Source organism: Streptopelia decaocto, assembly GCF_964273445.1.
Source record: "Streptopelia decaocto genome assembly, chromosome: 4".
Classification (NCBI taxonomy): Eukaryota; Metazoa; Chordata; class Aves; order Columbiformes; family Columbidae; genus Streptopelia; species Streptopelia decaocto.
The window spans coordinates 36243438-36531795 of NC_138658.1; the positions used below are offsets into that span (position 1 = coordinate 36243438).

Below are 288358 nucleotides of genomic sequence, written 5' to 3' on the forward strand. Positions count from 1 at the left end.
TGATGGAAAATTACTGTTTTTTTCTACACAACAAAAATAAACACTGCTTTCAGACATAGCAGCATGTGAATGGCACAACTGGACTAGTTCAGAATCTTTGTAATGCTAACAATAGTCAAAAGTGGTATGTTTATGCCAGTTTGAAATAAACTTCATAATGCTTTTAACTTAAAACAAGAAAAGAAATGTGCGTGTTCCTAGGTTAAGAGTATCTTGTTGAAAAGTCCAGATCTGATCCGACACCAGATTACTTATACCTACCTTCATTAAAACTTGGCTTAAACAAGCATGTGCAGATTAAGCTCTTCTTGTGATGGCAGCTCAGAGCAAGGTTCTGCCCTTGTGGGTTTAGTGAAGCTGAATTCCACTGTCTGCCTGTTTGCCCAAGATGCCCTGTGGCTACACAGGTAGTTTGGTACCGATCTTTATTTAATATATCATTAAAAAGTCTTAGAATGTAGCTTAAAAATTTCAGTATACTGTTTTTGCAGGATATAATCCTGTGGTCATTAAATTAATACAGAAAATTGTGCTTTGTGTGGGAATAAAAACAACACTGGTTGGTAAGCAGCTGTCTAGTGTCAGTATTTGTGCGCCTTCCTTGTTTGTGCAGACCTGTATGCAGGGCATGTTGGTGTCAATAGCTCCTTGCCCTCTTGAAGAGGGACCACCCTGCTTCAGAAACAAATGGCAATCCTGCATGAAATCCTTGTAAGTTCTAGAATACCCAGTGCACTTAAGAGGAGAAAGGGATGCACGGGCTAATATGGTAATGCTTAAAAGGGTAAAGTTTGCTTCAAGCCTGCTGTAATCTCTCTTGCTGCTGACTTGTCTCATGTCTCAGCAGATGCTGTCCCATTTTGCTCCTTTTCCTGCTGTCCAAATTAATATTTCAAAGGAAGAGGAGGAATTAGTACTGAAGTCTTTCTCCATTCTTTTATTTAACTAACTGTAAGCTCAGTTGTGCATGTAGTTTGAGATGAATGCCAAAATAGTGGTTTGAAGTTGAAGTCCTCAGTATAAAATGGCTTTGGAAGTTGTCTGTTCTGTTGCTGACTCTTTGTATTTTTAGAAATGTACGGTAATCTTGTTGGATGCTATAGATCTGCCTTCAGAAGCCTCAGGTATTTTTTTTCATTGATTTGAATGTTATACTTGTGCAAGGAAAAAAACAGTGTGAATTAGTCTCCAGTAAACTGTCAAAATAGGGGATAAAGTACTTTCAGTGAGGTCCTGATGCTACAGCCGGTCAAAGAACAAGCTTGCTTGTTCTCTGAAGCAGGGTTACTGTCGCTTAGTAGGAAACTTTCTGATTATTTCAGAAAGATCTGAATTATCTTCCATTACAATTTTCCTTGTCTGTCAATTTTGATGTTATTGATAAGGTTTTGTTGCAAATGTCTCTCCAAATGTTTAGATGCGGCTAGAAACTTTGTCTAACTTCAGGTATCAAGAGATTTACTTCTTACTAAGTAGATTTACATTTTTAGAAAAACGTGCTTTTGCAGGTGCAGTTACGAGGCATTCCTTAATCCTGTCATAGTTCTCTGAAGACCTGAAGTCTCCTCCACAATTATAAACAGGGAAATTATTTGGTTACTCTTGCATGCAATCTCAAGTGAGAAGCTGCTACAATTCCAATTCATAATTGTATAATTGGAAAGTTATTTTATATGAAAAAATGCATGTTGTTATGTCAAAAATAAACATTAATCCAACTCACCTGGAGTAACTTAGATAAAATATTAATATGGACCTATTCAAGCACCAATATTCTGTGTCCTGTCTAGCTAGATGGCAATCACTTAGTCACAGCCAAGTTACATGATCCGTTCCAATACAAAAGAACATCATAGTCTGATAAAAGACACTTTTCTGGTAGTACTGCTACTTAACACATTCAGAAAGGAATGCCTAATATATAAACTCCAACACAACGTAGGCCTAGCACCCTGGATATTTGTAAGAATGTGATGATTTTGTTATTTAACTGTAGATATTTGAGCATGTAAAGAGGAAATTTACCATTAGAAACTACTTCTGTAGAAGAATAGTTCACTGGTATTTACGGCAGATTTCTCCCTTTGAATGAACCTGTGCTCTCCTATCCTCTTTACTCTCCTTCTTTATTTGCTTGCTTTTCCTCCTTTTAAGTTGCTTTTTTTTAAACATACATTATGTTCAGGCTCCAGACTTGTCCATGCCAAGTCAATGCCTCCTGTTGTGTCCTGATGGTAAATATCACAGGTATGAGAAGTAAATCACAAAATCAGTTCTTTATATATAATTCATTCTGTTGGACACAGTATTATATCTACATTCATTTATCTATTGCATCCTTTAATGCTATTCACACTTCATTTTTGTATGAGAATGCTCAGAACACAAAGTTAACAACTGAACTGTTGAAGCTCTAACACCTCAGGTTTACCTGTACAGAGGGAAACCATTTATATTTTTTTTTCAGTCAGGAAGATAAAAACTAACTTTTCAAAAAAAGGAGATAAAAACTAATGTTCTCTTAAGATACATAGGTATATTTTCTTACATCTACCTTTCTGTATCATGAATCTTAAAAAATAAAGCAAAAAATGGCCTCCATCTTCCTTATATGTCATCCTTTTCCAGAACTTTGATAATATGCAATTTACTGTTGTGTGATTCTGCAGTAAATTGCATTTTTTAATTTATAGTTCTGCCTCAAACATTTGTATATTCAATTAATGTCTAGTTCATGCTTGCAAAGTAAAATAAGTAGCTGAGCTGCTGTTCTAACCATGTATCTACACATTCTCTCCTTCCCGTACCTATTTTTCTGACAGCTACACTTAAAAAAAATCTGTAGCTTATGGACACATGAGTTGCAATTGCTTACTTTTCAAAAATTCGGGCATATTTAAAAACAACGCTACCCTTCAGATGTTTCAGATATATTTAGTTGACACAGCTGTCCAAACATTCAGGCTCCACTGCAGTCACATGAACGTGTGTTACCACATGAGGCTTAGATGGTGAGTGCTGTGATACAGCTCTATATGCTTCAATTCAGATAATACATATAACTCAGTTGATAACCTTTGGAAGTGTATCTTTAAGAAGATAAATAGCAAATGGAACTTTTAGTAGTAAACAGGTGAAAGGTTTCTTTTTGATTTCTGTAAACAAAATGACTCTATCAGGTCTGTTTCTACCTTCCCAGCCATCCAATTTAAAGAAAAAAAAAAAGAAAAAAGGTAGTCTTGTCACGTTGGTTTGGCATTGTCTGTTAAACCTGTTCTCTATTGCACTTTCTACACTTCCACTTTCACTACACTTGCTGACTAGTTGAGAAACTACTTCACGAACAGTCACATTCCATACAGTAACAAGTTGCTCTGCTGGATCCATTTTCCTTGTAGAGTTTTCTTTTTTGTGTGGTTTTTCTGTTTGTTTCTTTTTGTTTTGCTCTCGTAACTGAAAAAAATGCACAGTCATTTCTACTCTCTTTTAGCATTCATAGTGTAGAAAACACTACGCATTATTCTGCAAGAAGAAACAACGCTGTCTCTGTCAAACTGGCATGGCCTCAGATGTCGTTTCTTCAGCTGCCGGCTGAGAGTTTGTACCTGTCTGTGCTACTGGCACCACCACCGCCTCCTTGATGTCCGCAGTCTGGGTGCACGAAGAGTTCTTCTCCTCCATTTTTTTGGCAGTGTCTGGGCAGTTCTGAACAAAGATCACTCTGTTGTAGGCTTTCAACCTGCGCCACAGCTGCACGTAGACCTTACACTGCACGTACATGAAGACCAGGCCCCCTGTGAATCCAATGGCCACCACCACGAGTTTTGTCCAAAATGGCCATTCAAGGACACCTTTGAAACAAAACATTTATATTTATTACCATTGTTACACAATGCATAGCAAGTACTGAGTATCAGTAAAGCATTTTGAAAAGATGCTACTTGCTAAGAATCACCAGGTGTGTACACACTTTCGGGGTAGTTGTGGTTCAAGTAGGGAACAGCAGCTGTTTCCTATCCCATAGGCCAGACAAGAAACTGCAGCTGCACTCAACAATAATAAGAAAAAAAGAATAAAAATCAAGAATTTCAAATAAGAAATTGAAGGCCACTCTCCTGAAAGAAGCATAATACTTGATAGCATCAAAACCAAACCAAAACATTTTACTAGGCTTCAATAATATCCTCATATTCAATAGCTTGCTTATGCAAAAATACAAGTACCAAACCAGAGATAACAAGATACCTAGAAACATTATGCACATTTTCAACAACTTTTTTTTTTTTTTTTTCTCTTTATCTTGCTAGAAGCATGACACTGGTTAGGGTGCCTGGAACACCAACATTTACAATATTATTACCTGGTCCTACCTTCATCTTGGAAGTCAAGGTCTAGTGAAAAAAGCTAGTGTTCATAATTTTTTTTTCCCTCCAGTGTTCACTGTCTTTTTCCCAGCATTCCCATTTAAAAAGAGATAATGAAAAGGGTGAAAAGCAAACTACATATATGTCTCTCCTCCTCTTGCCCCTGCACGCACATGTTTAATTCTGTAAAAGTACTTCCCCTCACCCCAACAAGCAAATTTGGGGGCAAAAGAGCTCTTTCTCTAAGGCTTGTTTTTGCATGGTCTAAGTACCTCCGAGGCACCTCTTTGTACATTTTTTTAGTGTGAAGAATCATCCCTTATATTTGGCAAACAGTTCTGTACCAATAGTAAATAATTTTTAAGCCTATGAGGATTAACATGATTCTTATGCATTCTGTATAACGAGAAAAATTCATGTTAGCTATTCTGTTGTATAAATTCAGTTAATCCACAGACACACCTTTCCCCTTTTTAATAAGCAGGTTGATGTTATAAACAAAAGTTCCAAACCATTCCTCGTCCTGTCCTCACGGCCATTTTTTTTCAGAGGAAAAAGAGGGTTACCCATTTAGAAAGAATGCAAAACAAGACCTTGTATTATACATTTGTCTGTGAGTTACTGAGGCTTGTTACCTATACTCATACGCAAGAAAGGCAAGCATCAGGAGTATAATTAAATGTCTAACTAGCAAGGCACAAAGCTCTGCCTGTTTTGTTTGTATAACTTCATAGCACAGCACAAAGCTAGAGACCTTTGTCCCTCTACTCTCTAATTCTTAGAGGCAATTCAGAACAAAACTCAGAAGCTTCTTTTGCTCATCATCATCATGATAATATTTAAGATTAAATTTAAGAACAAACAGATTAGAAATGGAAAACAGTAGTTCAGTTTGCAATATAGTTTCCACATATGGTGCAGTCCAAAAAGAAACCTACTTATGTTATACATGCATTTTGTTATGGATGTCCAGCTGGGTTTTCAGTATCTCCACAGACTGAGACTCCAAGACCTCTCTGTTCCAGCATTTGACCATCCTCACAATAAACACAACTGGAATAAGGACATTCACAGGGACATTCTATTTAAAAGGCCACAGGAATGGCTTTCCATGCTGCTTAAGTCTCCCACAGTCCCCACTAACACAGCTGGACCGCAGTCTCTTGGAAGTTTGTATTAGGAAGATGTTCTACAGGAAATCACAGTTCAAGTGGGTAATATAAATAAATTGCTGGTTTTTGACCTAAACTTTCACTGAGCTGTTTGAATTTGACTCATCTTTTTGTCTGAGCTTTAGAAGTATCTAGATAATGGGAGATTAACCTAAGAACAGCCAACAGGCTAGTTAAGCAGTTGTAATAATTACACTAAGTAGAGGTCTCTCCGCAGGGGCATAACATAAGCTTTTAACACTGATGCATTCATTAATTCTGCATTAAAGCATTTGATGTAGCCATGTATCACTGAACTGTTACTTCAGAACAGAATGTGACTGGTTAAACAGCAGCATCTCACATCCATCCATTGCATTATCAGCAAGACTGAAGAAGATAAAAGATAGTTACCATTATCATTGCCTTGTTTAATTTCCTCAGCAGTTCTGTCAATTAAAACATACAGTGACCAAACAACACAGGTAATTGCAATTACATGGAATGTGACTGAACAAACTATCTTCCTCCTCTCACTCGTTGTCATCTGTAGTTTCTCCCACTGCAATAAAAAATAAATAAATAAATAAAAGAATAATCAGACTTGTAAAATTTTACAATAAACTGAATAGCCCATTCTGTCTCTTTCTACCAAAAACACATGCTGTAATAGAAATAGCAAATCCTTTTATTTTGATAATACATATTGCATTAGTATGTGCATTGGTCACTCTAAAATTCACTATTATCTCATTTTCGTGGATTCAGAGGAATGAAGAGTTCTGTTTCTGTCTGCTTGCGAATGACATCTCAAGTCACTTCATTGCAATACAGCCATAACACTTTAATATACAGGTATACGCCGTATATTATTTATTTTAACTTTACCTGATGTACACTTCTGGTGATGAGAGAAGAAAAAAACTCAACAACAAACATGAGCTTGTAATACTTAAACTATTCTCAGCTATTCTTAGTTGCTTAAAATTAGAGGAATGCAGTGTGGAACAGCCTTCCCATAGAATAAACACATAAAAAAATGCAACTACATCGAGGATTAAGTTCAATAAACTTGCAAAGACTGTTATGTGGAAATGATCATGAGAGCACAAACAGCCTCAGTAACACAAGAAGGATCTTCCAGGCATCTATTTGTGAGTTATGGCACTAAATCCTAGCTTAAGTTAAAGCTATTTTAAAATGAACTAGGATATTCTCTGCATTTGAACAATGCAACGTTTGAAGCGATTTTTTTTTAAATCTTGCTTGTGAAGACATTGTTTTCAGCACTTCTTTAAAATAGGACCCTTCTGTACTAAAATGCTTGCCTTTGAAAACAGATGAAAGAATATGACATTTAAAAGCAGAATGCCTCAATTCTGATGTATAATCTCAGCCTGTGGCCAGCATCTGGTGACTGAACCAAGTTCAAACCACAATACAACAGTGCCACCGCTCTGCAGTTGTGTGTACACAAGACTCACCTGGGGCTCAGCATCCTCATCCCAGAACTGACCGCTGCAGGGTGCTGAGGTGGTGTCAATTTACTTTGAAGGTATGTGTTTGGCTTTGTTTTTCTGGTTTGGGTTTTTCTCCAAGCATTTTTTTTTTTTTTTAAATTTTGTTTTGTTTTGGGGAAATGACAAATTTCCCAAAATTATTGCTAGTGTTGGAGATGGCATCTCAGCTAGATGCTTAGACTAGACTGTAACCTGAACTAAAAGGGCCAATCTTCTAGTCTGAACACTATTTGCTGTCTGGTCACATTTCTACAGAGCAGAACTGCAGTAAAAGCTGAAGGAATATCAGTGCAATGTCACTACAAGGGTTCACTCTCAGAAATGCTGCTTCTTGCCATTAGTTTTAGAGCAGTACCTACCAGTCCAAACAAATTTCTTTAACGGCAATTAAAGCTTGCACATTTCAGAGCCGTTGCCTCAAAAACACAATCTCTGGAGCATTTTTTAGCCCTTGCCAGAATTTTACAAACACAAGGCCTTAAAAACTGTTCAGGAGAACTGAAATGTTTTCTGAGCAATACAAAAAGGGACACAGCTAGCAGGTTATGTACCAGCTGATACCTGATTTCAATTTCTGAGATGTACTTAAGAGTGAAAAGTAAGCTTGCTGGATTTCATATAGCAGTCTGGAAAAATGAAAGGCATTAAAAAAAGTAATAAAACCCAAGAATCTTAGGTTCATAGTGATTCACATAGGTAGTATTCGGCAGTCAGACCAGACAGACTGTGGCATTATCGTCACAGTCTTATCATATCATTTACAGTCACCAGGTTACGCAGCATTTGACCGGGAGAGTTTCATCCTTTTTGCAGTGTAAATTCAATTCAAGCCTTGCAACGAGCTTTCTTTCTAAAGCAAAGTTGTCTTTGTCCAGATGGAAGAAAGGATTTTACCTTAACCCTTCACTCAGCATTGGATGCTTTGTGGGAGATCAATGCTGGACGTAAAGGAGAATAAATTGTGTTCTTAAAGAGAATTTTTCTGTCATCTCAACTCTGACACTATAGCTTTTGGTCTACTGGAGAGAAAATTCTGTTCTAAATTTTCATTGTAATGTATACCTGTAGTCTCATTATAGCCATTTTACTCTCTATAACATACACAAAAACCTTTGAGTATTGATCTGAATTCCCAGTCAAATGAAGCTTTTTCATACGGAATTTTAAAGTCAAAGAAGAAGAATGCTGGTATCATTACTCTAAGTGTAAACATTTTGTAGGTGGAAAATAGAAAGACAAAACCAACCAACAGGCAGGATAGGTAAATAAAGGCACAAACTCACAAACGTTTGCTGAGATTTACAAGAAAGGTGTATAATGAGAGGAAGCTAGCAGAAACAGGCTAGAGCAGGCATTTCTTGCTGACATTCCGTGATCAAATCCAGCCAGAAGGCAAGTCAAAGCCTACGGGTCTGGCCCCTTTTCTTCTCCCACAAGCCAGCACACCTGGGTGTCTATTCTGTACACACACGTGTTGCCACACCAGAAATAAGCTCCATGGCAGGAGAACGGGAGTGGCCAGAAGAGCATGGGTGGTTATGGAAATGGAAGACTATGCAACACACCAGTCCCAGTTGGCGGGACCAAGGAGAGGTTCCTCCTGCTCATACGGACAGGTGCAGGGGGAGCAGGGAAATTTGATTAAACTTTGCGCTGTACTCCTGGTGATCCCTGTGGTAGCTGAGGTAATTTTCCTGTCCTACTCATGTATTTTAGGTTGGCTGAACAGAATACCATGTGACTACTGTCAATCTCTACTAGACAAGTGATGTTAGCAGATAAGCCAGCAATTTAAGTTGCCCTGGAGCAGAAAAGTGCGATTCACCATTTTAGGATTGTCCTGGTTTTGTTAAAAACAAGACCGGTTCTCTTTTAGTGATTTTTCTTTCAGCTACGTTCTTCTAGGTGGCTGTACTTTTCTGAGTTTTAGCCTGCATATTTTTTTTTTTTTTTTTGCAATAGGTTTAAAGTGAAAATTTAACTGCTAATGTTAGCACAGACTTGCTTGGGTAAAAACACAGTTATGTGAAATAAAAATTGCTTGAAAATCCGTTACAAAGGCTATGAGACAACACTATATTGAGCAGTGAAAGTGTCAGCCTCTTTTACTTGTGTTTTATAGTCCAGGTCTCTATATGACCTAAAGTTGGGTGAGTAAGTTTGGCAAGTGCTACCATACCAAATGGCAAATTAATGCCTCCTTAACCACTGAGAAATTCACCCCTGCTGTATTTTGAGGCTTCTGCAGTTCTGATGGCTCTTTACATTTGGTACCTGATGGCAAGATAAAAATAAATTGCATCACATTTTACTATCTTCATCAGTGATCTGGAAAAAACATACAACCATGAGGCTGATGACACTGTGTCTTACTATGGATAGATTATTAGATGCCACAAAAACCAGAAAAATAACACAAAAGTAAGTGTCCAGATTCAATCTTCCTTGGAAACTTACATGTTAATACTCCTAAGGTGCTCAAGAGGCTGGAGGGAGAGAAAGAAATGGAAGACTAACAGCCAGAGGAGACATTTATAGTGACTTGCAAATTATTGAGTCACTAAATTGATAAACACTGTAGTTTTTGCTAAGCCTCCTCTGAAGTGCCCCTTCACTGTTGTACATACGATTGTCATCACCCACAGATTCCTTAATCCTGGCAGCAACATATAGACAGACTGCAAATCATCACAGATGCAAACAGTTTAATGTCCTTCAAATGCAAGCAACTGCATGAATATCATTACACCCCACAGAACAGGTGTGCTGAAACACGTTGTAAAATCTGACAACCACAAGACCTTTTACACAAGTCATCAAATAAATCTGCAATGCAACAACTGTATCTCCAGAACGCCTGAAATCTCCCCAGCCCCTTTTTTATTTTCTCAATAAGCTTTCTGAAGATGTTTGCACTGTGCTCTGCAAACCACTGGAGGGTGGTAGGAGACTGTCGACCTGCTTCAGAGGTTCCTACCAAGAAGTCAGAATGAACTGTCAAAGGAAAGAAGCTGAATTGTAAATGTGATCAGAAACACTCCTCCTAACCCAACTACTAGTTATAACTACTTCTAAAACATGATGTGCATCTCAGCCTGAATTTCTATGCTTTACTGCCAGAGAAGTGTGTAAAAATCTTGAAAGTGGCAGCTGTAAAACTGTACCCTGCTCTAGGTTTCTACCTCGTGTTTTGTGCTTGTTTCTTAAATACTATCTTGCTCTGAAACTTAAAGGAAATGGTTACTGATTTCATAATCCACTCTTGAAGTTACAAAATGTAGTCATGAGTCTTCTGGGGAAAGAAAAAAAAAAGAAATTAATGGCGTGCTCACAGGGAACATCTCAATCATATGTAGCCAACCACTTTCCCTTTCCCTTTCGCTTTTACAAGTGCTGTTTCTTTTCTTGTCTTGTAAGCTATTTAAGAAAAGGATCATTATTTCCTAGCACAGTGCGCTTCAGCTACCTTACCTAAAAAGAAAATCTTGATGGATAAGCTGCAGGTGAAACATTAAACCACAAGTTAGGAGCAAACTATCACCATAATCCAAAAACTATGGGGAATGTCTGGTACTGAGAACAAGAGGCACACATCTAGCTGCCCGGGAATATGCCTTTATTACTCAAAAATCAGAAAACAAGCTACAAATGGGGCAAGCCATAAATAAGCAAGGAAAAAGGGTATAGAATCTATTTGTCCACTAACTTTTTTCACAGTTAGTCAAGAACAGAACCAGAGGCTACTGTTACTTGCTCTCCCTACAGCATTTCTATAATCTTTCTATCTAATCGAAAGGATCTAGTTTGTACATCACTTTTATTCTCTTTGCAGTTAGTCATCTCTCTCCTCTGCCTACTCTGTCTTTCCAAAAGAGTAGCACAATTAATTGAAGGCATGACATTTTCCTCCAGTCACTAAGTAGCAAATGCCTTTAAATCACAGTCCAGCTCTCTAAGAACAATTACTTAGGCACCAAAACAAAACAAGACAAAACAAAAAAAAAAGAATTAATCAATCAAACAAACTACCATACCACAAAGCACAGAACGTAATTTTGCTGCAAGACCAGTTAAGCTGAGATTTCATTTTCCAACCAAAGCAGGTGGGGATGCTGCATTTTGTGGTATGTACTATATGGGCAATACAAGAGCAGCCATGACACACTCTCAGTGCTGAATTTGAGATGGATTTGCTGGAATCAAAGAAACCACAAGTCCTTCCCCCATTGCAGCAGCCATAACAAACCACCTCCCAACAGTCTGCGCCAGAGTCTCTGTCTTCAAGCACCAAGTAGCATGTGCTCCCTTTGTACATCTGTGTGTATTTTGGTCTTAAACAGTGTGATGGATGTGGACAAAAGGCTGGGATAGCATGGTAGAAATAGGAAAAGGCAAGAAATGAGAGAGAAAAGTGGATATAGCAACATGCTAGAGATCAACATCCCTTCACATAGTCTTGTACACTTCTCTACTTTCTCTAGTCCCATCCAAGTAAACTGAAAATTCTGAAGAACTGTTCCTTTAGGCACCTAAGACATTGCTATAATATACAATCACAGGTTTGTTAGAGTCTTTACTTGAATCACCTTCTTTTTTCAGTATTCCTCACACTGCTCACTTTTCTTGATGTCAAATTGTCTAGCCTGCTGAGAAGTATCTCGAAGCACATATTTTGAAATTAGAGCTGATGAAATAAAACTGGTGACACCTGAAAAGCTACATCAACAAATATACTTTCTGTTTATTTAGCTGTGGTTATAAATGATGTACAGGGTCTTCTCCAGGAGTTACAGTACAATATTACTTATTCTACCTTCCAACCTTGAAAATACTTTTCACCTAAGTTTGCCTTCTTTTAGACCAGTGCAAGCATGAAAATTCTCATTATTGCCTTCTACTAAATGTGCTTGGTCTTTTTTGTATGCTGATCATGTTCTTGATTCTCCCATTTGATACATTAAGGAATTTTAGATATTGGAAAGAGTGTTTAAATTAAATTACTAGACTTCTAATTTGTTTCTTACAGAATAAAAACCTAAACCGTTTACCTGGAGAACTTGCTGTGCAATCTGGCACAGAGAAGCATATATTACATCCCTACAGCCCAAGGCCCTTCAGCATCATGTGTGGTAACAGGAATGGAAAGAAGTGTAGCAGCAAGCGGAGGAAGGAAGGGTACAAAGACACCTTCACATGCTGAAGAGTCTTACGGGAAAAGGAGTACAGTTGACTGGAAATCCAAGTCTCTGAATGAAGAGTAGCTGTTTAGTACTCCTGGATGAAGCTCAAGAACATTTTGTGTATCTTTTGATCTCATTTTCTGTCAGTCACTTTTATAGATCAAAGGTGCTCTTAACAATTCTTCCTCCCCTTCATCACCCACTAAATCAATAGTACAAGTGAACCTGAACACTTGTTCTTTTTTATATGGTCATTATTTTCTTCCTGAAGTTGTAAGAGCAATTGACCCACATTGTATAGAAAATGTAATGCTACTTCTGAACTTCTTTGAATAGTTACAAAGATGGTTTAAATGTCCTTGAACATAAAAACTCTGATATTTTAAAATACATTGTTGTTTAAACACATCTAGACACATCTTATGTTTGCAACTATATATACATGCATATGTCTGAATTGCCATGTAATCAAGATTTAAAAAAGGAGTTGACATGCTTCATTATCTATAAATATGTCTTTAGCCTGAATACTGATTTCTCAATTAATAGCTACAGTTACCTTCTCTGCCTTTTCATTTTCCCACAAGGGAGACTCTTTTGATCCAATTAAATAAAAATTAAATAGAGGAAATTTGTGCTGAGGAAAGGCTACCATAATTAACACAAAACTGTAGCCTAGTACTCTGGCAAAGAGCTGAGGGAAACTATTCATTCTGAAACACCTCCACCAAATGCCATACATTCCAATTTTGCCACATACATATTGGAGAAGATGAATAAAGATCTGAACAACTCCTGGAGGAAAAGTTTCTTTTATTCCAAGTAATTGTAATAAAATGCTACAGAAATAAAATTAAATTAACACCAAAAATCATAAGGTATACTGAATAAACTGACAACTATCCCATTCAACAACAGTTTAGATCAAGTACTGTAATGACACGTTCAAGAGAACTTCGCTATGTTCAAGAGAAGCCATTTATTGCATGTGTTGCACTAACAAGCAAGAATCAGCCTGTGAACTAGAACTCGGTTCACACCATTCTCACATCAACAGGTCCCAAGCAAAATAAATTTGAGGCACATAACCACTATAAAATTGTATGTATTAGTTATGTAAGAGATTAATACATACATTAATCAGGTCATGAATAGCAGCCCACACCCATTAGAGCTGTTAAAATCCCTAGCTTCAAAATTTAACAGCAGAAATGGCATTTTTACAAAAATCCATGAATAACAATGACTGTTTTAGGTCAATGCTTGGTTTGATTATGCTCTTTAAATTTTATATTACTAGCCATACATTTTGTGTCAGGGCACCATTTCATTTACAGTTTCTTTAGTTGTAAAGCCAGTATCAAGAGATTCTCTTAATTATTTTCAATGCTTCAGCTCCTCCGTTATAACTATTGATGAGGCCAAGCTGTAAAATGGAACACTGAAAGGGCTGAAATAAAAAATAAAAAGGAGACCCTAAGTTCTAAAAAAATACGTGAGAGGCTGATGAACTGCAGGATGGGGTGTGATGCTCTAAGTAAAATGGAAGTGAAACCTTTTGATGCAAGTTGCATCTGTAAAACAGCTCAAAACTAACTGTTTCAGCCTCCAAAGGCACAGAAGGATGTGTACCTCCCAGAACTTATGTTCATGGTTTTGCGCAATAGCGGATAACAACACTGATACCCAGAGCTGGACAGTCTCCTGAATTCCCTTTGCTTTTGTAAATGCTACCAAGGAGAAGAAGTACCCAATTTAGTTACTAGCAACTAATTAAAAGAGGAAACAGTTTTTATTTCATTTTCTGGTATAAGAATTTTTGTTTGCTTCTTAAAAGAATGCAAGGTCAAAGCAATCACAATAAAAACACCTTGTTCCACCTCCAGGAAGGATGCTGCATGCGGAGGTGTCCCAGCAAAGTATCACAGTAAGACAGCCTTTGCAAGCCTAAGAGTATATTATGATTGTTTCAAGGTACGAGGCACAAGACATCAGAATCTCTCATCAGAAGTCCATGGGAACTTTAACAGCTGTGTGAATAAAAGCTGCATTGAATGGAAGAGAAAGAAATATGGAAATAGAAAGCTACCCCAAATTCTACCGCTGTGAGAAAACTAAGATCTATTATTCTTGTTATGGCACAAAATGCAAAGCAACAATACTCTGTAAAGTACAACACACTATCTGTATACAGATAAGTTAGCAGTACTGCTGTATTACTCTCTTTCAAAAACTAGGAAGACAAGTGTCTGAACAAAGTAGTCCCTTGCATCCTCAAAACACCACAATAGGATATAAATGCTATAGAATTATTTTTACTTTAAAAGCTTTAATAAACACATTCTCCCTTGAGCACAAAGTTATTCACCCTAATGACATGATAGCCAATAAGAAAGTAATAGCTTTGTGCCTTTGCGCATACTGGTGAAGTGTCTGACCCCACATATTACAAGCAATGATTTGAGGCTGGTGATGTTTTGAGACAGCTTACTGGAAGAAAGAAAACGCCAGAGCAGGTTGCCTTGACAACACTGTGTAGCTGCACCAGAAATCAAAAGGAAATGTAGGATCTTGTTCTATGTTAAGGACTGCAAAGTATTCACCAAACTGGGTTAAAAGGGAACTAATCCCTGAGCAAGTCGATGTCACCTGACCTATAAAATATTAGCTATCACTTCTTATCATGAGCCTTATTGAAAAATTGATGAAAAAGCCAGATGGTTCATAGTTTACAGCACAGGGCAATAAGACGTAAAGAGAAAGTGATTTTTTTTAAAGGTTTTTTTTTTAGTTGTTTGTTTGTTTGTTGGGGTTTTTTGTTTGTGTGTGTGTGTGTGTTGTTGTTGTTGTTGTTTGGGGGTTTTTTGCGTTTTATTTCCTGGGAGGCTCTGCAGGTCACTTCTGGTTCTGAGAGTCTACTCTGGTGGGCGAAGTGGTTTCTAATGGTGACCACTCTTGATTTCATAGCAAGATTTCACAAAGATGTCTCTGCAGGCTATATCACTTTTGGCAGCAATTGCCATATTCTTAAATGAGGAATGTAAATACGAATTATCCAGCTAGCATTGAACCAAAAATAAATCAACACCCTAAACATATTTTGCTGTCACTGAATTTATTATGCATGCTACCAGATTTTATAAAAAAATGATTTAGCCACAAAGGATCCAGTTATGAATGAATTCCTCCAGGCACTCTCATTTTTTAAGATTTACTCTTTTTATAGGACTGTGTTGAGCACAGAGAAGGGAGCTGAATTTGTCTCTATCACACATTAGCTAAGAACTCTAACAACTGTATTTAGAGTAGTGCAGGTGGTGACTGTTTTATAAAAAAAAACTTTAACTCCAACAGGAGATGACAAAACAGATGTGTCCCTGCTCCAGAGTGAAATGTTAAGGCTGGGAGAGAAACAGGGCTTAAACTTTCACTTTAGACTTTCTTTTGTCTATCATAGCTCTCAAAGAAGCATTCTGATTTTCTTCTGTTGTTTCCTTAGGTGATTTTTGGTTTTTTTTAAGAGGCTGTGGAATCACTGATTTCTCTGCCTTACAGCTGGGCACTACCCACAAGTTGTCTGTTGGCTCAAACCCTACATTTTAATTGGTTACACACCTCCTACTGATCCAATAGTCGTCTTGCAAACAGAGTATCTTTAACCTACTATAGTAAAACTAAATATTTGCTTTTGATCCAATAGTTAAATCAGCACCATACCAAACAGTTGAAATCTTCCCCAAACTGATGTAAGCAGTTAATCACTAATCCAGCCACAAAGGGGCACTGATATGCCTGCACTGGGTATTGCTTTGTATGGAAATCGCAGTTAGCCAGTTCCAGAAGTTCTCTCCAGGGCCTCAATACCCTGTGCTGTGCACTCGTGAACCACACATCTCCAGCTGGTACTTAAACCTGTGCATCCCGAATGGGAGTTAAAGCTGGCACGGACATTTTATCACTCTTATTACAATCTGGTTATCTATAAAATAAATGATACCAAGCAGAGAGAGAACATTCCTTCCTCCTCTAATAACAGCAACTGGCTACATGAGAAGTTCCACAGAGTTCAAGGGTGTAAAACCCAAAGAGAGACACCTCGTATCACATTTAGAAGTGCTATTTGTCAGTATATAAGAAAATACAGGATGCAAGAGGAGTAAACACTTAGAAAATATATGTATACATTCAAAATAAACAAGGAGATCAAGCTTCTTTTATTATCAGTATTTTAAGACTGGCTTTGCCTCTGTTTAATTTAACAGACACTTATCACTCTGTTCTAAAAGAACACTCCCAGACATCTATTTTTAAAAGGGTTGAATTCAGATACCCTTTCTATCAGAAAGAAAATCATCCTCAACTAGTACACAATGCTTCCCTAAACAAAAAAATTTACTTGCTCTTCCTTAATGACCAAGAGTAACTATGTGGTAACAATGTGCAACATTGCTTATGCCTCACATAAATAAGACATTATTTGTAAGTCATTTCAAAGATAAAACAAAATCAGGAGAGAAAACAGATATATCTGACACCACAGAATAAGCTGTTAGGATAATGCATCAAAGTAAAACATCTCATCAGATACCAGATGTCTTAAATGGACAGCAAAATTTAAATATGAAAAGTATTTTGAAGAATAATGAGACACTGTGGAGAAATCTCCATTTGAAGATATTTCTGCATTTTAAGCACCTTTTGGAACTTTAATCCATTTCATACTCACAGTATTTTCATTCAGTTCCTGTTTCTGCTATGCTTCAAACACCAAATTCAGGAGATATGAAATGCAGGTGCTACTTTACCAGGATTACATCATTTTTAAAGAAGTGATTTTCTCAGGATGAAGCTATTACCTGAGAGAGCTCAATAAGGAACTCACACAAGCTTCTTGCCACTTTCTAATTCCTTTCATGATAAATAAATTCACATGAGAATTTCTGCATTATGGATTGCAAATGCTGAAAGGTAAAGCTGCAAATGCTGAAAGGTAAAGCTACAAATGTAACTGTATTATTTATAACCATAGATAGACATAACAGAGACCATGAGAAATAAAACAGACACATGAAGCAATCATTAGTATTTAATCTCTGAATTTATATTTAGCCAAGTAATTAGACCTGCTTAAATATATGAAACACTTGCAATGCCTGTTGATCAATGCTTAAAAGGATTACTTCAATGCAAAGACTCACTAAAATGATTAAACTAAGTTTTATTTGATGTCTGGTGCTTTCACGGATTCTGTAATTAAATAACTGTTGCTTATTGGTACAAGCCTGTTGATTTAATAGACGTATCTTGATTTATGCTAACTCAGTATGCACATTGTCAATCATGGGTGCTAACAGCTGTATGACACAATATTCAAGCATGATTTTTCTGTGAAGCCCTAGACTTTGATAAAAAAACTGTTAGGAAACATTGAGAGTGCATGAAAGGCTGAGGCATGAATAAAGATGGTAATTTAACAGTTGAATAAAATAGTTTGTTTTACATTTAAATTCTGCTTTTCTCGTCCTGCAAAACCAAAAGTATAGATACCTGTAATTAAGATACGTGGTCTGTAATTTGCTCCCTTCAGGAGACCGGCAGTTAGAATGTTACAAAGGTATTATGACAAAATTCATCACACTCAAGCAATGCACCGTCAGGAATCAAACTTTAGAATCTCACATAATGAGTAAGGTAGAGATTTAAAAATCAAAACTGGTTGAGTAATTTGTAGAATGCCACTTCAAATACAGGTCTAGTGGCCATGGAAATGGCATCTTCTGGAGCTGGCCAGAAACTTTCATTTTTGGTGAAACATTTTCTTTCTTTCTTTTTTTTTTTTTTTAATAAAATGAGTTTCTTATGGAATCGAATAGCTACTCTTTTGTTGGAACTAAATCTGTGGTCTTTTATTTAGGAAACACTGAAATGAATTCAGAATTCATAAAAGTTTATTAGCAAAATAAATTATTTTTTTGTCAATTTTGCTGTTTCTGTTCAGCATACGGTAAAGCTGACAAGAATTGCATTGTTTTCAGATATAACTGCTACTTCTCATAATGTGCTTGTCATTATGACTAGAGAATTCCAGAGATCTGGGAAATTTTAATTTACTGATGCCAGGTTGGAGACTGAAGGATCTCAGGGTGTAGTATACAGCCAGGCTTTAGCAAAACCTAAAGTTCTCATGACGGTCTGGAAACCCTAGAGTCTATAGTGCTTTCAGATCCTGCATCAAGCAGACAGGATTGTGGAGATCTTCAGCTTTAGGTGCTGCCTGTCCCACAGTGCTTTGGTCTCTGGTAACAAGTCTTGATGCCATCTGCTGAAAACCTCGACTCCTAGGGATTGCCCCACAGCTGAGGTTCTGGCCTCTCTAAAGTCTTGCAAGAAAAATGACATTGTTTCATCTGAACTTTCCACTTTTGCAAAATATATAGGTTTTTACAAAATAGCACTTTGAGTGATTTTTACAAAAGAAGTTTTGGTGCAAAGTTATCAGTCAGCTGTACTTACCCAATAGGTCTTGTGATGATCACTCGTTCCTCCCTTACCTTGTCTTTGCTACAGCTGTCAAAATGTTTGGCTTACAAAACAGCTTCTCATAAACTGTTTAGAGTGTCATAAATTTGTGAATGATGGTGATGATAATGCATACACTTACTAGGGATGATATATTTAGATTAATATAACATATAAAAGGGTGTAATGGTTGAATGTAATTGCAAAAAAGGATAACTAATTTTCATTTTGAAACATTTGGAAACTTTGGCATTGGTTTGTGAAATGGGTGTAAATTATAAAAAAGGGATCTGTAGTTAGATGTTGGGTCCATACTATACAGACAAATATTTGTTGTACTGCATTTGAAGGGGAGAATATTGCCAGCATTCACTGTTGGGCAGATAAATTATATTTGAGTACTGCTTTAAGCAGAAACAAAGTACCCTGTCTGAAAGAAGAGGCTCATCTGTGCTATGTCAGAAATCAAATAGTTACTTGAGAACCAATGATAAGATAAATAAGGTGGTAATCATACAATTAAGAACAGACAGATTTAGAAGAATTACATTACCACTGTATATCTGCCAGTATTCCATAATTTTTTTTTTTTCAATTACAAGAAAAAAATGGGGGGCAGCAATGATGAGATACACACGTAAAAGTGCCTAATTCTGATACTGACAGCAATTCACGTATTTCACTTCTTTTTGCTTTGGATGCTACAAATTTTATTTAAAGTTTTTTAAAGACACTATTAGATAACACAATCAAGAAAAGGTTTTTGTTAAAAATACTGATATCTGTATATTCTCTTGGGGAATGCGGCTGTTGCCAATGTATTTGTTAGATGACAGCTTAAAGCAAGGTGTGTTGAGAATAGAAACACACAGAAAAAAACCCCAAAAGATATGCTACAGGCAGGGGATTTTATACAATTATCTCCTTCCTGTCACATTAGCTAAAATTTATCTGGAATTACTAAAAACTAAGTCAATATAATTCAGTTTCTAGGCATCAGTTTTTTATTTACTTCTGTTTCAATTTCCGATCTACTTGGCAAGGTCTACCTGGCACTTGAGAACTGTCCTTTCTTATCACAAGCTTTGGTGTCAAATCAATCCCAATTCTCTTTTTAAAAGTGGTTTATCATCAAGGACTTACTAGATAATTTATCTGATGGGAAATGAGAAGGAATTTCATTTGCTCTTCTTTCTCTGAATCACTGCTACCTCTGCAAGGCTGACAAAAACAAAAGGTCTTTTGCCATAAAAACACTACTACATATGCATACACCACTTATAAGCTAATAGTTTCTACATGTTTTTCAAGGTCGCTCATACTGAAATTTAGTTTAAAGCAAAGCTTGCCCTGTTCTAGGTTGTCTCAAACTTGAAGGGTGCAACAAAACCCAAAAATGATGAGAGAAATTTAGAGAAAAATTAGAAATTACTCGTTCCAAAGAAAGCAAAGCCCACATATGTTTAACAAACTTTTCACCTTCCCTATACTGACAACCCATGTACTATTAAATTGATTTATCCTGGAAAACATGAGCCCAGATAACATACATTTGACTTTCAGGATGCAAGGTCGCCCTCTAGTTTGGATTCCATTAACTAATCTTAATGTATGAATGATTAATTTGCCCACAAGTGTAACAGTTAGAACAGATGTAGCTAAATTGATTGAATGTTTTTTCATAATTGCTGTCTCCACATTGGTGTAAGCATTGTTCTCAAATAGAAGCTATGGTCTCAATGTAAAAATTACTGGGTGATCCAGCCTGTGTTATTCAGGACCAAAACATGATCAATAAGCTTCCTTTGTGGCTTAAAAATAAGCAGGTCAATAACAAAAAGCTGAAGATAAAACTTCTAAATACACAAACCTATTATTTGTGCATTTAGATTGCATGTGTGGTGAGTCTTTAGTCAAAATCCCCTGCTGCTGCCAATTAACTAACTTACATGTAGCAATAAAATCAGTGGGACTGATTTAACAACAGCAAATAGAAAGCCATTTTGGACAGGCAGATGCTTCTTTAATTGTACCAGTATTTTGCACAGCCATTCTGGCCATTTGGCACTTGAGGATAATGAGATACAAAAGCACCATACCTTCCGAAGAGGTTTGAGCTTGGTCTCCATTATAAAGTCGTACTTGCAGAGTTCACAGCAGCGTGTGTCTGAGCTCTTAATCCACTGGTGCAGGCAGGCCTGATGGACAAAGCGCAGGGTCCCTGTGCAGCGACACGGCGTGATGAGGGGACTTTCATCATCTCCCTCACAGTGACAGATCCTGACAGGAAGGACAGCAAAAGCTAGTGAGGGAACTTGCCAACCAGCGATGCAAAGGCACCAGTTTATCTACACTTCTTTTTCATTTTCAGACTTGACATTCATAAGACGCAAGTTACATGACCTTTCAGATTGAGGCCCAGGAACATATTCCTAGTTCCCTTCTGCCACTTAGTAATTTCTCTTCACTTAGTTATTTCTCTTTGAATTTGCTATGTGGTCAGAAGGTGAATCAATAGAAATAAGACTGTTTCTCCCTTTTATGCACAGCAAAACCTTTAAGACAAATACCAGGGCTCGCTCTTAGAGCTGAATAGTTCTGATCTGTTGGTATGGCCAATAAGATACACAAACTTAGCAGAATCTATCCCTAAACTGGAAAGATCCAGTATGAAAAGTACAAAAAGTTCCTATGATACCTTTTTGCAGTTACATGGTTAAAAGAATAAGAAAACAGTTTTGAGTACTCTGGAGTAGTGGATATGTCACAGTGCACACACTCGTGCACACACTTTTTAGGAGGCAGGTGTTAAAAAGTAATGGTCCTTCCTCTTTTTCATTCTTCACTGTCCCTTTGAAGCAGATAGCTGTGTTATCTGGGAAAACAAAAACTACAGCTGCAAGCAGACCCTAAGGCAGAGGCTGGTACCAGAACTGTTGTTACCTTGTAATGGGATACAGAGCTTTTCATGTTGTGGTTTTGCATGAAATGATCAGTGTCCTAACATCACAACCTGATGGTGCTCATCTGTGACACAAGTCCCAATGTCTGGATGATCTTCCCCTCTTCCAGACTCCTGGAAAACTTTCACCCATCGAAACCAACACTAGCTTTAGTGGCAAGCATCTCTGTGAGGGCAGAGGAAGCTCTTTGGTGAGCAGAGGCTTAACTGAACACCTGAAGTGATGGATGCTCACCTCACTGAAGAGTAACTCACTCCCATTCCCACCTCAGAGAACCACTATAAAGTGTCCAAGCCCTAATGAATGTCCCAAGAATCAAACTGGTGTGTAAGGAAAAAAAAAAAAAAAGAAAAAGCTGAAGCTTGGGAAATATTATTTTGAAATAGAGAAGTAGCAACAACAGCACAGATCCTGGTGTCACACAAAGGAAACTTAGAGTTTAGAAACTTAGTACTTGGGAAAGTCACCCTCAGATGGATGTGTTCAGAGGAGTCTGAACATGTCTGAGGAATAACTTGCCCCTTTCTGCAGAAAGCTGTGGCGACACCACTCCTGGGGTAGCAAAGGGGCTGGGAAGCGCCTTGCAATGAGGTTGTCTTCCTGCTAGTCAGGGAAGGGAAGAAGGTGACCACCTTCACAGCACAGGAGCACCTGGCAGACATCAGGAAACAGCCTGGCAAAGACACCCTGTGACAGACTGGCTACAGCCCAGCACCAAGGCTGCTAAATCCACAAGCAAGGGGAGGAGGAAATATCAACACCTAAGTAAAACATCTATGGAACAAAACCAGCTGCTTCACTATTCTTCTGTGGTGTAGCCTAGAGCCATAAGAAAATGAATCTACAATAATGGGAAAGCAGAACAAAGCTACTTTGATGGATATTTAGAGAGAGAAACAAAAAAAGCTTCTGTGGAAACCCGGTACACAAAAGCCAGATTTCAGTGTCTGTAGTGGTGCCCACACAGTATCTTGTACCCCGTGGGAATGGAGGGGAGAAGAAAATACCCACAATGTCCATCTTGCACACATTTGTTTTTTGAGACATATTTTACAAGAACTCTATTTACAGTCTTTTTTTTTTAGTAACCCAGCCAAGCTAGGTGCATCAGTGGCTTAGTTCTTAAATGGAAACTGGCTGTATGCTGACTTCTTATTCAGCCTGTAGCTTAAGCAGAACTAAATTTTCAAAACACCGAATAGGTATTTTGCTAACAAATGCAGTCCCAGCTGAGAGTTACATAAAAAACATCATTTTATTTTAAAATTAAAGCTCTTACCCAAAGGAAAAGTATCATTCTTGTTCATTTAAATTCAAGCTATACACAATTTATTTTACAGGCTTAACATTTAAACTATTTAGAAATTAGACAGCTAAGCTAGGTACCCAAGAGCCTTTTTCCTACTACTGCCATAATTGTTTAAAATTATTTTAAGAGCTAAAATACAAGACTAAAACTCCACTGGGATCTTCAAATAAAGTGACATTGCAAATTTGAAATTAATAGAAACATTCTTCAGTAGAAACACTTCTACAGAAAACCTCTATATGAATTATACATTCTATTTATTCTTTCATTGTACTGAAGTTACAGCTAAATGCATAAATAACAGGGTGACATTAAGAACCTTTATTATACAGAAGCTCCAACAGAATAATCTAAATGGCCTCTTCTAGCTTTCTAATAATGAAATATGTAATGAGAATAAAAATTAACTTCAAATGGAATTAAAGTCCAGAGAAAATAACCAAAGGCATGTTTTCCATTAGCTTGAATGTTCTTTGGTGCATTTTAGCTCTTTGTTATTTGTTTAGCCAGATGAAATTACCTTAAAATAAATTTGTGCTACCTAAACTCACTATCACAGTCTTTAAAGATATGTGGGTGCCTGAGAGCCATTGAAATAGACTGTTAGCTAACACCTTAAATATCTTTTAAAGACTTGGGCCAAATAACTTATAACATCTTGCTTAGCCATGAGTACTGAATCAGAATTCTGTACATCTGTGCCCTTTGCTGTATTTATCTATCATGTAGATCATCATTATCACAAATTACAGAAAAAAAGCTGTAGACAATGGTTTTGAAAAATATGTTGTTCAAATGGAACTGAGACAGAAAGCACAGACTTACCTAAGTGGTATCTAAACCAAGTTGGAGGCATAGAACTTACATTCTAGTTTCCTATTTTTACATGATCATAACTGCTTAAAATTTTCACCCATCAGAATGATTCTTTACAGGACTGATCTTATCCCAAGATTAAAATTTGCTTACATACTTTAGAAATGAGTTAAATGAAAAAAAAAAAATAAAAACAACAACCAAACCCCACTCTCCACTATAAAGCAAAACAAAACAAATTGTAAAATCTATACTGATCTATATATAAAGTGTAGTGCAAAGTGTAGTGCAGCGCTGATCACAGTTAATAGTTGCAGTTTCAGCTGTTCAGACACACCTACAGAATTTACATACTCAGCTTTTCTCAGCCTTCTAGTCCTTTAAGGCAGATAAATGGCCTTCATTATAGAGCAATACTTTTGACTATTCCGAAACAGAGGGGAGGAAAGTCAGCTATTTGACCAAATCCTTTTGGTTAGAAACCCTTTATAGTCATAAATTGAGCCTGTTTTGGTTTTTTTTTTTTTTAGGTTTGACAGCTTAATTCTTTAAGATACCAGCCTGTGAACAGGACATTGCTTGTCTAGGGAAAAGATGAGTACCAGGCTCCAAAGGAGCTTTTGCTCTACAAATCATGTGTACACCAGACAATGCAGCATATACAAGCTATTAGATGATCTTCTGATTCAGATATGCACATTTTTTGTGTATGTGTGCAGAATATACAGACATATCCCTACACATTGAGATCATAGAATATTTTTTTAAAGAAATCTCATTGTGCATCTTTATGAAATAATATTATAACAGTGCAGTCATTCTTATGCTTAAATTTTTGCTTTATATGACAGTATTTTAATTACCCAGCCCATATTTCTCTAGCGTAGAAGTGTTTCTACAACCTTCAACACACATATGTACCAAACAGAGAAATTAATGCCAGCACTGTTCATATATCAGACAAAAATCCATAAAAATTATTTGAAGGATGTTATTAAATAGCAGGTTCACTTATAATGCAATAAATTAGAAAAAAAATATATAACACTTTTCAGGAAAAAAATAAAAAATGCTAAACTGAAAACAAAATTTGTGGTTTTGAAAGATTTTGCATAATTCCTATTAAAACTGTTGCAGATTTCTTGTATGTTCCCTACATAAGACCCAATTCTTAAACAGAAACAGAATACTTCAATTTAGAAAATGTTTAGAGAAAGATTTATGTAGAATGGAAAGTTAGAGGAGTTTACTGAGAATATTTTAGAATTATCTTTCAGTATTTCTTTTTGTTCAAAATATTAATTGCATTCAAGGCACATTCAAATGATGCTGAGATCCTAATAATAATGCAATGCTTCACTGAGCAATTGTATGTGACATATTAAACTCTGTACCATAATGCCTATGCAAAATGAGTACGCAAAGTTGCTAGTAGTTTCAGGTATACCATGTACTTCACTGAAGGGCATATTGACACCATATTCATATAAATGAGAGATGTTTCTTATTGGATTAAAATTAAAAGATGCTGCTAAACTAAGCACTCAGAAGAGAGGCAACTTCAGAATTTGGTTTTGTTGCAGCATCTTTAATTCCATTACTATGAATTGTCTTCCCTCGTTTCGCCTGGTCCTGTTCATTGCAAAAATAAGAAGACAGGAAGGGAAGTATGAAACAAGATGGCTACAGTTTGTAGACATTCATACGCTAACTGGATTCAGGCTGATTTTCAGAAAAATGGCAAGAGCTATCCTGCATGACTGTACTTCACTTCTCATCAAACGAAGTTTACTTTTTTGTCTTTTTGTCTTTTTTTTTTTTTTTTTTTTAACAAAAAGGTCAGTTCAAAAGGTCAACTAAAATCAGCATGGAGCAAGGAGTTCACATGGAAAATTTTCAGGTTTTCCTGACAGCAAACAAAATGACCATCTAGATGATTAGTGACCATCTGAGCTGCTTACTGCAAGAGATACAGGTAGATTCCAACAGGTTTGTAGCGTTTCCTTCACAGGAAATTTTACTCTCATTAAAGAGGATAGCTGCTAATCTTAACTATCATTGGAAAGCCAGCAGTAATCCTAACCTGTCTTTCACTAACTCACTTTAGTTTTCTGTAATTAAGAAAACAGGCTGACTTCTATGCCACTGCAGTGAAGTATAAAATGCACTTATTCTGCAGGATGCTTGTGTGCATTGTGAAACTTAGTGCTCTGCCCTTACCCAGTTGGCAAGTGCTCCTCTGTGACGGTATCTGAACTGCTGATTTCCTTAAGTGGCTACTGCTAAAGGAAGGTCATCAAGGATAAGAATGAATTAGCATGTTCCTGCTTGTGCTTCAAGCTACACAGGTGCCTTGTCAATAGGAACTGCACAGGTGGAAAAGCGTTTGCAGAAATTCTGCACCACCAGAATATTTTCAGTGGATCTCCTATTTGAGACTGGCACAGTATCTCAGTACATAATAACATTTTCAAGCATCTTTGGTCATTCCATATAGACAGGGTTTTGTTACAGGCAGGTAGTGCAGACAGCTTTTATAGTCTTCCTTAAAAATAAAACAGTTCAAATTTTACTCTCATTAACAAATATATAACCTAGGGGAATGCCTCTGAGGTTTTCAAAAATAGGATTGTATGTGGGGGCATAGGCATACTCATGATGATGTATGATAATGTTTAAGGGCTATAAATGACGTAAGTATGTAAAACCTGTACTGTTCTCTAATAGTCCTGGGTGCTATGTCTATGCTAACTAACATTGCAGTGAAAGTGTACCAAATCTGTTGAAAAAAACAGCTAGTGCTAAAAAGCTGACATCACAGAATCATAGAATACCAGGTTGGAAAGGATCACAAGGATCATCTGGTCCAGCCTTTCTCAAAAAAGGCACAGTCTAGACAAGATGGCCCAGCACCAGGGACATAGTGCTGGTTGCTTTGATGCAATAGTGGCTTGAGGTTGGACCAGGCACGCACCTTTCAGTTGACTTTCAGTCAAAGGGAATATAGTTAGAGAACCCTGAGAGCGATTCTCAGTGTGGTCTGGATAGTGGCAAAAGTAAAGGTGATCAGATGTGCTTCAAATACAGGCTCCTTATCTGAATGCAGGCACCAATGGAGACCACTTCACTGACAAAATTAGGAGGGGCTACTGCCTGTGATATGTTTACTGCCCCTGTGATCTAATTTCTATGTGCTGTGAACTAGAGCACGATAGTAAACTAACGCAGATGCCTTATCCCCCTCCTCAGGAAAATGACAGTATGGAAGTGTACCAGTGGAAGACAAATGATTTCAAACTTTTAACAAATCTCCATAATAAAAGAGGGAAATATCTTCTCTGTATAGACATGCTCAAGGAAAATAATGCCTATTCCAAAAATATTGGTTTTGGAGACCAGAGATTGAAAAGGAAGTTAAAATCTTGACCTTCACTGGAAAGCATACCTGGACTAAATGATTATTCAAATTTAAATTCTTACTCTGTTCAGGGGGTTCATCTCATTGCTGTATCTCGTGGTTACTAAAGGGAGCTTAGTCAGGGAGAAACAGCATAGTTGTAAAATGTTGGACCAACTGAATTCTTGGCTTTGATTCTTGGCTGTGAGGATTATTAGCTGCCAGAATGAAACAACATGAGCTCCTAGGTTATCTTAATTGGACCAAAAGGAAACAATTCCACAGGCTTGCAAAACGATGTACGAAATTGCTGTCCTTACTGTCTGATAATCTTAAGAAAACTGTTCTCCTGTCCAAAAAAGGTCATTTTCTCTTTCTGCCAATTTCTAAAGTGCTTACAGTGCTTTTAGATAGTTAGAACATAAAATTAAAGCAAACAACTTTATGAACAACTCACAGCAAATAATTAACTCATTCATAAACAGAAATGAAAAAAATATCAAATACTGCTCCTGAACAATTTATCACTTGGAAATAAAAAAGTTAAATTCACTAAATATGTTCACCCCGCAATAGGCTACAGCATGCCGTGTTTCCCTTGCTTTCATTTTGCAGGCTTTTTTTTTTTTTTAATCTCATTTCCATTCTTTCCACTGTTAAATCATAAAGTAATCTAAATGACAAATTGGTCTTTCTCTCCATTTAAACACAGTGTGAATGAAGCACATATTGAGTGTAATCAATTTGTGTACCTCTTCCCTGTCACTCCTGTCCTTCTATTGTATTACACAGTCAGGCCTTTGTCTGACCAGAGAAAAAAACATTTTCAAAATGTTGCACCACACCAGTAGAATTTCATAATGGTCAAGATAAAGCTTTCTCTTGATTTGTGCAAACATGATCAGAATTTGCAAGAGACCAAAGAGCAAACACCATTAGGAACAACACATTAAATCTTTTCTTTTGTCAACATTTTCTGTCCTTGTATTAATCTTCTATTAAAGGTGATAAATAGGATAACTAACCATCTAAGTAGTTACGAGTAACTCCTGCCTCACATGCACTGTCAGAGCAACTCGAGATACATGTCAGACAAGATTTGGTGCACTGAGCACAGTTCAAAGAACTAGGGACTGCATCTTAAAAAAAGATTTATATTTCTTCCTACCCACATAGTGGAAGTCAAAGCTTTAAGTAACTGTATTCCTTTCAGAACAAATGCAATCTCTAAGTATTTAATAATGGGACTCTTAAAACCAAAGGTCTTCCCTTACCCAATCCTTCTATAAGGAAGCGGCACCATTTCACATATTTGCATTAAAAATAATAAGAGGTTTTGAGAGAAAGAGGCAGAAACCAGGACTCTGTTCTCGCCCAGTTGAGTGACCCTAGCCACAACAAACACAACCAGCTTGCCTTGTTTAATTTCCTTGCATCCTTCTGGATCATGGAGAGCTTCCAAAAGAGACTGCATAACCAGATGGCTGAAGAGGTGACAGATGGGGCTTTGAACCATCAGACAGAGAATAGAATTAACCAGAATTTCATACTGCTTCAAAGACTGATGAACCACTAGACCATCATACAGGGGAGGAGATTCCTCAAAAAGCAGGAGATTCCTATCAGAAAGTCACCTTGCAAAAAGAAGGCTTTAAACAGGAAGGTAAGCAGCAGTTGCAATTCTTTAAAAGGAAGGGGTGAGGAACCAACATGCAGGAGGAGATTCAGAGATTTGGCTCCTAACGAAGGAAAGTATCAACCGGAGACCCCAAGGAAGGCACTAACATCCCAGGGACAAACAGGTTAAAACCCGTCATCAGTGTAGTCCGGCATCCTCCAGCTTTTGGTGATTTTGGAGGGCTCTGGATGGTATTATATTTCGAGTCTATGTATTCTGCACTACTGTTTAAATTATTTACTGGATCCAACTTCACGGTTTCAGTATAAATATTTCAAATGAATGTTAAATTTCAATGGTAGTATTTGAGCCTATATATCTATTTTCTGTTCACCTTTCTCCTTTTTCCTCAAGTCCATGAGGACTTATTTACTCACAAGAGGCTTTCTGTCTGTCTGCTGATTTTGTGAGCACTGTACTACATGAATACTTCAGGATGTAAGTATTTTCAAGCAAGATGCTACTTTTTCAGGTCCTGCTATAATATTATTATATTATGAAAATAAAACCCCTGTTACAACACTTGATTTCACAGAGAGAAACTACATAATAATTTTGCCTCTTCTCAAGTGCAAAGTACACTATTTCTTCCTTTCCATGATTGTATTAACACATAGTAATAACCGTATTAGTCTTTTCCTAAGTTTATAATGGACTTTTAATTAATATACTAGCTTTTAAAGCTGATCTTGAAAAATTATGCCTTGAAGTAGATTCTGCAGATTTCATGAATCAACTTCATCATCTCCCTTACTACTTCTCCCCATTCTTACCAGCCTTCTGGCATGCTCTACTCTTGTATTTACTCCTCAAATGAGGGCCTTACTTTTCCTGACTGTACATAGATTCATTCATGGAGTTCAACAAAATAAAAACTCTACTTCCAATATGCATTTTTTTCATAGTGAGAAATTTCATCTTATTTAAGTGTGTGTGGTTTTTATCAGCTTACAGAAACACAGTTCAGTGTTATTGCTGAAATGACTGCATCAGTGCTACAAAAAAGATTTTACACCAAAAGCATAACTAGTCAAACACAAAATATCTTTCAATTCTCCCATCATAAGTAATAAAAATACCATCATATTAATTCAGAATCAGAACACAGAGCACTTATGATATACTAGTTGCAATATCAACTAACTCTTTTTCTTTCCTTAGTAATTCCTATGGAAAATCCATGGGACTAAATCCTCACAATCTATTCACTTTATCACAGCCCACACACAGCTTTTCCTTTCAGTAAGATTACCCACGCGCAGACCAAAGAAAGCTATTTCTGAGGCTGCGTCTCAAGCCACATGGCAAATTCCACAATAAAGTACAGTGTATTTCAAAAAGATGGACCCAATTTGAAATCACATTGCTTTGAAATTGGGAGGAAAATCTCAGACAGGTGCCAAAACAACTCACTGTGGTCAGAACTAACTTATATAGTAGTCCTTAGTCCCAGAAACTGAAACCTTGCCTTCTAACAGAGTTCAGAAGAAAGGAATGTGTTCAGGGAAGAAATTGTAAAGATCATCGTTGGTGCCATGTCATTATTTTGTCATTTTGGAAACAGAGAAAAGTGACATTGGAAGGTGAAATGTCTCACTTGAAGTGACCAAGAGTCCTGCCTTAGACTAGCTGAAGTATATAGTGTGCCATGGTACTGTACTTTATCTGTATGACTAATGCGCTTATGCTAAAATGGGTGCATCCCGTCACATTTCTGCTCAGCTATTAATAAACGCACATTGAGGAAACTGCTTATAGCCTTATGTGCGTATATAAATGTGTTTCATAGCCAGTAAATAATGAGGAAGTAAAGAAAAAAAAAAGCCTACTCAAACACTTAGAGTTACTGGCACCAGTAGATGTTCAAGAACCCTGTTCCTCTGCTATTTCCATACAATGTCATCTAGTTGAGAGCCACTCAGCCAGTTTTGTCACATCAACTAGAAGACATGAATACCTAGGATGAAAAGCCTGAAAAAATGTCTCAGGAAAACAAATTTTTCACATAGCAACCAGTCATGTTAATTCCAGTTTTAGAATAAGCATCACAAAAAAAAAAAAAAACACCAAAACCTTTTTCTCATGCAGAAAAATGTTTACTGTATATATGCACATCAACATTGAAATTTAAATTTTTGTTTGTTTGTTTCAGAAGCAAGACTGTGAATGTGAATAAAAACAGGCCACAGATCATGAGTCAATTAAGTGCATGGACCTGCCCTGAAAAACAGAAACTGTAGTCTTTACTGTATTGGTAGTAAAAACATGTTTTCCTTTTTCTTCAACTGTCTGCAAATTGATTAACAAAATTTACCAGCTATTAAAAATTAACATGCTTTAACATGATATATTATCATCAGTACGATACACCTAGTAATGACAACAAAAAATACATCATTACCCACGACATGAAGGTAAATGCAATTATGACTGTATTGACCAATTTTGCACAACAGGCCAAGTTATCAGCCATGGTGAGTATAACTCTGGTTGGTCAAAGAGTGCCTACACTGACGGTGCACCCAGGAACACATACCTATAAAAAGTTTTCAACCTTCCCCAACTAAACAAGAGTCTCGCTGAAAAGTTTGTAAGCACATCCAAAAGGTGCATACTTGAACCAAACTCCAAATCTTGCAAAGAGTGTCTGAATAGTTATAATAAAATTGCATGGATTGAGAAGACAGATGAAATACTGGAGTCTGCTTTCCATCTGAAAGCAAGTCTATGTTTGTGGATTTAGGCAACAGTTAGGACTATTTACATGAGACAATTACTTTAATTTATCTTTTTTTTTTTTTTTTTTTTTTAAATACAGTAGAGTTAAGCCTGTATAAAGAACTTATAATAAAATAATTTACTTTAGTTTTTTGGTAGCTCATATTCAGTTAATAATGATTAGACAGTCCTGTTATATATGTACTGTGCCCACTACGCTGGATCTTCAATCCATGCAGGCTTGGTGGTTCAGAATTTTAAGACAACTCAGAAGATGTTGAAGTAGTTATCTGTGCACATCTCTGTATCATACCATGTAGACCTACTTCAAGTGTTTCAAAAATATATAACATATTTACACCACTGCTGCTTTCTTTGCATTTCTGTAAGGAAAAAGAGGTCCCAAGATAGGGGCATGGTCTTGATGTACAAGTTGATGTACAAACACAGCTGGACTTTACTCTGAAGAATATTAAATTATCATGACAGCCAATAGTCAAACAACCAAAATGTCCATTTTTAGCTTGTAAGTGTAACAAGGAGTGCACGGCACTAACTGCGTTAGTAATGGCTTGTATCTCCCGCTATGATAAAACACAACGCCTACATGTTATATTTTTTCTTTTTAAAACGAGGATCTTTGTAGTGCATCCCTACATTGAAGTATGCTGTGAAACTGCATGATGTGGAATCGTGAACTTCCTCATTCTGACTGTTTACATTTCCATGCAAATTTCTTCCCAGTGAAGAAAAGTGAGAAATTTTGTGTTACCATATCGAGAAAAAAAACTTTATAGATGAGAGTCAATGCTGGCTCACAAGTATGAGGAGAAAAAAACCCCCAAAAACTTGTTTCAGTTCTGCCTAATTTACAGGATGGTGCATTTTCAGTTACCACTAAATTAAGTAACTCAAGTCCACCGAGCTGCCTACTCCAAATTCAGACATTTGCTCAGAAGTGGCCAGCTTGCTCTCATTTCCAAGGGAATACATTCATGCTAAGGGTATCAGCCTGTCTGAAGACTGAACTTCTTAACTAGGGAGAACTGTTGTTGTTGATTTTTCCTTCCCAAAGCTTATTTTAATACTTATTCTGCCCAATCACACTTTATATTGTGCTTATGATGGGCCCCAGACTAACAGCCCCTACAAGTTCACAATGTAAAGGTATTGAGCTGTGCAAAGTCCTGTACAACCGGAGAGGGTGTTTTGCAGGCACTGTCCATCAGATTGCTGCAGTAATGGTAGCTCTAGAGGACACTGAATCAAAATCATAAATTTATTTCATGTAAGTTTATGAAAAATGAGAAAGAGGGATGAAAACTGGATTTGATCATATAAGAAGGAAAAACTCCATATCCCATTTCACTGAGCTAACTGGCACTCTGCCTCATTCTCTGCCTTTGGCTGGAGATTTAAAACACAGTAATACTCTGCCAGAGGACACACTGTGTCCATTGCCATGAAGAAAAATTGAGCAAAGAAAAACATTTGGTTCCCTTGTAGGATTACTGTTTTTAAATAAGAGAAGTATGCCTTCAGATCGACATATGCTAACTTCTTGGTAGCAAAGGTTTTTCTGTTATTCCTTATGGCCTGCCCAGCAGTTTGTTACTGAGAAACAGTGGCAGAGAGCAGTCAAGAGGAGGACACTCAGCCCCTAGTGGTGAGAAATTCCTTTTAAGAATGCTAAATCTTTCTTATTAGGGACTAACCTGCATACTTCTAAATCATCAGACCAGTCATCATACAACACTGGAGGCTTCTGAACGGCACCAGTCCAACTGGGCTGTGCCCCAGCAGGTGCTCCATTAGCTGGGACTGCCGGAGCATCACTGCCAGAGCCTGCTTCTGCAAAGCAGTCCTTTGAATCTTTATTGTGTCTAAGGAAAGATGTAGGCTGCCGATCTCTGTAGTAGCTTTTGCTTTTTCTTTTCCCACATTTTCTTGAGGAAATCCTTGCCTCTTGAGATGATGCTGAAGACTGTGATTCTGTAAGCCTTGGAACCCTTCTTCGACGGTGATTTAAAGTAGGATTCTCAGGGTCAGATACCTCTTGCTTCTTTTTCCCCATCGTCCCCAAGGTGACAAGTTCAACTGCATTATTGTTTGAGGACCCATCCTGGTTAGTGCATGATCTATTGTTCCTTCTCCCCCTCCTGGGCATTCTGGCCTTTTCTCTCGCTTTCCTTCTAGCCTGAGCCCACTGACTCTCATCTGAAGATGATGATGAATCAGATGCATTCCAGCTGGATCTCACTGGCTGAGGATGTAATTTACAGTCTTTTCCCTTTCCTTGCTTTTCTGTATGCTCACCATTGTCTCCAGTCTCTTTTTTCCGCCTAAACCTTCGTTTTACTTGTTTCTTACCAGACTCCCTATTAGAAGGGGTCAGCACCATGACAGGGGTTGCATGTTCAAGCTCATCTTCTGAAAAATCATGCAAGGTAGAAGATCTAGACAAGGCAGTAAGCAAAGGAAAGGGATGGAAGTGGTAAGGATGGGTGGAAGGAGAGAAATCACAAAAGAAAAAAAAAAAGAAAATGAGAACATGAATTTTAACAGAAAAACACAAGACTGAAAAGCAAAACAGAACCAAACCAGAAATCAAATGAAAACTGAAGTCTAAATTATGAATAGTGTTAAGCAGAAGCAAGAGCTACATATTATTTAATAAAGACAACAACTAATGAGCTTCAGCCAGATTTGAGCATATTTTTCTCAGCACATACCTACAAATGTCCTGAGTGGAAGGGCAGACAGACAACCGTGACTGACTCCTGGGAGCTGTTCCTGTTGTAGGACTGCTTGCCTGTTGAAATAAATTAGACAGTTTGGAATCCTTGTCCATGAAATACATCGCAGATATTTTACTGCTTTGCCACATTATTACAAAATTAAACTGTTGCTGCTGTTCATAGCACACTGTTGAACACTTGCAAGCTCACAAAATACAGGAAGCCTGACCAAAAGCAAAACCTATTTGTGGAACTAAATATGACTGAAGTGTTTCAGCTCTCATTCGCTCACAACTACTTTTCGTCACTGTTTGAGGAAGCAGCTTTCAACATTTGAATTTTCATTTTGTTTTTGATCTACTGTAAATGTCTGATGGGAAAGGATGTTGTTTTTATTTCATGCAATCAAACAACCATGATGATTCCTTTCAAATTGGAGTGAAGCGCATTTACATTGTGCTGAGTGATAAAGAGCACTAAGCTAACCTATGTTGAGTGGACTGACAGAACAGCGAGAAAATTAAAGTATGTTTTAAAAGGTTTTCAAGGCAATCAGATCTTCTAGAAGAGCTCAAATATGTTAAACTGATGAGCCTGGTAAGACCAAAGTGCAGGCTGCATCTCTACAGAACTGATCACATTCTTAAACAGCAGGAGAGAGGGAAAACACATTTAGTATGTGGCATTTTGTTCATAAGGTTGTTGCTACAAATTGCAGACTCAGTTGCTCAATACTCGCAATGAAAACATATTTTGATGGTGTTAACAGTAAACCATTTCAATCTGAGGCTTCGTGATTCTTCAGGATCACTCACAAGGTATAGTATTGTGGAGAGAGGGTTTAATACAAATCATTCTTAATCTATGAACTTCCTTTAGCTGATAAGGGCATTAGCTTTCAGTATGCAACACTATCCCACTGTGAGCACCACTATGAAATGGAGACAAAATGTTATAAGCCTAAGAGTTCTACAGGATCACACACCAGATGCAGGGGAAGAATGACTATTAAGCAAGAGTAACAAAAATAATAAAAAGATGCAATGGCTGTCATCCCAGGCTTTTACACAAGCAAATCAAATTCAGTCACACGTGGAGTCCATAATAAAAATTATTTCTAGCTCACTTTTCACAGATGTTTTTGTGGTGTCAGTTTGAAAATTAATAGTACAGGCATAAATAAATAAATACAGCAAGTACCTGCTGACACTTCACTTTTATCCAAGGTTCTTAATATCCATTATGGCTCTTGCATAGATCTTTTGGAAGCATCAGTCACCTCTATGTGCATTTTTGCTTTTAATGGGATACCAGCTGAGACTCAAGAATAGTGCTTTTGCATGAAAATAATTTAGTTTTTGGAACTCAGGTAACCCTTTTTACCTCTTGATGTGTTAGTGTCACAAATCCAAAAATATTACTAGCTCCTTATGGCTAGTTCCACAAAATGAAACTCAGTAAGATGAAAACCAAGCCCATATCAGAAATTAAATTGTTAAAGCTTCTGGGCACAATCCTTATGTTCAAATGGATTTTCTATGCCTGTGACCACCAGGCAGAGCAGAAACATCAGAATAACTGCAGCCTAATGTTGGAAAAAGAAAGGACAAGTATCAGTGAGAGATATTGTTTGTATTTCATATTTCTTTTTCTACAAAAGCAACATTTCATTTACACACAGTGTGAAGAAATATGAATTGGTTTTACATACACATTAGAAGCAGAAGGTACATGGGACTGCTTCTACCAAGTTCAAGATTAGAGCATCCCGACACATAGGAAGTCACGGAAGGGAGCCAGGAGATCTGCGTGGTTAAACAGGGAACTGCTGGGCAAGCTCAAGTGGAAGAGGAGAGTTTACAGATCACAGAAGGAGGGGCTAGCCACTTGGGAAGAATGTAAGGCCGCTGTCAGAGGATGTAGGGAGGCAACTGGGAAAGCTAAGGCCTCCTTAGAATTCAATCTGGCAAGAGGGGTCAAGGACAATAGAAAGAGCTTCTTCAAATACATGGCAGATAAAACTAACACTAGAGGCAATGTAGACCCACCAATGAATGAGGTGGGTGCCCTGGTGACAGAACTCACAGAGAAGGCAGAGTTACTGAATGCCTTCTTTGTCTCTGTCTACTCTGCCGGAGGCTGTCCTGAGGAGCCTCGTACCCCTGAGGCCCCAGAAGAAGTCACAGCAATGGAGGAATCTGCCTTGGTTGATGAGGACTGGGTTAGGGACCAATGAAGCAATCTGGATATCCATAAATCCATGGGTCCTGATGGGATGCACCTGCGGATGCTGAAGGAGCTGGCTGAAGTCATTGCTAGGCCAAAATCCATCATCTTTACTAAGTCATGTAACGGGAGAGATGCCTGGGGACTGGAGGAAAGCAAATGTCACTCCAGTCATCAAAAAGGGCAAGAAGGAGGACTTGGGTAACTATAGACCAGTCAGCCTCACCTCCATCCCTGGGAAGGTGATGGAACAACTTATCCTTGGTGCCATCTCAAGGCATATCAAGAATAAAAGGCTCATTAAGAGCAGCCAACATGGCTTCACCAACCATGCTTCACCAACCTCACAGACTTTTATGAGGACATAACGAGGTGGACAGATGGTGGCAAAGCAGTGGATGTGGTCTACCTTGACTTCAGTAAAGCATTTGACACAGTCTCCCACACCATCCTTGTGGCTAAACTGAGGAAGCATGGTCTGGACAATCGGGTGGTGAGGTGGACTGTGAACTGGCTGAAAGAAAGAAGCCAGAAAATCATGGTCAATGGGGCAGAGTCTAGTTGGAGGCCTGTATCTAGTGGAGTGCCTCAAGGGTCAGTACTGGGACCAGTACTATTCAATACATTCATCAACGACTTGGATGAGGGAATAGAGTGCGCTGTCAGGGAGTTTGCTGATGACACCAAACTGGGAGGAGTGGCTGACACGTCAGAAGGTTGTGCTGCCATACAGTGAGACCCAGACAGGCTGGAGAGTTGAGCAGGGCAAAATTTAATGAAATATAACAAGGGCAAGTGTAGAATCTTGCATCTGGGTAGGAAAAAAAACAGGTTCCAGTATAAGTTGGGGAACGACCTGTTAGAGAACAGTGTAGGGGAAAGGGACCTGGGGGGTCCTTGTAGACAGCAGGATAACCATGAATCAGCACTGTGCCCTTGTGGCCAAGAAGGCCAATGGCATCCTGGGGTGAATTAGAAGGAGGGTGGTTAGTAGGTCAAGAGAAGTTCTCCTCCCCCTCTACTCTACTCTACCCTGGTAAGACCGCATCTGGAATATTGTGTCCAGTTCTGGGCCCCTCCATTCCAGAAGGACAGGGAACTGCTGGAGAAAGTCCAGTGCAGATCCACCAAGAAAACTCCAACACACCATCTCCCATATGAGGAAAGGCTGAGGGAGCTGGGTCTCTTTAGCTTGGAGAAGAGGAGACTGAGGGGTGACCTCATTCATGTTTATAAATATACAAAGGGTGAGTGTCACAAGCATGGAGCCAGGCTCTTCCGGGTGACAACCAACGATAGGACAAGGGGCGATGGGCTCAAACTGGAACACAGGAGATTCCACTTAAATTTGAGAAGAAACTTCTTCTCAGTGAGGGTAACAGAACACTGGAACAGGCTGCCCATGGGGGTTGTGGAGTCTCCTTCTCTGAAGACATTAAAAACCCACCTGGACACCTTCCTGTGTAACCTCAACTAGGTGTTTCTGCTCCGGCAGGGGGATTGGACTAGATGATCTTTCCAGGTCCCTTCTAACCCCTAACATTCTGTGACTCTGTGATGTGTGGTTCAGCATATAATTTTTTTCCAACTCAGCCTCTGTGATTAGTTTTAAGTGATTAGTTGTACCTTAAGCCATTTGTGCAGCTTCTTAGTGAGGAAAGATGCAGACATCAGCACCAGAGCCATGTTGTTGGGCTACATGCTGCTGCTATGTGAAAAAACATCCCCCCAGACTAAACCCCAAATGAAGGGTTGCCCTAGAGTTGTGTGGGCTCCTGAATTCATCCTCTGTGACCAGTTCCCATTTCTTTTTTCCCATCACAGCTGCAGAACTCTACCATGGCTTCTTTCAGTATCTGTGTACTCTAGAGCTTTGGCTCGATCTTAAGTGGCGCTCAGATCATCCCCATGCCATAAAGACAACATTTATGTCACCTTGCCACAAGCATTACCTATGAGAGGATAACAAGAACAGCTAAGCTGGCCCAGTAACCCCCTTCAGGAGGTCTGCACAAGTTCAAGAATCTCTCAGTAGCTATTAAAAGCAGGAAGTCAGCTAGACAGTTCTTAAGAGGGCTGGAATCAAGCCAAAAATTAAAACAAATCCCTTGAAAAGCTTTTACACTTATTATTTGGGACTGGAGACAGGTGGAAATCTAATTATTTTAAGATAAAAATTACATTACCAGTTTGCTTAAATCTTATATTTCACTCTCAGCTGTAAAGAGGTCTGGACTGTTTCAGCACTACCCTTACTTTCTAGTTCCGCTGCACCAGTATAATGACATTATGTTTAGTTGCACATAACTCAGAGGAAGGTTTATTTCCTTCTAAAATAATTTACATCAAATTCTTAAAATTTGATTTTGCTTGTTTGTCTAATTCCTTTTGGAGCAAAGCTGACATCTGGGCAGCACAGAGCCTATGCACTGCTTAAGTCTTCAAAAACAAACCAAGAAAACTCCAACATGCCAAGTTATGCTCAAGAAAATTCAGATTCTTTGAGCAAGTTTCATTCAATAGGTTTCTAAAATTTTTAAATACGAATTTTGATTTTTATGCACTTTAAATAGCTTTTAGTAGTAGAATGAACTAATGGAGTAATTTCTAAAATCAAGAAAGTTATGTGTTTCTGATATTCATTATCTGATATTTACTTATGGACCTCACAGGTACTGGAGGGCCTTATTTTGTAAATAATTCCCATCTTACCTTTGTAAATCAAGCAGGAGTGGAAGGATCTGTTAATATCAGGTCTGTCCCTGTTACCATATGTCATATGAATATAATAATTCACAACTAGCCCAGCTCTTTTTAAAAACTTGTAAATACCAACTCAGCTGGAAGCCTATTCCAGACCTTTACCCACAGATTGCTTTGCTTTTTCACCCTATCCATATTCTCACAACATAAACTGCATTTGCTTTCTGCTGCCAACACTGCCTCTGGGCTTGACTCATTTCTTTAAGTAATGTTCCTTCTTAGCCATCTCCTCTACAAGCTGTACTTCTCACAGTCATAAAAAAAAATAAAAGGGTCACAATGAAGATACTTAAAGTAGCATTTAGTTGGCTGGTGTATTTACAGAGCACAGCATAAAGCCATATGGAAGTTCCAGGTAAGATCATGGGAGTGATACCAGTGTTTCGCTTCCTCTGCAAGGTAGAATGGGCTGATGCTACCTTAGGGGCTCTGCAATACTGTGCCACCACAAACACAGCATTAAACAAGTCCATCATCCCTGCTCATAATAAAAGCTTTATTTTATTTTTAACCATCTTTACTGTTAGTTTTAACAACAAAATACAATATCCTTTAAGAGGTATAAAGTTTATTTTAAAGGCATATCTGACAAACCAAAAAATGATCATTTGAATATATTCTGGTCAAATATCAGTCCGGCTATTATAGGATTCTATATACAGAAGACATTGGAAACAGCCTCAAGCACACAAATCTTATGGCTATAATTGCTGTCCCATTGCTATAGTGGTATTTAGCACACTGAATATTTTGAGATACTGTATTTATTGAATAGAGGGATCAGATTGATGCTGTGGATTCTAATTCCACTTGGGAGGCAGAATAATGAATTTAAAAAAAAAAAAATTATTCTTTGAATAGATGTCTACTTTAGACAGCTTTATTGTACAGCTCATTGGAATGGGAAAACTAAACAAGCACTGTACTAATGCTATCATAGCAAATTCTATCAGCAGTGTAATTAAATGTGGTAATTCAAAATAAAGTTGTCCAACAATTCATTTATAAACAAGGCAGCTCATTTCTCTATGCCATCAACACAAGGAAAATTCTTGAGGGATAATGCCAACTCCAGCTGATTAGGTCTGGCATTTTGAAAATGTTGTTAGTAGAGAGAGATTCCCCAGTCATCACCTTCTGCTGTCTTGGCCAGTTTACATAAACTTTCTTGTCAAGGATATCAAATTCACAAACATGACAAGGCACTTACCCATTATAATTCTTGATACATTCACCATGATTTGTTAGTATGATTTTCAAACTGAATACTGATAAATATGGAGTTTTCAGGACAAGCAAGATGATATTAATTTATCTGACACAAAGGGACTTTAATATCCCACACATATGTCCATGTTAAAAGACTGCAGCAAAGACAGAGATGGGGGACATGCTGAAGTTCAGCTGATGAAAACAATAAGAATTTCAAATCAAGATTGCCTTTACTTTGGTGTTCAGGATCTGACAGAATTTTCCAGACGATAACAAAAAATGAGAGTCAAACTCATTTTCACCTTTTCACCATATATATACATCAGCCTCGCGGTTGCCTTCAAAGGGCCGAGTGTAATTTTAGGACTGTATAAATGTAGGAGTAGTTACATTTATACAGTCCTAAAATTACATTCGGCCCTTTGAAGGCAACCGCGAAGCTGGAGTGGCCCTTGGTGAAAATGAGTTTGACACCCCTGCTCTAAAGCCTCTGGTCTGTGCAAGGAAGGCCAGAGGCATTTTCAAAAGCTCCTCAGCTCACAACACAGCTTAAGTAGAAAGTTATAGAAAATGGAGGGATGACAGGGCAGACAGGGAATATGAATAATGCTTTTATCTCTTACTAAGTATGCTTTATAGCAATGATGCATCACAGAATCCTCTGGATCCCGCCAGCCAATACAATAAAAAAGCTGAAACTCTGTCCTATTAAAACAATGGCATACCAAGGAATAGATACCTTAGAAGATCAGAGCAGTTTGCATGGCAAAAAGCTCAGCAGGAGATCCAGTCTTTGTATTTTCATCTGAAGGTTTCTACTCTGTAAACAATGCAACTTTTTATGGAAAACAGCCATTCATTATGAACTTTCATTTGGATAATTTCTCAGATCTAAAAAGATTAAAAACATGGTAGAAATGACCAAGGCTGGGTGTATCTTATAAAGCATGTTGGTGAAAATGGAAACATATGCACATAGGTTTGGGAGAGGGAGGAGTTTCTTGGTGTGTTTTTTGTTATTTTGTTTTGTTTGTTGTTGGTTGGGGTTTTGTTTGGTTATGTATGTGTGTTTTGTTTGTTTGTTTGGTGGCTCGGGGGGAGGAGGTTTGATTTTTTTTTTTCCCCCCTTTCTTTTTTGGTCTTTTCTGATGGAGTTCCTGCTTTGTGCTCTGATCTCGAAGTTCTTATAGTTTGACCGATGGCTTTACAGCAACAGTTAAATTAATTGGTAACTCAATTTCTGTTACATTTTCTTTCATGAGATTTTTTTTTTTTAATTATTTCTTGCACATCTCTTCCCCAAACCCTTTCTTTCTCTCCTGTCCTCCTTCCCCTCCTTCCACCTACCTCTGAAGAGAAGGAATAAAGGGAAAAGTAACACAGAAGGAAGGAGAGAAAATATCCTTATGATTCTGCTGAACAATACCATTCAGCATCTTTGAAAGTAAGGATGATCCTGTTATAAAATAGTTTGAAATCTAAATCACTAAAGCAGGTTTACTTTCCATCAAAGGAAAATCAAAATTGCAAGTGGCAAATCTATCCTACTATTTAAAAAATGAAAACAATAGAAGCAATTACAACTTTGACTTGTAGATTCAATAAACTTTTAAATTTCTTTTCTCCTGTCTTACCGATCTATGTTAACTTTTATTTTGAAAGTAGAGGTTCTGCTCTAAAATTCACACTTTTGGTAGATGCAGAGGCACTGATAGCTAAGCTTTGAATTATCAGATGGATTATAGTTTGCAAAAGTAATTGTACTGCAGTGATGCAAGATTGTTGATTCATTATTCTCTTCAAGGATGCACCTTTCTAGGCATTATCACTTTGTTAATAAAAATGTTATGTGGTTCCTAAAAAAAAATATACCCTGATACAGGCAATTGAAACAAAGGATGTGCTGGTCGTTATTCAAAAGTTGCAGAGCCCTGAGACCAGAAGCTTTTCTGTCTGGAAGTAGATAAATGCAAGTTTAGCATCTAGGAAAGGCGAACCACAAAACACTCATCTTCTTTGTTACTGGATTTTGTAGTATTTTAGTTCTAAGGGTAGTCAGTGTCAGTATTCAGAGAACATTTAGACTTTCTCTTCCAAAGAGGGCATCTGTTTCTACATGTCCCTCTATCTGCAAGACTTGAAGCCTGTCCTGGCTTTGTTAAAAAACAAGTTTCTCTTTTAGTGAATTTGCTTGTCAGCTAAAGCCTTCATATTAGCTGCATTTTCCTGGAGAACCAGATACATGTTTTGGTAAACATAGCAATGGAATGCAAACTTATTGATAAGCATGGATGGACATCTCCCGAGAGGGGCAAGGAGAAACAGGTGACCAAGAAACTGACCGTGTATAACATTCCATTCATGTGAATACTTCATATAAAAGTGAGAGATCATGAGGATCTTATCCCTTTTTCCTTTTTCCCTTTTGCTTATGGCCGACATTAGGAGAGGACCTTGCTGGTCGTCCCTGCGAACTGAGGCCTAGTGAGAGACTGAATCCAGCTCCGGTTGGCTGCAGAGTCCAATCCAGGACTTCGGGTGCCAGCTCTGCAGTTGCTGAGACTTTCAAGATTGGTTTTGTATATTTTGTATTATTTTCTCTATTCTTATTAGTACCATTAGTAAAACCTTTTTTAATTTTTCCAACTCTCTTCTCTCTGTCCTTCTTTCCCTCCCAATCGCCTGTCCTTGGTGGGGGAGAGGGAGGGGCAAAAGGAGGAAAGGCGGGGGGAGGAGGTTAACAATACATCTGCCAGGGTTTTATTGTCACCCTGCAATCAAAACCCTCAACAAAGCCTCAAAATATTTCTATGTACTAAGCAGCCTTCAATCATATGACATTCCTGTCACTCTCCCACCAGTGCATAATTGTGTGAGCGCACACACTCACCATATTCTTCGTTGGGTCTGATAGGCTATGAAGGACACAGACTTGCTAAATTCCTATATCTGTAAGGATATCATTATTATATTTGAACAAGTCTACTCTAGTGTGTATTTGACATCTATTTATTCCAGTGATACAGAAGAGAGAAACCTAAATGTACCAGAGCAAAGGACCTGTAGAAAGAATATAGAAATGACTAAGCTGAAAGACAGTGAAACCCTGACAATGCATCATTACAAAAATCAGGATACACTATATTTTTATGAAGTACAAGGAATCTGAGATTGCAGCCAAAAATAAATTTGTAGCACTGCAGAAATAAAGTTTGCTTATTTTAATTGTTTTAGGACAAAGACCTGCAATGTGCTTTTGAGTGACATGGTGAAAAAATAAATGCCATATGAAGATTTCCAGGAGTACCTATGGAGTAGGTATGTTAAAGATCACAATTCTTGTTGAAAACTAAACAATAAATATATGTCATAACTTGCATACCATGTTTACTGAAATTAAAGCAAAGCTACTTTTCCTGTATGTTATTGCATATCATAGGATAGGATTGAATTCAGTGTTAACACAATGTCTTCACAGAAGTGGAAATTATATATAGGGATTACACACAAAGTAAACTCGTATAAACACATAAAGTTTGTGGTACTTTAAACACATTTCAAACATATTTGTTATTTTGTCTGGCTTGTGGGTCTGGCACATTTAGGTATACTCAGAATATGCTACCGGTAAGAACTGTGATTTAATAAAATGTACTAATTTTGTCTATATTCCCTCTCATCAGAACACAAGTTTAAAACAGGTCAAGTGTATCCAAGAATAAATTGAAAATGTATTATTTTCTACTGATTGTCCCCTGGAACTGAGATGTATTGAATGCAATTTTATTCAGAAGTTCAAATATCAGGCAGATTTACGTAAATTCTGCAGTCATGCCTTTTGTTAAGCTTATCGTAAATAAAGAATAAATTATTATTACAAGCCACAAAGTATTCTCTAGCCAAAAAAATCAAACAGTTACATTTAAGAGGAAAAAAGTGTGCAGCAATCGTTATTATGCCATTGAATCTATTTTTTTTGCCTTTCTATGCTTTCTATTTTGATGAACAAAATAGTCTTCACTAACTTGTTTACTTTGTGCTGTTGTTTTTTACAGTAATAGAATCATAATGAGAGTCAAATACTAGGTTAGTCTTCACCTTTGGTATTAATGATTCTGTTTATGAGCAAGAAGAATAATTTAGATGACTAACATAACATTTACACTCATTTTTTAATGCTGGTTTGGTATACACGATATTATTCACTGTAACAGCACTTTTGAAGGCTGGCATTTTACACTTAACAAGAGCAACTTGTTGTTTTCTTGAATGATTTTATTTTTTGAAAGCTGCAAATTTTCTCAGTTGCTCATTACAGTAATCTAGAAGTTACAGTTGTAAAGGATGGATATACCGAGTTCCTTAAAAAACCAACCAACCAACCAACCAACCAAGCACCACCGCCAATCTGGATGAGAATTGTCACTAATAATTAGATTGAAATTGGCAAAGAACAATAAGAATAACAAAGGTGGATCAACTTGTAGCAATGCAGACCTCGGTAGCAAAATGCAAGGGGTCACACTTTTGCTTTTTACGATTCAGTTGTGCAACAGGTATCTTGGAGATGCTGCAATCCTCTTTCAGGCTATCAAAGTCTATGATATGAACTTTTAAAAAAATAATATTTAAGTTCCTTTATTCTTTTTCCACCATAAAACCTATTATTTGTGCTTACAGTAATTCTGACAGCAGGTATTATGCATTCTCTGTAGGTATCATGGTCAAAGACATGGTGGTATTTTTACCCATTTAAAAAAAATGTATCATGTGTAACAGTGAGTTCTGCTTCAAGTTGTACAAATCTCCCAAACTGTGATGCAGGACTCTTTACACATTCACCTTGTACTGACAGAGGGTGCAAAACTAGAGGATATCAAAATCCATGTGAAAGAACATTAAATTTTAATGGAAGAGTGATTAAATGGAAAATTATAATTAAAAAATATAGAATACTATATCACATATTACATAAATTGATAGTCAGTTTGTGAAATATATTTCAAAATCACAAACCAAGTAGCTCAAATCAATAACCAATAAATTGCCAACAACACCTTTTTCATCTGAAACTTTAGCAGGCACCACTTTGACATGCTAGTGCCTTTTGATTTTTATTTGTATGTTACTAAGAGAAGCCCAACCTGACATAACAAATCAGTATAGAAATTGCATGAACATACAGTAAAATAAATTATTTCATTCTTTCCTTTCTCTATTGTTTTTCATATTATAAATTAGACCTGTGAATATTATCACACTGAATATTCTGAAACTGTCACTTACTTCTTCCTGATGTAACTTAACAGAGCTTTATTAGATGGATGCTTCAGAGACTTGTAAATAAAAAGTGTTCTAACACCTGCTCCAGGCTTTTGAGAATCAATTGAGCCAAAACAAAAATCAGGCATTTTGCTCCAAGCCTGAGTTTCTCTGCACTGAAAAATAAGCCCAAAGTTCCCATCAGAGAATTTCAAATCTTACTGCTGAGAGAGCAACCTTCTCTAAGGAACTCTTGAATCATAATTAACATGCAGAACGATAATTACAACATGTTAGAAACATTTCTTCCAGAAAGCATTCTAACAAACCAGGCAGCCTCAGAAACACATATAAGCATAACCTCTATGGACTGTAATTCAAACACAAGATTTGTTCCACTGGTTAAGCACAACAAAAAAAAATTAATCCACCAGACCCTTCTCAGACTAGCGTTTCTCTTAAATTATATTTTGGAAGAGATAAAATCTTTACTGAAAAATCTACAGTGCACAGAACTAAGCAGTGGCAAATAGCTAATGAGCAAGATCAAGTTTTTAATTTACTTAGATTTTAAACACCCAGATAAGATAATGCTAATTCTGAAATCCAGAATAAGACAGTCTCTTACAAAAAACAAAGAAGTTGCCTCTGCTACCAGCACCAGGGGAAATGAGTGGGATATAGTAAAGTCTAACGGTTAAAGAAAAAAAAAATATAGTGAGACTGATTCAAAACTCATATTTCCAATATTTCTCTGGTTTTGTTTATATGTATTACAGTAGATGATAGGTTTTGAAAGCTGTAGTTGTTAACTAGGGCTCCACTTTGTCACTATGAGTTAATATGAAACACAGATCAGTCCCAAATATAACCTATTACTCCCCACACGAGCAGAGCAGAAGGCAGGAAAAATCTAGGTTATTACCAGAAGCGCAACAGAAATCAGACACGGCTACATTTTCCTCTGCTTGGAAAACCAACTAAAGCAGTTTCTCTTGGAATGCCAGGGTAGTTTTATTGATGTATAGGCTGAAGCAAATGAACAAATGTCCCAGGTGAACATTCACTGAAGACAGCCAGAGCGGCTGTCAGTCAGGAGTACCAGGAAACAGGCAGATAGAATTGGGCAAAGTACGGAAGAGATTACTCTCAAAAACCTGCAATTAACTCAGTGGTTACCTCACAAATGGGATATTTAAGGCCACCATAATGAGCTGGAAAAGAACAAGAGATGGATCAGCAAATGAGTTTGAGCAAATGCTCTCTTCTCCCTGCTACCTGCCAAGCAAGATGGTGCAGACACAGCAGGGGAGTGTCAAGGGCAGCAGGGGAACAGCACGGTGTCTTCTGGGGACATGGAGTGGTGGGACCTATAATCCTACTAGACTCAGTTTTCACTGTTCACATATTCTTGCTCACAAATAAAATAGCTGAGTCAGGTTAACAGAATGGAAGTGCAGGATTTTGCCTTACTCCTGTCATATGTACGACAAAATACTGGCCAACCACTGTTTTGTTTACTTAGGAACATGTGTTACAGTGGACTTCACAAATAAATTTGAATTGAAATAATATCTAAATATTTTAAGTTTTGTCCTTTTATTTGCCTAAAATAGTTTGTTACTGAAATTCTTATCAGAAACTTATATGCAAGAGAATAAAAGTCTTTGCAAATTTCTACACTCTGAACAAACAGCAAAAGTGAACTGTAAGACTGAGGTGCTGACTTTTACTTCACCTCTAGGGAATGTTGGATTTTAAAATCTATAGGTTTAATAGGTATACACTAACTCATGTCTGGCAAATAACAAATTAAACCAAAGCCACTCCTCATTATGTCTAGATAAGACATATTCAGTGTTGAACAACTGGGTTTAGTCTGTTATACCATATAATTCAGATTTAATGTACCTAGTATGCAAAATTGTCCAAGCATACACTGTAAACCTCAGGTGTCCTCTCTGAATAAACAGCTTCAGAACATTATGAAATATGAATCTGTATTTGCAGAATCTTTGCTGTATTCCATTTCACAAATAGGGTGGTACAAAATCTACTCTGCTCTGGAGCAGGAGCTCCATAGACACCTTTGGTTGTATATGGAGCATACACCATACATAGTAATCACTAAAATTTAACTTTCAGCTCAGCCCATTTTATCTTATTCATAAGGCAAACGAAAGCAGTAAGAGACACAAAATCAAAGTTTTGATTACTGTAATTTATACTTCTAGATAAAGACTTTCTGATTTTTCTGTCAATGGAAATTTTTATTGTATGATGGGTGCGAAACTGCACAGAATTCAGCTCTTGCCTTTGCTACATAATTTGCACTACCTAGAAGCTTCCAATCTTGTTTTGGGGTGTAATATTTGCTACCGTTACTTTGTGCGATGCAATATTAACCTGAAAATTCAGGTGTTTTCTGTGTTTACACACATACTGTTGTAGAAAAAAAAAAAAATCATTTTGAATCAGACAACAAAACAAACTGGAAACCGGATTTCCAATCAATGTATTTCAGCATTTAAGAAACTTCACTGGCAGGTAGCCCCACAAAGAAAAATATAATGCTATACATCAGAAAAAGATAAAGTGCATGTCTGAAAACCTTGCTTTTAAACTTACTGCCTTAAAAGGTGCAAGTACCCCTTTCTAATACTCATCTATCTGGATTTCTGCAGTAACTACTTCAAAATAAATGTTAGCAATTAGAACTATAGACATTTAAAACTCTTAGTGAGAATGATACATACAACTCACTGTGATCAAACTTGTAAGTATATAACCATACACTTCTTAAAAATAGGCAGCAAGTCAGGAAGTGACTCAACCATATCTTACAACAGACTGGATATATTCTACACATTTTTCCCTGCATTTTTTTTCCATCTTAATGAAAAAGAGCAGAACCTAACATATAAGTAGTTTATTGAACTAAAAAAAAAATTAAAAAAAAAATCACCATTTTTGTTTGTTTGTTTGTTGTTTTGTGTTATTTTTTTCTTAATGGCTCTGAGAAGAAAACATTTTTACAGTGTATACCCCACAGACGATAATATTGTGGGGAAGGGGCTTAAGGGCACTGTGCTTGCACTGGATGCAAAATATTTAATCTCTAGATACAAACATAATATATGGCAGAGATTTAGGCTGGGATTCAAACAATTATTTTTATCTTTTACATTCTGTGTATACTGGCTTTTTGGCATAGATTTCAGCCACATCTGAACCAAAAATACAGAAAAAAGGGAGTTAAAAACAAAGGACTCCAGTACAAATCACATTTTGCCTTTTCCTAAAGTTTCCCTTCTCCGTTTCCTAGAAACTAAATAGCATCTAGATATAAAGTCCTGGTTTCAGTGACCCATAAAGTCCTGTAAAAGCAATTCAGTCCAAAATGATGACACATTCGTAGCTTTGCACATCACAGCTGTTATTATTTGGGTAGCGGAGGGGGCAGGGAGGTTGAAAATCAAGCAGCAATTTCTTTTTAAGCTAAAGTGTTAATGTAACATTAAGCAATTGTGGAAAGCAGGTGAAAAGAAATGCAACTGTTATTTACTTCTTATTATTACAAATATTACAGTAATGACTAAATATATATTTATACTTTAAGAGGGATTTTACACAGTGGCCATAAAGATAGGCAGCAAAAACTTAAAATCTGATGTTTATAAAGAAAATATCAAAATATGCAGATATGGTTAAATGGAGTAAAATGCTGCATTGTATTTCATAAACTTACTTTTCTTTGAATTCTATACAAAGGAAATATATTTCACATACCTTTGAAATGTTACTTGATCGACTTGTGGAACGCCCCGGTGATTTGTCATTCTGGAAAATAAAATGACGAAAAATTTCTGTAATTCAAATTCTACCTACAAAGCTGTTGTACTCTTTTTGGGATTGAGAGTGCACAGAGTTTCTCTTCCTCTATTTTTCTTCAGTTTACTACTCACTGTACATTGGAAGACAGCTCAATAAATAAACCATTATAATAATCATGTGAATTACATCAGTAAAAATTGAAAAAAATTCAGTAAGAAATTAATGTTAGCACTCAATTACTGTTGGTTTATTTTGGGGGGTTTTAAACAACATTTGAGTGAAAGATTAATGTATCATCACAGCTTCTCATGAAAACTGGTGCTCTTGTATGAAGAGGAATATTTCATGATAAATAATAAAATCCACCTAGTTACACTGGACACATCCCTGCTCAAAAAGTTGAATTCATCCTTGCAGGAAAATTAAAACAGTACTAGATGACTTCTTGGCCAGGCACGTTATAAAAACAACAAACTGTAACCAGTCATAGGTGTAGTTCAATTTAACACGTAATCCCTCCATCCCCTCTCGCTCATGCAAAAAACACATACACACAAACCAACATCATAGCCTGAAATCCATTCATAAAGTAGATGTTGAATAGCTACTTTTTTATAGCACTTTTTTTTTTTTTTTTCCAGGAGGAGGTAGTGAAGCAGTGATTCGATAACTTGTTCAGTATTTACACTTCCCCAGCAAGAGATTCAGCTTTGTTTATACTGAAAAAGATATTTAGAAAACAGTGCTCATCCCCTTGGTAAATGCACATATCTTAGGGAGGTCATGGAAATATTTTTCTCACCACTGAGAATGTAGGTTCAAATACTCAGGTGAAAAATTCATATAAACGAGATTGATTTTTACCTAGAGGGGGTAGAACTAGATCCATTTATGCAAGTTTGTTTTACAAGCTACTTGGGACCACTGAATAGTCTAAGTTGAGAGTAAGAGTGCTGGCTCAACAGCTTTTGGGAAAATAAAAAAATAAGCAAATTTAATCATAATTTCCAAGTTCAGGTATTCCGTGGTGATTTATCCTGAAGAGCATATAAATAAAACATAAAATGTTGCACTAAATAACTGTACATAAATCAAACACAGAATTCATGAAGTTTACATTAAACTCACATGACTGTTCATACGAAGAAAGAACAAAATAGAAAAGTTATAGCAAAATCTCTCCTGAACTGTGTCCTTATAGAATGGCTGTGTGCTCACATTTTTGTGGTTTATCTTTACAAAGTGTTCACATTGTTAAGAATAATTGATTCATTTTCTTAATATAAGTGAAGAGGAACTATCTTTATTGAAGAACATTTTTCATATGAGCTTGCTAAACACTAACAAGAAGATTTCTTTTTCCCCACATTCAATATTAATTTACATTTGAAAGGTTATATCTGAAGAAATGTATGTTCAAACATTTATAAATATTTTTTGCACATCAGGGAAATGTCTTATCATGCCTTTCCAAAAACACTATTTCAAGGAAAGTAGCATCTGCCTATTAGAATTAACACTTCTCAGCAGACGTTATTTAATGTCTCTACCTAGGATTCTTGATCTCTCTGACTTAAGTTTTCTGAATTTACACATACAGAGGTCTGGCCCTTGAGCAGAGTAAAAACAAAATATTCAGCAGGATCTCTCACTAAAATTATCAAACTGTCTTTTCCTCAAAAGGAAACAAGCAGCAAAACACCTCCTGCCAAGACTCATTCTGGCCATGACAGGTATGAGATTTTCAGGTTGTATGTTGTATTATGCAATCCAAAATTCACACTGGAATGCCTCTCTTTATTTCCAGATATTTTATACCACCAATATCTCTTCTCTCCTATATCACATTCTGCAAACACTCATCAGGCAGCTCTTCAAAACTGTAATAGCACAGAAACAAGTTCCTGTAACTTTTCCACTGTAATATCGAGAAAAATCAGTCTATGTTTGTAAATTTCCTAAGAATTCAGTTTTACCAAGATCATTTACAAGGCTATAATTGTAAAAGGAATTCAACCTTCAGTATAAATTCTGGGAGAAAGACAAAAGGGAAATAATGCCATGAAATATCACATGATGACATGATCAGGAAACTGCTTTGGGAGAAATGTTTATATGTACCTGTCCCATCACATCATACCAAGAAACCAACTCTGGTTGCAATAAGGAATTAAAAGAATTAAAAATAAAATAGTATGTATGCCTCTCTTCTTGTGTCAGTAAACCACCTCTTAAAATATTATTTCAGCATAAGACTGGGATGTTGAACTGATCTTTTAATTGTTTTTTTTTTTTTCAGTGACCAGCCTGTTAAACATTTGTTAAACTTTCTGGCGCTTAAAGATACAGTTTTTCCCAACTTGCAGATGTGATTTACATTGCTAACAAACAGTATGTTTATTAAAGCGAGAGGATAAATAGAGTAGTAGTAACGACAACTTCCTAAAATACTCCCGTGAATGGTTCAGGCTCCCATTCTAAGGAGGAAAGCAGTAGAATTGCTGGTTGCTTTCTGACTCGTGCTAAAATTTCATATGCACAGTTAATGATCTTGCTGAGCAGCAAAGCACATTGTAAACTAACTAATCTGTTTGTCTGGTTTCTTTCCTTTAGTTGCCCCTAGCTCTGCTCTGGCTCTGAGCACCACTTGGGCTGATCCAGGCAGCTTGCTAACGGATTGTACTTCACCTCTCTGAAGAGAGCACGATAGCGTTATGAACTAATAACAATATCTCAACTCACAGGCGAATCTTAAGCAACAAATTCTGTCACATACATCCCCCAATCCACCGCCCATAAAAAACAAAACAAAAAAACCCCAAAACAAACAAAAAAACACCACCAGAAAAACCATTGCACAAAATATTTTGCCTTTTTTTTTTTTATATGGTCGCTAATCTTTGTATCCCAGTGGTGCAACATGCTGCTTCACACATTGGCATGCAAGCCTTGCTTAAAATAATCATAAAATAGAAATAATAATACCTATTAATACCTATTATTAAAATTAAATGAAATATCAACAAAATGCATACAGTATAATGTTTTTATATTACTCATATATATATATCACATCTATATATGCCTATAAAACATTTAATATCTATGAATGTATTTATATGTATATAGATATGTAAAAGTATTAATTATTTTCCTAGTTATCTGCTACTGGGAATGGCCAGAACCAGGATAACACTGTCTCCCACAGTGTGGCTATTGTTACATTATTCAAAAACTAATTCACAGTTTCTTGTGTTGGAGGTCTTAATTATTAAAACAAATACAAGTATATACATATTTATTTACAGCTGTTTATAACAAGAAGATAATGACAATGTTACTACTGACAGAGCATACAACCCACCTCTTGGCCACCTCAGACTTGGACAGCCTTTTCTCTATAGGAAGGAGGGGCAGGGGAAAATCAGTTGCTGGTGACAGCATCCGAACATCTTTCAGAGTAACTCGCAATTTCTAAACAGCTTTGATGTGGAGAATTTAAGTCTTGGAAAAAACTCAAAGCAGATTTTAGCCTTAAAACAATACTGAGAAAGCAGCTCATAATGAATTGTTAGTCATGTTTTATCAGTCATGGAATTCTTTTCTATGCCGTTACATATTTTATCTAAATTTTTCATACTTTCAAATATTCAACAGTTAGCCATATAAATCCTGTTATAAATGAATCATACCACTAAATCACCACATATAAAATTTTTACTAGTTAAGTCTGTATTTGAAATCCCTCTTTGTAAACTAATAACTTGCCATTGTAATAAATTTTAATTTCACTAAGAAGCTCTACATTCATGTCAAATCACTTACAAGTCACTACGCAAAAAAGCCTCTGGAGAAGGTAAACCTAAACAGACTGAAGGTTACATTGTAAAGCACAGCTGTACAAAAACAGCTGATTACCACAAAAAAAAAAAAAAGGATTCTGAGGATGCTGAAGCATTTCAAACATGCCACTGACTCTCCTCTGTGGAAGCAGACTACTTAATCCAGTGTGATACAAAGAAGTTAGTTTTGTTACCCTAGAAGTTGCATATTTTCCATATTTGTATGTGGGCAGAAGAATGCATAGCAATGATGGAGGAACCTCCCTATTAGTGGGCTGTTGGGTAACCTTACATAAGAATAATGTACAGGTGCTTTAATTGTCATATGTCCTGTTACTTATTTTGCAACTAAGATATTTTTGCGGTCAGATTTGCAGCACATGAGACCATAAAATTTGCACATTGGTACTTTCACTGCAATAAGGTTGGGAATTAAACATTTTCTGAAGCTATTTTCTTCTTCACCATTTTTTCCTCCAAACAAACATCTACAGTACCACCAACTGCATGGTACAGACATATCACTGTGTTACGTACAGCTGCTTCTTGCACTGGCATCTCTAGTGGGCTGGGTTCCTTTCTTCTCATATCTCACTGGACTCAGTGTAGCAGCTTTTTTTTTAGCGTAATCTGCTAATGAGCAAGATAAATATATCAGAATCTCATCCACCATCCTTTTGAGTGGAAAATGTTAATTACAATTTAATGAGGATCAGAGCAATTTCCATCACAGGCCAAGATGAGTCAATACCATGCTTGCTGTTACAACGTAAGGGCTTCACAGTGATGCTTCTACCTGCAATTACATGGACAACTTCCGTGTTACAACTTTTGGTTCTTTTCTCTGTATTGCATGTACAGGGTCAAAAGCTTTTTAAAAATGGGAATAAATACACTATTTTATTTTAAAAAATTAACAAACAAAACAGCACTGAATCAACCTTGAAGAACAGCATAGACATGCACAGAATACAGTCAGAAAACAGCACATACTAAACACTCAGCTGACATAAGTACAATTCCTTTAATAGCTCACATAAAGAGCCAGATTTTACTTTGTTGTACCATATTTAGCAAAAGTGAAAAGTTCCTAGAAATCCTTGCCAAAATGACAAATGAAACCATCATGAAGTTGGAAACAAGTTCAACACAAATCAGTAAACAGACAATGTGTCATGTAGCTGCCCTGACTGATCATGAGACAAGAACCTAGTCAGAATTTTTTATCAGAAAATTACTTCTAGTAATGCCTAATACTAATAAGAATGAGGTTAAAGGAACAAAACAGAAAATACAAAAGGCCAGGCTTTCAGAAGATCAACATCTAAAGGTAAGCAAGAGTTGTACAACAATGGAACCACACACTGAAGTCAAAGGGTCTTGCTCATTAGCATGTCCTGCTTTATAGGAGCAAAGTGAACTTGTTCCTAGTGCAATTAAGATAACCAGGAACTGAGCCCTGGAAGTGGCTCTAATTTCCATCTGCTCCTGCAGATCAAGAGGAGTCATTTGATTCAGTTTGAAGGGTGAAGGAGATCGTGCCCTTTCCCTAACTGAACACAAGAAAAAAACTAACAAATCTTAAACTGATCTAAGAACTGTCTTCCACATTTTTCTACTGCAGATTACATACTTCTTCATCCAAGTCAATAAAATGCAGTGCAACAATCCAGCCCTGGCCCCACAAAATTCAAGGTCTGAGCATTTGAACAAGTTTCCACAAGGGAAGTTTCCAATGTACACTATTATATGAAGATCCAGCATATTAACAAAAAAAAAAAAAACAACCCAACAATCCAGATTGCCTACATAAACTTCAGCAACAGAACATCCTTCAGAAAGTGTATTTGAAGCAGACAAGATGCTATAACAGCCTGACTTGAAGTATGTTTCTATGTCCAGAGCATCAAATTATTAAACCACCAAAGAGAACTGAGGTGATTTGTCAAAACAAATGTGAATAAGAAGTATCAATATTTTCCATCATTTGATACAATGTATCACATTTGTGATTAATGTCTCCACTTACCCCTACTAGGAGCCAAAATGCATATGTTGCTCAGGATAGACTTGGGTAATAAGCAATACACTGTTGTGTGGCAACAGCCTGGTGCCAGGGGACCTTTCCACCTCCTCCAATCTGGGGCAACACAGCGAAGTGCACCTACTGGCAGAGAGGTTCATGGTGCTCTTCTTGTCAAAAATAAATCAGTATTATATAACCCAGCCCATTTCCAAATGACTCTATCCATTAGAAACTATGGACACCAATATCCTAACCAGTCTCTAGGTTAACATACTCTAAAAAAAACATTATTTCACTTTATTTCCATTTTTTAAGCAGACGTGAAATTTCCATACCCTCCTAGTTTCACTCACTTCAGCAAAAATACAGAGCTTTTTATTATTATTATATCTATGTCTAACTACAGTCTGTTTAATTTCTTCCATCACACTACATTAATCAGAAAACTTTAGTTGCAAGAGGTAGAAATATAATTTTTGATAGATTTTCACCTGTCAAAACCACCTTCTGCTATTTCATTGATAAAGTCAAAATTTACTGACAATTATAAACAACCTGCATGATTGCACTAACTCTTGATTTACATTCATTTATTACTGGAGACATGCTATAGGAGATTTTATGTTTGGGTGTTGTTGATAAACCATATCTTACCTTGGAAAATTGTAAATGTTATTTTTATACACTTTTACCTTGGCATTACTCAGCTATAGAAAATGAAGACAAGTACCAGTTTTGGTTTGGTTTTTTTTTGTTGTTTGTTTGTTTGTTTGGGGTTTGTTTGTTTGTTTTTCTATAAAATACAAATGTAACAAATAGTCTGGAGGCTTTGTTAATCTGTTTTGCTAACATGTGACTGCCAGTTCAGCTTTGTTTTATTACTTCTACATAGGTGTGACACATATATGTTGTGTACATCTTTGTTTCAAATATGAAATAAACCCACTGTTTAATTATCACTAATTTTCACAATGTGTTACCCTTCTTAAACAGGTTAGACACAAATAGGAAGAAAGTGAAATAGAATCCTCCTCACTATGACATCAAATTATAATTGTGTCTCTATTGATGATGAACAGAAACAATAAATTGCACTGCAGCATTCTTAAATGGTACTATCATATACATGTTCTACAATTCGCAGATAATGTATTTAAGCATTTCTGTCCTTGATCAATAAAGACCTTTTTTGTCATTCTATCATGTATTGATGGCAACTTTAGTACACTAGCCACTATATTTATTCTCCAAAGCTCCCAGTAGATCATGGAACTTTGCTTTTCGTTAAGAGTCACAGTGAGTCTGAAGAGATGACTTGCTCTTCTCATCACTATTTCCAATGAATGTTAATTCAATTATCAGCCTGAGTGCTCCTCATTTTTTCTTGTGAGTGACATCCTTTCCTCATCTCTCAGGATGTTTCCCCAAACATCTGGTCTCTCTTGTATGAACATTCCTGGTGGTCAGTAAACAAATATTTGTAAGGCTTAATGAATAGGTATTTTTTGACAAGAAACTAGACACAGATAATTGTATGTGAACGATGTCATCCAATTTTTAATTCATAGTATGATACGCATTTGGTTTTGCCCTCGTTAAGTAGGACTATAGGCAATTTTTTAACAGAAAAGACAAACTTGTTACAGAAGCCAGAATTCAGAGGCCACTTTGTTGTCTGCCAGCTATTGTGACCTGCTGGATTGTAGTAAACTACTACCAGAGATGAAAGACTCTGGGTGGCCAACTACTTGTCTAACAGCAAAATATTTATCAAAGGACAAAAGATTAATTAAATATACAAAGTCGAAGTGCCTCAATTACAACAGAACTATAAAACATTACTTGATTATGTGCTGTACATTCAAATATCACCATTTTCATACCTTTTGTCTGATTACAAGTTTTATGTCTTCTGTATTCCTTTAAAACAAGAACTTAAAGTCCTTCAAGTAATAGGGAACATGAAAGGAAATAGTATTTTCCTCAGTCCCCTAAAGGATATCCAGGAATGGAAAACTTTTGAAGAACAGGCTGATTTGACTCATTCAGCCCAAATCTGCTGATTCCCAACTGCAATAAGAATAGAAGCAAAATGATAAATTACTAAGTTCTTAACCATAAGTCCTATGTACTAAGTAATAACATTAAGAAAAAATAGTGGAAGTAGAACTGGACAAAAAACAATACTGTTTGAGTATACACCTGGCTTCTGATCTGCAGAAAACCTGTATCTCAGAGATCTTCACATGACTAACAGAAGTGTGCTTGTAAGCAGAATAGTAGAGCTCACAGAAAATGCTGACATTAGATAAGAGTGAGATTAAGAGAATTTACATTGAACTCTGGTGATTGCTACCGCTGGATGCAGCTGAAAGATCAGAAATGTTACCAGCTGAACAATTTAATTCTGTACCAGCAGGCTCAGATTCAAAGGCCCACAGCTCTTAGCACTATGTGCTTTGCATGTCTGAAATCCTAAAATCATGAGCTGAAAATAACAAATGTAAAGACATGGAAGAATTTTATGCCAGTTGAATCTGAGGTGCACATAGATTCCACAGATGCATTTATCAACATCTTTCCTATCCCTTCTGGAAATTCCAAAATTCATCTTAATGCTAGATTACCTGAGGTTAAGAAATAAACAGTTTTGGGCTTATTGTTCTATTTAATTATCTACCCATTAGTTTAGTCAATACATAGTTTGTGGAACATTGCAACTCCTCTCTCTTTAAAAATCAAAGCAAAATATAAACTTCAGTGCTTGAACAACAAAATTCTTAGAAAAATTCTCCTCAACCAACCTCTACACTAAAGTTTGTGGAGTGATACATTTAGTCACACTAAAATATATAGAAAATCTGGAGGAAAAACACCTTCAAGTTAAAATATGTATCCACAGCCGTTTATCTCTGTTTCAGATCATTCAAATCTTACTTCTATGTAGTTTGATTCAATGATCATCACCCTTCATAACTGATGTGATCTACCATCGAGGTAATAGAAACTTTCCTACTGTGCAGTTTCCATATATGATATCATAGATCTTTATTATAAAAATGATCATTTTCGTTTACAGGTAAGCATTCTCTGATTCACATCTCTAAAGTTACTGAGTCTGCTCATAAAGAAGTTAGCTCATAAAGAAGTTAGCAGCAGAAATCAATAGTAGTTTACTACTGCACAAACCCAGAAATGTGTTGTTTACTCTTTTGAGGAGATTTGATGACAAAGACTAGATCCTTGTTTCAGTTACATCCTGAATGTTTTCGGACAGCAAGTTTCAGGATCCAGGCCACAGTTTTGTTTGTTTTGTTTTTTTTTTTTTTTTTGCTTTGCCTTCTGTAATATTTAGTGTATTCATTACATGAAAGATACTGTAGAAATTACAAGTAAATTTGATTTATTCTTAGAACTCACATGTGTATCTATTGCTATATATTCATTTATTCAGTCAGGGGATTGAGTGAAACTATTAAACAAATTTTTTTGTTTGTTTTTTAAAGCTACTCTAATTTTAATTAAAGGCTAAATTTTGATCCTATTTTCCTATTTTCCACTATTTTCCATATATCTATTGCTATATATTCATTTATTCAGTCAGGGGATTGAGTGAAACTATTAAACAAATTTTTTTTGTTTGTTTTTTAGAGCTACTTTAATGCTTAATTAAAGGCTAAATTTTGATCCTGTTTTCCACTTAAAATAATGCAGGTAGAAAGAAGTGTGGAACATAGTATACAGCTATTTCTTAACAGACTTGCCCAGTAAGTCATACATATTCATGGCAGAAGCTTTCTGCAGGTCTTTTATTCCCAGACAGACATGATCAACATATTAAGTCTCAAAGATGTGTTGAGAGAGGGACACATAAAGCACACTATCTGCTGGTTACTCCTTCTTGGCAGATTTTGTGTTATAACAGAAATCTCTCAGGTGGAAAGAGGAACACTGGGAGAGAACATGGGGAGACTGTCCTGGGGAAGAGAAACAGCTACGCTGTCTTAGGCAAGGGAAAATTTTACTATTGAGAGCACAATTTCTGATTCTAGGTATGACTAATAAATTAATGAACAGGAAAAAAAAAAAAAAAAGGCAGCTCTGCCAAGATATCTGATTAGCTACAATGCAAAGACATTGTAGGTGGGTGTTAATTCCTCCCAGTCAGACCTTCATGCCTAATAAAAAAAGTCATTGGTATAATTAGGACAGACAATAATTCAAACTTTCCCAGAGTGGCTATAAATAACTGCCTAACAGAATATAGAACATACTATATTTATTTTATTCATATCTGTTAATTACTGCATAGAATTTAAACTAATGTGTTGGGAGTAAAATCCTGACACTGTAATTGACTTAAGTATTTGCACACAATATTCTGTGCATTTATGTGTGTCTGTCTTCAAAGGCTCTAGTTGTTAAAAACACCACTGAAATTATCTAGTCTCTCATTCATGAAACATTTTAATTACTGTTTTAGATATCAGTTAATACCTTAGGCTTTGCATATTTTCCCATTACTACAGGCAACAATAAAGCATGTGTGATTCCATTCTATTCTTTTCTGTGCTTGATCACCAAGGAATCCTGCTTTTCTTAGTCACAACATGTAATATGAAATAACATCACACAGAAATCCCTATTGTCATTTTCTAAACACATACCTCGGCATTTCACAACAGTAGGTCTTTGTGATAAATGCTGTGGATTTTTAGTCTTCATTAGTCTTCAGTACACTTCAAGATTTCCAGAAGTCCATGTTAGAAAGGACTTCAAGTATGGTTTTACTCTTATAAGAAAAAGACAATATTCTGCCACTTGTATCTGAAGCAGGTATTTGACTGGTGACTTACACAGTGTAAACATGAACAAGGTCCACTGAAGATCTGGCTTATGCATCTTGGGTCATGGCCCACACTTTGCAGTATGATGTTCATAGAACATCCTAGCAACATGTTATCTTTCAGGTTTTTGGAAAAAGGCCTCCCAACTCTGGCAAGCATTGGCTTACATAGCTATAAAAAATACAAATGGTAATCAAGTGACTCTCTTTTAGATCTAAAAAATATCTTTAGCTCCAACTGATTTTTTCCCGTTACACAGAAGCAGTATTGTTGGCAGCTATTGCTGTAAACAGGCAAAATAGGGCTTTCACAATCTGAGATACTGGAGACAAAATTATTACAAAGAAAAGCCTCAGAGAAAGGATACAGATTCAATTTTCAGTCCTAATTTTTGTATTAAGCATTTAACTGGTTATGAATGCTCAGTGATCAAGCAAAGATCAATGTAAAGGGATTAAATCTATTTATTTTTCTTTACTTGCTTCCAGAGCTTAGTTTCTTTTAAAACTTACACTCACACAATAAAATTCCACAGAACTTTTGCTTTAACTTGGAAGGGCCTTGGAACACTACCATAGAGAGGTGGAACACAGGACATGTTAGGGAAAATGTCAGTAGAGACAGTGACGATTCAGTATCTCCTTTGCTCTTCCCATTTCAAAACAAAGATGAAGCATGAAGATGTAATTTCAGTATTCCAATTTTGGCTTACCTTAGTTCTTCCCAAGCTCAGCTGTATGCTTCATCACTTCAGTAATAAACTTTTACTTTAATGTAATTCTGGACAATTATATTGTTTCTAGATATCAATGATCCACTACAAGGATCCCAGTAGAACTTAAAACATATGGGTTTTTGAGTATGTTTCAAATATGTGTCCTGGTTGGGAAGGTTAATTAAACTATGATTCTATCTTCTTTTCCAGTTGTAAAGGTCAGTATCCAGATTCAATCTACACTGAAACAAAATTAACCTTTTGCATTCAAAGAAAATAGATGTGCTAAAACCACTGAACTGTAATACAGCCAAGGACTACAGCACATAACTCAGCTTCCTCATCTACATCAGAGACAAACTGACAGAACTTCTGAATAGAATACCAATTAGCAGGAAGAGAAACATAACCTCATACTGTGATTAGACAGAGGAATTTTACTGGCAATAAAAGATGAAAATACAATCCCCAACAACAACAGATCTGATATAATTTATCTTACTCTAGTTGGAAAGGACAGTGAAAGTCCCCTCTCCTTCCCAGTGTATGCAAAAGACACAACTACAGACCCTGTGAACATGAACATCTCAGCCACCCAGATTCTCTCAGCCTACACAATTCATAGTTAGCACCAGCTGAGATCACTTCCTTCCCTACATTATTCTTCCCAGGGAAACTTTATTAAGATATGCTCGGATGGCCCAGATAAAAGACAGAAGATTAAGTATTACATAGATAAAACATGTTAAGCCCCTGTGATGTCAAGTATCTATAAGGCAAAGTATTACAGCTCTTTATATAAGAAGATGTGGGTGGGAGAGAAGTCATGTAAATGTCGCAGCTCTACCTTACACAATAGACAACGTTATATCCCTGGAGTCACTCTCTCCCTATATTTTCTCATGGTGCAAGTATTTGGCCTCTGCAATTAGCTGGAAGGAAGAAGTAGCACAACTGGATTTTCTTCCTTTCTCAGGTCTGTATATAAACTGCTCAGTAAGAATCTCTACAATGTAAGGAGAAAGTGAGATTAGCTCATAATTGCAGAAACATTAGCGGACACTTCCAGTTAAAAAAAAACTTAAGAGAGCCTAGCTGTCAGTCCCTCAGTTCTCTCACTGCAAAAATCAGTACTGGGAGCCCTGAATCAGCTACAGGATTTAACAGATGCAAGGAAGAAATCCCCATCCATTCTCTGAGATGCTCAGTCATCAGCAAGAGTCTATTCTTCCACTTTAAACAGAAAAAGAAATGATACTTTTACACCACTTCACGTCACTTCTCCACTGCGCTTCAAGCTAAATTCCTCCTCTTTAACTGCTGCAGTGCATGCAACTTTGAGTTCATATTTATACTAGCTTTCCAGTTCAGTATTACAGTGCACTTCTCCACAGGCTATAATTGGTATGTGTTCTTTTGTGGTACAAAGAAAACAGGACATGAAACAGGAGCAGAAAATGAAAAGCTGTATGACTTTTACTAATACTTACTGGAATCTGAGAGTAGATGTTGGGATATCAGTAGCTTCCCTTTCATCCTAAAATTAATGTGTTCTGATCTCTGCAGTTTATTTAGCTATATAACACAAACATTCACTCGATAATCCATTAAGGTGCTCCCTTTAGCAACAATGAGTCAGGCATACAAGTTGTGCACTGATCTCCATGGCAACAAGCTTGTATACCTGGCAGCTAAAACAATCCAGTAAATTAAGGGTCATTTCCTATACTTTTTTTACTCTTAGGCACTTCTAAAAGCATAAAAAAGAAATAATGAGAAATATAATAAACAGCTTATGATATTTTTCATAATGAAAATGACTCAAACCAGAATCACTACAAAAAGGCGGCACTTCTCAGAGTTATTTCAATGAATTAATTACAACACCAACCATACCTGTCAAATGAACATTACTTGGTGAATTGCTAGTTTATTAAGTATGCATTTGCAATGTATTGTAAACTGCCAGCTCTGCTGTAACAACCACTGTATAGAAAATCCACTATACAGTATATTGTATACTTAGGATAACCAAAAGTTAAAAAAAAAAAAAAAGGAAAAGAAAAGGTTCTTCGCTTTTCCAACAGCTTTGCAAATTCATCTTGGCCACCAAGAAAAAGTATTTCAGCAATGGGTGACCTACCCTGGTCTGGCTGTGTCTCTGCAGAACTTCATATTCTGTTTAGGATGACAAATCAAATTCAGATATAACAAAAAAGTATTATCAGTCTAGACTGTACATATATCTATTCAAAACTGCAGAGAAATTAATAGTAATACTAATCCCTATGAAAATGACTGGGATTCATCTATGCCCCTTTGGAGTTCAGATTCTTCAGGATGAAATTCTGCATCTTGACTCATGAAGCAGTTAGACAAGACTTTTTTTTTCTTGCCTTAACATATATTCTTCCAGACTTCAAAATTTGAGACTCTTGGGTAAATTTTCACATTGCATTCAGTACCCTTCAGTGTTGAAAAAACTGAATGTAGAGCTGTGAAAGAATCCTACAAAAAGCTGAAGTTGTGTCCATGTGATGAAAATATGAATAAATATACTCTCTATGTGATTATAAATAAAAATACATGGGTCAAAATTCAAAAGACAATGAGCAACCATTTGCCAAAGGCATAAATACTCATAGTAAACCCCTTCCTGCCCCTAAACACATGAACAGTGAGATGTCTGCTGGAAATTTTCTATGATCAATAGATGGAATGGCCTCTGCACAAGAATCAAGTAAATAAACCATAACCATTCAAACTAGAAGAGGCACTACTGAGTTGAAATATAATAAGGTCAAAAAATCATAAAAAGCATGGAAACCAGGAAATTATTTTCCAGCATACCAGTACAAGAGAACACCAAAACAAATTAGCTGAAGATAGGTTCAGAACAAAGTAAACACCGTAAGTGGCTAATGTTTAAAAAGCATATCAGAAATTTTTAAAAGCTTACAGAAGATCAAAAAGTGACAGAGCATACTTGCAGAAGAAAAGATTTTTCAAGGGGAGCACATAAAAAAGTACTTCTTGGCCAGGAATTCTCTGAACTTCAATTTACTGGATGACAGGACAGTATTTTGGGCAGCCAGGCTCATGCTCTTACATCACCTTTCCCAGAGTGTTCACAATTAACTGCTGTCTGAGACAGCACTCTGGGCTACACGGGCTTTTAGTATGCCTTTATCTAGACCTTCTTACATTAACAAAAATAAACTGGATAATTATAAGGCTGAAATTTGTCATTTCAATTACCAAAATGAAGATAAATGAGAACATTTCACACTGCTCAATAAAACTCTTGTACAAATTACATATGACAGTATTTCACTAATTCAGGCCTGGAACATATCTTTGCAAATGTAAAGCAAATTACTTAGCTCTCAAGTTCCTGGAAACTCAACAGTTCTTAAAATTGTGAGGAAAGAATTTTTTATGTAAATGTGAAAAATTGCAGTGAATCATAGATTGCTAATTCATCTGTATTTGGGAAAGTTCCTGGTGAACATAAAAAGTCTGTGTATAAAAAATATTTAAAACTATTCAAGATTTAGTCCTGTGTCCATAGCTTTGTCCTTGTTTTATTCCTTACAGAATAAATTCAGAGTAAATTAAACAGTAAGTCCTTACCTTTGCTGAATAACATTTTGAAAAAATTATTAGCATTTATAAAGAAATGACTCAATGACTTACAATAACTGTGCAAAAAAATGCATATCCTTTATAAAAGAGTTACAAATACCACACAATGTAAGTCAGATTATCTTTGATTATACTTTTAGTATGAAGCTAATTATCCAATGTTCTCAATATATTTTTTTTTATTTTATTTTTTAATTTTTTAAAAGTGAACAGCATCATGCCAGCATACCTGTATTAGACTAGTGGCAAGAAAAATATGATAGTATCTGAGTATCCTAATGACACAATATTTTTGCTAAAAGTTTCAAAGCTAGTATCTGTGCACATTCTGCTTAACGTACCATTTTACACAGCATGTTCTTGCTCTTTACATTGCAACCTAACAAATATCAGGTATGCAGAGTACCAGACAATAAGCTTTTCAGCTCAGAACTACCAAAAAGGGAAGCTAAATCCCAGGATGTTATCCTAAATTCACAGTGTGTACATGTAGCTAAAGCTCTTTACAATAGCAGACTTTATTCTTCAGGTCACTCAAAGGATACCAAGGAATATCTAAATTTTTAAGCAGACCTTATAATACTTATTTAATGGGAGATATATAAAAATTAACTCAACTTTTTCCAACATTCCTGTGTTTACATTACACAAATTAGTCAACAGAGACTAGACCAAACACATATCATCAAACAAATATATACACACCGATTGTGGTTACTAATACAGACGGTTCAGATTTTTTTCAATGTTCTGATTAGTAGCTGTTCCTTGAAACAAAACCATTTCATACCCATTAGGATCTGAATAAAATTTCCCTTTGAAAGTGTTCCTACTCACCTCACAAAAGAGGTTAGTTGGTGGAGTTAGCTTATCCAGCTGTGAGACTTGGATGCTACTCCCTGTTGTGTCTGATCCAAACCACAAAACTACTAGCTCTCTTGGGGTAATAGCTGTCTGTTGCTGGGGAAGAAATCAAAAAAGGAAAAAAACAAAAGAACAAAACAACAACAACAACAAAAAACAAAACAAAAACAACAAAAACCAACAAAAACCAACAAAAACAAAAACAAAAAACAAACAAACAAAAAAAAAAAACAACAAAATAAAAGGGCACCCTGGTTTCACCATATTCTGAACGGGAAAATTATTTTTGTTGTTGTCAGAGGTAGGTAGGGTTTTTCCACCATAGTACACTTTACTTTCCACTCCCACATAATTCTGAACTAACTTGAATTTAGACACTTCTGATACAATATTTAACTTCTACATGAGGTAAAGGAGAATCATCAAGACTACATTCATTTAATAAGTTGCTTGTTAATAGGTAGGATAATCAAGAATAAGCAGTTCTCTTTCTCATTCTATTTTAGAGGTCATATATACGCATTTTAGTGTATAGCATACTAGTATCTCCTGTCTTTCTTAATGCACTTGACCCATCTATCAAACATTTTAGCAAAGTTTTTAAATATTTCAACTTTTTATAAAGACCTTTGGTGAAGGATTATCACAAAGATAAGCAAAAAGCAAAGAATAGACGATTGCCAGATACACTTAGAGAAATGAAACCAGATACTAAATAGTGATGTGGGAATATAATTTTACATGCTGCCATCAAAGACAGAGAGAGAGGATGGAGTTATGGAGTTATGGCATGCATCCTTCATGTTCTGTGACTCCTAATTGTTCTGAAAAACGTGATGTGTAGATGAGTGCTATAAAAGGTCATTTGACACTACACTGAGTATTGTACTGTAAACCTGAAGGAACTAAATGAACAAGAAAATAATGAAAACAACATAAAATTTAAAAAAAATAGTGGATCTGAATTAGTTGTACAGACTTAACAGACCTAATTCATAGCCCCACAAGCCTCTAAGATGAAAAGAGACTTCAAAGAAGGATACACAGGTTCAGTGGCTTTGGGGAAAGAGACAGAACTATCAAAAATATAGACAAATATTAATTATGTCTTATCAATCCCTTGCCACCAAGTTTGGTTTTGTTTGGGGTAAAGAAAGGGAAGAAGATTTACTCCACATGAGGCAGGGAAAGACCTCTACATATTGGTATTGGCAAAATGATAATTCAGCCCTATCATAAAACAAAATCTTGCACTCCATATGGTGCATCACACTTCTCCTTCTGGGAATTGATTTATATCTTGTTAGCCAACTCACCTTTTCTGGAATTCTAAATTTTTCCATTCTTCTCAGCAGAGTGTCATCTTTACATTGTTACACAGATCATAACAGAAAATACTGCATCATGAGAAACATAGTAGTCCATAAAAAGTTTGCTATGTCACTTAGTATCTGTACGCTCTTGCCTTACTTCTGACATATCATATCTTTATCTTTTCTTGAGTTGTTATTTCCTATTTTGTTACTATTTTATTTTTTCCAAGCCTTAAGGATTAGGCTTAAGGTTCAAGACTTAATCTAAATCTTTTTCAGTCACAGTTTTTGAAATGTGGTCAAAATATACAAAGCATTCCAGATATTTTGTGTAGGGTTTACCATGGATTTACATGGTGTCATTACATCATCTGCAAAGTTATTTACTCTCACATTCAATATACCTATTCTTACACTTCTAGTTTCACTGAATTTAGTTGTTAATCCTGAGGAAGACTCCCCGGAGAAACTTGTAACAGCACACCAACCATTTTTCTGAAAGAGTTAATTTTGGATGCTGTATAACCTATATAATACTTTTAGTATTTTAAGTGGTAAACAAACAAAAAACTAACTGGCTTTGTACCAGCTTTTCTACTTTTTATGTCATGTAACATGGACGCTCCTTACAGAACCTTTGGCTTCAATCTCTTCTGTGCAAAACACCTAATTTCTAGCTGAAAACTTCTTTACTTCCCTGCATCCTTTATTCTTTTCAAGACAAAAATGCTAACTGCTTTTCTTATTAAATGATACTTTTTTTAGCACAGTATTTTGTATAAGGAAACTTTCAATCCAAAAACTTCAATTACACATTTCTTTATAATCGTTTTCTTAAAAGACACTAGAAGAAAGTTGAATGCTTTCTGCAAACTATCAGGAAAATGTTATCATTGCTGTGCTAGGCACTGATGAGATCACATCTAGACTAGCAATGTACAAGGACAGGCACATAAGAAAGATTAATTGAAACTGCAACAGAGGCAGAAAGGCGGGCAGAATCATTAGAGAAATGGAAAACCTGCTCTGCAAGACAGGCTGAAAGAGTTTGACTAGTTTACCTTACCAAAATGATGGTAGAGATGGGCTACCTGGTATGTTCTGCAGTAGATAACTAGGGGTGGGAAAATTTAAGATAAGCCCCAGTTAGCACAGAATAAATGGGTATAAAGTAACCATAAAGTAAATTTTGGCTAGACATAGAAGATTCTTAATTGCTAGGAAAACAGCTTCTGAGTAAAAGGAGAAAACATATAACTGTTTGACAAGAAGTTAAACAATAATATTAAAATTGCAACAGTGGGTGACTGGGCTCAATGACGGAGTAAGTCCCCTCTAAACATATATTTTACTTCAAAAAGAATGTTTGGTAATTTTCATCAGAGACAGTAACTCATTTTCATCAAAAGCATTGCTTGGTAGGAAAAACATTCTTCTTCAAACATCTTCCATCCTCTGAAAAGATGATTTTAAAAAAATTTTAAAGCATAATGCCAACAAAATGAGAATTTTTTTGTTTCAAAATTGGCCAATATCTATAATAATGAATTGCCTGTGCAATACTTCCAATGAAATGAAAACAAAAAACAACTAACCAAATTAAAAAACAAAGAAACAAACAAACAAGTTTCAGTGTTCAAATTTCTATGAAGCATAAAATGGCACGAGCACTTTATTGTCATCTGCTCCCAAGCAGCTCCATGATGTCTGCCTTCTCAGACGTCAGACTACAAGTATCAATACAGCTTATTAAAGACTTTGTAAGATGTAACATGCAGTACTAATAAGGCAGTCACAGTGACTAACACGAATATGAAAAACCTGATTCAATGTTCCCCGGTTTCAAACAAAAAAAGCTCAATTTTCAACTGCAAGTTTAGTTGCAGGGTTTGTTTTTTTTTTTCTAAATTGGTCAAAAGAGCTCAGTTATCAGCAAGAAAACCACTTTTTTAAACACTAAATATTTTGATAAGAATATTCTTCAGGAACATGACACAAAATTACCTACTCTTTCCAAGATGAAAATCTACTACTGAATCAAACCTGAGATTAACAGTTATTTTTTTATAATTTATTATTTCCTGTCCACTGAATAATCCCTTAGTATCAGCAGAAGTCATCCCTTTCCTTAGTTAGCCAGTTTAATTTTTCTCTTTCATCTTGACAGAACAAAATAATTAACAAATGCATAATTTGTATAATCCTTTTCCCCTGTATCTCCTCAGTGTTTTCAAAACCATTTTATTAGTCATAGAAAGGATTTGGGCTTTTCTCATCTGGCATTTCTCTCTGCTTGTCTAAAGGCTATTTCCATTCATTGTTACTTTTTCTTTCCCAAACACATTTTTCAGTTTTCCATCTTGCCTTTCTTACACTGAATGCTGCTACGAAACTGAGCTTCAAAACTGTGTTTGTGAATATTCATTCCAACGCAAATTTGGAGTTTTGCTACTTTAGCGAGGATTATGCCCAAGAGTGACCACCCCTCCTAAACATCCTTCTAAATATTTTTAAAGATTTGAATATAGAGAATTTATTTGGGAATATTTCCCAATAACGAAGTTGGCATTTGCATCAAATAAATACCTAATCTAACAGGATTGTATCAGTCATGTCTTCTGAAAACTATACCAATATAATTTAGATTGAACTTCTACCAATATACTTTCAGACAGGAGTCCTGTTAGAGAGATACGCTTGAGATGCGGGGCAGAACCACGGCATCTCAACCATGTCATCTCACTGCTCCTTGTATCACAAGCACAACAGCAGGAGGACCCACAGAGCTGTAGTAAATGAGGTAAGGTCCATGAGACCTAAGCATAAAGCATTTTTTATAGCAGAATAGTACATGGGCCCCAGCTACCTGAGGTAGGGATTGCTCACTGGCTTTTAGCATTTTGTTTATTCCAACAAAGCTTCATAAGTTCCATTCAGTGCCCTTCAGTTTGCTTGTGCACACCATTTCACACATAAATTAAATATATCTGCACTTCTCTGTACATATTGCTTCTGCTGTCTCTAAACACAATATGTCACTACAGAGGATTCAGAGAGTTATTTAGCAGATTTTCAAATGTGATTTCATTATGCTATGCTGTTAGCATATGTAAATTAAATTATTCTGATATTTATTGCCTTTTAAAGTGTTTTTCTGTTAATTTTTAAACTATTTACTAGTATTTGTAATAAATAAGCATTTTTCAAGTTTTCTTTGGAATAACTGTCAACAAAAATATTTTTATACAGACAAATATTTTCATTCAAAATATTCCCTATGACAACAAGCCATTATTCCAAGCTATGACATGACACTCGTACCCTCCAAGATGTTTTCACTGAAATTTTATAGCAAAATGAGTCCTTTATTCTCCTCTTCTTTCAAAAGTGACAGCTTATTTTGTTATTCAGATCTTACTCTAAGAAGTTAATATTCAAAGGTATGGAAATAAACTAAATTCTGGTCTGCTCACTTTTAAATACCACTATCTGAGTAAATATGACAAACTGGACTGACTCCCCATTTTTCCTAGTGAATTTTACATCTTGGTATTTCTATAACACTTTGAAGGACCATTATTTTCAATTCAATCTATGGGACAAACCAGGCAGTAAAAAGCCTGTATGAAAGACTTGGCTAGACAACATTCATTCATTAATGAAAAGATGTGCTTTATTCATGGGAAAAGGTTTCTTCTCAAACAGTATTACTATACTGCACAGATGATTCCACAATTGTCAGTTCAGTTGACATGGAAGTATAGACAAAACAAATTATTCCAAAATCTGTACCACTTTCACAATGTTATTGTCTAGGATTCATCTATCTTCAAATTTCTAAGATGTTGCAAACACCAATATACATCTGGTTTGATTTTGTAACCCCATGCATTGCACTAGTATGTTATTATAAAACATATCTAAGTTGCAAGGTATACCTTGCAACTTGTTATCTTGGCATACTGGTGAATATCTAAAGTATGCTCAGTTTATTCTATTCAGCTTTGGTAATAGGACATTAGATTCCCTTGTTTGATGAGAACCTCATTAAAAACTAAACAGAACTTTGTGTTAGAATTTTGATTCACACAACCTTAACCAGAAATGAAGTGAGAAACACACCTAACTTGTGACAGCAGGGCAAAATTATAATCAGCAATTTTAGCTTCCGATCAAAGCATGCCCAGTGGCCTATGCATCATGGTACTCCTTCAACCTTGCAGAATACCAAAATTACAGTCTCTGACAAATAATCAAGTTCAGCGAATTTAATGGTTTTGACTGCCCACGCTGACATGAGATTGTAGTGACTTTGGAAAGCACAGTAAGGTAAAAATTTGAAGAAAATCGTGTTTTAATCTTCCCTAAATGAAGGAAACCCGGCCAGGCTGCAGGACAAGAGGCAGCACCTAAAAGGAACATGTTCTAGTTTGATCAAACGCCCTTGCTTCGTTACCAATGCACAGGCAGGGAGAAAACATGTTTTCATCTTTTTTAAGAGAATCTTGGTTACATATCTGCAACACTGGGACTGGCTCCACTGATATGTGCTGGCTTGTTATGATGAGGATTGCAATGTAGGACACATGAAGATTCGTACATTCGTGTATTATCTCCTCTCTATGCTCAACATTCTGCTTACTGTTATCAACCAAATGTAATGGAGCCATTGGTTATTAATTCAGACTTGATTTACAATAGAGAAAATAACATCTAAAATTCACATTCAATTTGCTAACAACATCAAAAGCTTTAATGAAAATCTACACATTCAGTGTAAAGCCTCAGCTTGAATGACCTGAATTGCCTATCATTTCAGTTTCATTTATTTCACTAGTAAATTGAATCTTACTATGTGCGCATGGCTATATAGCCACGTAATTGTAATGAAGTCATTGTAATACAGAAAATACAATAATTAATATAAAGTGTCTGATGATATGCTCATGTTCCTAGTGAATGCTACCACCGGCGTTCATTATGAGTCCTGTCCCAGCTCATTGTCAGAAGCCTGGAATATGAGCATGCCCTGAACACTCTCAGATCTATTTTGAAGTTGAAGTCTATTTAAGAAAAAAAAAATATCAATCCTGCACATACCATAATGCCTAGCCAAACAGCCTGAGCGTGCTTAGACCTACTAAAATAAGAATAACAATTTTAAAAGTTGATTTCAGTATTAGTTTACCTTTTGTTTTGTAAAAAGCTCATTTTGCTTCTTCAAAAATTCCAAGTACTTGAATCACTCTGCAAACTCCTGTGCCGATGGAGATTAAAAAAGTAGGGTATAATACAGCAAAATTATTCATTATTTATTTTGCTGGTGCCACAGGAGACTTGTAAATTTCCTGTTAATTGTAAACCAATGTAAAATATGTATCTGAGCTTATTTTAAAATACTTGAGTATTAGAAAAGGTCAATCATAGAAAAGTAATATACACCTGAATAGTTTAGTTATGGTGATATTGAATAATTTAGTTGTGGTCGAATTTTTAAATTACTTCAGTATTACATGAGCTTAAATAGGAGGTATTTGATCATTCAGCTGGAAGTAGCTTTACCTATACTGTTGACATGTTCTTATACACAAACTACCCAATATATGTTAATATTTAGCAATTCAGCAGGAACTTTTTGTTCACCCACTGAATTATTGGAATTGATACTTTCTATAATCTAATCTCTTACTATGTACCTGATAAAATTAGTATTATGGTTAACAAGAACCATATGTGTACAACAGAACAAGAAATTATTATATAATTATAAAATTATTAAAATCTTAAAATCATACAGTTTATTGCCAGCTGCAAACTATTAACTAGATAACTTGATGAAAATACTGCATTTATACATACTAACGACCACGTGACAGAGAACAGCAAAATGCATAGTTAAGATTCCTCCTAATATATAAAGCCCCAGGCTATTTCTAAAACAGGCTGAATGTTTAAAAAATGCTTGAAGATTCTCTGACAAAACCCAAGCATCTCATTTCTAAAGATGTGTGATCCCACTTAGAAATTTTACTTTAAAATGCCCTAAGGCTGCTGTTATAAGATACCAAAAAGATAAAATTAAATATGCGCACAATAGAAGGCATAAATAAAAAATATTCTTCTAAATGCAAGTATACTAGTTGAAGGACTGCACTATTAAGAACAGGCACAAAAAACAACATAAAATATGGAATTGTACAAAGACTCAGCCCTGTGACAGTATATTCATTGCTTATACACTTCTAGCAAAAAATTAAACATCATTGCTCCAAGAGAGGGATACATAAGTTAAAGGGTGCAAACTAAACAGGTCACCTGCAGTCCTAGCTTCCAGACTAGTCTGACAATACTCTCTGCTGCTTTCACATATAGCCCGCACATAGTCCTTTCCCCCTCCACAGCTGCACATCTTGGTTTCCACCCTTTTAGGTTTTCATCCTATTAAAATCACATCAAAAATTTTAATTATTATTTTCCAGTGAGTGAGCTTCAAATGATAGTATGTGACTCCAGTAAAGCCTTTGAACATAAAGCTTTTCCCACCTTTGTATGATAACTCGTCTGTCTGCATAATTCATGAAGGCAGATGAAGACTACTTCCCATGTAAATATGTCAGGCAGAAAAATCACTATCTTAAAATGAAACTGAAGGTAAGATTTAGATCAGACTTCGGGAGTTAAAGCAGAAAGCCAAACTCCTAGCAAGCATTACAGTCCTTATTTGTGGCAGAGGGTCTGCATAAATTATAGACCACATTCTGTCCTGTACCAAAATAAAGATCTGACTTTTAGCTAAGTGGACTGTGCAACATCAAAACATCTAATACACTATAAAAGCTATATAATGCTGAGGCATTCCAAAATTAGGTTATGTGAGGAACACCAATTACTTTTGAAAAACGTATGATTATTCTGCACTGGTGATTTACAGAAACAAAATGAGAGCATCTGCCTTAGCAATGCTTTTTGTACAAATATAGCTCCACATTTGCAAATCATGGAAGATCTGTCTTCAGGTAGAAAAGCGAACCTTTTAATTTCACCTTTTCTTATGCCTGACAGGATAAACTCTGTTACCAAGTAGCTAAAGAACTAACCTGAGTACAAAATTATACACTGAACTTCTTTCTGCATCTACTCAGAGAACGCTTTTCAAGATGCAGTATTCAAGAACAAGCCTCTTTTCCAGACACTATGCCCTGATTCAAAGAAACTTTCAGCATAAGCATCCTCAAATTTTTTTTTTTTAAATAATAATAATAAAAAAAATCTTGGTTAAATTTTAATCCAAAATTTAATCTAATTTTAATCTAATCTCCCAAATACATTCAATACTTAACAGGGGAAAAAAAAAAAAAAAAAAAAAAAAAAGAAAAAAAAGAAAAAGGAAGACAAAAAAAAAAATCCAAACACATCCTTTTTGATATCCAGACTAAAGTCAGCAATTTTTATTTACCCTGAACTTTCAATCCCTTCCTCAAACCCCTCAACCATCAACTCAGAAGCCCGAGAAAAGGTGGTGTCCTTTTCTACCCTTGCAAACAATAGTGGAAGCCACACAAGAGCAACCTCTCTGAAGCTGAAAGTCTAACGTGCACCTGCTCACCACCCATGTCCCTTGCTTCTCATTCCCAAAGTGACTGGGCACAGCACCAAGACTGCAGACAACAGTCGGATCTGCCAAAATGGAACCACTAATGCTGCCTTCTACTCTTCCGTGGAACTGATTTTTTCAGTGTCTGAGAACGTTCTGACAATTTTCCCCCTGCTTTTTTTTGTTTGTTTGTGTTTGTTTGTTTGTTTTTTGGGGGAATCCACTGCAGGGAAAATTGAAGTTAGGAGTAGCACTCTGCTTGATATGCTTTTGAAGGTATTTCATATTCTTCAGACTTCCAACAAGAACAGGTGTTTTAAGACAACACATTTGATAGTTTATTTAATTCGCATCTCAGTAAGAGCCTAGGGAGTTTTTCAGAATAACAACAAGCAGTAGTTCTTCATGATATTAAGTAATTAAGTAATTAAACACTGGAACTCTGCTAGAGAAATTGATCAATGTTAAAAGTTAATGTTCAATGGACATTAAAAGGCATGCAACTGGAGACACTAATGAAAGAAAAAACATTTATTAATGGCTGTTAAAAACCCTATGATATCCCATATGGATGAAGAGGACCTGTGATGCATATCCCTTCAGATTTGAGAAACACGTCACAGAAATACTGATATCTGTATTCTTCTACAGGAATCTGTTGTTTTTGAAGGAGACATGGCATCGGGTTAGATGAATCCTTTGATAATCACCCAAATAACTGGATTTTGGATTAAACTGGCTTTGGGAACCATTTTTATGTCCAAAGTAAACAAAGATGTAAGGGTCTCAGTTTTGGATGTCATTATTGCTTTCTCATTGTTCAACATTTCAACTAAAGAGAAAAACAATTCTAAGAGCAGCAGATTATTTAAATTTTAGGAGTACAGTGAATAATACCAACCTCAGTCATATTACAACATCCTTTGACAGCAAAAATATAGTTTGTGGCTTACTTTATATAATACTCAGCCTCATATAAAGACATTCCATTGTCGCTATAGCAAGAAATAAAATTAATTTGAATTACAAACATATTTGTATGCTAGGCAATATTGTATACTCGTAAGTGTTTATGTGAAAGTTGTATCTACTATCTAACATAAGAACAAGAAAATGTTTTATCTACTGTGTGTCCAAGAATTCCATGATGAATGGTAAAGTTTCTTTATTTGCATTTTCAAAACTATGCATCTGAAAAAGATAAATTAAAATCACAGAAGAATAGTATTTGCTGGAAAAAAATAACCCAAATCTTAACAAGAAAAGAGCTGTCTGTTTTGCAGACCTACTTTTTTGTCCCTTGTTGATGTTTAAACACTGATTAGGTGCAGGTTTGCTTATCTTATAAGATCCAACAAGATCACAGCTTGTGGCAATATAACAATAAAGGATTAATCTCCTCCTTTAATGTGTTCATTGCTACCTCAAGGAGTGAGATAAATGGAACAGGGAAAAGGAATGAAAAAAACAGTGAAAGTACTTCAGGTAGGTCCAAGTACAACTTGCTTTTCTCATCCCTCAACTCACATGTGCGTATGTGTTTTAGACACATGCTGTCTATAAATCATGGTTAAGAAATATGCTTATGAATGTCCTTAGTTATCCTATTCAGTAAAAAAGATGCTCTTTAATGGCACCATAATGCATACACTTGGTGAGATGTCTCATCTTAGTTCTCAGAGTATTAATTAGTATGATCATTATTCAATTAATTCCCTCATAACCAAGAAGACTACTCAGATAAGATAGTTTGGTGTACTATCAAAATCAGCCATGAATTTTTGATCACTGAACATTCTACAGTTGATTTTTGTACATAAGGGTTTTCCCTAAATCTATTCTAATTTGAAAATTAGAATAGATATTAGTAATCAGAACAAAAATCTCTCTAATAGGTAGCATTTAAGCTTTGATCATGAAGTTTATTTAAAAATTTACTTCTTTTAAAAACAGCATACTGGTGAACTGAAGTGTATTTAAAATTTATACAGAGTTGACAAGGTGAAAGGTAAAATATTACAAAATTTTGTTGAATATCCTTCTATTTAAAAAAAAAAAAGAGAAGTCATCTTTGCTGACCATTACTGACTCTTTGAAATTTGAAAGACCAAATCCTATAATACTTCCCTCCTAACTGAAAAGACCTTTAGAAATGGGGATGACAGATGTGTATACCTGCGAATATATTTCAGTATGGGTAATGGAAGAAAACAATAAGGACACTATGGCTCATATATATTCTGAATGCGATTTTCAAGTTCAAAAAATACTGAAAGGTTTATTTTTTTCTATTTAAAACAAGAACCTAGAACCATCCTGAAAACCTAAAATCTTAAAATAAACCTGAACTTTAAAAACTAAATTTAGAAAAATCTTTTCTAAGCAAAGGAACTCAGCCATCAATGGCCTTTCACTTATTAAAAAATAGAGGAATTTCTTACAATACAAAGCAAAATCCATCTTGTGTTCAAAAGGTAAGCCTTATAGAACACGATACAAAAATTGATGTTTCCAAGAAAAAAGCATTGCAGGAACATCAGAATGAGCTTCGAGACTATGGAGCTTTCTTCACAGCAATCTCTTGGCAGCATAGGTTTTACTAAGGATTATAAAGCAGTTTTAACTACACTGTTTTCATTAATATAACTATCTCAAGCCACGCAAAGCCAGAGGCATTGACTGGAAGGTATTAAAGAAGAATAATAAGCTTTCTTGAGCAGACGTGTTATTCACAGAAATGCTGCTGAATCTCTTTTTTACACATATTCTGTCTTAAAGATAACCTACAGGTCAAATGCATTGAATTATATTCAGTCTTCACGCTCAGCTTTCTAAATAATGCGTATAAAAAGCTGACATTTCTTAGTCTTGGACTTCCTTTAGTATTGGGGTTGAAGGGGAAAGGAGTGAATATGTAAACATCCCACACAGCTGATTCCCCACACATCCCCCATTTAGGAAAAAAAAAAAAAATTTCTTTATTTTGTTACAGGAAACTTTACAGTAATTTAATTCCTATGCCTGAAATGTAAATATCTGTCCTTTGCCAACATATTTTAAAACGGAATATTATTGAAATAATAATGCACATGGTCTAATTATTTGCTTTTATGTAAAGAATAAAAATCATAATTATGTAGCCCCTCAGACAGCCTCAGATGGTCTATAGAAGAGCTGATTAATCTAAACAATGAGCTAATAAATCTCAAAGTAGTTAACATTTTCTAGCAGCTGCAATCAGTCCAAAGCAATTCAATGGTTTCTGAAATATTTTCCCATAACTAATAAAAAATACAATCTTTACACTATTCCTGTGTATCACAAGTTACTGATTCTTGGATTTCCCATCTCATGTTTTCTTATTTATAAAACTTATCTTCTACCTAGAATATGTAACCAGACAGAAAAAGTAGAAAATATATCATGAAACATGACATCAGAGATTTCATAGTTTCCAGACCTTCTTACAAAGTCTGGCAGAGATTCAAAGTGGTGTAAGCACTAAACCTGAGGTGATGATAGTGAGTAGAAAGCTCTAAAAGAAATGGTCAGCTTCTTTGAGGAAGGATGCCTACTTACAATTTCATGGCAGCATAGATGTTATTTGGTAGGTAAGCTGCTGCAGGTATTTGGGAAAAAATAAAATGCTTGTGCATCAAATTAAAGTCTACACTGTCTGCAGAAGCTACTATGCTGTATAAGAGAACTGTCTTGCTACATTCTTAGCAATATGGAATGAAAACAAATACATTTTACATATTATTTTAAATAAAGCCACAATAGGAGTTTATCCAGTAGCATCTATTCCATCCATGTTCAGTTTTAAACTACATCTAATATAAAAATGCACAAAAATGATCAGAAGAGCATTAGTTTAATTAAATAACAGTGAATATATTAACTTTTTAAAGAAGTTCTAACAGATTAAGTTAGAAATTACATTTACTTTTTCCTGAGAAAGCCATGCTGCAAGTCTGCAAGCTTGCCAGAATGCTCTTTAGTTTATTTCTCTGAAGGAAGCAATCTGTATTAAAGCAAAATATAAATCTGTAATCAGAAAAATGCAAATACCAGATTTCTAGTCCCTCAATTTAGAGCAAAAAGTATATAAGTAAGGAAACATTAATCCCACTATACTGCTTTGAATATGTACTAAAAAAAAATAATAATTCATGAACTTGGTCTGATCCTTATGACTTAACAGAAAGCAAAATTCTCTAATATTCTTCCACCTTTATGCATACTTTGGCGAAGAAAGAATTTGCCTGTACCATGGAGTAATCAAATGAAAAATAAAACAACAACCCCCCCAGACAATGACCCCCAGAAACAAAATTCCTAGTGATATAAGTAGATCTCCAGATGACTAAAATTTCTGAAAAAAAATCCAAGAGGCTCTTTGCTTGTAGGGATTTTTTTCTTTTTTAATTAACATACTTTCTAGCCTTAAATAGACTTTTTATGCAGTCAATTTGATAGTCACTTCTGAATGCACTTATAGACAGATAGGCACAAACAGATCCCATTCCAACTGGCCTTCATGCAGTAAATTAAATCCCCCGCAAAAAAACCCCATAAGTACAAATATAAGCAAAGTATATAGAATTTTGTCATGTATGAGAAGAAATTGTTTTCAATTATTCTTTTATATGCAAGAAACCAATTACTTCACTACATGTTTCGAACTGGGAATAAATATACAAAATTACTAAACTAATTGCACATCTCATACATCTGAGAAGCTGATAAGGAACACATTTTCCATGACAGGTACCAACTGACCAAAGCACTTCACCCATATTACTGTAATTCAGATTATTTAAAAAAAAATAATCTCTTTGTGAATGGTTCTTCAAATGCTAAATACCAAGTTGGAAAGAAAAAACTACCTACAGCTAACATCTGGCTTATTACCTAATTCCAAAGAAACTGTGGGTGGTAGATGGGATCTTTGCACCTGTTTAAATTCAGGGTAGTGTATTCATGACAGTACATGGAAACATCCATGCAGTAGCCTTTCCCTCTGCAGCTCCACACAACTTGAAGTCATGGTATTTTCCACAGTTCGGTGACAGAAATGACACTGAGGGGCAACAATGTGATGCTGCAGTGGTTTAAGAATACAGGGCTCCACCTTGTTTCCTCCTTCTAACAAACAGCCCAGACCATTTTGTATCTGAACTCAATAAGAATGCTCTTCTAAAAAGATTTTTTTTTTTAGAATAAACTAAACCAGACCATACTTTCAAGACTGATACTAGAGATAGCATCTCTTGATTCAGTCCTCTGTGTAGACATGTATTACACAAAGGCATTCTGTATATGTTAAACAAAAAGCTTTTAGGTCACTTTCAGCATTAAAGCAAATTTTTACTGTCGGACTTTGCAGAATTCTTTGCCTTTTAAACACTTCATCAGAGCCATAGGAAAAATGTTTTCCAAGAAACACTTTTGCATTAATTATGTTACACTGTATGTTTGCTATGTCCATGTTTAGAAAGAAAATATGATCAACATTCAAGATCATGAAAGGAAAATGAATAATCCTCTGATTAAAGTACAGAAATCAGCAGCAACATGACAATTTGTGATTCCTGTCAATGGTGGTGCACGTAAAAACTCAGGCAAAGTTTCTTTAGAACAGATCTTCAAAAACAACAGAGTAATGACAGTTATCTCCATTTTTTTTTTTACATTTTTTTTGAATATACTTGCATGCTAAAAGGATAGGCACCCACAGAACATTTCAAAAATGATTTAGTTGGAAGTTTCAACATAGAGAATATTCAGCCTTGCAGATGCTGTCACCCAACAGTACTGCTCAATACATAAGCCAATGTGAACTGTGAGTATGGTATGATAAAAAAAGTATTAGGAAAAAAATGAACATTTATTTTTTCTGAGAACAAGTGAAGTCATGGTTGTACAAGATACTAATCAAATTGGAGTTGACATCTGTATTTACACAGAACTGACTTTTTTTTTCTTTTTTTTTCTTTTTTTTTTTTTTTGTTTATTTTTCTCCATTCTCTTCCTCATTTGATTTTCTTTCCTCTCTATGGAGAATTAAACATAAGAAAAAAAAATGTTCTGCCTGAATCATCCTCTCATTATTTCAAACAACTCCTGACAGTGTAGAACCTTGATTTCTGCAAGATTTCAGTAGTGGCAGATTTTCTGATGCTATCCGAATTAGACCTTGCACCTAAAAATCACACTTGGATAAATTGCCAGACTCTGAGATGCATCACTTCCTCTGAACCAATTTTAACTGAAGCCCATTTTAACTGAAATCCCAAAGTAATGATTTAAAAGCAAATTTTAGGTTCACACTTTTGCAAACACTTCATTTGACTATGGAACAGGATTTTCAGAGACAGGTAGCATCATTAGCTGTTTAAAGTTACTGGGAGATTAGCACCTCTTTAAAAATTACATGAGTATCTTGAATCAGATATCCAGAAGTAGAGATTTCAGGATTTTGCTTTAAATAAAATAGACTTAACCCACATCAGCAAAGAAACTGAAGGGAAATACTACTTAGTCTGGATAAAATATTCAAACTATATCACACTGCTGTAGTTCAACGAGAATCATTATTGATGTTTTCACAATTTAGTAATTATCTATGCATTTATAAAATCAGTTTAAATTGATTAATTGAATTCCTCATTTTTCTGTATTTCATTTTATCAGCTTTTATTAAGATTTCATGAGCATTAATATTTATAGATTACAAAGATTACAAGAAGCAATTACCACATTCTGAAATAATATTACCCAGAGAAAACAAACATCAAATATGATTAAATAAACTCAGGTTTCCATAATTAAAAAATAAATTCAATTATTTCAGCATTCAGGAAATACTGTAGTCTAAATTAGTGTCAATCACCAAGAAGAGTATATGCCTAAATCTAAATAGGTAAAATTTTATTTCCCCACTAAACACGAAATCTGAGTACATGGTTTTGATGCACCACACTGTCAGATTATCAACAGAGCTCTTTAAGAACCCTCAGAAGCATCTGTACTACCTCTATGGTCTTCCTTTACAGAGGAGAAAAATAGCTCAAACTGACAGCAAATTTAATTGTTTTGGGAAACTTTCCATTTTGGCAGTGTTAAGTCTATGGTCAGACTTTATGATCTTAAATGTCTTTTCCAAACTAAATTCTATAATTCTAAATGAAAAAAAAAACAACTGTGTAAGATGAAAATCTTTCTTCTCTCTCACAGCACCAAGAAGTGCTGTATTTCAAATCAGTAATAAAACTTTAAACTGAAAATACATTTAGTATCACCTTTACACATTACCAGAACAAGACACAGCCTGAAAAATAACAATGTAGGCTGCACACATGACCATATCTCAGTGCCACTTAAAACATATTTCTTCGTAATATTGAAATATCTATGAAATCAATTTTTGTAATGCTTTTCTTCTTTTTATGTCAGATCATGTTGATGTTGTACATCATAAAATTCTGTTTCTCCAAAACAACAGAAAAGATAAAAAAGTCACAGAAAAAAAAAAACTACTATTTTTCTCCCTCATGCACCATGAAAAGAGAAACCGTGTTTAACTTTGGGGTATAAAAATGCTACAAGCATAGTTACATTTGGTCCCTTTCATTTTAATGTAAGTTGGGCCAAACGTAAGAGCCTGTTTACAATATCTTATGAAAAACAATAATTCAGTCATATAAATTACAATCTACATTTTTAACAAGTAAATATTGTCAGGTTCAGTGCAGACTGGAAAAAATATATATGTGTGTATATATATATGTGTGTGTGTATATATATATATATATGAACCACAGAAATAAAAACCAGACACTTTACCACAAAATATATATATTCACAAAGGATGAAAACCAACACTTCTATTTAAACAATGACTAATGATTAGAAAAATTGTAATCAGTTGACTGATCTAGTACATAAGTTGTACTTTTCATACCATTGATTTTATAAAAGGATTAGCAGAGCAAGAAAAGCGAGGATGTATTCTTTTAGAAATAGGAAAAAAAACCCTATATGCACAGAAAATTAGAGGTAGGAAAAAAAAAATAACACAAACATCCCCTGCAAATGTTTCCATTCCAAATTTTAAGGATCACAGACATGAGATTCCCGTAACACTGAATACAAAATCATACAGCAGCCTAAAACATTTAATTGTCAAGAGCCTGTTCTTCAGCTTCAGCCTCAGCCTAAATTTTCCCTTCTTAATCTTATCCCATTACTCCCATCTCATACTTTATGAAACGTCAAGGGGGAGAGAATAAAAGACTAACCCCAGATGTAATTAGCCTAACAAGGTCACAGGCAGTTTTCTTTCACAGTCAACAGACTTGACAGAAGTTACACAGTCAGCATGAACATATGGCCATCTTCGACCACATACCCATTTTTAATTAAATTGATAAGACTGGCATTTCCAAGACCAAGATTTGTACTAACGCCTCTGAAACTGCAGCAAATTACCTGGATCATGCTGTTATCTCCATCTCCTGTGGAATGAACACTGAACCTCAGCCTACCCATTGATTCATTTCTAGAAACTACTAGGTCTTCTGCCATATTCTCTCCTCCTCTTTTGTATTAATTATCCAAATGTATTTAAACCTTTCACTATCGACCAGGATAGGTCTAACGTCTTTGTCTCTGCAGGATTTAAGCAACTTATGATTGTAAGTGAAATTTTATCCTGAACGTTATCATGAGTTCACATTAGCGAGGCTGAAATCACAAAGAAGTGACTTTCACAAAGTTACATGGAAGTTACATACAAAGCAAATCAATGCTTTCACCAAAACAATAATTATGATCCTTTTTCTGCACCATGCCAGCACTTTCTGTTGCTGTTCTTTATAATAAAGGGGATACCAAAACTGCAGTTGCAATGCCAAGTATTCAGTGACACTGCCAAGTAGAAAACAGAACGATAACGTTAGATTTCAGAATCTTCCCAAGAGTATTTTTGGAAGAATCCGCTTATAAAGGTTATCTTTTATTTGAAGATCTGATTTCTCCCCAGACCCTCTCCTAGCTCAGTATTCAATCAAAATCTTATAAAAAGGGAAACTCATATGTTCTGCAGATTTCAAGAGGCCCTACTTAATCTCCTCTGCTACAGCATGTCTGTTAGATTAAAGTCAGAACCACAGAGAACTGCAATGAGGACTCGGACTGTCGCTATACAAGCTTGGTGCTCACAAGACAGTCCTGATATGTGCAGACTCGTGCTGCAGGAAAACCAACCGACAGGCTGGGTGGAACATGGTGCTGAATGTGGGCTGAAATGCCGCCATGATGCACCGACATACCATTGCGTCAGAAGAGGTATGAAGAGATGTGATGCACTGTGTAGCCTCCGACACTACAAAACCAGCACCATATCATTTGGAGCATTGGGAAGACTCTTACTAAGGATAGTGTAGCAGAAGAATACATATAGGGATCTATCTAGAGAGACATACAACTCCCTGTAGTTTACTACTGTTCTTCTTCCACCCCCGTCTGTAGTAAAACTTACATACTAATAGGAACACATGAAATGGCTTGTATGCGTGCACATACATCCCCATTTTCCTTTTTAGTATTTTGGAGTATTTTTTGCAGTAATAATTACTTTGTAAATCACTTAACAAAAAGTGAGAATGAATCCTGATGCAGAAACCACACAAACTTGTGTGATTAGGTACAATTAAAAATAGCAGGGTTGAAAGAAATATATATACATATACATATGAGGCAATTGCTGATTCTTACCATTTTCAATCAATGCTCTAAACTGCTGCTGCACAAACTTATATGCAAACTTATATGTATGCTTCACTCTAAGCATACAAATGGTATCACTAGAGACTCTTTATGCAAATTATTAATACACATTTCTGTTTACAGGACTGAGTTGCATCAATCATAGTAGTCAGCATAGCAGAGAGCTTATCCTAAAACAGTTCCTGGGTCTTGTAATTCCAGTAGTATTGGACTGCAAATAGCATGCAAAAAATATGACTCCTCATGAAGAGGAGTACTAAGTAAACTTGCAATTTAACTTGAATATTAAGTATTGCCGTGAGATTTTTTTACAAGATAAAGTTGCAGAATAATCTTCTACTGCCTTGTTTTGTTTTGTTTTTAACATGATGTTCTTTCATAGCTTTCCTTGCTGTATTACTCTAGCAATAAATGAACGAGCAAAGACATTTCTTTGATGCTTCCTGTCATCTTGGCTTCCCCATTACAGTGTAGGTTTTCAGTTAATGATAAGACTGAAGGCTTCACTGAGCTAAAATGAGAATAACCCATTTCACCTAATGAAAAACTTAGGTTAATTACTTGGCCCTGTCTGATTTTCTCATTTTCTAGAACTCATTTACTGGATAGAAACTGAATGGTGATCTGGTAATCCCCTCTTTCTTTCAGTACATATAACCCTACAGCATATCACCTGGAGCTTTACACACTTTAAACCAAATCTAAGATTTTTATGGACGTATTAAAAATTTCTAGAAAAATAACTAAATGATAGTGCTAGAAATAATAATAATACTAACAATAATAATATTAAAATAATGCTAGAAAAATAATTTGAGCTTTCAGTCAAAAGTTATGTGAACAAGTCTGGTGTACGTAACTCTTCTCTCCAAAACTAAAACAAAACAAAAAAAAGTTAATATCTTTTAAATTCAGGACTTAAAAGATGTTCCTTTTCCATAAGTGAAACAGACTAACAAGACAGCTTCAACTACACAAAAAATAAACAAATTACAAATAATTTATATGAAACAGATTTGAATCAATCTTGTGAACACATGTTGTTATGAGAAACAAGGTGCATGAAATATTTTGGGAAAAAATAAAATATTTAATGCGATCTATTTGAACAGTTACACAGGTACTAAACAAATATTTATTGTCAATGTCTTATAGTAATTTGATCTACAGAAAATAGTTTCTTGCAAATTCCACTGCTAAAATTATCTGTAAATGTGGACACCTAATACCTAGAAAACATAAATAAAATGTAAGTTATCAAGTTAAATAAAACATTACCTTCATAAGCTTTAAACAATACTATTAATAGCAATAATAACAACAATAGTTTATTCATATTGAAGCCAGCATTCAGGTAACCTTAATTATTTTTCTCCAATATTTAAGTTATTGTTGCTTCTACAAATACAAAATGATAGTAATTTTCTGCATGGTCTCCATTTTGGTTGGGAAATATGTCATCCTTTTCACAAGCAAAATGAAAATTATTTAAATGAGGACTGTCAATTTAAGCCTGTCATAGAGGAACCCTAACTGAAAACACTGGTCAAATAAGTAAAAATTTGACCATATCTGCCACGCACTTAAAATTATTAAATGACACTGGTATGCACTGAGAAAGAAACTGAGCACTGGGGGAGACTTACCCAAAAGCTCGGCCTACATCTGCCCCGCTCTAATGGTTTATGTATGCACAAAAAAGAAACGTAAACGAACTCTTAACAATTTTACATCCTTGTAATGCATTTGTGGTGAGAAGCCAGAAGGTGATGGTAACCCAGGTAACGACTGCTAATTGGCTTTAAATATAAAGAAAATCAATAAGATTGGCCTGGGGTGGCATGGCTACCGAGGCCACTGACAGCTTAGGCTGACCCTGTAAATTGTAAAGTGATAAATAGTTAAAACAGTTGCCCTGCAGGGGAGCATGCAGCATTGTGCAGAAAGATAAGCCCCATGTGGAACATCTATATCACAAGGAAGAGTTTCCATAGCTTAACATTAACAGATGCTAAGAGATTTACTAAATAAAAAGCTAAAAAGTAATCTGTCATAAAATGCTTAAAATGAACATGTATCTAATTAAATTTCTTCTCAAAAGGCCTTAGCACACTTGAGGAAATAAAAACAGGTGAGGTGAATCAAAAAGTACAATGAACAATGGCAACAAGATTTCTAGCTCAAGGAGAGCAGAAACACTGCCTTTAACGCTGCAGAAGTTTCATAATGTCCGTGAGAAGCAGATGGAAAAATGCAGTCCCTTAGGACAGAACTTCTCAGCACCAGAATAGAGGGACTGAGCCCAGTTGAGATATGTAGCACCAGAGAACACGAGATATTTAGGATCCTCCTCTCCTCCCCAGAATTTATTCAGACATCATATATTATTCCATAAGCTACCTGACAAAGAAGCCAGGAGCAGCATGCCTGAACCACAAAAGCTTCTACTCTCAGTAGTTTCTCTTTTTTTGATGTGTAATTAAATGTGCTGCACCCAGCTGTATTTTTATTCCAGAAGTATAGACTAAGAGAAGGTTTAAACAGCATATAATTTATTATACCAGGTGAATAATTCTACCTCTTTTGAAACTACATTTCTTGTAGAATGTCTCTCGTCCACAGTTTGATTCACATATACACATTGATTGGCTACTATATTAAAGTCACTACTAGACTTCCAAAAGCAGTGTCTATAGAGCAATTTTGCAGGTATAGTATTTTGGATTTCCAAGCTGCTTCTGCAGCCTCATTAATAAAGTCTACTTAATAGTTATGCAAATAAGAAGATAATTCAGATGAAACAAACTCCATATTCTTAGATAATTACTCCTTCCTCCCTTACCAGTTTTTTGAGTTTTAAACTACACCATTTTCTTATAACGAATTAAAATATAGATCTTAAACACCCCCTCAGCCCCTGTCAGCTTACCAATAACAAGCTTGCAATGTTAAAGGAAACCCAAAGGGATCCTATTTCACAGGATTTTCAGCAAGGAATTACACTCCCTTGATGAAAATCGGGGAGTCAAACACTTCAAGCTCAGATCAAGAGATCTCTCATATTCTGGAATTAAATTTTGGGGTTAGAACAGAATCATAGAATGACTGGGGTGGGATGGGACTTTTAAAGATCATGTAATAATCATTCCTACACTATTCAGAACTTTCATACCGTTAGCAGAACTTACAGCTAAACCCCAGCTTCTCGGTTTATCACTGGAAGAAAACTTGTACAGTGCTATGTTCTGGATTTGTGACAAAAACACCATTTATAACACAGGGATGTTTTAGTTACTGCAGAGCAGCTCTTACACAGTGTCAAGACCTTTCCCGAGTCTCGCACCACCCCACCAGTGAGTAGGCTGGGGGTGCACAAGAAGCTGGGAGGGGGACACAACCAGGACAGCTGATACCAACTGACCAAAGGGATATTCCACACCATATGACATCATGAGCAGCAATAAAAACTGGGCGGGGGAAGAAGGAAGAAAGTGAGACATTTGGAGTTTTGGTCTTTCTTCTCAAATAACTGTCATGCCCAATTGCTTTCCTGGAGATGGCTGAGCACCTGCCTGCAGATGGGAGGTAGGGAATTCATTCCTAAGCCGTCTTTGCTTGTGTGCATGGCTTTTGCTTTACCTATGGAACTGTCTTTATCTCAATCCATTATTTGTCTCACTTTCCCTCTCTGATTCACTCCCCCATCCCACTGAGGAGGAGTGAGTGAGAGGCTGTGTGGGGCTTTGTTGCCTGATAGGGTTAAACCACAACAAAACCACTTTCCATTGTTTGTTTAATTATATTTTAGAATGACCATTGACTATAATTAACTTGCTTGGTCAATATGTGTAGATCAGATGTGGTAACCTAATATCTGCCTATGTCAAACAGATAATTCATGAACATTTTACTGTTTCTTAGAGAAGCAGATGGTATCATTTGCTTTCATATAAAAAAATCCATCATTAAAGTTAAATTAGATGCTTTATCATTTGCTGTGACTTCCAAATTTCATTTGCATATACAAACATAAGTTATCTAGTTACTCACATGACTATACTTCCACATGTATTCACCCATAATTCTATTGGGAAATAAATCAGGGGAAATTAGTATGTACTAATGAGTACAATTCAGCATTAAGTATGTGCTCATGTCCCAGTAGCTTCACATGTAGAACATGATGTACTTAACCAAGGACCAGTCCATACTCCATGCAGAACAGACTGTACAAACTATTAAGAATATAAATCGTGATAATGCTCAAGTTCTGAATAGGGATCCCAAGAAGCACTGGGCAAGGATAGGCAGACATACAACTACTTCTCATCAAATTGCTTAATCAATGTTAATACATATTTATGTCTTCCCATCAAAACCATACATATATACTCCTGAAATCACAGTATAAATAGATACTGTCAGTACAGAGACAAGTGACTGATGAAGAAAGAATTTTAAACGGTATGTTTGCAATTATATTCATTATCCTTTCAGAAGACAAAATACTGCAAATATTGCATAGACCTATGAGCTTTCAAGATCTGGGTGGCTTTTTTTCAATTAAGGAATAAAACATTACTATTCTTCCCCCAACTCTAGCAAAAATCAGAGAAAGAGAAAAATGAAAAAAATATTAATTTGCATTTAAGAAAAAAACCTCTAGAGAATAATCTGAGCATCTTCAGATTTGTGTGAATAAATATGTAGCTTCAGAAGAGATAAATATAGTAGATGAAGCCTACATGAAATAGAGAAGCAAAGAAACATACTAGGAAGTAACAAAAAAAGAAAGAATTACCAGGAAAAAAATAAAACAAAACAGAATCAAACTTTCCAAAAAGAAAGTTAAATGCTAAAAGGTATTTTTGCTAAACCAATATTTTTTAAAAAATAAAAACAAAAACAAAAAAACAAACAAACAAAACAACAACAACAACAACAAGTGAATGGAAGATAACAGAGGAACCATAATAATTTGAATTGATAGAGTCTTCATGTACTGATCAAAACTTAGCACAGTCTAGGTTTGGTCTCAAAACTAAAATAATAGTTAGACAGAAAAATATATTGATAAAGTGATCCTAAATCTATGCAGTATGATAAATGTGTTACTGAATAGGTAATAATTGGTGTCACAATTGTTAGGAACAGAAAGCTTGATCTGGAATACTGTGTACAACTGGTCGCTCACGGCCAGACTGGAAAAAGAACAGACAAGACTTCTTAAGATACCCACGAGAACATGGAAATTGTTACAAAAGTGAAAGTAAAGTTGAAAAATTATAGTACAGGTCTCTAAAAATAACTCTTATGATCAACATTAGGAAGAATGAACCTTTAAAGTTTAGAAACAATGTATACAGGACAAACAAGCACAAACATAATAAATTCAGCTTGAAAAATAGATAATAATTTGTAGCTACAAGAGAAGCAAAGTAAATTCAACCTTTATGTTTCACTGCACCAAGTTAATGGACTATATGAAATTGTTTTGAGTATGAAAAAAATAAAAAGAGATCTACTCCCTATAGATCTAAAATTATCAGGACAAATCGCAAAATCAAAAAAATCATAATATTAAACAATATTTTTTGAGAAGTTATGCCTCTTTTAACTAAAGGATGAGTCAAAATTTTTGAGGTGTGCTCAGAACCAAGAAGCTGGATTTCCACCTGAAACTGAACACAAAGGGTTAATCTTCAAATAAAGTAGACTGATGTGGTAAAGCCTGGGGCTAACAGTATAATGAAGGAGAAATTAATAATGGAAAAATGTTTCCAAGAATATTTAGCTGAGTTTTGCTGAAATATTTCAGAATTTGATTTGAACAAAGCTAGAACATCTTATCAAATAAAATGAAACAGTGATTTTATTAGGCTCTTTTAATTCACTTCAATGTTTTCATGAGCTAATTTATTTTTTATTTTTTTCCTGCACTGTTGTTCAGTATTTCATTTACATGCTTAATGAAAAAATGATCATAACTTGGTTCCTACTCTGCAAGCAGCTCCTTCCTTCCTTCCTTCCTCTCTTCCTTCCTTCCTTCCTTCCTTCCTTCCTTCCTTCCTTCCTTCCTTTCCTTCCTTTCCTTCCTTTCCTTCCTTTCCTTCCTTTCCTTCCTTTCCTTCCTTTCCTTCCTTTCCTTCCTTTCCTTCCTTCCTTTCCTTCCAGTAAAAGATAAAAATATTTCTGTTCATATAAATTAAGAAGACATACTTGCAATTTTCAGATCATTCCTCTTTAGGAAGTAGCACAATGGAACAACAGCTTTGAGTGCTTTCTTTTGTTTTGTTTCTAAAAGGAAATAAAAGTTTCATTTGAAAAGCCTTAGCTGCATTTCTAAAATACATAGGACATTCTGCTGAATCAGAAGTGCAATCAAAAGGCATATGGCAGAGGTGAAAAAAGATAGTGTACACTCCATTTTGCTTCCCACCAAAACCAGACTGGCCACCTCCAGCCTAAGGAAGCAAAGAACTGTTTGTTTGTACCATAAATGTGCTTGCAAGACAGATCAAACAAACCCCCACTAAGGGAACCAGTACCACGGAGGAGCTGCAATCCACTGAAAAATTAATGTTAATTCAGAAGGAAGGGACTTGAATGGATTATTGTGTGTTTGTACACTTACAAAAAATAATTTATTATTCTTTACTCTCTGCTGTTTCATTACATTTCATTTTCCAGTGCTAAAGTCCACATCATCATGCAAGACCAGGTAGCCTTTCAATGCTGGAAAATTTTCTAAAAGTTCTAAACAAAATCAAAACAGATTTGAAACAAGATTTCAGCTTTAAAATGTTCATAAGGAAAATAAGGTTTCAGCCTATAGCCCACAAGTTGGAAAGACACTGCCAGCAAAAGCTTACACTGAATGTCATTTACTTCAGAAGTGAGGGACAGGAAGATTGTGGTTGAGAGAGTAAGAAGTAAAGAAAATGAAGAGGAAAGCTTGACAGGCCTCTAGAGATGTAACCGCTCTGTTTCCTATTGTGAAGACTATTATTCTATAGCCAATCATGACATTAAAGGACACACGGTATTTCCCTAGCTGCTTATATCCCTAGTTTTCTTACACACTTCATCAACTAAGCAGCAGTTTCATGCAAGCTTATTTTTTAACAAGTTTTAATATTAATAAGGCTAAAACATGCTAACTCTATTGATTCAACTGTTATGAACTGTATTCCCAGTTCACCATTTCAAAATCCCATCTGACAGACTGGAATGCTTGTCTTTGGAATATCAAAATGAATTAAAAGTTGATTAGCAGTCAAGCAGAAATCAAAATATGCGGATTTTCACATATCTAAATTCCTTAATAGCTATCACCTATTACTAGAAATACCCAAACATTAATAGTAATTAAATAAAATTTAAAAAGAAAACTGTAACAGTAATTAAATATGGGGATAATATACTTGAATTTTCTTGTTTCATGACTGATTGCTTTTAAATTTCCTTTTATTTCACTGAACAAAAAGAATTCCAGATGAAAGAGAGCTGTAATAATAATCTAGGGTATTAAGTAAATTATATAATTTGCAATTTTTAGTGCTGCCTTTTTATGTTCTCTTCTTTAGCAGAAATTTACATTCTATATAATGTACCACTGAACAAGATAATTTTGCCACATTAAGTAGGGCCTTTTTTTCACCAGAACTTCAACAACTTTCAAACAGATCATTGCCTCTTCATTTACAACTCTTGTCACACTCTTTGGAATACCACGTTTCATCAGTGGTATAAGAAATTATTCATCCTTCTGGTTAGATGTTGTCATATCCATGTTTCAACATCTGGAGAGCAGCACTTCCCGATACCTCGTGCTTCTTAGGATAGGAAAATATTGTGCCTATTTTAAACTTAATAATGTAATTTGATCAGGCATATTCAATTGAATATGTTTCAAACAATCTGTTTTGCTGTAGTCTTAAAATGTCAAATCAGCTGAAGAAAAACAAGTATATAGAATATTTTTGGTCTTACATGTGAGACAATATGAAGGCTTTACATTAAAATATTGGTTCTTACTCACCTCGGGATTTCTACTGATGTAAATGGATTTATTTGAATGAGCAAAAACTGCAGGATTAAAATTCTTGTCAACAAGTCACTTTAATCAACTTCATACAATTCATAATAACTCCACTACGTAAATTGTCAACTTTGCATTGCCTCAACATCTACTGTCAATAGCTTGGCATGCAGAAACCCAACCATCTCTTACATGATCATGTTAAATATATGAAGATAATTTTTAAATCAATTTCTCTCACGCCAGTGTACACATACTATACCTTGGTCCTGTTACAGGCAGGAGCAAAGAGCAAACAAGGTACCTTTAGATAACGTCTGGCTGTATTCATCAGGGACCAAATGCCGTTGCATTGATTAAGATCACAAAGAATGTAAGTAATCCATATTAGGACATTTCTTGCTTAAAGGCTTCACCATTCACAAAACATCAATACTGATTTATAGACATAGCATGCTAGACAGAATGGACCATGCATAACATAAAAGATGAAAAAATAACAAATGAAAAGCGTAAATAGCTATAATGTCAAAGGGTTTCACACACTGAGGCAATGCAATCAATGGCAAAAACTACATTTTTAAAAATAAATTTAACGCCTCTGAAGTTTGTGTGAGCATGCCACCGTCATGAAATGCAACTTTTCACTCACCAAAGTGGAGTTATGTGAAGCATCACCTGAGACCTCGGGTGTTCTTGTGCTGTTTGGAAGTCTGTGAGGGTTACGAGCTATCGCTTGGCACCAGCCCAACATTTTCTCCTTCCACTTATCCCTTCTCAATTTCTGAAATTCTGAAAATAATTTAGATTCCCTGAAACATTGACACTTTGAATTTATTATGTGCATGTCTTTGGATGCATGCCTTTAAAAATAACTTTTAAAGTTGTTTATAAACAAGCTAATAAACATATTTTTAGAACATGTTTATTTAAAGTACTCTGAGGGGTTATGCCACACAGGTTATAATAGAGCTATGCATTTTCAGCACACCTTACATGCATTAATACTATTTCAGTGTCAGCAAATTCAGTGCCTTCTCTGCCTGTTAAATCTTTCTCAAGTTGTCACTTCATTTAAAAAAGTGGTATTTTAAAGGATTTCTTTTTTTTTTTTTTACAAAATAACTGTGAGACTAGCACCATTCCTAGAATCATATAACATTTGGATGTAATACTCCATATTCCCTGAAACAACTAGAAACATTCCCAAAGCAGTAGCAGATATTAAATAGAAAGAAGCAACGTGAAAACATACAAACATGTATGTACTTATGCCCACACACACCAGAATGCCTGGCTTGTCTTGAAGTGTTACATTAGGATGTATTGCAAATAGCAAAAAGTAATGTACACACACCAACAATAAATGCTACAAACCAACTGTAAGTTGCATGTGAACTTATTTTTAGTGTGTAACAGTAATGAAATACCTTTTAAGTAACAATAACACAAGCTGGAAATACAGGTGGGGAGTTTTTAAGTGTAACAAGCCTTCATAAGTACTTTTAAAATGTCACAATCTACTTTTCCCAGTTGAAATAGGTAATTCAGGTATGCAGTGCAAAACTTTGCTAATTAATTACAAAAAAAAAAACTTAAAGCATTTTTTTTCTCCATATCTGGTTGTCTATAACATTTTTTAATTTAAAATGTGTTATTCTGTACCATCATGAAACATAATAAACAAAAAGATTAACCTACCAGATTGAGTTCCTAGTACTCCAAAAGAGGTTAGCACTAGACTGAATAAATCTGGAATATACTTACAATAATGCTAAAGACTTTATATGGTAAAGTGGCACTTATTTTATGCCACTGAATATTACGTACTTGTAAAGTAGCTTATCTTTTTTTTCTGCAATACATCTCCATGCAGTATTCAAGATATGTTTGTGTTTATAGCAGCCTTTCATCTTCCCAGGTTCTGATTTTGACAAACTACAGCTTCTTCTTGAATAACTACGGCTCTACAATTTCCACACTTATCACTAATATATAATTTTCAAAGCATGAAACGCACAAAGTTGTACTTCTCCACACAGCCTCGTGAAACTGATAGTAAGGAAAAAGTGGAAACTAGCCTTAGCTTTATTGCACTGGAGAAGATGAGTGAGTCTACAGGTGAAGTGATTCTTACTAATTCTTCAGTCATTGAAATCTTAACATGAGATAAAAATATATGCCAGTAAATCATTAGCAACATGAAAACTGCCACACAGCCTGTTGACTGTGGAGTAATTTCCATTTTTCCATTATAAAATATTTCAGGTGTAGACTTACAAGAACAGGATCCTCCAGGCCAAATATACAACCCAGCAAAGGCTTCACAACAAGAAATCCGCATGAAGCACCAACTAAAGTCATTATCACCAATTTAGCAGCAGTAATGATGTCCACTGGATCAGAGAATCCACTCTCTTGCAAGTGCTACAAGACTGTTTATTTTCCTTTGTTTTGTGAAAGCAACTAGCAGAATTTTACATACCAAACTGGAGGTTTTTAAGAGTGAATAGTTTGTGCATTTAAGCAACCTGTACACAAATACAAAAAAATGAATCCATGTTTTAAATGCTTTTCATTGCATATCCAACCTATCTTGAAATACTTAAAAGTAACACTGGAGAAGCAGAAAAAGTGTCAGAAGGACAAGCATATAGAACCATAGAATGTCCTGAGTTGGAAGGGACCCACAAAGATCATCAAGTCCAACTCCTGTCCCTGCATATGACAACCCCACAGTTCACAACATGTGTTTGAGGGCATTGTCCAATGGTTTCTTGAATACTGTCAGGCTTGGAGCCATGGCTGCCTCCCTGGGGAGCCTGTTCCAGTGCTCCACCACCCTCTGGGGGAAGAACCTTTTCCTAATGTCCAACCTAAACCTCCCATGGCACATCTTCCTGCCATTCCCTTGAGTTCTGTCACTGGTTGCCAGAGAGAAGAGATCAGCACCTGCCTCTCCCCTTGTGAGGAAGCTGTAGACCGCAATGACGTCTCCCCTCAGTCTCCTCTTCTCCAAACCGAACAAACCAAGTCACTTTAGCCGCTTCTCATACGGCTTCCTCTCCAAACCCTTCACCAATTTTGTAGCCCTCTTCTGGACACTTTCCCGTAGTTTTATATCTTTTTTATCCTGTGGCACCCAGAACTGCACACAGTGCTCCAGGTGAGGCCACACCAGTGCAGAGCAGAGCGGGACAATCACCTCCCTTGCCTGGCTGGCAATGCTGTGCTTGATGCACCCCAGGACACGGTTGCCCTTCTTGGCTGCCACGGCACACTGCTGGCTCATGTTCAACTTGGCATCAACCAGAACCCCCAGATCCCTCTCTGCAGAGCTGCTTTCCAGCATCTTGTCCCCTAGTCTGTACAGCCAGGGTTGCTGTGTCCAGGTGCAAAATCCAGCACTTGCTCTTGTTGAACTTCATGTGGTTCGTGATTGCCCTCCAATTTGTCCAGATCCCTGTGCAGGGCCTCTCTGCCCTCAAGAATGTCAACAGCTCCTCCCAATTTTGTGTCACATGTCCTCCTCTGCAACTTGGAAAGACAAGCACTTAATATGAGAAAACCAATCAGAATTTTGACACTGATCAACTCTATTAAACTCAGTGAAAAGGGATGAGCTGCTGCTGCTCTCTTTATGACTACACCCAAGTCCAAAGCTGGGCAAAGAGGTACTGCTTACTTTATACCTAACAAGGACATCACCATCACCCCTCGGTAGGTGATCAATCCACCCTTAATATACTGCCTGTACCTGTGAAGACAGGGCATCATCTTATTATAGCTACAGTCCTATTCTGTTCTCGGGGTGCAGAACCTCTTGGAACATTCACAATTCTTTTTTTGCCCTGAGTAATCAAAATGATGACTACTGCTGTACAGATCATAATTGAAAGGAGGACTTTGCACTTGTTCATACAACTGAAGAACCACCACCTAAAATAAATTGTCTGAAAAAGATCTTAATTCATCCCCTATAAATTTGTTTAAAAAGAAAATAATTGCTTTATTCATACTTTTTCAGAGGAGACAATCTTTACTTCTAATTTAGGCAAGCAAAGGGACATGCAGAATTATAGATTCAAGTACATCTTGCACAATATTAATACTAAATAAGTAGGGGTTTAGTTAAGGATGATGTATTAAAAATTAGCCAGTAATAAGGAATAAAAGCATAATGTCTCAAAGAAAAAGTTCATTAATTTAGTGAGAGAAAAGAATCAGTAAGCTTAATTCAGGAACATAATCAGATTCAGGTAACAAAGGCCTCAACAAAGGCTAAATTAAGATGAAGTACATGAGAAGTTTATGCTTTTTCAGTCCTTAACAGGATCTAACAGCTACCGCAGAACAGCAGGAAATTGAAGGCAAAACATACTGTTCTTTATCTAAGCTAAATACTTTTGTTCTCTGTATTCGAAGATTCCCAACAGCAATCAAAGTGATGATATTTGTCCAGCAACTACACCCACTGCATGACTTGGCAGATCATTAAAATATTCCAGGAGTAGAGCTGCAGGAATTTTGAAATGCAAATACCCTTCAATTGCCGAGCTCTGGTAAGGGAAATACAGTCCCTGTTGTTCTTTGTGTATTTCTTGTCTGAGTCCTATCAAGCTGTGACTTCCAATCAATTATTCGAATTTGAATACAAACATAAATTAATGTTCTGGATGCACTAGAAAGTCCTGATAGCTTGTGCTATTGTGTCACAAGTGAACCACAGGCATTTCTCAACCTGTGAGTTAATATTATCCTACGACTGCTGTATTTCACAGGAACAATTCAATGTAGCCATAACATAACATAATGACTCCAACTACCCTTTTCTACAAATAAGAAGCTCAACCTCAAGTTTTCAAATTATCTCTATATTAAAAAAAAAGTCATATTAGAATATATGTGACCATGCCAACAGCCGTAAAATATTTCAGTCCTATACAATTCAGTGGTGGCTCTTTTAACTCGGGGGTGGGTTGGGAAATTAGTTTTTCCACATCCAAATGTGATAAATGTCAGTAATTTGTTGTTGTTGTTCATCAGAAGTGCTAAGTATCACCTGCCCCTCCAAAATGAGGAATAATTTTGTAAGAAACAGATGAGTCCAACATTTAATTAATATAGCTTCCACAGTTAGTAGCTTGAAAGTCGATGAAGTCTATCTAGCAAAATGTTATCTTCCTGCCTGATACCTACAGCAATTAGCTAAAATATGTACCTCATGTGCTAGTCTCATTAAAAAAAATGCAAAAACCAACAAAAACAAGCACGCTTGCCCACAAATCTGTCAGTTGACACCTAGCATGATGGTACTGATTGAGATACCAGTTTTCTTGTATAGTTACCGCATATATGCAATCAAATTCCTCTGCATTAAGTGGATGTAAGAATCTGAATTAAATAATGTTCTCATATTTATTAATGACTCATTTCAGAAGTGCTTCTAGGGCACTACTTGAAGAGTAAACCCAATTATGCACATGTAAATGCATTTCCCTAGCTGTAAAGACAAAATAGAGTTGTCATTTAACTTAGTTATGCTTACCAAATGTGTCACTTCAGTAGATCTTTAAAACTATAACCACAGTATCAGCACCCCTCTTTAGAGTATTAGAAGTTTTATTATAACTGAGTTTTATAGAACTTGCTTCAATGGTTTAAACCTGCAAAGTGTCAACTATAGCATCTTCTTAAATTACTACCTATATTATCCAATCAATTTGCAGAGACTAGGAAGTGGCTTTTTTGATGCTTCTGTACCATAATTAACCATATCCTTATTTCCAACTAAAGCCAACCTATGTTTTTTTCTTTTCTGTTTCATTGCTAATATGTATTGCCCTTAGCCCTTCAAGTCTCTGTTTCCGTTTTGTCATAAATAAGGATCCAAATTTCATTTATTACTTAAACCCATTTAATTAATGAAAATAAATCAATTTAAGATGACCAGTACAAAAATTACTGCAGCTAACATTGCTTTGTCTAACCACTCCATAACCACTATACCCGAAATGTGACAAGAAATCTTTAAAAGCTTTCAAAGCAAATAGTCTTTTGGGTTACTAAAGACAGAAAAATTGTGGTTATGTTTGTCTTTATAGTCACACTTTTTTCTTTTTTTTTTTTTTTTTTTCAAAATGAAAAGTATCTCTTGTGTAAAGTAGAAAGCAATTTTAAATCACTCCAAGCTCTTCAGAGAAACCATGACAGTTTTTGTTCCCCGTGGTGTGTCTTCAGCATTGTAATTCTACTCTTTGCATTTGTGAAGACTGCAAGAAGAAAATGTTGAGAAATTAGGAGGAGAAATGTATATTGACGGCTACTGATTTAATACTACAAGAAAAATCTTTACACATGTAGATACCGCCAAATCTGTATTTGCCTACACACAGTTTAATTCTCATTTTTTGAAATTATTTTATTAAGCAACCTCTATACCAGAATCAAATATGACTTTGTTTTCTAAAAGTTTCTTGCCCCTAATATCACAACTACTCTTCTTGGGAATGCTTTGTTTATCCAAGGGTAGTTGTCTACATTGAATTGTCTTCAACGCTTTCAAAAGCAATACAACACTATGGGTATGTCCTCCTGGCTACAGGTGGATGACAAAAGGGTGCCTAAATCTCCTCCTGGGACCCCTCAATGTAAATTCCAAATGCATCTGACTCCCAAGTGGAAAGGAGAATGGTCTGGAAACAAACAGATTTGAGAACAAGAACAAAGTACATGGTTTTGCCTTTTGAGCTTGCATATATTTAACTGTACATGACTGCCAAGCAGTTAAAATCAAAGCTTCAATCAACAATAAAGGCATGACTGGTAAGTGCACATGCTAAAACCATACTGAGCACTTAGCAGATGGAAATTCTTCAGGGAAGCCATATGTAACATGCAAAAAAATCCACAAGAAGGTAAAGCATTAACTAATTCATAAAATTATGCATGCAGTTATCCAAACACACAAGGCATAAGAAGGTAAAGTCTGTAACAGACTTTGTTCCACATATATAAAACCAAAAGTCTATCTCACAGAGCTTTTCCTCATTCATCTGTGGTTTATTTAGAGAAGAAAAGTATCTTTATATATAAGATAAACCCCACTTTGAATCAGGCAGAACTCTCTATTGAAGTAAAATATGAAGATGAAGACAGAAATAGGGTTGTTTTTTTTTAATCAAATAAAGGTTGGATGTCTGAAAGACATATTTTAACCACTGAACACCCTTGTTTCAAAGCATGGATACTTAATACTGAATTTAAATGAGCTTTTAAGAACAAAGGGAAACTTATGTTAAATCACATTTCATCAGAGAGCCGGAAGTACACATGCCAAAGTGTACGCTTAGTCCAATAGAAGTATTATAGTATTTCCTCTTTGTCAGAGAAGTATTTTTAACAGAAGTTCTTCTGTTAAATACAAAGTTCTGGGCAGTCATGAAGCATCCTCCTTTGAAAACCCTAAGCACAGAAATGTCATGGTTGTGAGCAGTTCAGGTACTGCTCCTGTGGTAGGTCGGTCATATAGCACCTACACTAGACAACGGCCACCACTGCTGGAAGGGCAAATCCTGTTGCCTAAATACTATTGCCATTCATAATGCTGACTATAACAACTGTATTGCAGGACAGGTTATATCTTTACAAGTATCTTAGATATTTCTTACCTAATTTCAGATAGTTTTCAAAAGCTCTTTTAGGGTGAGTGACATCTGAATGACAGGAATGAAATCACTGCACCCCAGACAAATTAACAGAAACGCTTCTGTGAAATTCTCACCTGTTCCAGTAGGTTCATTTTGTATATAGAAACAAGATGAAGCAAAAATTCTTAGAATAAAAACCTGAGCATAATAATTAAGTCCATTACAATCAGCATATTTTCTGCATGTATTCTCTGCTGACTCTTCAAGGATGACAGATAATGTGGTTATATACTATTGCCAATGTTTGGGTTTTTTTTAATTCACAGTGCTTAAATAAGTGGTTTATGTAAAAGTATGTTTCATTATTGGTTTTGACTCTTTTTGTTTTATTTCATGAACAACCATAACGTAAAAGCACTACCATTAAATAAATGTTCATCAAATAGTGAGTAGTTGCTTAACACTTCAAAATTATACTTCTTTCATATTATCTAGGTTTTTATGTTTTGCCTCATTTTTTTAAGATGTCCTATAATAAACTAGGTTCAGGCTTAATTTGAAGCTGTTTGAAGACACTCTTAAGAACCTCATTAATTTCAGTTTAGGGTGCCATATTGATATTTACCCAATCTTCTGGCACCTCTCCAGTTTTATTACCTATTCAGCAAAACATTTCTGTTTATTTCACTAAGTTAACTACAGACATAAAAACTAGAAGGGCTACATAATCCTTCAATTTTTTTCCCCCCTACTCAATTTCTGCAAATATTTTCCAACCTAGATTTTGACAGCAGCCAGAGTGATGAGAATAATTGCTTCCAATAATTATAACACCATAATTATTATTATCTAATGAGAACTCCATTAAAATGAAGTATTATTTCAGCTATTTTTTGTACCTACGCATTCACTTCTAAGCCCTACTTTTGTATTTGTTTTCTGGAAGTTGTAATTGAAAACCATCAGAGTAATATTATTCAAAGGTTTATTCAGCTAATTATTAGCTTTTAGGTTAACGTATACTTTACTTATGTAAGAGACTAGTTATTTAAGCTGCTACCAGTAACTGCAGCATTAGGCCACTAGGCCAGTAATTATTTATAACTTAAATTACTGGAATCCGTTTATCCTGAAAAACCCCAAATAGACCATCTGTCCTACTAGCAGAGGTCAGATCCTAAGTCATGATCTTCATAATGTATATCTGGGGGGTGGGAGGTATGAAAAAGCATTACTTACAATAGTATATTTCTGTTAGTTTAGTAGTAACAACTATTTAATGGGATTATTTAGTCTTTGTTAAAAAGGAATCAAAATTTTCTACCTTCAGCATATCTGTTAGAAGTTTTCATCAAATACAATTTGGCTCTTATATCAGCTTATTAGGTAGCATACCTAGTTAATCCTTGATGACAACAGAAACCTTCAAAATATTTAGCATAATTTTATTTATTATAATGCTTACAACTTCAGTTTAATAAGTGTTTTAACAAGTACCTTCCAATAAAATAATCAAATTCACCTTCTTGTAACTAATTTCAGTTGTTAACAAGAAAATAGCTGCACCTCAGTTTCCAGAGGTGACCCTGAATTTTCTGTCAACTAGCATTCAAATAAACTATCAATCAGTCATGCCTACAAATTTGTATTGGTGGATATGACTGCACTGCTCACTAATCAGGAGTAGATTCCTTACAAACACTATTTATTAAAAAACCCACACTATTTATTAAAAATAAAAAAGCTAAATGCAGCCAGAAACCAATCCAACAACATTTTATAAAATAATCTAACGGAATATGAGGGCAAATGACTAATAATACTGACAGCTAATCAAAAATAAAAATATTATAATACCAGACCACAACGATTTACTAATTATTTTCCATAGAGAATATTGTTTTTTTCTTCTTTGTGAGATGAAAACAATACAGAACCTGAAGTTATCATAACCACAATTCTCATGGCTGTCAGAGAGCAAAGATTAATGCAGATCATATGCATGTCACATTTATAATACACCATTTTTCACAAACCATTAAATAATACACTATTCTTCACAAGCCATTTAAAAGAAAAACCAAAGATGTAGTATTTGTTGTGTTTGCTAATTAAAGCAGAAAGCTAGGCACAGCATCAGTTCAAAATAACACTAAGCACAAAATAGGTATTCACCCTCTTGCAAGTATTTCCAAAGAACCCCAAACAAATAAGACATTAGCAAGGATACCGACAAAATGTAAGTTTGTAAAATTGTGATCTTGAGTGTATAGCAGAAGACAAACACAATGCTTGATGGCACAGCATTGCTCCCTGGCTCCCTTGAGTGGCTGGGTGAACACGGAACGATTTGCAGCTCCGCTGTGGCTGTGGTGCAGCAGCTCAGGCAGCGAAGTCTCTCCTGCGCCACCCAGAAGGTTTGATCTCTGCCTTTGACAATCTGCCGAAGCATGTCACCTCACAGTTACAGCCTCCTCTGACTCTGCTACCATCCATACTGTTTTCTTTTAGGCTATACTGAACACTGGCTGTGAAGTTGAGACAACAGTATGCAGTACAGCATGGTGCAGAGATGCCCATGGCAGTTGCAGGATGTGACCTGTCACAGCTACGTACAAAGGTCCTGCTCCAAAAGCTGTTTAACAGCTGCTCTGAAGAGCCGCTCCATGGCTAAGCCATAAGCCTTGCCCTCATGAGAACTGGTGCACAGCAGTGTGAGACCTCCTTAAGCAGTCACACGGCTTCTCAGATAAGCTTGGTGCTCACTTGAGTAGTCCTGCAGGTGTCATTTAATGAGTTATCTTCACGTATTTAGCCTGCCTGTGTCCCATAATACCTAAACACTCCATAATTTTCAATGATTTGTTTTCTCATAATCTCTGTGCTGTTTTCTCCCTTCTACAGATGAGGTGTAACAGACACAAGCCTTGGCTTTCCAAAGATACCTTATACCGTTGATGACCTGCATTAAATGCCTCCTCAAAGATAACTATGTTTTTGATTCAGCAAGATCTGGAATCAAATACTTCCTCAGCCCTGACAGGCAACATAATTCACTGATACGCGTTGTGTCTTGTGCATAAATACTTGCCTTGGCTGGCTGTTTTTTTCAGCTCTTTTTCCCAATGCACTATTTTTTTTCCTGAAATGCCTCCCCCTTCACATGCCAACTCTGTCTTCTTCTGCCATCAGGACCAATCTACATACCTCTTTTATTCCAATCACTAAAATACATATCATTTCTCCTAAAGAACATAGGCTCTTGAGCTGGTACATAGGTTATGCCTCCTTTCTTTAGCTACACAGTTCCTTGAATTTCAAATTTTATTCATTTAGACATTTACACATTTTTTTACACTGAATTCAGACATTTTTGTGTCATTAAGGTTTAATTAAGGTTTGTTATACTTTGACATTGCTAGCTCTCTGATACACCATTTATTTTCATATATATACATCTCTAGTCCCAACATTTTTACATGAAGGCTCTCTCTCTCTCATTTTAAGAAAGTAGGCAAGCAACCTTCCATTCTAGCACTGATGTTTTTAATTCTCTTCAGGAAAATATTTTAAACTAGAAATGTTTGTTGAAATAGTTAATAAATAAGAATTTAACCAACAAAATTCTGTCAAGCTGCTAGAACCAATACATTACAAAATTAAGGAAAGCACTCATGAAAGTACATCCATAGTTCCATGTTACTTGAACAAACCAATTTTCATTACATTATCAGAAGACTTATTTACAATTTTGAAATATATGCCATGCTACAGGTCTCAACAAGCTAATTGGAGTAAGTACACCATTTCCCAATGCCATGCCATTCTCTCTTCCTCAACTTCTTCAGTGGACTAAGAACACACTTCCTAAGTACCAGCTCAACAAATGAGATTTTATTAAGGACCCTTTCTCTGTATATAGCTCCACAGAAAATAAGTTTGCCTTAGGAAACACAAAATAATGGAAAACAGAGATGAATGCAAAAGCACATGTAGGCAGCTGGCCTATTGTCAACTTATATAGACTTACTTAGAAAGCTAAACAGAGAGAAACTAACTTTGAAAATAAAAGTTGTATTTAAGTGCAGGCCAGCCACCCACAAAACTAGGGGACATTTCAAGAAGTCTTGAGGAGAAAAAATGAATGTATATGTGCTAGTGAAAATAATTACATACAAGGTGACTTGTTATTGCTATTGAAGTACTCATTTTAAAAGGCTCCAAGCAGAAAATGAAGATCCCAGCCCCTCACTCAGCTTTTGCAATATTGGGGTATAGCAAATCCAGGTCAGGCCCCTGTTAATGGGGTGAAAGTGGATAGGGATAAGTGAGAGACAAATAGAAAAGCGCATAAAAGATACTGAAAAAGTGGGGTCAAAGATGCTTCTCTGTGATGTGAAAAATGGGAAAAGGAAACATGCACAGGGCATGTAATAAACCAAAGCACTGGGAAGAGGAGTCTTATAGCCCAACATGACAGTGGTCTTTAGGCACTTTCTTATAGCTGAACTTCCATGGACATGTTTAAAGGCTCATTAATCCATTTTGTAAATCTTTACAGTCAAGGTAAGAAGTGAAGGACAGTCTGCTAACCTTGTGTTTGTGTTGAAGCTATGTCATGTTTTGAAGGATCAGGACCTCCCAAGGCTGACAGAGGAGATGTGCAAGTATGTTTAGAAAGACAACCCATTCATCTGTGCCAACAAAGTGCTGTGACATAGTGTCCTCAGGGAAGGACAGACTATTCTCAGACACAGAATATATTGATTCCCAGGGTATATATTTACTCAAGTCTTTACTGACAATCCATGGGACTGCAGTTTGCTTAAATGTTGACAGTTGTTATTAATACAGGTTAGCATTATGTATTTTATATGTCCCACATTTCCTGCACTGTAATAGAAGATACCTTAGCACTAAGAATACATCACTACCTGATATCTAAGATCGCACTATCAAGCAAAACATTTTTCAAATTACATTAAAATGAAAGTTCCATCATAACACAGAAAGAAATGCATCTTTCTCTTATCATATATGCAAAATTTCATCGCAGAAAGTTCTTTTCCCACAAGTAAAAAGCCCACATGAGTGGCAGTGTAGAATGAAGGTGCCAGCTCAAATTTTCTTTTCAGCAGAGCAGAAGCTCTACTACAGAAGGAATACTTTTTACAGAAGGCACCATATAGTCCTTAAAGTTACAAGACTATCGAAAAAGTCCTGAAATAGAAACAACAGTGTGACTTAAAATATGTTTTGCTTCATGTAAGCTCAGTACAAGTACAAAGAGGCATGGTATCCAAAGTGTGAAAATTACACATTTTCTTTTCTTGCCACTAACTGCTCCCACACTGAAAAGCACTAGAATGTACATTTTTCACCTTCAGAGATTGGTAAAATAATCAAAATGTACAGAGAAGAAAAATGTCAAGTGCACCCTTTAAACACTATGGGAGCTTACTAATTAGGGTCTTCTCCAGTACCGTTGCCACAGTAATGTCAAGGGATGCTGATTATATAAATCTAATTAAATGTTAAGAAGACGCTATATAGACGTACTTTATTGACAACTACTAATCAGTCCAGGCAATCTATCAGCAGAAAGCTATCACAGGCTTATAGTGTAAAAAACGCAGCATTAGAACAAAATAGTTCTGCTAAATAGTCTGCTATAGAAAACACGAAATATTTTAAGCACACTCATTTTTGTCCCTTCTCTTAGGTAGAAAGATATTTGAAATAAAATGTCTATCATAAAGTAATGCTTATATAGGAGTGAGAATTCTGGGTTCCAAACTTTAAATATTTTTCTTTCCAGATAAAGAGTTAACAGGAAACAAACAGTAGCATTCCCAGCACGGCATTAATTTAAACTCCCTGCTAAGCGTCTAGACTCACCATTCAGTCTGTATTTGTACAGAATAATCCATCAAGTAGCAGGTAAATATGTTAAATATTCTTCTGAAAATGAAGCAGCAGGTCAGTATTCCAACTTGTGTCAACCAGAGCCAAAGCAAGACTGCCTCGTAGGTGACAAGCAACATAGGTAGACCCTGATTCCCAGTAACTGTGCCTCACTGACATTTTTACCATTTCTCTACCCTTCTGTTTTTTGACTGTTTAGTTAAGAACAATAGTTCCTGGAGGGAAATCTATTAGGATCTTTGAAATATTTCAAAGCTACTTACAAGGAATAACCCATCGCTACCACCAAAAACCTCTCTAGTAGATTTTGCACTAATCATATATTCAGACTTGATGAACTACACATTGCCAACTAAATAATTATTATAAAAACATTGTACGATACATCATCACAGAGCTATTGTCACAAATCGCAATTTCAGATATATGCTTAACCTAATTCTGAAGATCCAGTATGTCTAAATATTTATATTGCAAAATCTAGATTCCAACAAGCATAAATTTAGATATCCATAAACTATTCTTACCTTTTGTTTTATAATGAGGAACCTCAGATTAACAGAAAATTGGTTTAATTAGTTTTGAACATTTGAAATAAGTTTGCTTGACAGTGCTGTCTGCTAATAGTGAAGGATAAGTATATTCAAATCAAACAAAATGCATGGAATGGTTTTGATCAATTAGTACACAGAGATGAAACCTAACCTCAGCTCTTTGGCTTCACATAAGAACTGGAGCTTGCCTAAGCAACTTGTGCTCTAGCTACCTTTTGAAAAAACACCAGTAATGGTCTTCAGAGTTATTGAGCTGGGCACCTTCAGAATGAGCTAAATCTAAACAAATCAGACCGCTGTGAGGTAATAGGGAAGAATGGGTAGAATCCTAATAAGGTGAATCCTGCTTTGACCCCTTACAGCTCTTGGTGGAAAGTCAATAGAATAATGAACAAAGAATGGAAATGACTATTCACATGGACTCTGAAAGAACTTTAAGTCATAGCTTCCTAAAAAGATACTTAAGTAAGTAATTATGAGCAGTAGGCAAAGTTCTGTGTTAGACAAAAACATGTCTCAGTTGAGCAACAATAGGCAGGAATAAATGAACTATTTTTATTGTGAAAAGAAGACAGCTTCAAGGTTTTATACTAGGGTCTTCTAATTTTGAAAATTAGGAATTGTTGCTTGAAGGAGGTCAGTGAGGCTGACAAATCAACCAATAAGTTGAAAAAAACCACCAAAATTATAACAGCATGTTATATATGCACTACATAACCTCATTAGTTCTAAGGTCACACATTGTTCTTCCATGCATTACTTCATACACACAGTGGAAAATAATCACTTAACAGAGGGGAGAAAAAAAAAAAAACAACATGAAACCATGTTTACTGTACTGTCCAGATTCTTCTTCAAAACACAAATTTTAATTTCCTCATAGGTGTTACTATAGCATTGATAAACACACAGAAAACTCTCCATTATCCACATGCCATTAAACATACAGGTTACAAATTAGTCATGCCTCTGACGCAGTCCCAGAGCTGGTGTTTGTGCAGAGACAGCCTTGCTCTCAACACTTTCCTCTGCTGATGTATGATGTGACTGCAGCCACATGGGCTACAGGCCTAGAAGCAGTTCAGGTGTGAAATGGTTATTAAGCAAGTCCACATCCAAGCTGATTTCAAAAAAGCCACATGGGTATTGCCCTTCCCAAGAGCCGCAGCCTGAAAAGGTTTGCTGGCAAAGCCACAGCATGAACACCTGAAGACATCTGGGGCCACGCTGCACTTGAGTAAAATTTATCCGATGCTTGAGGCACCAGAAAATTTTGTGAAAGGATGGCCAGGCACTCCTGTGTGAATTGGTTTGAGTGAAGATGAGATCACTAGTTCTCTGAAGGCCAAATTCCGCTATACCCTGGCAACATATTATCTGGGTTTTCCATTATTCCAGACAATGAAAAATTAATTAACACTTGCCAAAGTTTATGTAAATTACTTTTACAACTTCACAAAAATCATTTAGGTGACATCTCAGAATTAAACTTCTCTTATTTTTCTGATTCTTGTGAAATATGGGTGCCTATCTCTTCCCACTCCTGTACACATTTTAAGGAAAAATGCTTCTAATACGTACTTCTCCAGGATTTATGCAATAAGCGACCTTTACTGGGACTGGATGGAGAGAGAATTAGGAAGGAAAATTTCTTCCCTCAAGTATTCTCTCTCATTGGCTCTTGTATTGGAAAAAGATATTAACATTTATCCTTTAATGGAATTTTCATTAATGTTAAAGCATTCATTTTAAACTTGTGACATCCATAAACTTTGTTTATGAGGTCTTTCATAGATATATGATGTTATTTTGTTTTTCACCTCTGCAATACATAGTATTTTATACTGCAAGGAAGAAGAAAAAAAGTACCTCACAATAACATTCACATCTTTCCACTCCTACCATATTCAGGAGGCTAAAGCAGTCCTGTACATAATTTACAAACTCCAAAGGAGGCTGGTAGACCTGAAGCTTCATTTTGCCCAACAGCCTTGTCCTCGCCAGTTTGCAACATATTGTTAAGAGATCTGACTTGAGCTGTCCAGAATCTTCAAGTCAGCAATAGAAATATGAAGTTTGTGGCTTTGACTTCCCATTAATCCTTAATTCTAGATTGAAATGTTGGTGCAAACCGTTAAAATTATGCATCTTCCTCTGCTAGCTACTTCCACTAGGTCTCTGAATTTTTAACTGGCTTTCTTGCCTCTGAACAGTTCTGCACAACATGAGGAACGTATGGGCTTATGCATTTATGAAGGGTTTCTTAGAGTTTTTAAAAAATAGACATCTCATATTTCAAGATTATGTTTCACCTAATTAAGCAAATCTGTATTATTTGGTTCAAGAACTGACACAATGAAATCTGTCTTTCCCAGAATTTCAAGAATCATGTGAGTAGGGCATTTGAGTGATAAACCCATGGGAACACAGCTGGTGATTTTACAACAAGTTTTGAAGGCTATGAAAAGTGTAAATTTTATCACCTCCACCACATCCTACAATTTATGTCCCACATAGAAGGCAAACATCTGTTCCTGAAATATATTAAAAAAAAAAAAAAGGCAAACCACAAACCAAAACCACACAATAAAGTATGTCAAGCCATTTCACAGCTTAGTAGAAGAAACAAAGTCAGTAACCAATCTGAATAGTCTTTAGCTTCAATAACTTTTAAAGACATCTAACGGCACAGAATTTTTAGGGAAGCTCAGGTTTCTGTGCTGGAACAAACCAAACCAAACAGCATCACAGCCCCGCCTCAAAACACACTAATATGCCCATATAAAGGTATTTCCCCTGTCATTACACTTGATTTCAGCTCATGTTAATAAAAATTATTTTCTAACACAATATTTTTTTCTAAGGTGGAACAATCACATTCATTTTTGTAAGAATTAGCATTTCTACTAACATAAGTTAGAAATAAATAAGTCATCTTGATAGCTTCTCATTTGACACACTTTCCTTAGCTCAAATATTGAAAATACGTAACACTGATTTAGAAAGTTACTTCCTATAATGTAAATCATTAGATCACTGCCTCATTGAAATGACATTTGAAGAATCAATGATTTTATTAATGTAAAAAAATTGTATTTAGGTAATTCATATTAAAGAATTCAAAGGAACTTGTATCACAATAGGGCAACTCTGAAATTCTTGCCTGAACTTCTGAGCAAAACTTCCATATTCTCTCCGCTATGACCACAAGACTCAGCAAACTTAGTTTGCCTGAAATATAGTAAACCTCTCTTTATAAAAGGACTGGAAGCCAATACACAGTAGAAGGCATAGCACTGGCCTAATTTTCTAAATATTAGAAGAAACATCCACCTTATGTGTTGTAATACTGTTTGACAGTCTCTGAAAAATGAAAGATCAAAAATCAACATTCTTTCCAGCTACTTCAATTTAAACACTCAAAAACATAACCTCTTGTGTGATTATTCGGACAGTATCATAACAAAATTATTAGCTAAAGCTACAATTTAGAAATCATAAAATTATAAATGTAATGCTTTTGAGACAGTCTTGATTATTTGAAGCATTTACCTTTTGAGCTGATAATTCCTGCTCATCATTCTCTTGAAATTCTTTAACTCAAGTTTAAAACCCTAAGGTAATGAAATACAGTTTCTTGTGCCTTATTTTTGAACAAATTCAAAGCCAGCAGACGGAGGGCAGAAAAGCACATCTTTGGTGAGGAGAAACTTAGATTTGAAATGAAGAGCAAGTTGAAATCTGGCCCAGAAAATAAATACTTTGCCAAGAGGGCCAGCTGTAAAAGAATCAGGAGTGGTCAGGAACAGTGTATATGCCCAGACCTATGCCTCCCTCGTTGCACATGCTGACTATGTTCTTCCTTACATTCATGACTATGTCCACATATTTGTTAGGAATGAAGAACTGCAAACTTCTGGGTGAGCACAGCACAACGACAAAGGGGAAAAAAATATAACATTTCTGTTAATGCACAATGACATGACAGTTTGGATTAAGAAAAACAATAGCCAAATCTTATGAGAAACCTGTTTTCTAGTACTTCTAGGAATACTGTAGGCATGTCTGTAAGGCAATTTTTTATAAATGCTAGAGTTATAAAAGTACTTTAATACTTCAGTGATTTACAGATCGATAAAATATATAGCATGTTCTGTGTGAATATGCGGTACCCAATATTTTGTACAGAATGGAAGCGGTATGAAACTGAGGAAGGAAGATACAAAAATTGATTCATCCAAAAGTGAAGAGGTGTGTGCTTTTTCACTTAGTGATCACATTTAGTGCATGCCTTCCTCTAGTGTTCAGTGTTCCTCTATCACTCTCCATACAGGATTTATTTAATACTTTCTCAGCGTCACTGAAAGTAGGATTTGTAACGCACTCCACAACTTGCAATCTGGTTTCAAATTTGGCATGCTGACAGCAGCAAGGCAATCCTAGTGTAAGTGACTTTTTAAAAAAAACCTCTTACTTCCTCCTCTTGAGATATTTCACTACTGAAAACATTCAATAGCAAAGTTGCTTAGCTAAGTATCACAAAGTGAATAGTTAAGTAGCACAAAGTTTAGTTATACTGCAATATATTTTTGATTAGTAGCAATGAAAATGGTGCTGCAGGCTCAGCATTTCTTTTTCAGTGTTTGCTATGGAATGTTTAATACTACGTAAATTTTCCAAATGCAAATACTGGCAAATCAGCCTAGGCTTGGAAAAGAAGCTCCTGCTTTCTCATGTATTATCCAAAAAACCCAGCACATTACAGAATGCTCTCTCTTCATACTTTTGCAATTCTACTGTTTTCCACACAGATGAAAGCGTCCAGAATTTAGTAAAGAAATATTAACTCCACACAAAGGCCAGAATCAAGCCTATTTCTTTGTATCATTTTATATTTTAACTGTGCAATTAAAAGTAATTTAAATAGGAATAAAAAATAAGGAACTTGACTTCAAGAGCAAAACTCAGTGTCACTTCACATAAGATTACAGTATAAGAAATCACAAAACTTGGGGCTGAAATAAGAGATTTGTGAAATAACAGTAAATTGCTGTGTGATGGATGATTGCATCACAGGTAACAGTTAAGGGAGGGCACAAGCACAGACTTGAAAACAGTATGGGAAATATACCAACGCAGTCACTCCTATATATGTAGGAAATATTACAGGTGAGCTCTGAGGTTGGACTCGTGCATCTGTTTGCATTTGCCTATGTAAAATTGTCACAATCAACACTGACCTCATAGTAAAAGATAATCAATTGACTGAGAGGCACAGCAAGTACTTTAAACTGCTTTTAACAATTCAGAATAAGATTTTCAAATATTTCTATATGTTGTTTTGTATGTTTTATATTTCAGGCAGGATAATTCCATGTTGCTTTCACACAATCATGAATATCAATGGCAGGGAATTAAAGACGACCAAAAAAATTATAGATAAGTATTACCATCATGATTGCTATATAGCTTGTTAAACACAATGCAAAACATATGAGTAACACAAATTCATTATTCAAAAAGTCTTTGGATCATGGTAGCATTTAACATAATATCTCCTATGCAAAACTATCAAAATACTATGCAAGTTGCCTAACATCTTTGACATCTCCATCCTGTCCTTCAAGAGAAACCCAAGCCTTCATAAAAAACAGATGCATTTGTAAAAGCCTTATTTTCTTAAGATCCTCTCTTATACTGTTTCTGATCTAAATGTAGTCACAGGTAATATTTTGATCCGCTAAGAAACAGGGGAACTACCAACAAAAACAGATTTTTTTTTTTTAAAACATAATTTTGTAAAAGCAAAGCAAATACTGAAATTAAATGAAGACATGTTCACACAAACTCCTTGCAGTAGTGCCTCAGATGTTTTATTTGAAGTGCCTTCTGAGAGCTTCAAACACATAGAAAAGGTATTGTATTATGAAGAAATAAAAGCAGTAGCTCCAAACACAGCAAACGTTGATCCACTGTAATATCTGAACACTTATTTTGAAAAAAAAAAAAAAAAGTGTTGTCCTTAAAAGCCACAACTTGAAATCAAATACAAAATCCAGTGTTTTGCCAAACAAAAGGTCCCACAGACCTTACAATGAAGTTAGACAAACTGAAAAAAATGCAATCCCATTTGAGGATTACTTTTTATGACTCATGTAATCCTTGATTAACTCCTGTACAATTCTGTATATCTAAAACGAAAAGCCTTCTCAGTAAAGTTAGAGACATGATACAGTCATCCTGTATTTTCTAGTACTATCAATAGCTATTGCTATCAATAGTATATGTCTATACCATGATCTATCAGAGAAATGCAGAAAGGCAGCTGGTTTTAAAGGTTCAGTCCAGCTCTGCAAGAATTTGGCTGCTTATTAAATAAGTGTAAGTATTCTATAATGGATACAACGGTCAAGATTATCATGGTATAACCAAGATTCTGGATTTCAGCATTTCTCCCCAGAGGGATCCATGAAGTTGTAAACACAAAATTTGTGAAGGCATTAATATTAAAGATTTACCCTCTGCCAATCCAAACTGCTCAAAATAACTTCAGCTTGCACAGAGCTCAGTAGGGGAGGAAACCACCTTTAAGCTGGTGAATACGTACTGGAAGAACACATCGTGGAAGACTGCATGCCCAAAAACTGCTTTTCAAATAGGCGCTCAAAGGTGTTTTGGAATCAGTGAAATGTGCTAACAAAGAAATGTAGCCAATTTGTATGGGATTGTTGTGGCTGTGGGTTTTGTTGTTGCTGCTTTTTAAATCAAAACAGGTTTTATTAGTCCCTCCTTATCAGACTAACTTGATTCAGCATGATAGCCTTTTTATCACTATTTTGGCCATTGGCCATATCAGTAAGCATAAAGTAGAATGTCAGGAAAATATGTAGTCTAAAAAGTATAACACAAACAAAATCTTTCCAAACCTGAGTGCCATTTTTTTAATTTCAGTACCAGGTAGTGTTCTTGTACTGTTATTTTATAAAATAAATTTTGTTCCAGATGCCTATCCCTCTAATTAATTCAGACATTAAAAAAAAAATCAGAAACAAAAGCTTCTGAAGAGGTTAAATCATAGCAAGAAAACGGAAACAAAAGGAGACAGCACTTGCAAAGTCCTCGTCTTTGTCAGATTACTAAAATTGCCGGTGTTAAGATCTACATGAATAAAAAATAGGGGAAAAAAAAAATCTTCCACTGAGCCAATGAAAGACAATTCAATAAGTTCACACATTTATGACAGTATTGCCATCATGGAGACACAATGAATACATGGAGAAAATGCTTTCCTTCTTTTTAATACACACCTAGTATGAGCTATATTCATGGAATTTAATGAGGGGTTTCTTGAATGTCAAAACCTAATCTGCTTTTTTACTAATGCTGTTTACATAATAATATCATACAGAAATTTTACAACTAGCATGGGACTTGACACATGCAACACCTCTCGCAGTTGTATCAGGCTTTGCCCAGAAGCTCACTTTTCTTCACTACCAAAAAACTAATGTATAAAATCATGATTATTCCTCTCCTACTGCTGATTTCTACCAGCAGATTGACTGGATTTCATCAGCTGTACAACCTGCTTTCCAAAGGAAGGAAAAACACTCAGCTGTTCACACCTTTTTCCTCCCTTTAGAGCAATCAAACACCTGAGGCCAAGCTAGTGGGAAAATTACTACTACTCATAATAAGTTACATTAAAAAGAGGACGAGAAGAAAATCCTGTTTCCAGGAAGAGTGATATCTCTTCTGAGTCTTTCAGAAAGAAAAGGCAACACTGGGAATCTGCATATCTGCTATGGTTTACCAGCAGCCTTACTGTGAGATGGTATTAAAATGTATATTATGTAAGTACACTAATGGGGATAAGAGGGTTGCTTAGCCTCCCAAGATGATTATATCTAATCTAGTTTCTTGGAAATATTCTACCACAGAACAATTAGACTAGGTTCTCACTGGTTTTCCTGCTTATAAAATTATTTCAATAGGACCCTTCAACATACAATCTACATTCTGAAATACTTCTTCAACAGAGAAGGAAATATATTTCAGAGTAACCTAGAGCTGAAAAACTTAGTGTCCTGATAAGCATTACCCTTTCCTTAATTATTCATTCCGTATATGCTTTCTGGTTATTAAGTTCTAGCAAACATGAAGAGAAGATTGTCTTGAGCACTGTTAGGCTCACTGTTAGGCCTTTACATAATAATATGAAACGTCTTCAAAACACCATGGCTATGCCTCAGATTTTTAAAGGAATTTAGTATCTATATGTCTGTCAGGGCACTTAAAGGTATCTGAGCATCAAAACAGTTGGGTTCATCTAAGCATAACTCTTATCAGTTCCTGAAAATGGGGTACAGCTACTTAGCAATACAAAGTCAAATTATACCCTTGTATCTTTACTAGTTAAGGCCCTATTTACTCCTCCTTTACTAGGTAAGGCCCTATTTACTCCTCCTATTGTTCTGTTATTCTGTTATCTTAATTCAGATGTAGATTTTGGGGCCACATCACATTCTGAATATGAGGTGGTGAAGTAACTGTCACAGTCCAGAACCCCACAATGGCCCAAACTTCAGACTTCCCAAGTCTGCACTTTGGCGCTCTTGGTGAGGCTGCAGAAGCTGAATTCTGCACTAGATGTGCAAGCATTTTTCTGCTCTGTTACTTCATTCCATGTTGACTCCATGTTCACACAATCATAAACAGCCAGGATTCCACTCACTTCATTTTGAGTAGAAAACTACTTTCATGTCTGTGTTAGAAGCAACAATAAATAATGAGTACAGTCCCGCAAAGGATGGAATATGGGTAACAAAGTGCTTCATGAGCAGGAATGCTTAAGGCACAATAACAAAGATGTTAACACAAACCTCTTACTCTTGCTATATTTAACCTAACAGTAATATAGCAATTGCTATGTATTAATTGTAATTAGCATTTACTGAAGATGGGATATTCATAGGAAAAGAAAGTATTGTGGATTACAATTACTGATTCAAAATGAAACTAACTTCCACCAACCAACCAAATTCAAGGAAAGTTTTCTCCCGATTTCTACTTACTGCTTACTCTGATGCTTCAGGAATTACTGAAGGTTCCTTGCATTTGCTTCAATAAAATCCTGCTGTTAATCAACAGGGGAATGAAAAAGTTGTTGCTGCCATTGACTCCCAAAGTTGCTGATTGATGCATTTACTCTTTTATGCGTGTGTGATGGGGGAAGGAATTTTGTAAATTGTTTAAGATTTGCCACTTTTCAGACAAACTGATTATGATTCACCTTTTATAACAGTTATTTTCTAACAGGACTTCAATCTTTTGCAAAGGAAAGTAATATTTTTCAACTTGACACCATTACTTTTCTCAACCGAAACACATTCTTTTAACAGTGAACCTTGATGTTTTTAATAATTTTAATTAGGACAGTAAGTAACTGGATGATTTAGTAGTAATGTGACATGATTTACCTCTTTATGCCTGAGAGCATTTGAATTTTAAATAGAAATCCTTATAAAGAAACAGCATAAGCAATGAATTCATTAAGACTAATCCTATGCTTAGTACAAATGCTTTGGATTGTCTTCATATAAATAACATTCACATGTAAGAAGAAATAACAGATCCTGTTAAAACAAAGATATATAAAATTGTGTGGCCTGCTGTAATGGATCCACTTTCCCTAAATTGCTTTTTTGTTGTTGTTGTTTTGCTTTTTTCCTCATTCTTTGTTAATTTCCATTAAGTTTCAAAGCAAGAACTGCTTGTATTTATCTTTGTGTCATTCTAGTTATGTACAGTAACTATGAATAAAGCAACATAGTGAAAATGTTTGTATTAATAGTATAATAATCATATTTGTCATTCAATATATGGAAAAAAGACTTTGGGGATTTTGGAAACTATACTTTTTGTTTAGAAGTCTAATATGTTTCTAATAAGTTTCTTACTGTCTAGAGATTTAGTTTCTCATTCACAACAATTTATTTCCCCAGTATCTGGTTTTTAGAAATCACAAAAGGGATTATTTTTTTAATAACATAGGAATGTACCATTATACACCTGTTCCCTATCTAGATCACTATAAGATTCATATTTAACAAATAATATTAAAAGGCACAGAAAGCTACCAAAACTGTATCCTCTCTTTTTGTTTATTTTGAATCTGATTTGTGGCAAGGAACTGCCACAAGGATTACAGTATTTCATTGCTAGTACAATACAATAAAACCCGTTTCTTCCTCTCAAATGTGTCTACCTCAGCTTATCAGGGCTGTAAATTTGGCTGTTTTACCTGTCCAACTACATTTTTATTGTTTGCTCTTAAATGGCATAATGGTCATTTGCATTTTGGAAGCAGAGCAGTTTTAAAGTTTTTGAATAACATAAACTGTGGAGAGTAAGACAAAAGTTTTACAACTAGTGATACTGGAAGAAATTTAGAAGTCACCCAGTGCTTCCAAATAACTACCCAAATACTGTAAGGTTTTGTGCAAAATAAGAGGGTGTCTGATGAAGCAAAAATGAAAACCCACACTCCCTCTACTGATCTGCACATTTCAAATCTTAATAGGCTTGATTTCACCTCCTTTTAGTAAGAAAAAAAAGAAGGAGGGTGAAGTAAAACGTGTACAACATCAATTGTTTGCTGGCTTCTAGCCAAATGCTACAGACTTTTCCAGCAGTTATTGGAAAGAGGAGAGCAAAATAGGGGAATCAGATGCAATTTATGCTAGTCAATATTTTTAATGTGTCACAAATAATGAAAATTTGAAGTGCCAATCCTCAAAATTCAACGAAACTAAAGCTCTTGTGTTCTTGGTCAGATAAATTCCTTAACTGCTATTCTATGTTAGAAACCAGCACTAAACTGCATCATTGGACAAAATGGAAAATGAGGGGTCTCCACTGTAGAAATGAACATTGTTAAACTACAGTTAGAAATAAAAAGCACTTCAAATGGGAGATGTATGTCAGGAAACATATGCGAATAATAGCTATCCATTAACCGATTACAGATGTGTGGGTATTGCTTTATCAGACGGTAATTTATACTTTACACAGTAGATAAAACCAATCTGACTTAACAGCACTACAAAACCGTATTATCAGAACAGCCAATACACTGAAATAAAACTAGACATTGAAGAGGGAAACTTTTAAATAAAGACTATATTTTGGTACATAATCTACTGCAACTAAATGGAAAGCAAAGGGAAAGCACAAAAATTACTCGACGATTTCTAGCTCATGCAATAATTTTAACAGTAGTATCTTAACAGTTGTCAGTCATTAAAAGTCACACACAGAACTTATTTTAGTGTGAAATTATTACAACTATTAAATTTGAATCCTTGCCAGAAAAATGAAAAAAGGCAGATAATCTCAGAAGCTGCAGAGACAATAGTGGAAAAAAAAAAGCTGTTTACTATCTAAATTCTGCCTCCCCACCCCCCAGGATTTAGGCATTTAGGAAACTTCAAACCACAAGAAAAATCACAATACTGTAATTCATTACAGAATTAAGATTTTGGCCACTGCATGATGAAACTAAAGAAATGAAATCTTGCTTAGAGTGTATTCTCAAGATACTCAGAAGGGGTTCTTTTAAAACAAATACTGTCGGGGGAAAGCAGTATTTTATTTTATTTTTAATATAGTTTTTCTTGCCGTTGTTATAGCAGATTGAATCAGCAAATACCTTTGACAAAGAATAAGCAAAGGCTAGGAACTCCAAGCATGCAGTAAGTCTCCCTGGAGCCTTCTCCAGGCTGAACAATGCCAACTCTCAGCCTTTTTTCTTATGAGAGGTGCTCCATCCCTCTGATCATTTTCGTGGCCTCCTCTGGACCCTTTCCAATAGGTCTGTGTCTTTCCTGTACTGAGGTCTGCAGCACTGGACACAGGACTCCAGGTGGGGTCTCACCAGAGCAGAGTAAAGGGGCGGAATCACCTCCCTCGACCTACTGGTCACAGTCCTTTTGATGCAGCCTAGGATATAGTTGGTCTTCTGGGCTGCAAGCGCACATGGCCAGCACACATCCAACATTTCATCCACCAGTACCCCCAAATCCCTATCCACAGGACTGCTCTCAAGCCCTTCTCTGCAGGGCTGCTCTCAATCCCTTCATCTCCCAGCCTGTATTTATACTAGGGTTTCTCTGACTCAGGTGCAGGACCTTGCACTTGGCCTTGTTAAACCTCATGAGGTTTACATGGGCCCAATTCTTGAGCTTGTCCAGGTTCCTCTGGATAACATCCCATTCCTCAGGCAAGTCAACTGCACCACTCAGCTTGGTGTCATCTGCAAATTTGCTGAGGGTGCACTTGATCCTGCTGTCTGTTTCACTGATGAAGATATTAAGAGAGTACTGGTCCTAATACAGACCTCTGAGGGATACCACTTGTCATCTATCTCCATCTGGACATTGAGCCATTGACCACTGCTCTCTGGGTGCAACCATCCAACCAATTCTCCATCCACTGAACAGTCTATCCGTCAAATCCATATCTCTCCAATATAGAGAGAGGGATGTTGTGAGGGACTGTGTCAAAGGCCTTATAGAAGTCCAGATAGCCCTTCCTTTGTCTACTGATGTAGTCACTCCATCATAGAAGGCTACTAGGTTGGTCAGGCAGAACTTATCTTTGGTGAAGCCATGCTGGCTGTCTTAAATCACCTTCCTGTCCTCCTTATGCCTTTGCATAGCTTCTAGGAGGATCTGTTCCATGATCTTCCCACACAAAGAGGTGAGACTGGGAGGTTGGTAGTTTCCAGGGTCCTCCTTTCTTACCCTTTTTAAAAACAGGTGCAATGTTTCCCTTTTTCCTGTCACCAGAGACTTCACCTGACTGCCATGACTTCTCAAATGTCATGGACAGTGGCTTGGCAACTACATCAGCCAGTTCCTTCAGGACTCTGGGATGCCTCTTGTCATGTTCTATTGACTTACATATATTCAAGCTCCTTAGGTGATCACAAACCTGACCTTCTCTTACAGTGGGTATCCCAGGACACCTGTCTCTGCTTCAACTGCCTATGCATTTCCTTCTTGTCATTTAGTTTGACCAGCAGATCTCAACTCATGCTGGTCTCCTGCCTTTCTTACCCCATTTCTTATACCTCGGGATAGAGAGCTCTTATGCTCTATGGAGGGCATCCTTAAAGATCTGACAGCTCTGTTCTGCTCCTTTGTCCCTGAGGGCAGTTTCCCAGGAGGTCCTGTTGACTAATTCTTTGAAGAGCACCAAGTTTCAGTAATGGTAATTAGGTCGTAGCTTTCCAGCAGCATGGTGGCTTCCAGCTCCTCCTGTTTGTTGCCCATGTTGCATGTCTTGGTGTAGAGGTACTTCAGCTGGGCTGTTGGCCATGGCCATGTCACCTTCTTAGAGGATCAACCCTTAGTTCCTTTGAGGTATTTCACTGGTGTTTCCCTCTTGACTTCTATCACTTCAGGAGCTCCTGGCTCATCTCTCCAGGACTTCAAGTGTGCTGCAGTGTACCCAACACACCTCAGAGCAACAGGCTGAGGACCCTTGCTAGCACCCTGTCCCTCTAATCTTGGCATGGCATTCCACAGCTTGTCGTGGGCAAGCCTGATATTACCTCCCTCCTGTTTCAAATCTAAAACTCTGTCAATGAGCCTTAATCAGTGTGAGTGTGTCCTGACAGGATGTGTGTTTCCTAGAAAATAAATTTTACAAAACAAATTGCTATCAGCCCACTATAATCACCATGTTTAGCTTTTTTTTTTTTTTTTTTAACTAAAGGATTTTATGCCAATGAATGGTGTGGTTCTGTTCTTGCAGGTATCCCACCCTGAATTCACAGAATCACAGAATGTTAGGGATTGGAAGGGACCTTGAAAGATCATTCAATCCAATCCCCCTGCTGGAGCAGGAACATGTCCAAGGGGGTTTTGAACGTCTCCAGAGAAGGAGACTCCCTTGTAGAAATATATATTTTTCCTCTCTAGATGGTCCCTATGCTATGTGTCAAACTTCCCCATATTAAATCCCCATTAATAATCTCTAATATATAACAATAAAAATTTGCACTCTGGGGGACCTCAAAATGTGATAAAACATTTATTGATAAATCATTCAAGTTAAATACATTTTGCTATCACCATATTTTAAACTATCCTTTTGAGAAGTGGGAGCCACTGGACTACCAAACGCAAAGATCAAGAATCCTTAGCATAAGCTCCCTATTTCAAGTCTATAGGCTTCTCTTTTAAAGTTGTGCAGTCAAAAGATATCTGACTCTGAGAAAGTACTTAGTATTAACTGAAAATTCTGCAAACACTGCATGCTACAATACAACTCTGCATTTAACAGCTATGCAATATTTCACATGTCTCATGTGTACTTTTTACTCCCTGAATCTCTTACTCCAAATCTCCAAGTCAAATAGGATGAAAGTTACAGGCTTTATGCAGTCATGAAGAACATGAGGAGTATGAGCAAAAAGTAATTATTTGGTGTTTAGAAATATTTGAAAACAATATCCCACATATCAGTTCCTTGTAACATACGTAAAAACAATGTAGATACTCTAAACATTTGGTTATGAGCTTCAACACTTTCTCTTTGAAATGGAGTTTTCAATCTATTCTTAACTGCTAGATGAGGTATTGCTTCATGGATATGCATAACTTCAGTCTTTCTTCAAGATAAAGTTTCATACTAAACCAAATAAAACAAATAAACATACTAAACCAAATAAAACTTATTGCAGAAATACATGCCCATGGCACTGGGAAAAAGTAATTATGTTAGAGAATTACTATATTCTCTAACCCATGCCAGAGACTTCTGTGTACAGAAGTCACGCTGGACACTTGCAGGCAAATACACATAGATCTTTTATCTGGCACCTTCAACTTGCAGACTCTTGCTCTCCAATGGTCATAAAATTTGCACAGACTCATAGTAATAACACGATCAGTATGGCCACTTTTGTCAAGGGGCACTTTCTACCAGCTGTTCAGCTCTCCAAAGTGGAGATTTTTGGACAGCTTTTTCCTTTAAACCTTTTGTTCTTACACAGAAGAAAACCCAGAAATTTACCATTAAATGCATTTCTGCTGCATACTTCTTTACAGCCCGTGCATTTATTTCCTTTTGTGTAAGATGAATTTTATGGACCATCTACTCAGTGCACCAAGTGTGTAGATTTTATTTTCATAGTGACACGCTCTGCTGTTTTTATATCCACAATTTTACATGCATGATGAATAATTGCTATTCAGACATATTATTTTCAGGTGCAGAAGTGAAAGAAAATGTTTCATAACGTGTTTTTTGGTGGCCTAACATTATACCAAATGCAACTCACTTTATGAGGACACCTGGTAAAAGTTCCCTGTTGCTTTGTGCATAAAATGGAACATGTCCTTTATGCTGCAACAGCCACCCTTCCTCCAGTTTTTCCAAACCCAGTCTTTTTACATCAAACAAGCAGTAAAGTTGGACAAGAATTCTTATAAGGTTCAATTTTTTCAAAACTTGATCCTCTGTCACCCACAAATAAACACTGTTCATACAGACCAGTAATAACCTTGGAGCTGCTTTTATTCCATCTATGACAGCCTCAATTTGCTACAACTTTGGGGAAGTTTTGTCACCAGGTAGCTGTATAAAAAAACCCTTGGGGATTACCATAAAAGACACCACAAATCGATGAAACACACAGAAAAACAATCCATATGCCATATAAAAATAGCCCTAGCAAAGAATAGACTTAATGTGTCTTACAGAACTAATTTTACAGCCATGACATTACAGTGTCATTGACGCACTCAGCTCACAGTGAGATTAGTTCTCATAGAAAATTGGACTAGATGATCTTTTGAGGTCCCTTCCAATCCCAAACATACTGTGATACTGTGAAAACTAGCCAAAAATAAGTGTTTTGCTAATTTGTGAAAGAGTGAAAATCAAGATTAGGCATTTATGTAGCTTTTAAATATATTTTCATATTTTTATGCGTATACCTATTACCAAAAATGTCAATTGAATGCTCATGATTGTTTCCTGCTGAGATTTGCACTTACGTATTCTTATATCTCTCCCTGATAAGATGGTTGAAACCACCAGAAGCGCCTTCTACAAGGCAAATAGGTTTTGAAATACTCATCTCTTCTACAGTGAAAATACCTTCTATGTTGCACTTAGATCAGCTTAGACAAAATAAGGCTCCCAAATCTATTCTGTGACACAATCTCTTTCTAGCTGAAGCTCTCCTGTCCTCAGAAATGAGACGGTGAATGTAGCAATGTCCTGTAAGTTGAAAGTGTTGTTTTGTGTCCACGGTTGCTCCTAAGTGCTGACCCTGAATCACTGGGTCTCTGATGGGGAAGGGCTTTCAGCAATGCCTCCACACACATGTGCAAAGCCAGGTCATCACTTTGTGGAGTGTAAGCAGAGTCTTAAAGCATGGATCCCAAACTGGCAAGGTTGTGAACACTTTTACAGTTTGACAATTCCTTGAAATCTGTCAGAGTAGCGAGGCAGAGCTAGTGCACCTCAAATGTATCTATTTGTTTTCTATGTTACTTTCTTCCTTACATTATTTCAGCTTTCAATATTCTTAATGAGAAATTTGGAAGGAGGAAAAATTAGTAGGATCAGAGGAAGAACATAGAAATTTTGCACTGTAACTCCCATGCAAGCTGATTGAAAATTTACTTTTCTCTCATAGATCACAGATTGTATTTGTTACTTGTAACCTTCAGAGTGAAATTAAGTTTTCAGGAAGTTTGCTGCAGATACTAGGTTGCATTTTTTTCCTTTTTTTATTTTTTTTTAATTTTTTTTTAATAAATAACCATTTTAAGATTTTTTTTGTCTGTTTTTTTGTTTGTTTGCTTGTTTGTTTTGGTTTAAACCTTTATTTTAAAGAGCCTAATTATTCAGGCAGTATATTGAACACAAAAATTCAGGCAGAGTAACACCAAAGAAATACTTTGGGTTTTCTCTCATTAAACTAAAGAAGGATAAAACTGGTAATAGGAATTTACTGACATACTATTGAGACACAAAATGCCACTTGTACTTCTGTGAGAAAATATGATCATTTTCAGTGTTACCAAAAACTTCATTATGAATAATGTAAGGATATATGAAACCTATTTTGAAGTTAGTGTCTGATTTCAAAGATAAGTGTACTTTGACTAATTACTTCATAGAACAGCTAGAACATCAGTGGGGTTTGCTTGTTTTTATTTTAAACAAAGTAATATTACTAGTACAAGTAGAGCAATTGTTTCTTAAATGCTCACTCTTCTGATTCTACTCAGTGCCAAATGCTATTCTGCCTGAAAGTGAATGACAAATAAAATATGCTTGTGCACACCAGAAAGTATCAAGTTTAATGCAGGGCTGCAAAGGGAAAAACAAACAAACAAGAACAAAAAAAGATGTCACATTGAAGATAAAAGTTTTAGTTAAACTTTAGTCAGACACGTTTAACCTCCACTTGATTTATATGCACTTTAAGTTACCACACACAGATACATATATTACTTGGCATAATCATTTTAGCAAAAGACATTGTATGAAACATCAGATGTTTAAACTTTCCCTTATTTCTTTTTTTCAATTCAGGAAAAAATGAGTTTAGCAAAGTGCTGTATATGTTAACCATTTTTTCCTGAACGGACACGGAAGTGATACCTCAAGGTTTTATAAAACAGATCAGTCACTTGCGTATAGCAGCATTGCGAACCGTACTGCAAGTAGCAACAGAGTAACTATTTCCAGTTATGTCATAATCTATTTATTTGAGCTTAGCTATTTGACAATAAAGGTTACATTAGCTTCAGAAATAAAATTGATTCTGTCATATTTCTCCTATAACACCTGGACAGCAGCAATTCAGGAGAACAGAGAGTTCTATATTAAGATCTCAAATGAACTCAGAATTTTCCATCCAGTCCGACTGGTGGCAGATGCTGAGACTACGAAATCTCTGAAAGTAAGGAATGCAATGCTCATTCTTAAGAGTCATGCTATTAAGCAAGAATGTCTAATTTCTCTTAAAAGCTACTGTCTTGCAATTATGATTGCAGAGAAAAAGCTTGATAACACAGTCTGTGAAAATATACAAAATCATTCTGAATGATATGACTTTTTTTTTAGTTTGAAATGTTTTGAAGCAGACAGTTCAGAATGACAATCTTTGAGACCACCATTTTTTTATATGTTGATTCCTTTTTCTTCCTTGTACATTTTGTATTGACAGCACTGTCATAACCAGTCTACTAATTTTTAATTTTATTAGAAATGAATACTGTGAGCCTGATTAGAATACCAGAATCTCAGAATGATTTAAGAAACTATGGTAAACTGCCCTTCTATCTATCTGCTAAATAAATACACAGAAGGCCAGAAGCATGATTCATGAGCGTATAAATAATACAGAATAGAGACTGTATTACTAAAGAAAATCCTCAAACACTCATACAATCAAAAAGGTCCTAGAAACTTTATGAATGAGAAGTTATGTCCTAGAGGCCACCAATACCAACCAATATGTTACGTAAGATTTAACAGATCTGCATCAAATTCTACCATTATTCTTCCAGCCTCTTCTAACTTAGTTTTTATGTGTTAATATGCAGAAATTTCAAACAGACAATGACACCAGTAGTCTAAATTCTTGACCACACTCAACAAATATACAAGAGAAAAGCGTCCAACACTTGTATTTTAAACAAAGCCTAAAATAGCAATAAACAAGGAGCCTATACATGAGAAATAAGTTGAGCCAAGCTGCACCGTGTACACAGAACTTTCATGATTATGTGGGAACTGTAAAGGCTGAAGGGTCTATTGTTTCCATGGAAACTTTTACCTACAGGATCCACCCACGGGGAACAACACAACTCATCCACATCCCTTATAAAATGGACTTCAATGGGAGGTTCAGAGTGTTGTATGAAAGCAGAGGGAGCAGCACCACACTGATTTGAGATGAAGAAAATTAAAGCACGGAAAAAATACATGTGGAATTAGAACCAAAGTCAGAGTTCTCTGAGATGTCCATCAAATTCTGTCCCTGTTATAACAACTCAAAGAACAGCATTATAGATGATGGAGGGAGGAGGAAGAGATACGGTAGAAAAAATAGCATCAAAAAGAACACTATTTTCATGCATTAAATGATTGCCCACGAATCCTACAATGAGGACCATCAGAGAACCAGTGATGACTCAATACACGCACTGAGGCTCAGGATGGCCAAACAACACAACCTGCAGACACTGTCTTACAGTGGGGATTCCTCGCTAATGAGACTTAAAACACATCTGAGGCAAGACATGCAGCTAGGCTGAGATCATGGCAGCACCACCCCCACACATGCTGTGGCCTCCTTTCCTCACTTTAGGAGACAGCAGCAGCATGAGAGGATATTAACAGGCCTTCCTGTTGCTGCCTATCTGTAACAATGATATAGCCCTGACCACAGGGTTTTGGGAAAGCCAATTCACATCCTCACTTGTGTCTGATCTCCTGTGTTTAGAGCAAAAGGCTGGAAGTGGTTAGAAAACTGAGAAAGAGCAGCAAAGCTTTCCCAGAACTTATGCAATCACTATCCCATGCAACTCCAGCACCTTTAACTCTTTCACCCAGCACTACAGATATAGTGTCCTTCCAGATACACAGTCTTTGCAGTTATCAAGCCAACTCATCTTTGGGCACTGTACATTGCGAAATCACAGTCCTCTCTAGCTACATCTATCATGTGATATAGCATACTCAGACAATTTGGTCCCTACTCACCAGCACTGCACAGTTCACTGCAAAAAGGCAAACATATCAACAGAATGCATTTCACCAACAAAATGCTGGAGCTGGATGGCTCCAGCTCGTGACAGACCCTGGGCACCATCCTGTGTGCTGAAGTAATGCCCTGAGCTGCAAGCAAAGCAGAATTCAGCAAATCTACGGTGATTACTTCATTTTAAAAAAATGAAAACAAACAAGTTTCATGTCATTTGAGTAGTTTCTAAAGTATGCAAGTGTTTAAAACTAGAATTGTATTTCTATATGCTTATAACAAGTCACTGAAGTCAGGCATCATGAGCACCCTTCCACTTCCAAAGCTGATGACAGAGCTAAAAGTTGTCTGTGCTTTCAGAATAAGAATGAGCTACATTCAAAGTGTCTTTAAGAAAGACCTTCAATCTGGGAAAGTCTTAACAAAAAAAAAATCACATCAAATTCAGTATTATTTTTTAATTGTTGTGAAGAATTAAATATTACCGTAAATAATATTTCAATATCATTCTGTGTGTGTGATGACTGTGTACCTCTTTTCATTTAAAATTTTCTTGTTGAGATAGTTAGATTCAGACAAAACTGGACATTCCTGTAGGGCTAGCATCACAAGTTTTGCAAAGCTGGCAGCACACTCAAGCAATTTGAGCCCCTAAGATCTTGTTTCTTAACTAATCAAATAGTTGCAGTCAGCCAGATTTCAATGCCTGAGAGTTGTCTTTAATCAGAACAAGATTTGGTGGGGTATCTGTGACTAGAGAAGCTGCTTTTTAAAACTCTGTCTAGATTTCAGAGTACTTTTCTAAAGTGAGTCTTTCCTGATGAAAAAGTTCTGTCTTGGACAACTTTCATTTGAACTGTATTTGCAACATGTCAACCCCCAGAAGAAAAGCATGTGCAACAGACAGAACAGTTCACAGAGCACTTCAAAATGGAAGTCAGTTTGAACGGTACCTAGAGCAAATCATCAGTTTTTCAGCTTCCAGTTTTTCCAGTTCCAAATCAGTCCCATTCAGCTACCAGGTTCAGGCACTACAACACATTCTGGACACTGTCTGAATTACAACAACGGCTTCAACCTAAGTCAGGACCTGAGTCATGGAACGTTATGGTTAAGGATAAGACAAACAATCACTAATTTAAAAAGACAGATTTTTTGTGTGTGTCTGTGTGATTTTGGTTTGTTGCATTTGTTTTTAAAAAACACAATTTGAAAGGAAAAATTTACAATGACTTTTTAATAAGGCAATTCTTTCTCTGTAAAATCTCCAAATAACATTAGAAGGAAATCCAAATGAAATGAAATCTGAAGCCTAATATTTTAAATTCAGACCCATTTTAGAGAAAGAATGGGAAAATACACACACACAAATCGAAACCTTCAACTTCTTAGAACTGGGAATTCCAGAGATAAAAGGAATTAGAGAACCTTTCTTCATGAGTCTTGTAGCCAAACTTCAGCAGCATCAGAAGACATAAGCCAGCAGATTGCAAGCATTAGCTAAAGACATAAAGAGGAAGAAGGCTACTGTGGTATGAAATCTTATGCTTCAGATCTTTTATCAGTGAAAAGACCAATTTTAAAATCAATACTGGTATTTGACACATAGTCAATACACAACAACTTGAGTTGAAATATGCATTTACCTCCTTCTTTTCATAAAAAGCCTGACAATTATACTATGCAGTCAGTAGCCATTACATAGTCTTATCAGCAAAAGCAGCCTGTAAAGAAGTGGCACTATCCTACAGCATGCTAATAAAAGCAGAGCAAGCAATGTCTTCTTTTCTTACTGGTAGCAGAATAATGTTTTTTATTCACAGGAATATGAGAAGGAACAAGGAACCAGAATGATTAGAACAAACCTAGCCTGTATTAGGTAACACTTCCCCTTTCTCTCACTGTCATGAAATCGCCCATCATAAGAATCACATGGCAGGGCAAAATAATAACAGTTCCCAAACAGGAGTCAGAAGACTTACTGATAAAGAAGAAAACTAAGCACACCACAGGATGACTTATAGCTATACTTTGGGAGCACTTCAACCATTAAACACAACTGCAATATATCACCACAAAATTAATAGAAAAAATTCACCAGGAAGCAGTGTCTTATAATTGCAGATAGAGGTGGATTTCCATGCAAACATAGCACAGAAGTCCAAACTGTGATCGTGTCAAGAAAAGAAGAATAACCTCTCATGTCTTTTGAGAAACAACATACAATATTGTCAGTATAAAGGATTAGAGATTTTGTCATGTAGCATGATACGTAGCATGATGTCCAACATGAGCTTTCCATTAAGAAAAACTATGAAGGAAAAGCAATATGCCTTGAAGTACATCAGTAATCTCATTCATATGCTAGAGCTCCCCGCCCCCGCCCCGCCCCCAATTCTCCCAACCCCACATCTCTCACTAAATAAAAATTGCGCCTCCTAAAAGGACTGCAAATACATTAATCTTTTCAAGCAGCTTTACTTGAAAACAAACATTCTTATTCTTCCTGAAAAAAAAAGAGAAAAAAACCCAAACAAACAAAAACAAAACACACAAAAAACCCCAAAACACACCGGCATGTTATACAACAAATGGCCATGTCTATTTATCTGTTAAATTATACCTAGGAAACTTTAAGAAAGTAATTTTAGACAATCAGCAACAAAACCACAAACATCTGCTATCTGGCTGAAGAATTATTGCATCAATTTCTTGGAATTCTAAGGCTTTTATTCCTTGTGCCATATATCTCACGCCATCCAGAGGAGGAGTATCTGCTATTTTATTAGTACTGGTATGACTGACATTTTAATACATGAGGACTTACTCTAATTTAACCTTTTGGTAAAGTGATCAAAGCCACTAACAATTTTAATTACACAAATTATTGTGCCTCCCCATGAAAAAACAAACAAACAAACAAACAAAACCACAACAAACTACATTGCTTGAATTAAGGTTGTAAGGCAATAACATTACATAAACACACATGTAAATGTTAACCTTTTTTCTTAATGACATGTTTGAAGTATCAAATATCTCTGTATATACTTCACAACTGCCATGAAAATAATTTAATAAAAAGGTACAACCACTACTTTCTTTGTAGCACACAAGAAAGTATATGCCTTTAAAAGTGTTTAATCTACCATTACTTCTATTTAAAGTTAAGCAAGTAGCAAGTGAGATAACATAGGTAAATCTAAGCCAATTCATTCCCATTAAGATCACTCAGCTACCACCTCCTCCCTCCAAAAGCATGTCAATGTCTCCTAAACTATTAACAAGCTTTAAGGTAAATGTTGGCAGTAACTCCAGTCTGGCATTTAAAATGTTAGCACCTACTCTAATGTGACATTTGAAATAACCATTAGCTTTCAGTCTCAATTCTGACTTGAACAGAAGACCTGTAAATGGGCACACATAATTTTGAGCAACACATTCGAATTTTTGTTGTTTGTTTGTTTGTTTTTTTAAGGTGCAAGCTGTACAGCAAAACCACCAAGTTCAAGTCTAATCTACTGTACTCTCTCCATAAATGTCAAAGTATTTCCCTGATAACATTTAAGGCCTCAAAAACTGCAGATCTCTTGCTGTCTTGCGATGAAAACACTGCTTAAGAACAGAGAGGGGTGCAAGTGTTTCTTTCACAGCACAGAACTGTGCAAAATATAGAATTCGATTTCCTGGCAAAGTATGACAAACATTGGGGTGATTGTAGCAGTACTTATTTTTTGAATGTGTTAGCGAAAAATAAAATTCCTCCTTGCATTTTACTGCATTTTGTGCAATCACAAAGTTCTGTGAAGGAAACTAATATTCATCATCACCTCTGTCAGAGCAACAAAACATATTGAGATATAGAAATGTAATAAGCATAAGTAGAAAAAAACATTTACCAGTATGTCAGAAGCAGTACTGATCCTCTGCAAAGAATCAAAATTTCAAAATAAAACAGTAACATGGCAAATTCATTGTTTGTTAATAGTAACTACAGAATATAAAATACTGTAACATCTTAAGGATACTGAGTTTGAGTCAATGGACATAAGACTTATCACTACAACAGGCAAGTCTTATTACCATACAGATGTGTCCAAAAGCCATATTACATTTCTAAAGACTTTTTTTCTTTTATTTTAAAGATAATTCTTGAAGGTAAGCATATCAGTATTGACTTGTGTCTGGCACAGCCTTCTTTGTTAAAATATCTTTTACTCTAAGATTATTACACTCAGATAAATAGAAATAATTTTTGCTCCCCATGAGCAAGAGTTCATTATTTTAACTCTTCTAAAAACAGCACACAATTTTTTCAGTACTAAGTTTTGAAAAATAATGGTTGATCTGAAAAAGTATAGAGTCTATAACATGAAGGAAAAATTCTAGTTTGGCAGCAAGGAATATCTTCTCTGTCATTTCATGACCTTTATTGTTGGCATTTATAAACCTACTCCTACCACTCTGTGTATACAATATTCAAGTTTAATTTCCACTGTAGTTAAGGTAGTTTATGCTATGACCCTAGCAAACTCTAGGTTAGTGTTAGTTACTCTGTTTTTGCTAATCTTTACAAAGTTGTCATGCCCAATTTTCTCTGCTGTATGAAAAGTTCTTTCTGTAGTTAACTTACCTTACCATAATAATGGATGCCTGTACACAAAACAATGTAAACAGAGGCTACTTCATGAACCTCACAGTGTATGTTAATAGAGAAATAATAAAATTAGCAGCCAGAGCAGGCATTTCATCAACCATATTCTTCAGGAAACAGATACATTTCTTTAGCCTTTTTTATCACAGTAGAGAAGAAAATCAACCAGAAGTCCACCACAGCTGCTTAAATATTAGATATAAAATGGGGGGCATTTATTTATGGCACTGGTCTCAAAGCACTGAAGTCTTTGTTTTCAAAAACTTAACAGCTTTGGAGTCCTAATGACATAATTTGATTTCTAAGTCATATAGTACAACAGTTCTGTTAACAAGCTCTTCCGTAAACAGGCACCCAAGTTTTTTTCCCCATCACAGAATCACAGTTACACATTTTACTCTATACTTATGATTTTTCTCAAATACTGAAGAAAGTTGAATTAACTACTAAATACCAAAAAAGTCCATATCATGTTGTGGACCCTATACTCTACACTTTAACCTTCATTTCAGCAATAGTCCTTTCCAATAGCATTAGTAAAAGAATAAGAAAGAAAGACAACTTGCTTGGTTAAATGGTTTGGCGAAAACAAGTAACATTAATGACTGTTAAGCCTTCCTAAAATCAGCAAAACCAACTCATGGAAGATTATACCTGCATAGGGAAATGTAGTGCAGAGCTGCTACAACAGGTTATACAACACTTAGCATTTTCAGTGTGTTGTTATAGAAAAAACCTCTATCATCTTTAGACTATACTCGAAGAAGCTCTATATTTAAATTTAATGCAAAATCCATTGATAGCTACAACTTCCACTAATTATTGAGGCAAATCACCCAAAAATTACAGGAATAGACTGCAGAGAAGGTTTTGCTTCCACAAATGATATTTCATAGGAACATTGCCTTAAAAAATTCTCTCTAGCCATTGTTATCATGCTAATACTCCTAATATTGGTCAGATATCTATTATGAACACTTGTGGGTCATAATTAATACCGCACTTATTGGTATTCTTAAAAAAACAGATCAGTATTTTGCAATCATCTGTAACTGTGCATAGACATTAAGACATTCCAATAAAACAAGTCTGTGAGCAACTACGATCACTGAAGTGTTATAGAACGACTTGAATCATGAATCATATGCAATTGAGGTTCTTAAGTCAGCCAGATTTATGTAATTTACTGTGAACTTGGAAATAGTTCGCTGCAGTGAGCTCTGCAATTAGACAAAAGATTAACTATTTTTCATGAATTTTAATGTATAAAATTTAATGTATAAAATTCTCTAGCAATAACAGAATTTGGCATACTATCATAACAACTGTTATCCTAGCAACTGGAAGACATTTCAGACATTTCATTTTTTCATGTCTCCCTGAACATGAACTAGCTTGGTGCTCTCACTGCTCTAAGCCCATTCAACGACTTTATTTAACTCTTTCACCTCAAAATGCCTGCTAATGGGAAGGCAGAGGAAGCAGGTACTTTCAGAAGCAGCATCAGTGTATACCATGAACACAGAAGACCCTCACTCACAGAGAGAGAAACATGGAGTACAAGCAAGGAGGTTTCCCCTTGTGAGATCCATGCTGTGGAGAAACTGCAGGGAGAGAAGACCATCTGCATAAGCCCGAGCATCCTCTGTGTGGACAATAAAAAGGCTGGTTCACTAGTCCAGAGTTACATTCACAAAACAAACATTAACATCATTGTAATTTAGATACTAGGGGAAAAACAGTGTTTACTACTTGATCTATATCTCTCTCAATAGCATTAGGGAGTTTTTACTCTGCAGAAATCCCAGCCACAGACCTTAAGGGATGAAGAGATACTCAAGCAGAATGATTACGCTCTACTCAGCAGAGGACAGTTCAGCAAAAAGATTTCCATGAGCAGCAGGTGCTTTAAGGTTGGTTGGGAGTTTTTTGGGGTTGGGTTTGTGGTTTTCTATTCATATCCATTTTAGAAGAGAACTTTCATGAATTTAGTTATCTCAGCCATTTTGCTTTATATCCTATGTAACTTCTACAACTTTCAAGAAAAGACTTGGTTTCCTGAGAGTCTTGCTGAAATTATGGAACCCAGCCCTCCTAGGAAGAAACCTAGAAAAGCACATGAAACAATTCTTACGATTTAGAAGCTCCACACTTCCCCCACCACTCTAAATCAACTATCACACTTATCTGATCACTGTGTAAATGTTGTACATATTCTTCAGTTAACTCTAATGATCAAATTAAAACAATGCCAGAGAGCAATTTTAAGCTAGGTATCTTTTTATACTTCAGCTTTTCACATCTTGAGTCTTAATACAAATATCTGTTTTCACCTGAACCTTCACCTTTAATCAATCAAAGGAGGAATAATACCAAAGCAAAAGTTTTTCATTTCAGACTACAAATCTCTAGACATTATAAACTCTGACAACAGTGCTACCAGTAAGCAACTGGGGACTACTTCCATGGAAGGACACTGCTTATATATAGATGCTAAAACAAAAAACAGAATCATCACATCCAATGAACTTGTCAAAGCCAAATATTGAGCACAAAAAGCATCTCAAAAACAAACAAACAAACAATAAAGCCTGCAAGCTTACCAATACTTTTCTGCAATCACACAGACATTTATGAGTATCAATCATCTGTTGAACTTAACCGTTTCCTGAAAACTACATCACACGAACCACAAAAAGAAAGTTGAAACACTACTTCTTTCAGGGATGCAGTTTGTCACAATCTCTTAGGTAATACCTACAAAAACATCATGTTTGTTTTCCCAATAGTTTATTATTTTCCATACAGCAAGAAGGAACAGAAAAACACAGAGACAAGAAACATGACTATAAAAAGCAGATGTCTGTGTTACATATATTTACTTTTATACCTAGAAACAGATTACTTATGTTTTCAGATGCCTTTTTTTTTGTCTTGCACAATGCATGTTTAATCTATACATAGCAAAACAGATTCCTATATATAAAAATACTGTTAAAATTGCACAGATTTTCTGCATTTTTTTGTTCTAACCATTAATATAATATGCATTTGCAGTTTCTTCTTAACTGCAAAACAACAGGATATTATACTTACTGCTGGAACAACACTTCTGTATATTTCTAAATCAAACAAAGTCAAGAGATACAAAACTAAACAGTGATGCCTTTTAAATTATAATAAAGAGTAAGTTATAGAGTTCATGCCTACATTTGCTATGAATAACACATGCATATTAGAAAGGCAGGCTTTAACATGAGGTTTTTGGTTTTTTTAAACAGAGATAGGAATCTTATTAAAATTACTTTTTCATCCAACCTATTATAAAGAAACTGCTGCTTGACAGCATATTAGGAATAATGTTTGTCAGTACTAGCAGAATGCATGCATTTAAATAAAAATGTTAAAACCCCCTAATTCAGCTTGCAATTTCCTTTTTTTTTTTTTTCAAATACACTCCTTTTTTTTTTTTTTTTTTTTTTTTCTGTAGTGCTGAGATGTTATCAGAGAAGATCGCTTCAGTGTGCTACAGCATGCTGCACCCATGTGTACTGTGTTGGTCTCTGGCACATTGCATCCTGCTGAGCAGCAAAACCCACTGGCTACCAAAGGCAGACTGGTCCTACCATAGCAAATTGAAACCTTCCTCTTACCTCAACTTCCTTGCTCTTCTCTTTGTTTCTGCCCATTGAACTTCTCCCATTGCTGGCAGTCTCCCGCGCTGGAACTACAGAAATCTGCTGGAGGGGCATTTTTACAGTGCTGCAGGTTGCCAATACCTGTTTGGATGCCTTATATCTTCACTCCCCCTGAGTAGCCCACCTGTATAATTGTTCATATCCTTGCTTTGCCAAGCTCAGCTCTAAATAAAAAGGGGAAAATAGTATTTGAGAAACCGTGTAGCATATGCCAGGGTCTTCCATTAAAAAGAATAAAAGAAAAAAAAAAAAAGGAAAAAAGAAAAAAAAGTAAAGCAGAGCAAATTGCAACCGCAAAAGAGAAACAGCAGACAAAGAAGTAAGGCACAATAATCCAGAGAGTTTCACATGCTTAGAGTGATGAGTTGCTGCAAGTCATAACTCCTCTGCTGTGTCCCTGGAGCACCCCCCTGTCCCCCAGAGCACTGAGAGAGACAATTCAATCTGTGTTACCTAATAACTGTCATGGAAACCAAGGAAACCCGTGTCTCGCAGGCCCTTTTTAGCAATCGCTTCCCTCTAATGGCACAGGCTCCCACATTTGCAGCGGCTGCCACTTCTGCTTTTGTTTCCCATCTGATTCCACAGGAGCCCACCAAGCACCCGGAGACACTGCCTGTGCTGACTAGGTAAAGCAGCATACGGCTGAAAAGCTTAGTGTCCTATTTTGGAGCCAAAATCTCCTCCTTTAAAAGCAGGGATAGCTTGCTGTGTCCTTCATGCATCTACAATAATCTGCTTAGGTCAAAGGATCTGCCTTGAAGTGAAGAGCAGCGGTGAGCAAATGAGGTGTAAAAGGGAAGACAAGACTGGGAGAGATTGCAAATGTGGCTTTCTGAGCTTGATAGTAAAAAGTTAACCCTTTGCGGTGCTCGTCTTTGCCTGAGACATCACAGAAGCAAGCTCAGCAGGAGACGCCAAAGGCAGGCACACACATGTCTTTACAGTAGTCACTGACTCCGAAAAAGGCATTTACACAAGCTTCTCCCACCCAACAGCTTCTGTTCTCTCAGTTACAAGAAGCAAAATGCCCAGGAAAACTGTTTCACCATGTCCCCAGCCCCTAAAATGCAAAAAAATAGAAGAGTATCCCAGGTACTGTATTACAAAAATGCATATGAAGAAAGGAAACTCTTAATACTAATACTTCCATAAATATATATATATATATATAATTGTTGATAAATATTAAGAATGCAAGGAAAACTGTTTTGTGATAAAAATATTAAAGAGATAACTAGATCAGAAGTAAAATTCTCAGCACTATATAAATAAATAAACAATACAGAAAGGAAAGTAGAGGAAAAAAATATTTTAATATGGTAAAAAATTAAAAAAAAATTACCTAGGCCTTGAAATAAATAATCTTTATTTCTAGCCTTATACGGTTGCACTTGCAATTCTAACAGAAATAATGGCATTATATACAGTCTGGATCATCTTACAAAGCCCTGTGGGGAGGATTAAAAACACTGTTGATTCACTGCTCTGCTACTTTAGTTACTATTTCTCAGTCTGAGTTACGAGTTTAACAGAGACTAGCCAGAGAAATCAGGATCTCTTTCATGCTGACATCCCAGTTTTACATCAGTGGTTTAAACTAAGGTATATTGACACACTCTAACATGAGGGTTTATTGAATACATTAACAAAGAATCATAATTTGTACCAGGAATTTAGAGGTGCTGCAAGATGTGTGTGTATGTGTGCACAGTTTAATATTCATATATTTAATATATATATCTCATATATATTTGTAGTACTGAAACTGATTTACAAATAATAGAATGAAGTCTTATTGGCATTTACACAGTTCCTTTACACATTTTTAGTGATATCTTACATGTTTATTCAATCTTTACTCTCTGATATTTCAAAGTTAATTTGAATGGAAGTTTCAACAACTTCCAGTGTCCACAAGGAGAATTTTCTGAATTTTGTATATTAATTGGGAAAAAAAGACAAGCTCCTGTTTACCAAGACAGCTGTATACAGCTGTAATACACACATTTATTCTAGCAATATTCAAAGACAAGAAATGCCACGTAGCAGACTAGTAAAGTCGCACTGTTAATCTTAGACTATACAATAATGTAAAGAAAATTCTTCGCTAGTATAACAGAAAGATTTAAAGCTACAGATAAACTCTTTTCCTTCCTCTGAGGAACAACAGGATTAAGAATCCCTAAACCTGGCTCTGCTTTGTCATGATAATCACTTACCTCTTTGATAAAATCACTGATAGAAAACCAGTGGTTTTGAGGTATTAAAATAGAGCTTTCATGTAGTGTGTGTTTCCATGTCTAGTTAAGCTTAAAAAAGTGAACCTGCCTTTTGATACCATTACAATAGTTCTGCATTTTAAATCATCTGAACTTGAGATTCAAATCAGAGATTTCTAGGTCAACCAGTAATCTCTTTAATCCCATCTGTGTCTGTTTTAGTTAGCTAGAATAAAGACCTTAAAGGGTGTGATGTGCCTAGTTCTTTTCAAAATGATGAAGTCTTGTGGCCTCTTTTTCCCTCAGAGTGAAGCTATGCCCTTAAAAAGTATTTAACAAAAAATCCGGTCCAAAGCAAGGAGCATACTTCACCATCTAGTCAGTCCCTGCTCGTATTCTGCTGAACTGTTTCACTAACTGCATTTCTTCACCATGTGGAGATTTTGAATTCACGTGTAATTGCCCGCACAGTACTTATGCTGAACATAGTTCTTCCTACCCTAACTGCTGAAAAAGTTGCAAAACTATCAAGCCTCATACTGCTCTGTGTGGAAACACGGAGAGCACCACCACTGTCAGAATCATAGAATGTCCTGAGTCAGAAGGCACACACAAGGATCATCGAGTCCAACTCCTGTCCCTGCATATGACAACCCCACAGGTCACACCATGTGTTTGAGGGCATTGTCCAATTGTTTCTTGGATACTGTCAGGCTTGGAGCCATGGCTGCCTCCCTGGGGAGCCTGTTCCAGTGCTCCACCACCCTCTGGGGGAAGAACCTTTTCCTAATGTCCAACCTAAACCTCCCATGGCACATCGTTCTGCCATTTCCTCGGATTTTGTCATTGGTCGCCAGAGAGAAGAGTTCGGTGCCTGCCCCTCCTCCTCCCCTTGTGAGGAAGCTGTAGACCGCAATGAGGTCTCCCCTCAGTCTCCTCCAAACTGAACAAACCAAGTCACTTTAGCCGCTCCTCATACAGCTTCCTCTCCAAACCCTTCACCAACTTCATGGCCCTCTTCTGGACACTCTCCAGTAGCTTTATATCATTTTTATAATGTGGCACCCAGAACTGCACACAGTGCTCCAGGTGAGGCTGCACCAGTGCAGAGCAGAGTGGGACAATCAGAAGACACGGGATGTATCCAAAATCACACTGTAAAAGTCAGTGGCATAGGTGGGGTTGGGATCATTTTTCTGTGCCAAACTGTGGTGCTCCCTCTTTCCTTTTTCAAGTTTACTATATAGAATTATAAAGCTTTTGTATAGGTCTTAATACAGCAGTATAACATCAGAACACATCTCGCAGAAACAACAAAACTACTGATTTCGATTTACCATGGGTTTTTAACTCCCAGAATCTCAAAGTACTTTGTAAGGTTTAGAGAATGATTTGCAGGCTCCAGTGTTTCCTTCAGTCACTTCCTGCTACATCCCAGGGTGCTCACTGGGAGCTGAACACAGCTGTCTCACAAAAGAGAGAGCAAAGAATGAAAAGTGCAAGCCTGAGGTAAGCTTCAGATAGATGAAATACATAAACTTTGTGCCAGATCTCTGTCCTCTCCCTTGTTGAACAGGACCTTAACTCTACTAAGTTATAAACTGTAATACCTATAACAATTCTATCAAAATTATATACAGTTGTAAATAAAGTTATTTTTAAGACAGGAGAAAATGGCCTCAAGTTGAATCTGAGAATACTCATATTGGATATTAGGAAAAAAAAAATCATGTAAAGTGTTGTGAAGCACTGGAACAGGCTGCTCAGGGAAGTGGTTGAATCACCATCCCTGGAGGCGTTTAAAAGACATATAGAGGAGGTTCTTAGGGTCATGGTTTAGTGCTAGAGTTATGTTATGGTGGGACTTGATGATATTAAGGGTTTCTTCCAACCAAAATGATTCTATGATTATATATACTATATATTTTATATATAGCATATATTGCTGTATATACTATATATTTTATATATGAGCACACACTTCTTAGGAAATATGATCACTTCCCCTCATTTCTCATGGTGATCAGCCTGTGATATTCCATTTAAACAACGCTAATTTTGGCAAACATACCACTCAAAGAGTCAGCATTTCAGTGCTGTGCCTCACCCAAAGGACAGCGTGACAGCTGCTCTGGTTAGGTATGGAGCTGCCAAGCAAAGCAGTTAGATGGAGTTTCAGCCTCAAAGGGATGACAATAACAGAAGAGAATTGGTGACCTGGAGCAGGTGAAAATGACATGTCAGAAGAGACCTATGTGTTGGGTGGGCCATTAGTAACTGATTTAAACTACAGAAATATAATCTGCAGTTCATGAAGCAAGTAACTACGGAAGAGAGAAGTAACCTCTTCTGCGCCTATGGTTTGAAATGCTACTAATCCCAACTCAGAGAACCCAAAGGATCCAATTTGATTTTTAGTTACCCAGTATTCTCCCCTCAGTTGGACCCTGGTGACCATCAGGAAAACTCAAGACAAAAGGAGCTGTTTTCCTGGTGTTTCACATCGTAGGTCTGCTCCTTAGCTGTGGGGCTACACCCTGTGTTTCTGCTCTACCCTGCAACATGTGCAACCTCTGTGTACCCCCTCCACCCATGGGCTTAAGGCTACTACCTTCTCTTTCACACTCACGATATGAACATTCACTGTACAAACCATCCCTTAAAGGCTTTCTGTAAGAATCAAACAACAAAAAGAGATCAGAACTCTAACCCTACATACATACACAATGGTTTTATTTTAATTTAATAAGGAATAAATGTTCTTCTCACCATATCTGTTTACACAAGCCTGCTGCACTGATGTAAGAAGAGAATCTGATCAACTATGATTAATGGTCCCACCATGGTGATTTAAGAGTCGAGGAGAGAATGAAAACCAGTGACATAACCCCTTTGTGAGATAATTAGAAGGAAACATCACACTGCCAGTTTACCGTCAGCTTATATATAATCACCCTTCCATGTTGCCATCAATTACAGAATCTCAAATTTTTGCCAGATTCTCAAATTGAAGAAAGCATAGTAAGAAGTTTCCCTGCATAAATAACACTTTTGTCAGAAACAGGCAATTCTTTTTCAGTCAGGAAAGAAAAAAAAAAAAAAAAAAAAGATTACATAAGAGGCACTGTGGCCATTATATGATCTTGAAGCTTAAAGCTATGTTGAATTAAAAAATAAAAAAGTGGACATAAAATGCTTAGAGGTTGGTAGGTTGGATGCTGCATTACTTGTTAAAAAAGATACATAGGCTACGAGTGCACAACATATGAAAAAATACAGACCTGTAGCCTATAATCCTGAGATCTAGGAATGAGTTTCACTGTCTTCACAATTAATACAGAAGAGTTACATACACTCTATATACTGTACTCCCTTTACTATCTAACTGTGGAGATTTTACACCCTCATAAATGGTTTCAGACCTATTAACATGCTTCCTATATACTCCAAACTTCTTACTTGACCTCTAGTCTATACCTCCCTTGTCCTCAAGAGTCAGTTTTACCTTCAGCATCTACATTACCTTCATTTTGCTAATAAGAAACTGACGAAGAATAAGTATAATTCTATGATCTCATTTGTTCTTATCAGAACTTTATTGAAGAACACAACAAAACAATGTGGTTTTATGAAAAGAATTTTGACTAGATAATATTCCATTACTGCACTTGGATGCATCACAGTCCTATATATATCCATGTATGAAGTACAAAGCCTTCTGTAATCAAAAATTTCTGTGAAGGATCCATACCATTTCCCCTCTGATACTAACAAGTGCATCAAAGTAATTGAGCATCTCACCTCTGACCTGCACTGATTGCAAAATTACAAAAGGGTAAAGCACGTAACAACTGCAAACAATAATAATAATAAGAGGTATTGTCATGAGGCAGATTTCAAAAGAATTTACAGGTAAGTCCTAAAGAAAAGAATGCTGCTTACAATTTTAAATGAAATTTTGCTGTCAGGCTATCAAAACTGTATCAGCACACAGCTAAAAATTAAGGTTACATACCAGTACATATTCAGGGGTCTTTATTCATTTACACACACACATATATAAAAAATTCTAATAAAACTCTTTAAACACAAGTTTTTGTTTTTCTGCAGGTATTTCAGAATAAAGCAACCTCCACATAGACAATCAGTATAAAATTGAGTATGTTATACTATGAAATAAAAGTCAGAAAGGACCCTACTTTCACTTACCAATAATTAATGTGGTTTGCTTTCCCTTAAAATAGCAATTACCCTCTTACATGAAGTTTTGAGAGGGAAAAAGAACAGAAAAAACAAATTGCATCCATATTAGCAAATTTAAAGCAGACTACTTGTTGTGACTTTCAGCTTGTCTTATATTTGCATCTTAGGTACAAAGAAGTCTAATCACTACCGCAGCTGTGGAAGTGGATACCAGTACTAGATAATGATCAACTGGGATGAAGTACAGTCACTTTAACTAGCAGAAGCTTCTGACACCTAAATTAAAAATGCAGCTAGCAGTTGTCTAATGCAGACCAAACATGACTGATGTAAATCAGTCCTGTGGGCTTCACAGCATCCTGTAGTTACATGATGCTAGAATCAAATGAAATTGTTACATATATGAAAAATTCCTTTAGGTCTCCCATCCCTCACAGTTTAAAACAAAAGCAACAACAAGTTTAAACCTACTTCAGCACAAAGTTATCAAATTAGGGCAAATATGAAAGAGATCTTTAGCCAAATACAAATATTTCAGAGTGGCACGGATCAGTTTCCAGATACATTTTCCCCTGAATAGGAAAACCTGTTGCTCTCTGCTGCGTGGACCAGTATGTCTTAAAACCTGTTCTGCACTGTGGCTGGCTTCAAATGGAGGAGCCTCAGGAATACAAGACTCTTAGTCAGAACTCTTGTGCAAGTTAAGTCCTCATCAAAAGCAAAATTTAAAAGCTGTTTAAAAGATGTGAGTAGAATTTGCCTTCTTCACAAATTAGAACAAATGGCTGTGAGATGCCACATTAGAAGTCACATTTAAAATATTATACAGAGTTGATATAGATTTGAATGTAGCCTTCATGTTATTAGATCCTCAAGGGGTTTTTGGTAGCTATCCCCTTTGCTCACCTTTAACTTTATAATTGATTGAAGTTCTGGGAAGTACCATGTGATGTAATATGAATAATGGTGTATTAAAGGTATTAAGGAAGTAATACACTAAACATTTCAATTTAATGCCTTTGCATATTTTTTTCTATGTTGCCATTCATAGGATATTGCACGTTATTACACATTATTTCATCAACAGCTTTACTAAGCACAGGTCTTCTTTTTCCTCCATGGAGAAGCTAAAATAGAAGTCAGAGCAAACATGGAAGAACATATTTGCCGCTTGCACAGTTTGTGCAGATATACTGCCCAAGCATTTTTAGAACACCTAAAAATCCAAGATCATGGAAGGGAACAAGGCAAAAGGCAAGTTAAAAAATTAAACACTAATAGCTGAAACTGAATTAAAATATGCACAGTATACCAAATAGAAGTTTACATAGCTGAAACTTAGATTTTATGAAAGTGAAATATGAAATGACAGAACAGTGGTAAATTGGATAAAATGTGGCCTCTGGCTGTTACAACCAATTATCTTCCTTATCTTCTAGATAGCAGAATCAAAAACAACTTCTGATTTTCACTGTTAAACACAAAAACTTTCCTAGATGCCTCCAATACAGTGTTTGCACTAAGTTTATTTCATTTAAATTAAACCAAGTATACTTTTGACTTATTTCACGACAGTGTACCCATGAAACAGGGGATAAGGGAAGAATTGCAATGTTCTACAAACTGCCAGTAGCCAAGTAAGAGTAACAATTTGGAAATTTTTGTTTAAATGTAGCTGTATCTTATAAAAACAAACAGGAAATTCAATGACAAACTTTTATGCAGAATGGGCAGACTGTATATTTAACCCATTTACTCTACAAAATAAATGAAATTATGCAGTTAAAGCATCCACTCAAGAAACTGCTATTTACACTTAGCAACTCACTACACAGACAGGGATTCTACTATGTTTATTCTAATTTGTGGTACTCAACTTGTGTTTACACCTACACATGCTAGGAGGTCCTATTGCCTCTCCAGTTCAGGTAGTTCTACCTTCATGATGAACACCAACCTCACCGCCATCACTCTGCTTACAAACATTGCTGACCTTCAGCAATATAAAGATGGTATCATTTCATTACACTGTATGAAATTATGTTCCTACTGGTGTAGCGGTCGAAGTAATCTGAATGCCACGCTGCCAGCATACAAACACAAAATTAAAATGCTGTTGTCCATGCATTACTTCAGAGCACAAATACAAGTGTAGTTTTTCAGGAAATGGTGATTGAGTTTTTTGGTTATGTTTACTACAGGAAAAAAAAAAACCAAACACTAAAAATGCTAAAGAGTACAGGGTAAATAAAGACATTGCCACTTAAAGTATTATTGTCCATTATTTTTCACATTATTTCCCATTTCTTACTGGCATGCATTTAGAAGGCATTTTAACAGCTCTCTAACAGAGGGTGGTTAACAGTCTTTACAAAAGAAACATCAAAATGCAGTAAGAAGCAGAATCCACTTGCTTAGTTTTGGGTTCAATGCTGCAAACCTGAATCCAACAATCTTAAAGAGTTCCAGTGTTATTCAGTAAGAATGGATTCAAGTTCTTGGCCAAGATTCAAAACTATCAGTCAACACAGAGAAGGACCAGGGCACAATGCAGGGAGACCTGGACAATCTTCTAGATGAGAGCATTAGAAAGAGAACAAAATTCAGTAGTACAAGCAACACAGTTACAACACTGGTAGAACAGGAAAAGAAAGTTGGGTAGCAGCCAGGAGCACAGACTGACAAGAAGGATCAGTGTACCTCTTAATCAAAGGATGACTGGAAAATGCTAATTATCATCAGCTGCAAAAATGTAAACATAGTCCCAGGGTGCACGAAGCAAGTTATTTCCAATTCTTCTTAGTCATGAACAAACTACACCAGTAATTTCCTCAAAAATTAGACTTTTTACTTCTCAGAGTCCTGATCACCGGCGTCAAGGAGATGCTGAACTGGGACACAGTAGGAAACTGTTCTAAAAAACCCTCATAACGGGAAATTATTATTTGGTAACCCACCTGCTTCTGTTACTGGCTACATATAACGAGATTGGAAGACAAAGTTTGTTTATTTATAATGCAGATATTCAAGTGCACAGTATATTGGAGTTTATAATATGAAATGTGCTCTCAATCATTATTTGACAAAGAATCAAGACAGATGCACAATCTGTGATCAAAAATAACATCTTGCAACCAGGTCCGTCTGTGTGAATATTGAAAGTCTACTTTTAGAGATTTTCCATGTTTGCTAAGCATTATTTGCTTTGTGAATCTCAGCTGCTAGAATTTTTAAGAGACATGAAAAAATGCAAACTAATAATTAAAAAATGCAAATGAATATTGATTCAAGACATTTTTTGTCACATACTTCTTCTCACCTTCCTACACATGTCTATTGCTGATTATACTGTATTTTTTGCTTTATTTTATGTCTCTATCTTATGAGTTGAAAATACTGCCATTTCCCTCCTATTCTCGTCTGCTGTGACCCCTTACTCCTCCTTTCCTTCAGAAACATCTAGGCAGAATTTTATCCTTGGCTAAATATTCATATTCCAAAAACTATAGTTTCTCTAATGTTTTAATATTCTATTCTGTAATCAGCTTTATTGAAAATAGCTTAATAAAATAAATCATCTATATAGAACCAATTTTTTAACCTTATGTCCAGTCTGCATGTTGCTTGGCTTTGAAACTTCTCCCAGTGCTTCAGAGAGAGGACAGTTAATTGCCACTATAATAAGGATCCCATTAAATTACAACAGCATGGAGTCTGAAAGGATCTGTGAAAGCTAACATTACAGAGGTGACAAATTCACTTTAAACATGCTGGTGGTTCTGATCCATGAAGTCTCCTGACTTCATAATTTTAAGATGACTATTCCTAAGATGTATTATGCTTCTCTTTAATGCTATGAAATAGCTTAAATGAATTCTGATACCAAGATTCATTTTAACTCAAATTGTAGTTCAGCTACAGGATTAAACCATTTTAAAAATACAGACTTCACATTCTTGAATAATTTTCTTCAATATCCAAAAATTTCCTAAGTATAAGAGTAAGCACTATTGTAAGTGGGTGCCACTCCTAAATCACTGCCACCCACCCATTGTGCTATTTAGTTTTAGAAGGAGGTAATTCAGTCTTACTTGCTTAGTACCTCTTTATTTATTTTGCTAAAATTGAAACTTCTTTGAATTAAAATGCTGCTGTTTCATTCTGTAAAAAAATTATTGATGTTTTTCAATTAAAATGTAAGCCTACAAGTAACTGATGCCTGGCTGATAACTGGGGTCAGCAGCCTTGTTCGCTTTGAGTAAACAGATAGTGAAGCACAGAAGAGAACTCCGATGTAAATGAGCCACCAGAGGGAGCTCATCCAGCCTTCTGAGTATAATAGAACTATATTGGCACTGGCAAAGTTAATTAAACACTTTTATAGGGGTCGCTGACTGAGTTCAAAGCGAAGCACATTCCCTGGCTGAAACTCTACATGCCTGAGAAGCTTAATGCAATCAGAGAAGGTTGTTTCTTTTACAAACATGGAATACATTTCTGATTAAATAAAGATAATTAAGCTGCAAAATGTGTGATACAGCATTCACCTACACAAGCCTTTTCTTCATCCTTCTTTATTTTGTCCAGTTAAAGGGAATTTCACAGTCTTATCAAAATACAAGAAAAAAAACTTGAGATTAAGTTTTTAATTTCACTTAGGAATTGTGGAAATATACCGAAAGCAGAGCCACATAACCATTACGAAGATACTCATTTCTAATCTGATTTGTTGTTATGATACTTAACTAATTCTGTAATTACTTATTAGACTTAGATAGACATTGCCACAATACAGCTCTCATTTTAACTTATATTGGACCCAGATTCAGAAAACAAATCTGTTGAGCTCCTGTTCCGAAGGATCCCATGGTTGCTACCACATTCATAAACAGTTTCTGAAAATCTAGTACTAAAATAAGAATTACTCAGATTTTTATAGGGTGTTTTTTGATCAAGAAATCAAGAGTTTTGCAGGGGATTGTTTTGGTTGTTACTTTTCCACAGAAGTAGGCCAGTTCCATGGAATTACCAGTGGTAATCAGATGGGGGGTAGGCAGGAGAAGGATGGTAAAAGTATTTCCTAAAGAAAACACATCTTTCAACATAAACACCCAAGCAAATCATTGCAACTCTATGTATTTCTACAGATTATGTACCTTAAATATTCGTTCCCAATTAACACAACTCTACTACAGATTTAAGTCATGTATTTCTTTGTGTTACCCATTGCCAGCTTTCTAAACATTGCAAGATTAATTTGATTATACTGTAATCTTACTTCTGTCTGGATGCTTTGCTTTGGAAGATAAGATTAAACGTAATGTGCTATTCCATTTATCTGTCCTTTCAAGCTTCAATAAAAAACCTGAATTGTCTTCAATGCCACATAAAAGAGTAAGTTTTATAGTGAACTCCTGTACACTGTGAGGATACTATGAGAAGCACTTTGCTTTATAATCACACCAATACTTAAGCACTGGAAGAAAATCCAACCTGAGAAGACCTAATCCTAGTTACAGTTCCTTTAAGTTTGACTAAGCACTTCAGAGTAACAAGGTTCTCCACACAGCCATTTCACCTTTGGTGGTTACAATTTTTCATCATTTGTCCATATCAATCAACAAAAATCAGGAAAAAAACTTACAATTGCTCTCCAGTACACTTTCTGAAGTCATCGTTCCCAAGAATATTTTCAGACGTAAGTTTTTTTCTAGTTTTTTTCAGTAAATAACTGCATTTTAATAGAATCACAAGAGGTTACTAAGAACCTGAATTAAAAGGGTCAGATTTGCCAATCTCCTGCTTTAAACAGCTAAAAAAAAAAAAAAAAATTCTCAGTATTGAAATAAGACTTGTTACTTCCTCCCACCTCATCCCCATGCCATAAAGCTAACCAGTTTCTTCACATCACATACTGATAAAAAGTTTACTTTATATTGATGAGTGTCTTACCACATTAGCAATTATCACACGCATTTTTACAACAGAACAATTATAAGATTCTCTGGGAACCTGGGATGTAAAATAACATTTATTAAAGCCTTTAAAGCCTCTGATTGGTATATAATCAGTAGCTACCAAAAGGACAGAAGACACTTAACTCTTACAACAGTTTTCTTCATGTGTTTTCACTACAGGTTAAAATTCATCCCTGTTCAGAAGTCAGCATATGAACAAAACATATACAGAACATAAATATTCCATATGTATATTGGTATATATATATATGGAAGCCTGAATTGTATAGCTCTTCAAAACACAGCATAAGAATGACTTCTAAACACTAGCAACAGTTCACACACCATTTATACTCTGCAAGAGAAAATCCACCTTTATAAATCTCAGCTTTATGAAAATAAGATTGCTGTCCAATAGCTTATGTGTTTCTCATCATCCTAATACCAGAGCTAATCAGCAACTTGGCAACTCGATATTTATGAGGCTTGTTGCATCTCCACATGATAATCAGAGAATATTAGCTTATTTTATTGTAGGACTGCAAAGTATATTAATTGCTTGCACAATTCAGATTGCAAGTCTCATTTCTCATTCTCTGAGCAACGTAGGTACCTCAGCTCTGAAAGTCAGGAATACACTGTAACACCTCCAAGATGTGAATCTCTCCCCTCTATCCACTTCTGAACTTGAACAGCTACTGTTGAAGACATAAGCAAAACCACAGCCTGGGCACAAGCACCCCATGCTTCTTACACAGCAAAGGACCATCCTCGAAAACATGCTGCCACTGGGTGAGTACGCAGGTTGAAAATGATGTAACAGGAAATTGTCATTTGTATTTGAATTCTGAGTCTAACTTTTTTTTCTCCCTTAAGAAACTTTTTTCAGTGGGGAACTATGAAAAGCTGCACATTTCAAAAGCATTTACAGCATAAGTTTACTTTTTCTAGTAATAAACATTGCAAGCGGGGAATATATATCTTCATTATCATTAAGATACTCAGTGTGGCAAAACACAAGGTTGGCATCCATTTCAGTTTATGCAGATATCAGACCATAGCACACAGACTCCAGCTAACGTGTGAAAAACTTGTTTCTTCAATGAACAAAAATATTGGTTTTGGTGACTAGGCATATACATTGGTGGTATTTTAAAACCGTTTAATATACCAGTGGAAAACTATTTGAACCTGCATGAGGAAATCCAACAGATACTTTGAAGTAAATGCTACTAAATTACAAAAATGAAACAAACAGTTATAAAGCAGCTGAAAAAAAATGTCAAAATGGATAGAACTAGGAAAAAATAGAAGACTTTGAACAATATTACTACTCAACTACACCACATCAATTTAATGGGCACATTAGAAACAAATGCTAGCTGCAAAGTAAAAAAAAAAGGAAAAGGCTGACTTCATTGTTTATGAGGTTTGGTTTTTTACTTTGTGTACTACATATTTAGTGCCTGAAACTGAGAACAGGCTTTCAATTTTCTGATGAGTTTAAATAAGTTAAAAACCTTGTGCCTGCTAAATTTCAAAGGCAATTTGGCACCAAATTCCTTGGAAAATCCATGACAACTGTATTTGAAAACTGTATCCTTTTCACTTACTGATGGATTTAACCTACACTGAACATCTTTGAAAGATTTTATTGATTTGTCCTTGGTTTTCTTCAAACATAATTCAGTGAAATTTTGGTTTTATAAAAAAAAAACATATTAAAAAAAAAACAACAAAACAATAGATATCAAACATGTTTCATGACAGCAATAAACCACTTAGGTCAAAATACATCTGAAAACAAACAAAACCCCAAACCAATGAACAAACAAACAAAAAACCCTACGAACCAACAAGCAGGCAAACACAAAACTTCTGAAGCCAAAACTGAACATTTGCTAGAGTTTGCAAGATCTCTGGTTAAGCCAAACATTAGCTGAGGGGAAGTACTGTTAAACTCCTTCAGGAAAGGATGCACACATAATATTTCCATGTTTCCCAGAGGGACAAGTCTCGAAGCACCTTAAACAAAGCCTGCACCTTTAAACTTTCACAAAATGTAATGAGGCACATCTTGTTCTAATTACCACTTTTCCTAATATCATAGACTGATAAATACTTCATAAATTTAAATATTTTAAGGATCATTTACCTCAAAATAATATTCTGTCTCATAAAGAGATGATAGAGCTTTCTCCTAGTTGCCTCTCGCTCACCTCCTCCAGTATTACTCAGACTAAACAAGATATTTTATTACCTAAATCTCCTCCCACTGGCTTTTTCCAGCATAAGCAGTAAACTTGAATCAACTTAAATGAAAAGCCATAGCTCTCTTATCCCACTGAAATTCTCATCTTGGATAGAAAATGTAGTGAAAACATGAGTCCTTGCTAGATGATTTTCCCTCATGAATACTAGAGAAAACTGAAGTGACACAACAGACAATAAGAACTATAATAACAATACAGTAACACACATTTACCAGAAAGACTAAAAAGCTGGTGTCTGTGAAAGACAAGGCAATTAATGAAGTAGCTTTGCTCTCTCCTATTACCCAGCTAAGAATGAAACAGTGAGTTGTTGCTGCCCTACCAGCTTAAAAAAGCTACAAAATTGTGCCAACTAAGCCACAGCTATTAGTGGCACTGGGTCAAGAGTTTTATTACAATCGTGATGCAAAGATAAAATTTTCCCTTTCCGCTGCATGCTACGAAGTTCACCCCTGGATCCAATTAATAGCAGGTACAAATCTGTTTTTAGATCAAGTGCCCTACAGTTGCAATTTTTGGAAATGTTTGCTTTAGCAGAGTGTTGAAACTGTTCTCTGAGCATGAGTCCCTGGTGGTACATGAGTAACAAAAAGCTGGGGGGGGCCTCCTCTGAATTACACAGCCTGGTTTACTCAACCCACCGGATGACTCTGAGTATGACGCATGTATGACCGACTGCCTTTGTATGCTGTCTGTTCAGTTATGGTTGAGATTTCTTCATTTAACCAATATTCACTATTTTTTGCAGTGAACTGACACTTCATTACAACTTCTCTTGTCAGCTGCTTTTAAAGAAACATTCGATGGGGACAAAAGTGCTAAAAGACAGTGGAAATAAGTAATGTTTAAAGAAAATGCTACAACTGTAAAACCTTATTTTCAACACATGTTTTTTTTGTATATTTAAGCAGTAGGCACTCCTTCTGGAAAAGGGCATGTTTTTATATGCATGTCACATCTAGAAAATTAGAAACCTGGTCTAATTAAAATAAGAATTTTTAGGCAATATCAATATAAACAGACATATTTTGTCAAAAATTACAAAAGGAGAATATATTCACTTATTTTAAGCAACCTTCATAACTCTTCCCACCTCCTACTTCTTGTAATAATAACAGTGTTCAACTTCTGTCTTCAGACACCACAATTAATCGTGAATACAACCAAGCACGGGTGTTGCGGTATTTTTATCATAACAAACAAGAGACACTATTGCTACGATTCATTCTAACATAAAGTAAGCATATTATAGGTACAAACTATTAGGATCAAATCAAAGCTTTTTATAACGAACAAATGGAAGGGAGACTTGGGAGGATGAATGGGCAAAAATTATGCTAAGAAAAGTAGAGAAAAAAAAAATCGTATGCTCGTTCCCTGCTTTTTTTGAGGAAACTGTCACAGCTTCACAGAGACAGTTGCCACAGGGTCATAAATGTTCACTGTGGTGCTCCCACCCCATTAGACTCACTTAAATGGTATAGAATCTACAAAGCTTCCATCTTCAGAAACACAGATGAAAAGGACAGGTCGCTTAATCGGAGAAGAGGGCTGATGAAGAACAAAAATTAATAGAGTAATGAAAAAAACACAGAAAAAGTAGTTTAAGAACTTTGTCAGGACAGAAAGCAAGGGCTTATTAAAGGAAACTGGAAGGAAGAAAATTAATAAATTGTAAAAGTATTGAATTCTCATAAAGCATAAAATTAGAGCAAAGAATTCAGTTTCAGGTTATAGTTAAGGCCACAATAACATTAATAATCACAAAATTACTAGACATTTTGTCAAAAGAAGAATTTCTAGGATATACTAGCAAAATCCAAATTTGTGTCTCAGGTGAGACTTGTAAGAGCTAATAAAATAATTTTTAATTTTTACTGGTTATGACACATCTCTCCAAGTGGGTTCACATCTGTCTGCTTCAAAGTGTTTAACAAGGCATCATTCCCTTCATAATAACATTAGTATTATTATTATAGCTGTACTTAAATGTATATCTCAAATATAATAAAATTATTACTCATGGTGACATCTTTGAAAATTGCTTTATGAGGACTATTTTAAAAAACCCTGTAATTTAGAGAATTTTTCCAGAAAAAAAAAAAAAGAGGGGGGGAGTGTCTCCCTTTTATATCTGTTTCATTATAATTCTGCTTATGCATAGGTCTTCTCTGTTTTGTATATTGAGCTCCATTTAAACAGACTGTGATTTGCTTAGGAAGAAAAATGTCAAAAACATGATTTAAAAGAAAATACAAACAATTTCTTCCAGAACAAAATTCGCAGTCAGTCTAGTGTCAGAAAAATCTGCTTTCATTTTTATTTTTCCTATCTTGAAAACTGAACATCAGCTTTCAACTTTTCTTTGTGACCAATCCAGTTACATTTTGTCAGCTCTCAGTAAAGGTCTTCATTACAGCATCTTGCACAAAACCAGTTCCACTACATCACACACATACTTCTATTTCCAAGTCAGTATGTGTGAGGACAGAGGCACTTTACAGCATCCCTTAAGCTCTAACCTTCAAGTGTCACAGCTGTGCTCCTTCTCCATTATCAGGAGAAGACTCAGCTGTTCTCCCTCCTCAGGGGTTTTTATGTTTGAGTAGAGGGGAGCCAGGTGCTCAGATCTGGTGAAACCACAATACACTCCTGATGGAAACAGCAAGGAAACAAAGGTTGTAAGGATCATTTCAGGATCTTCCTGTCCTCTAATGTCAATTGAGCCAAACTGAGACATTATAAATAATCTGACCTGCTGCTTTAGCATGTGCACTACTGTGACCTGTGCAATAGGTTGCAATCCTCTTTCCTTGACTGATATACACAGGGTAGAGTAGAAATGTATGTACACCATCTAACCTTAGCCACTTAAAGTGTGCAGAGTCTATACTCCAAAGCAACTACTCTCCTCTGTTAAACCAAATTTCATACTCAGTGACATTAACATCCATCAGTCGGCACTAACTAAGCCTCAGGAGTTAACTTTCTAGACATTTTGCAGAAAAGAGTTTATCAATGGAAGATTTCAGCAGGCATTCTTGAATGAATGCTGCAAAACATTCTGGGAAGAGCACCTTCCAAATTTATACAAAGATGTGTACATGTCATCTAGCTAATCCTGGAGTCCAGTTCATCTGGTCAAAGGACATCAGGCACCACCTGCAAGTAGGGTATACTAGTAATACTTCTAAACCTTAACTCTCTGAAACTGTGTATACATAGGTGTTTGTCTCTTCAAGGCCTGTGAAGGCAGTCTACATGATCTTGTCCAAGTGACAATGAAGGTGGATCTTTAGGATTCATGTCACTGTAGTTTAAATTTTTTCAGTGGTATTCATTCTAAAAGCTGCTAGAGTTAGCCCTCAGGACACTAAGCATTCCAGGTGAGGGTTTAAAGTATATATGATCTTTGTGTACTACAGCACTTAGTAACAGTTCCCAGATATCCCTCCATGAGACCCTTCATGAGACCCATCATTCCTCTCCTACCCGTGCACATGGTACATGCCTTGGCAGGGACCCCTCACATACCGACAAGGCAGGGAGCAATAACTGTCATCCAGCCATCTTCCCAGCTAGAAGGCAAGATGACCAAGGAATGTTGCAGGCTATACCTGCTAGAAATTCAAGCCATATTTAAACTACAGTTTTTAGTTGTAACTATTTACCTTAGCTATTTAAACACACAAATACCACCTATCAGCAATATTTTTCCAATTTTACCAGTAACTACAAGATAATTGAACCTGGAAAGGCCCAGAATTGCACCTCCAACAGCTATGCAATGCTGATAATGGAAGGCAGTAATAATGCACAAAACCTTGTTTTCCTTAAGATCCTCTACAGAGCTCTGTATAATATAGACTATGTACACTGCTGGGCTAGTCAAGCAAAAAAACCCACAAGCTGCTCATACTTCCTAGCTCCTAGTTAACAAAGAGCTGCAGAGAGCAGCACAGACAAGTTTTGCTCTCACTTACTTTTGGATTATTGACTTCTTACTGTGATTGATCACAAAAATAGAAACACACACAGGAAACATATCAGTATTCCTACTGCCCTCCTGTCAGTTTGACAGTCATTCCTGATATTCTTTAGTTTATTTTCTGCTTAAATAAGCCTTCTGCTTATAGTCATCGTCACTTTGAAACTACTAACAAAGCAAGGCCTGTATAAAAAGGGTATATTAAAGCCTGAGGAGTAAAAAAGTCATACAAAATCTATAAATACAAGTAACCTATCAGAGATTACTGCATAGTTGAAAGGCAATGCTCTTACAATGCACACATGATTAAAAATAAATAAAAAGGTAAAAAAAATTTACAGCTACATAGAGCTGACATTAATGGAGAAGTAGTTATTTGTGGAGCAAAAGCACCTCCTGACATTAAAACTCTGTGTTCTAGCTAGTAATTTCTTATGATTCATATAGCGTAGGTTTATCTGAAATAGACTACCAACAATAAACTGCAATCAAAATAATTATTGAAGTATGAATTTGCCTCTCATTCAAGTTTAGAGCCAAGAGCTCGTACTATTTTTCCAGGAAACTACTGGAGTGGCAGCAGAAATAGAGAATTCTTACAACATTCTTGCATGAATCAGCCTATAGGAACAATGCTGTCTTTGGTCCATTACTTAAATAAATAATCCTAATTATCCTGTCTAGCTGTGTGGAAGGCACAGAGAGCCACAATCATTACAGTCCCCCAGACTGTATCAGCAGACTACAGCAAGAGTGACCCTGCGGAATGCCATTTTCTGAGATGGTCACCCTTAAACCTGCCTTTAGAGGAGGGAGACACAATGCTCAGTGATACATCAGCTTCTAGGCTACATGAAGAAATAAATTCTAAATTGCTTCTCTACCAGTATGAGGTTTCTCAGGAGTGTTCAGCTTTCATTGGGTCAAAACAAGGTCATTATGCAGCTGTACAGAGGTCAATGTCTTGTGTGAGCATTCTGGAGGTCTTGTTCCACCTCTTGCATCTCTATGACAATACAATCCCTCTACACTGCACAAATTCTCAGTACAGAAGCTGCACCCTTTATCTGTTGGTAAGTTGAAACGAGAGTTTTTTGCCCCAAGCCAGGTAGTATGAGATGTAGCCATAGCATAACAATACCTTATCTCACACAAAATTGCTGTACCTGTTAAGTCATGTGAATTAAGCTAAAGACAATTCTCTTTGCACTTCTAAGACCATGATGACTCTTGCTTTAAAGTGTGTTAATCTTGTTTGCAGAACAAACAACTATTTGCAAACAGACTCAGCAAAACAATTTTCACTGGCTCTTAATTCCAGGTACCCTTCCTGTCAATGGACTAATTATGGAGTAATATCTGACAAGTGGAATAAGCAAGTGAAATACAAATGACCAGCTATATAATAGTACTCAGTCCCTCCCTTCCAAACTACTTCTGTAGCACAGTCAAGATGGTCACCTCAAGAGGGAGCAATGCAAGCTCAGTCTGAGGGAGGCTGTAAAGCCAAATCTTGCTGCATAATTTGGAAGCATATACTATAACCACACCATGAGGGAACCAAATCATTTATAATACCTACCCATACATTCTGTAAACCAACAGATAATTAGCCAGAAACTTATTAATGGTAAAAAAGCATTACAGAATTAATTCATGTATATTTTCACAACGCTGAAAATAAATTAAGAAGTTGTTTTCTGTTGAATTTGAAAAACATTAGACCAAACAAAAATTTAAAAATAAACATTATTAGCCAGCAGTACTCACTGCTTTTACTATTTCTTCCTCCTCTCCCACTGGACCTCAATTTATTTTTTTTTTATTCATCAAAATAGAGTACCTACAATTCCTGAGAATTCTTTCCTATAATTTTTTTCTTTTATTTGCATATTTTTTTTTTTTTCCCCAACAGCACTTTTTCAGATTTGGCATTGCTTGTTCCATGATTAGCTGTCAACCTCTTAATTTCCAAGGCAGTCTGCACAATTCTCTGGCTTCCCTTACATTCAGCAGCTAATGAAACCATATCTGGTGACTTGTGAATGCTGCGTTTTGATATCTACATGTTGCATTCTGACACTATCTGAGATTTAGGAAGTTTATACCTAGAGCAAAACATTAGCTGCATACTGACCCCAAAGGATACAACATTTCAGTTTAGTTACATTGACATTCTTTCCTGTGTCATCACATTTAACTTACATGACATTTTTTCCTGACCACTGCTTTTAGTACTACTAGAGGAAATTTGGTATTATACATTTTTAAAAACACAGAAGTCCTCTCATTTCACCTTCAGCAAATCATCACTTTGTCTGTCTGATTTTAACAAGGCATGAAATTATACCTCAGCAAAGTAAATTAACAAACAACACCAGGGACAGCTGTTGTATTTATTAGTGTCATCAGTTCAGATATATTGATTTATATTCTTCAGTACATCCTTTATTTTAAAAATTCTACATAATAAGTAATGAAGCAAAAGAAGAAAGACCTTCACAATAATTCTGTCCTCCTTACTCTACAAGATAGTTTTGTAGTAGCTTTTGATAAGGAAGATGCTTAGAGTGTGCAAAAATACTAAAATTAAAACTTGTATTCGCCAGAATATATTCATAGCAGCTGACACAAAAACATGTGCCAGGTAACATATGAGATTAATGTTGAAGTCTGAGTTCAGTTCAGAAAGACAAAAGGAAAGCATTGGGGAAAACAGAGGAAGATTCAACTCCAGTGATCACTGAAACCTGACTTAGAGCAGTGCAAGACAGTCTTGGAAATTAATATGCCCTTAGGTCACAGAATCTTCTAAAAAAAAAAAAATAAATCTGTGTTATTATTCACCTGTTTCTATTTAAATAATTAACATTTTTGCTACTGATTTTGGGGGTGTGTTTATGCTTTTCAACTGGCTTAGTGTCACCTTTTGCTACACTTATCGGGATCTCCAAATAAGTGTCCCAACCATGTATTCTCAGTGGAATCAAGAGAAGGTATTTCAAAACTTTTTTCAGAGTGCATGAGAAGAATAGAGGGGAAAAGCTAAGTGCTCCAAAGATCCAGCAAGAGAAGTATTCAGAGAAAATTATGAATGCTTGTCACCATGCACCAGCAAACAGACCTTTCATAAAGAGGAATAATTTACTGTTTTGTCTATGTAAACAGTAGATTTGTGCTACTACATTTCTGACAAAATGAATGACTACCATATTTAGAAATTGTTGTGCTTTTACATTTAGAAGTAGCATTTATGCTACTACTTATTTTATATAGAACATATTAAGATACATAAAGATTTGATATTTTGAAAGCACAGGACAAAAATGTTATTTTGATGGTGAAAGAGACAGAAAAAGATTTGCTTTCTTATTGCTAACATTAATAGAAATTATACATACAAATTCCTTTTGGAAGGAAAAGCATAACAATTACAAAACTGATCATAATGAAATAACTGCCACCACAATCTATAAATCTCAATATGTTATATAGTTACTTGTCTGTGTATTGTGACAGCCAATTTTACAATACTGATTTATTTATTTGGAATACTACCAGATACATCACATGTAAACAGAAATACTTTAATCAATATCACAATTAACAGCATGGAATTATTTCTAGCAAAAAGACTTGAGACAAGTAAGTTGGAAATATTTCATGGTTTAAAAATGTTAGATTTCTCTCTCTCATAGCAACTTGTCATCAGAATATATAATAATAATAATAATAGCATCCTTTTTTTCTCCTCATGTTGTCTTTTCTGTTGTAACAGTATGAATATGTGAATTATAAAATCAATTGCAGCCTTCAGTAGGAAGCTGCATATATGGTGCTTTGAGACATGCCTCTCTGATACTGTCTCCCATTTCCTTAACAAGAAGTGAGTAGATTAAGCACTAAATATAGATGTCTATAGGAGGACTTTAAATAAGCCAGTCCAGTTATCTGCGAAAATAAAGACTGCTGCCATAGCTTCATTAACTTATTGGCAGCCAACTCAAAAGAGAATTCAAAGAAAACAGAACCAGAATTGCTTGCCTACAGTTGTCCAAGCAAAATTAATTGGTTGAATAAGGCATGCTATTCCTTCTAGCCTGAATATAGTACCAGTCAGAAGTTATTCAAAACAGAAATTACTTTAATACTTCTTTTATTAGGCCCTTATTAAATCAACAATCAGTCTCTATAACCTTTTAACCTCCTCTTCTCAGTACTTCTCTCTGAAGCATTCTGCCAATATAGGCAGACTTAATGAAAAACAGTATGCTCAATGCTTATAAAAAATCTATATTGACTGATATAAATCTTATAAAACTGTTATTATGTTTATCTAATCAGTGCTTACAAGCTTCTTCTTGTTCAGACTATCCCATAAGAACTGTCTGCAGAAATTGTCAACTATATCCTTAGTATTTTCAACTGCCTATGGTCAAAATTGCACAAATAAACAAGAAATTAATGTCCTGACAGCATGTCAATACAGGTATACTATAGGCAAAAGTACATCCTTCTCTCTCTAATGCCACTGCATATGATCCAGATGCAAAAAAGTATATAAAGTCAGTGTATTGGCAAAGTCACAGAGCAGAACCTTTGCTCACTCTTGCCAGGGCATCAGACAGCACAAACAACTCAAGTGCAGATTAAAAATGCATGAATGTCCACTAGTGGTAAGGACCAGTGGCAGACCACCATCTTTCTGGAGCAACAGGCTTAGGAAAAACAGGTTGAAGCCTGCACTTCCTACAAAGCAGGACAGTTTCTTGGCCCATGTGAATCTCTTTAAGGAGTACAGACAGGTTTTTTAGCCCACTGTAATTCTCAAATTCCTGGGCTTCAAAGCAACCTGCTACTCCATATAAGAGAGGTACCACATGTAGGTCTTCTAAATCAAGTGCACAACTGTCTTTAATGCTTCTGCGAAACTGAAGTTCCACCTAGAGAAGAATGCTTTGCATAGCAGGAAAAATGTTGACAATGAAGTTTAGGACTATGGTACCTCTGATGTAAGTTATTAATGCCTATGTTCCATTAGTATCACATGTATGTGAACATTTGTTTATATCACACACCAGAAAGAGGTTCACTGGCACTTGGGAGGAGTAGGTATGGGATCAGTTCTTAGGCCAAGGGAAGAAAATATGCCTGCATGCTCGCTTATTCCCGGTTCTCTGACCAGGCTTCAGATCAGAAAACAAACAAACAAAAGTATTTCCTGCTATTTTGTCCTCAGACACAGTCACACTATTAAAATCAGGTGGAAATCAGCATATTTGCAGAACTCCAAATAACACATTTTTTGTTTGGGAGGCTACATAGGTGCTTCATAGTGCTCAATGTGCAATGCAGTTCTCAACTTTCGCATCCTGTCAAAGACTTTTCTCCATGTTCTCACTTAAGATTTTTCCAAGTCTGTACTTTTTTCCCAAATGGTGTTGTATCTTCAATGAATATAAATATCTACAACTGATACACCCAAGCACACACAAAAATTACTTGTATTTCTCAGAGAGACATGAAGAGATGAACAGAGTGATTGAAAGAGAAGTCCAAGTTAAAATAAATTAGTCAGTTCTAACTCAATCGTACCTCTTTTCAGTTTGTTTGGGTCTTTTAAGGCTACTCTTATGATACTGGAAGTTCACTTCCCTGACTACGGCTAAGTAATTAAGCCTACCAAATAATACTACAAATCTGACAAATTCTGTTATTACGACAGTATTATCAGAGTAGCAGTGCCTCATGTCTCTTCTCTCTTCCTTGACTAATTATAAAAGTTTCCTTGAAATATCCTGGAATATCCCCTCCAGATTCTTTGATAAAACCCAAGGAAAAGCTTCAGCATCTGAGTCAGTTTAAGACACTTCAGATAGCACAGGGCTGAAGATTCACCAGTACTGTGTGAATATTAATAGAATGAAGACAACAGTGTTCAGGTTTTACTTTACAACACAAAATGCAGAACTAAGAGTCTAATTTCTAATGGATTTTCTTTTAACTGCACTTACTTTGTGGTTGTTTCAACACCTCTCAAGTTATACCAGAATAGTTAAAGAAATACTAAGACAAAGAAGTAATTTTGGGGAAAAAAACAAAAAAACAAAAAAACAAACAAAAAACAAAAAACAAAAAACAAAAAAAAAAAAAAAAAAAAAAAGCAAAAAACAAAACACCAGAAATAAATATAAAAATATTTTTTGAGAGTTCATAAAGAGTTCGAATTGTGGAAGAGTAGCATTTTTAAGTTTTCATTTGGTTGCAAGTTATGATGCCCAGGTATAGGAGTTGCTGCTGTATAGGAGTGCTAGATAACGAAAAAAATCTGAAATAGTTATATTTAAAGGATTAAACAGCTGCTATCAGTTTTGAAACACTCTTCACTAGTACCTTCTCCCTCACAGTTTTCAGCAACTTGCTAATTACATGGTGTTTCATTAATTAGGATAATTATCTTTACAAGGGAGAAAATTAATATACTGTTTAAATTCTAGTTAGTAAACTCCAAGTCTCCTTAAAGGTATATATATTTATATATGATACCTAGGTAGAAAGCTTTTCTCTTCCCCATCTCATAGTTTATTTTCAAATTATAACTCTTGATTGGGACTAAAACCTTCTAAATTCTGTTCTCAGCTACATGAATCTGCCAAAATCAACAGCCAATCTAATGCTTTTGGATCTTTGTGTAAAACAGATCTTCTAATATTTTTCTTGCGGTATTGTTAGGAGGACAATTTCATCTCTCTCACTTGCTTAAATATTTTGATGTAAACAATTAGACTCAAGATGAAAACTAAAGTTTAAATTCCTAAGTGGGGTTTGTTATGCGATGTATGTAAAATTAAATTATTTCACTATAGGTCATAGAAAATTCTTTGCCCTAAGTGGCACAACCATAAAGAGCACTACTGTATTATTTAATAACTCTGGAAAAAGATGCCTAATCCAGAAGAGGTCTGAGTCACAGAAGGCACCTGCACAGGCAATCGTTGTTAAAGAATTTTTCAGTGGAAAGGTTTCATACTGATACAGGTTTGGACATTTTCTACCTTTCATTCACTTTTAAAAGAATTCCTGAAAAAAATAAGCTATTGCAGTTTAGCACTCATCACAGTGCATGTATAACCTATAATGACACAACATGAAAAGCTTGCTCATTAGATTAAAAACCTTAACAGAAGAGGAAAAATGTTTGTTTGCACTTCACTAAAATATAGCATGTTAATAATAGCAGGTGTTAAACATAAGGCACTTGGCAGGGTTTTCTGCACCATTAAGCTGAAAGTCAAAATGCCAAAATAAACCCTCCTTTTTTTCTCTTTTTTTTTTTTTTTTCCCCAGCAGTATGGATATAGCAACATTTGACAACAGAAAAAGAGAACAACTTACAGGTAAAACAATCTTTTAGCAAATTCCTGCTATGACAGAGCTTCACATGGCCCTTCACATTATTTCCTGGGTTCATTGCCTAGAAAAAAACAGAAACAAGACACACATGAAACCAGCTATATCATGTTGAAATATTGTAAACCTAAACTTAGTAGCCTTAAATCACGTTATGAAGCAAGCATTGGAAAAAATTTTAATGCTGGTGTCTTGTAGATGGTACAAACCAAAACAACACTTCCAGACTTGAAAGGGAGTCTTTAATAACCTTTATCAAACCCTATACCAGACATTTGTTCAGATTCATCTTTCTGTAGACTCTCAGATTGATTTGAGATTAAAGATTAATCCTTGATCTCCCTGAGCACAGGAAAACTGTACATGATTTTCCCTCTATCAGCCACACCAGGGGAAAAAGCTTTTTTGTAGCCAGCTGAATGTATGGCATTGACAGAATAGCATTCAAGAATAAATAAAGCTTAATAAAACAACAACAAAAAAGCTAAAATATGTAATTTGTTCACTAGCAATGGTTTTACACACATCTGCTTGCAAAACATAGAGTAAAACATATTAAACATTTAAGTAAAAGAGTTTTCTTCTGAGGTCAACAGATACAAGCTCTGCCCAGCAAAGCACCCAAACCAGAGGTGTGCAGGAGCACACAGTGGGTGTTTGCAGTGGGCAACTCCCTGCTGGGGGGACAGAGACCCCCAGCTGCCACCACGACCTGTTGCCCAGGGAGGTTTGCTGCTTGCCAGGGACTCAGATCAAGACATTGTGGAAAGGTTGCTGTAGGCTAATACCCTCTACTGCTCTTCCATATGGGCAACAATGATGATGGCAGGGCCAATCAGGAAAGCATCAAGTATTGACTACATTGCCATGGGGTATGATGATGAGGTGTGGGGGCCTGTCAAGGACATGGCAGAAGAAAGGCAGAAGGGTGTGAGGAGTAGACAGATCCTGTAATTCAACAATTTATTCTGCAGTTGGTGTGGGCAATGGGTTTTAGTCTTTATATGACCACAGGATGCTGTACAAGGACAGAGGATTGCTTAGCAGAAATGGTATCCACTTAAGTGGGGAAAAACATTTTTGTCAACAGTAACCTGGGCTGCATTAGGAAGAACATCACCAGCAGACTGAGGGAGGTGATCCTGTCTCTCTAGTCAACACTGGTAAGCCATCCTGAATGGTGGGTCCTCTAGTAGAAGCAAAGCATAGGCTGTCCGGAGCAAGTCCAGCAAAAGGTCACGACAGTAATTAAAGGACTGGAGCATCTTTTGTATGAGGAGAGGCTATGGAAGTCTTGAGAAGAGAAGGTTCAGAGGGATCTTATGGGATCTGATGGGTGGCAGAGGAAGGAAGGCAGAACCAGATTCTTCTCAGTGGTATCCAGAGAAAGGACAAGAAGCAACAGGTATAAATTTAATACAAGAAATCCCATTTAAACGTCATGGTTAATTGTTTTCCTGTGAGGGTGTTTAACCAATGGCACAGGGCCTAAGGTTGTTGCTCCATCCACGGAGATATTCAAAACCCAACCTGACATAGTCCTGGGGAATATGCTCTGGGTGACCCTGCTCTGCCCAGGGAGTTGGACAATCTCCAGAGGTGCCTTTCAACCTCAACAATTCTGAGATTCTGTAAAGTATTTTATTTAACTGGTCTCTGCTTAAAATAAATTAAAAAGAGGTTAATTAATCACCCATGAAATCTCTTCTCCAAAATGTGCAAAAAAATACATCAACCTCACTGTGCTCTAGATAATATAAAAGCCATGAAAAGGTTATTAGCAGAAAGCTAGCAACATATAGTAACCCTGATCCCAATGAATGCAAACATGCCTTCTGGCCTCTCTGATATCAATGGCAAGACTAGAACCACCGATTAAAAGCAATGGAAGAAATTCAGCTACACCAATCCAATTAATTGTAGAAGTCATAACATTTTCCCCAATAATTCCTCCTCCCAGTTCTCCCTGAAAAAGTAGAATTTACACAAGCATATAACTCCTGGCAGCTATTCACATGTGATGTTTTAAATGGATTAACAACAAATACATTAAATGTATTTTGTTTCATAATGAAAATATATACTTAAACAAACATCACTCTGATCACTCAAAAAAAACCAAACTAAACCAAAAAACAAAACCTGTTAACATGCTCTCTAAAAATGTGACTTGACTGCATGGTATTCAGTGCTATGGTATTTCATGACATTTCATATTAAATGAAAAACACCGACAGTTATGTGGGCATCCACGGGTTTATGGCAGCATGACCCAAAGAACTGTTTCACTGTATGTGGAGAAAACAACCTGTGGAGCAAGTTTTATAACTTTTGAAGAACAGAAGGACACTGAGATTGTAGATTAAAAGTCCAAAGAAATTTTTTTACAGTCAATATATTACTTAGGGGGAAAAAAAAAAATGCTTTCTTCAGCAGTTGAAATCATACATCTTCAAGAAGGCAGATTAAGCTTTTATTTTTTCAGAAGTTTTTTCTTTTTGTAAGTTTGAATTTGAGTTGTTGAACACATATGACTCTAAATTACATTTCAAACTCTCTACCTGTTTCCTTAGAGAAAAAATAAACAGCACATGCCTATTTTATTTGTTGCCAGGGAGAACAAAGAATACACATTTAAGAAACATACAGTGGATTTCTTTACATAGGTACTCTTACAAAGGCATGTTGCACGTATATACGGGTATCTTTTGTGTTCACGTTGCTAAGGAAACAAACCTCTGTGCCAAACATATGATTACAAAGGCACTCTAGTTCTTAAACAGGGTGGGTATGTGTCATTTTTGTTTTTTAAATCAAGGTAAAAAAGACCATGTATAAGGTTACAAAAGATCTCTCAACAGCCAAGAGTATATTAAGGTAACAAGATCATGACATCTGAAACACAAAGATTTTTCATTCCATAATGTTTGTATACTTCGATGTAAATTCCAAGGCTAGCCCAAATGGTAGTAGAGTACAGCATAAAGATAGGACATTACTGGTTTTGCATAACACAGAAGATGAGGCAGATAAACCTGAAATTTTCTTTGATTTGTTGAAAAATTAAAATGTATAGAAAACCTTCACAATTGAAGTATTCATATCGCAGTTGTTTATCAATGGCATAAAATAAAACACTACTAAAATATACTATCTCATTTAAATGAAGACAAAACAAGTTTGCTCTAAAGAACTGCTTTCTGAACATTAAGCTATCAGCATACCCATTAAAAAAAAGGAAAAAATAACTATGTTACATAGATTTGAGTTCATATTTTCCTGTTGTTTCACAGAACATTACACAATCTCTATTCAATACCTGTATCTGTTTTATTTATTTTGGTCCATCTGCTCTGCAAATGCTCTTGCAAAGCAGTTTCCCATGGCAACATCAAATATCACATAGTCCCAGTCTTCTGTTGAAGCACCTCTAACCGATCCACTCCTGAATTTCAAGCAGCATCTTTTACTGCAGTACTTAAGAAAATAATAAATAAATGGAGCAATCCATAAAATAAAATTTAAAAAACCCACATATGAATGAAACAAATATCCATTAATAAAACCCCCTAATTATGGGATTATTTATTTTATTGGTTTTATAATTTCATTTCTGGACAGAATTACATTGAAACCATCTAAGGCAAAGGTGAGAGATCCATGTTATAAGAAAACCACCGCTAGTTTTTACTTGATTCAAATTTCAAAATCATTATGTTGCATGTAGAAAAAGAAATCATGCACAATAAATGTTTTAAAGAATAAGGTTACATTGTGCTGGAAAATAAGTTTTGGAATGAAAAGCCCACAATGACTGGTTACTATGGGACAAATTCATCTAGATATCATCACCTACAGATCATTAGTAGCCCGTCTAATTTTTTTCATCCTCATGTTTACAGTGATTGAAGAAATATAAATAGGAGGAAAAAATTTTCAATACATTTTCATGCAAGATAAAAAAAACCTAATAACAGCGATGTCCTGAAAGTAACTTATATTTTACCTGAGAATCTACCTTGAAAACCCCTTCTCCCTATTTTAAGAAGCAGTGGAAACCTACAGCATTCATTGTCAAGTGAAAGTCTTCTGAAAAACTCAAAGTAAACACTCAAAAAAAAAAAAAAAACCCAGACAAACAAACAAAAACCACTAAGTATTAAGTCTTGAGCACAATGGTTCTGTGTGAAATTGTAACAGAAGTGTTGTTCAAGCTGTCAATCAAAAGACAATTGTCTTAAGTTAGGAAAACTGGTATGTTGAATTTCAAAGTCCAATATCTCTATTTTATATTTGTCTGTCCAAAACCACCCGAAGCAGCTAGGAACAGGCCCTGCAGAAATTTAAAAGGTAATCAGAACTTCTGGGTTACTTTTCCACCACCATACTTTACTTTATAGTAGTTTATGACCTAGACCTGCTTTAAGAACTACTATATATTTATGCAACCTCAGATCCACAATGAACAGCAGGATGAAATTCCCACAATAACAGGTTGGTTTAGATTGCTAGTCTATATGGTGAAGTGCTGTACTATAATTCTGATATTTTTAGGTAGAAATAAGAGCACATGAATTATCTCTTTACAAACCAACTGTAAGCTCACCTGCTACCTTCCTATTGATTTTCTACTACCCAAAGTACGTTGCCTACAAGTATCAGTAGACAGAACTTCTATCTATTTCCGGTGAACAATAGATGGAGTTTATCATTGCACTCTAAAAAACTGTATTCTGTATTATTTTTAACAGGTCATTAAAATATGCCCTCGAGTTGATGAGCGATCTGTTTATGATTTCTAACACATTTTATTTCTCAAGCAAAGGCAGGTAGTAGCACTTCTACCATCAGTCACTAAGGTGATGCTAAACCTGGTAATTCGGTTCCTTAATTTTATGAACCTAACCATGCATGTATTTTATTATTCTTTATATAAAATGTTTGTCTAAAACATGTAGATTGGTTTATAAGAAAATCAAAGGTAAAAACATTCCAGCCAAAACTACAATGAAAGCTATAAAAAGTACATTACTGCAAGTTTTCATCAAACCACAATTACTCTGTGTTTATTTGTCCATCGGAAGATTACATTTCTACTCATTTTAAAATTCCATAGTAAAAATATCAGTGATAAAATGATCAGTAATTGCCAATTTCATTACATGCAATACATACATGTGAAATAAACTGGCTAAAATCAGAAGATGTTTTGAAAAATATTTTTCAAATATGCTACTTTAAAAGCAATGATCTGAACTAAAAATAAAATAGAAAATCTTAAAGTACTAACATCCCACTTTTTCTGACATGGTCTGAAAGCATATAAAGCCTTTAAATTATTAGAATCTATTCTAGAAATGGCTAAGCAGCCAGTACCGTACTCATTTATCCTTTGTCCTTTTAAGCTTTCAGGGTGCTGTGTAGCCATAGTAACTATGCCTTTCCTCTGTGAAATCCATTAGCTGGTTTCAATCTGGGATTCAATACTACCATAAAATCAAAGCCAAAGATTAAAAAAAATATTATTAAGAAAAAGATTATTGGTGACAAGCTTTTCTTTTAAAAGCAATTTCTGCGTATTTATGCTTTACACATAACAGCAAAAGAAACCAAAAGGTTAAAAGGACAAGAAGAGATAAATTCAAAATGAATTTTAAAACTTGGCTACCATCAGGAATGACACAATACGACCTCAAACCAGATCTCAGAGCAAAACTAGCTCTCATTTGCATTAAGTCAGTCAGTGCTGCTGGCTAGCTGGCCATCCACAAAACAGCACAACAGATGAGCTTTCAACCTCAACATCTCACTCTCTTTCTGACAGCAGACTAAGATGCAAGTATGAGAAAGGAAGAGGGACCAGGATTTGTGCTGCAATTTGGACAAGCCCATGCAAAAGATAAAAATCACCTTTGTTCCTTCAGTATCTTTTGTGCGACAATACAGACTACAAATAATCTGTTGGATCTCTACTGCACAAGAATTCTATCCATAGGAATTGGAAAATCCTAGTCTCAGTTATTCCATGTAGACAACATGGAAAGAGGGCAGATGTTTCAGAAGACTAGGATAAGCTTTAACCTGTATCCTGACATTGGTTACAGGTAAACTAAGCTGATGATATTATATTGCCAGTGTTTGCTCAAATCCTAATTACCAGGAATTACACTTGGCAACTCAGAGGAGCTACATTTTCTGCAAGTAGTTGGAATATATTCCACAGCTGGAATCTGCAAAGTGTTGGAATATATTCCACAATCTACTAATTTAAAAATAAATAATTCCTTGAGTTGTTGTACTGGATACCACATTCCTTAACTAAAAATTGTCACTGCCTCCTCAGCTGTTTAACTGTTAGTTCATCTTCTGCTGATTTGATTTTATACTTCCATTTGCTTCTACATTATATTAGAATCAAACATGATTCAAAGGTGAAATATCTGCCACGGTAAGAAGTACCAATATTCAGGCTGATGGAAGAGAGGATTCCCACTAATATGAGAAAATGAATACATACAAGTATTTTATTTCTGCTTCCTAGCTCCTTATTCTGTTATTGCCCTTTTATAACAAGTAACAAGACTGAATGGCAAGGCCATGTTCATATAGGGTAAAGAAAGATCACATGATTATTTTTAAGAGGCCATCAAAATTGAAAAATGACATAATACTTGCACTCAATAGAAGAAAAAAATTCACATGAGAGTTACCTGAATCTAAACCTACTTTTTCCTGACTTCACAGAAGTTAGTAGCAAAACTCTCAATAAACGTCAGCAGGGCAAAGATCTCACTCTATGTATATTTATGACAAGGATGACAAAAGAACGGATTAAAAGTCATGCTTCCTGTCACTGTGGTAGAGGACAAAATTTTGTCATCATAGTTTCTACACCTAACTTGACCAATGATTCCGTGATCGTAAGCTTGTCCCTGATCTAAACCAAAATGCAACACGTTTTAGAAGTCACAGTGTAAAGCTCAATTATAGCCCCAAACCCTTTTGAGAGTTCAACACTCAAAGAAAGATGCACAAAATGCTTTTTTCAACATACTCTTGGTGCTGTCTTTCAAGCAAAAACAGAGGGAGGCTCACCTCTACTTTGAAACACAGGAAGCATATTGAAAAAGGCAGGGATGTTCTTAACAGTTAGAACATTTTGACAAGACACTAGAGATCCAGATACAATTTTGCCCTAAGCAATAAGATACTCAAAGACACAAACCTTACTACTTAAAAAAAAATAAAAAAAATCCTTTGTCATTAGTGATGACTCTGCAATGTCATGAACTCAGGCTAGAGAACAAAGGAATTCCATCTATATTGACAGTACAGTCTGTGAACTATAATTTCAGGAGAGGAGAGCAGGATATACAGGTACTTTCATCTTGCCACTCAGTCTTACTGCCACAAAGGGCTCATAATGAGAAGCAGCAATGTTGGGGAAAAACAAAAAAAATCACAAGAAATTAATCTAGCTCTGTGAATAGGAATTACCTAAAGCTGGAAAAAAATGAGAAAACTCATAGATCTAATACAGTATAAATAGCCATAGGTGCTCTCAGAAGACTTGCAAGTGTTGCAAAATCTGAGGAGAGCTTTTGCAAACACTATAACTTAGAACACCTTGAAAAACAGCAGTAATTTTCTGTTCTTACAGGCTTCACATCAAAATATTGCACAGCAATCCCTCTGTATATGCCTTTTTAAGTAACTTTACATTTACCTATTTATTCCATAAAGACTCTTCAAAATTAAAAAGCTATCGTTCCTTCCTTTTCTTACTGATCTTTTAATATTTTCTAATTTACGTAACAAAACAAGAGAAAACACCAAAACTTTAAGCCACATATTTTCATAGCTTCAGTTTTCACTACATTAAATACTAGGTGCTAATGCTTTTAAAGGCCAAAGTATATTCCACAAGCTTTAAATTATGAGAGAACACAGGACTAAACTCTCTTTAAAACCTGTGGTACCAATTAAAATAAACTTGGAAGAAGACTAGTCACAGGAAGTTTAATTTTCCTTGATATTAGGAAACAAAAGAACCTCACACAAATAGAACATCAATATAATATCTGCATCTGAGGAGGCTCTGCGAGGATGTTTTGTATGTCCGAGGCTATTATTTCTTTCACAAAACCTTCTCTCCTCACCCTCCATTCCAATACTCTGTGGTTGCCATAGTTACTGTTTCACATGGCCATAGTGTAATGACCTCACATTTGATAAATCCCCAGAGGCTTTGAGTTTGCAAAATATTTCAAGATTTGTGCAGAAATTTTGCCATGAAATTTCACTAAAAGACTGGCAGGTGCCAAGGCACATGCAAACAAATGTCTCTTTTTGAAGATGGGTATTTTATTTGCTGAACTGCAAACTTTCAGCTACAATGAAACTATAGGAACTGAACGAAGGTGCAGGAACTGAAACCATGGTGTGGTTCATCAATTAATCAATTACATTCTGACAATTTTGACACATACTTTTAATGATAAATCAAGTGGTTTTATATAAGGAAGGTAATTCAGCTATAAGCAGGTTTCTCTTTCCAAATTACAGTAAAATTGCATGAAGAAAAATCCTAAAACATTCCTAAAACACAACATAGTAAGAGAACTTGAGCCTTCCTAGAGCATTTATAGATTGATGTACCCCACATAGTTTAAACAAAACTATCAGAAGCACTAGATACACAAACAGCAATCATTCTCCTAAGCTTGAAGGATGACAAAAACAAATCATAGTGATGACAATCTAAAAGTCAGATAAGTCACTGAATTCTTAACTATTGTCCCATAATGAACATATTTGATATACTGGATTGCTGCATGAGGTCCCACAGCCTTGTTCTTATAGAATATCAAATATAAAGAACTGTACTTGGAATAAATCTGAATTGTGCCCAAAATCTTCCATGTAATGCAGATTACTGTCTATTGATTGATATATAAAATACAGGTACATATTGCATCTATCCAAGGAGCAGAATTTCCTAAAAGTAGGAATGATTTTGTGTTCATTGAACAAAGTGTTGGATCCTTAGGCCCCTGCTATAAGTTTCCAAATATGCAAAAGAAAACTCTTCTCCCAACTTTTCACTTAAATGAAAGCACATGCATTATTATTGAAACGGTCCTAACTTCCAAATATGTTATCATCACGGGAAAAAAAAAAAAAAAGATGAATATTTGAAATACATCTTTTAACAAATCAGATGAAACTACACCCCATTCCATTTGTTCTGCTCAGATCAGATGCTTTACATGCCACCTTGTTTTTCTTTTGTCTTTCCTACTCCCTGAATCAAAAAAGAACATGTTAAGATGACAAGAATATATCTGAATTACGCTGATATAACGCTATACAGGTAAAGAGATCCAATGAAGTTGTGAAAACATCATATCCATCCACTTACTAGTATATATATACAATCTATAAATCAGAATTTTAGTCACAGAGTATCACTAACTCAACAGTTAGCGCTAAGGATGACTATGCGTGAAAGCGTTACCTTCATATTAATCTTGTGAAATCCTGTGATATTTCATCCACAGAGCAACATCACCTTGTCCCTTGTCTCTTAAAACTGTATTCTTATGTGAATATACTTGAACATTGCATGTTGGTTTTAACCTTAGAATAACAATGATAAAAAGCCATCTATGGCAACCCAGCACTTTGCAATACATGCATTTATTTCCCTACTTAGTATGTTTGGTATCTTTCTCACCCATTTACAGCCAAATTTTTTTAAGCCACTCTTCTCTTGACTCTGACCCTGCTATGCCTCCTCATCTCTGTTTTTTTCAATGTAGACAAAGAGCGACTAGAAGGGGTCTACTCTTTCCAACATTTCCTACCCTGGCCTGGCATGAAAACAAGAGCACACTAGATCAATGAATGGTCTAGTGCCAGATAAAACAGATGCAAGTACTCCTCATAAGCCTCAGAACAGAGGAAGCCAGGTTTCTGCTTCTGTCAATTGGCTTTTTAGGTGAAGTATGCTAACACCATACTATCACATTCTGCAAAATATTTTGGTCTCTATGCTCATTCTGCCACATTTGTATATGTATTTTAAATCCTTGCTCACACTAATAGTTCCTACCAATCAAGAACTCCTCCCAAAATCAACAATGAATGTTTAAAAATGATCTAAAGTGTCAGGCTCAAAGGGCTGTGGATCAGCAGCAACCCAGTCCAGCTAGAGGTCAATGACCAAAGGCAACCCTCGGTGTTGATACAAGACCAAATACTCTTTAACATCCTCATGAGTAACTTGTAAGGTGGGACAGAGCACACATTCAGCAAGTACACAGATAATACAAGACTAAGAGAAGTAGCTGAAACACCGAAGTGTTGCACAGACCTTTACAGGCTGGAGAAATCAGCAAACAGGAACTTCATGAAGTTCAACAAAGGGAAATGAAAAGTCTTGCACTTGTGAAGGAATAACCCCAGACACTAGTATAGGCTGAGGGGCCAACTAGCTGGAAAGCAGCTTTGCAGAGAAGGACCTGGGAGTCCTGGTGGACAAGCTGACCATGAGCCAGCAATGTGCCCTCCTCCCACCAAAGGTAGTCCACAGCAGCCTGGCATTGTTAGCAGGTCGAGGTAGTCCATTGCATCTGTTCAGTACAAGCAAGAAACATCTGGAGTGCTGGGTCCAGTTCTGTCTGAGCTCCCCAGAACAAGAAAGACATAGGCATATTAAAGCAAGTCCCGTAAAGTGCCATGAAGATGATTAAAGGACTGGAGCACCTGTTGTTTGAGGACAGGCTGAGAGACATGGGGGCATTCAGCATGGGGGAGAGAAGACTGAGGGGAATCCTGTCCATGGGTGGATCTTACTATCTGGTGGGAAGAAGGGTAGGTAGCAGACCCAGGCTCTTGCCAGGAGTGCCCAGTCACAAGACACAGGGCTATGGGCACAGACTGAAATACAGAAGTTCCAGTTAAAGATTTGAAAAATCTTTCTTCCTGCCAGGTTTGTCAAACACTGGAAAATGGTATCCAGGCTGCTTGTGGAGTCTTTGTCCTTGAGTATGCTCAAAAAAATGACTTGACACAGCCCTGTGTAACCTAAACTACGTGACCCTGTTGTAAGCAAGGAAGGAGTGCTGGATAACATCCAGAGGTCCCTTCCAACATCAATCTTCTGTGATTCTGTTAAGAACTAACATCTCTGGCTGTAAAATGCGGAACCTATTTGAGGTTTCTCTCCTACCTTGAGAATTCATGTGCCTAGACAGTATTTTGTTATGATCTACTTTGTTGTTGCATAGTGTCAACTTTATGAGTGACTGAACTACTGTATTTTCACTATTGTCTTATTGTTCTTTTGAAAGTAGCAGTTTTCATATTCATCAATACCATTAGTACTCAACTAATTGTTAAAAAAAATCATTTAATAAAGGAAGATGGTTTATAGGAATAAGTGTTCTGTGATTTGTTTTCTCTGTTGTCTTTCAATAAAATTATTTCATAGTGTGATCACTTGGATCTTAGTGTGTAGATTTTTTCAAAGTATCAGCTGTTTTCCCAGTCCTGGTAAATTTTACCTTTTGATAATCCCAATCCCAATCATCCTCACTCACTATACAAAATAGACATTGCATTTCACTCAAAATCTGCAAGAAAAAAAAAAAAATCACAAAGTCTATAATTCTCTATGAAGTCAGCTTTACCTCTCATTTAATACTTCACACTTACGAGAAGACTGGTTTACAATTTAAATGTTATGTTACTCATCAGTAACCTCCTTTTATGTTGTTTTGATGCTTTGTGAATAGAATATTCACCTAGCATTTAAATTAATATTTAATTGAAGAAAACTCAGTTCTGTATAGCTCATGAACTTGAGAATTCACAGTACTTAATTGTCAAGCAATACACAGGAAGGTCTCATGTGGAAGTAATACATGAGGAAGTACCACACACACCTTCCTGCTCCCATATACTGTCCTCCATTACAGACCCTCATTCCTTACACAGCTACAGGGAGCCATTCTACTTCTTCATGAAACATTTCCTCCTACCAACAAATCCAATTAGAATTTTTTGTTCTCAATTGAAATCACTATCTTCTTTTTCTTCCACTGAATTCATTTTAGCCTAGGTCTCTTCCACTCTGTAAGTCATGGGGAGAGTGCAAAAATTATCCTTTTTCTAGGATTAAAGGAAGTAACATGAGAAAAAGGGAAGGTTTCCTGTGGTACTACTGACTTTAAAAATGTTTACAAATCTATATCCTTAGAAACCAAAACAAAGTATAAGATAGAGTGAAGGACATATGATCAGGAATAGGGTGCATAAACTTTACCAGGTCACAGAGGACCTGGTGCTTATTTCATTATAATGATTAAATACACTGGGGATACTTAAAGAGTAACTTAGAGAGGTATTATGACATGGCCTTTGGCTTCTCTACTATGATTTCTGAAAAGAGGAAATAAGATTTGTTACCCCTAATGGTGCAGCTTAGAAGTAGCAATGTCACATTTAGATGAGCAGCTACCCTAGAGTGCCTCACTGCCAAACTGATAGTCTTTACTTAACAACCTATGGGAAGTACAGCTGGAGTTCCCCCACATTTGAGATGCACTTATAATGAAAATGTTGCCTTAAAGTTGGAGCAAAAACTTTAAGTTAGTGCCTCAGGTAATCCAATATCTAAACCAGCAGAAATATATAAAGCACCCTCTTACCAGTGCTAGCCTCTCTGACTTAACATTTGCAGTCTACAATTCAGTATACTATATTCTCAAAACTGCAAATGTATAAACCCTCTATTTTCTCTGCTAGAGAAGATGCATTCTTATGCCTTTACATCAACTAAATCAAGCTGCAAAACCATAACTCCCCTATAAAATTTGTGCAACTATTTGTCAGACAATATGCATGCCCTTAATTCCTAAAGCAGTTGGCTAATGCTAAGGAAAGTCTTAACAAGGAATTAGCCAAGAGATCAAAAGCATTTTAACTTAAACTTTTATTTTTTCCCATTCTCAGGAAAAGATTTGAAGCAAAAAACAAAGCCTACCTCCATTTTACTTATATACAAGCAAGGTACATCTTCTCAGAAATTTTGCCTACTATATACTCATGGAATACCAGGACTTCAAATGTCTGCTCCTTTGCATATATTCTACATTTCATAAATGTAAGTTACTATTTAGTTGCTGAGAACATGACAATACAATCACTAGTTTATTTGTCTAAAGATTTTCCCATAGCTGATTTCTGAGGACCAAGAGGGCTTCAGCAGAATTGAAACAGGGTGTTAAAAAGTACAAAAAGAAGAAAGGTAAGCTCTGCAATTTAAACAAATACTAGCACTTATTTCTCTGCTTCTTGCACAAGTGTGCTACTGAATACTGTAATGGCATATCAGATTTACCAAAGCTCTGAGTGAATTTATCTGTACCACCTGGAGAGCTGCTTGCTGGAAGGAACAAGGCTCTTCTTCCCCAAGAGTTCTACCCAATTCATTTTTCAGCATCTGGAGGAAGGCAGCCCTTTCCCACACTGCTCAAGCTATGACCCTTTCAGCACAAGATACAGGGCAGGTAACAAGCAGCAAACAAACCGCACAGATCATCCATCACATCTGTGGACTCTTCAGCGATTAGGCAGACAACATCTCTACACATGTGCAATTTTGGAATGGCTTTGAGGTCAAGTTCTTATGAGAAACATCGAATTTCTGTAGATTCCTTCCCACTGTCTAAATAGCATTTCTTCTCTGCTACCTACATGTTTTTCCAACGCACTCTACCTTATTGAGGCATTACATGCTGGGTTACATACTCTCAAGGATGCCACAGTGAAAGCTGGAAGGCTTTTGTCATTAATTACTTCAAACATCAAGTTCGGCATCTCAAAGCTCAGCATTTCAAAGCTCAATCACTGGGTTGCACTTCAGTAAATATCCCCAAGACACATAATCAAGCATATTTTCCACGTCACCTGTAGCAGTTGAAAATTGTCTTCCTATTATGGTTCACTTGAAACAGAACTGAACTGAGAAAGGAATGGATGATCTTACTCCACTAACATAGTTAGCAGAGACAAACCTACCTGGAGTGTTAATGGAAAAGACCCATAGAGTCTATATTCAAAGCATGTTTTTGGCCTCCAACTCAGAGTCCAGGCAGTAGGCCAGAGAACAATTGTGACAGCAAGTGCATATATTCTGATATGGGTGTAACATTCATGATCACGTGGCAGCATCCTGTGATTTGCATAATACAGTGGTAGATCTCATAAAATTAACTAAATACTTCTAATTCTTAGAGCTACCATCAGGTGTCTTTTAGTTAAAGAGGAAGTCATAGCTTACAGTAAACATTTTGTAAAATATCTTATTATATCAGATTTCTTATTTCAAACTCTGAAAGTCTCTCTCCAACTGCAAGAATATCCTTATTTTATCCAAATTCTATTTACATAATCAAGAAAAAGAATAATAGCATGTGACTACTAAACTGCTTCAAATACGCAAAGATCCAAAAAATGATGTTCAGAATGGGCTCTTCCCAAAAGACCCAGTAAGCCTGGAGGACACCTGCACCACTACTGCCAAAAGTCCCTCACAAAAATCACCGTTAAATAAGGAAAAGGAAACCTGAAGTACCTTTCTCTTTGAATGCCCCAGATGGACTTTTGACAATAATGCCTACATTTTCAACAACAACAGCAACCAAAAAAAACCAAGCCAAAACAAAACAAAACAAAACAAAACTGAAAACCACTCATAGGCAAGGTTCACAGCTGGAGTTCTGGTTACTTACACTAAGGTCATTGATGTATGTGAGAATGTAAATTTTTTCCTTCTGCTCTGTATCTGGCACAGTATCAAGTGCCAGGTTTCAATCCACAACTTTAGGCAATAAGTGGTCTAGCTTAAATATAGCCATGGAACTTTAAAAGTTCTTGAATAAACAAACATAACTAGCAACTCAACTTCATAAGCAAAGTAGAATTCCCTGCCACAGGAGATAGGTTTACCTGTGCAAAACCAGGGGTTTTTAGATGTAAAAATGTCTAGTGTATACCCTGACCTACTTAGAAATCATCAGAACTCTCTCTCACAGGCATATATGAAGTCAACCTTTCAACATACACATTGTGCTAAACCAAAACCAACACTTCTCTATCAATGACAAGAAAGCCAGTGCACAAACCTCTTCCCCAAGAAAAGAAAAGGCAATAATAAATTATAGACAGATGTTAGTCAGCTGGCAGACTAACATCTTCAACTACAATACTGATATGTTTGCAGAATACAATACACAGTTCAATTGCCAACACAGTCTTAACACCAAACATAGGGCTTGAAAACTTTGAGTCATAAATGGATGCCAAATGAACCTATTGGAAAATACAGTAAATGGAAGAAATAACAAATCAGGTTATAGGTACTATTTAACTACTGTTTCTAACTGTTTTCACTACAAATCGCTTCATACACGGAGGACAGCTAATGACAAATTCAAATTACCAACATTTATGTCAATAAGAAACAAGACAAACCTAAGGATATGAATTGATAATATATAATAGACAGCACTTTTTTTTTTTTTAATTGTAAACGACAGACTGACCAACTTGCCATGACAAACCCAAAATCTCACATATGGCTTGTTGTGAATTGATAGATCTTCAAAAAAAAAAAAACAACAAACAAACAAACAAACAAACAAAATAAAAACAAAACCAAACTGATGCATACTAGTCCAGCAGGTAGCTAGTATTTGATTACACAGTCTTGGCACAGTCCAAGAGTTTCTTTTATCCCCTTGCTTCCATATGGCTGCCAAGGACCTCATTTTGTGGTGTATAAATTTCTTCGGGATACTTACTTTCTCTTTAGTTTCAGATCCATGTTTTAATTATCACAGGAGCAAGAGCTTCAGTATTTCAGTTCTTTTTCCTTTGTGAGTTGGAAAATAAAGATAGTATCTATAATTGTTTTTTTTCTGCCTGGTTGATTAGATTCATAAACATACTGTATGGGGACTCAAACTCTCACAGGACTAGCGTAATTAAGAAGTCAAATTGCTATGTTGATTGCAGACACTCTTCATGAACTTTAAAATAAATAGTTCTCAGAATAATCTCAAATCTTGTGCACAATTTCAGAAAACAGTTATGCTTTCTTGTTTTATCAGAGTATTACAATTTTCATGTCAGAGAAAGACTTACATAGGGATTTTTTAAAAATTTGCTTTCTAAAAGCATATCTGCCATCACTTTACTCACATATTTGCCATCACACTTCTTAGCTACAAAAAAATAATTTCAATGCTGTGAAATGTTCTTGGAATTTCGTGATTGTTACTTGATACTTCAGAATAAAAATATTGAGGTTATACTTTGGGAAATCATAAAGATCAAGACAAATACCTAGGAAAGCAACCTGCTGAGGGAGCTCGTTGCCTACCTTATTAACCTACTGAGGGCTGGTTAAAGGTTTAAGATAAAGCGCTACTGCAGAAAAATTCTGCTTTCTTGCAGTAAACACATCCTTAGGAATCCAAAGTTTCTTTAGCCATAAATTTCAGGCTTTTACAAAAGATCTAGGCTAGGAAAGACCTTAGCTGTTTTTCAAGTAGTGAAAAATCTCCCAGAAGAGGCACAGAACTGCAAAAAAGAGCAAGTTTTGTCACCTGAAAATTCTAACTCCTCCACAAATGCCACTGTACCAACAATCAAAACCAGCAGATATCTGATTAGCACAATGATTCAGCGACAAATTATAATTATTGTCCCTCTGCTATTTCAAGTTTTCTTTGATCTCACAAAGAGGAAATCCTCTTCACATAGGATATAGCTTCAAAAATCTTTAAATGTGACCAGTACGAATCCAGCACAGAATAATAACATATACTTCCAACCCGGCCTGTCCAAGGTGTATTAATAACCACAGTATTTCACTGCTGAACAGATAAAGACACAATATGTATCTTCTGTTTCTAAGAGTATCACTGATAAATTAACAAATGAAGCTAAAACTTCATTTTTTAGTCATCAGAACAACAGGAAAGTTTCAGGAATTAAGCTAAAGGAGCAATATGCCTTAGAAAACAAAAAGAAATAAGATTATGATAGCAGGAAAGGATGACTTCCATATGCTCAAACCGTATATATGTATCAAGAAGCAAGGTCTGTTATTCAGGACATTACAATGATTACAAATAATAGTTTGAAATTAGGACAAAAAAAAAAAAAAGGATGCCAAGGAAAACTTTCATATATTGATATTTATTAGGCTATTAAAAAAATGTTAAAAATATGTACTTGAAACAGCTAGGACATTTAAAGTGTAGAAAGCAACTAAATATACAACACACTTTTATGCCATACTTAGGAAAGTGCAAATTACAGCTTAATAAATTTATTTTCCTCCTTTGATGTCTACTATTCGTAACAGCATTTTCTACTGAAGTAAATATTTGAAAAGAAGAAAAAAACAAAACAAAACAAAACAAATGTCATTTCCATATTCCATGAAACAATAAATCTCTGATTTACTCCTAAATAATTAAAAATTTATGAACTAGACTAACACACACACTGGGTAAATTCGTGAACACTAACACTCAAACATTTACTACTCCGGCAGAAATTTAGCATTTGAAACATTCTAAGTACAGTATGTCATATCCTTTTGAAAATAAAATTACATTTTTTAAATTAGTATAGAAGTACCTGAAAATATTTTATATATAAAAAAGCAGAAGTTATAGCTTTCCTTTCAAAATCCACAGGTCTGTGGGCTTAATATGTATTGAGCCATGTGACAGATAAGATATAGGTGGGATCCAAAATATAGCAGTTTATAATGTTCTGCTGTGCAAATTTCAGTGCATATGTTATACAGGAGAGTAGTAAAGCACTGGGCATCTGCAAGAAGGGAAAATAGCAAATAAGGTATGAGACAGCAATTCATGGAGATTTTATAACTACAGACATGCAAATGTCTGCTTTTTGGTCCACCAAAAAGATAAAATAAATATAGATAATTTTTGGTCAGTTAGAATAAAAACATTGAAAACTTTTGGTTAGCCAAAAGATAGAAAAAAATCTTTTTTTTCTCAAAGTGTTTCTTGAACATTCACCTTAGCATGCTATGTTTCAGTTTGGCATGGTGTAAATAGGGACCTGCTTTTTTAAAAACACAGAAGTAAGGGTCAAAACTTTGTGTTATTTTCAACTGAGAAGCATTAGGCTTCAGCACTTTCAACATGAAATAGTCTCTTTTCTTGCTTTGTGGGTTTTTTCCTCAGAAAAAATGTAGGCGGTTTTCTTGTGGAATGAACAAATCACCAAAGACAGAAAACATATGTCTAGTTTCAGGCAACTCAAATATGAATCCTGTGAAAACGTTATTCCTGTCTGTTAATCCTGCAGAACTATTGACTTTTGGAGTTTTCTCCATTTATTTTCTGTGTACAGTAAATGGAGCCACTTGCAGAGAGAAGTGTCAAGTCTTAAAGCCAATTGAACATTTAAAGTTTGTTTTTTTGTGGTTTTGTTGTTGTTTGGTTGGGGTTTTTTTTATTGTTTGTTGTTTTGTTTGTTGCTTGTTTAATAAATATACATACTGGTTGAAGCAGGCTCATTAATACTGGTTCGTTCATTCTGTTGGCTTCTCAATAGAGCATACCTGTAATTTCTACCGAAATAATATGGGTTTACTAGGAAAATTTCTTTACCACCTCACCCAAATCCCCATACCAATACTTCTCATATAACATTATGATTGCAGAAATCTCTGATTTACAAATTCTGTACGTATCACAAGTTAAAACAGAAAAGGAGCTGTCACTATTTCCAATAAGGACAAATATTTCCAAGTATGCAGACTACAGGTCATTTTTTGCCTATATGGGAAAAAATTCTCATATGATACTTTGCTTTCACGCTGTGTCCTAGAACTACCTGATACGTTTGATAGAGAAGTAATAAAAGAAACAAGGAACTATCAGGAGGAAGTCCCTTTTCACAGCAGCTAGAAACTTTTATTCTAAATTGTACAAGTTTCATGTACATCAGTCAGATATTTCATTATCACAGTAGCACTAAACGACAACTATAAAATGCAGAATTAGTTGCTCATCATTCTATGACAAGTTCAAATTCAGCCTGTACAAGCTTCACGACTCACCATGCTTAAAATTCACACTTCAATTTTTAACAATTTTTTCCCATGCCATAACTATTTGTAAAACCAAGATTTCAGCACTTCTTATTTTTTGTACAAAAACAAGCCTACCTGCAAGCAATGTCACTGTCTCAAGCAGAACTTACTGCTGATGTGTTTCATTCTGCATACCTGGATTTCTCTTTATCTGCTGGGAATAATATACTCTACACAGCTATGAAGTCAAAACTCTGACATATTATTACACTGAATAATCACATAAATACAAAAATTCAGTCAATATTACGCAAACTGCTGACAAAATAATGAGAGCTGAAACATGACTGTCAGGCATCTCAACCAAGAAACAGTCACTAAATTCAGACATCCCCTAAGAATATTCATCTGTTTGAGGAAGCTGGAGACAGAGTACTGTAGTTTGGAGAAAGAAAGTCTAAAGTGCACAGAGCTAAACACACGACATAAATTTAGCCTCGACAACATTTTGGAAGCCAGAGAATCAAACTAGAACACAAATGCACTGATCATGCAGTTCTTACAGTGTACCGTTCCAAGGCTTTAAGACTAACTGATGTGGTGCTTATGGTCTTCCATCAGCATAAGCATGAGCACAGTAAAGACTCACCTTTCTCCCTCTGATCCCCCTGGCTCTTCTAAGCCTAACTAGGGTATTTACAGTTTGTATTTGGGCCTATACTCTGATTATATGATTATAATAGACAAACCTCTTTGCTACCAAAATTATAGATAAAGTTAAGGACCATACAAAAGCTGAGTATTATTATTGTTTTCATTTTTTATACAAAAATGTCTCATAGATCTTATACATACACTTTTTAAAATAAGCATCATTGCTTCTCTGCCTTATTTTAAGGTTATTTTTCCCCTGTGTATAAAAGCAAAACAATCCTACCATTCGATACAACAATTATCAGTGCAGTACGTGTTCATAGAATTAGGTATATCTAATTACAACTACAATTAGTTCAGCAGATCTCTTTCTGGATTATTTACCAAGTGGCACTTCCATAAAACTCACCTATAAAGCTAGATGTGAAAAACATTTTCATGACCAAGACCTATGATTATCACCAGTCCTGCAGGATGAAAAGATTGCTGCCAGAAATCTGATGTTGGTTATGGATAAAATTATAATTATATAAGAAAGACCAAAGTTTCTCAGCATGATAGCTTATTTGTTTTTGCCATTACTATCAATATTACCACTGTAAACTAAGGTTAAACAAAGAAAAAAACCCTATCAAAAGTATCAAGTTTCCAAAGAAGTTTTCTATTACACCACAAAAAAGATTATATTTTGAAAGTAAGTAGCCAAAAGCACAACAATAGCATCCTATTCTTGGAACAGAGCATTTTTTTTTTATTTTAAATAGCTACAATGTAGTACATATAAGCTGGGGTAGAGGTGGAGAAAAATCACTATTGATTCTCTATCCTCTCAACAATAAGTAATTGGACCCATGAGCTGAATAGTACAGATTAGCATTAAAATACCAGTCAATTATTGCTAGCTGTAACATAACATTCTGAATGGACAATACTCTGAACATGCAGAGTTAACTAGAGCATGGAGGCCAACAGATGTCTGAATTAAAAGAGCCAGAGACTCCTGTTAATTTCAATCAGTGATGTGATTCACTCTCACCTTGTACATTCTTCAGATATCTGCACTATTTCAGCATGAATGACAAGAAGCTACAAATACATGATTACAGTAAAGAAGAGCTCTGTCATGTGTACCCTTTTTCCCCACCAAGGCAAGAGTTCATTCAGAAATAAAATTAATAATCTGTTCTGATGAAACTGGGACAAACTCAAAGTATGCTGTAATTATTGCCCTGTTCCTGTGAAATACCACATCTTGTATACCAGCTATAAAAGGCTTGGAACTTAATATGTTGTTATTTCAATCAAATAACAAGGGTATTAAGTTGAATGAAGTCTTCTAAGGAGATAGTCTCAGGTCTCAGGTGTCTGCATTAAGGTTCCAGGGAACTACTTGGCCTCTGACTGAATTTTGGTAAAGAGGATCCAAATGTAAGATCTCAAAGTAGCTTTGCATTATCAATTGCCTGAGCAGAATGATAGCACTGACCAACTATGATATGCTAAGAGAGATCAGAGAGGCAATGAGGGAAGGAAATACAATTGTAACAGCAGATACCATGAATATCAGGCAAGTATCACACTGGGACACAAAGCAGAGAAGAAACTTTTAGCGCTACAGTAATCATTTCATGGAGAGCTGGTTAGGGAAACCATTAGCAACGTAGTCCCAGACTTAGTATTGAATAGCAGAATTTTTCTATTGAAAGGTGCTCTAATAAGACATTCAGTTTCAATGTGCCTACAGCAGTTACAAAAGGCATAAAATCCACCACAGTTGTATGCAACTTCCAAAAGGAAAATGACACAGAAATGAGAGAGCTTATTAAAATGAAGATAAAAGAACTGCTGAAATAATTAAATTCCAGAGACATCATGGATACCACTGAAAGACACCATATTGAAAACACAGTTCCAGTGCACATCACTTATTAAGAAAGGCTTGGTTAAAAGGAACTGACTTGGAAAAACAGGCTAAGAGCAGTTTTCAGAAACAGGAAAACAACCACAACAACAACAAGAAAAAAAAAAACATTCATTGAAAAGCTCAGATTATGTTCAGATGAAGATAAAAATAATCATAGAGCCTGGTGAATTAAATCAATAAATACAAACAGGTGAAAAAAAAAAAAGTTTGAGAAGTAACTCAGAAATCAAAACTATGTACTAAATTCAATCCTATTCAGAGCTAGGCATCTGATAGAAATTCTGGGCAAAACAAACCAACCAACCAAAAATAAATAAGCCACACCTTGCAACCAGTGAGGAAAGTCCTGGAAGCAGGCCTAGTTCTATTCCTTCTTTCCAACAGTAGGATTACTCCCTGCGGCTGAGAAGCCAGTATAATCTTCTCCAGTTTGGAGAACTTCTCCCACTAATTAGCTTCAGCTTCTATCCATTTCAGGAGACACAATCAACTGCTAGAAGATGCTGAATTTGACTGGAAAGTAACACTCATGTTAACTAAGTTGGGCTTTTGTTCTATTGCTCATTTTAACTTTCTTGCTTGCTTCTGGGTCACTCCTTAATATTCTACTCATTTCATACTCTACTACAAGTAACATATCCATACAAAGCTCTTAAAAATACTGTTTGCTATTTTATCACATTCCTAAATGTGTGCTATCAAGACACACAGTGGCTTCTGGTTTTACTTTTGAAAACATTTGTCAGCTGAAACTAAAAATTTAGACAGTGCCTGCTTTGCTGTAACCTGGAATATGAAGATGAAAAACTGTTGTCAAAGATCTACATACTAAAATCTAATGAAAAATTATGGCTAGTTTTAAAACTGCATTTTTGCAGAAAGTAAAACCAGTGAAAAACTGTCTCAATGAGGGTAGAACTTTTGGGGGGCTTTTTTAAGGAAAAACTAATGCAAAATTGCTTATGTTGGTGTATTCCTCCAAAGGCTACTCCTGTTGACAAATGATATTGCAGTGAGAACATTCATGTCAGCCTCCTCTGGTTGCCAGCTTTCTAGCAATTTTGTCATATCTTTCTATTTCTGTTGCAAGGAAAGTTGTAAAATTTGACATTTAAAGTCGTAACTTAAATCAGGCACCTATCTTACCCTTACAAGCATGTGGATATTTACTGCCAGATAATATAATGTGTCCTGTAGTCAACTGACTCAATTATGGTTTAATTATTTTTATATAGTTACACTTTTCTTATTTGCATTTTTAAGAGAAAATAAGTGTTGATCTGTGAAAACTAAGGGTTTTTCTGAATAATGCTGTAAATACATATTGATGATGACCACACTGGCTAGGTGTCATCAACAGTGCTCTGCTCTTCAATCGCTACATCTGAATTCCATTTCTCCTGTCAGAACTATGAGATATTCCAGCAAGAAGAGTATCTCAACAAACTCCGACATAGATGCAGTCCAGTCATTCACAGCATAGCTTTTACAAACAGGTTGCTGATTACTGAGTGTACAATAGTGTAAGTCTTCTGTGTACTTCCTTTATTTGGTTCAGGTTTCCCCCCTACAAGTTAGTGACAAAGTCAAGAACGGTGAAACATAATGAAGAAAAAAAATGTTAAGCTATTACCACATGTACACATAGGAGTACCTCTCACTGCTACACTGGTTGTGTGTCTGGATAGGAGTAACAAAAATGAAAAAACATCAGGAAAAAAAGGGTACTTCACACAGGCAAACAATGGGGATTTCAGAGACCATTGAAACACAACAAAAACACCTCCTCAGAATCAAGAGTGCTACTGGCACTCAAATCTGTGTAATAGGATATAAAAAGAATCTCACAGGTATGATCCATTTCTTTCACTCCATCTGGGCAAGGAGTCACTCAGGCATTGTGGCCAAGATGACGCATTCTACAACCTCTGTTCCCTGACCACAGAAACATGGTGGGAATTCTTCCAGCCCCACTAATGCAGTTGCTGCATGATAGGCTCAATACAAATATCTCAGGAATTATTTTCAGACAAGCTTTTCTCAATAGACAGTGAGAAATATTTTTATGCCTCAGAAGACCTGCTTCATTACCAGCACTGTTCTTTACCAGTCCTTGCATCAGCTCCCATAGTAACTCAACATTGTGCATTTCGAGATACATTCGCTCTGTTTTGCTCTGAGGACTGCTAAGAGTAGAAAGACTCCTCAATGTATCAGTCCTTAAATCCATGGTCTACTCTCACTACCATAATTTCTGATCAGCAAGTCAATTAAAAATAAATAAACAAGTAAAGAATCAATCAGTACATATAAAAGAAATTATAAAAATATTTAGATCACAGCAATAAAGCAAGCAAACCAAATACACGGGCCTGAGGCATGAGCCCTCATGATCACTTGACCTTCAGTGCTCCATAGCGAACCAGTGAGATAAAATGGGCAGGGGCCTGGTTACTGCTAAGAGGCAGTTTGGTGCATGGCTCCTTACCTACCTTTTAATATGTTAGTCACCAAATTTCTGTTCATGTCTAGTCCTCACAAAAGCATATAGCCAGGTGTAACTGCACAGGTGAGCTTACTAAGGATGACAAATCAAATGTGAAAGAAAACTTGGTATTTCAAGGCATGAGTTCAGGGTTAAGAGCAGACACCTTATTTTGCCTCTTTCCTGCATCCACCAATAAAAAGTAAGACACAGCATGTACTCACAGAAGAAAAAACACTTTCCCCAAAGCTATGCCACAACTTGAGAGAGGAGGTTAACAGTGAGAAGAACACCATACAACACTCTCTGGGGAACAACAAGCGATGATATATGTTGTGTGATAACAATCTTACAAATCATTTTTTTCAGAGTGAAAATAATCCTCACAGAGTTAATTCTCATGTCAAGACTTAAGAAAAAGCAGGTAAGAGAGACGGGTCCTACATGCAGTGGGGTTTTTATTTTCAAATGAAGCACATCAGTGCTTTAAATAGAAACAAATATACAATTTGTGAAACTGAACAGCTTTGGCACTAAGTTCTCATCCCAAGTATTTAGGAAAGAACAGGAACAGCAACAACAGAAGATTGTTGATCTGCTCTACATAACAACAACTCCGTCACACTGAGAAAATACATTTAAGTATTACACTTTAGCAGAATGTTTGTTGTAACTGAAGGTAGAGATAGCAAAATACTTATTATATTTCTTTATTTAATTCAATGTATGTCTTTGTAGCAGCAGCAGCAGCAATCGTAATAGAGCACTAGGGTTAGTTGCATACGTAATCTGAGCTTATTCCCTTTGCTTACACTGGCTCTTAAAACAAGTTACTCCATAAACAAGTAGCACCCTGAGCTTGGAAATAATTTAAAAAATAAATAAATAAATTCTGAGAGCTCTGTACAGGAAAGCCCATGATGACATAACTTACACCTCTTCCCAAAATTCAGTGAAATTCAGTAATGTAAACTCCTAACAGCTAGTGAAAAGCTTCTCAGCAAAGAACTAAAATACAACATAATTAAATAGAAAAAAAAAAAAAAAAACTTCAAATTCTAATTACACAATGGTCATGGAACCAGAGCACATGATACACAAGGAGAAGCCAAGGATACTGGCCTCGTTCAGTCTGGTGAACTGCAGGCTGTAGGGGCAAGGCAATAGCTGCTGACAAAAAGGGGAAGCACAAAGATAAGGAAGCCAACTCTTCTCAGTAGTACAAGATGGCAAAGCAAGGGGAAACAGTCCCAAATTGGCATTTGTTGCAAGGAAAGTTGCTGGACATCAGGGCAACATTTACCTAGGAGGGTAATGCAGCCCTGGATCAGGTTGTCCATGCAGGTTATGGAACCTCCACATCTTTGAAGGTGTCCAAGACCAGCCAGAGCCCCAGGGACCTGATATACTGCTGGCCATAGTCCAGCTCAGACAGAAGTTTGGGCTAGATGACCCCAGAGCTCCCTTCCAACAGATACGTCTATGATTCCCTACATGCTCACCTGGGAACTCTTTTTGTGTCTGTCTCTTATTCTCAGTTAAGGTTTCTTCCTCCTCCCTGCTGCTGGTCATGCTGATCTCATTTTCCCTTAATCCATATTCTCCCAAGAACAACTGAAACAGAGGAGAAAGTGGCACTAGAATGACTGAGTATGAGCTAACCATGAGTGATCTTAAGAGGGAGGCCAAAAGGTTCTGAAGCTACAATCTTTCCCTTGGGAAGTATTTTTTTCCTCTAAACACCAGATCTCCCTGATTTCCCTGTTTAAATGAAAAACAGGTTTAAACTTATGCCACATGCTTTGCAAACCAGGTGTATGAAACCACACCAACAATATGATAATGTAAGAGGTTGCAGCAAATAACCAATTTTTGCCTATTTTTATTTTTAATCAATATGGTTTTCTCTTTGTTCTTTCTTATCTATATTTATCAATCTATCTCTCATTTAGATTGAAAGCTTTCCAGGCTGAAAGAGTTATTTCTCTCTAGTGTGTTGTTGTTGGTTTTGGTTTGTTTTAGTTTTTATACCTTTCTGGTTTTTTTCAAGGTCTTGTCCCTTATGAAAGCTTATAAGCCTCACAATAAATCACATTCAAAACCCCAAAATGAAATGACTATGACAAAAAAACACACATTTGGGTTAAAAAGGCAGAATGCAGACACAGAAAAATCCTCAGTAAATTGACTTGGCATTTAGGCAGTCTTTAGCCCTTTATTCTAGACCAAGAGCTGTTCTCTAATACTGAGAATTTATCAAGAAATATGTTCAAACTAGTAAGGCAGTCACATGATAAAGCTGTAGAGAGACATAAAAGCTTGTCTATTGTGCAGAAAGAGCTGTCATTAGATAAGCAAAGAAAAATAGCACAAAGAATTATAATTTTGCTTGTACCAATTTCCTCAGAATCTCTTTTTTTTAATCCATTACACTGAAAGACACTATTAAAGCTGTAGTTACATCTTCTGATTTGAGAAAAATGGTTACAGCAAGGAAAAAAACTTGGAAAGCAATGAAGCAATAAATAATTTTACTTATAAAAAAGGCAGAGGTTCTCAACAACAACAAAAAAATCTATATAAACTTAATTAATTTGAAGCTAAGACAAAGAAGATTGGCAAGGAAAATTTCAGTTTCCTTTTGTTAAAGGAGGATTGACTCCAGGATTAGGTTAATTACTGATCAAGAAAATGGTTCCAATGTTTTATTAGCTAAATGCTTCTCTATAATACAAAAGCATGCATTGCACCATATTATGTGGCTCACCTCTGCTACTGGAAAATTAACTTTAGCTATCTCAGTAAGGAACTTACTCCTCGTGTTCATTTATTTTCCAGCCTGGCAAAAACAGCATTTAGTACAGGAAAGCAACAGAAAGAAGCATTTTCCAGAAAAAAAATATTCTGAATGCAGAAAAAGACCAGTACTGTTAATTGAAAGATAAGCTGGGAAACGCAGACACACATCTGTGGATTGTAAATGGGAGGACAATAACAATACAGAATCCCTACCTGAAGTATTCTATGGGACTGTATTCTGACATGAAGGTAAAATATTAAGAAGAAAGATTTGAAAACAATCAGGAAAAAAGATTAAACCTGAATTCAAAGCTTAATCTTTGCAATGAAGAAAATAAAAACGTTTCCAAGAAACAATTTAGCAGAAGCCTCCCTTTTGTTCTGTCAAATGATTCATAATATGCCAACACATAAAAAAGACTTGACAACCATTCTCCCCCAGTGTTGTTGTCCCCATCTGCAATGTTGCCAACAAAGTGCAAATCTCCCAAGCGTCCTGCTATCTGGTCTTGCACCTTGACAAGGTAATGGCCAAGCAGGGTTGCCTCCTGAATCAGCAAAAGCTCACGTGCAAATACCTCCCTTACGCTATTCCACATGATGAAAACCACTCCTCCAAACAAATTAATAGCTTTATCAACTTCAGAGATTTTGCTGTATGAGAATTAAAGAACACCACGTTTCATATCATTTATTCATTCATGCACCAGCTTTAGGACACTGCACAGAACTGCATGAGTATCAGTAACAACTTCTGATGGTGTCAGAGGACTGTCAACAACTGAAAATATTTAACATATTATTTCAAGAATTTATTTGCATAAATCAGAATTAAACTTTGTCCATGCAAACCTCCTGGAGTCCTCCCTCACTTATACATGCAGGAAAAAGTAAAGTTGCCAGCAGCTGAAATAACTACTCTATCAACCTCACCGAAAATTTGAGACTTTTTAAAAAATGACACACAATTTAAAATTCCCTGGTATCATTTAGAGCAAAGCACTTGAAAATCACACTGAAGAAAACCAAGTTTTTAAATTTGAAGGATACCTAGTCTGCACTGTATCTACTTGTAATTAAACAAAAATCGAATGAAAAGCATGTTAGAGTTATCCCAGGTTATATTCTGCATGCATGCAGTTCCTCATATCTGCCTACTGAATAACTGTATTTAAGTGGCAGCAATGCAAAATAAGAAGCATTTTCAAAAAAAAAAATAAATTCTTTTTTCTGTCAGCCAGTAATGTAATACATATAGTTCCTAGCCCCTTTAAAACAAACAAACAAAAAAGGAAATCTAAGCTACATTTAGTTTTGAGTATGTGAATATCTCTGCATATTCTAATAATAGAACAGACAGGGCACAACAAAAATAAAATGGATAATCACAAACAGCAGAGAGATCTCACAAGATTGCCATTCTTTGCAAACCACATTTCTAGATGGAAAGCAGCTGTCCAATGTGCAGAGGAGCTTCAAGTTAACCAAGACACACAAGGGACCTTATGCTTCTGGAATAAAAGAACATCCTGACCCCTAGCACAATTTCTGCTGTTTCAAGGGAGAACTGTAAATCCAAAACAACACAATGTAGCCTCCTCCCAAAGGTGACATGAATTTGGCCAGTAGGTCCAGCTAGGAGTTTTTATGACTTAGAATTGCTATAATACTTCAATATTTGCAAAAGTATTATGAAGTTCCTCCTGAGAAAGGAAAGTTGGTTGTTTTAACATCTCTTGTGGATTCATAACTTTAGCACTTAATCTGTTCAGAGACAAAATACTTCCAAAAAGCATGCTGCAACGTACCAGATTAAGCTAAATAAAAACAGTTGGAACTCCATAACTTAATCGAAAGATCTTAATTTTATTCCTGAATAAACATCCTCCACAATTTTTTGTTTGAATATGGTATCCCTTGTTTACTTGTCTCATAGTAACAAGTTCATTCTCAAAATTCTTTCTAATGCTCTCTGTGAAAGTCAGGCTACTCTGTGTCTCCTTAAAATTTTGAAGGAAAAAATGAAAGAAAAAACAAACAAACAAACAAACAAAACCAGACAAACAAAAAAAACCCACATGAGTAATGTTATCATTTTCACTTCCAAAAGCAATTTTAAAGGAGTAAGTCAAAACATTACTCTACAATCTGTTGCATAATAATAAGACTTATAAATTACACACATTATCATAAAACTATAAGCCTATTGCAATTGTATTTTATAATGGACTCCAATTTTCTCTAAGCTGAGATGCTGTGCCGACTAAATTGAAGTTTAAATCACGACAAATAATTTCTGATACACACACACAATAAGAGAAAGTATGCCACCCACAAACAATTTTCGTGTTTCAAACATAACAAACAGCTTGTGAATATGAATCAAGATACATTCTTTAGAAAAAAAAAAATAGATGTAATTACAGAGATGAGAATTTACTGGTACTGCCAGCCAAGGGTTGCCAACTTCTTAAACTGAAGGCTGAGATAATTGTATGATGCAGAAATCATTTGAAACATTAGTAGTAGCTAGACTTCTATGAACCCAACATTTTAGAAACTGAAGTACAATTTGAACAATCTACTGATCTTCCAGCACACTTTATTATGGGAAAAGATACTACTTCTACATGTTTTCCTCCTCTTTCCAAAATATATTATCAGAAAACTCTGTGCAAGTCACTGACTTGGTAGGCTTTTACTCATCTGGAAGTATAACTATTTTAATTAAAGACAATCCACAGCATGTAGTAGTGACTACAAGCTGGTTTCCCTGCATTTAGAATTATCTTTTAAACATGATGTACTTCATGACTTTTGCTTCACTGATTACAGAAGAGCAGCTCATCTCTCTCTGCAGAGGCAACACCAGAGGAGGAGACCATTACTCCAACAGCAACAGCAGAACCTCCCCCTTGCCCAAGTTTCTCCCTCAAAGGGACTGTGTTGCCCTGCAATCAAATCAATGGCAAGCATGGCAGCTTTATCCACATGGAGAAAACTGCTGCCACCTCTCTTTAGCCTGTGGATGGCATTCTCTTTCTCAAATTTTGAAGAACAACTGTGAGTAGGCTTTAACTAGGAAAAATCTTCATATCCAAGTGAGAATTTTTTGGCAAAAAACATAGTTTGACGTGGTAGGCAAAAATTCCACAGAGGAAGCATCCAGTTAGGCTATCAAAAAAACAGAAAAAAGTTCCTGTTATGATTTCTAAATGAAACTGAAACAGCTTTTGGCACCCAAAGTGAATGACCTCATTTTATAAATACTATCTACCATGAAACAGCTTTAGCTACACAAACATACATTTTCAAAGATAAGTTACCCAGTTCCTGAAAAACAAGAATGAATACGTTTATAGAATATTGAAGAGGCTTTCAAGGATAGGAATATTATTGTCTATACTTCAAGTACAAACATCAACCCGACAAAATTATAGAACAAAAATCCTTACATTCTAACCTTAGAATATATCACATTTAATAATATAAAATATTAGAAAACTTTCTTTGGTTCAGACTTGCTGAAAAATGAGCTTACATAAACTCAATTTTTTTAACTATCAGCTTCCTATGGAAAGGAAATTTCACATTATAACAAGGCTTTATATGTAGATTAGTCATGGCAGAATGTGACATTTAACCTTCATTGTTTTAAAACATATTTCTTTTTGCATACCTAATGTCATGTACATTTATAAATAAAGTTGGAATGTTTGAGTTAGAGGAAACAATTAAATTTCATTTTTGCAGCTTTCTAGCTTTTAAAACATTCCATAAATTGCTACAGCTATGAGGGTCTTCAAGAAAGTCCCCTATTACATTAAGACTCCATAGCCCAAAAGCCTGCTTTTGTTCTTTGCTCAGGTCCCGTTTCATTCAGCACATCACCTGGGAACCATGCAGAGATAAAAATTATGGAGAGCGGGTGGTCAGAAACTTTCATTCACAGTCCTGCTGTGAACACTATATATGTCAGCTCTCCTGGGATTGAATGACAAATGAAGCCAGTATCATTAAGGCACAGTCTGGCAACAGGAATGTACCGCTGTTTCCTTGATTTTGGTATTCGTTGGAGATAGCTACTCTAAACCTATGTGCTGGGAAAAAAAAAAAAAAATGAAATTTGTGTTTCATTTGAAATGTATTAGAGTGAAAAAGTTTAACTTCCATAACGTGACTATAGTTGACCCTTTCACCTTCAGCCATTTTAAATAGAAACAGCTCACTATTCCTTAAAGCACGTCTGTTAAATTACTACTCATTGTTACTACAAGAGGCTAAACCTCTATCACTCATCTCTGTGAAGTCAAGTGAATTGTAGCAAGGTAGTATTGCAAATGTATATCAATTCCAAATGTGTTAATTAACCTAACCTCTAATCTTTTGTGAAGAGATATTTTACAAGTCGGAAGGTGTTTCTTATAATCAAGAATCTTTATATCATTACACAAATGAAGCCAACATACAGACTTCATACAGAATGTATTTTGCTCCAAAATTCAGAACTGCTGTACACGATCAAGAAAACATGATTTTGGGAAAATGACTGAAAACAGGAGATTTATATATATCTATATCTTTTTATATATATATATCTCAAAATGTTGTGAAACAAGTGATGCTCACCACCCATCAAACAGTATGCAGTCAGTTCCCAAGAAGTCGTCACCCTCAGCAAGCTTCCTCCGAATTTATATGCTGACCATCATGTCACATAGTATGGAATACCCCTTCAACCAGTTGCGATGAGCTGTCCTGGCTGTGTCCCCTCCTAGCTTCTTGTGCACTCCTTGCTTTCTCATTAGCAGGCCAGTATGAAAAGCTGAAAAGTCCTTGACTGCTTGGCAACAACTAAAACATCGGTGTCTTATCAACATTTTTCTTATTTCAAATCCAAAATACAGCACTGTATCAGCTACTAGGAAGAAAATTAACTCTATCCCAGCCAAAACCAGGACTATCAATAATACACCAGTGTTCACGATTCCTCCTTTCATCTCCTTGGTAAGGATTTAAAATCCATCCACACTTGCTGGTTGAGCAATAGAAGCTATGCACATGTGGAGAATATATCAACCATTCTACCATGAAAAACAGCTGCTTCAACAAAGTATCTATATAAACCCTTAATGTAGACTCATCTGTTTCATATGCACGTTATAATTCAAGGGAATCAAATCAAGCAACACCTTCAGTAGACTATCACTGATGTTGAAATAGATCATTTCTTGAGTAGAGTAAGGTTTTGATTCATCGTTTTTGTCTTCTTCCCAATTCCCAGTCTAACAACTTGTCAAAACTTAATATTGATTCCACACTGATGAAAATCTTTCTGACAGCTAGATAAAATACTTGACATTTAAAGTTACACTGCAAAAATCAGCCTTTTGCTACCTACCTTCTCCTCTTTTTCCTCCAATTCATCATTTTCCTCAAACATCAGAAGCTGTGCATTTTTACATAGCTGATTGTTTTAATTGCAGTTAAGATATGTGATATTATGAGCTTCAAAATAGAATTTGTCAAAGCATTACACATATTTAGAATTCCATTCAAAATACACATACATCTCCATGTATTTGAAAAGAGCCACCATAGCTTAGTTTGCCATAATTATTTTTCATCAGAGAGGCCAGACTTCTTTTTCCTGCTTTCTAGAAAGATAAGCTGCATACCTGGGAGTAACTTCCAAAAGTACTACCTAAAATACCCTATAGTGAAGACATCCTACATTAAAGGCATGTCATTAATTCCACAGACAAAATTAGTGTAATGAATAAACAGTCAAACATTTTGAAGCCCTTCACAATTCTTTCACAGGATAAGTATCCTGAAACCACACTACAGATCTTTTGTTTTCCATTTATTTGTAATGATTTTTCTTCCAAGCTTTTGTCTTACAACAACACAAATCATAAGCTCACTGAACCAATAACCTTTGACAAACTTTACTGAGGTTTGAATGGGGCCAGCAGTATTGCTGGTATACCACAGTACCACTGTGGTACATTCAACTCGAATGTCATTTCTTAATAGCGAAGATTTTTACAGTGCTCTTTGACCTTAACATATAAGTGAACACATATCTGGTTTTCCGGAGGGGAGGGCAGATGTGAGTTTGTAAGAGTGTATGCATAATACACAACACATAAAAAGTTGCTGTATTTAGAGGCATGACAGCAACAGAAAAAGTCAGAATTTCCTAATCACAAGTTTTCACAATATTGCCCAAGCTGTCTTTATATACTAGAGAAATATGGAACTCATTATTTTCACTGGTCAGTATTCTCCCCTTGAAAAAAACACCAAACAGCCCTTTAACATATGGGTTATCTTGAAGATGTTTATCTTGGCAATACACACACACACATATGCAGGTTTAAGTTACTATAAAAGGTATGACTGTAAACAGTAAAAACTCCGTAATAAAAACATTGTTCAAAGCCTAAAGTATTTCTTTTCATATAAGATGTTTTTCCCTCCAGAGGCTAAGAACTATCACAGTTTTGGTAGTCAGTGAAATCAAAATATAGTCCTATATGCCAAGATAAATTCTTCTGTCGTTTCAATACATTACTTATAAATTAAATAGAACAGTTAAAGAGCAGAACTTGAACTCTATTTCCTTCAGTAGAAAAAAAAAAATAAATATTGTAACTACAGAACCAAAATTGAAAGTGCTAGTGTAGCTGTAAACACTTATACTGATGTCACTTTCCTTCTGTCAACATATATAGCTTCTCATTATAATACTGCTATGAAGGAGACCATACACTAACTTCATTACCTTTGAAACACCTGGATAATTTAGCTCTAGTTTTCAGTGTAAATTTAGGAGATTGCTCATATCAAGGCTTATTGAGATTCATTTTCATTATTGTAATCTTAAATTAGTTGAATGTTCCAATAAATGAAAAGCAACCAAATTCAATATTGAAAAAGCAAACAAACTTATATTTTGGTAAATCTACAAGTATGCTAGTATTTAGTTTCCCATTAATTTTAGGAAAACTATCATTTATTCCTGGAGAAGTCATAAATAGCATCCCTATCAGAATGGCCATTTATAACACTCAGAAGACTGATGTTTTATGGACACACACAGAGAAAGGAAGATGGAACAAGATTTAGTTCCATACATTACTATGTTAAATTTTCCTAGGAAACCAAACAATTAGTAAAGTATGTGTTTTTTGAACACTTTAGAAACTGAAGGTGGGAAATTTGACTTGGAAATTGAAGAATATTAGATATACTCTTCCAAATATAGACAAATATAGACATATACAGAATGTGCCTTGTAGTAATTGATGTTCATCTGACACCTGAATGTCTTTAAAAAACTGACTACTTTGCTTTTTAGAATAAGCATCTCTGTACTAGGTCTGTTGCAGCAACTCTGTCAAGGGAAATTTTCTATTTAAGTGATGGCTTGATACATAGTTACATTTTTGTTTTTGTTCCACCTATCTTGAAAAGATATCTGTTTGACCCTTATATCAAAGGCCATCTGGATTTGTGTACACCATTGTTATTTTAGAATGGCAATCTGAGATAATGCATCATCGTTTATTCAGAAGAATGCGTAGGTATTTCACATTCTCACAGGAAAAACTCATTTCTTTTTCACTTATAAGGTTGTTCTGGTGCAATTTAGAAAAATCAAATATTTTTCAAATCAATCCCTTTCACAGTATATAAATTAATCACTTGCAATATTAAAAAAATTACAGGACATAATATTCTTCCAGCTTGCATTGCATTGCTTTGCCTCTATAACAGAGATTTTTAAAATACACTTCCTGAAATAGACTTCAGCCTTCTGTTTGTATCAATATCTTATTTTACCACCACTGCTGTTGATCAAAATGTTTCTGTCATTTGAACCCTTTAGATTAAAAAAGCCAAGTAAATATCCACATTTTCTTCTAGCAGAATGAAATTTACATTGTCAAGGTTCACTAGTTAGAAAAAATCCTCTCGTTTTATAAGAAGCATTCATAAAAAATTCACAAAGTGGAAAATTTAATAATTTAAATTGCATACTTTGAAAAGGAAAAAGCACTCAGGTTTGAGTAATTATTCTTCTTTGGATGGATATACAAGTAAGTTTTTTAAATAATGACTTATGGTTTTCAATATGTACTTAATATTTACGTCATGATCTAGACAATAAGTAAATAACGGCCCACACTTCCAATTGGCAACTTTAGTCATTCCCTAGACATTATTACTTGATGCAACATCCACTAATATTAATCAATTTTATTTGAATTAGATTGATATTACATTGATTTGTGTTATATATGTTATGGAAAGTTGAAAATTGCTACTATACACATTTCTACATTCTTAATCTTCATTAGAGCTTCCAGCTGATAACTCTGCAAAGTTTTAAATCGAATCTTTATTAGATGAACATATATAGAAAACGTACAAATGAAATTTATCAAGTGCCAAGAATTCCAACGGCACATTTTTAAACAATTTGAAAATGGCAGACACTACTAGATGCAGGATCTTCAAAAGATGACAAAATCCAAGACTGGGATGCAGGTTCATTTCTTCCTCCTTTATTTTATTGATGGTAATAACTGATTAATTTGAAGTATGCATGCTACAATTCAGTTTTTGTTTCTGAACAACCCATTGACCTTCTGCTATTAATTATGCATATTTTCACAAGTGCTTCTGTCAGCAACTTTTGGCACAATAGTGTAGAGATTTTCATTAGCTTAGAACACTAAAAAGAGTATGTGGAATATGTTACACCTAAACAAAACCAAACAAAAAAATCTGAAACAAATTGCAAGTCACCACCCTACACAAATAACTATTGTGTGTATTATAAAGATTACATGTCAAAGTTACTGATATCCTACTTATCTATTCCTTTATTGCAAAACTATTATTCTTACATTTTGAAGGATATAAAGTTTTGTCTGAAAACTAGCATTTTTCCTTTCATAACATTCAAAAAACATTTTTCCTTATTGAATTTTGTTGTAGCTTTATTCGCTTCTCATTTTTCTCCCCTAGCACATCCTGACAATTATATAAATCCCTCAGCTTTTTTTTTTCTGTTTTAAGGAGACAACCAACTTTATTCTCAGAATTTTAAAACTTGTGGTGAGAAAGTATCTAGCTTAGAAATATGAATAAAACTTAGAAATACTAATTTGTCTTCATATCTCATTTTCATAATGGAACAAAACTGACTAGAAGGTGATTAATATGTATTGGTTTCTTTCAAACTGTAGACTTCAACGTAACTCTGCAGAACAACATAGAGCTAAAAGATTCATGCATAACAGCCAAATGAAGTGAGATATGAAGAAAACCATTTAAAAGGAGTGGAAATATTCATGGATATCAGGAACTTCATCTGGCAAGCAAAACAGAACCAGACTGCCCTGCAACTTCAAGTCACTCCACTGCTTCTTATGGTATCTACAAACCATATTTATCTTGGATCTGGTGTCATTACTGTTTGGATAGTAGCTACTGAACTGTAGAGTAATAGAGTTAGTATTTTTAGCACATGCACTTAAAATGGTAGCAGAACCAACCCCCCCACTGACTGAATGCTCTGAAAAAAATGTTCAGATGAGTATCTGTGTCAAATTATCAACGTTCAGATGAGTATCTGTGTCAAATTATCGGTCAGACGCTTGAACAACATTTACCAGCATCTTTCTGCACCACAGTTCATCTTGAAAATGCACAGCATGAACTTTTTAGCAGTTTTCCCCAGAGATAATAGTGCCAAAAAGAAAAAAAAAAAAAAAAAAAACAAAAAAACCAAACAACAACAAAAAAAACCAAACAAACAAACAAAAAAAAAACAACCACAAACACAAAACACAGAGATTTCTCTCAGCTGCCTTAACCACATAATATTTGAGTACTTCAATATTTCCATCTACACATTCTCAGGAGGCAACTCCACCATCTTCCCTGACAGGATTACCCAAATTCTCAGGCTGCCTCTCATCTTTCATCACCTTTCTTTCTTTCACAAAACCCTACTGCTTCTTTCTTTTAAGTCTATGCTCCTTTGTCTTCCTTTCTGCTAAAATACTCATCTCTCTGTCAGCCTGTCTTGAAAAGGACATTTCCCTCCTGGTTTGCTTTCTATGGTTCATCGAAAATTCCTCCGTTCAGTTACTTCCCCAACTATATTTTTTATAAGTTTTTCATTTGCTCACCTCTCCTTCCATACCCAGTCCAAGGAGACAACAAACACATTTCTGTGGTGTAATGCTATCACATTTTCTCTCTGCACAATGTCCCTAAAGTATGTTTTAAAATGAGGCTCCTGAGGCTTCCAGTGGTCTCCCCCTCCACAGTGAAAGACCTGACTGACTTCATTCAGATACATCAAAATCTCTGTGTCTTAAACCATACACCTCAGAATCTCCTTCTCATGTGATTTTTAAAGCATCAACTGAGTTCAATTTGGAATAAAACACTATTCAATTTTTAGAATATTTTCAGTGCAAAAATAGTTACTCAGATTTTCAATTTATTTTAGATAATTGGTTTTGTTTTTTTTTTCTTTTACATCTTTGTAACACTCCAATTTTAATGGTAAACTGGATCACCACAATGAACTCTACAAGAAACAATACATTACTGTTACCTTGGGCTGTTTCCAAGTAACAAAAGTATTCAAGACAAAATTTTGCAATAGTAAAGAATTTGTGCCTTACAGCTGTAAGTCTTCTTAGTGAAACTATGCATGTCCCATCACTATTCCATGGTATTCACAAATTGCAGTACATACAGCTGAAATGCTGCTTGATTAACACTAGCATTACCTTAAAAAAATGGCATTTACAATTCCTAGGAACACTGTCTAATACTGACTGTAAATCTGAAGCCTCTGAAAAGCCATTGGATTTCTACATAATACTTTAGGTTTCCCTTGTGACTGCTATAGAGGATTTGTGACATTTTGTGGCCATAACAATGCCTGTGAAGAACAGTGGGAGACAGGACAGAAAAGAGTTTTGGCAGCTGAATGTGAAGATAGCTACAGAATCCATCTCACCTCAGACATGTTTCAGAGATGAATAATAGGGATGATAGAGTAGTCAAGACTACAAGCACCTCTTTGGCAGAACTTTTGTTGACTCAGAAAGAACAATTCCTTTGAAGAAAGTTTATCAGTGAAGAAGAAAGGAAATTGAGAACTAAGATATGTCAGATACTACTGGAAAAAAAAAAAAAAAGAAGACAGTCACCTCACCTACTATCCGTTTTTTCCATGAAAATAAAAACAATTCTTTCCATTGTTAAAATGCTGCACAAAAAAAAAAAAAAAAATAGGAAGATTGAGTGATGAAATAAAGCTTCTTTATTTTTTAATGGTATTTTACACAAGGAGCCATGCAGAAAGTAAAATATAAAGGTAACTCAATAGATTTCTGCAGTATTTTTATTCTTATTTTAAGAAAATGGTTACTTATAAAGGAATACCTAATAGGTACCCAGAGAGCTGCAACTTGTAGTAGGACTGCCTCCCTTTAAATATTGCAAATTTTTGTTTAATTGGAAAGCCAGACAGTGCCTATCAGTAAGCAAATTAAAACAAGTCAACCAGTTCCTGTGAACACTTCAGCTAGCTCGTCTTGCTCAGACCAGCTGATTACAGCACTCTAATAAAGCAATTTATTAACACAAAACATTCCACAATTAGACTGTGAGAATCCCATCGAGACCTGATTAACTCTCACATATGAGACAGATTCCAGGAAACCAGAAAAATAAAACCACAATAAGAGTCATAGATCAATAATTCTAACAGTCCTTCATGCACAATACGAAAAACACTTTTTCCCTCTGTTACCATTACACAGCATTCTGAAATACTTAGCATTTACTGTCCCAGAGAATTTGGTACCCTTCAAGTAGAACTTTAATTGGAGACAGACACTAATGTCTCTCTAATAGACAGAAATTCTGGGTAAGTCAATTTAAAAGATCTGAACTGAAATAACCACCATCCTGGTTTATTGAAGTCTCAAACCCATTTAGATCTGTCAAGCCTTTGAAGTGCTCCAGTGTTGGTTGACACATTTCTGTATGAAGTTTTATCTGTCTATACAGCTGTGCTGGAGCTGCATTCTGCAGACGACTTTCGCTGCTTTATCGTTGAACACAGCACGAACACTGTTGTACCAGTACAAGCAACAGCTTTTAAGTGCTCAATAACTTTATTTAGACAAATATTTCATACTATTCGCATAACAGAGGCTTCCTGACAGCAAGGTCTAACCTATTTTATTTATCATACCAAGAAATCAGAAGTAATCCATGCACTGGCTGTGACTGAATTTAATACCTGAGTGTATGTGAATTGATTAAGGCAGAATAAGGCAACTGTACAGAGACTGGAATCTTCCCAGTCAGCACTTTAACTACTGAAAATAATTTGGAAAGGACAAGCACCATCAGTCTAGGCTAAGAATGCTGACTAGAAAGCATAAAAGATGACAAACATAAAGAAAGCAAGCAGCAGAACAGGTAGTTCATTGTGTCCAGAGAAACCTCTATGACGTTACTCTTCTGTGTAATTGCTAGGTCTTGTTCTAGAAAACACAATAGTTAACAGAATGAAAATGGAACTTTTCCTTCTAAGCAGCCCTTCAAGGTTGAAACCAATGGAGCAAATCACACTGTTCTTTGTTTTTGTTGCAATCTATTAGTAGCAGTTAGCCTCCTCTTTGCCAGACATCTGAGAGTTCACAGAACAAGGTTCCCAGGGAGGGTGCGTAACCTCCACCCATAAAGGACACTTGTACTTGCCTGCAGGAGCAACTCCTCTGACCAACACTATGTTGAACACAAGGCTGGACTTGGGACCTCCAGAAGTCCCTGCCAACCTACATTAGTCTACCATTCTTCAGCTATGATGATTGTCCTGAGTAGTTTATGCTACCCATCTCACTACAAATTTCCACGGAATTTGTAGTGCTTTTGCCTCTTCTGCTTCCCTCCAGTTGAGAGGAATCAGATACTAGATACCTTGTACTGTTGCACAAATGAGTCAGAAATAATTCACCTACACAGAGTTGACAGACAGACTCTTCACAGATCTTAGGTTTAGATCCAAGTTCCTGTTCCAAATTAATTTTTGAATGAGACTGCCCAATAATATAAAAAGCCTGCAGAAAGCCAGCTTTGAAATTAAATACTAAGCCAGATATCTGAATAATCTCCTAACCCACTAATATTTTAAAAGTTTTGAAAAAAATACTGCTTTACCTATTATCCTGAAGACTACACACCAACTTGAAATATAATTTACAAATACTCCTGAAAGCCTCTAATTTTAGTTTTTAAAAAATTTTTAGAAATCCACTGTTAGGAATCTCTTTCACCTACAATAGCATTTCAAAAATACCAAATCACTGACATTAATGGAAAAAAAAATCAAACTTTGAATTATCTATCTCAAACACTTCCATACTGGAAAAGCTGTTTGGCTGCATAGTGTGTTGGGTTTTTTTTACTTCAGCTCTGTGGGTCCTTTCAGCAGTTTCTGGAGCTTCAGATGTTCTCTATAAATTATTCCTTCTTTCAACAGGGAAACTAATAGTGTCTTCGTGGAAAACAGTATGGCTAAACAAATAAAATAAATCAGAACAGTATAAATAGAATAAAAAATACTGCACATAGATTTGGTGACAAATGACAATTAGTCAACGCAATGAAATCCTTAAAAAGAATGTTTTTTCTGGCCTAACACTTAATTAATCTCTAAAAGTTCCCAGTCTGAATTAACGAACGGGTAACAACAAGTCATTATAGTATGAGAATTTTCTTCTGTTCTGAACTATTACATACTGGTAACAAGTACTGCAGCTTTCCCGTAATGAAAGCACAAGGTGAATTAAAAGAATAAGCTCTTTGTGTCTTCGCGTTCTCCTTCTGTAGCATTAGGTAATCAGACATCAATTTATTTTTCCACAACTCTATGCATCGATTGTTTATATGAAATATATTGCCAGCAGAGACCAACTTTTTAGATTACATTAAAGGACAAGTATGTTTTATTTCATCTCCTCGGTTTCCTCTATCCACAAAACAGTTTTAAGGACCCTGTCTAAACTCTTGGGGAATCACTGCCTGTAACAGAAAACATAAAATTACTCTTTGGCAGAAAGCACTGCCTACTTCATATTCTTCAACTATAAGCCTCCTTTTAATAATGAAGTAATGAAAGAAATTACTGTTTTGTTTTGTTTTTTTCATTAAACATGACCAAGATTCAGGAAAGATGTCTCCAAGTACACAACCTGTGTGACTATTCCCATGTAAATTTGAGGCTTGAGTACCTCGAAGTATATTTTTCAAGCCAGTTGAAACAAACACACCTCACATCAAATCTTCAGCAATCTTTGGAAAAGGACACACAATTTACTGCTACTGATAAACCCTTGTAATGATCTTATCACCCTCCATACCAGCCACCCTCCCATATGTTACTGTCTTTATCTTCTTTATCTTTAAACACTAACAGGGAGGCTGGGAGGGCAGGAAAAACAGGGAGCAGATAGGGAAAAAAGAGAAAATAAAAAAGCAAAACAAAACAAAACTCGAAATTTTTATGAACTTCATAAATCAATTTGTTGCAGCGTAAAAAAATAATCTATATATATAAGATTAAAGAGTCTTTGATCTCTTCCTTGGACAGTAAATAAAGGATCAGCTGTAACTGAAATATTTCACAACAGGTTGCATTTCAGAAAAGATGGTCATATGGTGCATGGCTGAGGCGCTCTACTACTGTTCATGTAGAGGCATTCTGTTCCCAAAAGGTAAAAATCAATATAGTACTTACCAGAAAGTTTTACAGAAATAGGGGTAAAAGGGGGACAGTCATACCACATGGTATAGTGTCAAATATAAACATTTTTTTCCACAGAAGGCAGCTTTCTAACTTTTATTTTTTTTCCCTGCTCAAACAACGCTATTAAATGAAGGGAGGCAGATGAGTACCATTTGACTCTCACCACATTATCACTACCAATAAATTTTGAACACCTTAGAGTAATATTAAAATCACTTTCCCAATACTATTTTGGAACAAAATGAACAAGTTAAAATCTGTGAATGCCATGACTAAAAAAGAAACCTTAAAAGGGAAGAACTCCTTCAATAAAGACAGGGAAAGGGATGCAATGTAGATTATTTGTTTGTTACATATTTCACAAGTATTCAACCTTGACTGACATTTTAAACACCTTTTGGTGTTTTTAACCAAAACCAAAAAGCAGCATGTTATCTAACCTGAAACCACATTGCAACATTGAAAAATACAATGCACTCATAGAATCAAACAATGGCACAGTGAACAACAACAACAAAAACACAAACCAAATAAAGACATAGACAATGAAATGAAACATAAGAGGAGTGGACCAATTTTTATTCTTTCTTTTACCTCCTCCAAAGTAAATATATTAGTTCCATAAACACCAGATCATAAATTTTCCATTTCATGCATCTTTAATTGTAACTTAACAAAAATCATAATCCTTTTGTTCAAATTCAAGTGCCTGTGCTGAAGAGCCCAAGTACATACTAAGTCAACCTGTATAAAGGTCAGTACAGACAGTACCAAAGCATCTCCTCCAAAGGCCTACCTATGTTTGCAAGTTAAACCTCCACATCCTCCTATCACCCAAACTAAGTGTCATCCCCTTTTCTGCACAACTCTGAGTAACTACTGTTACATTAGTTTAATATTATCTTAAGACCTGCCAGGACTGATTTAAAGCATACACATTTGGGGAGGAGTTGAGAGAGCTGGGATTGTTTGGCCTGGTGAAGGCTCAGGGGATTTAATCCATCTGTCTAAAAATCTGATGCTGGGAACTAAAGAAGACAGAGCCAGACACTTGTCAGTGGTGCCCAGTCACAGGTCAACAGACACAAAATGAAACACAGCAAAATCCACTCAAACAGAAGAAAAAGCTTTGACATGGTGTCATCAGTACCTCCCCGCTCCTGACCCCTGCACAGATTCCCGTCTGTTCCAATAGTGTTTGGGTGACATGTTGTAAGGATCAAACACTAAAGCAGCCTCTGCCCGGGCTACTTGTGGAGTCTCCATCCTTGGGGATGCTCAAAACCTAATGGGACACAGTCCTCATAAATGTGCTCTAGTTGACCCTTCTCCCTGCAGGGAGATCGAAGTAGATCTCCAGAGGTTCTTTCCAGCATCAAATATTCTATGATTCTGTGAGTAAAAGCACATTTAAAATTACTCCAAACATTGTAGTTTTAGTTAGGAAAAGGTACCCATTCTTTGTTTCACTGGAACAGGTATTCCAGAATTCATCTACAGCTAAATCCTAATTTTTCTGGAATCATTACAACAAACACTTAAGTACTCTCATTTATTCCATTCTGCTTTGAAGAAACTTACGCTTCATGTTTTCATATATTGTGCAGAATACATGCAAAACATGTCCAGGTATTCAAAGAGTGACCTCAAGATTCTGCGAAATTTTACCTTGATAAAGTTACCTGGTTCTGCAGTTAAATGGGGCAGGGACTTGGCGGGGTGGGGCGGAGGGGAATGAAGGGAGGGAGAAAAGAAAAAATATAAAGAAGTCAGACGACTGTTATATACAATCAGAAAATCCAAACTATTTGAAAAATAAGGTTGCTGCAAGTTAACGATACTGCAGACTTGGATATATCACATTCATTACACGCGTATGAAAAAGAAGTCTGTCTGAATGTCAAATCACAACAGAAATGTTGCAAGCAAAGATTAGTCATATGTTTGACAACTCTATGTATTCAAATTGTAATATTCACAGAACATTACAGCAGGCCTTGGCACAAGTGCTCAGAAAACTAGGAAGTGCAAAGGGAGTCATTGCAATGTTTCCCAACAGACAAAGAACAAACAAGAAAAATTTTTCTTTGTAGAAAATTCCTCCAATATATTAACCAATAAAATGCATCTCCACAGAGGAAAAACATTTTGGTAGGTTTACTGAATGAAAGATTTGTGGTTCATAACTAAAGGCACCAAATCACTTTTTGAAAAATAAAATAAATCACTTGAAATGAGTTCTGAGCAACAAACATGGAAGAAAGTGGAAGTGTGCATAATACTATTAGTGGAAACCAAATAAAATGTGAGGGAAAAGAATTAACTATGTGAGGAAACAAGTTTGGACTCTGTCACTTTACAGACTGAAAGGTACAGAGGGTGAAGACAGAAGGGAAAGAAAAATATAAAGTGTAATAATTTTCACTACTGAAAATATGGAAGAAAAGAAATTAGCAGAGAACAGAAAGAACTAGACCTGGCACACTTCTTTTGGAGGTTTTCTTTAGTATGAAGATGCAGGGGCCACCCCCTCACCCCTTCTCAATTTTGGTGTAGAATGGAAGGATAAAGCCAATCCAAGGAAACAACTTAAGATTTACGTGACAAGCTTTCAGAATTCAAGGTTTACTTCACTCATTACAAGATTTTAGGAAAGCTGCTAGTATTGTGAGTCAAGTAAAATTTGGATATACATACACAAACTTATTTGTTATAATTATTTATTACTTGGGTTTCTACTATATTCTAGATTCTCGGACTCAGAAGTCCCTTAGCAAACCAAGAAGAGATTTACTCTATAATTTAGGAAGCATATACAAGAGAAGCATAAAAGTTTCACACCACTTACCAAGCATTCAAAACACAATTAGAGCATTCACTGACCCACCATTTAGAAATCAGATTGTATGTAAAATGAGTTGCATACATATATGGCAAGTTAACACTATTGCTAAGACTTGACAAGCAATATAATCTTCAGGAAGACATTACTATTTTAAAAATAAGGTGGAGACAAAAAGTTCTCGACCTTTCAACAAACTGTCACAGCCATCAACAGCCATAACAGCAGATGTTCCTCAAGCTTGTGCACAAGTGGGGTGATGTCAAAGCTGATATATGCTCTTCTCACACATTTGTTCCATGACAGCAACGAAAGAACTCATTAGGCCAATTATGACTTAATACTGAGATTTGAAACCATTTGTAAGCAAACCAAAATATACCTATGGACACTAAATCTTGCATATTACAACTGTGTAACCCAAAATTAAAGTAAGAATTTTGTCTCAAAGTGCAAATACACAAGTTAACTGAAAACAGCAACACAGTATTTAACAGATTTCCATTAAAGCACATAACACCCAGTAATGAAAGACTGAGAGATTTATGGACAACATTGTGGATTCAGATCTTTCCCCCACTTCAGACATAGTATAGCTTCTCCCACAAAAAGTACTTGTGGACTGTATTAAATATCTACCAATATTCTTTCTGCTCATTAATTCCACTCATTCTGCAGTAGTTATGCTAAGCAAGTCTCTGCAGAATTTTCACCTATATCTTACGCATACAAGTCAAATTAACATCAAAACTATTTTGATTTAGGAAAATAAAGCCCGTCAATTTTCAACTGGCTGCATGTTTTCAAGTGGCTTTGGTACTTCTGAAAAAAAAACCTTTCTACGTGCCTTGAGTTAGGATCTCCGAGGGGCTGAGAGCAGAGCAAAACCAAAAACAGTTGGTCTTGAGAATCTTAAAGATCTTTTCCAACCAAATGATTCTATAATTTTATTAAAAACTATTTCTGAAGTAGTAAAAGAAAGAAAATATCTCTGGCTTTAAGAACCGTAAAAAGGAAAGGAAAAAAACAAAACAAACAAAACCCACACACCATAAGTGGCAAAGTGTTGAAATATATACTAAGAAAATTCTCAGAATAAAGAAATAACACCTCTCTGCTGATTAAATAATTTGTTGTACTTCTTCTTTCAAAGACCATCTAAGTCATCAGACTCACCCAATACTATTACAAAGAGCTTCATAAGTGACAGAGTTTATGGGAGGAGAAGTACTTTTATACACACGGCTTAATAAAAATGCTAAGGAAATTAGGGAAACTTGCAAACAGTATTTTCTTTTTACTGGCATATAAAGATAAGCAAAAAGAAAAAAATGGCATGCAAAACAGCAACAATAGAAGTAGTGCTTAAAAGGGCATAATCAAAGCTTAGCTGATTTTGCCAGTGATTAAATTGAATTTTATGTAACATTTACAATATTAAATCTTGCAAACTGTAACTGTCTTACCCTATTCTAGTGTTATATTTTATCCGGAATCAACAAACCAACTGCTGTCTCTGGCTATCTTATCCAGGTATAAATTAAATCTGTTTAGGTGGAGCCTAGGTATTTTACAGAAATGCTTACACCTGTGCTGAAGTTGGGCACAATAAATAAAATGAATGCAATAGAAACATTACAAGCATAGAGATTTTTTAAAGCTCAGGTAAGAAGTCAGGAGTATATCCAAAATACACCTTTGTCCCAAGGAAATGTTCTATTGTTCTCAGGCTTTCACAGTCTCCTTCCTCCTCTTCCTCATATCTGTATTACTCTTGTTCAGCCTGTTCCCCAAGCATTCAACACTTCCCAAAAGAATGAGTATGCATGACTTACTCTAAACATTTGATTACGAATGAAACCCATTTGTTTTGTAACAGATTGCATTCAAGCAGCAACACAAATTACAGTCTGCAAACCTCAACAGTCAACTTCCTCACAGTCCCTTCAATTTGTTGACTGTAAGAGCACAGGATAAGCAATATAATGAAAACAATCATTTACCATCTTCATTAATAACCTGGAAGATGGGATAAATGTACCTCAGCAAGTTTGCCAGTGATTGAGAGAAGGTGTTCACACACAAGAGGATCCAGCTGTGCTTCAGAGGGAGCTCAACTGGCTGGAGAGATAAGTTCACAAACCTCATGAAAGTCAACAAAAGACAATGCAGAATACTGTAACTGGAACAAAATAGCCCCATGCAATGGTACAGTGTGGGAGCTAACTGATCAGAAACCAGCTTTGCATAAAAGGACATGGAGGGTCTGGTGAACAATTTGAACATGAGTCAAAAATGAACCCTTGCAGAATTGAATGCTAAGGGCACATAGTAGGCTGCACTAGCTACAGCATAACAAGCAAGTAGGAGGAAGTTATTACTCTACTCCACATCTGCCAGAACACCTCTTGAGTATCGTATTCCATTTTTGCTCCCTGATATAAGACATATTGGTACAGGAGAGACCCAACAAGATGGTCTGGGGCTAGAGTGTGAGATACATAAGGAGAGGCTGAGAGAACTGGATCTGTTGAGCCTCTAAAGGAGAAAGCTAAGGGGAGATCATGCTGTTACACTCAACTGTTTAAAAACAAAGCCAGACCTGCTGAGAAATGCACAGTATAAAGATGAAAGGCAACAGACAAACTGTAGCAAGGGAGATCATTATATACATTTTATATATATATATACACACACACACAATATACAATATACCAATATATATACATTATATACATATATATATCATTATATACAAAGAAAAAAATTGTTCATAGTAATGGTCATCAAAAACGTGAACAGGTTGCCCTGGAACCCTGATGAATCTTCACCCTTGAAAATATTAAGAACAAGTGGACAAGGCCCAAAGCAGCCCATATATCTTCAAAACTGACCCTGCTCTAGGCAGGCAGCTGGACCAGATCAATTCCAGATGGTACAGAAATGGTATGGCATAAGGGGTGGAGGTCATACTGGGTCTGGCTGGGATGGAGTTAACTTTCTTCAGACCAGCCCTTATAGTGCTGTGCTTTGTACCTGTGGGTAAAACAGTGCTGGTAGCACACCAACATTTTAGTTATTGTTGAACTATGCTAGCACAGCATCAATTCAGTAGGCTGGAGGTGGGCAAGAGGCTGGGAGAGGGCACAACCAGGACAGCTGACCCATACTGATCATGTTGTATGATGTCATGCTCTGAAATAAAAGCTTTAGGAAAGGAGGAGGAAGGACAGACATTGATGGTTATGGCATTTGCTATGCAATATGGAGACCCCACTTTCCAGGAAGTGTTTGGACACCTGCCTGCCTATGGGAAATAGTGAATGAATTTTTTTTTGCTTTGCTTAAGCATCAGGCTTTTGCTTTCCCTATTAAACTGTCATAATCTTGATCCACGAGTATGCTCACCTTCCTTCTATTTTCTCTTTATCCCATGTGAGAGGAGAGTAAGCAAGATGCTGGGGTGGTGTTTGGCCGTTGGTGGAGGTCAACCCACCACAGGCACCCTTCATCTTGAATAACTCTATGATTCTATATGTCTTCATAGATGTTTGTCACATACTCCATAGGCTCCAAAAAGCACTTCACAAGTTGGAAGGAAGAAGTTACTCATTAAAAAATTTGGACCGTCCCAAATTTTCCTCAAGATTTTTTGATGTGACAAGTATGATCAATTCTGTATTGGTCAGTATCCCAGGAGGGACACATATCAACTGCTACCACAAGCCAAGAATCTATACATTTATCTTCCTTTCCTTTTCATCAATATTCACTGAAAAGTGAAGGGACAGAGGAACAATCTCAAGGAAGTTGTAACAAAACTCAGAAGAATTATTAGATGATACACTATACTCTAAGTTTCTGTGTGGGTATGTGTGAATTCTGACATATTTTAAAAATTTAAAGCATTTTTACTGTTGTGGGTGTTCACAAAAGATAGCTGAGCAACTGTTGTAATATGACAGCCAAACAAAAAAAAAAAAGCTGCCAGATGCACTGGATTTGCCCTCCTCCCAAGAAGCAAAAACAACCTGAAGACAAATAATTGAAGACTAAGTCAATTAGGTAAATTACAAGGTTTGATGGTTTAGACTTAGGGATTTTTTTTGTTCCTTTGTTTTAGCTTGGGAATACGGGGGTGATGGATTTTTCTCTCCTTTTTTTAAATTTATGAGCAACGACCTACTTTATCTCACGCAGGGATGAAAACAAGGGTGGGGTAAGGGGTTACACTGATTCTGAAAACCCTAATGAGCTGCTGCAAATGCCTCAGACACTTTTCTCAGGCCTAGAATAGGAAGTGTGAAAACTAAAGAAACTTTAACAAGCATGTTTATTTTATAAAGTTTGACAGACATGCTGCATTTACATTGGTGACATGCAGAAGGACTGAAAGTATAGGCAGCAATAGACAACACAGATATACTTCATTTGAAACATTCTCCTAACAGGCTTCTTGGGGCTTTTGGATTATAACAGACCACCACATGCTATTAACATTATGATCTAGTTTTATAGCAGAAAAATGTTGCTTATCGATATTTGATGGCCTTGCTCATAGACATCCACAGAAAATCAAATGTTTGCAGGTTTATATTGCTGCATCTAACTTTATAGACAAACTGCAAATACTCTCATTTTCATGGAAATTAGTTTTGTATTACCTGAATAACCATGCAAGATCATGTAGCGTGAGTACACACAAAGAATTCACAATTTGCTAAAATTGAGATTGAACAATAAGAAAAATTCATAAACATGCATAAAAGGCTACATTACATTAGATTATAATAATAGAGAAATAAATTAGTGATATAAGAATGAAATGAGGAATTGAGAGGGATTTAAAACCAAATTATTAAACAACTGGTATAACAAATATCTTGATAAAACAGCAGTTACCTTCACTGAGTTCAAATAATGTAGAACATACCAAATACGTGCCTCTAAGTCAGCAAAAAATACACCTGTATCAATAAAGTGGGTCTTTTATACATTATTGTTGTAGTTATCACTATTATATTTACCCTTCCAGGACAAAAAACTCAACAAGACTGAGGTAAGTTTTGTCTGCTTGATATAGAAAGATGAATCATGAATCCTAAATTGCATTAGTGATGACATCTATCGGGACCCAGTCAACAGATGCTGAAGTATGTTAATAAAAGTGGATGTGACAGATGAGTTATGTTACAATGGATTACATATGGTACCCAGCTTTTCAAATTAAGAAGTGAACTGTGACATCATCAGGTTATTTTTATAGAGGACAGTGGGAGTAAGTTACATTCCTGATTAAGAAATCTAAAATAAGCAAAGTAAGAAAGGGCCACCTTGTAAATTAAAATATTTAAAGAGCAATACAATGCATGAAAAGAACACTGATGTGCTTTAAACACTACAATGTTATCAATCCATGTTCTCCCTTTCTTTAGCATTTTGATATGGTTATTTTGAGATTATACATTGATATAGATTAAACCAAGCTGATGCAGCAGCTATCCCTTAATTTAGAATTTATCATAACATTAAAGAGCAGAACTTTTTATAAGCTTTTGGGGTTTTATTTCTTTTGTGGTGGGGCCTTGTTGGTTGGTTGTGTTTTGTTTGAGGGGCCAGGGTTGTAGGGTTTTTTTGGTTTATGGGTATTGTTGGTGGGTTTTCTTTGGGTTGCTTGGGTTTTTTTTTGGACTCAGACAGGCTAGAAAGAGGAGGAACAAAAAAGGAAAAAGAGGAAACTAAAGTTCAGTGAGCCAACAGGTGAAGAGCACGTACATCTCTTGTCGCAGTGAAATGATGACCCTGTGGCTAGAAAAGACTTATCATGTGCCTTAGAAAGAGCCATGATTTGAATCTGATGCAATAGTCAGCAGTAGTCTGTGGCAGAGAGTCAGGTGGCCAGGGTTTGTTCTCCTACATAGTCCAGAACTGAAGTACACTCTCAACACTCACACCTTTTGTCAAGTCTTTCAAAATAGTTCAAATTTTCTGCCTTATTAAAACAAACAAACAAACAAACAAAAACTAAACAAAACCAAACAAAAAAAAAACCTGCTACATCATCAAGTCTGGTTTTGAAAAATACAATTATAGACTTGATTTCACCAGTAATTCTAACAGTGATCTTAGAGATCAAAGTAAATTCTCACCTAACACATGACTTGAACCACTCAGAATACTAAAACCCTTCAAGTAACTACTGCAATCCAGTTAAACAATATTGAGGTGTATCAGTGAACAGCAACATAACAGTGAGCAGATGTGCTTTGAGTACTATGTATTAAAGTATTCATAAAGAGCTGTAATTCAGGAGAGAGGGGAAAAAATACAAAACAACCCACCCACACCCAAAGCACACACCACACATCAGGGGAGGGTTTTCTTCACCCCTAAAGAAAAACTCTAATTTTTACTTCTCCAGTCCCTCAAAGTTCATGTATGTGCTTTGTGACAATACTCCTTTAAGACTGAAGAGTTTTTGCTTCCTTGACTGATCTTCCTAGTCATACAAAAACCACCAACCATTTGTTGACGAAAGGTTATCATTTCTGCATTGAAGAGACAGATGTAATAACAAGGTCTGGAGATTTACTACCTTTTGCTCTTATTAATGAGCTACCTCTCAAAACAAACAAATAAACAAACACGGAAAAGCAAAATAATGTACCAGGCAAGTAACTTACTCAGGCAGCTACACATGGCCATTTCCCATGAAGGATTTCAAGAACAAAAGTGTATATTCCATATATTCTATTTTTAACATTAGATTAAGTACCTATTAAAAGCTATGCTCTCTTTCTCTATCATTGCTTTAAAGATAGTGGGAGAGATGACAGAAAGAAGAAAAACAAAACAAAAAAAATTTCCCACTTTCACCTTTTCTCACCTTCTTTCCTGCTTCTCTTGGGATTGACCACACACCACCACCAGATATATGACTTAGAACAGACTCAGAACAGACTCAATGCTTGGAAAGATTCACTGGGAAACACAAAAACATTCCTAAACAAAAAGTTTTATCATTCCCAAAGTGTGACCCTGTTTTAAGCTTCAAATTAATATTTTAATGCCAAATCTGGGAATGGGGGGGTGGGGCAGATGAGGTGGAACACATCAAAGAAAAAACTCCAGATTTCATTCAGCCCAACCAACTAATTAAAACAGAATAAGAGAGGCAAAACAAAATGGAAGTGCTCCTCTCTGATGGTGAAAAAGTGACAGCAAAGCTCCACACTTCAGTTTCATTTGAAAATACTTCATGTAAACACATGAGAAGCCAGAAGAATTTTACTTCAATGGAAACAAATAAAGATGACATTGTCTTTTCTTGCAACAAGCAAAAGTTGCAAGTAGTAATATTTCTAGGCTAAAGTAACCCTCAACATGCAAATACAACAATAGGGACGAAAGATGTAAGTGACATTTCATGGTGGGGAACAGCCTCATATCATGCTATGCAGCTATAAAGCTCTAGCAAAGGCTAGTGAGCACACTTCTCTTTGGATGATGAGACTAAGTGGTGATAAGTGATGAAACTTCAAGAGCACGCCAGGCAGCAGGTCTTTTAGATTGTCAAAAATAAGCTCAACCTATAGTTTATACAGTTTTGGTAGTCACTGATAATAAACAAAGCATGACATAGAACAACAAGGAGAAAAAAATTGCACCAGATGATTCGCCAAAAGACCCACACCATAACGCTGTGTCATCTGTTTATGTACTATATATATATACACATATAAATATATGCATGTACACACACTACTGCAGCACTCCTCACCAAACTGATGTCACATGTCCCCCTGTTAATCAGAACTTACATGACAAGAGCCATCTCCAGGACAAACCAGCAATCACAGAAAACCAGATTACTACATTGTCAGGCATTTATGAGCATCATTACTGGATGATTCTTAAGACAGCAACCAAGTGATGGAGGGGAGGTACCTTTTCTTTGTATGGAGAACTTCAGGAGCTAGGAAGGAAAGGTTCCACACAGCACTTTGAGAAAGAATTAGAAGAGAAAAGGTCTTCTTATTCTCTCCTTTACAGGTGGCTGTAATAAAGTCAGAGTCAAGGTTCATGTACTAATTTTAAATTCATGTAGAAAAATCCAAGAACATTCAATTTCCTACTAATATTCGACCTGCTTCTTTGGAAGTAAGAAGTCTCATGCTACCAGCAAAATAAACAATGGAATAATTTCTCCATTGGGCCAATAATAAAATAGTCACAAGCTAGTGTTTCAGAGATCCAAATTTCGGTGTCCTTAACTATTTGATTTATATTTTATGTGAACACCAATTCATTTTAAAATAATATTTCAAAAAAATATTATTATCATTGAAATATAAAGAATCTTTGGAATCCATAATAAAGGAGAAAGAAAACCACTGCACATGATAAACTTTGAGAGTGAGAGAGTAAGCAAATGCCAAATGAACAGAATAGTCCCAGGCATTACATTGCTTTCTTCATTTACTCAGATACAGTTCGACACTTACAGAATAAATTATACACATTCTAGCACTTTGTATAAGGAATGCAATCACAGCTGTAAGAGCACACAGCTATGAGATTTTATATAATTGTAAGTGCAGGACAATAGGGTATAAAATGAGGAAAAATAATCTATAGATACTCCCTATCTCTATTGTTGCAAAGTAAATTTCCTTAGACCATCTGTTCCTATTCAGGTATAAAAGCTTCTAAAATAGATTGGGATATTAAATAGTCATCTTGCAGAAAAGTTTCCTGTTGCTAGGAAACAGGAAGGAAAAATAATATATCCAAGGTCAGCTATTACTGAATTGATTCAGGATGATAAATTTTTGACCCAATTTGACATAACTCGTAAGGAATCAAACACATTGTTTGTTTAGGCTGCACTGTTTCCATAACCCTATTCTACACAGAAGTTTTACATTTGTGTGGAGACTATGAATAAAACTGTGTTCAGTAAATGGTGACAGAAATGTCATTCTGGTTAGGCAAATCTACAGGGAATTACAGTACTTCGAGAAATTTTTCTTGAGGAGTTAAAAAGTTCACTGCATTTTCTATGACCTTTTGTTTCTGGCAGCTTTTTCATTAGACAGATTTTAGTTCTTGGCTTAAGTCAAAGGTCAATGTTTCTAACACACCACTCTCTCAACAGGCAAGTTAAAAATAACCATTTTGTTCAAGGCTTCACTCCTGCAAGCATGAAATAAGGCATTATTTTCCTGTTACTCTCAGCACACTGATTCAGTTGCACTCCCTCAACAACTAAGAAATCCAAAGCATCCCTCTACCAAAAAAAAAAAAAAAAAGAAAAAAGAAGTCCAAATAAAGTATTGACACCGTTAAACCACCACACTGTCTCCCAGATGTGTAACTTCAGAAAAAAAAAAACACAGAACACACCACACGTTTGATATATAAACATTTAGGAAAAGACTTCATATAAGAAATTAAGTATGTCTGCTACCCAGGATCATTATTCAAGTTTAATGAATTAGGAATTTTTTTTTTGCCCCAAAACACAAACAAAATAAAAGCTCAGAATTATTTAAAGTCTTCCAACAAAAAAAAAAAAAAAAAGAAAAAAACATAAGAAAATTTTAGGGGGTTGTTTTAAAAGTGTTCCTTGCTTTAGCTATGGAACCATGTTCCTTTCCAGCCAAGCTGTAGGGACACACAGAAGCAATCAGACACTTTAAAGAACTGCAGTCCAAGAATTTCCCCCTTTCACCCTGGGGAGCTAATTACACTACATACAAGGCCCTGGAAAACAATAGGTTACATGCACAAAACGTACCATGTTATAGTCTGCTCAACATTAAACAAGCATACAAAACAAACAAGTAAATGGCAAACTGTTTTACATACTATAAATAACCTAAAAAAATCCCTGCTAGACAGTAAATCTATTTGTTTCTTTACACAGACATTCCCACCAGTGTGTTGCATACATTTTAACATATACCAAACCTAATGCATGTTCAAGTACAGAAGTATAAATGTTCATCTCAGTGATATTTTTTCAGTCTGAAAAGACAGTTCAGAAAAATATAGCATGTGCCATACGGCTACTCTTCTGGCTTGCAAAATGCCTCTTGCTCACCACACCTGTTCCTGACATAACTGTCTGAACTCTGCAAAAATAGCTGCCTCTTGCTGTCCCCTACTTGTTCGCTACATTTCCTGCTTATTAGCTAGTCTGAAGTTAATGTCAGTGATAACACACCTCTTGAGAAAAGAGGGAACCTGACAGTGATAATGCTGAAATTTTGGTGCTGAAATTGCCAAGGAGGACAAAGGTTCAACAGCCTCCTGTACTCCCAGGGTTTCTTAATCACATTGAAGGATTCTCGTACCTTTAGGGATCCTGTATACCCATTTAAAAATGCTTGTATTAGAAATAATGAATAATATAATTCCAGTATATTATTTTACTGTATTTTATTACATTGATCTATTAATGTCATTGACAATTTTAATAATAATTTGATTAATTTAATAATATTACTGATAACGTTGATACATTACAATAAAAATAAAAATATGTCTATATTAAAAATAAATTGCCTAATTAATACAAGATACTCAATAACCCACTGTCCAGTTTTTTTTCTTCCCCTCTGACCTGTTTTTCATTTATTATTTAAATTTTAGTAATCTGGTGTCACACAAGACTTTTGAAAACCGTAAAGTGTTTTGGCCCATTTCTTCCTCTGATACCTCTTAACCCTACCAACAGTTTTCATGTTAGTAGGGAAACTGCAGACAGTGGTTTAATTCAGCATGATACGAGTAAGCATTAGATAGCATAGGGAAAGTTACTGTAGCAAAATTCTACGTCAGTTCTTATGAAACAGGAAGACATTCATTTGCAAATATCCCGCTTGTACTTATCTTTCCAAAGATTTAATTCACTCACAGTCTCATACTCACCTACACACAAGTGACATGTATGCCCAAGTGGTTTGGCCAGGATCACCTGTACGTGACAAAGAGGACAAAAGACACCAGCTATCAAGTTCTCACTGTATTTCCAGGTTTCTTCTCAACTGCCAACAACAAACTAGTTTTTGGATGGATCTTCATAGGTTTTAGGAGCCAGCAGCCACTGTGGAGCTGTCCTCTATACCAGTACCCTACTTACCTCAGCCTTCATAAATCTTAGACCGGGTTGTTTCCTACTCTTTTTTTCATCATTTGGAATACATATGGTCTATAGTCTGGTTTTTCTGATAGGAAAGCAGGAAAAGACATGATACACATGACAAACTTCCACTGACAAGTCATCTACTCTTTCAGAAGGCAGGCATTCTGGTCTCAATGTAACTGACACATTCCTCAATTTTACAACTGGCAATACTGTCCTGGGAGGTGCATCCTTGGAGAGCTGTTCTTCATTATTAATATAGGCCTTTCTTTCAACCCTTCTTCTGCTGCTTCTTGTGGTTAAATAGCCTTTTCCATTCCTACATGATTAATACCAACCCTAATATTTCTGTTACAGATCTCTATAAAGGTTTTAGCAAAGGTAAGCCAACCACCACAAAGAGCACAAACTGCCATTCCTGGAAATCTCAGTAAAGAAGCCAAAAGCTGATGACCATCAACAACAAACCTCTCAGCCCATTCAGCTAGTCCCAAAGAACTGAGGTGCCTGATGGTCCTTGTAGGAACATTTGTTGCTATGTTCTACAGTAATTAAAGAGTTTGATCTCTAGCTCTATCTGGTCTCTTCCCCAAGAACTGGAATTAGTTTTAAAAATCAAGTGTGGGTTGATTCAACTGACATAGATTGTCATATTTTGCATAAATTGTAAAATGGAAATGTAAAAATCCAATTGAAATTGGCAAAAGGACTTAAAAATCCCATAAAGCACTTTTATTTTTACTAAAAACTGTTAAGTATGTCACAATAAATATTATTTGAAGACACATTTCTGAATTGCTGAAAGCATAAAAGAAGCACAACAGAGCCTATCCAACATATTTTCACTTAACAAAGAGGAATGGAGCTTTACAGCCAAACTAGCTAAAAACATTATGTTTGCCGGCTGAAGCTTTTGAAGAGAAAATGAGGCCTGCTGTAGAGGCAACTACACCCACTCACCCCCACTCTCCAGGACATGGTGCCTGGGCCCTTCCTGCCTATACAGCTTCCACGCCACCACACACACAGCTCTACTCCTATTGTGGTGTCCTCTCCTCATAACTTTAAACACTGATCTAGAGCCAGCCTCAAGGACCGAGAGCTGGACATCACCTGGGTTTATTTTTTCTGCAAATACGGTTCTCCATTATCCCATAAACCTCAGGTTTTAGTCTTTCATTGTGGCAATGCACCATACAGGAATGTTTCCAAGGAATACTTGAATATCAACACACAATATCTTTATATATAAGAGCTGACATTTTTCCTCATAGAGAATATTTTTACTTCTTGCATTTACAGCAATTTTCTCTTCTGTCTTGATTTGAGCCATGAACTAGAGAGCAGGCTATATGCTCAGGGCTTTCCACAACACCAATACTGATATGTAGGTAGGTAATCTTCTTCCCTAATGTAAGGGGTTTCGGCATCTGTCCAAAAATGGTTTATCCACTACACATATTTCAAACAGCTAATGAGCCTCACATTGAATGCTCTTTGCTGACAGAGAACTCAAGTTCTCAACAAATACAATTGATTAGTATGTACAGTATATATACAGTATATAAACTAACAAAATTATAAAAGAGGACTTAGACTGAAGGAACAAGATGTCTTCTGAGCCAAAGTAACTTGAGGAAGATAAAACAGACAATCAAAGCAGAAGTAGGTAAGTCACACTGAACATCAAATTTATTCTCAAATCTTCCTGTAAGTAAACACTAATGTCCAGAAAGGCAATTAGACCAGCAGATCTAGCCAGGCTTTCCAAAAAAGATCTAAATTAACCATTTGTTATTGCTTTTTTTTTTTTTACAAAGTATGGTGTCAATCAAACAATCTCCAACCTACATATAAAACTATTCAGGGAGTTCTTGTTACAGAAAATGCCCTAACTGGATGCCAGCAACGCTTCCTGGCAGAAATGCTCACAATTGTCAAATATTTCTCTAGCTGAAAAGGCCTCTATTTGTTTTTTTTGGGTGTTTGCAGTACCTGCCATTTGTGCAAACTTTATAACATTTGTTACAGGACAAAAGCATGAAGCCTAAGCTTAAAATGCTGACTGAAAGCCAGATAAAATGGTTTGATTTCTGACTTTTTGAATACTATGCCAAAAATAAGCAGCAAGTTATTTCAACTCAAACATTGTCAAAACCAGATCTTGCCTGACACTGTAGTAATAAGAGCTGTGGCAAAATATTCACTTTTTCAGCACCATGAAGTCCAAAATAGTAAATATTCAAATTGTGCCCTGTAAGATGTGCAGAACTTGTGCCTGTTTATGCAGCCTCAGAGCTGAGTAAGACTTGGTGTGTTTGTCTGGTGAGGATGCTGTGATTGTCTATGGAAAGCAAGAGTCACCACTTGCAGCACTGACTGAGATTTGTACACTCCTGCAAAGTATGACATATAATTAGTGCTATATGTAGTACTAACATAGTAGCTATATGACAGTAGGTTTTACTATCATATTGAAGAAGTGGAAAACATATCCTCTGTTTCTTCAACATAAAAGCAATTGGTCTAACAGGATACTTTACATTCTTTACCTGAGAAGAACATCAGCCCTCTCAGGTTCACTTGAGAAGAACAATTACTATCATTGTGCAGGAAAAAAATGCATCTTATTTTTTCATGTTCACATCAGAAGCAGTTAGTAGGAGTTAGGGTAAGAATCTGTAAGTTTGTTTGTAACCCCACATCTACTGCTTAAGAGTTAATTTGTGAATGGTGTTTATTTGGGTATTTAATTATTTTGGCTCTTTCCAATTCATATGACTATTCAGATTTTGAATCTCCTCTACAGTCTTCTACTCATTGCCTGTCTGAGCAGGTGAACCTGTAAAGTAATGGGTATGTGTTGTATGAAAGCTGTTGAAATGGCATTAGCTTATTACTCGATCGCATCTCATTCTAGACACAGGCAGAGAGGATAGGCCATGCCGCTGTCACCGACTGAACAAACTTGAATACTATTTTAAATGCAAAAGTGGAAGTGTAGTAACTGTGTCTGACAAGAAACCTACACCCCTGCAAAACAAAACATTGCATTTAATTGCTATCTGATGTTATACTTGAAACATGTATCTATTTTATTTGGTTAAAGTCCTTGCTGGGACATATAGAGTCAAAATTATTTTGATATGCCTGTCTACACCTAGATTTATACAGTTGGAAGAAAAATCCCAGCAGTTAAGCCAGTGATATTTCTGATCATAACAATGGCTGAGGTTTACTTCATATACTCTTAAATAGAGTATGAGAAGATCAAGCATAGCAGTTGTGAGAGCTTGGAAATACAGTGAGTAAGCACTTCAGAAGTACGGTGCATAAGAAAGAACCTTTTCCTGAAATTTTCTGTCTCTAGATATTGACCCTGTACTACAAGGAACAAAAAGAACCTTGAAAACTTCACCAGAATCTGCAATGCAGATTGGCTATTTTGCCACCAGAGAGGGCTGAAAAAACCTCAAAACACATGAGCTGTAAATGAAAGCTGACTCTGATAGAAAGCATCTTGAAAAACCTACTAGAGAAAAGCAATTGCAGTAAGTTTTAAAAATAAATAAATAAAATACCTTGACCCTGTGCCACTTAAGCTTCCCCTACTGCCTCTTTGCCACATGTTATTCCCCAGTTGAAAGTGTTCAACTAAATACACATACATACACCCATATAGTCTCTGACAGATGTCAACAAACGGCGCTTCTACAAACCTGTTATTTTGTATGGCATGTAGGCATACATTTAATCCTGGGAAGAGAGGTTTTTACCTTTTCTGTAACTTTGCTCAAGGTTCTGAATAGAACTGGAGAAAGTAATTTTTGGTTTTAATTCCAAACACAGAACAAATATTGAAGCAATTCACCCCTCCCCAAAAGCACATTAGCACGGGCTAAAGAATTCCAGGATTAAGATGACTGGTATTTTAAATCACTTTAGTATGACCTATCTACTACAAACTAAGTGTAGGTCCCTAATACCCAGTAACATCACACAATACTTGAACAAGTAAAACAATATTTAAATTCCTAACTGTGGAAGGCCAGGATAAAGGAGACCAAAAAGCCTCCACATTCAGAGTTCAAATATTTTCATGTCCCACTAACAGCCAAAGACCTCATCTTGGCAATCTCCACAGATGGAATGACGTGGGCTGGCAATGTGGAACTGCCACCTTTCCTTGCTTTCTCCTCCTTCATTTCAGCACATGCCTCTCCAGTACACAAAAGACATCTACAAAGAGGAGTACAAACAAACTCCTACAGGACCAGCACCATCTATGTTTTTTCTAATCAGGCTTATGAGAGAGAGCCGGAAAGCTGGATAATGGACACATTTAAGTGAGAGCATTCTGGGATGCTACCCTAAGATGCCTCTACCAGTTTCTCTTCCTTCTCATGTCATTCTCCTCTCCATCCTCATCCTTTTTTTTCATCTGGAAGTTATATGATTTCTCAAGTAAATAATTATTTCGAAAAGGCCAAAAAGAATTAATGGAATAAGAAAACAGTTTTCTGGGATCTCTACCCTGGATGTTTCCTTGGCCATGAATAACTACACTACTTTTGAAACCCACATTGCTCTATTTCAGTTGCTGAGCAGGTGGTCTGTTAAATCTTAAAAGTTAGTTCTATTTGTTAAGTGTTCATGTAAATATTTCATTAAGCTTCCTGGATTGTAATAAGCATTGCTCAGCACTATTTTATGCAGTATAGGCTACAGAAATTGTGCTACCAAGGGGAAAAAATGGATGAGAATCAGATAACCACAATTCATTATTTTTTGTTAATATCAAGGGGAAAAACTATTGTGAATTCTAAGTTAAATGTGTTGTTTGGTGAACATACATCTTGTTTCATCTCATCATCTTATAGCCTAGGCAAATAAGCACATATCTCTTTGTTATCTTTCTTACAATCTTATTCAATTATTTTTAAAAACATTTTCTTAAAAAATTACTTTATAAATAGTTTAAGAAAGTATAGGACATGTTCTTCCATAACAACTTACCATAAAAGAACTTATTTCTATAACAGATTTTGTCATTGCAAAATGTCATGACCAGAAGTTGCCTAGTTTCTCTGTCAGTTTTGCAAGCCATCATATCTGGTATTTCCCTATTCACAAGTGATCTAAATCATTAGAAGTTGTAAATAACACACAGCATATTAATTATATTTTAAACAGCATTTTTATTACTTTTTTTCTTTTTGTTTATAACATTGAGAAAAGGAACCCTTTCACTCAGAGAATTAATTATCATGTTCTCAGATTTCTGCTATATTATTTGTTCTTTGGTGAAATGAAGAAACTCTCCCATTATTAGCCCAAAAAAGCAAAATTGCCTGTCACAATTCTTACTAATTTGTCAGCATAGAAGTGTGTAATTTATTGGCTTTGCAGTAACAAAGTTTTCTACACTTCAGGAGAATTATTGTAGAGATAGTGAGGCATAAAGTTGCAATTCGGAGATCCAAAAATAGGCTGCAATTCTTATTCAGCTGAAGGTGAAATGGGAAAATAAGACATATATATAAAAAAATAGACTATTCTGTTGTCTATTTCCAGTAAAGCATCTGCATGCTTCCTGTGCATTTTTAAGTAATGTAGTAAGACCTGTGATGATTGCACAAGGAATTACAGACAACATAATGCTTGAAGTACCATTACAGAATTGCATAGCCAATGGACTATTATAGCATGGAGAACCTTCCAGCTCTATAATAACTATTTCAAGGAAACAGCAGTGAAACTCGTACAGCTGCTAAGGCCCTACAGAGACCGTGGCACTACAGAGTAAAGCAGAAAGTGAACTGGAGTGAGCTTCACACTGCTTCCCATTAATGTGTAAGTAGGAAGCTAGGTCTGAGGCTAAATTATTAAAAGCAACAGCAGAATTTTCTTTTATCAATTTGATAAACCAAAAGGCATCCATACAAATGTAGTGTCATTTCCTTAATAATACCAAAGGTTACTAAATATATAGACATGATACTTGTCTCAGGACAATCTCCAGACACTGACAGGTAGAGATAGTACAGTCTCTACAGCAAACAAGCACTAAGATTCCTTCAACTTCTGATATAATAATGTAACTCTTCTGCAGATTAGATCCTGACTTTCAGATAGGTCATCCAGAAAAAGAGAGAAATACACAGTGAAAATACACAACTGCAAATACTCTGACCAGCATCAAACAGAACCTACCTAGAAAAAGATATAAGCCATATCTCCAGAGTAACATTTAGCTGTCTGACTAAAAAAAACACTTCTCTAGTAATTCCTGCCTCATTCACCATGCACAATAAAATGAGGCAAGAGCTCTACAGATAAAAATGTCATACAGCTCTGATTTGTCCCCAGCACATCAGAATTTTGAACAATGTTCTATGGAGAGGGGGAAGAAAGTATGGAAAAGGTATTACACGCAGTTGTAACACACATTCACATATACCCAAGAAACCTGCAGAGCAACCTTGTCTGCTGTAATAAAGTGTGATCAAAAACTCAAATCAATGGGATGTTTTGTCTACACTGCCACCAGACGAGCACCTCGGGTTGTACTCCTGGCTTTGGCTGGGAACACCTGACTGTCCTCCTTCACCCTCTAGAACTGCACAGGTGGTGATGAGCTGTTGTTCTTCTTAACTAGCTCCTTCTCATCCCTGCCCTTTAGTATCCTCATCTGAATCACATCCTGCCACATCAATTCTTATTTTATTTTTCAGCACATCACCTTTCTAGTCTGGACTCCGAATAATACTTCCCCTTCCCACAATTCCACTCCTCAGGTTTCAAGCACTCATCTCTTCAGGTTTGTTCTCTTCCCTGTAATTCTCTCCTCCTAGTCCCTGCTTTCGCATGACTCTTCTGTCTAAGCAGCTTTCTCTTCCAGAGCTCCTGGGCAGCATGTGGCAGCAGGACTACTCACACCCTCATCTCCCACAGCCCAAATGACTCAACGTTTGTGATTTCAGAAAAATCCCGCTTTGGCCCACCATTAAATTTTAGAGATGTTTTAGCCAATAAAGTCTAAGTCTTCCCAACACAAGAACAGGTGTTTTCAAGGTCTGTTATTTTCCACAAGCACATAAATCTTCTGAGGAAGGGGAGATACACATTCCTTGCACAAGAATCGATCCGTTTTGTTTCAAGGCCCCATCCTGAAGCATCAGAGTGTGGAAGTTTCTAACAGTGTTTGACAGTTATCTTTTTCCCCCAGCTCAGCTCTCTAACCTTGCTGAAACCTCCAAAAATTTCTGCTCAGAAGACTGGCAGAAATCACACAGGGAGTTTAAAGCCCAGCAAAAGGCATAAGTAACAATGACCAGTGCCATGTATCAAGGAAACCAAACTTTGAATAGAAGATTAGGGTAAAAGAAGAGTATTCAACATTTATCACATTCTTTAACTATCATTTCAAATATCTATTTCAGAACATTTACACAAGAAAACTCCATTCTAACTTTTTATAGCAATTTTAAATTTCCACTTGTTGAAATTTCCATTGCCCTTCTATGAAAAACTCTGTTACCTCCCAATTGTTTCCAATTGTTGTCATTGCTGAAACTGGTTGCTTCTATTTGAAAAACCTATCTCCATACCATCATGGAGAGAGAGTTGTATCTACTGTTCAAATATACTTGCATTATATTGATGCATTCACTTTATGTGAGTTTTATTTTAGGAAAATACTACAGAAAATATTTCCTTTGCACCATGAATTTAGTTCCTTGCTCTGGCAGGCATCTCATTATCTTTATGAAAGCTTCTTCATAAATTTCTTAGAGTCTACTTTAATGCAGTAAGATATGGTTTGATATCAAGTATCCTCAACTGGGAGGCTATTCAATTTATTAGAAACCCTATTCTAATATCTAGGTAAATTTATGCACAGCCAATTTGGTATTTGTTCTTGTATCAGCGTTGTCTTAGAATAAGCAGTTCTTTCCTTGTGATTATCCCCACTCATTTATAGAGTACTCATATACCCTATCAAATTTCAACTTACCAAAGAAGTAAAGCTCCCAACTAGTGACATGATACATGAAACATGGTACATAAAACACTGGCACAGATTGCCCACAGAGATGGTAGATGCCCCATCCCTGGAAACAGTCAAGGTCAGGCTGAATGAGACTCTGAGCAACCTGATCCAGTTGCAGATGTCTCTGCTCATTGCAGGGGGGTTGGACTAGATGATCTTTGAAGGTCCCTTCCAACCCAAACTATTCTATGAAACTTTGTCAAAAACATTGACAGTCTGCTTTGTTTCTTAAAATTAAAATTGATATTATTTACAGTTTAGATATACGAACAGCTATATAAGCACATCTGAGGCAAAGGAACCCTTGATCTGTCACACTTCCTTAGTACCAGTCTCTGGTAAATCCTAATACCTTTCACCAATTTTCTTTTACCATTATGCACAGAACTATCCTTTCTTCCAAAAGCAGTTTAAGAACTTGAGCAACACTGACGTCAATGCCATAATCCTGCAGTTGCCTGGATTAATTTTTCTCCCTTTGTTAAAAAAAAAAGTACACTGCCCTGTTAACACCTAATTAGCTAGCTGTTCCACTTTCCATCAGATCTGCACTCAGATTCCACCTTAATTTCCACTTCCATACTTGTATCACTTTTCCTGTAGGCGATTGAAATCACTTGGTGTAAAATGTGGTGCACAAAGAAGTTCTAGGCAAACCTGTATTTTTAATGTTTCCTCATTCCCACTCTTGTAAACACATCTGATTAACTGTGTGCTATTTACTACAGTATTCTTTGCAGGGTCTAACTCAGCTTGGCAGTTTCTCTGTGCAGGCTCTTTTCTCCAGTCCTACAGTGCTGAAAAAACTAATTGCAATGGTGAACATGATCATTTTTCCATGACTTCAAGTCTATCTAAATGACAGCTTTGCAGAACACGCATACGTGTAAGCATGGATTAAAAAGAAGTAATTACGATGGTTACAGTCTTTAGAAGTAATCTAGGTTCTTAAAGATGCATAAAGAAATGTTGGTGGCAACTGGAAAAAAAATTAATTCCATCCCACTACATTGCCACAGCCCATCACAAGCACACCTCAGTTTTTGCTTTGTAACTATTATCATTACCTCGATTCCTCACAGAAGTTTTAGTGTTGTAACCTGTATTGTAGCTTACTGCTACTGACTAGAACTTTAACTGAAGAATAATCCCTTTCAAGTTTTAAAATAAAAATCTAAGTTAATTAGACAAAACAAGTCATATAACATGTTTTGTATTCCACAGCATAAAGCCAAACCAAGGAGGCAGCAACCATGTGCCCTAAAACAATACTTTTTTTTTTTCTTTCATTGCTACCTATTATTTAGCAAAATATTTTCATAATGAGTTTATTCTTTAAAATTCCCATAGAAAATGAAGATGGCTGTATACTGTTAGATTATGCCATAGAAGTTCATCTGCACCCCAACAAAAGAGCAGAGAGGGACAATGTCAGGTGGGGCAGCCCAAATAATACCCTGCCCAGTTCCTGCCAGGCCCATCATGGGAGCCCATCAGTGACCCATCTGTACAAGCCCAGAGGACCACAGTGATGCAAATGCAAGCAGGAACACAAATTAAGGACTTGGAGGAATGGAGGCCCCATCCAGACCCGTCCCAGGTCTGTCCCAGGAGACCCTCAGCCCCAATGTTCAGGTGTGAAGCCCATCACGATGAGTCAATATCAAAGCACCTCTTGAACAGAGGGGCGGTCACTGCCCAAGCGTGTAGGACACATTATGGAACACAGGGGAAGGGCACAGGATTTACTATGGGATGTTGACAGGAGGAACCAAAGGCAGGGACAGGGATGGATTTACACGATTTGGGGAGGAACAAGTGTGAGAAAACAGAAGAGTAAGTGGATAAAAATGGCCAGCTACGTGCAAAGAGTTTGCTGTTTGGTTCACTTGCCTGGCTGTGCCATGTGCCTGATCTGTCCAGTCTGTACTATTTTGTTATTAAGTCCTTTCTAACTCTTTTCCTGGGTGCGGTTCTCTATACGTTATGTCTGTGTGCATGGGAGTCTGAGTGCAGTGACTGGGAACAGACTGCCCATGCACCTGGCTGCCAGCCACTGAGAGACCGGGGCAAGTGGCCTTTAGTGTCAGCGTGGGGTGGGTGACAAGGACACGTATGTCCACGGTGCAGCACCGGGAGTGGGTACAGGCACACATGTGAGTGCATGCGTACTGGGATGCATGTTGAGCCTTGCTGCTGGTTGGACCTGGGGCATGGAGCTGCGGCAGCCTCACCCTTCTCAGGCTGCCACATCTGGCCCAATATTTTCCCATAGCACAAGGAAAGAAAAGGTTTTTGAAAAGTTAAACACAGCACATGCTTAAAACAAGATTTTCTTTTCCCATTCCACATACAGTGATCATCATCTTTCATTTCATATCTCAATTCTGTCCCTTTCCCACTACTTTTCCACTCTGATCATTTCACCTCCTTCATATCAATCTTCTTTTCTCATAGATATTTCGTCCCCTCCTTTTCACTTCCACCCCACCCCTGCCTCAGATTTTACAGTTTCGTTTTCCTTTGGTTTGCTTAGGCTTTTCTCCATTTTCTATAATCTTACCTTCATCTTCTTCTCAATGAAATTCTTTTTATAATTTCCTCTTTAAGCTCCTCAAACACCCTTTCAGTAGGGATAAAAACTGCCCCTCACACATTCTGTCATTTCTCTTCAAGCTCTCTTCCCGCTTGCCAAAATTCATTCTTTGTAACATTGCCTTTCACTCTCTTTCAAAGAGAAACACGTGCAATCGAGGCACCCTTCCTCTTACTTAAATAAAACATGGCTATTTTCAAACACTTACTGACTGAACAGGGTTTATATTAAAGTTTTTTCACAGGAGGACAGAATAAAACCAGCAGATGATTACTACAAATGCCGTTCAAAAGACAAAAAAAAAAAAAAATCAGAAAACTGTTTCTCACAAAGTGCAGAGACTGCTCATGTCACAAACCCACCAAGATAATACTCGAGGTTTAGCTGTTTCTTTTCCCCTCCTCCCCTGTGTGTGGCTGCAAAGACCATTTTCACAAACTCCTCTTGTTAGAATTTGATTTCCCAGGCTTTGCTCTACCTTAAGTCACCCACCTTACCAACTTCAGTGTATCCATATATGATTGCAAAATTGAATTAAGCTCTTTATTCTCACAAGAGTTTATCAAAGAGCTTTTATTTTCTTGAAGCATTTTTGCCTCAGACAGTCCCTTTCTCTCAGCACCACAGAAAAACGCATCCAGCCAGCTATGAAGAGCAGCATTTGAGAGACAAGAGGAGACAAGAGGTCCCTTCCAATCCCAAACATACTATGATACTGTGATACTGTGTGAGATGGAATCAGTTTGGCTTTTTTTGCAGGTATGCCATCTTCCATCCAATACCTCAAACTGTCTGTTAGGACTTTCACTAACCCAAGGCACTGATTTTATTGTTCGACTTTAAAAAGGTACTATACAAACAAGGAAGATGTATTTTAATCCTAACTCTACGGGATTGAAAACATTTATCAGCTTTAAAGAAAAGCATCTGTCTCCACAAAAACTGCATCCATAAGCTGACTCTTTAATGACTGTTTATCCAGATGTAAAGTTAGCACAGAAAAGGATAATTTGATACTGTTATTACATAGAGAAATTTTCTAAACTGCACTGGAATTATTACTATGCCCCAGAAAAATGACTTGGTCACATTAGCTGACCTGTGTTTGGCTGCACTTCATAGAAGGACTTTAATGAGAAGAGACCATACCACTGTGAGGAGACACCAGACATCATTTGAAAGGGATCAGTACTCAGGAGCCACTTTTCAGGGTTTCTCTCCAAAGAAGCAGCACAGACTCCCCTGAGCTTGAAGCAGCGAGGTAAAGTAGCATATTGTCCACCACAGGCCAGGACAGGAATATGCTTGCAGTTATAGATTACACAGCAAGGACTGGTCACACAGCTTGATGCTAGTTTCACATATTGGAATTGTTGAAGCTCAAGGTCTTCCCTTGGGAACCATAGTCATCCATTACCTATCAAGGCCCAGGATCAGGCAAGTATGATTAGGTTTAGTCCTGTTACACCCTACTTGGTGCTAACATGTGGGACTTTCACTCCACAGCCTACTTCTGAGCAAGGGTTTCTCCTACTCCAGCTGATGGCATCAAGAGCAATGAAGACCTCACTGCAGCTGCCCCTGCACTCAGCCAACTCTAATAACCAGAGAGCTGGAGTTCATCTTATGTTCTTCTGCTGCGCAAATGGGTTCCACGTGATGATTTCCAGCAATACACCGGGATTAATGCTGCAGTCCACATTATCCTCCAAGCCTCCCTTCGTGACACTTATAAAGTCATACAATGTCTTACACTGGACTTGGGCTTCACCTTAAAACTCTGACTACGTAACACATGTGCACCCTTGTCCTGTCAGAATACAGCTCCAAAAGTTCATTTCTCCTTTAGCTAGAAATCTTATGCTAGTCCTTATTTTATTACTACTTGATCTCATACCAAAATTTTGTCCCTGAGGTTAGATGTCTATCTAGCTTGACTTGTGTTACATCAATTTTACATCTGAATAAATGTATTAATATTTTTTTTTCTCTTTGAACCCTTCTTCCATGCTAAAGAAGTTCTTTTCTTCCATAACATCAGTGGTGTTTCAAAAATTCCATCTGGAAAAAACTTCAGTGAATAATACCTTGCGGGAAGGGGGGGTGCACGAAGAACCCTATCTCCCATGAGACTTGCAGTCATCAAGCCATCACAACATAAACTACACTCCATGGAGGTCAAGAAAGCTGCTCCCATGACTGCAAATATGGCCTGGCTTTCCCTCATTGTGTTTTCAGTTGGAATCTCTTCTCCTCTCCTTTAGAGAGCTGAAGGGCAGAAACTGGAAAATGAGAATTAGTACACTCTTCACCTCAAATATTTTTTCACTCAATGACCCAGCATGACCGAAACAATTATGACATGCACAGAAGCTCTCCACTACATATCTTCAGTGGGAGTCCTAAACATACAATGCCACACCGATTACATTTCCACAAGTTCCTGCAGAACCATGGTGCCCCTTCCCTTCCCCAGCTTGTCCACTCTACAGATGCATAATGCAACGTAAAGCAAAAAAATATAACACGACACAAGGGAGTAGTTAATTGTAATACATTTATAAACAGCAAAAAGGACAGAGAAACTGTTCCTCAGAGGAAAATTGAAAGCCTTACAGGAAATCAGTGACCACTACCTTATTTAAAGACTTAATTTTGCAACGGAGATAAACAGAAAAGGGTGTTGTTCTGAATCACAAATGAAACAAGGTTCTGGGTTTTAGATTCTCAAACTAAGCTGCTGAATAGATTAAACACACTGAAGCTGTTCAGTGTTCTGAAGTACTTTGTACCCCAGCTTTTCCACTATGTCCCACATTGTCCAGTATTTTAATACAGTCAAATATTACATACCCTTTTTGTCTGACATCTAACTTTGTCTACAGAAAAGTTCATCTGAAGGTACAAATAATCCAAACTTGGATTTTGCTTGCTGGAGGGCAATCATAGAAACATTCCCAGTACATCCTATCCTCCTTGACCTGCCAAACTGAAGTTATATTTTTTATTCTACTGAAGTCTTAGGGTTTGAACTACCATTTTTTCTCTACAAAACACAATCGCATTGCTATAAATGAAACAAAGTACACTTCATATCATATAGTTTGGTGTTCCAAAAATGCACTCACTTCTGCCTAATATGAAGTTTTAACAATTTAACAGTTGTTTCACATTTTATAAAAATATGAAGCTATTCTTTGCATCTGAAGGGAATACAAAAAATGGTTTTAAGTTTTATAAACCAAAACCTCCACAAGCTAGAGAATTTTCAAACTACCATTGATTACATGCAGCTAACCTACAGTAATACCACTTTTCCTTCCACAGCATATATTATATTATCAAGGAAAGTTTACATAGCACAAAACTATCCTTTCCTCTTTATTTTAAAATTTCCAGTGACAGCTACATCTAGGTCTATTTTATTTGTTCTTCTTTCTTTGCTTTGTTGTTCCTTATACAGGATGGGAAGGCACACATTCATGGAAAATTTTTGCAGATTCAGAAAGGACCATTGCCTCTAACCTCTAACTGCTGGTACAGACAGACAGACACACACACACACAGACCATGCAATACAGCCAGCTACCTCACTCCAAAACACTAAAACTCCAGCAAAGTCAGTACAGGGCAGCAGCTAATGAGCTCCCGTTTCATGTTGCACTGTACGTCCCACCACCATCCCGGGGCAGGCATGCTCACAGATCACAGGGGCAGACAGACATAGGTGAGTCAATTCTAGAAGACACACTCATGAAGAAATCTGGCAGCAGACAAGCAAAGTTAATGGGACAACATTCAGGCAGGAAGATTATAATTCTTCCTACACAGAAGTTACCAGAAATGTTTTCAACCCCTTGAATGCCGCAATCTTTGTGCAAAAACATTCATTTTGTAAGATTATAACAGAGCTATAAATATCGTATTATCTTCATTATAAAATCAGAAATTTTATTTTTCAATAGTCATCTAGTCTGAAATTAACTTGAGACCCTTCCACAGTTCAACATTGCCAATGCCTCTCACAATACGGTACAAGACGGATCCTGTCCTATAACCAACAAGACTGCACTGTTGCAGTGCAATTGCCATAAGCAACTTTAATACCTTTGCATCCCACAAACTATTCCATAAAAGGAACCATATGAAACAAGCGGCACTGAAATGCCATAGAGAGCTGTGAAACAACACGGAATAATGCAATGATATCAAACACCGTACTATTTCCAAATCGTGGACCTCTAATTAACAAGATTTGTTTCAGTGTATGCCTGGTTGCAAATGAACTTGAAAAAAAAAATAAAATTAAAAAAGAGGCACTCAACCATCAGATGGTTATACAAAACAAGGTTATTTTACCATTTCATATTGGTTTGACTGCTTGTATCATAAAGTCTACTTTTTAATAGATGTTTATTCTTCTTTGTAATACCACATGACTGCCTGGAACAAAATCCCTTTTTCAATTACCACTGATTTGGAAAAATACTATCCAGCAGAAGAGATGTCCTCTTTTTTGGCCTGTGATCACTCTGTTCACTTTAAAGGAATACACCTCATTAACCCTAATAATTAACAAGGTTATTCTCATCACATAAAAGGTTTAAGTTCCTCTATTAAGACATTATTTGAATTTGCACTGCTATTAAGATGATGAGCCTAGTCTGGATTTAGTTTCATTTAATTTAATTTTTTATATATGTATTTAACTTTGTTTTTCTAGTAAAGCCATGTAATTTCATTGTTGTGTATGCTACATGATGGTGAACCTACTGGATTAAGGAATGGATAATATACCTACAGAAACCAAACAAAATTCAAGTTGAAAACCTGGAAGTGGTCGTGCAGCAATGCAAAAAGGCAGCAAAAATAGAAAACAGGAATCTTGCAGCAGCATGGCTGTGGCAACAGAAGCTAATGATAACTGAAAAAGGAGAAAAGGGAAAAGACTACCAGCAGATGTACCAGCTCCTAGTTGGACCATTCCAGTAAGACTCTGCAGGCTACAGAGAAACTTCCAGTTCCAACGCTCTTCACATTGGAAGTCTCATAGTTCACATTTGGGGAATTTTGTTCCTAGATTACTTTGGGTTTCTCAGGACTTTCTAGCTAACAAAATCTTCTAAAAATCCAATAAATGCTTTAATATTTTTTTCACACAGGTGTTCCTGGTACATGAACTTGCTTCTTCCACAAGAGAAAGGCCAGTTGTCTAATGCCAGACAGTTACTCTGAGGATATTAAAAACAGTTAATTGCATCAGTCATGTGTAGAAATCCCACATCAAATATAAAAACCAACATGACAGTTTCTCGCATTATCCATACTGTCATCATATTAGTCAATGTGAGCTGTAGTTAACAAACATATGGAATAATCATAGTATGGAAAAATTAGTCACATTTACTTAGAAATTTAATTATATAGGTTTCATTGATAGCTTACCTGACACCAGAGTAGCTGAGCGCTTTGAAGGTAAATATCTAGAGATATCAAATTAACACTCAAGGTTTTGCAAAGAACTTTCTTTTGCACAGAATTCAGTCACTATTAAATAATAAGAATTTTTTTAAAATCCTTTAAATGTTTGTACAGACGAGAACTTTCCATCATGACATAAAGATTACCACAGCTCTGACTGGGTCAAAAAGTGAAATTAAGCAAGTTCAGAGAGTTACACTCAGCTGTCAGTCCCATATGGGAGACTTCCAAGCACTGCTAACTTGATCCATCCACACGCCTTGAAAGGGTGTCATTCATAAAGTGTGCATTTTCCAGAAAACCTCATTTTTTGTATTTTAAAGTACCCGTTGTTAAATCTTGTCACAAGTGCTTAGCAGTGTGAGAAAAACATTAAACTCTTCCCATGAAGAGTGTCAAGAGTGCTGTGGAATATTCACAATAAACCCACTATGCAAGTCTAATCAGCATCACAACTCCCTCAGGAACTATCTATTTGCAAATCTCTCAAACACCTAAAAAGGGTAAGAAAGTTATTAAAAACATAGCAGGGTATTAATGAATCAGCCATACACTGAATTTTGTTTTTAAAGTCTAAAGCAAGTAACTACTGTTCTTCAGCAAAATGAAGACAGAAGTATGCACATGAGCTTAATAGAGGTGATAATGGATGACAATATTTAATCAGCATGAGAGCTTTATGTAAGTTTGGGTGAAACTTTTGGTTAGGAATATTAGACATTAGCAGAGATTTTAGTATTATTAGGAAGCATCATCGTGTCTCCAACCAACCTTTTATGTGGTTTGAACATCAGGAAATGCACCTGGATGCTCACAGTTTATCCAGTACTATATTTGTTAGTTTACAAACACCAGTTTTCCTTTCCAAACTATGTTTTTCCAGCTGAAATCAATATGCTGTGAATAGCAAACCTGTAGGTTTCATTGTCATTAATGTTTCCTTCCTCAATCTAATACAAGATGCACACTAAATGCAGCTTCTCACCCCCCACACCCAGCAGAGTCAGGGACAGAACCCCAAACAGAAAGATTTGTTTTTCAACGTGAAGTTCAAAGAGCTTGAAATTACTTCTTTTTTTGTTTTGTTTTCTTTTTCTTTTCTTTTTTCTTTTTTTTTTTTTTAAACAAACATCGAAAATAACCAGAGTGGCTTTGGCATTGCTTTAATCATTTTAAACTTGAAGACAGGAACTCTAATTAAAATCTGGAACTCTGGCTGTAAGAAACAGCTAATTAGTTCCCAACTTTCCAATGAAGTGCTGTGGCAGCATCCATATTAGCAGCTCTGTATTAACAAGGAAACGTTCTACTCATTCTCTGAGGCAGTAGTACATCAGTGTATATGTTCACTTCAAGCCATGCCATTGTCATAGGGATTTAAGAAAATGCACTATAATAACGATCAGATTTGCAGATCTCCATACACAGTAAGATAATTGAAGTTTGCAGCATTTAAAACAGATAAGAAGAAATACAAGGCAGCTCATTACTTTTCTGCTAGGCGATGAAGACAGTTTAAAATGCACTAAAGTATAAGATTGTGTTTCCCTCCTTTCAATTCATTCCTGACCAAAACTTGCAAATACAAGAGAGGAAAATGGGCAAGAAGTGAGAGAAGGCATTTTACACTTGTGCTCCCCAGAAGTCTGGGCAAAATATATGGGATAATGGGAAAGTGAGGAGAACTGCCAGATTAAGAGGAACCTTCGCTAGACAGTCACAAAAAGACATGCTGACGACGGTGGAAGCCTGAACACCTTCCTTCACATTTCCACCGTCTTATTTTAAAAGGCCTGGCACTTCCATCCCCTTTCCCACACACAGAGCATCAACAAAAACCAAACCAAACCAAAAATCGTTGAAAAATTGATTACAAGCAATGGACAAGTTAAGTTCATCCACATTCCCAAACCAGGTTTTTCTAACCCGGGTTTCCTCTTGTTAACAAGTTGCAACATGCCACGCTTTTCAGAAAACCCTTAACATTAAAGCAGCATTTAGACCAGCGTTAAACCGAGAAAGATGTGAAATTGTCCTGGCAGGGTCGGAGGTGCGTTGGGGAAGGGCCGTGTGGGGAGCGGGCTGCCCGAGCAGCGATGCCCGCAGCAGCCCCCGCTCCCCGCCGGCTCCCGTGCTCGGGTGGGGGCCGGGACGGGCGCTCGGTGGCAGCTCCCTCCTCTTGTCTGTCTCCGACTTGGGGCAAGGGGCTGGACGAGCAAGAGAAACTCCCTTTGATTTTTTCGCCCAGCAGCGCACGGGCGGCAGGCTGAGGGACGGGGCAGCCGGGGCCGGTGGTCCGTACCGGCGACTGTAAAAGTGCCGACCCGTCTGAATGCTGAAACTAAAAGATGGAAAAGACGGAAACCCTCGCTCTCTGCCGGTACCCGCAACCGGCCGAGAGAAACGGAACAGCAGCAGGAAGCCGCGAGATGCCCTGATGCGCTTCTCAGAGAAAAAGAAAAAAAAAAAAAAACAAACACGAACCAAACACCACCACCACAAAACCTCCCCTCCCAAAAAAAAAAAAAAAAAAAAAAAAAAAAAGTAGTATCGGTACCCGGCAGGTACCCGGCAGGTACCCGGCACCGCCCCCCCGCCCCGCACCAGGCGGGCCGCCCCCCGCCCACTCACCAGCGGCGAGCCGAGGTGCCTCAGGGAGCCGGCTGCCGGGGCGGCGGGGCATGCTGCCTGCCGGGCTGCGCCCTCCGCCCCATCCCGCCGCCCGAGCAGCCGCCAGCCCGGCGATGCCGCCCCGCCCCGGCTCGCCCCGCCCGCCGCCCCGCCCCCATGATGTCATCCCGCCGAGCCGCCCCCCCCGCGCGGCCGGTGGCGGGGAGCGCGTAGCCCCCGGGGGTAGTGGGTCAGTGCCGGCCCCGCAGTGCCGGGAGGGGCGGGTGTCCAGCAGCAGCGTGTGAAAGAGCCTCGGGGTCAGCTTTTCTACGCCGGAGGATTCGAACGGCAAAGGCTTATTTGCAGGTTTATTTCCCTTTGCATTAAAAACCGGAGTGGTCGCCTGGATTCCCCCTTTCCCCTCGGAGACCGGTGCGGAAATGGCATCTCCCAGCCACTAGTTCAACATGGAGAAGAACTGAGGGGAGGGGGGTACAGGGAACGGGAGGAGAAACACGACGCGACTACGTGCAGCTCCATTGCTTAGACCCCAGATTGTATAATTATTCTCGTGCCATGTTTGAAAATAAGTCTAAGTTTGCATGGTTTAGGTAGCTTAACAAACTGATGTCCTGAGGCAGCGTGCTCAGGCAGTGGTCCAGAGTGGGAAAGCTAAAGTCAAATAAAATGAAAAATCTACCGTAGACCCAGTTTCCAGGAGCACACCGCATCTGCTGGTTACATATATTGATAAAGGCTTCATCACCAGAATAAACCTTTCCAGGCTGATTTAAAGTATGCCTCTATAGTTTTAAGGGTCAGAAAGAGTAGAAAGATATCATAGAGACTTTTTTCATTTATCTTTTTTTTTTTTTATGATGCTCAATTAACAGTTCTAGAAATTAAAGAAAACATCAGTCTGAGCTGCAGTGTGGAACGAGTGTTAGTACAAGCCTCAGGCTTCTTCAGATAAGATGGAGAACTGTCAAGCCCTGTTGCCATAAGGGCAAGTGTCTAAACAAGCATCACCTTCATCATGATGAAAACATTAAGTGAGTACCTGCATATTATGGACTTCACTCAAACAGATTAAACTATTATTTCTCATGTTTTTCTCAGTCCTGGAATCTGATCCAACGATCAAAACATGAGAGGATTTCTGAAGTTATGTCTGCTTGTTATTCATTTCTTCTTCTTCTTTCTGATAAACAGTAAAAAGGAAACAAAACTCTTCAAAATTGTCCCCTCACCTTCTGGCACCAGTTTAAAGGTTCTTTTAGTTCTCAGCTATACACAAGTACATTTTCACTCACGCTTGCAATTTTTATCTTACCTTATTTATCGTTTTATCTTACTGGAGATTTCACCTAATCAGGCTTGTAACAGCAATTTTTATAACCTGAAAACAAAATTGAAAATGGAGCTACATCAGCCTCTATTATTGCTGCTCTGCTTCACCATTTTAACGCACTTGCATGGCTACTCACCTCATCAAAATACATCTCTTCCTCCTTTCCAGAGAAAGTGTTTGGGTGTTAAATTGTTTCCTGTTATCTGCAGAATGATTTTTGAAAAACTGGATCAGTGAGAACACACATGCAGGAATGAGTACACTCCTTTCCAAAAAGGCCTTCCTCCCATCTGGGATCCTGAAGCCCTAGGCAGAGGCAGTAGGATGAATCTTTTGCTAATTGCTTTGGGTAAGTGGACTAATCACCGAGGTCTAGTAAAGGCTACTGATCTCATGAATCCAGTGCTGTTTCATTTCAGTAAGGCACTTCAATGATTTCATTAAGTGGAACACAAAATTTAAAAGACAGAAAATTCCCCAAACTCACAGAGACGATCACTATTAAGTGAATGAAGAGGCAGCTATTGGCATAAAACAAGGGACAAGGTGACATTTGAACAGTAATATTTAGCTGGAAAAATATGTATACTAGGCAGAAGATGTATAGTAGGCAATTAATTCAGAGAAGTTCATATAAAAAGATGAGCTCAGTTCATCAGCGCAGAGCAATTTCCTCACAACGAATTCCTCAGTAGAGCATCAGTCTGTCAGCAGAAAAGGCACATTATAACTGTATCACATAGCACTGGTGGAAATACTGGTTTAGAGGGAGCTGCAGCTTCCTCTAGCAAACTTTTTTAGATTCCTTCACACCTTAACACATTTAACAACTCTCTAGCTGCAGCTGCTCTGATTCCATATGACCAACACAACCAAGAAACACACAACAGAGCAATTTGCTATGACCAAATGTGTCTGAGTTTATTGCTTACCATACCTGAACTTCTTTCTTTGGACATCAAGATTTAGTCTTCTAGCAAGCCAGTATATTTGGATTTTTAAAGAGATACTAAAATTGGGGAAGAGGTTGTGCTGAAGAAGGTTCTGAACAGCAGCTTTATGGATTCAGAACCATCACATTTAAATACAGGGCTAAACTTTTCTGAGTTCATTCTTCCAAGCATCAAAAATGAATATTGTATTTATGAACTTTTCATAAACATATGTGTTATAGGGCAACAAACTTGTACAGCTACATGTCACAAAATCCAAGTGAAAATTTATGCCAAATTCTCAGTTAAAAAAGAAAAGAAAAGAAAAGAAAAGAAAAGAAAAGAAAAGAAAAGAAAAGAAAAGAAAAGAAAAGAAAAGAAAAGAAAAGAAAAGAAAAGAAAAGAAAAGAAAAGAAAAGAAAAGAAAAGAAAAGAAAAGAAAAGAAAAGAAAAGAAAAGAAAAGAAAAAAAAGAAAAGAACCCACATTTAACATGGAGGATGTGGAAAACAAAAGGGAGGGAAGAAAGAATCATGCTGTATACATTATTTAAGGCAAAACAGACAATTATAAAGAAGATTAAGGTAGGAAATGTAACAATGAGTACTGAATGATATTTTGTGCAATGAGATTCAAATTGACTTAAAAGTAGCACTTTAGGTTTCTCAAAACTATTAATAAATTTGAGTCACGTTCTGCAGGCTTGATCCATGAAATGAAAAACAACAACAATACCACTCTTTTGTTAAAAAAGAAGAAGAAAATTGAACAAGATCAGTTTACTTATTAGTCTGCCAGTAAATCCAAAGGTTTTAGAATATTATACATATCCTTATTTCGAGCTGTCACCAAACACTACTGCTTGTACAAGAGTAGCTGGAGCTCAGCGCATGGGTCCCGGGGAGAGAAAATGGAGAGAAAGCCTCCAGCAGAAATGTGGTGACACTAGCACTTGCCAGCTGTGAAACACACAAGAGTGGAAGCCATTGCCCCACAAAGATTTACGATGCTCTTGAATGTGATTATTTCCTTCCCTCTTGTTTCAATAAGTTGAAAATAGCTGTCTTGGTAACCAACAGCAGAAAAGCTGAAAACAGAAAAGACTAAGCTAGTGCTTCTTCAGAGCTGATCACAGCCTGGTAGTTAGGCTAAGAAAATGAGAAAGACAGCTTTTAATCCCTTCAGGTAGAAAAGGGAATTGAAGTCTAACATTTAGACTGGACAAGCATGTTGGCCACACAGCTAACAGATAAGCAAATGATGTCCTCTTGTGTATGACAACCACCATAGCACTATGCCTGTGAATGACAGATGGGTTTCTTCACAATGTTCCTTGGAATAGAGAGATCTCTGCACAAAGGATTTTTAATATAAAGTATGAATTTATCATACATCTTTTTAAGTTAACGTTTTATATTTCATATCCAGGTATATACTTTTGCCATTTCATCCTAACACTAGTTCCTTCCTTCCTTCCTTTTCCTTCACCTTAAAACAGCACGAAACAGCGCTTATGTTGCCATGCGGAATACTGATATGGCGGGCTGCTAATAGCATCTGGTTTTATTCACTTTGTGTAACCCAGATATTTGTTTTTCTTCATTCTACAAATATCTGCTGAGAGCCTAAGGGCCAAAATGCAAAAATTTTGGGTTGTAAAATAAAGCACTTCAAACTGAGGACTAGAGGATATCTGGCTGTAAGGAAATATTTGCCATGTGCTGCAACGCAAGTTCTGTTCTGAAGAGGAGTGAGTCACCTTTGTTATGCTAATACCAAATCTGTGCCATATGTAGTTCTGTAGGTGAAGGTATTAGCCTACTGAAGTATCCTTATTAATAATTTGAAGACCATTTCAATAAAAAGACATACAGATAGTGTATGAGAATTAATATACTAACAAAACACAGCACACACTAATCAACATACACAAGGATTTTCTAAAAGGAAAACTGCCTTGGTAATTTAGAATTATGAGTGGGAAATCTTACCTCTCTAGCCAGCTGTCATCCTCTTTTATCCTTGTAATATCATGCCTACAAGCACTGCACTTCAAGTTATCTCTCAAACAATTTTAATTCAGACCTACATATCTTCATGTTCTGCACATGATGTGAAGTGTTCCTCTGGCTCCCCAGTAACAAGTGTTTTGAATAGTTATTACTCACATTTATGAGTGCATGATACCTCCTCATCCCCCAGGCAGTTCCTGCTGCCAGTTTGTTCTCTGCTCTCCTAACAGAATTCACATTACAACCAAGAGTTTTCTTCTCTGAAATTTTACCACTGGCTTGCAAATATAATGGTGTTTTCCTAGCCAATATGCCCACTGAAGGTGATCAAATTTATAAAAACAGTGAACATCAAAACAAAAAGGCATAAAAAAATGCTGTCATGCATGCATGCATGCACGCAAAGTGCATCAGCTCTTTTCCAAGGACAACAAATTGGTTAAAAATAATTGAGGTTCAATGCTTAATTAAAAATGTATGACATCCATCTTTACCTGCTGGTGAAAATTCAGTCAAACCCAACAACACAATACTACATAAATAGGAACTCCCTGCTGAATTTAGCAGCATACAAAAAAGAAAGGTCAGTCAATAGCTCATCTAAATATGCTCAGATGTGTATCTTCATTTAGTTCTATCTCTAGTTAGCATTAATGTCTAAAGACCAGTTTTCCTCCCACAATTGATTTGACAAAACTCATCCACTGTTTAGGCAGTAGGAGACAATCATTTTCAAACCACAACAAAACCTATTAAAAAATCTATAATAACAATTTATCTGAACAGTCAACCTGACACACATTCATTGCTTTGATTGTAGTAGCATCACTCACACAAGTAAACCTATGAAACTTCATATGTTCATGCTAAAGAACAAATGCTATAATCTTGCCCTGTAAATCAAAGCAAAAGCCCTAAGTGAGTCAAGCTGGTTATTAAGACAGATGAAATGTGTTTTTATTTTTCGCAGAATGAACCAACAGAGGAGTTATTTTACAAAGCCCAAATATGGCATCTGTGGCTTCAGACACCCACAGACAGATGTTTTATATCATGCTTTGCTCATAGGTATAAACATTACTAAAATACATTACCTAGTTAAATACAGACTAGCTTTTCAACCAATTTTGCTGTAGTTTACATGACACTTCTGACACTCCTAACGTCTCCATAAATGCTATTGTCATGACCTATGAGTTTTCAGGATTAAGGTAGTAACTGTTGGTTGTCAATTGAATTAGTTAACACAGTTCGCTGATCCTTTGTATTCTTCATTCACCCCATAGTCCTGAAAACAGAACAAAAGCAAAAGGGTGTTTGTACCAGGAGAAACCTTTGCTTCACGAAGTCCCCAAAAGACCTACCGCATTATTAAGATTTAGGTAAGTGATCTGACCAAAAAATAAGTTCTCTTCCTGATTTCAAGTTTAATTATATGCACACGTATCTCTCCTAGGTAATGTAACACATAAGGAGAATCCAGGTTTTATAAAAAAAGCCATCTGAGCGCTCTGCCTCACCCACAGTTAGCTGCTATGAATTCATACTATTTCAATACACAATGACAGTCCAACCAAAGAAGAAGTCAAAACCCTTAGAAAAACTGTTACCAGTAGTATCCAGATTTGCAAACTTATATGTCACATAACAAACAAACACAAATTCTCCAACTTTTTTCAGTAGAATACACCAATTCTTCACACCATTTTCTTCACAAGTCCACATGCAAACCAGAAGACCTCTTTATCAGAGAGACATTATTCAGTGGCAGGTGGTGTTCTAGCAGTGGTGAAAGTCATTAGGGTTTGAAGGGTAAGCAAAAGGTTGTTGTTGGAAAGGATTAACAGACCCATTTTGAGGGATGAGTATAGTGTTTTACTCTTTCAAAGGTGCTTCTAGTCTCTGTAGATCAAAGACTGGAAGACTCTCATGGTTATGGACACAGGTGGCAATACTCAAACAGGTTGAAATTAAGATTATATGGATGTCTTCTCCAATTCTTCAGTTTTATGGTCTACGAAATCTGAATTTTATTGAAGACCACTGGGAGGATGTTGAATTTGTCAGATACTTGAACTGAGTAACATTCAAGTTTTTGAAAGCTGTAACAACTGTCCTCAAATAGACATTTCAGTGTCTGATTCTGTAGCTTCTTTACTAAGGCCTTTTTACTGTGATTGTGGCAATATTGTTGATATTCTTGGGAATATCAATTCAGTTTAATAATTTGTGCAGAGAACACAAACGTTACCCTCACTGTATACTATGTCTGTTTTTCTCTTCATTCAAATTATTAGAACTTATTAAAGGGTGGATTTTATTGCTTCTGGGGAAACATTATCCTCAACCTCCCCAAGTAAAAAACTTGCGGGAATACACTGAGATATTTTAACTTATTTACTTACTGTGGGAAGGTTCTTTGATGAAGGACCTGCTTCAGAATCCAGGTCACAAAGAGCTGGTGAGATTAATGATGTGTCACGTATTTTGCACAGCCAGTGGCAGAAAGGGTGATGTAACAGCAAAGTTATTTCCTATTTTGCAGGCTTGCAGGCAAGAGTCCTAACTTTTACATTTTCTAGGAATTAGAGCTCAGACAGAAAGACGTGGTTTCTAATGTGATCCAAAGTTGTACTTAATTTTGAGTTTTACATTTTTTCTTAATGCACTAATGATACTTCAAAAGTCACTAAAAGACACATTTTAGGAAGTAACAGCAATCAGAGACAACTCAGAAGATGCAGATACATAATTTATGCTACCTTCTTAGAACTAGAATATTTTGTTGTTCAAGTTGATTGAAAAGGAGCTAACATTCATGTGTTACAATTAAAAGACCTATCACTACATCCAAACTTTTCCATAAGTATCCTTTCCTTTCATTTTATGTGACATTATGTAGGATCTGGTTCATGCATCATGGTTCTAGGTTTCTCAGAACAAGACTAAAACCTGAAAAAAGCTTCTGCATAAGGGGTTTACAGTCATTGCAGTGACGTGTTCATGATTTCAATAGGGATTATTTATGTACAATTACTCTTGAACAAACAAAACTAAGCCTATGGTTAACAGAACATTCATTTAAAAGTCATGCCAAGCCATTGCACATGTGTGTAGGGAGAATTTCTGATCTTCTTTCACGCAAATGCATTACTGATGGACAGACACTTAGCTGCTCTCTGCCACTAAGTTATCTATCTCCACAAGGGTAGTGCAGACCATCCTTACCAAGCAGACATAGTATCACATTTAATCGGGAAATCAAATTTAATTACAGTTGCTGAAGGATATACCTCGTTGACTCCTCAGCCTTATCCATTTCTCTCATTTCTCAATATGCATTTGTCTCACAAAGAAGTAACAGCATTTACCACCTCACTTTTAGAAAAAAGCCACAGAGCTGCCAGCTTTGTCCACTGCACAAGTCTGCAATAGAGTTCTTGAAAATACTACACTTTCTGTTTGATGGCCTCCTACACAAAGCAAAGCTTCATCCTGGAGAATTAAAAAGGAAGTACTGAAATTATATGGAGAAAATGACAAATTTCACCAATAGCATTATAGTAAAAGGTATAAACAGCTAAAGGACTAATGAGGTCAATTTTTGTCTAGAATTGGAAGAGTAGAAGTGAGAAAACTCATGAATTGAGATAAAGACAGTTGAAAAAGTAAAGCAAAAGCCACAACACAAACAAAGCAAAACAGGGGATTCATTCACTACTTCCCATGGGCAGACAGGTGGGCAGTCATTTCCAGGACAGCTTGGCTCCATCATGCAAAATAGTGATTGGAGAAGACAAACGCCATCACTCCAAACGCCTTCCCCTTATTTCTTGCCCCAGCTTTATATACTGAGCATGATATCAAATGGTATCGAATATCCTCTTGGCCAGTTTGGGTCACCTGTCCCAGCTGTGTCCCCTCCCAGCTTCTTGTGCAGCTGCCACTGCATGAGAAGCTGAAAAGCCCTTGACTGCTTAGCAACAACCAAAACATGAGTGTAGTATCAAAATTCTTCTCATATGAAATCCAAAACACAGCACTACACCAGCTACTAGGAAGAAAATTAACGGGACAGTAGAGTAATAGATCTTTCAAAGCTTTTTTTGTATTACATACCACATGCTGTTTTAAGTATTTGGTAGCCACTTTTCTGCCTATCCATGTGCTTAATACATCTTGAGAAACAAACATTAATTACATAATTGCTTGTTGATTTTGTCAGAGTACAATAGTACCAGTTTGCATGGCAACTGATATGTACAGATACTAATTTTCTGATTACTGTTTCATGTTCTCAGAAGCATTTATTTTGCTTTGGTTGGCAGTATGGCTGACAATATGGTTAGCACTTTCAAGAGGCTCTTCATATGTTAATAGAGAAGGAGTGCAATAGTCATGTCATGGAAGTCTCATATTTCTTTCCTAACAAGTGGTGGACCCGAAAGTTGGGAAGACAACATATATAAATTTACAAAGCACCAAAACTAACTTTCATTTTAAGTAACCAACAGCTCCTGTTTCTAGTGTGAGATCTGAGTGTGCTTCTTCACATCGTACCACTCCCATGCTCATTGACTCCTAGCAGCTTTTCTGGCAGAAATTAGTTGTCTAACAGACCCTCTAATCAATGTAACAAACACTTTATAAAGAGTGGGAGGCTTTTACAGTCATTAAAAAACAAAAAACAAAAAACAAACAACCAACAAAAAAACCCTCAGTTAAACTGTGTGGGAACTTTTCTGATAAACCAAATTCAATTGTTAAAGCATTTTCTCAAATCTGTATTTACCATAGGTAACACCTCATACCACAGCAGTCCTTTTGCAGAGAACTTAACAAAATCCAAATGACATACAGAGGTATAAAAGAAAACAATAATTATGTATACACTAGTATATATTTACTCAACCTCATTTGCTTTCTGTGAAGACACAAAAGTAAAACTGTGTTATATGTGTGCAGTAAAGGCTGATAAGAATATATTTCTTTGCTTAACAACAGGTAGCCTACGATAGCCTAAGAACATGAGAACTTCTTTTTTGGATATTGAGCAGGGGTAGAACTTAAGTTGCACAAGCAAAGATGGAACCTGCGTGAGTTTTCTGCTGTACATTTCCAAGCTTTAAATAAGTAACTTGAGGACACAGTTCAGACCTGTCTTTGAAAGCCACTTGGAGAGGAACTCCAGCATGAGATCTCTAGTTTAAATTCAAACAGGACTAGGATGCCTGTGTTGTGCAGTCTGGGCAGAACATGGACTCTTCACAAGAAATTAGAATTATAGAAACATAGAAACATTTCAGTTAGAAGAGACCCTCAGGATCGAGTCCAACCATAACCTAACCCTAGCACTATACCCTAAAATTCCTGCATTTCTTGTCAGCTGATAGAGTTTTATTGTTGATTTTAAATGGATCTACAATGAAACTAAGGCTGGAAAGGAAATCTTTAAAATAAATTCCAACAGATTATTGTACAATTGTTTCTAAACCAAAACAGCAGAGATTTAGAAACAAAACACGTGCTGATGTGAATCATCTGATTACCAAACTGCTATAATCCACACAATGCTGGTGCCAGGCCCAAGCACACATTTTATCCTGGTCTCTGATATGCAAAGCAGCACTAGAAGCAGAAGTCAAAATGTGGTATTTCATTCTCCCTCATCCAGAGACTGTAGAATTGCTGTACTTCAGAGCTAGGAACTGTTTCAGGTCAAAGTGGCATCTGACTGTGTTGGAAAGCAAATATGAATTGCTGTAGCTGGGGGCAAGGCCTGAATCCGAGGCCCTCCTTCCCACTTTGACAGATTTCCCAGTCATCGTGGTTGTGTTGAAATGATGACATCAACACTTAGGCAAGAGGGTCACCTACTATTTGGATCTTTTCTGGAGGTAAGACAAAGTGTTTTGAGTAGGGTGACATTCATGATAGCCTACAACCTTAAAAGTAAAAAAAGTGAGCATTTATAGGGTCAGAGTTTAAGTTGCATGAGAAGAAAAGTGTTGATTTGCAGTTCCAGACTTCATTACTTGCATTTTTTGTGTCCTTTTTATTGAACTTTGCTACTAGCACACTTACAGTGCATGATAAGGGAAAAATATTAATGTCAGAAGTGCCAGTTAACTTAATGTTTCATTTGAAAAATGTACAGCTCATCTCTTAGCATACAAGCAATATACAGCTCTTCACACCCAGCCCTCAATTAGTATGCTGCTAGTAGAAACTGTCTCTTGCCCCTTTATGGAATACAATATAAAAAGAAAAAATTTTTTGTTAAAACCATTTTTTAGTTTTAAAAAATTAATGTAATACAGCGACTACCATACAAATTCAGAACACAGTCCTTTTAATCTCAGCTGGTGACCAGTACCAAATTCTTGTTAGGAAGGAACAATAAACTTTTTCTAAATGACTGTAGAATAATCAGTCTTTATGGATTTTTTTTTCTAATTATCATGAATTAGTGATCAGTCTTGTTACAGACTACCAAACTACATATATTTTTTTTACCTATGCAAGAAGTCTATTTCTGTTAATCAATTTTATCCTATTGCTATTTGTACAAGGTGATAATGCGACTTTTGATCTTCAACTAATAAAAAAGGTATCCAGGATAAAATCCCCTACTGATTTACATCAACTAGCTCTAATAGTCTGCAACTATTTCAAAGGCTAGTGACACATTTCATATACTTTCCTATTCTGAAAATCAGAGTTCAGTTTCTGTACTGGATTTGCCTGGGACAGAGTTAACTTTCTTCATAACAGCTGTTATGGTGCCATGGTTTGGATTTGGATTTGTGGCTAAAATAGTGTTGATAACACAACAGTGTTCTGGCCGTTCCTGTGCAAAAAAGATTTTCTCTTTCTCCCACCCTGACTCCATGCAGTGAGTGGGTTGGGGGCAAGCAAGGAGCTGGGAGGGGACACAGCTGGGTCAGCTGATTCAAACCAGCCAAAGGGAAATTCCATGCTATACAATGTCATGTTCAGCAAAAGAAACTGTGATAGAGGAAGAAGAGGGTACAGGGGCTTGATTTCCAAGGTGGCCATTGCTCAGAGACTGGCTGGGCATCAGTCTGCTTGTGGGAGGTAATGAGTGACTGCCTTTGCATCACTTCTATTTTTAATCTTTCCTATACTTATTAAACTGTCTTTATTTTGACCTGCGAGTTTTCTTGCTTTTGCCTTTAGTCCCTCCGCACCTTCTGCTGCGGTGGGGGAGTGAGTGAGCAGCTGTGTGGGTGCTTGGCTGCTGGCTGGGGTCAACCGACAACAGTTTTCAATGCATTTGCAGCAGGAATTGGGCATTTTTATATCATTCATTGTGGGCCGGTTCCCAAGTCTGCTCAGAAAGAAAGAAAAAAATGAATTCCTGTGTTTGTTCCATATATTGCCTATGGATGAGGGTTATAATAGTGTGGAAAAAAAAAAAAAACCCTTATCTCCCTCCAACCAATTTATATTTAAATAAAGCTGTCTTAAGAAATATGAGTTACAGCTGCCCCCTGAAATGACTAATTGCTAAGATAAATTAATTCTTTCATGAATAAAGTGATAAAGTGATAAGTCTTTACTGTTTATTGCCATTCATTTCCAGCATCAGTTTGAACACTAGCTTCAAAGCAAATAGATTATTTTCATTAGAACATCTTCCCTTTAATGTACCAAAAATTCTATTAATAATATGGAAGATTTTCTATGTTTCATCATAGAATATCTTTTTTCTTTCATGCAAAACTGGTGAATAGAAAACAGTTGTTTTTTAAAAAAATATATGAACAGGACAAAGCCTGATTCCAATCCAAACTGAACATTTTTTAAATTTTTAACAGTTAATGTTAGCTATCCTATTGTTGATGTTATTTTCTTTCTCTACTTTCTAATTAATTTTTTATTAACTTTTTATTAATTTGCACCACCTACGTTTTGTCAAAAAGTATAACAACATAAGCACTAATATTAAAAAGAAACACCAGAAGCTTAACAAATCCTTCATTACAAAGTTATTAAGGGTGTTTTCAGACTATGCAGTGTCTGAGCTGGTGAATCTCTCTCCTGAATCTTGAATTCATTCATTTTCTGGTTACACTACCCATTGTTTGTCAATCAGCTTTCTTGATTTACAAGATTTTTTTTTTGAATGCAGAAACTGCTTTTTCAACAAGATGGGCTGATGAAACACTCCTTAGACTCAGAATAACCAGCTTTCTTATCATATCCAAATCTCTGAATAACTGAAGCCATAAACCTTGAAGAAAGGGGGTTTGGGTGATGGGAAATGTCAGCGGCCCCACTGTATGGGGTGGACCACAGCAGTTCAAATTGCCCAGCAGTTCCTCTGTCATAACAGACACACTAAAACTCATGCGGGGGAGCTCTAGCAAAGAGAGATGTTCCTGCTCTCTCTGAGAGATGCCTTACATGCTGCACATATTGCTCACTTTGCCAAATGCTATCTAGCTGTGCCTGAATAAACCAGAATTATAACAAGTTGTGGGTATGAAAAGGTGGGCAGTAAATCTAAAACAAGATATCAACTTGGATTCCAAATGGTCACGTCACACTCTGATTAAAAGGGTCAGGGGCTTATATTAGTGTCAGGGATTGGCTCAAGGAGGATGGACATGAGTCCACCAAGCAACTGTACGAGCAGAGCCCATTCTAGTTGACATAAGTAGGCCTTAGATTGCTTTACTAGTAGGCTGTGGGAAAAGGGGAAATGGGAAAGTACTAATTAAAACAGGGTCAGCATGCCCTTGAAGAGGTGATAAACAACTTGAGAAAGTAGGGGCCAGAAAAGTGCGGAATGTGTATAAGTTAGCTAACTGCAAGTAGGGGGAGTAAGTGAACGTAACCTTCTAGTGCTTAGTCTGTTAGATAAAGACAAGTATGCATAATTATGGTATTCGGTATAAATGCATGCTATCTCGGGCAATAAACTGAATCATGCTTTATCACTCACATTGGGTTGGTTGCATGTTTTCCTCAGCCGCGCACTAGCATATTAGTTAGTAAATTCTTGGGATGAAAGTCCAATTTGGAAAAAAAAAAAAAAAGAAAACAGTCAATCATTCATTAATTCCAGATACATTATGCTATTTCTCTTTCTACTCTAACTGCCCATTTTTCTATATTTTTTCAACTGGAACACATATCATGCATTAAATGGGCTTAGAAATGATTGATGCTGAAAATTTGCACCATCACATTAGAGCCATCTTTTCAAAAGGAACTGGCATATAATTGCATGTGAACAACATTCTTCCCCAAAATATTTGCACTTTTGTTTGCTTGAAGCTTTTTTGTCACATTATTTCTTGTAAACATAAACAATAAAATCTACAGGAGCAAACTCCTCGTTGCGTTCAGTATATTTGCACAAATAGATGAGACCACAGGGAAGGCTTAAGATCCTGGATTGGTAAATTAAAATATGCATAACTCGAGGCCATATTTTGAAAAATACAATCCTCTCTTTTGGAGCTTTAAAAAGAAAACAGATAAGAAGAACTGAAATTGATAAAGACTATATTGACTCAATTACAGAGGAAGCAAGCAACTGCCTTTTCACTCGTATGAGCAATTACCATACTATGGTTGTTTCCTGGGAAGTGATTTAAAATGTCTCATGCTAAATTAAAGAAAAACTTCCACTATGTAAAGATCTGAATTAAACCTTATCGATGCAGAAAGTGTCATCTCTGGTCAAAAGAGCATGATGCTTTTCCTATGAAGAAAAAATCTTTCCCCATTACAGTTCACTCTTCTAATGTGTCTTCAGACTGCTGAGCACAGTAGTGACAAGAGCTAATTAATTTCATTTGCACCACAGGACTTTGCAGGGCCTCTATTCCAAGCGACTCTTGCTTAGTGTGGTTTCAGTCCATTATTTGTAATGCAAATGACTTGCAACTTGAGAGTAGTAGGAAACTGTACAAAATCTCTCAATGTGTGAGAATTTAGCAAGTGTTACTTTGCTGTTCTACATGCAGCATGTAGTCAAATTTACATTCTTATTTTTTTTACTTTGATATAAAAAACATACTCATGCTCCTTGAAAATAAGAAAAATAAAACATTTAAAGAGAAAACCAGAGGCATGTTGTATTCACTTTGAACTACATGAAATAATTTTCTCAAGACAAAATATGGTGAGAACCTGCATGATTTATTGAAGTGAACAAGTATGTGAGCAAAAGTAGCTTTGGAGGAGCCTAACCTCCAAGGATGTTGAATGTGAATGCCTTTAATAATTACAAATTTGGCAATTTTTGCTTCTGAGGCTATCTAACAGTCTGTATATGACTATAAATGGCATTTGCCAAAGAGGACTGTGTACTTATTGGAAAAAAAATAAGGTATTTATAGACATCAGGAAAACCCTGTTCTCTGAATAAGAATATAACCAGGAATGTTCCAGCATAGTCTCAAAAACTAGGCTAAAGTCCTGAAACAGAGAAGTAGCATTGTCTCGGCATGAGAAGCAGTCTGGAGTGTGAGTTACCCCATGTATAGGGTACATCATTCATGCTGTGGCTTCTGAGGTTTGGAAATCCCTGTGCAAAGAATCTGAACCAATTAAATGCATTCAGTAGATGTGTCATAGCCATCAGTAGAAGCTAAAGGGAGTTCAAATGGGCAATAATGTGGTATCATCAGAAAAATATTCCTTGACAGGATAGCCAAAACATCTGTGAAGGAATAAGGTTTATAGCGCTGTACAGTGACAGTGAAAGCCCAGATCAAAAGAAACAAACCCTGTTATACTATATGCTAACTATTCCTGTGAAAACTAGAGGGTTGTGTGTTGTTTTTTATAATTTTTCAAGTCAAACTCAGTCAAAGAGGTGAACTGCAGTGAACAGGAAAAAAATATAATGTATTTGGATGAGAAAATATCAGAACAAAGTTATTCTGATCTGCTACCAGAATTATCTTCTCTGTGTGGATGCAAAGATGAATTTACAGTACTTTGTGATACACAACATTTGGTATCCATAAGGGTTTTTACATGTTCACATAATTAACTTAATGAAGAGAGCATCTTTCTGAAATCATTACATCATTGCTTCAGAGCCAAATACATTAAACAAAATGGAAGTAAGAGTTGCCAGTTATACTCAAGTCATCGTGAAATATTTCTGGCATGATTAGCTACGAGAAAAGAGTACCAACCAGACTGAAAAAAACCTGCCTAATCATTGAGATTATCTTTCACTTATTTCACAGAACAGACAGCAAGGCAAGTGTCAAAACACTGATTCCCTTCATTTAAATATTTCAGCATTGTGTCACCTTTAATTTCAGGAACCTTCAGCAAAAATATAAAGATTGTATTTTTCATAGATATAAAGCCACTTGAAACAATTATGCTTGCAAAAACAAGACAGGTGAATTTCAGGGACAACAAAATGTTGGACATGCAGTTGGTGTAATTGCTGTTCTTCAGAGTTTTTACTCTGACATCTGGATTTCAGTGGAGAACTCCATAGCTAAAAGCCTTCACATCGCTGCCTGTTTTCTTCAAAATTTTCTCTATAATGAATTCTTAGTCTAGGTTTTCTTGTCCCAAAGAGTAAGAAGAAGACCTGGGAAAAGAGGACCCTGGAATGATTATTTCCTGTTCAAACTGATTTTTAACAAATAGTAGTGGACTTGTCAAATATTTGGGAGTTGGGAGCAGAAACAGTGTTTACTCAGACCTGGAGAGGCTCAGACACAGAGCTCATTCTAAGACCTGTTCAGCCACTCATGGCTGACTGTTCTATGCCCCAAAGCAACCTGACACAGAAAATATCACAACCATTTTCTTGGGACCACAGCCGGAGCTGTTGAGCACCTTGGGCTAGAGATGCCCCCCGACACAGTGAGTAGGACAGCCTGGGACTATGTGAGTTCCCAGGAGTTAACCCCAGCTTGGCAGAGCCTATCTTGAGACGGAACAAATAAATTCTGCTGGACTTCAGCTGATCCTGTGTGGATCTACTTACTTTTCTATTCAGTGCAGTTCTTGCATACCTGTGCAACCCAGGTTACTAATTTTTTTTTTCCATTTCCTGAAAATTTGAGTCAACTTTGGGGAGATTGTGTAATTTTTTTCACCTTTATTATGCCAGAAGAAACCACTGGAAGTATTTGTATCCCATCATGAAAAGTTTGCCATTTCCCTTATTATCCTGCAGTTCTCTGCATTTCTGCAGTTTAAATTACCCTTCCCAGAACTTGCTTGACCAGCTTTCTATGAAGCAACCTAGAAGTTTAACCAGAGTTTCACAAGACCTTTTCATTGAACCCATGTTGTATTTTATTACACAGTTAACCAATACAAACAAAATTTTATTTCCCTCTATTTCCAGAAAATGAATGAACTTTTCCACTTTATGGAAAATGTCTTTTCCAGTTTCTGAAGGTATTGTTGCTATGAAATTATGTTTTAAGTGATTATATTTCATTACAACCTTTTTCATTAATCAAGACCTTAAAACTCTGCCACTGTGTATAAACCTCCATTGCACAAAGCCCCTGAAAAAAATGATACTGACTTATGACCATGCAAAAAAGTTCATTAAAAAAAAAAAAAAAGAATATACACAAAATGAACTGTATATTGTTTCAACTGCAAACTCTATTAGATGTTTGAAAAATATAATCAGCCATTGCAGATGGCTATTTCATATTGTCATAGACAGCTGATTGCACACTATTTTTAGTTACAAACAAATAGTTACAAGATGTGACATTGAAGGTGGTGCCTTACTGAAGAAGAACTGTTCGTTGCCTTTCTAATGTGTGTATATGGTTCACAGACATTTTCTCAAATATGAATGTTTTCTCAGTAAGTTGTAATATCATTATCTGTATTTCAAGAATAGTGACTTTTATAATGCCACTAATGTTTCTGGATATAAGTTTGTATTTGATAGTTTCATAATGACTTCTCAATTACATGAATGCCCATTATATTTAAGGCCACAACCTGAATCTGTAGAATTCCAGACAGCCACAATTTTCTGTACCTTTCAACTGAGAAGAAAATATGCTATTGGAAGGAAATACAAGCTTTTAAAGATGAGAAGGTTTTTCTTTTATTGCTCCACAGAGAATAAGGAATTTATTTTTTTTTTTTACAAGTAAGCATGATGCTGAAAGTTGGCCTTAAAACTAATGAAGCAGGGATATAACTCCTGGTATTGCTCCCAATGCTTCCTCATTGGATACTGCAGCATATAAAAATCTAATGAACCACAAAATGATGATGGAGAAATCCAGTCTACTTAGACTTCTTTCTGGACTTTGGAATATTATAAGAGCTGTTCACAGTCATTATGGAAAACATAATAGCTGGAAAATATCATGGTTATGAGATTAATAGAGTTTAGTTTTCTTAACTATTTCTAGATTCAACAAAAGCTTTTTTTTTCTCATTTCTTTTTCTTATGTTTCCTGTTACACTATGTTTAATTAATGTATTCTTGTATTAATTTAAAATTTAAGTATCAATATAAATACATTGTGTTAGACTGTGATACTATCAAAATTACTGTATTAATATATGTTATTTGTATATAATTAATGTAATTAAATTATAATTGATACAGATATCTTTTGGGATTTCTCTCACCCAACATCTGTATTGCTGATCCTAAAAGCATTTAGTTTATTCTTGCTTAGCGTGTGTGATGCCAACATAATCATATCACCTTGTCCTTAAGAATGCAATTTGATGGACTTTTTGTCTGTTACAGGCATCTTGTACACTTCCAAATATTTGTAGCAATGCAAATAATTCTGTATTTCACTACAGGTCATAGTGTTGGACTGCAAGGTATTAGTTTTGCCAAATGCAAAGTTTTGTACCTCTGTTACTGTAAAGATTACTTTTTCCAACACTTAGGCTCACTACCCAACTTTTTGAAGGAATGTAGGATGGGAGATGTGAATGTTAAAACAGTCTTTAGATTTTCTCCTTGGCTGCTGCTACCCAGCCAGCCAATATCACCATATTGTGTGTCAGCATGGTAACTCAATTTCCAAACACAAGTGAAAGTCTATGTTGGCGCTCTGGTTTTTCAAGGTGCTTCACATATAAAACACAGCGTATGTAATCCCATGAGTGCTCCTGCAGATTTAAATTATGTACCAGTGAACAAGGCTGGTAATGCCAAAGCCTGTGGCTGCTGATCTGAGTACAACCTGTGATCACAAGGCCTGTGCTGACTATGCCTGTATTAAGTGGAAAATAACTAGATAGAGCAAACAGCAACTGGGAGCATAACAGGAACAGAAATACAATCTGGTAACAAAGGTAAAAAATACTTGGGAGGAAGCAGGTGCTTCAGTGCTCCAAAATCAGTATTTTTGTACGATGCCACATTGCCTACCACTGTCCAGCAATGTCAAATGCAGCTTACCCACAAACACTGATTTTTCATCACGAGCCTCTGAAATAATGTTTATTTCAGTGATTAACGCCTAGCTCCCCCAAGAAAACATCAAACTTACACTTGAGTGGTAGGAACAAGTGAAGCATCAAGCCTGCTGAAGAAAGCAATTAATCAGTGATTAACACCCAAACCCTTGGAGTGTGGAAATCTTTACTAAGAGAGAGAACTGACCCTCAGGATCAACTCTCCCACCGGCAAGGGTACCTTGCCACTGACATGTTCACTGACATGTTCTAATTCAGTTGATTCAGCAGCTGGGTGTTTTAAGTGCTTACTGTAGCATATACTACTGAAAAAGTGCTGTGCTTGCTATACCTGTGCAATACATACTTACTATTACATGTATTTACTATCAAAGATTTAAATGTGTTTTGTAAAGAGTTACAGCATCTTTGCCTCTGTCTTCTGTGCTGAAATTCAGTTCCATGGAACAATGACTTTTCTTGTAACAGTGCAGTCCATCTGGTACCTAAACCATATGTACACATATGTGCACACACAAACAGGAATTTGGAGCCCTAGCACTAATTTGTTGGAGCTAATCTCGACCACAGTGTAACATAGCAGGTGGCAAGAGGGAAGAATTAAAGACCAATAGAAATGTGATCAAGATCTCCAGCTATGGCTTTCACTGAGTACCCTGTAGGTGTTCAGCTGAAGCTACAAATAATCTTGTCGTCCATAAAAAGTGACTTTATGTTTTTTACATGGCATACATTTGGTAATTAACTTGTTTCAGTTAAGCTGCTTAATATCCTATCTAAGCCATTGTTTAAAGTTTTCGCATCACATAATGAGGTTGTAAAGTTTCCTGTATTCAAAAACTGTAAAACTTTAGCAGAGACCGAAATGAATCAGATCCTCCTCTTAACTGACAGAATATTTTTCCAGTGGCCAAAACTCTGCAGCTTTTACCTGTTACATTTTTGGCAGAAATACCAGATGTGAATAAAGTGATTGTCTTGTATTAGAATAATTAAGCTAGTAGCATATTGTTTCATCAAGCAGAGAAACTAAAGATGATTTACCATGTTTATAAAAAATGTGGAATACATCAGACTTCTGCTTAGTCTTTGGTACCTTTCTGGTGTATACTACAGCCTATGACATTCAGATTTTGCCTCTACCTGCCTATTTGCTAGTTACATCTTCATGCAAACACTCCAAGTACCATAGAGGCCACTTATATTTTTAAGATGTTACTTTTGGTAAAAGAAATTATATTATACCTTCTTCCTTTCCCCTTATTTACTGCAGACCATTATACATAGAAGTCTACTTTACAGAGGATTATAGAAAGCCCTATATCAAACTAGTATCTTTTCCTTGGTCCTTCTTTTTAGATAATGGGTTTTCTAATTCAGCATTTCTTAGAGAAAAAAAAAAAAAAAAGTTCACAGTTTTTTTCACTTCCTGAACTAGGTTCTAGGCATAATAGTTACTGCTGCTTGGATAGAAAGTTTCCCTGCTTCTTGATATCTCTTTAACAGGACCTATTCTAAATTTTAAAGACTACCATTGTCTGCATAAAGATATAAAAGCAACTTTCAACATTCAATAGTAGGAAAACCGCCATTAATTTCAAGTTATCATCACTGATCTGTACCACTTCCATTATAAAAATCACTTCTCTTCATTAATGCACTACTTGGCTCATGTTAGCTACTGTCATGGGCACCCACATTTTATTTAAAACACAATCTCCTTGTTGTGTTCAAAGCTCTGCAACATATGGCCCCAAACTAAATGTATGTTATATTACCTTGCTAGTCATGATGATATGGATTTTCATTAGTACAGGAGGACACCTGTACAAGGTTCTTAGGCTGCATGCTGGTCCTTTAATGATAGTCTATCACCATAAGGTAATCACTGGGACTGGAACTAGGCAAGTTAAAAACTTAGGAAAAAAAATATTTGGTTTTATGATGCTTTTCAGCAAAGAAATATTTTCAGTGAGATATTCCACAGTATGACCCACAGCTGTACCAAATTTGAACTATATCTCACTTTGCATGTGTGCGTGCATGTGTATATATATATGTACACAAATGTAAAAACAGGCATTCAGCTCTGCATCTGTGTTTATGGGGGTCTGGTAGTGTGATGTGGAGGGAAGGAGAGAGGGGGGTTCCCCAAGGCCATCACCAGCCCTGGCAGCCCCAGGCAGTACTGCAACACCAAAACAGAAGCCACGCTCAGGCCAGCCAGCTTAAACATATGCCGAAAATACTAATTAAAGAAACCAGATTACATTAAATGCATTAAAATGTGTAGAGTTAAGGAGCAGACCAGACTGCAACACAATGGTCTCACTTCATGGTAAATACAAGGAGATCTAGTCCTCCATGGAAGTAAGTCACCTTGTAACTTCAAACAAACAAACAAACACACCACAAAAACAAACAGACAAAACAAAAACAACCACCACCACTACCCACCAGGAAAATGCATGCATACATGTACCTACTGCTGATAGTTCGCAAAACAGATTACTCTACATTAAATAAATATTATCCCACATCTGGGCAAAGGACTTAATATCCTCTTGTTTACTTTTACTAGCCAGAATTGAATGAGTCAAATACATGGGCTGTAAGATAAAATTCCTACAAAAACATTCACTACTCTGGTGAATAGTTAATTCAGATTTTCAGATTTCTGTAAATCAAAACAGCCTGAAGTTGAGATGCTGCAGATGGTATGGAGGAGGAGAAGTGTCGTTTTGGCCACAAAATCATATTTAAGGCCTTTTTAAAAAAAATATGCTAACATAACTGAGGGATGGGACAAGACTCTTGTGCCTACTCTGCTGTCCCCATTCTTTCCTGTATCTTTTGCTCCAGATCATATGGGTGTGGGTGTGCCAGGGTTTTCCCTTGGAAATGAATCTAGAAGAGGGGGTGAACAATAGGCTGTCATTCATACGGAAGACGGAAGGTCCTGGAATGACAGACAGACACATCAGTCTCCACAGACAGTCCATCGAAACTGGAATTCTTACTACAGTACAGCAAGCTTTATTTCCAAACCACAAGCATACAGTGTTAGCATCCTATGATTTTAACATGGCCAGAAGTATTATTTCAGGCAATAACAAAAGAAATAAACAGGCTGTCAAGGTAACTAGAAAATCTTAAAGCAAAACTTAAGATTCATCAACTACATGCCAATTATTCAGGTAATATTTCGTACCAACCACAACCCCATGACTTCTTCTCAATATACATCTCTGTTCCCCTTGTCATAATGTTGCCAGTGCTCTGAAAACTCAGTGTATGCCATGGGAAAACAATGTTGTGCGTCTTTTCCCTCAAAACTGCTGCTTATCTGTTTTTATTTAATCATCTTGAAGCAAAGGAGTGACAGATACCTAACAAACAATTACTAATTGCTTCACTGCTAGTCCATGGATCAGTTTGAAAATACAAAGTGGTATCAGCCAGTATCACAGTAGCCAAACGTTATATTTCCTTCAAATCTATTTATCATACTAATTATTCACAAACTGCATTGCCATGGAGACAATCCTGCTAAAAATCACCTGAATTAATGAGCTTGGTAATTAACTTTGTTTAGCTCATTTCAAACCGATCCTTAGGTTTTTACACTTACTGGTTGGATTCTGCAACCTTTGTATCATTTACTTTGCAGTAATCTGTAACCAACTTTACACAACCTTCTGACAATTTTACTGAGTAAACATAGATGAAAGAAAATCTTTTTCTCAGAAGATCTTCTTGAAGGAAATAGGTGTATATACTCATATAGCCAACTTATTCAAGATATGCATCATCGTTGACATTTTTTCCAAGCTCTTTTTGCCAAGAAACCAGAATGATGATCAATGCCAACTGTTGGGTTTCTGTAAGACGATGGTAGAGACCATCCTGGGAAACAGAAACTACCATCTTTCACTACCATAGCCCCAGTACTAAAATATAACATACACAACTGGAAAACCCAATTGATGAAAGTTATTATCCAGGGCAAAGGAAAGAAAATGCTGTAGTCTTATCAACAGAAAGTTGCTAGGTTTTTATAGCCACCATCATTCATCTTCATGAGAAGAAAAATTCTGTAACCCAATTCATGCGGCAGCTGGTAGAATAGAGACTGTTAAAACTATCCATGGAAAAGTTCATAAATGCCTTTTTACAGAAAATTTGCAGGCCAGAACAGTGACAGTAATCATATTAGGTACCAAATTACTTTTATACACCCAAGAGGAAGAAGAGCACTACTATGACTTTATGATCTGAGGATATAGATTATTTCCTCCCTCCAGCCACTTCAGACCTTCACCAGTTGACACATCTGTTAAATTCTCTAAAGACAAACTTTTGGCCCTTGTACTGTATTTCATGTCTTATGAACCACTATGAGCTAGAATTTAAATCAACTAGAGTTTAATCCTCAAAACAAGTGAAATATATCTTCAAACTATTTTGATAGAGCTGTTTACAAGTAGCTTAGTGGTCACTTTGATTTTCAAGCATTTTTATAACTCCTTTATTTTAGTGCAGAACATCAAAAAATGTTATATGCAAAACAAAATTAAACTTTCCTGAGGCAGCTATTCTATCTGATCTCAAAATAACTTTGGATTTTATATATACATATCTATATATATGCATGCAGATGTATACACACACATTTGATTATAAATTCTCGGCTGCAGTTTTGCAAGATTTCTCTCTTTCTCTCTCTTCCTTTCTCTCTCTCTCTCTCCCTCTTTCTTTGTCTCTCTCTCTCCCTGAATTTAGCAGCAAATGTAATAATGCTTGGGTAGTATAATGATTTAATATAAGTCATTCCTGTATGTATCTTACTCAATTTTAAAGTAGCAACATAACAAATTTAAACCAAATAAATGTGGAATATCTGCATTTCACTTCTCTTGGAACATTTCAGGGATTTGACTTATGTATTCTTTTGAGAAGCAGAAAAAAAGCTTTTTACTTCAGCTGTGTGAAAAAATCAAGTAGAGGATGTTAGGAGGTATAGCTTGTCTACCATGGTGGCTCTTAAAGAAATAATAGAATGTATATTTGCATAAAAAGCTTGCTTTACAGGAGTCTGCATATAACTTAGTAGTGTTTATTTCTGCTTACCAAACTCAGATTTAAGCTTAGGTGACTGCAATATTAAATTACAGTGCTAGCACCCACAGTTGCTAAAATGCAAAATCAAATGTGTATTTTGTTATGAATTTTACATCTCCTAGTAATAAGTAAAAAAAAAAATTATCCTAATTTCCAAAATCATAGGAGCTTTTAGGCCTATTTTGCCTAGGATTCCTCAATTTTTCCCATACTGTTTTAGAACTATGTTTGATCCTGGATGAAATTCCCACAATAAGTATCTGCACCAGAGCTGAAAATGCTTCAACTTCCATCTGTCAAAGTTGAACATATTTCCAGATAGATTTGGCCCAAATAATAGGGCAGATCTAAGCACTAAAATTTGTTAGTAGGTAACACCACTGCTAATACCCTTCCCTCACCTCTGCCCAAGCTATGTAGACTGATATCTAAGCATGCAATACGAAATGTGTAGGATTTCTTGAGTTCTCTCCAGGATCTAAGCCTTGCAGAATTGCCTTAGCCATCACAGAAGTAGGAGCAAAAATGCTGTCTAATGAGATGGTTACAAATTGGCTCATTGCAGCCAAAATAATTTTTCATGGTGATGCCATTCCCAGTACTACTAGACATTTGCACAAAGTAAAGGGCCCCTGGATCGTCCCCACTGGCTCACCAGCTTTGAAAGTAGTTATCTATATGGGAGAGGATGTACTTAAATGTTAACTACTTGGAAGCACTTTGCCAGAAGGGACTGAAAGGTTAAATTGAACATAATATGAGAAACATAATATGAGAGTCCAAGAGTCAAATGATCTGGAAACTAACTTGATAACGTCAGATTCTGGAAACAGTCTTTTTTTTCTTGGCATTCTCACAGAGAGATGTTTATCTCCTCTTTGAATTGGACAGTTCTCCCCATCCTAAGTTAACAACAACAACAACAAAATCTAGTAAATCCATACTACTGTGAAGTCTCTGATGATTTCATTTAACCCAGGAGGAAAACATACTAAAATTAATTATTGTTGCTGGGTTCAGCAGTAGCTTTATCTGAATGGAACTCCCTTGTGTCATACATGGAAGTGTTACCCAGGCCATTAGCAATGTGCCTGGTTTCTAGTTTGGGTAGCAAAAATGGACATACTGTATCTCTACCCAGTAGAGAGCTCTAAACTACTTGGCAAGCTCAGTTACGCCTTCTTGTACACATCTGCCAGTTCCCACATAGTAAGTGTCATCTGCACTGGGCCAAGACAGTAAATCAAAATAATTCACTTGCAGGTTTCTGGAACATCCTTTAGGACAGCTGCCATCCAGTAAATTCTAAAATACAGGAATCATTGGTATTAAAGCACTGGCAAGCATTTGATCACTGCCAAAAGTGATGATGGTAGGTTGAGAGCTGATCAAATCTGTCTGCCAAAAGCTAACTAAAATGAAAGTGGGAGCATTTGGCAAATAAAATTAAAAAAAAAATACCGAAGCAATAGCTGAAAGTTGCTCATCTATATTATATGGGATCTTAAAACATAGATGGCAACAATCTAACTTCGGTTGTTCTAAGGAATGTTAACCTAAAAGAGTGCTGAAATATCAAAGACATTAAAAATAATAACTATTTTCTACATAGAGACAGAATTATTCAAAATCACTGGCCATGCAATGTATCATTTATGTATTTTCTTTGCTGTAAATCTACACAGATAGATCTTAAAAAGTTTCTTCTGAAAGACATTCAGGCAAAGCATAAAACTATTTTTCAGCAGACTGAAGGGCCAGGTTCTTCACTGTGGTTTTACTGTGGATTTCTAGAGAGTCTTTGTATTGTACACCTCTGGCTTTAACCACGAAATTTTACTCTCCAATTTTGTTACTAAATGAAAGTTACCATAGTATGTTGCTCTGAGTTCACTCTGTGATTTTCCTACCAAAGACGGGTTGAGAAAGCCTTGATTAACAGCTGAAAGCAAACTCATCCATCATGACCACACCTAGGTGTGTTCAGATAACTGAATCAGCACAGGATTCAATCATCCTCTGAAAACAAGCCGGCTAAAACTGAAAATGAGAAATGAAATATGTCACATCTGTATAAGAAATAAAATCCTTAACTGGTTGTTGTGTACATGCCCAGGATGTCATGAGCCAAATATTGATGTCAAAGAGCAAATACAAACAAAATCAAAGCAGTTGCACCAAGTTCTAAAAGTCTTTGTTAACAAACCAGCTACAAAAATGTCCATAGACTGTCTAAAATGTCTTTAAAAAATTATTCCGGTTCATCTTGTGAATTCAGTGCATGTGGATGCCTACTGTATTTATTTCTTGTACAGACGTTCAGATCAAATCTCCCATGTAGGAAGTACACAGGAGATAGAAATTCTTACAGAAGAGCTTCTTATCTAGAACAGAGGAAATGTCATCCCCTGAATCCCCAAGACACAAGGATCACCAGGGCCTTCAAGGCACTAGCCCTCTGACTGAGTGCTGGCTCCCAGACACCCTGACTCCTACCAAGAAGAAATGCTTCCAGAGTTCCAGCCTATCCTCCCTCCTTTGTTTCTATCTCATCCACTACACCAGAAAAAAAAAATCTCATTCCTTTTTAGGATCCTTCAGAGTTATCTTAATCAGTTCCACAAGACCCATGGAATGCAGGTGTGTTTTTCTAGTACTTTTAGTACAACCTTGTTTTGAAATTTGTCTCATTTTGCCTGTTCCTTATAAGTATTCCTTTTACTGTCATTACTTGCTCTGCTAGTTTGAGTAGACTTGAGTTTTTACATTATATGGCACTCTGGCAGCCATTTTCAAGAGTACATTTAGGACACCAAATAATTGTTATGCAAAATAACAAGATTTTTGTTTTATTTTTGCCTTGCATTGGGCCATAAAGGGACAGCTTACCCTTATTAGTATCAAGAACTGTATTTTTAAACTTTCTTCATAACAAACTTTGTCCTGTCACTATACTTATTGAGTTACATAGCCTTATTATTACTGGCAAAAATATATTGTCTAGTTATTATATATATCCTAGATCTTTGTTAGGAGCTATAATTTGTATTTCATCCATTTGGACTAATCGTAGTTTGGTCAGTAACTTTTTTTAAAGAAATTAAAGGCAAAGAGTATGGCAGAGTCAAGGATGCTCTGAAGCTTTAGAAGATTATTCCTTCCTCTAAACTGAATGGGAATCTGTGTACCAGAAGTGCAAGTTAGACAGGAATGCATACACAACAGTTTGCTTTCAAAATTCCTAGACACTGCCAACAGTGACGAAAAATATGTTATTGCCTTCTTAAAAGTGAAGTTACAAAACCTGTAAACTCACTTAATAAGTGTAAAGCAAGGGGAGAAAAAACTGCCCTGAGTAAATCTGAATGGCATAGCGACATGGTGCAAAAAAAATCAATACGAAGTATTAGTATAAAAGTCCTGTCAAAGACAAACCTGTGACAATTGCATCAGAACATGTGGAATCACCCTCACATGTGGTATCTTCAGATACCAATTTTCCATTTTTCAGTGCAATAAATGTATAAAGGGCTTGCAAAATGAAAGTGCAAAATGTTATTAGATTTAATATCCTCTGTCTAGAAATCTTTAGGATCTGAAACAAGAAAGGATACTACAACAAACATCTTATGTTTATCAAGTATTCATACCACAATTAAGACCGGGGAACTAAAGCCTGCAAAATTTATATTCATCTTAAACTAAGGAGAATTACTTCAAAACTTTCACATTCTAGAATCTGTTTCTTTTGATGTGGTTTTAGAGTAAGCTATGATATATCTACAAGCTACACTGATCTACAAACTGCAGCAGAAGCTTACACTCTGTGTTTTGGAATAAAAGCATTCACATAAGCACTCAAAGTTAGTGTCCTCCAGATTCCTTGCTTGCACCAGGACTTTTCAGTCATTGTAATACACCATTCACCATTTTCCTTGTACATTTCTATGTACAAACTGCATTGCTTTGGAAGTTGGTATTTGCTTCTTCAACAAGAGATTGAGTGAGACGATAGCAACCACCTCAAGATCCTATTAATAGATACTTATTGATACTTAGAATCAAACTCCACTGAACAAAATATGTTCTTCCCCAACATGAACATCAGTTTTTCAGTGCTCCAAAAAAAGAGCTTCTCTTTGATACTACAGATGTAGTAACAAAAGTTACCTTATTCACAAATATAGCACTATATTCAGGCACTTCCAAAGAACTTACGAAAGTTGCAGACAATTCTACAGGAAAAAAAGCAAGTACAGTAATCAGCATATCTGGATTGCAATGATTACACTACTAATCTTATTTTAACACCTATTCAGAATATGTCCATGCAAGATGCAGAAAGGGAATGCGTCAGATATCCTTGACTCCACTGAACATTATGGTAAACTTGACATGAATTTTTACAGTTTCTTCAGAAGTCATGAGCAAGAGACAAAGATTAAAATCTGATGGAACTGCTTGATGCATGATGTTTTTCACAGAGTTTCATGTGAAACTGGAAGCTTATACAGTGTTTTAAGATGCCATTGAACTGCAGGGAATTATCTTCTTCCTGCATCACGGAATGAAGATGTTGGCACACAAAGGCAGTTAGCAACAAGTTACAGTTGTTAAATAGACTGCAAAATGAAAGAATTGCAAATGTATCTCTTATTCTCATAAGAGTATGTTCCTTTTGTAAACAAACACTCAGAATTCTTTACACAAGTTTAGGATTTGTTTTGCAGGAATTTTTAAGCCCTTCTGCCACCATATTATTGAAAGAAAAGTTTTCTAGGGTCTTGCAGTCTTTAAAATTTAGCTCTCTAAGTTTGCAAGTAATCCTAGCTCTGAAATATTCTACTTATTTCAAACGAGGATCTAGGGGGAAAAAATAAAAGTTTGTTTTGTGAACATTATGAAATCTTCAGAGAGGAAAGTTCATAGATTCTTTCTCTGGAGAGTCTCTTTCCCTGTTTTGATATCTGCACCCACCGTATATCACCAAATTCACAACAAAGTCTTATTGGCGATTGATAGAAATTTTTACACAAGAGAGGTGATTTCCATGCCATAGTTAGTAGATTAGTAAAATTGGCTTTATATAGTTTCAATATCAATATTGTGCAGTAATGTTTATCAATTCAGAAAATGCAGTGGTATCTGAATCTTATAAAATTAACTTCAGTATAATTATGTCTTTGTTTATAATCCTGTGAAATAATTCTTGTCACCAAGTAATAAATAGAAAATAGCTGATGTGTTACATCATGAAAACAGTGAGTCATTGATCCAAGTAATGTCTGAAGTTAGACTTTTAAAAAATCTGGCTTCTGAACATCACAACAGCACTATTTCAATAAGTGTATTTTTCAGCAGTAACTTTTATATGATTCTCTCACTTCATTTTAGTATGCCTTTTATATGACCCAGAACCTCATCTTTGTAACTGGAATACACCCCAGTGAATAATTTCTGAGTTCTTGCTCAGCTAACAATAACCACTGCCGAAACTGCTCTGACAAATTAGGAAAGTCAGAAAAACGCAATTACTTTTATCATCAGCTACTGATTAATTGTACTACAGCCATAACTGGAATTTGGATTAATGAACAATAAGATTCTGCCATCATAGAAAGGAACTTAAATAATGAAAATACAAGTTCTAAACAACATCTAAGAAAAAGTAATTTTGATTTGGATCTTTTGCTATCCTGTGCTTTGAAAGAAAACAGGATCATGTTTTGTTTTCCTCACAAAACAGACTTGTATTTTTGTTTCTGGCTGAATTTGTTCTTTTGAAATAATTATGGTAAACTGGAGCTAGAACCAGGAGATAGGGTGTACAACTGTTTCTCTTGGCATACCATTTTCAGAGCTGAAATTTGTGTTCTCTCTTCACAAGTTCAAGATTTAAAAAGTTGCCAGGCTGGGTGGCAGGAGGGAAATTTTCTCCATGGATATATTTGTCAGAATTGTACATGTGATGGGGCAAAGGGAGAGTTTGCCCATGGCAGTAGTGTGGGACACACTGTGATGAACCTGCCTCAGCCACTAACCAGGAGAGGCTTTTGATTCAAGGTCAATTGTAATCAAAATATACAGCTGGAAGCAGACTTTAAATATATGTACTGTACTATCCAGTGGGGAGTTTTGCATGACATATTTTCTAAACCTGAAACAATTAGGTGTACCTTGTTATTCACAAGAAAGAGCAAGATGTAGCATAGATAACTATGTTTAATAAATGACAGCAAGTTGTTACTGATTACAGCTGAACAGAGTCTATTTGGATCTGGCCCATCTCCATTATTGCCTTTACAGTCATATACCTTGCAATCTCATCTTGTTGCATTGTCCCAAATTTATGGTTTGATCACAGCATGTGATCCTATGAAGATGAATAAACATGTTACACTTTGTAACTGCAGAATCCTTTAGATTTGAATAAAGAGGTGATGTAAATATAGATTATCACTGTGCTTTTAACCATTAATCTTTTCCCCATTTAAAAAAAAAAAAAAAAAAAAGAAGACAAACAGGCTTTTAATACACATAATTGGAAAAACTGCTTTAAAACTACAAACTAGAGTTATTTGTGTATTTCTACTTCACAAAGGCTAGAGATTTATCTTCACAATTTCCACATGGTGAGGCAGTATTAAACATCTTCATTTTACAACTAAAAAGCTTAAGCACAAAACCCAGACAACTGCACATAAACACTTGCATTTATATTGATGGTGTTAAAACAAATCCTAAATTCAAAAACAGTGCTCAGTCACATGGACGATGTGTGAAATTGAAGAAAGAAAAAAAAAATAAAAAGAAACCTTCCCAACATCTCCTGAATCCCAGAGCAAAATAAAAGGAAGCACCAAGCTGCCTTTTTCAGTTCCCATTGTACTCAGTACCATGCTATCATGACATCTACTAACAATAATTGTTATTTGCATTACGTGCCAAAAGTTAAATGTCCATTTTACACATTCTAAGCATTCAAAGTGCAGAGAAGTGCTAGCTGTTTTAAAAGAATGAATTCAGAAACACAAAACATTCTGTAAGCTCTGAGAGAATCCCAGATGTGTTACAACATGCAGGTAATATCCCTGCACAAAGACAGGTCACTGCTATTATGAACAGCACAACTCTGAACTGAATGTGATATATTAACCTTGACTCAAAATACATTTAAACCACAATACAGGAAAACTGAAACACAGAAAATATTATACAGAAACAAACAGTACTTTACCAAGTGGATAAAGCTCAGAGAAAGCTTTGTCTTAGACAGTTATTCTTTATACATTAAATCACTCTCTTTATCCCTAAGGTTTTTTTTCCTTTGTTAGTGATCTCGAAAACATGAATTATTATGTGATACTGGAAAATATATTTTTATTTATAATACATTATATGTGGGGATTGATTTCCAAGTCATTGCTGATCTCAAGCAAAAATAACTACAATCCGTATTCCAAGTAACATCTCCGAGCAGTGGAACACAGGCAGGCTCTGTCTAGTGTAGTTACATTTTCCTGTCAACCTCTTGGATGTACAGGCAGATATTGATTTAGCAGGTATAGAGAAAGAAGGTGTTCCCAGTGCTATCATTAGAACTGAAAGGATGGGAGGAACAGCATGTGGGAATACTCAAGCCTACATACAAAATGAGGATATGCCGACCCTTGACCCAAGGGTGGATACAGTGCATGGATGGATACATGGAGACCTACAAACCTGAATCTCTGATAGCATGAGCATCTCAAGAACTGGACAGAGAGACATGCTACACAGCCTTTCACCTCAGTGAAACAGCACTAGGAACTGACAATTTCAGGATGCCCATATTATGCATAGTTACTTCTACTGCATGAGTGCTGTGTGATTTTAAAATATTTATTCTATTTACTAGCATATCTCACAGAATTCAGATCACCTTGGATTTCCTTAGCTATTGCCACTTACGGAAATCAGTGTTTTTTTCAACCTAGTCTAAGTATCACATCAGTTAAACTTACTCTACTTCTACATTTCTATGTTTTAGTAATAATAAACTCTGAATCAGAGCTTTTCCTCCCTTATTTTTGCCCCTCCATATCTATCTCCAGTTTCCTGCAATGCCTAGGCTATTCACACTAGAATTGAAAATACTGAAAAATGATACTGTAAAACACCCAGGTCTGACAAATATCAGGATTACACACAGCTAGCTAAAGTTTAATCACAGTTCTTCATTTTCAGTTTTGTGGGGTTTTTGTTTTGTTTGGGGTTTTTTGGTTAGGGTTTGGTTTTGTTTGTTTGTTTTATTTATTCGTTTGTCAGTTTTTTCTTTCATATTATACCTATCTTTGTGCTACCAGCCATGTTAAGAGAGCTGAGTGAGTTAGCTGATGAAAGAGACAGATGCTCTGTGTTTCTCTTATATTTCATAAGCAAGTAGAAGGCTGTGGATGGAGAATATGCAAGTGACATAATATGAATTAAATCATTGCAGCATTTACAATTCAGAAAATGTTAGGTTTTTTTCGCTTCCCTCTTGATAACTTCACCTGAAGGACTTAAAGAGCCGGTGGACATGGCTCACTGCACAATTTTGGCAGCTTGCATTGTAGGCGCTTTACTTACGGCTATGAAGACTGGAAGAATCACTGAAAGAATTAGTTGCCAGCAAATATTTTTTCTCCTCCCAAGAGAAAGAAAAAGGATGAATGGAAATTACAACTATCTCACAATAAAAATAACGTTTTGGATTAGGTAGCTGAATATAGATTATTATTGACATCCAGTTGGTTAAAAATTTTTTCATTATTGGTGTTTATGTCCTTGGACATATCACTTATCTGCCTGCCCAGAGACAGTCTTTACCTCTAGCTAACAGACTAACCTTACAAATTTACCTGCCTATGTCAGTGAGAGAGGACTGCAGATGACAGCTCTGCACCATGTCTTCACCTGAGCTGGGAAGAAGTGTGAATAATAGGAAATATTTGAGAATTCAGGTACTTATCCTCTCCCTGTAGAGTAACCAAAGGACACCCAGCAGCACTGATAGTGATGCTGATGGGAGAGAGCATCACAGCTTTGAAGTGGTGTGGCCCGCACAGCTACACCGGCAACTGTCAGAGCAGATTTGCCTCTTTTGTGCAAAGAATTTCTCTCTCTCTCTTGCCCCTCTATGGGAGGCATTCAAAGAGCAGACAATTCTGTCAGGGGATTTTCCTCCTGCTGCTGAAAACTAAATACTGTATCAGCAAGAAAGCCCGGCTAGTGTTTGCTAATGACTAACCTTGAATTCCTTCTAATAAATCAACAGTGATATATAATATTGAGAAGATGATTCATTGCATGCAGTCTGGAAATGCAGGGGGATATAAAATAATGACTATGAGAAGAACAAAATATACTAAGAAAACCTAAAAACATTTCATAATTTCATTCAATATCGATTTGAGTTTTTATGTTAAACTAGAAAAAAATATTGCTTTGAGCTTTTACTTAAAATTTGCTTTGAGCTGACACCAGCAGGAAAAACTGAGAAATATATATGAGCACATGCATATACAGACAGAGAAATAAGAAAACACCTGAACATATCTGCATGAGCAGACTCAGGTTATGGACAAGTCTACAGCTCTCTTATAGCCTGATGATGCAAGGATGTTTTGCAGCAGGGTATCAATATCAAGATATTGAACCTAATTTGATACTACTTTAAAGGTAGAATAAGATTTTATAAGACTATCTAGTAATACTGATGCCTTTTCTTTCTCATCCCTTTTCCTTCAAAAGGAAAAATATTTAGTCTTTTATTTTAGGGAAAGACTGCAAAAAGGAAAGAAAAATCACAGGTGTTTGTTGCTATTATAACTCACTCGTCAATTGGTTTAGGATTTGACAGGCACATGCCTAAGAGAAAGGGACAAGTTTAAAAACAGAATTCAAAAAGTTTTAGTAGCCTCTATCTTCAAGTATTCATCTTTGAGTCAGACTCTTAAGTTTCCATACAATGTTATCCGGCAAAGCACAAAGCAGTTGTACCATTTCTGCAGCTGCCTTCTGCACCTCATTCCTTCTGTTAATGTATTTTCACAACAAGGACTATATCATTATACATATGATTCATACACAGAATACTCTTTGATGTTACTAGCTCTGGATGTATATCAAAGTCATTACATACTTTTCAGAGTTACTCCAATAAATGAAGAAAAGTTGTTACTACTATATGTTGGTCCTCCCTTAAATAGATTTCAGCTTTATTCATGTTTTGATCTAAATTTTTAAAATTCCAGGCCAAGAGTGATGTGACGTGTTGAAATTAATTCATAACTACAAAACCAAACCCAATAACCATGCAATGTTATTTCAGATCTTTCATAAGACAGGCACACTACAGAAAATACGTAATAATGATAAAACAAACAAAGAACTGTTTCCTTAAAGAACACTTCTTAACACCTGCTTTAGCCTCCCACAAATGCCTCCCCATTAAGTTGTTTTCGAAGTACAACTTGAAGGTCAACAAGTTATAAGGAATGTACCTAAACCACAAGTTTGGGCATCACAAGCAGACGGTCAATGGCAGATTAGACCTCCATAGAAGCCAGTTTACTCTGCAATGCTTCTGTTCTGAAAAATACAGTAAATTAACTCACACAAACCATGATGCATTCGTGACTGAGAATACTTGCAGTAACCAAGCTATCTTTTGTATAGATAAATAACATATTTTCTACACCACCCTGCAAGTTGCCAGATCTTGAAGCTATTTTGGAATAAAGCCACCATGATTCAGAAACTCATCCTTGTTCCAGAGGGAGATGCTCCAGCAAAATCTGTGAAAGCTCAGTGCATAAATCAATGCTTTCTCAAAGATCTCAAGTTAAGAACTCTTAAACACTTATCTTCCTCAGTTATGACCACAGAATATCCAGCCAGCCACTCATTAATCACACCATTGGCCATACCACTACGCATGGGGTTCCAGACCAAGCAAGAATTTTTTAAGATAAAAAAATATTACCTTTAGGTTTACTGGAAACTTCATAAAGAGGGATTCAAGCAGTCCCAAGCAAGGAGACTGGTGAGAAGCCCCTCTAAATAAGTAGCCTAACTGATGGATTTAAGGCAACATGCACACAAAGCACAAGAACTATTTCCTTGCTTTGGTGGAAACAAGTGGAACACAAAGCAGAGCACTGAAAATATTGCATCAGCACAGCCCATAGGAAACTCAGAGAACTGTAAGTGAAAGGCAAAACAGAAACACAGACCAAAGCTTGTAAAGACCTGAAAAATATATATCTCTTCTCTTTGGTTTTAAATTACCTTGAAATCTTTCTTTCATGTGGCTTTTCCTTTCCTCTTGTAGTCTGATATTCAAACCTTGCAAGTAAATAAGGAAAGAAGCAGTTTTAAAGATCGACACCATTTCTTTGATAAAGAGCAAGTTGTCAAAATTATGCATAGAAGCCCTAAGGCAGAAAGGAAAGAGCTTTCAATCACAGTGGTAAATAAAGTCCTTGACACAGTCTGAGCAAAAGGTCCAACTAGAAAATTCAAGATCTAAGTTTTTCACTGCGATAAAAAAATCAAGGAAGACATACATAATTATTTTTTATCAAAACCAAACTGACAAAAGCATCAAACCTGCTGGGGTTTAACTCCATGTAAAATATTTTATTTGGCATAGCCTTCCCAATGCATTACTGTGCTTTGTATCAAATCAAAATGTTTCATTCACAATCAATAAAAAATAAAAACAGGTTAGGTTAGAAAGGAACCTGTAAACAATTTCAGTGCTAAGAAGATGTGACTTGCATTACCACAGTACAGGCTAAAGTCTATTGCTGCTTCCTGCAACAAAGATTCAAAATAAAGGTAGTGTAATTGTAGCTACCATGGTAATGCTAGTTGTTACAGTCCCAGGTTTGAAGCAGATGGTCAAAGGGTTACCTCCATACCTGCATGCCATGTTGTCAGTCCTGTAGGACATATCTTCTGTCATGCCCTGATATCCAGGTGTGACATATAGAGGATGGATCTGGCTTTTATCACATGCGGAGCCACGAACCCTCCATAGGTACACTTTTTTAATGGCATGAATTTTTCTATGCTGAATTTCTAATTCAGGTGGTATGGAGCTGATCCCATAGTTTGGTCTGTAAAATACTGGGGACAAGAATGCCATTCTAATGCCTGTCATTAACTGCTACGTAAGAGTCTTCTATGCTATCATAATATAAATATGAACTAACAAAGTTACTTGTCGACTCCTGTTGCGTGCCAATACCCAGTATTGTTCAGGTAAAAGCTTTAAGGAATTTCTGCAGGTTACATGGTAAAGTCAAGGAGAATCCTGATTAATCCCTACTTGATATGCACATGAGCATACACAAACAGATTAGTTTGTTTATAACTTAGAATTCAATTTCAAGTTTGCTTTTTGTTGGTCTGGACTATTTTTAACAGATGCTGGTTAGGCCTCCCTGCCCATTTCCCTTTCCTATATATCCTGCCCCGATCCTACAACCAATGTCACTGTCACACAGAACACATAAGAAACTGTCAAATCAAGTAATTTAATATTATTCAGGCTCTAACAAACTAGGAAACACCACAGCCATCTTTAGCCCTAGAAATCCTGCTTTCCAAAATGAAGGGTGACCTTTTATTTCTGCTGACGACTGAGATCTTGTATTTCCAAATCAGCTGCTCCATTCAGCTGCCACTTGAATACATGAGTGGGGAATCTACCTTTGTGAGGTAAAACAAAAACATAACTGAGCTATTTCCTAAGTACTGAAAAGAGATCTGAAGCTAAATGTCTTTGTCGTGTATTTACCTCAGATGAAAGACGATGAACTTCTGAAAGTTCCAGTCTTTTGCCTGTAACTAGAGGGGTTTCAAACATTAAATTGTTTTCTATTGTTTTCCATTTCCTGATTACACAGTAGAAACACTTTAAGGAGTATTAAGAAAATAAAACAGAAACTAGGGATTTCAAACAGTGGCTGTTCTTTGGCTCATAACAGGGAATAACTGCAAGCAAATTTTTCAGGCAGACTAGGCATAAAACTGTATTTCATTTGCTTTTTCAAGCAATTAAGTGATTAAAGATTCTTGTTAAATGTAAATTACTTTTGGATGATAAAGACAATTATGTGTTGAAAATGTGATGATTCTTTGACCCCAAGAGAATAAAAGATTAAAAATGTCTCATAAAAATACAATCCTCCCTCAAGGATTTGTCTTACAGTCTTTGCAGTGAAATGCAGATGCTGTGCAGTAGACTGCAATTTTTGTTTCTGTCAATGGGAATTGCCAGTGTTAAATAAAATACAGAAGGGTTTTTCCTGATTACCTCCTGCACAAAACAGAAAACATTAGAAAGATAATGTAAAAGAAATGGATCAGCAGAACTAATAAATTCAGACAATTTCTGTCCCCTTGTTTGCACTACATAAATTTACACCACCAGGAAAAATAAAGCTACTTTCACCTCAGAGCTTCTTTTTTAATGACAGCTCCTGTATCCAGGAATAAGGCAGGTTTTATTCAGGTTGGTTGCATGTGTCAAGACTAATGTCATTTTCTTTTCATATGGTAGGATATCATAAAGACAAGTAAGAGCTTCACATTACAGAAGGTTCACATTACAGAACTTCTGGGCAATACTGAACAGTGGCTGTCAGCAAGTGACATCCCGAGAAAGTATCACAACAAGTCATATGCAGAGAAGTGAGTTGAGTTATTTGCAAGTTGGATTCCTTTTTCCATCATTTAACAGGTCTGAATGCAGCTTCAATTAAAAACAGTGTCTGATTGAACAAACACCAGAATATACATTTCTGGGAAAATTCTCAATTAAAGGTTACAGCTAGATTTACCAGATCAAAAATGTATAATGTCCTTATATTTATACAGTTGGATGTGTTTATTATAAAATACTAGAAACTTAATTTTGAAGCCCCAAATTAAATTTTTATCCTCGTGACTTTAACAAATGTATACAAATGTCTTGTATAAATTTATTCTACTCTGAGTGCTTTCAGAGCTACAGGTCCAAGCACAAAAGGGTTGCCATGACTACTGCTCTGGAAAAGGTCCATTGGATCACCTATTCCAGGGAACTTTATTGCTTTTCAGATGCTATAAGCCCACACATTGGAAAATCCCCCTCTGCTGTTTTCTCTTGCTTCCCACCATCGGTCCGGCCACAGCAGGTTTCCCGTGTAAGCCGAATGTCAGTGCACACGCATCTGCGGAGATCCACGTCTGCTCTTTCATCAGCTCTTCGGCTGTGACCATGTCACCTTTATTGTTAGTAAAAAGAGGAGGTAGGATTAAGCCAACAGTCCTCCAGCACTGTTGCCATGTTGTGCTCACCCAGGGATATGCCTCAGAACAGATCTACTGCCTATGACAGGGAAAAAGGTAACCAAAGACATCTTATTTGATCCCAGCCATTACAGAACCATTTTGCATAGAAATCCACAAACCTGCCAAAATCCACTGGACAATTTCAAGCAAATTTCTCAGGGGGTAGAGGTCTCACTGACTCTGGTTTCCCATAAATTTCATAAGTATCGTAGTTGAATCAAATACTCTTAACACTTCCACTACAAGAAATTGAAAATTCAGCACCTGAGATTCTCTGAAAATACTTCTCCAGTGTTTTCTAAACTGGCTTTATTAAGAAAAATATAGTATTTTTGCTGAGTTTTGTTTTGCCTCAGATCAGAACAGGTATATGAACTGAATTACCACCAGCCTTGTTGACACTTTAATCTCACCAATTTGTTCTGGAAAAATCTTTCCTAACTATGTATTTTCAAAAAATCTAGTATTCATGAATCTTGAATCATCAAACACTTTCCTAGCCAGTGTTAAGACCAACAGCCCAACCCCAGTATTTGCCAGGATTAAGACAGTGATTCAAAAGTATTCCGTCCTGATAAGTACTGGAAGAGAAAACAGGCATGGAAGAAAATTTTGGTTGCGCATCCTGGAGGAGTTTCACATTTCTGTGCATCAAATGGAGGACACGACTGTAGTTTCACTGTTTCTGCCTTCAACTGCCTGAACAGGTTGGACATTGACTAAAAGCTAATAAGGTTTTAAGCTTCCAGAGCATAACCATGATCCTCTTACCAGCTGTCACAAGACAGAGCTGTTGCTCTGAATGGTTGTGGGACTTCAGGAGAAATTCCAGAAATGTGGCCTTTTTTTGTCAGACTTGCTCATAAGCCCCAAACTGCATCACATTTTCATTTTCCAACTGTTCGGGAACATAGGAACACCCATTAGAAAATCCATTTCACCACAAGTGGAGCTGCTCACTAAGCACAGCACTGGATGCCCTAACAGCATCCTGTTATTCCTGGTTTCATCTCAATCAAAGCATAAGCAGGCACTGGCAAGGACGTAGCTGTTTTCTTAGAATTCACATCTCAGAGAACTTAATTAAAAAAATAAAAAATTGTTAGCTGGATTTAAAAAAATATCGTGGCAACTAAAACCTGTGTTGTCCCATATCCTTGAGCACTCTGCTGCCATCCCACAAGACACAGAAAAATGTCACAAAACCAAAGTGCTAGACAGCAATCCAAGGTGCACTGGCATCTACATACTGGCTGCCAAGTCTTTGCCAGTACAGCTTCTGATTGTTACATGAAGTACTGGCATAAGGAATCACATATAAGCCATAGCAGTGTGTATATGTATATGTCATCATATAATCTATCTCTGAAATTTTCTAGTGCAGGCATAATATTAAGAAAATATTTTTCAGCCAGCACTTTAAGTGTTGTGGGCTAATGTAAAAGGTTTAAGCAATTCTGTAACTAATTTGATCAATTGACTAAAATACAGAACAAATGTCAAAGGATCTCTTTCTCTTAATAGCATAATGTGAACTTGTCACTATACACATATAAATATTAAAATAAAGTCTGCTAAATCAATACACATGCATTGCTTCTTAACCACTCGCTGAAAAATGAATGCATGTCCAAGTGAAGTGGACACAGAAGTGGAGTCTATAGTCACTTTATATTTTACTAATGATCTAGTCAGCTTAATCATTCCTGACATAACAATAGCTGGTCTTCTGAGCTTACTACAGTCTTCTAGGAAAGAAGTAAACAGTAACATTTCTGGACATTACACTAAGCAGCTACTGACAAATCATGTTTTGTATCAATGTGGTTTTGTCAAAGGTTGAGTGGGTGCTCTGAGATTGTCGAAGAATTGCTTGAGACTGGTGGAACTGTAATAAATAAGAAAAACACACATGCCCCACACACCCATAATGCATATATGATGTATGACGTGTTAGCCTTTGGTTTTGGCAAAGGCCCAGTCAGAGTTTCTGAGTAAGGTGCTCCCTATGAGCTTGGAAATCGTAGCAGATTAAACTCTTACAAGTTCCCCTTTTACATATTTAAAATAAGTATAATGGAATCAGTAAAGAATGCACAGGGGAATTCTGAACACAAGTAGCTTTAAATACTTCGAGGATTATGTTTCTATCTTCTGTTCATACATACAAGAAAATTCATCTACATGCTGATTGTTTTAGCTGAGAACACCGTGGACAGAATTTCTTTCTGATGTACATGGGTTATAACATCCCTGTACAGGGTCCCTTGATTCTTTGAATCATCAAAACTGTTTCCTGAAGCAACAGATAATTCTGACTACTGTATGCATAATCCTATCTGGATAATTCCACTATTACAGCTAAGTAATAATATTACAGCTAAGTAATAATATGCACGTGATGTGTATGTCCATATACCATCACAAAAAGAAGCAAAACTTATTGGGGGAAGTTCCATGTTATCATAGCTCATGGGAACTACAGCTAGTTTGCTGTACTCTCTAGAAACACATAAGACCACATAATAGTATTCTGACTAGCCCTTTAGTCATTCAAGTATGCATAAATATTCAATTTCCATTGCAGATAAGGGAGAGGCACATAAGATCTCTGCCTCTTTTACAGAAGTCTCTGTCAGCCATGTAATGTAAAGGAGGAAGGTGTGGGTACCCTGCGGGTAGTACAGTATGACTAGCCAGCTGGTATGCAACTATCGACTGGCCAGCTTATCATCCAGGAAGGTATGTGCACTCAAGTGTGTCTGTAGGTAAGCTAAAATCAGCCAGAAATCAAGATTCCATGCCTTAGGAGAGAGTCCAGTGCAGGGCAATGAAGATGATTAAGGGAGTGGAGCATCTCCCTTGTGAGGAAAGGCTGAGGGAGCTGGGTCTCTTTAGCTTGGAGAAGAGGAGACTGAGGGGTGACCTTATTAATGTTTACAGATATATAAAGGGTGAGTGTCACGAGGATGGAGCCAGGCTCTTCTCGGTGACAACCGATGGTACGACAAGGGGTAATGGGTTCAAACTGGAACACAAAAGGTTCCACTTAAATTTGAGAAGAAACTTCTTCTCAGTGAGGGTGACAGAGCACTGGAACAGGCTGCCCAGGGGGGTTGTGGAGTCTCCTACTCTGGAGACATTCAAAACCCACCTGGACGCCTTCCTGTGTAGCCTCATCTAGGTGTTCCTGCTCCAGCAGGGGGATTGGACTGGATGATCTTTTGAGGTCCCTTCCAATCCCTAACATTCTGTGATTCTGTGAACCTGTCCTCACAGATAAAACAATGACACACAGGCCTTACTAGGTTGCCCAAGGTTTCAGTTCCCCAAAACAAAGCAAATTCAAAGGTTAATGTGGAACCTGAACTCTTGTCTTCTTGACATTTCTGTTAAGTTAAAAAAAAAAAAAATCCAGTACTACACATTTATGGTCACTTTTCAGGAAGTGTGCTGCATCTACCCTTTTGCAACTCTGGCAACAGAGCAATGCTGATTGAATGGGAAAAACATTAAATGCAAACTTTATTTCTGTAAAACCAATAAAATTGGTTGTATTTTTTTTCCTGACAGGAGACCAAATGTTAACCTATTTAACGCCTTGTTCACAGAGTTAAGAGAAATCTTTTACTTAGCGAGAATTGTCTCTTTTTTCCTACAAGAACAAAATGTTCGAATGAAACATTCTTAAGTGCTTTGCAGAAATTTTGATGACAGAAGGTTCATGGTAGCTAAACAAGGATTGAAAACCTGTTACATTGGGGGGATGCTGCAACTTTAATTCTGCAGCAAATACAAAGTCTTGGGTGATTTTCACTTTCTTACAGTATATCTATTTAAAGGAATTTAGAATAGAAGCTGTTCTAAAGGTGCTACTCACTTTCCAGAAAACCAGTTGGATTTCATACTTTCCATCAAACCTGTCACATTGTGAGTTGAATTGTAGGTAACACATTGGATTGGTTTAGTCATACCATATTATGGCTCATTATGATATGACAGCACATGCCAAACTAAGCTAACAGCACTTGACATGCCAGACCATCTCTATCCTGTTGCATTTCAGATATTTTATTTTAGATTTTACTCCTACACAGTACACAGGATCATGATTCAGTGCTCAGCTTATAGGTTGGAAGGGACCTCAGAAGCTCTCTAGTCCAATCTCCTGCTCAGAAGAGGGTAAACTATGGGGTTGGACAAGGTTGATCAGGACTTCATGCAGACAGGTCTTGAAAACTTCCAAGAACAGAGACCGCACAGCCTCTGTGGGCAACCTATTCCAGTGCTTGACCGTTCACCGTGTGAAAAAAGGGTTTCTATATATTCAGCTTGAAACCTGCATTTCAACTTATTCTCTTTTCTCTTATCCTCCCACCATTCACTACCTCAAAGGCTCCACCTTCTTCATTACCTCCTCATAAGTACTGGGCAATTTTTACTAGGTCTTCCCCCTCTCCCCAAAGTCTTCTCCAGGCAAACAAACCAGATTCCCTCATCTTCTCCTCACTCCCAGGAGCTTTGCAGTCACTCTTGATAAGCCCTGGCGGTATCAGTGGTGCCCACATGGACACAGAGCAGAGTAACAGTCAGAGGGCTCCACAAGCCTCTGCAGTCTCTCTGCAGACTCCTTGGCAAGCAAAAACCTTTCAAGATGCCATGGTCAGGTCTGCAGAGGACTTTACAATCCCTACAGGCCCAAGTCTCCACACAACCACCACCTGTAGCTTCCTCATGGTTTTGGTGCATGGTTCAGATGTGGACAACCCTGACACTTCCCCAGACCTTCCTTTCTACTCCTTGCAGGTGACCACTCTCACAGAACACCAAGCCCCCCCTGCACTCACAGATCTGTGGTCAGACAAGCAGATGCCTCTCTGCCACCAGAAGTCACAGGCCTCCAGCCTTCCCCATAACAAGACCCTCTGCATGCCCTTACACTGACCACAGCCTCTTCCTGATCCTTCATCACTGAGGGTCAGCCTCTCCTCTCCACAGGGCCTCCATGAGGATCCTCATCTCCTCTGTCAGCTGCTCCTCACCTGGGCAGCTCCAATGGGCAGGCTGCCCACCTCCTGCCACCCACCTCTTCCCCATGATGACAGTGGGAAGTCTTGGCTGAACCAGTGCTGTTTCAGCCTGGAGGGTTTAAAACTGCTTTTCGTTATCTAGAAGGCTGTAAAAATAAAGTGCAGAATGAAGCGGCACACACAGAAGTGATAAATGGTGGTCAGCAAGGAAGACCATCGATCACCTGGAAGAGCAACAGAAATAATAAATAATACATTATGTGCTACACATGAATAATTGAATATGTTGTAAATAATCACTGAAACTTTAAGGTTTTTTTCTTCAATTTTTTTCTACTCTTACTGGTAAACCTTAACCTCAATATGTATGAAACATGTGACGGAAGGAAAAGCACAACTCACAGTCAAAGGAAAAACTATTGCGAAGAATTAAAACCTTTGAACAGTATAAAATTAAGTTGCTTTGAGCTTGCAGTACATTTCTCAGTATTCCTATAGAGGGTAAGTAAATAAATTATTCTTAAATACTAAATTTTTAGAAGTCCAGAAAGCAATCTCTTCCCCACAACAGATCACAACTCTGGTCCGTGGACAAGTTTTATGTCTTGTTTTTCTGTATCTCATAGCATGCATGCCACTGACACAGACCTAGGCAAATTGGGTGGATGAAATAGTAACATAACCAGGCCATGAAAGAACTTGTGTATTCTTTCAAGTTCAGATGATATTCTGTAGATGCAAGTCCTTCATTCAAAAAAAAAAAAATCTAATCTAAAAAACTGAAAAGAAAAATCTAAATCTTTGTGCTTATCTCACACATCAGCTAATATGAAGCTACAAACATCTGTATTCAGGCTTCAGATACCTTTCAGAAAGGGTGGTTCTAGTCTGCATCCATTTATCATTAGACTACCATGCATCACTTGCCAAAAAATGCAATTTAATTTAAGAGTTTAGTGGAATCAGTTTTTCAAGTAATATGTCACTACAGAGATTTCAAAATGAAGGAGTATTTTTACCTTCATGAAGCTACGTTAGCCTTAGAGAGGCTTTTGCCATTAGAGTTACTAGTACACAAATCCACACACTTAGAATCAGATTTAGGACCAAATCACAAATCTGCACACCTGAAGTTGTGTGATCAAGTTGTCAAGCATTTAGGACCTTGTTTCTCTTAAAAAAAATCCAACTATGAAGTTCAGATGTGTAGACAAGTTTTTTAGATGTGAGAAACATGAAATACTAAAACAGCTCATACAAAACTTTGGCAAATGACACTTGATAAACTGAGAGGAAATAATTTGTAAACGTTGTTCTCATGTAGCTATAACATTTGATTTTTATAAAATTACATTTTGGAACATCAAGAAGATGTAGTTGTACTACATGAGGTTTATAATATTAAAAGGGGATTGGAGTGTTTCAACTAGTACTGTATGAAGTAAATCAGATAACGGATGCACAGATTATTCATCTCTTTGTCATAGGTCTATGTGAAGAACCATATGCTGAAACAAACTGAGAGTGAAGTCAGAGCAGGCTTTGATGTCACTGTACAATGGAGATGGAGCAACAGGGGCAAACATTATAACAGATATCTGCTTATGTTCTTGTGTTATCCTGGAGAACTGGGTCATAATCTGCCTCAGAAAAATAACTGGTTGCTTTTACTTATTCAAAGGGTTCACTTAAAGGCAAGGGATGTGAAATGACAGGCACTCGGCTTGCTTAGGTAGAAATCTAGGTTTTCTTTTGTTTGTTTGTTTGTTTGTTTGAATATAGCAATTATTATGGAGATTGTAATAAAAATGAAGTTTACCTGGAAAGTTCAGGTTCTTCTTCTGAAAATGGAAAGCACGTGCTCTATCCCCATGGGTGTCTGGCACGTTTGTTGCTTTGGCCACTTAACAAATTAGTTATTAATCATATGACTCTCCAGAGATGGTTTTTCCCATCAGTTAAAAGTGAGTGTGAAGAAACATGGTTTTGAATTTTAAGAAATTGTTTCATTGAATGAGATAATGACCTGGTTTAAATGAGACCAGGGAAAAATTGTGATCTCCCTGTGGATGTGGATGAGTATTAAATCCTGAAGGACATCTTGAGAAAGTTAAAAATTGACAGTTGTAAATAGTGCAAATACAAATTCTTCCTTTGCTGGGGTGAAAGAGAGGCTAGAGGGCAAAACGATGTCAGGAAGAAAAATTTCTAAAGCTAGTGTTTTGGCTAGTCCATCACTTTTCCCACATAATCTTAGGCCTCCTGTGAATTTTGGAAAGTAAGGAAAAATTATACTGTCAGCACTGTCAGTAAGATCCTTTAGATGCAAGAGGAAAGAGAAGGCGGTTCAAACCATAGACCCTGGGCAGGACAATCTTTTAACAAGATTTAGATATGAGACCCGTTTTGTCACTCAAAACAAAGCCCTCAGTATCACCATTTTTACTATTTCCCTTTTATGCATACAGCAAGTTGCAAAGTATCTCAGCAGCCTGCCAAGTCCATACCTTTGTATAAAAATATTAGTTATTACAAGGCACTTAAAATCTTCTTCAAAGACTTAGAATAGTGTCATAATGTTAATAATTTAGGTTCACAACTTCCTTCTCTTGCCATTGCATCTCCATCAGATTTCCGTTAAATATATATTATTTTAGAATGTGGAGATTGTTTTAAACATAACATACTAGTAATAGGGTATTTTCCCCTTCTGAGTTTCCCTCCTTTGGCTCACAACTGTGTTTTCACTGACCTGAACAGCTTGAAAAAGCATTTTTGCTTTACAAACATAAAATTAAATACTGGCACCTATTAAAGCCAATGTTGAAAATACTACAGATATTAACAAGGTATTTCACTTATCACAATTTCTGTTCAATTGAATAGGAAATCTTCCAGCTTATTTCAATGAGGCCAGAGTTAAAGCTGTGTTTCTGAAAGTCTCATAGTGCTGCTTCGAAAACATCTTAGGGTTCTGCAGAATTCATTTTCAATTCTGGAAGAGCAAATGTACGGTCATGTAGTTAACATTGAACACTTTACCCTCCCATAAAATGTTTTATTCCCGATTTTTTTTTAAATGAATACTATACTTACAGTTTCCAAAAGAATCAGCAGCTGTGTCTCCCTTAGCAGTTAATGTAGACCAATAGGAAGAGATCATTAAAGCTAAATAGCTGATGTCTGTACTCTGCACACCAGGGCTGTCTTATTTTGGACGTCATGCAACGAACTGCATGACCAGTTGTAGCTGGAGTGCATTATATGGGCTCCCAGGTCTCATCTTCCAGTTTAATTTTATCCCAAAGAGGTTCATTGCATGTGGTCCAAGATTGCTCTGAGATGTGAGCCAAGGCTCAGTAGGGGGGACTGGGCCAGAGATGTGTTTCAAAAGCACACTCCTGGTCCAAGCCCAGAAGTTAATACCAAACTTCCCAGGTGTGCCCTCATTATCTTTATTTCAGTGGCAAGTGATTAACTAATTTCATTATGCTGTTTGTAAGTCATTTGGACCTAGGGGAGGTAGAAGACTCCTAGTGTCAACATGCAGAGTAATAACACTAAACAGTGTTATTGCTTTTCAGGGTACTTGTAGAACAGAATGGATTTTATAGATCTGAAGCATTCGAATTTTTTCTCACACAATGGTATCAAGTATCATCTATACATTATTTATGGAAAAAAAAATCCCCAAAACATTTACTAGAATAAAGAAAAAAATGTGATTTTTATATTTGAACCCCTTTTTAAGTTGCTTATTTACAATTTTAATTTTCAGGTATTTGTTTTAGGTTTTGTTTGTTTGTTTGTTTTTAATATTGACAGTCTACTTATGCACCTAGAAAATACATATTCTTTAGTTATTTAAGTTCCTACTACACCTGAAAATATACAAACACATGTAATAGTTTCATTCTTCTTATACTGACATTCTGCTTTGGCATTCTTTAAGTTAACAGATGCACATGTGGGAGGAGAGAGAGAAAATACATGTTATCAGTAAAACAGATATTCAAAAGAGAGATTTGCATTATATTCAAAATATAAATATGATTGTGAACACTAGTAAAGAGAAAGATAAGCAATTAAGCTTCTAGATTTTCAAAGTACATATTTGAAAAAGGAAGAATTGGTTAAAATAGATTGAAAATCTCAACAAACAGTGAAATATATTTGAAGGGGAAAAAAAAAAAAAAAAAAAAAAAAGAGAAGGATATGTCCTGGAAGTGGAAGGAGAAAATTAGAGAATGAGAGTAACTATAAAACAAGCTCAACTGGACTGTGTGAAAGAAGCTAGAAGAAAGTGTTTGGTCAATTTAATAAAAAAATAATAAGAAAAAATAAGTAGGTCATCTTTTCAGTAAGGACAACCTGTGGCCTGAAGCTAATTGAGGTTTATGACTTGAATCTAAATGAACTTGTTGCATCAGTTTTCCACAGGGATTACAATGTCAAAGGTGCAAGAGCAAGTAATTTGAGAATACTGAAAACAAAATTACAGCAAGATTGAGATCAAAACACAGATATATCTATAGAAGTAAACAGAAAAAAGGATTAAATATTACATTGGTTTTTCATTGTTGTATCATGATGGAGTAGTCAGGAATCTTTGATAAACTGATCTGCTAAACTAAGGAAGTGCTCATCTATTCTAACTGTTGTCTAGTTAAATAACTGTGGTATCATGTGGGAAGTATTAGCTGCTTATGGTAAAGTGGAATTTCTAGAGGAATGTGGTGTAGAGATGACAACCATTTCTATCACCATTAGGTTGACAGGTTACTAATGGAGATTCATGCAGACCAGTCTTGGTCTTAAACCGTAACGGTGGCAAAGACCTGAGAGCATCCTGCTGGGGTCAGGAACTGGTTAAAGACATCACATCTGAGGGCTGTCCCTTTTCCTCTGGTGACCTTGGACAGCCTGGCGATTCCTGGACTGTGTCTGGTTGCCCTCACCAGACCTGCCTGCTTCAGGTGGGTACTGTGGCACAGGTCTCCTACAAATAAGTCTATGCTGGCTGTGGTACTGTGCTTGGCTCCCGTCCCACCTTCCCTGGCAAAGCGGCGACTCCCCACTGCTGCCTCACCCCATGTTCCTCGAGTGCAGAGCCTTAATCTGCTGCTTTGCTCCCCAGCCTTCTTCTGGATCAGAAACCCCATCATCCTGTTGACACTACAGCAAACCTGACATCAGGACAAAATTTAACATCAATTTTTTTCCCCTGCCTGTGAGCACCCACTGGAATAACCTGTTATCTGTGCTGGTCCCTCTAGCATTTGCAATAGAGAATAATCACGAACACAGTTGAAAGTAATTGTTTATGCAGGCTAGGTTATTACAGTGTACAAATTTGTCAAAGTAAACCCACTAATTATTTGAAAGTATTTTTGCTTTTGCTTTGGTATGTATTAAAACACTAAAAATAAAGAGGTAAAACCACAAACAGATACATTATGAAAAGTGTTAAGTGGCAGGATTCAGTAACCCAAAGACTGAGCTTTGAATTTTAGAGATTTCCCTGGGAATTTAAATAAGGACTTGATATTAAAAATTGCACAAAATAAATAAAAGCATCAATAAATCACACACATAGCTAGAGCGATGCTTTAATCTCAGCATTCCAGTGAACTTATATTTTTTGTTAGTGCTCTTACACATTTGATCTATATTGCTTGATGAATTATCAAAGTCTGTTGACTTTTAAATAATAGCAGTGTTCTACCAAACAGCATACCCTGACTGTAAGGCTTAGTTAAATTTTATAGGTTAATTTTAGCCACTACAGGTGCAGAAAAAAATTGAATCTATTACTATATCAGAAGACCCCAAAGATAACCAATTAATGCAATTTGAATCATGGAGATATTGCATGCTTTGAGACATTGGTCCAGAACTGAAAGGTGTTCATAAGGCTAAAATATTTCCCATGTTCATTAAGTAACAGGAAACTGACCACTGATGATACAAAATGTAAAATCTCTACAAAAGATAACAAATTTACATCCTCCGCTAGTTTTATTCTTTTCCTCCATGCTGTAACTGCACTGAAATAGAGCTGAGGTTAAAGAAACAGAAGATTAACTGGTCTCTGAAATAGTGGGAGTTTTGAAGTGGTGATGGCTGAGATAGGCTGATGTGACCATTGACACCAAACCTGTAGAAAACACAATTGGAGAGTACCATAGTAAGGGGAAAAGAATGAATATGGAAGAAGGAAAGCCTCATGAATGATTTAAAAGAACTAATTGTAAGAAAAGTCACAGGACCATTTCTTCTAGTTTGTGCTGTAAAATCAAGAAAAACACCAGTAGCTACTAATTTCCACAGTCATCCAGACCCTCATTTGGGACAAGTAAAACATGCTATTTGACATGCAGTCTCACTTCTACATGAAGTATGAAAACCTACTTATGTTTTGAATATAAGATATTTAAAAGACCAGGTATGATTTTTTTCCAGGGAAAATTTCACATCAAACCATTTTCAAGCAGCAACTTCTTTGTAGAGATCTATCTTTGACTTTCTCTCATTACAACATATGTTGGAGAAGTGTATGTGGAATGTAGCTTAGCAAATATGCAAAAAAATGTAAGCTTAATCATCTAAATTTGTATATGCTTTTTTCTTAGAATATGCCTGAAATTCAGAGAGTTGCCTTTCTTATCAACCATATTTATAAAAATGAATTCTGGAGAGTTCTGTAGCCTACCTACTATCATTCTACTCCCAAAATCATTCAGCTGAAAACAAGCAGAGATTATTTCCTAGACTGCAGTATTTGGCGAGTAGCAACTACCTCAGAGAAATTGCATTTTGTTGATGTATTGTAGCAATACCTCACCAGGGCAAAACTATTCAAGCATCATTCTGAAGACAGCTATTCCATATGGCCTTTTTCTTACTGCTTTTTAACATTCTCATTTTTTCACAAGAGAGGTAGATGGAAAAATACAGAAAGCACATTTGTCTAGTTGCAAAAGTATCATCCCTTCAAGACCTTTTTGGCAATTTTTTTTTTTAGTACTTTCAATAAAATTGTGCTTCATATATCAAAATATGTGTTGTAATAATGAGAGCAAGCAGGCTCTGAAGGAAGCATAAAAATTAAAATTGTGCTCAACAACTGAGTGATATTTTTAGGGGTGTGCATAGGCAGAACATACAAAAGGTTTTGTGGAATAAGTTGTATGCAATCATAGAATAAGTTAGGTTGAAAAAGACCTTTGAGAACATCCAGTTCAACTGTAAACCTAACATTGCCAAGTCCACCACTAAACCATGTTCCTAAGCACCATGTCTACACATCTTTTAAATAGCCCCGGGATAATGACAATTCTACATTAATAGTTACAACAACCGTGGTAGAGCTAAGAATTTTTATTTTTCTGGTCAATGACTTTTCTCTAGGTTTCTATAGTTTATGCTAAATAGCTGCTACACAGGAAGGTCCTAAGCAAGAGAAGTATTTTTTTTCTGAAAAGGCAATAAGAAAAATTGTAAAAGGTGAGGAAATATTTTTTTTCTTCTTGATGACACTCTCTTTATCAAACAACACAGTTTAATTAAAAAAAAAAAAAATCCACACCACTGTTCTTATTCAAGTCACTTAACCACCTCATCTTAATACCAATACAAGTTATATGTTGGACACTTTTATTAACAATTAGTCCTAGGTACCTTTCCCTTCCAAAATTCATTATTTCAGTAGCCCTTATTGAGACAGGAAAAGGGCAGGAATAGGTACAGATATGAACAATCATTTTATTCACTACATATTAGTAATACATTAGAGGAATAATCAATTCTTTCCTAGAAACTAACCTTGTTGGTGCAGAATAGCATGATCAAAATTGTGACTACCTAAGGCACAGCCCTGGTAATATCTCAAGATATCATGGTCCTGTCTGTTTTCAGATCCTTTGGCAAAATATCACAAACCTAATAGTTTAGGGAAAAAAGTACACAATACTTTTTGTCTCTTCTTTTGGACCAATCTAATCACAGATTAGCTTCCCATTAACACTCAGTCTCCAAAAATGCTTTATACCTGCTAAAAATGCGTAGCTTTTATGGGATCCTCAAGCCACTGGCTAAAAAAAAAAATATTAGAGCTTTGTGGGGAAAAATACATTTTCCAGATCATTATTCCTGAGGACTTCCAAAATTTATCACTCAAGTCAGGAAAAAATACACTGTGTAAGCCTCCTGCACAAATATAAACTGCTATAGATAGGACATATATATATAGCAAGTGGACTCTGCTATTCTTTCAGTAAATGTACAGTGCTTTTCACCTTAATAAATCTTCTTCGGTAGCAACAAGATGTAATAGATAGAGTTATTCTGGCAGACATAACAATAGCATGAGGACTGAAAATCTATGCATTCCATAATTTATGATCTGCTGCCTAGCAGCAGCCTGAATGCTTCAAGAAGGTATTTCTGTCTCGAGGTACTTTGTAACTTTAAAAAGATTCCTTGAACCTCATAAAAAGTTTTAGTGTCTGCCCCTCAGAGAGCAGTATTTTCTTTTGGGCATTTGCATGTTCTCATCCTTAGGATTTTCCTTCTCTTGTTTAACAGCTATTTAGCATAAGATTTACAGAAAACTGCTCATATATATTTTTCCTGGGATTTCATAGCAAATGGAGGAGGAAAATAAGCCCTGGGTAGGTATTTAAATTGGCTTTTTTTTTTTTGGTCTTCTTGGTGACTTTTTCAAAGCTTGCGTGGGATCTTCTGAGATATGGCAAAAAACTGCAAAGCAACATAATGATTCATCATGGAAAGCAGGAGAGTCTGTTCTGCATAGATGAAGAAAACAGTAGACTAGAGTTTTCAATAAGTACTTCATACACATATTTTCTAATAAGCGTTTCTCACACCAACTATCCTAATTCTTCACCACTCTAAACATAAACTAACAAAAATGGTGCTCCCAGGATGTCTAGGTTTTAGTACTTGGTATGTTCAAGGAGAATATAGCAATGACATTTTTACATTTATCAAAGTGCCTGTAATAACTGGAACTTTCCTGAAATGATCAGCTGACAGTAAGTCAGAAAAAAAAAATGAAACCAGTTCTGTCTCCTATCTCAAGCAGAACAGAAGGGAAGGAGGAAGCCATTAAGTTCAAAATTATCACCTTTAAAGCTGTGCGTTATCTAGTATATAGCAGAAGGCACTTGAAAAATACCAGGACAGTATTTCAAAAGGAGGGAAAAACATGAAGTGATGAGTTTTTACTGACAAGGAGCTGACCAAAGTCACGACCTTGTTCCATAGGAAGCATAGGAACTCTTACAGGCATGCATCTGTGTAAAACAATAAGACTGCCATTCTGTGCAAAGCAGATATTAACCCAGATAACCCCATATTAAGTTTTTCTTCAGGTTCATTTCTCACAGGATGCACATACTTGTACACGTTTATTCACAGAGAAGAATAATTTCTGATCTCACAATAAGCTGTCCTGATTTTAAGTCTTTACCCAGAACCTCAGGATGTTTTGCATCTTTGCAACAGATGAAAGGGAAAAGAGATGTAGCTCCATTTCAGAGCACAAAATATCAGCAGAGAAAGCAGAGGAACATTTTGTGGCAGTTTAATTTTGCTGCATGACTGTGAAAATGGTGTGAGAAAGAACTGACTCATGCATTATTTGCAAAATCCCATCTTTTAAAAATTAAAACAATGCCACAAACTTACAGAACTGATCTATGGACATATACTCATGGAGCTTTGTTGAACTGTTGAACTGGAGCCAAAAAGACACAAGATACCTAAAGGAAGAAAAAGGGGGGGGGGGGGGGGCGGAAAAAAAAAAACAGAAAAAAAAAATAAAAAA

The 288358-nt window shown here is 36.3% G+C and overlaps 1 protein-coding gene across 6 annotated transcripts; it reads right to left on the reverse strand.

Annotated features, from left to right (window-relative positions):
- Positions 1–3543: 3543 nt before the first annotated feature.
- On the reverse strand, positions 3544–235376 carry MARCHF1 (membrane associated ring-CH-type finger 1). 6 transcript variants are annotated; one of them, XM_082050947.1, is made up of 10 exons: positions 235282–235327; positions 216307–216352; positions 160643–160721; positions 92982–93121; positions 49606–49656; positions 34348–34427; positions 33331–34071; positions 20834–21014; positions 5930–6077; positions 3544–3851 (listed from the first exon to the last, which is right to left on the reverse strand). In XM_082050947.1, the coding sequence occupies exons 4-10, from the start codon at positions 93081–93083 to the stop codon at positions 3550–3552; spliced, it is 1605 nt and encodes a 534-aa protein (XP_081907073.1). In that variant the 5' UTR covers positions 93084–93121; positions 160643–160721; positions 216307–216352; positions 235282–235327; the 3' UTR covers positions 3544–3549. The 6 variants fall into 6 exon arrangements, with proteins under 6 accessions (XP_081907073.1, XP_081907072.1, XP_081907075.1 ...); XM_082050946.1 differs by lacking the exon at positions 216307–216352 and having other exon boundaries at positions 235282–235376; XM_082050949.1 differs by lacking the exons at positions 92982–93121; positions 216307–216352 and having other exon boundaries at positions 235282–235376.
- Positions 235377–288358: the final 52982 nt, after the last annotated feature.

Coding starts and splice junctions, on each gene's coding strand:
- MARCHF1 (XM_082050946.1), bottom strand. CDS start 93,083: ATGTTGGGCTGGTGCCAAGCGATAGCTCGTAACCCTCACAGACTTCCA. Junction 6,078..20,833: donor AGCTCAAACCTCTTCGGAAG/GTATGGTGCTTT, acceptor TTTTTATTGCAG/TGGGAGAAACTACAGATGAC. Junction 3,852..5,929: donor TAAACAAGGCAATGATAATG/GTAACTATCTTT, acceptor TTTGTTTCAAAG/GTGTCCTTGAATGGCCATTT.